This window comes from Rhamphochromis longiceps, linkage group LG2 (assembly GCF_057381845.1).
Source record: "Rhamphochromis longiceps isolate RC_006_pf linkage group LG2, R_longiceps_female_GT1.1, whole genome shotgun sequence".
In the NCBI taxonomy this organism is placed as follows: Eukaryota; Metazoa; Chordata; class Actinopteri; order Cichliformes; family Cichlidae; genus Rhamphochromis; species Rhamphochromis longiceps.
Window position 1 is genome coordinate 37,815,312 of NC_140558.1, and position 224,971 is coordinate 38,040,282.

The following is a 224,971-nucleotide window of genomic DNA, read 5'->3' on the forward strand; positions in this document are numbered from 1 at the left end:
TGAGGATATCTCAGGAATTTGTGGTTCAAACAACATTAGTTAGGTTTACTGTTATATAACATGCTAAATCTTGTGTAATTATTCATTTATGCATTAATGTCTTAGCAGCAATTTTCCAAATGCAGGTTTGGATGTTTTGAATCTGCAAATGTCAACCAAACACCCGGTTTAAGGTAAAACTAACTGCTGTACGGTTCAATTAGCACTAAATGGAAAGAGAAGGCAATTTCCTTCAGCTGCTCACTTCTTTACTGAGTGGACGCCACCGCAGCTGATACAAAATACTTGAGTACAATTCAAGTAACACCATTATAGTCAAGTGCATAATTGAGTTAATGAAGGTTAATTTAACCTCTAGTAAAATTAATGAATTCTAAATGTAGGCTATTACACCTTACATTGCCATTTATACTGTTAAGACCTGAAGCAAAAAGCAAAAAGAAGCAGTCTGAATTCAGTACACAAAGCTAAATATATTTATTTTTTCTAGAAAAATCCAAACATTGTCGTGCTTTGTCAAATGTAGATAAATAAAATAGAGGATTCAGAAGAAAGGGAGATAATGCAGCAGCATTACCGTTGAAACAAAATATGTTACTGGAATCATGTGTGCAACGTCAATACTGAAAAGCATGTTGCGAGCCTTCATACAAAAGTAGATCTGAACCATATCGGTTCTGATCAAGCAAATCTCTCAGTGAAAGCCCTTTTGTTCAAGGTTAGGTGGCAAAAAATAAGCGTCTGTCAGAGTTCTGTACAGTTACGGTGGATGAGACAATTTCTGTTTCACACTTTCTTGTTAAATCAACAACAAGCTCAGTGCACGCTGCACTCAACACCATCTATGTATGCTTTGAGTTTAATGACAAAAGAGCGTATAAAGGCAGGTATACAAACACTCACAACCACATTTTTTTTGGGGTCCACTACTCCTGGACTATAGGCTATTGAACACCTCACAGTCACCTGACCAAGTGAGAGGTTAACCAGTAAATAATGATTGGTTGAAAGAGCGCAGATGCAACAGTGATATAAAGACGGAGCTGAGGTTTGGCATTCGATCCCATTCCCATAGAGTCCGAGGACAGCGAGGGGAGGATCTTCATTTTCAGAGAGCGAACCTGTGGAAGAAGGAAAATCTTTAGAAGTACATAGATTGAAAGCAGATTCAGTCTGTGTCTAACAGCACGTCAAAGACAATACTTACCAATGTGTGATAGCAGCTTTAACCTTTATGCAAACTGATAGTATCTTTAATGAGTTTCTGCTGACTAATTCTCTGCATCAGCTGTTCCCATACTTTAAGTCTTTGCTACTACTATTACTCATTCAACTTTTGACATGAGTAGGGAATGACATGCAGCAAAAGGTCCCGGATTAGACTTGAAGGCGGCCTGCTGTATTGAGCCTTGCAGCATGCAGTCACCTGCTCAACTCAATAAGGCTAAACTGGCACCAGCTATTATTAATTCAAATATCAATACAGACCCAGAGCTTTAAAATCAGTGTGCCACTAAAGTAAACACCCCATCACATGATTAAACTGGAAAAACAACAAATATCTGAAAAATGTATGGATGTGTACGCATTCTGCATGAATGTAAATGTTGGTTACTAATCTGCTTTTTCTTGCCTTTTTTGGGTATTGTTTCTTTTTTTCCATTAATTGTAGTTTTAGTGAGTTAAATGATAAAAACATAACTTTGAAAATATTTTTTAAAAGGGGCATGATTCGTTACCATTTATCATTCTCTTTTTAAAAGTGTGAGAAAAAGAAGCTACTCCTTCTACATAGCTGGTTTCTTATTCACAGCGGTCACCATAGCGGGTAAGCACTGCATGTTTAATTTGGCAGTTTTTATGCCGGATGCCCTTCCTGATGCAACCCAATGGGATTTTTGTCTCCTCCTGGGATTGAACCGGGGCTCTTCTGCTTGTTAGGCAGTCCGCCTGGAATTTTATTCAGCCCACTGCACGGCTTTGCAAAAAGAGAAAACGGCAGGGGAGCGCACAAAATTTGAACTTTGTACTGTCTTTTGTGCCTAAGTATCGGTGAAGTAAGAGACAATTAAATAACACAGGAAAAAGGAACAAGAAATAAAATAAGGGCATTTTTTTTTCTTTAAAAAAAAAAAAAGATTATCAGACAATAGATGTAGCAGTGTGACTCACTTTACAGTCTGGGCCAGGAAATCAATTAAACACAACTCATTTAGACTGACGAAATGTAAATACTCCAGTGCATCAAACTTATAAACTTTAGATTTGAAGAATGCCGTCAATACAGACTGAAAATACTCACAATGAAGAACATGAGCGCAAAGGAGGACCAGGCAAGCGCCACAAAATAGCCATCACTGCCAAACAGCAAGCCACACAACACTGTGAAGATCATCCTGGACGAAGACATAAACAGACACATTCCCTCAGTAAATTCAGCATGATTTATTTAAAAACAATACATGACTGGAAGAAGCTTTCGCAAATAATTTCTAAATAATAAAGAATCATTTTGCAAATATATGTGCATCTGTGATTTATTTACCCAACATATTTGTATCCACTGTAGGCGATGAGATCAAAGGTGGAGAGGTCGGTGTGTACTGTCAGCAGATATAAACTCAGCAACATCACCAAGACCTCGATGATGACCCACACGAGGGCAGTGCTGGCACACAGGCCGAGGACCTCTGGACTGAACCTGCACACAAAGTCAACATTTGGCTTATCTCACATACACCGATTCTCTGTGAGTCATAAAACAAATGAGTGGAAGAAAGATTAGTCACCTTTTTTGAATGCCAAGAGCCATTCCAGCAAGTAAAATGTAGGTGATAAAAGCCATCGCTAAAAGATTTGAATAACAAAAAAACAAACACTTAATATGTTACACAAACATCCCAAAACATTATGCCTGGAATGATTTTGTGTGTACATGAAACTGACTTGGTATGTAAAGGTCTGATGCATTCACATCCTGTCTTGGAGTCAGTGGAGTGTCGCGATGATAACGAACTTCCCAATCCTGCCAAGAAACACAAATACAAAACACAAATACGACATGAATCACCCCCAGAGAAGAAAAAAAATTTAGGTCCAAGTCAGCTTGTTTTAATTACAAGGAAAGCAGAGCACTGCAGCTTTTTAAAATTGACAATCGAGCAGTAGTAGGCCAGTTTTAGCTCAGCATTTGCAGCAGCAGGATGATGTCCAAAGTGAACTTTAATCCACTGTTAACCACAGACATTAAAAAGTAGAGACAATACACTCAAAGACTCCTGAATGGAAATTTTTATGGGAATGCCTTAACCTCAAAAGCCAAATCTTTTGGTTTATAACAGCCAAATTGAGACACCTTTGTGTTGTTGCAGTGAAACACCTCCCCAAAAGGTTCTAACTGTGCAAGAGACTTCTATTCTTTATCATAGTAAAGACTTCTAATCTACTGATTTATGCACATGAATAGCGTTTTCCCACCCTTGCATTTGTGCTCTTAAATACCTTTTTCATCTGTCCAGTTTCAACATTATGCACTCCACACTGTATATAAATGCCACTTGTTTTGCACATATTCAACTCTGTATATTTTATATATTTTATTATTATTATTATTATTATTATTTTATTTTATTTTTTTACTATTTAATTTGTAAAAATGTGTATACACACACACACACACACACACACACACACACACACACACACACACACACACACACACACACACACACACACGTAGGAAAATATTTAGTATACACATCCAGAAATGCATACACTATTATATATTGTACATATATTTATTAGTTTCAGGTTGGCCATTCTTGTATTTTGCTCGTTTGTGTTGTTGTGTTTGCACATCTCTGTTGCTTGTGGGGCTCGCACACAAGAATTTCACTCGCATGTGCTGTGCCAGTGTGCCTGCACATGTGATGTGACAATAAAAAGTGATTTGATTTGATTTGATTTGACATGTACTGACTCCTGCCCATATTTGCATTGGATGGACTGATGGAGTGCATCATTTTGCCTCTCTAAACAAAAAGTTCATTTCCAGCAATAGACATGATGGCATTTTATGTTTCCTTAGGATTATTTTTAGCACATTCTTAATTCAAAATGACGATTTATGTTTAGGATTATAAACGATTCAATTAGGTTTGTTCATGGACAACAACTTGGTTAGGTTCATAAAAAGCTCTGGGTTCAAATACAGTGGTTGCCATATCTTTTAAAACTTTTTGTGGTTGTCAGGGTGACACATAAAAGCTGATATACGTATTGAAGACACAAGCTTCTTACCAAAATATAGCAATTTCAATTCATGTTGACCATTGTGAAAAACAAACAGATGTGTGTCTGTGAACACAAACAAATGGAATTGCCAGTCTGTGTACATATGTTTTTAGAGGGTACTCTATATGGAATAACCTGAAAATGAGCTACAGTTCTTGTGTCTCGGGTGTTGGATGTTTGTGAGACTCAAAGCAGTGGTGTCCCATTTTGTCCCTATTGTTGATTTTGAGCAGCTTATAATCACTACATAGCAGTTAACTGTAAATACAATGTGATCCTGGTCTTTTAAGGAACATCTGCATCCTGCATAGGCTGCATATTATCAAGGCACATATTGTTTGGAGTGGTGTCACATTTACAATCTGAGTAAGTTACACTGTGCAGGAACTGAATGAGCTCAGTGTGTCTTTATACCCAAACAAGTAGTCAGAGCATAATAATGTTCAAAAATGAAGCTGCAGAAGTGATAAAGTGTCTGATGTGTGTTTCAAAACATATCAGAGAAAATTATCATGCAGTCTTAAGTTTGATAAATGTCATGTAGTCTCCCTTATGTTGACTCTGAGAAGGCTCAGAGCTTACCTGATGTGTATAAGGGAACATGAGGATCATAAGTTTCTTCAGTACATATCTGGTGTCGACAGCAAAGAAGTATTTCAGCTTGTTCACAGACATGAATCTGCTGATCTGAAAGCCAGAGGAAATGCAAATATTAACAAAAACAGACATGAAAGGCTGCCAAAACTAATAAATACAGTGGAGTCATAATCATTTTTACAAGAGGTTGTTCCTTTTCTCAGCATTATGCATCATTCTGGCATGTTGTGCATTAAAGCTGCCAAACCAGTAAAACAACATCTTCATTATTGATATGCTGCATGTTTTTAAATTGCTCTTTCCCCCCAAATTGTTAAGACAATCATCAACTCTTATTTAATATTAAAAAGCAGAGCAGAAAATAGTGTAGTTGATGGAAAACATGTCATTTAAAATGGCAACCCCAACACATTACAGTTTCAACCGTGAAATGGCTTTGGATATGACTAACACCAGAATGTTTCAGAGTACAGGAGAGTAGCTGGAAAGCAGGACACATTACCCCTGTGTCAACAAAAATAACTCATCTCTGTGCTCGTGTGGGTTGGTGGGAAATACATTATGAACTTATGAACAACAGCAGGGACACTTTAGGGAACAAATAAACAAAACAGAACAAAAATAACCATCTACACAGGAGAGTGCATTAGTTCTGTCCCTGCTGAAAACAAAAGTGCTGTATTTAAGATACTCTAGTCCTACTTAGAACCAATATCCTAAAAGATCCCAGACGTTGGGAGGTTACTGTGTTATAGATGCCAAAACACTGAACACAACCTATACCAGAAGAGCTTAAATAAAGTACAGTAATTGAATAAAATTAAATAAAATATGGCAAAACAAATAACTCAGCAGAGGTACAAAAGACAGAAGATCAAATTAATAAATAGCAAAAAAATAAAAACTACAGAGAAAAATGTGTGGCAGCTTTAAAGCTGGACCATTTACCAGTCCAGATCTTGATCTTAATTACGAGTCCCTTGGTTAGCACCCTATCTTCCATTCAGTCACATTTGGTGCTACGTATCAAGTCTCAAACGGCCCCAAATAGGAGACTCACCTCTTTGTTTACCATATCCTTCCCCTGGTTGGCTAAGGAGGAGCCGTACATCATCGCAGCATTGGCCATAGGGTCAGCAAAGAGGTTGTTCATCCCACCACCTCCTTGCATGTCATTTGAGGGTCCTCCCATATTGTACCCAGAAGTGTAATACCCCTGACTGTTCATTGCAGGAGCTGCTGAGCTAGTGTCTTCAAACAGGACGGAGTCACCTGCGGTGGGGGCTGCACGAGCTCTCGGCTTAGCTGTGGAAAAATGGACACAGGAGGGTAAACGGAGAGTATGACAACATTAATATTTAACTGACTGAAACATTCAGGCATGCCACTTATTAACCACTGACAGTGAAATCCACTATAATATGTTAATGAGATCACAATTTAGTACTTCTCAAAGCAAGAGAGGCATTTTAGTGGAGGGCAAGATAACACGTGATTAAATAATAAGAAAAGATATCCTTTCCTCATTTAAAAAAAGAGGATTGTTTTACAACAGCCAAAACATTAAAACACAACCTATAAGAAAATAGCTTAAAATAAGAAGGGCTTAATAAAATAAAAAGTGGCAAAAAACAGCCCAATAAGATAAAAATTAGAGTCAAATTTAATAGAAAGAATGGAAATGAAATACAGTAAAAGAGTATCTAAATATAACAAGGAGCTTAATAAGCGAAAATCTATAAAAAAAAAATACAAGTGCCTGTTTAAAATATTAATATTAATTTCCCAGTGACCCTCAAAGTCCTCCAATATTTACACCTAGTTAGTAGTAAAGTACACAAGAGGAATTGGGAACATCTTTTCCCTAAGCAACATTAAAGAACAAGCCAAAAGCACTTCTGGGCATGACACCTTTAGTTGTTTTTTTATTTTTTGCTTTGTGTTAAACTCCACTAGTATCCAACCTAGATCCACAACCTCATTAGACATTTTCACACAATCCAAAAAATGTCCTTTCTGTATATTGTTAAGATCCTCTGCTCTTTTTCAGAAGGAAGTGTTTTTCTAAGTAGTAATTAACTTCCCACAACAAATGACGCACTTAGGCTGAGGCCCATTGACATGCCTGAAGCCTGACAGGTAGAGACAGGTAAGTCTTTCAGTAATTTTCAATGTCTTGAGTTGGTTTTGTGTGGTTATGCCCACACAACAAATTGATCCTTTTTGCTTTACCCGACATTTGACGTACACTAATAAACATAAATGTCCTTCATTACTTTTTCTGCAGCTCCAGTAATAATGATTTGTTGATGCAAATCTCCTGAGATACAGCAGGATTGCTTCAAGTCCCACCAGTGTTCCTCATCATTTTTCAATAGAAAATCCCACCTACAGCAATTTCCTGTTTTGGGTTTAATTTGCCTTGCATGATACTCTTACGTCAAAGCAATTATACCAGCCATTTTGTTAGGTACATCTGTTCAACTGCTCGTTAACTGAAATATTTAATCAGTTTATCAAGTAGCAGAAACTAAGAACATTTAGGCAGGTACACATGGTCAAGAAAACCTGTTAAAGTTCAAATTAGCAGAAGAATGAGGAAGAAGGGGGATTTAAGTGACTTTGACCATGTCATGGCTGTTTGTGTCAGTTGGGCTCATCTGGCTATTTCAGAAGCTGCTTATGTCTAGGGTTGACAAAGAATGGTCTGAAAAAAGGGTAAATATCCAGTTAGCAGCAATTGTCTGGGTGAAATTGCTTTGTTGATGTCAGACATGACTGGCCGAATGGCTTCATGCTGAAAGGAAGGCAACAGTAACTCAAAACACCACTTACCAAGATAAACAACCCTCCATCTATAGGTGCACAATAAGATGTGCTATTCTCATGGTAGTATCTGAATATAGTGTAAATAAAATGAACCATGGCTCCATCCTATATTGTATTAATGGTTCATGCTGGTGGTGATGATATTTTCTGAGTACACTTTGGGCTCCTTGGTGCCAACTCAACATTGTTTAAAGTAAGCATTGTTCCTGACCATAGCCATCTTTTTACAAACAGAGTGTCCTGGACGTGCACTCAACAAATCTGCACTAACTGTGTGGTGATATCATATCAACATGGAGAAAACTCTGTGAGGACCATTTCCAGCACCTTGTTTAATCTGTGCCACGCAGAATTGAGCCAGTTCAGCCAGCAAACTGCACTAGCAAAGCAGACCTAAAAAAACAGTGGCTGGTGAGTGTATACGGTAATCGTATGTAGCACTATGCGATCATATAACAGTTATAACCTACATCAAGACACGTAAGTGTACCAAATAAACTGGCATGTTTGATTACGTGACAGCAACCAGCTGAGTTTGGTGAACCCTGTGTGACCAGAAAAAAACAGGAAGTGAGGATATTTGAGAAAATTTTGCAAATACAACAATACATGGTGATTCACTTACTTTCTCGGTACCCATGATGTGGCAAGTCCATTGTAACACTCGCTGACGTTAGCTTGAAATAAAGACAATGACACGTTAGCAACAGTTCTGCTTACTTAGCATTAAATCTCTGTGCATTACGCTAACGTTAATGCTGACATTGGGTTAACACCCTAAATGTTACAAGGGACTAGCGTTTCTCTAACACCTGCTAGGTACGCTGCTAACACATACTTACTGTTGCTTCCACTTAATGTTAACCAGCTGCTACCTAGCCAAACTAGCTAAGTTAACATCATCCTCTTTTTAGCTCAAACTAGGCAGAACAAGGGAGCCGATATAAGAAGCTCTAGCAGTAGCGTTAAACATGTCCAAATAGTCTGTCTGGTCTGGGGAAAAATATATTGTTTCAATTTTTAAAGAAAATTGTGAGGATAAGAGCACTTACCTACACAGCTAACGTTGGTAGCTAGCTACGTGGCTATCAGAGACTGTAGATCCCACCCATCCACTGCGGTTGGTGGACCTCAGTGTGCCTGCGTGGCAGAAACGGTGTAAGTACAAGGCAGAGTACACAACACAGCACACAGTTCATAATAGGAGTAGTTGAGTGTTTCTTTTCCTTATGTTGAGTTACTTTCAGGAAGCAACAACTTAAAAATCGGAATAATGCAAAATAGCTAGCAAACGGAACGTGCAGTGGAGTAAAAAGTACAATACTGTGCAAAAGTCTTGAGCCATCCGTCCTTACACACACACACACACACACACACACACACACACAGTGTTGTTCAAGTTACTTGAAAAAAGTAAATAGTTACTAATTACCGATTGCTTCTCCAAAAAGTAATCCCGTTACTGATTACTAATTTTCAAAGGTAATTAGTTTCTTAGTTACTTTTTAAAAACATGATACACAAGCTGAATATGTAATAAAGCAGTAGACCTTTCAGCCCAATTCTATTTTTATGCATAATCCATCATATAAAATTGAATCAAATGGAAAGCCTCTTTTTGTTTTATTAGTTTTAACCTTTTAATTTTGAACACATTAAGCAAAAAATAGATTATATGCAACTGTCTTTGTCTTGAAAATTTTTTTTAACATTTAAACCTATTTTCTGCATGTTTTGTGTTTACACTCGCTCTTTCAAATAGATGCAAGCAAAACACAGCAAAATAAATAAATACAATCATAGATGCAGCGGCACTAAGTCCTGTCGCTCTTAAATCTATTTTGACCCCTTTAACTTTTTATGGAATCAAACTCAAAGTAATGTAAGTATGTCCACACTTTAACCGCTGCATGGTCGTACTCTCTCCCGCACTCCATATCATCTATTGTTTATCTACACACGTCTGTTGCTACCACTGACGTTGCACGCGCTTACGTCATTGTCACGAGGCCCTCTCATCGCGACGGTTTAGTAAGGCAGTAACGCAGCGTGGTTACGGGAAAGTAACAGTAATCTAATGACTTTTTTTGCAATAGTAATCCCTTACATTACTCGTTACGTGAAAAAAGTAATTGGATTACGTGTTACTGCCCAACTCTGATCTTGAGTCCAGAACCGCTGAACTAAATCTATGAAAATATATTCCAAATATATCACAGTTTGGCAGGCGTAAAACAATTTTTTGCACCAGCAAAGTGATTCCCAAAAAACTATTAGCTGAAAATGTGTCATATCTCTGCATGGTGTGCAGTGCCGTCCTTAAAATAATCTGAGGAAACTGGAGTGGAGGACAAAAGAAGAAGCAAAATAAATAAATAAATAAATATCTAGAGTAGATGAACAGTATCCAAAAGTAATGTCTTTGAGAAATAGAAAATAAAATCCAGCGAAGACCTGATACAGGACCTGAGAGATACATTTTCAGTTGAGTCATCACCAAAGCAAATGGTCTCAGTCAAAGGGTGGCTGTTAGGAGGAAATGAAACAGAGAGAAAAAGCTGAAATATGCCTAATTATACAAGAACTGGACTGAAAATTGGTACGAGCATTTCCTATGGAGTTCTGGATCCAAATCAGAACTCAGCATTATTGAAGCCGTTTGGGATCATCTTGATAGAGAAAAGAACAAAAGTCAACCGATATCTAAAGTAGAGCTTTGAATTTCCTTCAAGAAGCTGCGTTGAAGAATATAGGTTGTCATACAAAATATTGACTTTCAAGCTCATTAGATTTGTACAAACTCTATTTTTGCCTTTTATTCTGTAATTCCATCTATGTTTTTGGTGTTGAAAATAAATCGCTGCACCTATTTTATACTTTCCTAACAAAATATGATAAAATAAGGGGTGACTTAAGACCTTTGCATGATTAAATGGAAATGCAAAGAAAACCACACTCAAAACTACACATGCTGGTACAGGATGAACGAAAGAGACTGGGTAACTAAGGGAGAAACTGTATCACCCACTTTCTATTTGCATTTAATCTCATCACTTTTCCTCTGAAAGCCAAATAAAATTTTTCCATCAAAATATGTGATACTAATGACTTAATGGATTGCCAGCCACCTACACATTTGTATTCATTTGAAGATGTATTCACTTTTGTCCTGCTATCTGTTGAAATAGTGTAATAAACACAATTCAGCATAAATAAACCAAGTAAAGGGTTAACCTAATTCATCAGGGTTTATTAGGCCAGGTATTTTTATGTGTTTAGAAAATGTTGGTTGTATTTGTTTCATCTACGCTTCAGTAAGAGATATGCAAAATAGGTAAAACTATCAAATCCCAATTCATGGAGATATTAAATGCAAATAGCCTGAAATATTTTTTAAATAAATAAATAAACACTAGCCTATATAATGTGTTTAATGTACCCCAGAGCCGCCTTTCCAAGACATATTTGTTATTAACAATTATTTCAATTCAGAATGTTACCAAGCCTGGTATATTCACTGAAGAAGCCACTGACTACTATGACTAAAATGTATGTACAGGTATTTGTTATACTTCATTTCTGATGTGTCAGATGTGGTTGTTTGGTTGTTGGGAATTTTTGGAGCAGTTTCAATAGCATCACTGCTATAAACTGAGTCATGGCTATTAGTTACTCACTTATTAAGATGATCTCATTAAATGCAAGCCAAACATTTGTTGGGGTTTTTCAAATTGCACTTGGGCTGATATTAAGAAAACTGTGATTCATTGTATTTTAGATTCTTCAAAGTTATTTGTTTTTAACTTTTAGTCTAACAGCTGCTGCTAACAAAATATGTGCGTTACTTTTTCTGTTAGCCTTGCTCCTTTTTTACAACCCACTTTGATCCTAAGTGGGCTGCATCACTAAAACTATCACTTAATAACCTCTTTTCTTTTTCAAAAATAACTCCAAATCATTCATCATCGAGAGGTTTGAACATGAATTATTTGAACCATTTGCTTAAGGACAAAATACAATGTAAAGTCCCAAATTTTAAGCCTTCCTCATCTGCAGTTTTCTCATTTTCTAAAAACACTAAGTGGCCTACTTTAGATCCCTTGGCAGGCCAGAGGTTTGATACTCTTCACCCAAAACTAGGCGCATCAAACTACTTAGTTCCTGGGCAGCATGTAGCCTAATTTGATCCTAAATGGGTTTGATCTCCTAATTGGCTTAAAAAAAAAACCCAAATAAACTCCAAATTGTTTGTCTTACTTTTTGTGCAAAAAGGTTTAAGTGTATCATGAATTTCTAATAAACTGTTGAGTCATAGAAAATGGAAAATGAACAGAATGAAATGTCTTCATCTAATCTCAGTTACATGACAGGAACTCTTCTGTCATGTAATCCATTCCTAAGGACATAAAAACAAAAGTACAAAAGCCCTCCTTCTGTTCCAGGGCAGCATAACCGGGTTAAGGAGTTAGATATTTTTCCACTTGGATCAGCTGCACCAACATACTTTTATTTTCACTAACAGATTTTTTTTTTTGCCAGTAGTCCTTAATCTTTTAATAGTTAATTATATTTGCTACATAGCCATCCATTTCATACCGCTTATCAGCTTTCTTACCACTTACTTTGTACTTTAAATATTAATCTTTTGATTTTCTATTTAAAATTTCAGGCTTACAACACAGAAAAAAAGAATATTCCTAACTATTTTCACAGCAAGAAATTTGCATTAGTGTTATATTTATATCCACTCACATCTTTATTTGAGACCTGAGACAGTGGCTGGCACTGTCAATACTGTCCTGGCACACGCATGGCACGATTACTGTAAGATAATCTGCTTCATACTGCGTGATCATAAATTAAATGGGTGTGAAATGCAACATCTTTTAAATCAAATAAATTGAAGTTGCATGACAGTAGCGTTATACTTTGTGAAGCACGTATGTGGGATGTGTGTGTGGGTGGGTGGGTGTGGATATTGTTTTTTTTCAGGATGAGTAAATTGAAATGGAATCTACACTTCCCCCCTCTCCCCTCTTGCCCCTAACTTTTAGAGGGGAAAAGTTGAGTAAAACTGAAACCAACAGGTTTCACTCACACTAAGAATAAAAAATGTTACATCAAAGCACTACTTCCATTCTTTACACTGATGTTTATCTATTTCATAAATAAACCAGACTTGTCTTGATAAAATAACAAAAAACAAACAAACAAAACAAACAACTTCCAGCTGATGAATGAAGGTGTAATCAGCCAGAAAAAAGAAGTTCAGACAAGTTGTGGCATGTCCCAGCAGAGTTACTGCAGGTGTGTCATCACTGCATTCCTGAAGCTTTAGTCATGTGATGCTCACCTTTATCCTACTGTCCCATATAACACCATAAACAATGATTTCTGTCTTTATTATTACAGGGTGTAGTTTCAAAAATCTGAAACATTACGCTCATTGAAATGTGTCATTGAGCAACAGGTATTGAATCTGTAAAATGTCTGGCTGTTTCAGCTTTTGTTCACAGACTGTTGGTAAAATGAAATTTGAATCCAAACTTCAATGTTCAGTGTCTTTCTCTCACTCTTTTCTCTTGGCCACAGAAACACACGCATACTTTTTCTTTTTTCTCCCCAAAACACACCTTTTCAAGTAGACAGCTATCTGTCTTTGTAATTAACCTCGAAAAATACTGATCCTGGAGCAAGCACTGGTAATATGAGAAACTGATGCAACAGTCAGCAGCCGGGAACTCTGTCCCCAGGGACTGCAAGGTCAGCAGCTGCTGGGACATGCTACGTTTACCAGCTCTACACCATGTATTTCTTTTTAAAATCTTTACTAGCTAGAGATAGACATAGACTTTATTTGATCGCACACTGGAGAAGTTCATTTGTGACAGCAGTACAAGGGCCAGGAAGAAAAAGTAAATTAATTGAAAGTGAATTATTTTTTTTCAAATTTGTGCATAAAATGGGGGCTGTAACAGTCTGCTGCTAAAGGAGCTGCTCAGGGCATCCACAGTGCCATGCGATGCAGGGGGAGGGTAACTTGGCTAACGTCCTCCTCTTACTCACCTCCTCTAAGGCATCTAGGAGACTGTCCAGACCCTCTATGCCAGTCTGTTAAGCTGTTTCCTACTATATTATCCTTTTAAGTAAAAAAACAGAAGTTCAAATGTGTGGTGAAGTAAGTAAGCAAGCAGTTTTTTGCCGTTTGACTGACTCATATCCACAAGCATGCATGCACACTGATGTGGTTAGAAAAGTGAGAGTGGCAGCCAAAAAAGTGCCGCCAACTAACCCCATTGGATACATGACACATTTCAAATATATTTATATATAAGATATAAAAATGTGTTTCACTTATCAGAAAATTTATAGCTTACAGTTGTGTGTTATTAAGATGACAGCAGTAGGGTTTACCCCTGTTGTGTAAAGGTTTCTGTCATAGAGTTTTTGTTTTGTTGTTGTTAGGGTTATTTTTTAGGTAGCATCCTTAAACTGTTACTGAATATGCTTAAATTATGTTCAAATAACTTCTAGAAACTTGTCTAATCTATCTTCAAGGATATTGAAGGATTTCAGTTGAAAAATGTGCTGTTTGAATCCCCATGAGGTGTAAGAACTCCGTTTATACAAGTGGAAATAGAGTAGTACATAACATATAAAAACAAAAAAAAACATCAACCAAAAAAGTGTAAAATCAAGTTAAATTATCTTAAACAAAAGGAATCTGAGAGATCATTACAGAAAAAATAAAGTGCAAGTATTAATTTACATTGAGTTTAATGATAAAACAGTTTTATTAATCTCCTGTTCCACCACATCCCAAAGGTGCTCTATTAGATTCAGATCTGCTGACTGGGGAAACCATTTGAATACAGTGAACTCATGTTCAGAAGAATAGTTTGTGGTGATTTGAGCTTTGTGACGAGGTGCATTATTCTGCTTGAAGAAGCCATCAGAAGATGAGTACGCTGGTCAGGGATGGGATGGACTTGGTCAGCAACAACACTCACTACTATACTGTGGTGTTTATATGATGTTCAGTTAGAAAATATCACCCACATCATTACACCAGTATCAGTAGCAGCAGGCTGGACTGATTTAATCCACCTATCCATTAGTGTTCTCCTGGTTGTCCATGTCACTGGGTCAGCAGTCTAAGCAGAGATGCCTAGACCTCTCCACAGCCACCTCTAGCTCTTCTGGGGGAACAGTGAGGTGTTCCCAAGCCCATGGGAACATGGAACAAGACATGATTTCCTAGCCCAAGAAAATTACCAAGAGGTATACAAGAACCACCTGCTCCTTAGCCTATCTCTAATGGAGATAAGGCGGGGAGTTATGTCACACTGATACTTTTAGTCACTGTTTCATGTTTGTTTCTAAACAGAAATGTCTTAAACTTTCCATAATCCCTGGAAATAGAGGTGCACATCAATAAAAATAGATCAGTGTTTTTTTAAGTGTGAAAAAACAGATTGCTCAGGGTTTCTCACTGAGCAATCTGTTTGCGTGTGTGTGTTTTTTTCAAACTTCAACCCTTAACTGGTTACCCTTGTACTGATAACATGTACAAATTTCACTGCAGTATAAACAAAGAGTCTCCGTGCTTTGGCTTTCAGTTATAAAGTGTACCCAGTGCTTTAAGCCTCCTCCAGATAAGAGAAATCACTACAGCGCCAGTTTCAGAGCACGAGGTGTGGGCTGTCTTTGAGAGGAATCCCTGTACTAGTCTCTGGAGGAAACTCTCACCAAATATGGTAAATGACGTCACGACACGTGGAGAATTTCGTGAGAGGTTCCAGACAACACTATTTCCCGTAAGTACAGAGGGGCGTGGTGTGCATATACTGCTGCTTAAAGAGTTTACAACCTCACGATCATTCCCAGACTTCCGATCCTGGATGTACGACTGAGGACTACCGTGAGCGCTGAAAGTTGTTTTCGAAGGTTTTTGGACGACTGGGGAAAAAACAAGGAGATATTTCTTTCCTCGCTCCCCCTTGAAGACTTCTTTGGACTCTACCGGTGGGCTTGCCCCCTATTTGAATTAAAACACAAGACTCAACCACTTAGTTTCGTGAGAACGGAAGACTATATAGCCACAGCTGGATTCAGTTTTCTTTTCACTGAGAAAGAGAGGATGTATCGAAACTTTGGGAGTCAAGAAAGAGGCAACCCACCGTACACAGGCACCTCTGGGACAAACCCTGCTTCCCTTGGAAACACCAGCACTTCAGCCACACATCAGGAGCAGGTAGGTGTGCTGTCACTGACTGAACTGGGTAAAAGGTTAGGGGTCAAATAAGAACAATACGGTTAAAGTTTTGAGAAATAACTAAAAATGTTCTAGCTAACATTAAGGAATACAAATTTAAAGCTGTTAAATCATCACACTGTAATTTAGTTTAGTTGTACAAGTAATAGATAAAAAATAATAATATTTATAATAATGGTTATATAATAGTTACGCAATAATATTAGTTTACACTTTTAATCCTGCACTTGTTACTTATCGTGAATATTTCATTATATAAAATCTTCTTCTTTCAAACTGTTTATTTTTCTTTTTTCCCTAGAAGTTTACAATGGCAGGGGCCAGTCAGTTTATTCCCAGCCTCAATGCCATCACAAGCAACCAGGACCTCCAGTGGCTGGTCCAGCCCTCTCTCATGCATCCACCAGGCCCTTCGCGATCACCAGTACCTCCTTACCCAGTCCACCCAGGGGCGAGGCCACTGGTTCCACCACCTTCCCAGTCTCACCTTCTCAGGACAGGGGTCATAAGAACTTCTGCAAACAGCCCATCTTCAACAAGGCGCAGGAATGATGAACATGTAAGCACATAGCTCACAAATGATTGTGGGTTTTTTGTTTTTCCACTAAGAAACAAGTGAATGAGCCCTCTTGGAAGTTGCATTCTCCCTCGAGGGAATGTGGTGTGGATGCTGAGGTGTGGAGTGTGGCTCAATCACTTTTGTGTAATCAGTGCGTAATGTCCTGTAATTCTCTGTGACACAATAGTGCCACTTCCTCTAGATGTATGGAGAAATAGGAAGAAAATCTAAAGATATGTTTTTTAAATCTTTTTCTCAGCACTGGAGTTAAACACACACTGTTGTATTCTCCTTTGTTTTTTTACTGAGTTTTTGTTGACAGTAAAATTAACAGGTGATTATCAGTTTTTTCTTACTATAGAAACATCACTCCATTCAAAGTAACTTTACATTTGATTTCCAACACACAGTATAATTCTGTACGTTTCCCCAGGCACGCTTTGGCACACATCCTCGTCATAAAGTTGTAAATTCATTGAACAGGAAGTGGACTGTCATGTGACTCATAGGGGCAAGTCATGTTCTGTGACTCACACCTGAGTCACTTTAGGGGTCTGAGCGTGACTCATCACCCCGAAAGGGCGGGAAATGTTGGATTAACTGCAATTATTCAGTAGAATGTTGGATGAAGTCAGAATTCGGGTGTTACAAAGGCACAAAAGCCCAGACGCTTTTCAACCCTGCAGCTGCCATGGCTGTGATGAGTCAGTGTGCACACATGGTGGGAGTATTTCACCTGTGTCATGCTGCCTGTGGTGGAATTTCACTGTGCATGTGATGTTTTGAAATTAGCTGTTTGCCTAAAACAAGCCGGATTAATCCAGTTCAGGAGTTTAGGCCGCCTTCATGTTTTGTAGTAATTTTTCTTCTCCTCTTCAGTTATCTCAGGAAGAAGTCGAAAGGCGCAGAGTAAGAAGGGAGAGGAATAAACTGGCAGCAGCAAAGTGTCGCAATCGGAGACGGGAGCTGACAGATTCCCTGCAAACTGTGAGTGATCTTTAATATAATAGTATATGTAATATGTAATATGTTAATATGTAAGGTGTTGGTCTCAGTCAGTCATGAATGAATCAAACTCTGTCTTTCTCCTGCTGTAGGAGACAGACATGCTGGAGGATGAAAAGTCCCGCTTGCAGAAGGAAATAGCTGAACTACAAAAGGAGAAAGAGAAGCTTGAACTGGTCTTGGAAGCTCACCGACCCATTTGCAAAATAGAGGACTCTGATTCGGATTCTGACTCAGGTCCATCCATTTCCTCTTTGGCAGCCATCAAACTAGAGCCAGCGGACTCCTGCAGTCCTGGACCCTCAATCAAACCACCCATAAAGCTGGAGAAGCCCAGACCAAGGATAACTATCCCCACAAAGCCTGTAACATCAACCGCCTCTGCTGTTGCTACTGAATCAGAGTCACTCCACACCCCAGTTCTCTCCACGCCCTCTATCATGTCCTTCACAGCTGGCACAGTTTTCACCTACCCCTCTGCCTCTTTAGACACCAGTGCCTCCAGCACATCCCACGTTACATCACACCAGGGAAGTGTCCAGCAGTCTCAGGCCCCACAGCCCTGTGGGATAGCTCATCGCCGCAGCAGCAGCAGCGGTGACCAGTCGGATCACTCCCTGCACTCACCAACCATCCTCTCACTGTAATCGACGGCCCTGCCTTCATGGCAATACACTAAGTTTGATTTCAGCGCAGTCACAGTGCAGGATGTCAAGGAAATGTGATGGAAGTGAAAACGACGGCTCTTATCATTTCGAAACGAGCAACATGCAGCTGCTCGATTTCTTTAGAAAGTTGATGCTTTTCTTAGATAATATGCAAATCTGTGGCATTATTAGAAGACGAATGTTACACTTTTTTTAGTTTTTATAAGAATATAAAGTCTTTATATTTCTAATTTTCAGAGTTATAAAATAAGAATGAGTGTGTTTGAGGTTTATTGCGAAAGCACTGCATGCAGACTATATTCTCTAATTATACAAACGTTGTACTGTGATAACTCCATTTAATCATATATTATTAGATATAATACATTATAATGTTCCCTTTGATGAGTTACTATATTGTTACAGTGTGTTGTCAAAGTCCTCAAAAAGGGAAACGGAGTGCTTAAACTAACAGGTCCATATTTATGCGTGGACCCTTTCAGAACCCTAATATTATCTTTATACAAATTACTGACCACTAAGGCTGGGCCATAGGAGTTATTATAAATGATATAATCACATATTTATTATGGAGAATATAATATATTTTTTGGTACTGTTTATGTTTTCTGTTAAAATGAACTGTTTGGAGGGCAGTGCCTTAAATTTGTCTTTGTTTGAAAAAAACCAGATAATAAAGAACAAAGGTGTGTGCAAAGAGAAATGGTGTACAGTTATTGGCAAAATAAGCAAGAGACTGTGACTGAAAATCATCTGAAAAACAGCAGATTACTCAGAGTCGATTGTCTGGATCATTCGAAATGTGTGAAAGAGATTCAGAAATGTAAATGAGACGTGACAACGCGACTGAAATGAGGATTCGATTCATTGATCAGTTGCCTGATTGAAGTTTAATGTTCTAGTAATTTCTTTTTAATTGAGCAGTAATGCTGAATATTCTCCAGGCGCAGCAGTGGTGGAGTCAGACAGTTTTATACACTTTTTTTTTTTTACTTAGACTGGGATGAAACACAAATTGATGGAAAGTTGTCTTTAGGTCAAAACTAAAATTTTTGAGTTGCTTCTTTCCACCATCAACATTTTTCTGCCATCCGAAGACAAAATTTTGGTTTATCTCAAAATATCAACTCAAATTTTTTGGTAATAACACAGCATTTTTACTTATAGATGAAAAAATTGTTCATTTATTTATTATTTTTTAAGTGGCAGAAATAGGTTTTCACACATGTAGACATGTACACTGTGAAGACTCGTATACAGTCACATTTTAAATCATTTTAAAAGAAATATGCAATGGTTGTTAATTTAATTATTTTTTAACTGTTGATAAACATTAATTGATTGTTAAGATTATACCCAGCTGTGTCTGATTACTTCTTAACTCCTATGATTATGTGCGAAGAACCCCCCAATAAGCTTCATTATTGGTTCTGGGGGCAGTGCCACCCCAGACCCCTGCCTGGCTCCGCCCCTGGACTGCAGCTTCTCCAGGTTTTTGTGGTCTTTGATCTTAACATCTTCAGACTGTTGATCAGAAAAAATCCAATACTTTGAAGACATTACCCTTTGACTCTGGGTGTTAAGGCCATACTTCATATCAGTTAATTGAGAAAATACCTGACACAGTAATAAATACAGAATTAATCATTAGTGGCAGCGAGTAAGAGAGTTTGATTACTGCACCATGCGCTGACAAACTCTGCTGGCCACTCTCTGACCCTCCACTCTCAACACTGTGGCCTCTGTTACCCTAAAATGAAGTGAATCTCTTGCTAATACATACACGGCTCAGAGAGCATTGAATTGCTAAAATGGGATGAGCGAGGCAGAGAGGCGGAGATGGAACAAGAGTCAGATTGAGAGCTGGAGAGCACGAGGGAGAAAAAATCTGTATGTACGCTGCTGTCAAAGGACGTCTGTGCATCACTAAGTGGGTAAAAGCATCACCCCCCTCCACCCCCATCAGCTCTCCAGACTGTGCAAATAGGGCTCCAAAAATAAAACTGATGAATATCCATAACGTCAGTCAGTGTGGCATGAAGGCAGCATCAATCAAGCGCAGTTGGTTCAGACACGAAGGTCAGAACAAATGCAGAAATCAATTTGTCGTGTGTGTCATGTTAAATGCATGTTTTCTGCAAGGCAAATACACAAAGAAAGGTCAGAACAGCCCCGAGTGTCATAGCCACTGTATTTAAAGCTTTTCAGTGCACTACGAGCATAGCCCACCAATAAACAGCTAACAACAAAATAAACCTCTTGTAATCCAGGTGCTATGGTTTAAACTGAAACTGGTTAGTAAAGCTAGTTAATACAGACAAATCAAGATTAAAGAAGGGCTGAAGTTAAGTTTGCTCCTAATGTTACAGATTAAATACAAAGCATGAGTTACAGAAGAAGAAGCTAACAAATCTTATGATAATTCAGCAACAACTTCATTTAAAAAAAACAAAGACAAGAAGAAAAAAAAAGAATTTAAACAGCTCGGCTTAAACAGAATAAAAATCAACCAAAACTTGTAGACCTTCCAGTTTGATACAAAGAGTTTTCCAGTTGAATTTTAAAAATAGTGACAGAACTTATTTTTCAGTTCAGCTCTGCGTGAGGTCCAACAACATCTACCATGCCTGATCCAAAGTGAGTGTGTAGGTCTGCACGTGTTACATTATTCTCAGCAGCCCCACCCCTCAGGAAACCTAAAGGGCCTTCACGTCAGGCTGCTTCACAGGCTTTGTTACAAATGGTGACAATCATCATGCACACATGGCACTCCAATCCTGTCCTGAGGAAGCGAGAGTGCATAAAATATTACACATCATTAGCAAAAAAAGCAATTATCAAATAGTTTCCTTTGTTTCAGTGCTATTGGAATTCAGAGGACTAAATATGGCTCGAAACTGGATTGAAATGAATCTTTAGATCTGTGTTTTCAAGATCCAAGATAACGCTGTCCAGTGCAATTGAGAAAAAGGCTTCTACCAGTGTAGGCTAATCCAGTGCATGAGATAAATTTATATATGTGACCCACTTTTTTGGTCCCATTTTTTCTCAACAACAGACCACTGAAAAAGGAGAATTTTCAGGAGAATCTTTAGAAAAAACACTGTAAAATTTAGACATGTTATCATCTGGCAAACATCTAATAAATGTCTTTGTAAAGTCCTGAAATGTGGAAAGAGTCTCAAGTCTAGTGGCACACAAATCTTTGCAGCATTCAGAAAGCCCTAATGCTTTTTTTTTTTAATCCTCCAGATTAATTTGTACTATCTGACAGAGCACCTTTGTCTCCCTCCAGTCCTCAGCTGCTGACACACACCTGCCATCAGTCATCAGGTGAGCACACCAGGTGAAGCTGGTCTGGGCTTCCCACGCTGCCTGTGCTTGAGCTCCCATCTCCCAGGTCCCGGGCCACCATGCAGGGCAGATTCAGCTCGGTGGAACCTCCTGGACTGGAGTCACTCCTGCTCACACACTCCTCTTCCAGGACCAGGCACAGCTCCTTCAGGTCCAGATTCTCCTTCACCAGCCCGTCCTGCATGCGCTCCAGGTCAGCGAGCTTTTTCAAGTACCCGCCCAGGTCCTCCCGCATCACTTTGGCTGCGTGATGCCCGAACAGCTGCCATTCCCGGGCCAGCTTCTTCACTTTGAGCCGGTCGTCGTCTAGGAAGCAGCACAGGTCCCGCAGCTCCGTGTTCTCCTCCTGCAGGCGCTGATTGATGACTTTCAGTTCCCTGATTTCGAGGAGGTGTCCCTGCAGCTGTTTATTTACCTCTTTGATAAGCCGACCGCGCTGGATCAGAGCCGATATTTTCTCTGACTCCTCTTTACGCAACCGGCTCACCAGCTCCTCTTTGGAGCACGCCAGCAAGTCCTCGTCCGACATCTTTGACAGTTCTCTGTTTATTATCTCACCTTCGCTACCCATTTTTTTCTTCTTTCAGTAAAAAACGACACCTATGGGTACCTGAGAATCTATTAAAAGCGCTGAGATGTGGCTATATTTAATGCTCAACACATGCATCCGCTGTAATCCAGATGTAATGTATTTGATCACCGGAGGTAAAATCAAGGCAGAAACATGTGGTGTCTTTATTTAGATTGTCTTTATCTCCAAGGCTGTGACTTCAGTCCCTTTTTGTGCTGTTCTCCGTGGATAACGCCTTAATGAGGTCGTGTGTGAAAAACGCACCGCAAGCCCCTATTAATGTCAATCTGTCATCCTCTCAGCAGCAGGCTGCTTTCTCCAAAGGCCTCCGGGAGCACAGCAGCCCTTATTTCTCCCCCCCGCGCAGTTTTTTTTTTGAAGGCAACAGCCGCTCCGTGGGCTTTTCTGGACAAAGGCCCGGTGAGTCCACGGAGGCTTGACCAAGCACACCCTGCAGATGTTGTGATTTCTACACCGCTGGCATCGTCTCATCGGGCTGTGCTTGTCTCGCCTCAGCTGAATGAACTCCGGTGGCTGCAGGAGTCCGCACGGCGCAGCAGCTTTACCCCCCTTTTTCTTTAAAAAAGATTCATTGTTTAGATAAAAAAATAAATAACAAACAAAGCTCACCGCTCAAAATATGTACATCATCATCTGTGCTCATCCTCCGGAGATGGACTGTTACCACAACAATGTCCGCCTCCGCCACTTTCACGGCTGTGACTCCGCTAAGCAGCGAGCTGCGTGTGAAGCTGGAGCTCTGACGGAGACCAGTACAAGCAGCCTTCAAAATAAAAGCTTCAGATTGTTGTTTTTAAGAAAAGAACTGTCACAAATGTTGCTTTGAGAGCACCGCTGAACTAGATTATATATTTGTAACGAGTGACACCTTTTAGTTTTGGTCGCGTTTTAGTGAAGCCGCGATGCTCAGCAGAGATGCTTTTATTTTGTAGAGGTTTTAAAGGAAACTTTACTGCTTTATCAGGATTTGTAACTTGGCAAATTTCCTTAGATAAGCTAGTAATCAGAACTGTTTGTGGTTTTCTCTGATGTTCGCAGTGTGGCAATTCCACATTGCGTTATTTGAGCCTGTTTTGTAGCCGTAAATGGCAACATTTAATAATCTAAAGCTCTGTGGTTCATCTAATTCCACTCTAAATAACGAGATTTGACATGGAAGATCCTCTCTCCACGCGCTCCCTCAATGAGGAACGTGTGCGCCCCCATTTGGATTCAAACCCATTTTTTTTATTTCTTTATTTTATTGTATTTTTCTTTTCTTTTTTCTTATCCTTTTCATGCTATGAAACCAAAACAAGTTGGAAATGTATGAAGGAAATTGATAGGAAAAGCCTGTGTAAACCCACTTCCTTCGGTTTTTCCTGTTCATTAGAATGATCTCATCCTCAAAAACCAGATACATGTCTATGACAGTGGAGTGCATGAGTGACTCCTGGTTGTACTTGTTACTTTTCAAAGAACAATGGCGGAAAGTGTGACTGCAGACCCTTTTTTTCCATGGGTTTATGCTGAGGCATTCAGCCACATCCTTCCGCCCTCTGTCCCACCTCCATTGTTTCACTGAGGCCACAACAATGTAGGGTGTTAACCGCGCAAGGGGGATCTGGGGATGGAATCAGGGTGTCATGTGAGGTTAGAAATGAGAGTGTTGATGCGCAGCAGGAGAGTCGACAAAAAAGGCGTGTTTGGCTGATTCGTTTTCACCCTCCCGTGTTGTGATTTTTCTTTTTTGAAGGACACATGCAGAAACACAGAAAGGGAGGGCGAGGAGAGGGATTTACGGGGATTTATTTAGATTAATCGTCAGAGGAAAAGAGCAGATTGTGTAAACGCAGGCAGCAAGCAAAGCGCACAGCACTGTGGGGCCCGGTGCTCACAAAGAAGCCTATCTGTGATCTGACACATTTTATAATAACTTAGGGAACAAATGATCAACAATAGGGTACTGTGTGGCTGCCAGGCGCAGTGCTGTAATTTGAGTCTTCACATAATCGTTCATTATCTTTCGGATTTTCTTTTCTGGTCACTGAAGTCTTTCTTTCTTTATATGAATGTTACCTGTTGAGTTACTGTAGGGTAATTCACCTCTAATCCACCCCTTGGATGGTCAATCAAAGTAGACGTTGGCTTAGAAGAGAGGCCAAACATTGAAGAAATAAAAGAAAACTGCTGATCCTGAAGGCCATTTGTCAAGCTTTCAATGATAATGATTTTCTATGTATCTAAACACTCTAATATCACAGAAGTTACCGTTTTGTCTGCACTAACATTACCTATTATTACGTATTCACTTGTCAGAGCCACACCTTAAAAGCACATGATCAGCTCCTAAAAAACTACAGATGAATGGTGTGTTATTCATATTGGTAATCCTCAGGGGCGTCTCATAGTTGTGTCACATGCTGCCCACAGTCATGTGAGACGTCTGCAGTAACTGTTAATGGGAAAAAGAGCAAGACCCCCCCTCCCCCCCACACACCGAGAAAACTGATGTTTAAGCCAATGAAAGATAATTGAAAAAGAAAAAAAAACACGGGAAGGGCTGTGCTATATGTAGATATAGCAAAATCCTGCAAAAATAAATAAATAAAATAGAATCACCATAATCTAGAGAGTTGGTGATGGACTTCACAAGGAAGAGGACGTCTGTTATACGACCCGTTTCTATCCTGTGACGGGGTGTTTATGTGGTGGAAGAGTACCAGTACCTGGGTGTCCACGTCTACAACAGGCTGAACTGGAAGACCAACACAGAGGCTGTAAACAAAAAGGCGTGCCGGGCTCCTGAGAAAGGAGATATCCTTCAATATGTGCAGCAAAAGTATTCTCTTTCAGTCATTTGTGGCCACTGTATGATCTTCCGGGGGAGCAGGGGTATTATTATTATTATTATTATTATTATTATTATTATTATTATTATTATTATTATTATTATTATTATTATTTGCCTTGAGTGTGTTGATAGAGGTGTGAGTGAGTTGGAAAGAAGTATGTTTCTGTATTAATATGAATATATATATACTATATATATACACTATAAAAAACACATTTATTTATTTATTTAATATAAAAAGCAGTCACGTGTACATTGAATGTTTTCAGTGCCTGAGTTTTGTGATAAGACGATGACATAATAGGTATCTAAAACAATAGCTTTATTGCAAGGAAGGTAATGAACATAGCGGACATAAACGATCAAAGGAATTTCACACGATACAAAAAAGATGCGACCGAAATACTGATTAATAGAAAAATGGGAAAGAAATTAAAATGGCAATTAAATTAAAATAAACTTAAATTAACCAAAAAACAAAAACATATTTTTAATTCGGGAGCTTTTCCTGTGACATCATAGAACCGGAAGTATCTGCTACGTGACTGCTGTTGTTGACATTACGCACTCGTGTCTCTCACGGGCTGTAATATTTCATAGACGTTGTTGCTGTAAATTCAAAAGCTGCTTAATAATCGTGTCATATCGTCACATTAACGTGGTCTTAATTCGCCGCAGTGCTGCCCGTTTATTGGCCGTCGATAACTGTGCAGCTCGGCTAGCTCCGGAGGCTAACATTTTATGGAGGAAGTTAGCTAATCAGTAAGCCATGGAGAGCAAATTTAAGCCCAGCTAATAGAATTAAATAGTTCACTTTGCAGACACGATTTTATCGCCGCCAGCTACCTGAGAGAACACTAAGAACAAGGTATAATATCACCCGAGCTAATCAGCTATATGTCGGTGATACCTGAGCTAAACAATAAACATGTTTTTCTTGTTTGTTTTAAGCAGATGTCTGTAGAGCTGGATGTGTTCGTGGGTAACACCACCATCATGGATGAGGAGGTTTACCAGCTGTGGTTGGACGGATACACAGGTAGGGGTAACGCTAAACACATGTGAGAGTCTGGGTCACAACGATCCTATTAATAGATGCGTTTTTATATAAAGAGTGTGTGATTACCTGGAGTTGGCGGCTAACACAGTCAAAGCAGAGGTGCCCAGCCTGAAGGTCATCCACCTCAAGTATCAAAGTATATTTTAAGGGGTGGTTCAGAATAATAAAGCAGTCCAAAAATAGTAATAACATGTAATAAAGCTTCAACATCACCATGTGACACTTTGTTTTGCAGACAGTGATCCAACTCAGTACAGACATAGAATGCAAAATCCTACAGTGAACTGAGGGAAATGGTTAAAAGTTAAAAGTTATTTAAAACATACAGCAGGAGATGGAACAAATGACTGCCTGAGTCTATTAGTGCTAACTGTGGGGCGACTTAACCTTCTCTCTGATAGAAACGTGTGGTTGTTAATATGTAAAGGATGCTGAGATTCTAAAACGACAGTCTGTCCCTTTGAGAGGACGCTTGATTTCACACAGATACTGAAATTCACTAAAGGTGGTGCCCGGTAATCTTACAGGACAACTTAACCGTTTTCTCTACTTTTCACCGGTTTTAAAGATTAAGGCTTTGCCAAATAAGCAAGTCACAGAAAATAAAAGCACAGACTCAGTAAGAAACTGAATAAAGCATTTCCAAGATACTTTAAAAAACAGCCATGATTGCCCTTTCTGAACAATGCATCTGTATTTGAAACAGCATTTAATTTCTCTTCCAGGTATTTTTATGGCTGCACTTCTCCCAATGGGTCACCTTTATTGAGAAATGGTGCAGGAACAGGGGGACTTGGCCTCCTCCAAAAATCAATAAGCGTTCTTTGGTCTGAGCCACATTTAACTGGAGGAAATACTGATCACACCTCTTAACACATTTGTAAATGACTGGGCCATGATTTTGCTACACAGCCTGTTGAAAACGTATAATTACAGAGTGACTGGCTTCCTTTAATTATATAAAATAAATTAAAGTGTTGAAACCAAACAGTCGAGAGGGGACCAGTGAAGGACCTCAGTTTTTAAAACTAATTAATGTTCTTGTTTTTACAGAAAATAAGATGCTTTTGTGAAATACATAATGGTTTCACATCTTAGGCGTCTAAAAATGTTAAAATGAAGCATCTGAGAAGGCAAGGGAAAAAAACTACAGTGAAGACGATTTAGTGTAATATTTAAGCTCAGACTTGGCAGTTAGGCTGCCGCATTACACCAAAGCAAATACACATAAGAAATAAAAAACAAACATAAAAACATAATCAGACTGTAATAGTTTGATTGCAATAGGAGCTATTGAGCATTTGTAATGATTCCACCTAATCCATAGTTTGAGCTTGAAGGCAGAGCTCTGCATACAGAGGTCGATCATTCTCTGAGAACACAGAAATACTTCAGTCAGGCAGATCGTTTTCTGTCTCCTGTGATCTGCTCACTGTTTCTGACAGTGCTGTTGAGTGTTTCAATTTAGTTTATTTCCAGGCTGTGTTTACTCCTTCCAGTTAAAGTTTTTATTAGTTTTGTTATTAATTTTTAGTCATAATATGGGGTGTGTTAATTAGGAGATTCAGAGATGAGGCTTGATATCCTCATTGGGACCCAGTCAGAAAGCACAAATGATGCTTAAAGGCTTAATTTTTCAACTTCAAAGTAATTGCAGTAATGAATCTGAACAAAGCAAACAAACACACGCTGCTCTGTCTGTAAAGAAAACGAACAAAAAAGTTTAGATTGCTTCAAATTCTTGAAGACAAAGTTAGAGAGGCGAGGCTGAGATAGTCTGGAGATGTGCAGAGGAGGTATGGTGGATATATTGAACAAAGATTAATGAAGATGAAGCTGCCAGGCAGGATTTACTAAAGCTAATTACTGGTTAAATTAATTTAGGATAAGTAACACAATGTATAACTCTCTCTTGGTGTAACTGCCACCCCATGTGAAGGTGAAAAAGTGTGTTATCTCTAAATAATTTCATCAAGTAAGTGGAGAACAGGTGTTAAAAAATACATGTGACATACAGTCATGTAGACATCCCATTATAAATAAAAATATGCACCAAACCCTCCTCATGAATCCATCCACTGTTTCCATTCTCATCAGTATTAAACATAGGAGTAGGTGTTCTCTCTTTGGAACGGGGTTTACTGGGTGCGCCTAGCAGGATCACATGTTAGGTGTGGTGATTTCAGGTCAGGTACAGTGTTTAAACACACGCACGTGTGGCTTCTAAGTATCATAAGACTAATTTAAGGAACAAGTAAACTTTAAGAATCAAATATGGTAAAGAAATTGGAAATACAGGGTTTAATGCCCAAATATGGTGCAGCAGCTGTTTCAGGCTGCTGATTATTCACAGCACAGCAGTGATTGTTCATTCATGTTATCACATTTAACTTCAGGCATCATCGGTTCATCAACCATTTGAACTGCGCTTGTGTGATTTATCCAACAGTGAACGATGCAGTGAAGGTACGCATGGAGGGAGGAGTGATGGACGAGTGTGAGGCAAGTAAAGATGTCCTGCTGAGTGACACCATGGACCAGTACAGGACTTTCCAGATGTGTGAGCGCCTGCTGCACAGTCCGGCCAAACTAGCCAACCAGCTGCTGTTCCAGATCCCTCCTCATCGGCAAATCATGCTCATAGAGAGGTGCGGCCATGACGCTCTAATTTAATTAACCCATTTATTTCAGAGGAGTCACAACTCTCTATTCCTGTATTTATTTGCCAAACCTCCTCCTTTATGCTACGTTTCTTCTCATGGCAATTTGTTTTTTGTGTCTCTTGCCTTGTTTAGATACTATGCTTTTGATGATACATTTGTTCGTGAGGTCCTGGGAAAGAAGCTCTCCAAGGGAACAAAGAAAGACTTGGACGACATCAGTGCCAAGACAAGTGTGACACTAAAAAGCTGCAGACGACAGGTAAGTCTTCACTGTGCATTGTAAAGATTGATATTTTAAAGCTCCGGCAGTGTGTTATTGAATGGTAGGATACAGCTGAGTGTTGAAACAAACATCAAACCATGCCAGAGCTCCTGTTGTGTGCCGGCTTCAACAATTAATTTGGTTTTATAGCTCTGGGTACATTTTATTAGTTGTGGTGGGATTTCTGATTGTGGAGCAGATTCTTTCAGTATTAGTAAATCTCTTGCATTGTGTGTGTAATTTCAGTTCGACAACTTCAAACGTGTTTTCAAAGTTGTCGAAGAGCTGAAGGGACCCCTGGTGGAGAACATACGTCAGCATTTTCTTCTGTCTGACAAACTTGCAAGGTAATCAGCGACAGGCACAGAGCACAAGCCTTCTGCCTCAGGCTTGTGTTTTACAGCAGTTGTATAACTTAAAATCTGTTATGTTGTAGTGTTGTGATGAATTAATATGTTATTTTGCAACAAATTCTAACGAAATACCACATGAAAAGATTGGGTGCTCTGATTGCTTGGTTTTATTTTGTGTTTTTTTAAATGCCGTGTGTTTATTGTCTTTATCACAGGGATTACGCTGCCATCGTTTTCTTTGCCAACAATCGGTTTGAGACGGGAAAAAGAAAGCTGCAATACCTCAGTTTCCAGGATTTTGCTTTCTGTGCCGGTCAGCTTATCAGCAACTGGACAGTTGGGGCTGTTGGTGAGTGCTTAGTTTTGACTCAAATAACCACTTGATTAGAACCAAAGTATCTCTAAACACACATAGTATCAAACCTTGAAGGACATAGGCTACAGCAGCTGAAGACCGCACTGGGTACCTCTCCCTTTAGCTAAGAAACTGAGGCTCAAATTCACACAGGCTCAACAAAATTGAACAATAGAATATTGGAAAAATGTTGCCTGGTCTGATGAGTCTCGACTCCTGTTGTGATGTTATGAGGTAAAGCCAGCATAGATCCATCCTGCCTTGCATAAATGGTTCTGGCTTGTAGTGGTTGTGTGATGGTGTGGGAATATTTTCTTGGTACTTTTTGGGCCCCTTAGCTCCAGCTCAGCATCATTTAAATACCACAGCATTCCTGAGTACTATTGCTGACCATGTCCATCCCTTTATGAAGATATTATACCCATCTTCTCACTAGTAACAAATCTGCAGCAACTGTGTGATGCTGTCATGTCAAACCTGAGGAATGTTTTTAGCACTTTGTTGACCCTATGAAGAATTAAGGCAGTTCTGAAGGTAAAAAGCTGGTCAAACCTGCTATTAGCAAGGTGTACCTTAACAAAGCCGGTAACTATATGTTGATTGTGTTTACTAAATAAAGTTTAGATCAATGGCTCTGTCAGTGAGGTTTACTGACCACCAGAGGTCCTTCAGGCTTTACTTCATCAGTAAGAGGATGAATTTTAAATTCCCAGGTTAACAATTAGGAGAGTGAAAGAGGGAATAATATTAGGTAGCATCTGAGTCATTATACTTAATAACCAAGTAGTTATAAGAACACAAATATTTAAAATATAATTTCTAGAAATATTTCCCATTAAACTAACTTGACAGTGTCTGAATTTTCCTGTAGACAACATGGTGGAAGACATGGACGTCGATCTTGACAAAGAGTTTTTGCAAGAACTGAAAGAGCTGAAGATTTTAATCACTGACAAAGATCTGCTCGATCAACACAAAAGGTAACAGGAACACGCTTTCCAGACACTTCCATGTTTTGCTGACTCCTGAAAAAGCTTCTGAATTTTTTTAATCTGTTTTCTTTTCCTTTCTTCTCTTATTTCTGCTCAGTTTGGTCTGTACAGCCCTGAGAGGAAAGACGAAAGTTTTCATTGAGATGGAGGGTAGTTTCAAGGTGAGAGATGATAAGTATCTTTATGATATTCCGTGAGAATAACTGTGAAAAGGAAATAACAGTTTCGAATGTAATTTTGTTTCTGCAGAATCTTTCCAGAGGCCTCATCAACATAGCTGCAAAGCTGACCAACACAAAAGATGTCAGAGATTTCTTTATTGATCTTGTAGAGAAGGTGAGATTTTCTTTAAAAAAAAAAAAAAAAAATATATATATATATATATATATATATATATATATATATATATATATATATTAGGGGTGCAACGATATTCGTATCGATATTGAACCGTTCGATACAGTGCTTTCGGTTCGGTACGCGTATGTATCGAACAATACAACATTTGTCATTTATTTTATCAACTTTCCTTCTGACGATGCTGTCTGTGTGGAGCGCTCAGTGAATCTGTGTTAGATCCACTGAGCGCTCAACACAGACAGCATAGTCAGAAGGAAGAGCGCAGGGCAAGCTAGCAAGACAGAAGTTAAGCTCTCAGCAACATGGACCTCCCCCACCCTCATTCAGATCTGGCGTTTGGAATTATTTTGGTTTTCATGTGACGTATGACCCTGAAGGTAAGCGAGTCATGGACTAAAGTAAAACAGTATGTTGGATGTGCCATGCAATGCTCAATTACATGGGTGGGAACTAGTGTGTTAGCGCAGTTAGCTCGTTAACGTGTTGGCCGTCTAGCCCCATGCACGGGGCGATCGGCGGTAGCTCGTTAACGGAGATTTGCCATGTTGTGGTGTTAAGGTCATTTCAACGAGATTAACCTGAAAGCACTAGTGGGAACACAACGAATATGACTGCACATTTACGCCGACATCATCCTAGTGCAAAGACAAAAACAACAAGCATGCTACTAACTTTAGCCGAGTCATTTAGACAGCTGTTAGCACATGATTCTCCTTATGCTGCTGAGAATATAACCCAGAAGAAGCGGATAGTATAGCTTTTATTTTGGAAAGAGACATTTCTCTGTAATAAACTCTCTTTTCCAAAGATGCATGATTCCTCAATCAGATACAGGGCTTGCAATATCGCTAGCCTGACGTCCTGGGGCTAGCGATTTTTTCAGTCGGGCTACCAAAATCTATCTCTTCCCTGCCCGTCGGGCTATTGTAAGAAGGAAAAATATATGTCAATGCTTTTGCATTCTTTCAGAAATGTAGCTGGGTAATTATGTCATTGGCATCGGTGAGCCACTGTCAATATGTGACATATTGAAATCGCGTTTGAATTTGCGCTTGTTTTTTTGCTTTCACTTTGCAATCGTGCGAACTGTGTATAGAGAGCGACAGCACTGATCTGTGAGTGATGATAATTTGTGCACCAATTCCTCTGACATCGTCTTATTAATCGTTAGCTTACTATGCAAACATGACAAGTGAAATCTCCCGCAGCTTAAACATGTGAGAGGTTGATCGCGCAGAGAATCGCTGAGCTTATGTGAGTCCGTGTGTAAAAGCAGCAGGATTTATATTTGACTACGATGACCTGGATGACTGAGAACCTTCACAGACAGATATATATTTTAGTTCTGCTGAGCCAAATAAGACAGGTCAGGGTGAAGAAGTGACAGCCAAAGAAAAGCTTACCACAAAATGGAGAAGTTATGACAAATCAGACTATAAGGCAAAAAGAAAGTGCAGCTTTATGGTTTCATGGACAAAAGAATTTCTGTGGCTGCAATATGACAAGCTAAATAACCAGGGCTGCACATAAGTGGTCCGCAGGTGCGCATTCGCTGTCAAAATAAAAAACACGCACAAGGGTTAGGGTTAAATTTAAAAACTGTACTTTTGAGTTAAAATATATATTTATAATTTTAATAAATGACAAATTAAAAAGGCATGAACATTTTTTTTGTATCGAAAAAATATCGAACCGTGACACCAAAGTATCGAACCGAACCGTGAATTTTGTGTATCGTTGCACCCCTAATATATATATATATATATATATATATAAGTAAAGACGGCTCAGCCAGCCTGAATACTTTAATGTCTGTCCCAGCATCAGTCTGCCTTTGAGGCTTTATGCTGTAACCTTCTCACCTCCTTTTATCCCACAGTTTATTGAGCCGTGCCGTTCAGACCGGTGGTCAGCTGCGGACATGAAACTCTACCTCACTCATTACACCAACTCTGCACACATACTCGACACATTCAAGTGAGTTAATGTGCTTTTATTCTCCGAAGCTTATCAGTCAGAGCCTGGCACCGACCCAGGTTATCAATTCCCCCGGGGTATCCTGTGCTAAAATAGAGCTGTGATTTTCATAGAGAGCTTTTGGGGAAAACTTCAAATAACCGAATAAGGATATGCATGGTGGTGTTAGACGCTGCTGAAGCGTGAAGCTGTATGTTAAAACCCTCCCAAAAATTGACGCTCTTGTTCTGCCAGTGGGTGTCTCCCTATCTTGCTCATGACTTCTTAAACTGTAGTTACCTTGTTTCTCGTGCAAACACTCAGGAATGTAGTTAAGGGTTTACACAGCCCTGAACCACTACAAGCTTAACAAAGACATATTCATAAAAAGAAACATAGACCCCCCACTCCCCCACCAGTATACACAGGGGGGACACAGATTGCCTCATTTACTCTCTTCACTCTGATTTCACAATTACAGTCTGACATGAAATTTGGAGCACCTCTTTTCACTCCTTTTACTCACCGTTTTCTTTCTCTTTTCTGCCCTCAGACATCAAGTTGTGTGGGACAGATACATGGGCGTCGTCAAAAGCTGCATCTTCAAAATGTATCACGACTGAAGAGTTCTCCTAGCGGTTCACGTCTCCTTTCAGTTTGCTATGGCGTTACTTCGCTCCTTCGGATGTGCTTTCTCTGCTTCTTCCGTCATCGCTGTATGTTTGTCTGCCTGCTTTGCTCCTAGCATCCCCCAACGTTGTCTGTAAATTTGGTTTGTAAATAAAATTAAGATTTTACATTAAAAATGCCCTTCTGTTTTATTTCCTATGTAATGTTTCATGTTTATTCTGGAAGGAAGAGATGTTGTGATTAACCCCCCCCCCAGGATCTTTCACCGGGGGTTGGGGGTTGGGGGTTGGGTGAACCATACTTAAGAAGTGAAAACAGCGAATTTGATATTGACTCCAACTGAATTAGCGTTTTATTCACTAATTCACTTTAAGAGGACCAGCGGATCACATGCACGACAGGCTGTGACTCCAGTCAGTGTGTGGGGTGTCTCTGTGTGTTTATGGGAATAGGGACCAACTGGATGAGGGGTGGGGGCACAGTTAGTCCAGCTGGGACTGTGATTTTTAACAACATCCCCTGTAGTGACAGCTGCCATCTCTGCCACCCGACAAAAACAAAAGTCAGACAAATAAGCTGAGGCCGAGTGAAGGTTTTTAAACCAAACACTGGAGGGTAGCTGGAGAAACCGCCTCCCATCTAAAAATAAAATGCAGGGAGCTATTTTGCAAGTGATGAGATATTTTTAAGGAAAATTAAGACTAGCGCTGCCGCTGCTGTTGATCCCAATTTGAGGATAGTCTGAATTTGTGTCCATTAGAGTTGAATGAGACTGAAACTAACATCTTAACCCGTTTGCATCATGACAGACTACAAATTTTGCAAGACAACATGCTGCTGGAAATGATTCCAAGCGCAGTAACGCATTAGTCACGCACAAAAGTTGGTGCGTGGGTCAAGACTCATGATACTTCTTTATTTTTTTGTCTTTTGTCCCAGAAAGCACCGCTGGTTTATTCTGTAAAATAAAAAATTTCCAAACACGTACACACACACACACACACACACACACACACACACACACACACACACACACACACACACACAGACTGTCGCTCTCTTCCACTCTCTAATTTTTGTCCACATTCCATTAACTTCCCTCTCTCTCTGGCTATAAATATCCCTGCATGTCAGATTGGACGAGAGCGAGGGCTTTAGTGGCTTTATGGAAAAGAAAAAAGGGGAGTGAGAGATGGGGGAGGTAAGTATAGATAGATGGGGGGTAAATGGGAATAGGGAGGGTAGAATGGGTGGGAGAGCTTCGGGATTTTGCGGGGGTTTGGTTTAAATGAAACCAGGTGTGTTGTGGGACCAGTGAGAGGGTGAAAAGATGTGGGGGCATGTGCGTGTGTGAATCTGCGAGTTGTGCCTGCGATTTGGACGGGTTTGGAATTTCGGTATTTGGGCCGCAGACCAGGAATTTGCATCCTGGGGGGTCAGGGAGAGGGGGTTTGGGGAGTGGAGGATGGCAGTGCAGGGGGCCAGAGGGGGGGTAAGGGGGCTGTTCCTCTCCTCCCTTTCTCGCTCTCTCTCGCCTCTGCCTGTCTTGCTCGCTCCCTCTCTCTCCCTCTCTCTTTCTCTCTCCCTCCCTTTCCATGTGCTCAGCTGCTCCAGCTGTCGGTCTCCCCACTCACTCTCTCTCTCAGGGTCATACAGGCAGGAGTTTAAGGGACCACTTCTGTACGCCAACTCGGCTGGGACGACCGCAGCCGGCAGGAGGGACACACTGGTCAGACGGAGACTAAGAGACAGAAGATTCCTCTGTGAGTTTTCCTGTGCTTCTTTAGCCTCTTACACATATCAAAGAATGGCTGTTTGTTAAAGAGAGACTTGCTGGATGACTTACTATGTTTTGCGAGCATTTTAGGGAGAAGTAAGGGAGGTGAGATGTACCTCTTACCCACTTTTTCTTGTACAGGCCATACACGTCACACTTGCACCACTGCCCTGCTCTCTGCTCTGCTCTCCCAGCTGCACTTGGCTCCTTATGAGAGCCAAGATAACGTGGCTAACTGTGTCTGAGTAGTTTACTTCTTGGCTCTGACTGTAATATGGGGTTAGACAGGAAGAGAGGCAGTGAGTCACAGGGCACATGTTATCGTACTGTAATATTGCAAAATCCTTCCGCCTCATCCCTCTTGTACAACTTTCAACGTCAGTGTCACAAGATCAGTTTAGTCTCTAGGTGGGGGAAGTTCAAAATCTGAAACACAAACATGTGTCAACATGTAGACGAGTTCTCTAAACCTGGATGACCTCACAGTGCACAACTGCTGTTTCACTTTTTGTGTAATCAATTTCCTGCAGGTAAAAGCAGATGTTTCCACTTTAAGGTGGGGATTAGAAAAAGCAAGCATGTCAAAGTTTTCTGAACTCTAACACAAAAGCATCACATGTTAGAGTTCAGGAGGAACATGTTTTACCTTGTGAGTGAGTTTCTCCGACAGGGCGTTATTTCTGTCTTTACCTGTGGAGCTTCCCGGAACAGAAGTCAGGCCGAGTGTGAGATGGAGACTCCCTGATTGTGGATATGCAGGTTCACTGCCACAAATGTAACTGAGCACAGCTGGTGGAGCGCGCTGGGTCACCGTGTTCTCAGGCTGCTCCACGCACAGCCAAGCACATCAACGCAAACTTTGTGTATACACTACAACAAGTGACCATCCTGGAGTCTAAACTCTGTGTGTGTGTGTTCCAGCTGTTGGTCTTTTTTTGGTTTCCATGTGGTCACTGATATAAGCCGCCTGACATTTTGCTTGTTAAGCTGTTCTGAATGTGTGAATTTAAAAATGGGTCACCTGGCAGTCCTGAAGCTGAGCCAAGTTCCAAATGCTTCATTAAGTATCGATGATTTGTATTTTTTATTTTTGTGGGCTAGTAAATGGTAGACTTGTATAAAAAAGAAGCCCACCACAAGTTCCCAGAGTCCAAGATGTCGTTTTCAGATGTCTCATTTTGCCCCACTAATAATCAAACCCTGCTGCATATTTGGGTTACTTTCGTATTGACAGAAAAAGCAGGGGAAACTGCATATTTGTGTAGTTGCTTTCACTGTTTTGCTGGAAAACGAGTCATGAAAATTCTTCCTGATTCATTTTCTATGGATTGACTCATCAGTTATTCAAATCATGTATTTTCCCTGTCAGTGGTGGTCGAATGCAGACAATGAAGTTCTGTATCAGAGCCGCATTCTCTGACATCCTCCTACACATCCTCCAAAGGGATGGGAGGTTAGGGAAGAGTGGCTGGAGGTCTGGCACCAGCTGTCCTCTTATGTGAACTGTGGGGGGTTTCCCAGAACCCGATACTCTGGGAACCACTGTAGTGGCAGGGCATCCCAGCTGAGAACTGGTGCCCACATCCTTGCCACGGGCATTCCAGAGATCTGCCGCCACTTGATCTCCAGCAGCAGGAGGGAAACACCCATGCATCCTTGCTGCCCACACTCAGTAGCCAGTGAGTGACTGGACCCCAGTCTGATGGTCAGTTTGTTTTTGGGTGGTTTCGGGTCAAATTCTTGCTGGTTGTAAGTCACTGTTGGGCCAATTCAGAGAGATCACGCACTGCGGCTGTCTGATTGCGCGGTGGTATGCCTTACCGTCTGAGCTTACAGTGTGAGAGCATATTTTTCTGCTTTTCACCACTCAAAGGTCACGGTGATGTCATTCCTCGAGTATTTCGGGGTGTCCAAGTCACCCTGCGGCCTTCTGTTTGTCTCAGCCTGAAATAAAACAATAAGCAATGCCTGCAAATGTGGCCTCGGGAGTTTATATCAGAGCGTGAGTGTATGCACGTAGACAGGCAGTGATTATGACCTTCCTCCCTGTATTTTAACTGGCGCTCACTCACTTTGCAAACAAGACTTGCTTAGGATTTTTTTATTACTTCAATTTGTCTGTTTTTTTCCCCGTGTCTTTTTGGTCTGGCGGAGATGGAACGGGCAACTTGTTTATGTTTAGGCTCAGCTTAAACACTTATAGCTTCTTTCAGGAACATTAACTGAAGGATGGTTGTGTCATTGCTGCCAGAGAGGCCCAATCCATCAACAATGAACCATACAATATATATTTACCTTAGAAATACACTACATGGTACAGAACAATGTATTAAAGTAAAAATAGTAATATCAAAAAATATTCTACTATAGGAAAAAATCTTGCAAGAGGTGTGGGTAAAAGACCCCTGTGCATACAGTACTAAGACATCAAAGATAGGGCTCTTAAATAGTGGCCACAGAGACCCTTATATTTTGATAATATATTATAAACATTTAGTCTAAAGCATACTGGAAGTTGATTTAAAGAGGCTAATATGGCAGTTAAATGGTCATGGCTTTTAGTTCTTTACATTCTCATGTTGATTAATAGTGTTTTGGTTAATTTGTTCTACAATAATCCAGGCAGATAAAATAAAAGTGTTTATAATGGACTGATTTATGGTTTGTATATTGTCTATTTTTACTGAACAACAAAAAAGCCAGTTGAATTACTTAATCTAAAAGTAACCAAGATTTATGTTTTACATACATCCAGGCAGGGTACACCATAGACAGGTACTGAAGTTGCTGCAGGGCAAATATATTTTAGATTTTAAATCTATATCAGAAAATAGCCATAGTAACTGAAGCTTTAAAATAAATGTAGTAAATGTTGTGCAGATCTTTTTACCCTGCACTGGTCCATTGGTTTGATTGAACCCTGTAACCCTGTTTAATTGCACGACTCTGAAGTAGTCATCATCTATCAGTCTCTCGCATCATTCTGGAGGTAATCTGTCCAACTCTTCTTTCATTCATGCACGGCTCTCTGTTTGATTGTCAAACAGTTTTTCACAGTAATGCATAAAGACTATTAAAGGCCCACCACAGGATTTCAGTCATGTATGAATGGCCCAGCGATTATTTTCTTTTTCAGCCATTGTGTTGAAGATGTGCTGCTTTGCTTGATTTCATTGTCCTCTCCCATGATCCAGTTTCAGCCCAGCTCTAGCGGGCAGACTGCCTTACATCTGACTGTGGAATAACTTGGTATACAGGGGAATTCATGGTCCACTCAGTGACTGCAGGGTGCCCAAGTCCAAATAATTACCCCTCCACCACAGTGAGAGACAGTTACTATATGAGGCATTTGTGCTGATATTCTGTCTTTGGCCAAACATCTCCACTTTGGGCTGACCTGTCCAAAGGACATTATTCCAGAAATCCTGTGGTTTGTTCAAAAGCAACAAACTTAAGCTACAAAGCTACAAACATAAGCTACAAACTTTTTTTTCTTTCCCTTCCAAACAAGCCATACTTGTTCAGTCTTTTTCTTATTGGACTGCCATGAACTTTAACATTTAACTGAAGCCTGAAAATTTTAAGTTTCTGTGACCATTGCACAGATTGAATTTGCTTGTCAAACCGGGTTAACACACCTAAACGCTTCAGACCAGCAAACTGCCAAAACATCTGCTTTTATAGAGGTGGTCACAGCTGCTCATGATCACCTAATTCAGTCCATTTCATTATCAGCTCCTGGCTGCTACTTAAACTTTTAATTCTGATAGAAGCAGTAAAGGTGTTTTATAAAGTTCCATGAAAGCTTTCACAGAGCTTTAAATATTTCTTAAATAATAAAAGTGTGATTGCACATACTTTTTAAAAGATGTTCAGTTGCTTTCTCTGCACAGCTTTGCATATAAACCGAAACAAGCTCACTTAGACATATGACGACATGACATGTCCTATAATCCATAAAAATCCATAACGTTTTATAAGCAATGTTTTTGTTAAATAAAGATTCATTTACTGAGTACAAATGTTCCCTGTGAAATGCAGTTTAGCTGAAAGTGGCATAAAATTGGAAGTTACGCAAGTAAAGAACCAGAAATTCTACTTAAGTGGAGCATTTAATGTGTTTGGTTATTTTGGCAAAGACAGATTCCCCCGTCCGTTAAACAAGCATGACTCTGATTCTACATAAAATAAGTTTGGTAGGTGCAAACTAATGTAATCTGTGAGAGTGAAACAGCTGAGCAGGAGAGGCTTCTGTAAAAAAAAAAATTGATGTTTTGGCCTGGATTGATGCGGGCCCACCGATGCAGCGCTGATACACTGTAAACCGAACCTCTGGAGGCAGCGCTCACCAGGACTGTCACCCTGCCGGCTGCCAGCATGCAGACATAGAGAGCTTTCTGTGAGCAGCTAATATGAAAGTATTTCTGGGATGTTGACTTTGTTATTTTCAGCAAAAAGTTGGAGGACGTCACAGTGTTTATGTTCTTACCTGGCACAGTGATTCACTCCATTTATTCTCGCTGCGATCAAGGGGGAACTGTTTGGTTGTCAAACGGTGAACCGAGTCCAAGAAACAAACTGTTTGCATTCTGACTGACTTCTTAAAACTTGGCTCTGGTGCCTTTGCTTCCAGTTGATTTATCCATCTCAGCTGTGGGAACAGCTAACAGCACAGGAGAGTTTTGAGACAGAATCAAACCATTTTTGTGATTTTTGAGTTTCGAATCTTGTCTTTTGATGTTTTTTTTCTTTCCCCCCCACTCCTTCTTTCCCTCTGTCTCTCTCCGTGAACACAGATACCACTGCTCTGCACATCACAAAGGCTCGTCTTCAGGGCACCGCTACCTGCCTGATTGTTGTGTGTGTGCGCTTGTGTGCATGCTCCAGTCCGATCTCCCAATCTCCCATCAAATAGTGCATTAGTATGCAGGGTATTTGTGTGCCAATCTTGTGTGTGTGCATATGTGTGACTGTGCTCCTCCGCAGTGCGATTTCACAGCCACGTTCAGAAAGTGACACCTACACGGTAAGGATGGATGAATCTCTCTCCCTCTCCTACTCCGTTCTTTTTTATTAGCATCTCTTTCCCACACCTGTCACTTCACATTACAGGTTTTGTGTTGAAATGCTGGCCTCCAATCCTCTCTCTGTTCTTTCTTTGTGCTCTTTCTCATTGCCTCATCATCTTCTTGTTCAAAGTTCCACATAAATGTTCCCTTCTCAGGACTTTACAGTGTTCATTGCTGGGGTTAAATTTGGTTTTAATACCATGTTTCTTCAGGCCTCTGGTTTCTCTTTCCATGCAGGTTACAGCAGCATTTTTCCCTTGAATGATAATGACCCTTTTTCCAAACAGTGGCCTTAAATACTTTTTTTTGTTTTTTAGGGTGACATTTTGCTTTAGGAAAGTAGTTTACATGTCACAAATCCTCTAAAGCAGGCTTCTTGTCTTTTTGGCTTAGCAGAGGAAACAAGTTTCTCTATCCTCCTCTTTTTCTTTTCGTTTTAATTTTTTTACACGTCTCACTACTGGGAAATTTATTATGTATTATGAATACATTATGCAACTACTTGGCACAGGGGGGCTGTTCACATCTTTCTTTCCATCATTTTCTCACACACACACTGTGTCTGCTGCGTTTTACAGGAATGCACAGATGGGTATCATTGGGACCCTCAGACTGAGCACTGCAAAGGTAAGGCTATGTTGAATCAAGTAACACCTTGATTCTCCTCTTGCTTCTATAATCTTGCCTTGTGTTTTACATTTCAATCTCCCATCAGACATAAATGAGTGTGAGACCATTCCTGATGCCTGCAAGGGGGAAATGAAGTGCTTCAATCACTATGGAGGCTACCTGTGCCTTCCCCGCTCTGCGTCACTCATCCCTGCTCCAGAGCCTCCTATTACACCCGCTGAGCCCTTAAACCCATGCCCTCTAGGCTACGAGCCTCAGGGAAACAGCTGTGTGGGTGGGTGTCTGGTTTGTTGGTCTGGGGGTTGGAGGTGGACAGGTGGCCGCAGGATCAGCGATTGTTAAGCATGTTTGTGTGTGTGTGGTTGTGTAAACTCATTGTTGGCGGCCACAGATTGTGAGGGACAGGTGGCTGCAACAGGTGTTAGGACTGGAGGCAGCATGTGGGTGCAATCTGTGAGGGTGTGAGTGAGCATGAGTCCACGGGAGGCGGGCAGACAGTGCAGGAATTTGGAAGATTTCACACGAGGACAGCTGCTGTGTTTTAAGACTTGTAGCGAGAAAGTGGCCTGCATGACACAGCAAACATGACTCAACATGATGTTCTCAGCTGCTGGGTGCAAGTGAGGGGAACGTAGTGGCCAGTGGCATGTAACACTCACACTGTATATGTCAGTCATGCTGCATGATGGTGTGTTCGCTCACAATAACAGCGTTTTAAACGTTTGTATCACCACACCCACAAACACAGACATCGATGAGTGCGAGAGACACGAGCACGACTGCCAACCCAGCCAGGAGTGCATCAACTCGGTGGGCGCCTTCACCTGCCAGTGTCCGGATGGATACCGGAAAGTCGGCACAGAGTGCGTTGGTGAGATATTTTGAATTTCACCTTTAATTGGTGTAATTAAGCTTAACTGGGCTATTATGCGTTTCTTTATTTTCTCTCCTATATACAATGGTGGATTTGAGTCTCAAATAATGAAGTCTGCATACATAAAAGTGTGAGCCAAGAAGTCAGACTTCAGACTGCTCTAAATGCCCAGTTTCCAACTGTTTTTTCTCTTCTTGTGGGAGCAAATGGCAGCTCAGCAAAGACCTCCTTATATGGAAATAAGGCGAGGCTTACAAGCACTCTGTTAACAGCCCATGGCCCTTTGAAACAGACAGAAATAAATAACAATTTGTTTGAACTGTGAATCATTCAAAGCTACAGAGTAAGAATATGAAGCTAGAAAAGAGCATCATAGCCCCCCCCCCCTCTGTGGCAATATGCCCAAAAATCTTTAGAAATTTAAATCTTGTTCTTAATAACTCTCGTTTGTCTCACAGATATCGATGAGTGCAGGTACAGGTACTGCCAGCATCGCTGTGTCAACGTGCCCGGCTCCTTCTCTTGTCAGTGTGAACCAGGTTTCCAGCTGGCAGGAAACAATCGATCTTGCATTGGTGAGTTTTAAGAGTACAGCAGTGTGAGTAACAGTCCTGCATTTCTAATATTGACTAAAAAAAACTCTGAAATAATAACAATTTAAAGTAAAAGTATGTTAGGTTAACATCGAGAATTGTAATAGTTGATGTGTAATGATGCCAGTTTTTTTGGATGTTTTTCTTGCAAATGTATACTGCTGCCTCCCTCTCTCAGTATCACTCCCCATTACTTCTTGTTAATGCTGTAGTTAATTTAAACTTCTTTATATTTGTTTGGTAGTTTAGGCTATTTTTTTTTTTTAAATAATTAGCGCTTCAATAAAACAGTTAATTACATTAGTTGCATAGTTTTTGCCTAATAGTCCAATAAGTTGCCTATTCTGTAAAACAAAGGCTAAAAAAAACTTTCCAAATGCAAAATAGAAGCAAATGGCAATACTGAATTGCCCCCAAACTGTATGTGAGTACAGTTGTCACAGCTACTTTCAAAAGTATAATTGTTTATTGAGGCTTTGACCTCGGAAAAACTCAGCTGATCTCCTTCTTCTTCATCAAATCCATGTGAGTTAAATTTGATGGGATTTGGATTACATCATTATCTTATAACTCCACAACTGTCACTACATAATAAATCACGTTGTTCAAGTTTAATCGGTGCTTTGATTTCCAGAAGTTCATGACATCACCTTTTTCCACCAGATCCAGTCTTACGTTAAAAATAAAACTGGAAAACTGCATGTTCAACACACTGACATGAACACAGAGTTTGGGGTTTTTAACTTTATTAAAATCCTTTGATCCACAGCCTACAACAGACCTCAGATTCTCTGCTTTTCCTCTTTTCAGATGTGAATGAATGTGAGATGGGTGCCCCCTGCTCGCAGAGATGCTACAACACATACGGCACTTTCCTCTGTCGCTGTGATCAGGGCTATGAGCTCGGGCCCGATGGCTTTGAATGTAAAGGTAATGAAGGACAAAAGGAGCGACAGTGATAGTGCACGCTTATCCCTCTCAGTTTTTTTGCTACTTAGTGATCGACAATTAATAAAACCCAACCTTGTGAATTGTTAGACATCGATGAGTGCAGCTACTCCAGTTACCTGTGCCAGTACCAGTGTGTCAACGAACCAGGGAAGTTCTCGTGCGTGTGCCCAGAGGGATACCGACTGCTGGGCACCAGAATGTGTCAGGGTGAGTGCGCCCGCCTCCATTTCCTCCTGAAACTAACACCTTCCCCTCTGTGCTCTCAGAGTCACAAATGGTGCACTGAGTCAATGCCTATTCATCCTTGTTCTCGAGCCCCTGTCTGCTGTTCAGCGAAACATCACAAGCTGTTTGCTCGCTTTAGATATAAACGAATGTGAAACGGGAGAACACGAGTGCACGGAGACGCAGAACTGCGTGAACATCCACGGACGATACCAGTGTGTGGACAAGAACAGCTGCCAGGAACCTTACATCCAAGTGTCTGACAAGTGAGTGACACTTCGTGAAAGCTTCTGTGTGCGTACGCGAACACGCAACTCCACACACCTTTTCTCAATTACTCAAATATGTGCTGGCCATCGGCTCCGAGTATAATCAGCCCCTGTGCTGAGTTTGGCTCAAACTCTAAGATTACCCCAATTACTTTTTCCACGTACGAGTCCAGCTTTTCAACCTTTTCGTTTGAATGTGTTCCAATGCAATAAGAAAACCATTACATCTGTGAACAAGTGCTGGCTCAGGAACAGGTGTGGGTCACTATTAACATATCCCTGAAGATTTAGTAGTATAAGATGATTTTTAGAAAAACATGAAGGAAAAAAATGGCCACTGTTCAATATTTGTTTAGGTTTTAGCCCTTTGCTCTCAGTCATACTACTCCCTCTGTTGGCTCATTTTCTAACTGCTCATGATGTTTTCCTACTACTAACGCACAACTGTTCTCTTAACTGTAACTGTTTGCTCCTCTCTGTGTGCATTTGTACATCCAGCCGCTGCGTGTGCCCCGTCAACAACCCCGCCTGTCGAGAGCTGCCTTTCTCCATCGTGCACCGCTACATGAGCATCACCTCCGAGCGCTCCGTCCCCTCGGACATCTTCCAGATCCAGGCTACCAGCGTCTCTGCGAGGGCTTACAACACCTTCCGCATCCGCTCCGGTGATGAAAACGGAGACTTTTACATCAGGGTGAGGAGAGTGGGACCCTGTAATCACAACACCAGATGTCTTTAGGTCTAAATACTAACTTTAGACTGGTAATAACAATAATAATAATAACAATAACAGTTGCATCGCACTTCACAGTTTGAATAAAACCACACTTGAAAAATAAGTATACATGTTCCAGCATACAGACACAGAGGAAACATATGGTCTTATATTTATTCCCATATACACACTTTCATCCAGGACCAAAAATAATAGTTAAAGAAAACCTATCCTATAAAAATAAGTGTTTAAAACAAACCACTGAATCAGCTGACCTAAGAGCGTGAAACAGTTAAGACCCTGATCACATGATAGGAGAGGCTGACCTCAATAACTGAGTTATATACCCAGGAGCCTGGACATGTAGATTTTATATGCTATTAGTACAATTTTAAAAGGCAAGACTCACTTATTTTAAATCTACTATGTGTTTGGCATTGAGTATTTGTTTTCCCCTGCACATGTCCATCATCTGAGCCTCGCCTCTCTAACTTTGTCTCCAAACTGCTCAACCTGAGCTTTCCCTCTGATGAGCTCATTTCTAATCCTGTCCATTGAAAACCTCAACATCTTCAGCTCTTCCTCATGTATTTTCATCAGTGCCACCATCTCCAAACCATCTTTTAAACTGTCCTTTTCATAGTTGACCCCCAGTAAAACTTGATAAGACATGTAATGTTGGGTGTTTTGGGTGCAATGCCCACACACCCACTAAAATCACTGAAACCTCCTCCACAGACACACAAAACAAAGGTACGATAAGTAACCTCATCTCACATTGTTTCGACTTTCATAAGCACACGTGGTTCATTACACGTATTTCTTCTTTATTTTTTCGCTTGGACTTCTTAATGTGCCGCCTGTGTTCTACTTTCACCTCACTCGTCTAGTTTTCTAGCTCCTGTTTAGGGCAAAACGGACTCTATTACCATTTTTATTGGTACATGTACTTTGGTAAGCGCAGCCCAGTGTCAACCTGAGGAGAATTTTAATCAGCTGGAATAAATGAAAAACAACTGTGTGGATGTGCAGATTCTTGAAAAAAGAAAGAAGAAGCTCACCTCATATAGAGGTGATGAGACGTTTTAAAAGAAGACACTTTGACATGTGACAGTGAGAAGAGCACCAGTGTAAATGCCACTCTGCTTTAACACTCCATTATTTTCTGTCTTCCCCAGCAAATCAATAACATCAGTGCCATGCTGGTGCTGGCCCGTGCCGTGTCAGGGCCCAGAGAGTACACGTTGGACCTGGAGATGGTGTCCATTAACCCCCTGGTCAACTACCAGAACAACTATCAGACAAGCTCCGCCCTCAGACTCTCCATCTACGTCGGGCCGTACACCTTTTAAAGAAGAAGAGCTGGAGGTGACACGGAGAGCGAGACACAGACACAAACAAGGAGAAAGAAGCTGTAAAACACAAGTGGTGGATGCAGTTCAACCAGTCACTGTGATGTTAAACTAATAGCTTTTTATACTGTGTTGTCCACGGAGAGTGACAGTTTTCTGTCTGCCCTCACTATGTGTAAAAATATACATGCAGTACCGTATGCAAACACATTGTAGCAGCAATGTCTCACAGATAACCAGCAGCCTTAAAATAATTAGTCCTGTCAAAGTCATTCCCCATTTTCCTGTTATCATGTTTACGGTTATTCAGTCATTCGTGTAGAAAAGAGGTTTTTCTGCATTCATGGCGATAACGAATCTGTGTGACATATTTTCTGTCTGCCTTCAGGTGGAATGATTCACGCCGGGCGTCACCAGACTTATCCGTTTCACAGTTTACACCCTTATCTTCTTCTGTTTGTCACTTTATTCTTGTCAGCCCTGTTTCCTGTTGACAGACGTGATTCAGTAACCACTCACATCAGACCTCAGCACCCACGCTCCTCCTTCGCCCGCCGCTGTTCATTTCCCGATGAAATCTCCGCCACTGTTGTTCCTGAGTGTTGTACTTTGTTTTTTTTTTTAATTTTTGTTTTTAAGATTTGAACCCAAATAAAACAATAAACCCTTTCAACCATGTGTCAAGAACTAAATACAGTTTCTTTATTTCAGGTCCCTGTGGAATTTCTAGCACGCTTAGCGAGCTGAAACAAGTACTCGGTTTACTGATAAATTAATTGGTGAGGATTCTTTTAACCTTTTATATATTATATAATGGATTATGTTTGGGTTTCAACTGCAAAATGGAGCGCCATAAAATTAAGGACTGGTCAGCAGATCATAAGTATTAGAAAACCTAATATTTTCTGACAAGCATAGTGAAGCACTGGGAAATTTTTTTGTACTTCTTTATTGAACCCACACTATCCCGTTAATCCAACAACTTTTATGACCAAAATATGTACTATATCTTCTCTACAAATGACCAAATGATCTCACCCCTGCCTCTCTTTCTTTATCAACAGCCTGCTCTCTAATGCACTCTTCCGAAATCCTGCCCATCCTGTCTGCTCAAAATGAGAAACATTAAACGCTCAACTTAGAAAGTTCCTTTCGTTTTCGCCTCTACTTCTTTGGTGTACTATATCTATTGCTTCTTAAGCTCAGCCACCTTCGCTGCTCGTTTCATTTTCACAATGAGACCTGTTTTACTGTCGCCACATTCCTGTTGAGGACACATTCGCTTTTCCAGGCTGTTAACTACTCTCACCATGTCAGTTGTGATTTGTGTGGTTCAAAATGCGGACGCCCAACGTGGGGCTCGAACCCACGACCCTGAGATTAAGAGTCTCATGCTCTACCGACTGAGCTAGCCGGGCTTACAGAGAGATATACAGTTAGCCATTTTGGCTGTAGTAGCCTAACAAAAAGCTAGTTAGCCTAGCTGATAGACATATATTCAAAGCAGCCAAATACCTAAAGAATGCATCAATAACAATTAAGAGAAGTGAATAAAAAGAAAATTACCCGTTGCACAGAAGAAAGGACCTAGTCACAAAGACCACAACAGTTTTCTCTGCTATGCTGTGAACCCGTTTTTTCTGCCAACATGGTGAGAATGGACTCCTTGCTGCCACCCTCAAGTGGCCACTAGAGGAACTGCAGTTGTTTGTACTTAAACGCTTGGGAGTTTCTGCTTGCCATCAAACAAATGAGATGCTTCACTGGACTGACTGATTGGTATGCCTGCTTAACTGACCCTCCTCCTGTAAGTAGCAGTGCAGTGTCTACACAGGACCGTCTCCCGCACAGTGGGGAGTGTCTTCAAGCTGACATTTAATTGCACTTTCCCACAAACAAGGAGTCCGGAGCAGAGTTTTATAGCTGCGCTGCATCTGCCAGGTCTGATCATGGCTGAGCAGCTGACGTACTGCTTCATCTATATGACCTCTAGAGTTCATCCTCCCTCTTTTAGCCTTACAGATTCTTGCTAGTTGAGTCAGAAAGTTTTAGACATTGCTCTCTGACCTAATCCCTACTCCTACCTGAAGCAAAGACCAGCACTCCAAACCTGTCCCACTGTATCCCTCTGTCTGCCCCGTGACCCTTCACGGCAAAGGAAAAATGATGGTTTCATCTCACTTTGTATGTCAGGAACTATATGAGTGCAGGCAGGTCTACAGGGTCATCTCAAAAACTGCTGTTTTGCTGAGTTGGACCACGACAGCGAGAACAACTCACACAGTGTGCTCAAACGTCCCGGAACCACCTCCTCTTTACCTGCACCCACACACTCAGCACGAGCCTCCCAAGAAAGACGTGTACAGAATGTGCTCCTGTTTTCAACATCATGGCAGCTTTCAGCCAGCTCTCCAAAACAAACTCAGTAATGAAAGACAGAGAAACTGCTCTCCCTTTTTGTTACATTCATTAATGATACGGATATTCTCTATATCTACACAAAGAAGAGGCAGATGCATCTCATACGCGCCTCCTAACATCCTCAGGACCTCCAGCCTTGTTTTAGTCAAACACCATTGGAGCTCTGCTGCATCTGCTCCATTTTTACTGTCACAGCAACTTCACTGGAGCAGTAACTGATTCTCCTGACCCACAAAAAAGAAAAAAACTGAGGAAAAACAGACAGAGAGAGGGAGAAAAGGGAGCGAGAGAGGGGGAAGCCCTTATTTCACAGTCCACTGTTGTTTTCTCCGCCCAGTCCTACACACAAACACACTCACACACCGAAACACCACGCACACCTCCCATCTGTCCTCAGTGGGGGGGCGGAGAAGGAGGAGGAAGATGGGGGGTGGGGGTGATGATGACTCACCCACTGCCCTGTTTTATGTAATCGGAGCAGACAGGCTTAAGCCACCAGGGGGCAGCAGATCCTGCAGATCTCATCTGCAGCAGGCCAAGAATAGCAACAACCAGAGGAGACGGTGCTTGGTTTTATAACCTAATTTACTATCGGGCCTACATTTTCTCCCATTTTCAGCGAGTCATGCACCTGTAGGAGGAACAACTGATGGGAACTTTGTCTACTTTTCACAAATAATGTACTGTTCAGCAATTTAGAAGCTCATCCCCCCCCCCCCCCCCCCGCCGCCCCGCCCCCTTTGTATAACCTGGCATCATATGATGGAGAACAAACATGTGTCGGGTGATGGTGTTAAAGAGTGCAGCAGAGTAGGAGGTGTGTGTGTGTGTGTGTGTGTGTGTGTGTGTGTGTGTGTGTGTGTGTGTGTGTGTGTGTGTGTGTGTGTGTGTGTTCAGTTAAGGGAAGAGTAGCCCTGGCATTTCCTGTTGGCATTCACACAGAAATAGACCCCGACAGGGGCAGACAACATAATGGGTGAATTTCTCAGCAGGACTGGGGTTCAGTGGGTAAGCCGGCCTCTGGGCTTCACCCGCAAAATTTTACTGAGCGTGTCACAAATCTGCAATAAAGAGAAGGTTCATAAATGACTACAAATAGGTGCAAAAAAGTCAGAAGGGGATGCAAAATTCCCACAGAGACACCCAAGAGACAATAAAGTAATACAAAATAACCAAGAAATGATCCAATATGACAAGAAATGATCTCAACTAACATAAGGTGAAAACTGGGTTAAAGTAGATGACAGATGCCAGCAAACACGCAGACAAAGACATAGAGCAGCTAAAAGAGCCCCAAAAGATGAAGACGATGATTAGAATGAAGCACAAACGTCTGGGATGGTGTAGATGGTGTAGCGAGGCCTTGTGTATGTCTCATAATCCATATTTGCGGGGTGTAATGGTTCAAAGGATCCACAGGAGAAGGCGTGAGTAGATTTGTGCGTGCATCCAGCATATATTTATGTTTATGTGATTATATATATGTGTGAGTGCAAGGTGTGGGTGTTTACATAGGAGAGCATGTGTTTGAGAGTGTCAGTGCCCACACAGATGAGGGGGAGGAGTGTTTGGGGTGGCAGAGGGGAGTGTTGGAGCATTTGGGCCTCAGTTTTTTTGGCTCCATGGATGGAGTATGATCTCATTTCTGGGCAAGCCGTGCCCCGTAGGCCGCAGTGGGGGAATGGTGTGGGTGTGGAAGCTCAAAATTGAAGCTTCATGTGGTGGTACCAACCACTTAAACGCAATGGAACAAACATGGCCGACAGACTGTTCCTCAATTTGAGACACGTTGCCATGATGGAGGAGCAATCTTTTCCCCTTTGATCTCCTCCTGTTGCATTACAAAAAGCTCTCAAAGCCTCCCCCTCCACTACACTACAATGCAGGTATTATATTTATGAATGAAAGAGCGAGGTGGAGTGTCATTTCCCTCCACCCACAACCCCGAACACTGAATGAGTTCATTAATGAAAAGAGCGGGGAGCGAAATCTGCAGGACATGAAAAACAGGATGCACAGTACAAGGAGGGCTGAGTGATTAGAGAGTGTAAATTAGTGAGGGCATGAGGCAGGAAATGGCTCTCTCCTCTGGATATTTGCATGGAGTATATATAGATATATGGAGAGGGGTGATCAGCGGGGGAGGGCAATTATGAAATACAACATAAACAATAGCATCAAGGACTAATTTAAAAAAACAAAAAAAACAAGACATGGTTCTGACTCTGGATACTGCCATTTACAGACAGGTTATAAATCAGACATTGTTTTGTTCCACAGAAACAACACAGGTTCATAAACAGAGTGCATTAATGTACTAATGTATTGCATTTTTGGATGCAATCAAACATCTCTGATTGGAAATAAAAACATAAACCCTAAAGATGGTTTAAACTAAGTGCAGTCCTTGCATCACTAATAATATCTCGGGCTGTGTACAGCAGGAAAGATTGCAGAGTAGACCAGCTTTGCAAGAAATAAAACCACTCCATTAAAAGGAAAAAAAAAAACAAGTAATTTTAAGTCCCATCCCTTTATTTTTGGGCTCTATTAGTGTGGCTTTGCAAGATTAAAAGTAAAAATAAATAAATAAAATATTTACTTATCTTATGGCGGGCCTTGGTACATCCCTCCAGTTGATCCACTATGTTAGCTCCTCTCCCTTTTAAAACCACCTTCCCTTTAAGGTAACTTACTTCTAAATGGTTGGCTGTCAAAAACAGAAGGCTTGAATTGGAGGTGGGTGGAGCCCAAACTCCCAGGGTTACTTTTAGATGGTTTGGTACATTGAGTTTGGTACAGTGACATCATGCAAAGCCAAGAGTAGATAGTCGGACAGTCTGGAATTGATCATTTAGAGCAGTTAAAGCTCTAGGACCAGAGTTTGTATGTTCTTCCTGTGTCTGCATGGGTTCTCTCCCAGTATCCTTCCTCCCATAATGCAGATAGGTTAAGCTAATTAGTGATTAATTGGTTAGCCCTGCAACAGACTGGTGACCTGTGTAGGATGTACCCCGCCTCTTACGCTATATAACAGCTATGATATGCTCCACCGCAACTGTGACCTTGAATTAGATAAGTGGAAAAACAACTTGAACATTTATTTTTGTAACTGTATATATGTGACAGAAAATGAGTAAACACGTATATTGCATGCCAAACTGGTGTGAGGTTTATCAGTAGTTTATTTATTTTTCCTAAAAACTGAGAATTAAATTATTAGGTTGTGCATTATGGTGTGAATAATACTATTTCAGTAGATTGTATTATGATGACATAGTGGGGTCAGGGGTAAAAACACTTATTAGCAATGCCCAGATATTGTAATACCTCTCTAAAGTAAGAACCTGAACCCTTCACATTAAGAGGTTGGAGACTCTGAAGAATTCTTCCTTTTAATATATGATAGTAACTCTTACATTTAATTTGATTCTTAAAAGTCTTCTAGTTTTTTTGTCTACTAGTTTTTTTTCACTATATATAAAAACTTTATTTAACAAACTACTTTTTTCATACTCTCAAAGATTTTGTGCTTAATTTCTCCTGAATGTCCTGCAAATATGTTTTAAAATGCTTTTAAAGACGATCTGGCTAGAGAATGACATTTGAAAATTAGCCCGTTAGCTAAGAGTAGGTAATTGCCCCGAAGCTAATCAAACAAATAAACAAAATACACTTTCACAAGGATATATTTAAAGACAGATAAACTGAGATAAGGTTACTGCATTAATATCTTTAAGGTTAAACTTCACTGTGCTATAAAATCTTGAGCTAAATGCTAGAGCTAGCATGGTAACATGCTAACAATCATAGATTTAAAAGGTAATTTAACATATAAAACACATGCATTCCTACTAATAATAACATGGAAGATACAAAGGAAAACCACTATTTTATATTTATATATCACCCAGTATTTTTTTTTCTCTGTGTGTATCTTTTTCTGTACAACAACAAATTAAAAAAGAAATCTGGGATAATCGCTCTATCAATCTGAACAGGAAAAGTGGATGTATAGATAACTGTTGCTAGCCTGGTTATATGCGTTCAATGACCTCTTTGTTAGGTGCACCTATTCAACTGCTTGCTACCAAAAATATCAGCTAATCCTATGGTAATTCAATAAATGTAGGTATGCAGATGTATTTAAGACGACCTGCTGATCTTCCAACTGAGTATCAGAATGGAAAAGAAAGGTGATTAAAGTGACTCACGTGCTTTACAACACAACCATTGCTAGGGTTTACAGCGAATGGTCCAAAAAAGAGAAAATATCCAGTGAGCAGAAATGCTCTGGTTGAAAAAGTCGTGGTAATCCCAGAGGTCAGAGGAGAATGGCCAGACTGCGTCAAGCAGATAGAAATGCAACAGTAACTCAAGCACTCGAAACAGCCAAGGTATGCAGAAGAGCATTTGTGAACACAACAGGTTGAACTACACTGGCAACATGGTGGCACAGTGATAAGGACTGTTGCATCACAGCAACAAGACCCTGAGTTTGACTCCACCGTCTGGCTGGGGCCAGAGGTTTGCCCTGTGTTTGTGTGGATTCTGGTTTGAACCAACAGCCCAAAGACATGCAGAATAGAATGGATTGATGTGCTACAGCAGCACACTGGGTGCCGCTCCTGTCTGCTAAGAACTGTAAACTGAGTCTACAATTCCAAGCCTGCTCAGAACAGTTTTCATTTCTGCTGCGATATTTGGCATAAACTCCATCCTCCCTTGTATCAATGGTTCAGGCATGCAGTATTGTTGTAGATGATATTTGCACTCTCTGGGCTCCACAGCACCAGTTGAACATTGTTTAAAAACCACAGCCTGTCTGAGTATTGTTGCTGAGCATGTCTATCCCTTTATGCCCACAGTATACCCATCTTCTAATGGCTGCTTGCAGCAGGATAACTCATTATGTCAAAAAGCTCAAATCATCTCAAACTGGCTCCCTGAACATGACACGTGACTGTACTCAAACGGCCTCCACATTCAGCAGATCTAAATACATACGATTAAGACCTGTAAGGTGTACCCATTGAAGTGTCCGCTGACTGTATTTGTCAACAGCGACTCCATTTTCTAATCTAGCGAGTTTGTGGCTTTTCTGTTATTCAGTGGGATATTCTTCTCTGTAAAACTGATCATTAGAGCAGACGTGACTCAATGTTATAAGACAGGAGCTTACATGTGAAACGCTCTAAACTGTCATTCTGTAATACAACAAGAGTCACTTCTTATTAGCTATAAGAAGTAATTAGATAAGTGGAAAAACAAAATAATTATCTTATCAGTCTGGTCCAATTACAGGTTCAATTGCTGGGTTTGTTCACTGCCTGGGGTCAATGCAATCTCCCGCGAACACCCTGGGAATTCAGAGCGGGGTATAGCAGCGAGCAGGATATTGGGTCACGTGTCAGTGATTAACAACAGTGTTAATTAAAAATATGACTGTTCAGGAGTCTGCACACACACCATGCGCTGTGAGGGAAAACCATGCTGCGATACAGGTGCAAACAAGAACACAGAGCCCCGTTCAGAAGCACGCAGACAACTTCTTGCAGCTTCTTGAGCTGTTCGATTACATAAAAGCAGCGGAGATAGATTTATACAAGGCTCCGAGCGAGACCCGTGTCTACTTTACTTCCAGTTTCTTTACTCATTGCGTAAATGTGGTTACCAAGAGACGTGTTGCTATGGGTGTGTGGGTGTAGAGCGGCAAAAGGGACCGATGCTGAAAAGACATTCAGCCCTGAGAAAAATAACAGAAAAGAAAAAAAATGAAAGGTATGTGAACTGCAGGAAACAGAAGGCTGGAGAGGGTTTCTGTGAATCACAAAACACAAACTGACTGTGAAAGAGATACTTGGGCAGCTGCTGAGGCGCTAAAAAAAACAACTCAGTATGAACTCTCCAGAGTACTTGAATAGTTACTTTTCAAAAACATACGGCGTGTGAATAAACTATGATCTATAGATCGATTTTGTAAACTAGATTTTACACTCTGGCTGTGTGTGAAGTTGTAGAAATTAGCCTTGATTTTGCAAACAGTAACACAAACTTATCCATCGCAAACACCAGGGTTGACAAAAAAAAGGTTTCATTAACAGACAAATTATCCTGTTGATAAGGAAATAATAAATAGAGGATGAGGCCCACATGTTCTCAAGATCTCAAGTGCTGCCAGACAAATTATGCACCACCCACTGCAGGGTTAGCGGTGATGCACAGGGAAGTATCGTCTGTGCTAATACCTCTACTCAAGCTAATTTGACCTTTGCTTGTTCTAATGGAGTAACAGACCAGAGTACTTTGTCCACCGTTGGATTTTAATCAAGTGTTACCGTCACAGTGTAAAGATCCCAGGAAGAAGCTGCTGGATGGCTGTAGATGATTGGATTTCTAATAAATTGAAGTCAAACTAATCTTGGTTTTAGCACCTGTATAAACAAACTAGGGCATCAAAAGTAAAGGTTATTTGATCCACAGCCCCCCGTCTACACTGGCACATTGTTACAGACACCACTTATCCATTCATTTCCTCAACCACCTCACCATTTCAACCCAATTCGAGGGCAATCTAAATGGTAGAACTATGTCAAAAGCTTTAAAGCGTCACACAGTTGGTGCAGATTTGTCAGTTGCACATTCACGGCCTGAATCATGAATCAAGTGACATCTTCTGCTCCACCACATCCCAAAGGTGCTCCATTGAATGGAAATTTGGGGTATGTGGAGGCCATCTGAGTACAGTGAGCTTGTGGTCATGTTCATGAAACCAGTTAGAAATGATTTGAGCTTTGCGACATGGGCACGTCCGTAACCATATTCAGGCAGACTGTGGTGTGTAAACAATGCTCACCTGGTGCTAAGGGGGGTGAAGTGCGCTTTAAGATTCGAAGTGCTGTGCATTCATAGATGCGCATTCCTAATATGATGGGCTGACATCATAGCAAACCCTATGAATTAAGAATGGGATTTCACTCAAGCTCATATGTGTGTGAAAGCACACAGGCAAATACTTTTGGTAACATAGTGTATTAGTGAGACAGTTAAATTAAAATGCTCCAAAAGGCACAAAGAATATTGAGAATATTGAAAGACTCTCTTCAATGACTGGACTTAGCAGACAGCATCAGCTACAGCTGTATGTGTCCTTTCCCACCTATCAGTGAAAGTGGCTACGCCTCTAACTTTAAGCTTGAACCAAATCTGTTCTAAAAGTGGAGCCTAGGGGAGACTGACTTGTTCATGGAGCAAACTCAAGTGTTCACAAGAGGGACTTCCATTTTTTGCTCTCTTCAGTCCCAAAGGTTGCTGATTGGTAGAACACAATCTATAAAAGCCACTTGTAGTGTAAACACATGGATATTTCCAGCTGAATTATTGTGCTGTAAAATATGTTAATACTTTATTAAAACACAAGTGCACTACAGTAAATATATTTAGGTACGTCCCAAAACTGCCCACGGGATCCATTACATGTGCTCACAAACAGTAAACCTAAAATAGATAAAAATCCCTCTGGCCGGTAAAAGCACAACAAACCACTAATATCCACAAGAATCAGGCCATTAAGAGACCACAATATTGCAATTATTTTTTTAATAGGCATTTCTGATTTAGTGTTACAATAATACAAATATAATAATAACATCCTGTAAAAGGCTTGCCTGTAACCTGCTAACTGTTTCCTAGCTTGTTGACCCCCACAGAGGTCTTGTTTGTGAGTTAATATATTTTTGGAGCGCTATAGATAGCTGATAGTAATTGACCCCATCCATTCACGAATCACTACAGAATGAATGGGTCTGTATTGGATAACAGGGAGGGATTAAAAAAAAGAAGTTATGTGAGAATAGTTATTTGATTGGTATCAAAACACTGGGACAATGCAGATATATTTTGAGCTGCTCTGCACAAGGACAGGGATTGAAAGGAGGAAGGGTGGACTGAGACTAAGAAAAGCATGCATTCAATCTGCTCCTTCCTCACTGCCTTCAACCACTAACTTGCTTTTGTTATGCAACAACTCGATCTATAGGCACATCTCCAACATACGTCCAGGTGAGAGACATTAAAATTAACTCTTTGGCTGACACCAGATGTAAAAAGCGTCCGTGTGTGATGTCCGCCGTCTTTGTCTTTTTTGTCCGGCTTTATCTGCGCTTGACCTTTTGCCTGAAAAAAAGAAGAAAAAAAAGCGGCTGAGAGGTAATGGAGAGGAGCAGGACACAGAGGAGCGAGGGGAAGGCAGAGAGGGCGTCTCAATGAAAGCTCTGCTGCTCGGAGGTCTCTCGTGATGTAACACATCTACATCATGTCGCCATGGCAACCCCGCATCAGCACCAACTGGCTGTGGGGAGGAAGAGCCAGTGTCTGTGCTGGTATGTTACAGTACAGTACCCTGGGAGAAAAAGTCTGTATCTGTCCAGAAAACATAAAGAACCATGGGTACAAATTTCTATTTGATAAGAGTACCTTTCCATTTATTATATAAATGCCAATAATAAACATAGCAACTAAATGAATACTCACTAGTGACTATTTTCAAATGGATTAAAACTGTCCGCAGGCTTTGCTTGAATTCAAAGGTTTCTCCTTGAAAACTGCATAGAGCATTTAAAATATTCAGATCCTATCATTGAGCAAAGGCACACATTCAGCCTCATTCAGTATAATAAAGCCTCTCGTGGCAAACTCCATCCTCAATAGAAACATCAGCGCTATTCACTGAATTATTGTCCCCATGTTCTCCAGTGAGTCTAAGTATAATCCAGGGACCTTGAAGAAACAAAACTCGAGTACAAACAAAGAACCACTAGTGAAAAACTTCTGCCCCCTGCTCAGTGCCCTGGCTGCTAAAAATAAACCAGATATTGAAAAGGGAAGAGAAAAGGCACAAGGCTACTGGCTCACAAAGCCAAACTGAGAGATGGAGGCAGGCATTGATGGAGGCGAGGAGCAGGAGCGTGTGTGGGGGGAGGGAGGTGTATGTGGGTGTTTGTATACTTCATTTTCACAGGTTGAATCTGTCTGTCGGTTTCAAATCTGATGCAGTCCGAAGGTGTTGAATTGGTGGCAGACAAGTTCAAAATTACCAGAGCTCTTCCACTCTAAAGTGGACTAAGTTTGTCTGCTTCCACAGGGTCGCTGTTGATTTACTTTGAGGACCATAATAAGAAAACTGATCCCTACCATCTCTAAAGGCATCATAATGAGATCCAAATCACCACCAATGGGGTTTGGGCATCAGAGTTTGATAGCATTGTGCAGTATCTTAGCTGCTCCTAGGACTGCAATCTTCTATTAAACAGTTATCACACAGAGCTTTATTTATAATGTGAGGTAAAGAGCCTACAATATTAGAGAGAACACCCCAACAACCAGACAGCTTCGCTAAGAATAAGCACTTGGCGCGAGTGGGAAAGAAAAACCCCTTTTTGACAGGAAAAAACCTCCAACAGGACCAGGCTCAGGGAGGGGATGTCATCAGCTGTGAATAGACAGGCTGTGGAAGAGAACCAGAGATTAATAATAAGTAATGATTAAATGCAGAGTGGCGTATAAACACACGGTGAGTGAAGAAGAAACACTCTCCAACAGCCCAGGCTTATTGCAAAGCAATCAGGAGGGGCTTGGGGGTCATGTCTGTCTCATGAATCCAAACTGCGAGCTGGTTTCACAGAAGAGGGGCCTGAAAGCTGAAGGCTCTGCCTCCCATTCTACTTTTAAATACTCTAGGAACAACAAGTAAGCCCACAGTCTGAGAGTGAAGTGCTCAATTGGGGTGATTTAGTAAGTTAAGATTAGCCTGATCATTCAAGACCTTGAAAGTGAGGAGAAGGATTTGAATGTGAGAGACCTCAGGTGTTGTACCTGGAAGGGGAATGATTACTGGAGGGGTTACAGCTCACAATGATCTCAATACCACAGGTACCACTTTGGACTTTCCACATCTTTCCACAGCTTTGTAGGTATCTATATTTGAATGATTCCTAATCAAAAAGGGGGAAATAAAGAACCACTATGCAAACTAAAGAAAGCACAAACTTCCTGTTAATTGGCTTCTACATATTAACAATAATTTTCAGAACTCGTAATCTTTGCAAGTGCCCTAAGTCAGTCATTTCAACACAAAGAGCACAGAAACCGTATTACAGGAGGACTTTGGTTAAAACTAATTTGTCAGTTTCCTGTAAAAAAAAAAAAAAAAAACACACCAAAGAAACAAACTGTTTCAACAGATTTGTGATAAAATCAAGAGAGCAGATGAAGCTGACTGTGCAAATGTGCTCCACTGACTCGTGCCTCTATGACTTGTGTATTGTACGTGACTCCATTCACATGAGAGCAGAGGAAAATTTACCTCCACTTTTTTAGACTTCAGGAGGCGATTACAGCTTCAGCTCCCAGTGTTCCCAGTTGTCTCTCTGTACCCCTAAATTTCCCTAAATGTTTTTTTTCTCCCTCTCAACTCTTACTATTTACTCCTCATCCTCTCCCGCGCCGATGCAGGAGTGGGAGGTGTTGCTAGGCGACAGATTCGCTCCTTCTTTTCAAGAAAAAGAGTGCAGACCTTGACTCTCTGGGTGTAAAAATAAACAGAAAAAGAAAAGACGGACTTAGAGAGAAAAGGACAAGTATCATTCACCTCTGGCATGAGAGCCACACTCTTTGTTTACCGTGAAAATATTTTCCATACAACCCCCCCCCCCCCTCCCCGGAAGCTCCTCATCTACATCCTGAAGTGGTCCAAAAATAACCCACTTATTTATAGCTGCATTTACATCTGAGATAAAAGCAAGGCATCTCTCACTGTCTGTAATAAACTTTCACACTAGGCTATGATGGAGCTGTTGTGCTGATGATCTGTCCGCTCTGTTCCCAATGATGTGATGACTAAGGTTGTGGAGGAACAGGCTGCTCAGCCCTCATCCACAGTTTTACTTGCTGCCAACAGCCAAAGCTGTGAAAGTCACACCTGTTGTTGAAAAAGTGTGTGCACAGAGAGAGCCAGAGTACTCCTGGCCTTTGAACATCTGCTCAGTGTGTATGTGTGGAGAGGACAGTGACAGAGAGTACACGCTGATCAATGAGTGCGTGTGTGCACATTTGAGAGCGTATGAGTGGGTGAGTGACAGCATGAATATGAGTGACAACAAGTGAGTGAACAGAGTTTTTTTTTGGGGGGGGGGGGGGGGGTTTAGCAAATGCTGAAGCACATTTTGTTAAACACTGCTAGGGCACTGAAAGGGATTCACACCCCAATTTTACACCAAGCAGCACTGAACTTAATTAATCACACAGAACTATCAAAGTCACTTTAACAATATGCTCATCACTACCGCCAAAATAAAATACTTTTTTTAATCACTGCTGGTGACATTTCTTCCCAGTGCTGCACATTCACTGTTGCACACGACAACAGTGCCACTTGTTTGGAGGCATGTTTCTTGACACCTGATGAATATCTGGCCCATTAGCTGTTAAGTGCTATGAAAATAGTGATGTTTGTAAATAGCACTAATCTAAATCACAGCTACAAAGCAAACCACAAAAGCAAGTAATTAATGAAGTAAAAATACGAATAATATAAACAGGAAAGGAAATAAACATTATTCAAGACCATTTTTAACATGTTAAAAGGTTAAAAAGACATAATGTAAACACATTACATACACAAGGTGCATCACTTTAAGGCAGCACCATGCAAAACTCAAGTGCAACATAAACAGAAATTAACAATAACCTTAAATAAGATTTAAAAGTCAGATTTTTCTTTCTTTTTTTAAAGAAGGTCCTCAGATTAAAAATTCCAAACATGATTCTGATTGCAAGATGGAATTCTAGATTTACATTTATCGGCCAGTTTATAAGGCTCACCTTGCTTGCACCGGTTGGGACGCCCTTTTGTCTTACAGAGCTGCTTTAATTCTTCGTAGAACAGGCTCAAGATAGTGCTGGAAATATTCCGCAAATCTGACATGATAACATCACACAGTTGCTGCAGATTGGTCACCTGGATGTCCACGATGAGAATCTTTCACATCTCTGGTGTTTCAGTTATGCTAATTTGGTGATAAGGGTCCAAAATGTGCCACATAAATATCTACCAACAACAACAACAACAACAACAACTAAACTGTCAATTTAAGGTAGGTTGGATCCATGCTTTCATTTTATGTCAAATTATGATTCTACCATCCCAATGCTGCAGGAGAAACTTTGACTCATCCGACTGGCAATGTTTTTTTTTTAAAATTTGACAATCTTATGTTGTCAAATTCAGGTGAACTCGTGCAAACTCTAGCCTCAGTTTCGTGTTCTTAGCTGATAGGAGTGGCACTTGATGTGGGCTTCTTCTGCTGTAACGTGTTGTACATTTAGAGATGCTCTTCTGCATACTTTGGTTGAAACAAATGGTCATTTAAGCTACTGTTACTTTACTATAAATCTAGAAGCAGTCTGACTATTTTCTCTCTCTAAAGAAGGATTGTTTGTACAACCAATACAGATGTTTGTGAATGAAGTTATGCTTAGACTCCTGATTGGTTAAAGAGTTTGCTTGAACGGAAAAGACAGCACCAAGAAGTGGAAGAAGAAGAAAACCAAAGATGTGAAAAAGCATGCATTAGAAGACAAAAAGTGGCCGGAGAGGACAATTTTCATTGTTTTTAGCCCTCATTTTCACTGCAGATGAATTCTTTGTATATGACAAATTCAGCCTTCTTGTGACAAAACAACAAACAACAGCACACAAACAAACAAAAGAGCAGCTAAGAGCAGCTCACAGACTAGTTGTTCCTCAGATTTTTGACACTGCCTCCTGCTGACAGTACACAGCTACAACCTAAAGGCAAAGGCCTACATTGCTGAGTGTAGTACTCGAGGAAGAGCCCTGGCAGCAAATGCTCAATCTCCTTTAATCTGTAAGTGGATGTGGGAACAGTTAGCAAGGCTGAAGATTTCAACCTGGTTACTGGCTGGCATGGACAGCAGTTCCATATTCTGGACACAGGACATGAGTGAATGGCTTTTTGGTTGAAAACAGCTGCTTGCAGTGCATGAAAACACCCAGTAAAGCTAAATAATGTGAAGTCAAAAGGAGCTGGAGACTCTTGGAGATCATGTGATACATTGTAACTATAAAAATATCAAATAAAGTGATTAAAAAAAAGATCAAACTTTGTTCTTTTTTTTGTTTATTTACAGACCTGCAAATGTCCAGAAACCATGTGATCAACTTAACAAGTGATAAATATGTAGATATATTTTCTGTTGTTCACATTTATTATGGATCATTAGCTGATCATGCTAAAGCAGCACATTAATTACTCTTTGTCTCTGCCTTTCCTCAAAGTTTTATCTATTTGCCACATATGAACAGAGATTAGATGAACTGATATCTTTCATGATAAATTGCCTCTTTTTTTCTCCCCCACGATTAGAGGACTGAGTAAAAAAAGTGATTTAATGAACAAATTCATGAGCATTCGAGTGAAGATGTGAGAGAGAGGGGAAATGAGTGAATGAATGAGCGAGTGAGCATGTGAGTTAATGCGGGCTGGATGAGTGGCTGCACTAAAGAGGGTTTTAAGTCTAAATGAGCCTCCACATGAATATCGAGACAAACAGAAGTTTCTAGCACAAAGACACCACACTAATTGGATTCACTTGAGTCCATTTGCTGTCGGGGAGACGAGGCATTCATCCCTTCGACCCGTTGCTCTTCATCCATCCACCTCTCCACAGCCACCCACCAGCGATACCAACACAGCCTCGTCTCATAATGCCAGAGAGTCTCATGACAACCACAACAATAGCAGCGCTTGAGACAAAACAGTGTGTGGGACACCGGGACAGCTTAAGTACCTGCGAGACTCCTGGCTGGAGAAAAACAAACAGCTTTGAGTGTTTTTGTTCTGGGAGCTCCTGAATAAAGATGTATGCTATTTTTGCCCTGTTTTTGTTTTTAAGGCATCTCTGAAAACACTACATCTTGAAGAAAGTGATGTGTGCTTGGTCACAGATACCAAGAAAACAAGATTCACGTGTGCAACAGCAGAGTGAGGGGCGCGCTCTGTTCAGGGAAAATAAGTCAGTGAGTAACAGTCAACACTGTTAGCCAATCAGATACAGTTGGGTTAATACATTTTTGGTCAATGACAGACTTTTACGGTTAATTGAAGGGGTTTAACTAAAAATGTTGCCATTTCTGTTTAGGAATTACAGCCATTTTTATACACAGATCAGAGGATTTAAAATAATATAAAATAACTGACTGAAAAGCAGCTTCATGTTCCTTTGCTAATCAGATGAATTAATCTGGATCATTTGTCAAACATGGTGGAGGCAGTCAGTATTTACTGCTGATGTATTAGTCCCACATTTAGTTTGTTGGGATCTGGCCATCCTATAAACACATGACACCAATCCTAAAGAAACAGGTTTTTAACAACTCTCTAAGGTATAATGTTAGACGGGTAGATTAAATAATCAGTAAACATAAAGTACAATTTTGCAGGAGCGTGCTTGCCGTTTTGCAGCCATTTCCTTATTTTGAACCAATCACAGTACTCGAGCAAAGTGATCGTAACCAGGAGTTCATTAAGGTCTGTGCTAAATTTCCTGGCAGTCCATCCAAACAGCTGAGTAAAATGTAAACCTCATGGATATGCAAGAGGAATAGTGACAGGCTCACCAACCTCAGTTCGTCTTGTAACCGGAAGGTTGCTGGTTCGAGCCCCGGCTCAGACAGTCTCGGTCGTTGTGTCCTTGGGCAAGACACTTCACCTGGCGCCTACTGGTGTTGGCCAGAGGGGCCGATGTGGCAGCCTCGCTTCTGTCAGGCTGCCCCAGGGCAGCTGTGGCTACAACTGTAGCTGCCTCCACCAGTGTGTGAATGTGAGAGTGAAGCGCTTTGGGTGCCTAGAAAAGCGCTATATAAATGCAATCCATTATTATTAATATGAATCAACTAGTGGCTACGATATGAGCCAATTTAATATAAACTGTAATATGTAGATCTGGACAACAGTTGTGCGCCAACTGATAGATGCTTCTGCAACCACAGCTAAAACACAACTCACAAAAACCTCAAATCAAACATAAATCATTTTGTCTTCCTTGTTTATTGCACTGCACAATAATTCTGACGAAGGCAAGAAGTTGGTGAATATTTATAAGAAAAGACTGTTTTGAATACTTTATTTAATCTTTCTCCCTACAGCAAGATCAAAAGCTCTTTGGCATGTGTGTATCACATCAGAGCAGACTTCCTGTCTAAAAGATGAGTTTTGATCCACAGTGTATTACAAAGTTTTTGACCCTTTAGAGGTCTCTTGGGTACTGGGAGTAAGAATTTTAAGAATCATGTAACCAGACGGTTACACCCATCAGCTGTAATTTATAGTTGGCGGTTGCTGCTGGACTCTGTTCTCAGACTTCCCTAGCCTTCCATGTGCATAGGCCTGAGCACAGCAACAATACTACCCAATGCAGAAAAGAGCAGACATCAGTGAGAGCAGATGTGAGATAAAGTCAGACACAGAATGAAAAGGACAAGCTGGAACAGAGGGTTGCAAAGCTTCTTGCAGAGTGGTTTTCAGTGGATTAAAACAGCTTAATAGAGTATCCTATATGAGATTTGTGAGTTGGATGCATAAAAACATATGAGGGCTGGCACTGAGAGCAACAGTTATCAGATCATGTACCAGGACTGAGCTTGACTTTGTGACCTGCTTGAATTAGCTCTCTACTCAATTTCACTGAGGCTTCTTTACTTTGATTTTTTTCTTATTCTTCTTGTCTCCTCTTTTCTTCAAACACCAAAGTGTGTTTATCATCTTTTTTGTATTTATCGGGCTCTTTGTAACTCTGTTTTTGTAGCTCTCATTAAGCAGCTTGTAGATCCTGGTTCACACAGTGGAAATTACACCTATTACGACTTTTTATTTCATTTACTGAACGAGGCAAGAATTGAATTGGATAAAAGCTAATGTAATCAATCAAGTTCAAAAAATGAATTTCCGGTGATGTTTAGCTGTGTGACAAATAGCTCCGAACCGCAACAACAACCATCAAGAAGCTGCTGATGACAAACAAATAGCCAAAATATAAACATTTTCATCGCCGGTGTCATGCATGTCCAAGATCTAGATTTACATAGTCTGCCATAAATAATTCCGGCAAGTCGTCCAACACCTCACTACCACCACCATGTTTGATTGTTTGCATGAAAAAGGTCAAACATGTCAAACACAGCGCCATGAAATGCTGGGTTAGTTTTACGCCAGGTGTAAGAGGAGGGCTCAAAAGGTCAAACAAAATTTCCTTAGTGTAGAGGGCCAGAGTGGTTTGGATAGCTACCCTTAAATAAATGAATTCATCATTGTCACGGTCTGCGGTGGGCGGACCGTGTGTGGGAGTGTGAGGTTCCAGGTGCAGACACAGACGAGGAGACAGTACTGAACTTGAAACGAAAAGCAAGCCTTTATTTGGGCTGATTAACGTGGCAAACAACAGAAAGCACTGAGGCAAAACTAAACTAGAAACTGATTACCACGGGGACCACCGTTACCTTCACCCTCCACATCCTCTCGAGCTCTTCTCTGAGCTCTTCTCTGAGCCCTTGGTATTTCTCCAGCTTCTCGTGTTCCTTCTTCCTGATATTGCTGTCATTCGGAACCGCTACATCGATCACTACAGCCGTCTTCTTCTGTTTGTCTACCACCACTATGTCCGGTTGGTTAGCCACCACCATTTTGTCCGTCTGTATCTGGAAGTCCCACAGGATCTTAGCTCGGTCATTCTCCACCACCCTTGGGGGCATCTCCCATTTTGACCTCGGGACTTCCAGGTTATACTCGTCACAGATGTTCCTGTACACTATGCCGGCCACTTGGTTATGGCGTTCCATGTATGCCTTGCCTGCTAGCATCTTGCACCCTGCTGTTATGTGCTGGATTGTCTCTGGGGCATCTTTACACAGCCTGCACCTGGGGTCTTGCCTGGTGTGATAGACCCCAGCCTCTATGGATCTTGTGCTCAGAGCTTGTTCTTGTGCTGCCATGATTAGTGCCTCTGTGCTGTCTTTCAGTCCAGCTTTGTCCAGCCACTGGTAGGATTTCTGGATATCAGCCACCTCCTCTATCTGCCGGTGGTACATACCGTGCAGGGGCCTGTCCTTCCATGATGGTTCCTCGTCTCCCTCCTCTTTCTTGGGTTTCTGCTGCCTGAGGTATTCACTGAGCACTCGGTCAGTTGGGGCCATCTTCCCAATGTATTCTGGGATGTTCGTTGTCTCATCCTGGACTGTGGTGCTGACACTCACCAGTCCTCGGCCCCCTTCCTTCCACTTAGCGTACAGCCTCAGGGTGCTGGACTTGGGGTGAAACCCTCCATGCATGGTAAGGAGCTTTCTTGTCTTTATGTCAGTGGCTTCTATCTCCTCCTTTGGCCAGCCTATTACCCCAGCAGGGTACCTGATCACGGGCAGGGCGTACGTGTTGATGGCCCGGATCTTGTTCTTACCATTCAGCTGACTCCTCAGGACTTGCCTGACCCTCTGCAGGTACTTGGTGGTTGCAGCTTTTCTAGCGGCCTCTTCATGGTTCCCATTCGCCTGCGGGATCCCCAGGTACTTGTAACTGTCCTCTATGTCTGCAATGTTGCCTTCTGGTAGTTCAATCCCCTCAGTTCTGACTACCTTCCCTCTCTTTGTTACCATCCGACTACACTTCTCCAGTCCGAACGACATTCCAATGTCATTGCTGTATAGCCTGGTAGTGTGGATCAGTGAATCCACACTATATAGCACTACGGTGCTATATATATATATATATATATATATATATATATATATATATATATATATATATATATATATATATAGCACCGTACGAAACCCATGTATGTATGTGTATATATATATATATATATATATATATATATATATATATACACACACACACACACACATACACACATATACATATATCACCGACTTTCAGCTTGTTGTGTTTGTGGATATATGACTGACTTTAATTATTAAACATTCGCACATAAATAAGTGACGTCATATTCAGTACTTTTGACAGTTCACTCTTCGGCCGCTCCATCTTATTAGGGAAATTTCAAAACTCAACCCCATCATTTAATTTGTTTTTGATTGAAATTGAATATTACGTAAACTCTCTTAAATTAACTTCCAATAAAAAAGGTTTATCATTGATTGAAGTTCATTCAGAAATGTTTAAGGAATGAGCTGTACAACTTTCAAGTACAAAGTTGTTATGAAGTCTGTAACCGCTCTTGAAATGCGTACTTCAAGCGTGCAGACCCTGAATTGGAACACAGCCAAAGACAATACAGGGGAGAGTAACACTAACTACAATGAACAAAGAACACCATAATCTTTCAAAATAAAACAGGAAACACAGAGAAATAGACATGGAGATAGAACATGAACTTAACCTAACCAGAGACATGAAACATGACAGGTAGACACACGGACCAGGGAGAGATGACAAAAGGGACTAAGAAACCAAGGACTAAACTGCAAACTAGAAAACAACTAGATGCATTAAACTACACATGTGGATACAAAACAAGCATTAGAACTTAAACCCTGGGCCTCATGGCCCAGTACCGTGACAATCATCAAAATAGCATTTTGTATTTACTGGTGTTATGTTGGTCTAATTTAAAATAAAATGTATTTTGTTATCTGAATCCTTTAAGTGTGACAAATAGGCAAAAGTCTAAGAAACCATTGAGGGGGCAAATGCTTTTCCCACACACACACACACACACACACACACACACACACACACACACACACACACACACACACACACACACACACACACACACACACACACACACACACACACACACACACACACACACACCTATAGGGTGATAATCCACTGAAGCTCCTTTTGATAAATGTGAGTGGAGATTTTCTACATAAAGCCAACCGTTTTTAGTAGCTTTTTTACCCATAAGGACGGCATTTTGTATTTACCCGTATTATCTTTCTCTATGCTTGTCCAAGATGATTACTGAAGAGCTAAAACATCACTGAGGTGGGGGGGGGACAAAAAACTCACAAAATATGATTTAGACTCCAAAAGAGATTCATAAACCAGAAAAAAACAAAAGAGCTTTAGTAAAAAGTTAGTCATAATGAATATGTGGATAAGGAAATGAAAAACACGATGTACAAAGACTGGTGCTTTAAGCATAAAGGGTATTAGAAATGAAATTATCCACTATCAGATTAATTTGTGGTTGAATCGACATCCCAGAGTGATTGTGTACTCCATCATCCTTTGTAAAGTAAAAATAGAAACTTTTTGTAGTTAAAGATTGTTGTCTGTCATTAATTACTTTAACAAGTAATTAATGACAGACCACAGACTTGTTTATGGGCTAGTTAATGATGCAGCAGACTTAAATGTGTTATCTGCTTAATGAATTTTTAACAAGAAGGACGAATGAAGGCGTAGTTATGCTGAAAAATCTGAATATTTTACTTTCTAATAGCAGATGACACCAAGATTCAGAGAACCACAATGTGTGCACTTTGTAAAGCAGAATTCATTACCTCATGGAAACCAAAACATGAGAGGTTTGTGTAGTTTCTGAGCCAAACTGATGACAAGAGAGAGAGAAAATGTCTTCATATGAGATTACCAAAGAGGAAGTGAAATGGCCATGATGCAGCATGTGGTTACTCTGAAGGGAAATGTCAGGAAAGTGAGAGCTTGTTTCCTCAGAAAGTGGCATGGGTCAATACAATAAACAACCTCTTTACACTAGCAGAGGGAAAGCTTTCGATTACAGCTGGAGACACTTAGAGTATTCTTCCAGTGTAATGCTGTTTACCAATGCTGCACCAATACGCTCGACATGATGTGAAGGTAGGTGACGACCTATTCTGTTATTAAAGGGCTGCCTTAGCATTACCATCCCAGCGGGACAAGCATGCAGATTACAAAAAAGCGTTCACCAGTGATATTTTCAGTAAAGGGAGTGGTTGCTGATGCGGTTGAGCTCCTAACACTGTTATCTGCTCAGGAAATGTTCTCTGTGTACTCTATATGGACAAAGATATTGACTTTGGATGTCACTCCCATCCAAGTGACATTTTTTTCAAGGAAAGCCATGCATACTTCAAAAACACAATGTGTTGCCTCTAATACGACAGCATGGTTTCTTAGTGGGAGGGTCGATGTGCTGAACTGGCCTGAAAACAAAGAAGACCCAGGACTGTTGAGCAGCTAGAATCTTATATTAGACAAGAAAAGAAAAACATTTCTCTCCCAAGAGTCAAGCAGCTGGTATCCTCAGTTCCCAGATGTTTATAGGCTGTCATTAAAACGATGGTAAACATAGCCCTACCCCACTTTTTTCGAGACATGCTGCTGCCATCAAACTCAACATGCAATAAAATAAATGTTTTACTTAAAATGGCAAATTTTCTCAGTTTTGATGTTTTCTATATTCTATTGTGAGTAAAATGCGGGTTTATGAGACTTGAGAGCCATTAGATTTTATTTTAAATTTACATTTCACAGCGTCTTAACTTTTTCTAAAGTCCACCAACAAAAATAATCTTGTGTTTGTAAGAAATATCTCTGGCATCATTCTTTGTCTGTTTTTTATTGTGATAACTGATTTCTAGAGAGATTTTTTTGTGCGTTTTGTGATTAGCAAAAAGGAAAACTATGTCTGTAATTTCCTTGTAAAACCTTGTGTTGTTTAGAAAATTCAAACAGAGAAAGACGGCAAACCTTGGTTAGAAATGCCCTCCATGCCATGAATGAACTGAGTCGCTGGGTCCAGAAGGATCCAGATTATTTTATGGTACTTTCTTAAGAACAATCAAAACAAGGCATTTGAGGGTGTTTTTTTTTTATATATTTCAGTATATGTATTTGTGAGGATATGAAATTTTTTTTAATTTTGCCCCAATTTGTAAAAGTAAAGAATTGTTCTGAAGAACACACAGTCCCAAAATTCTGCACCTGGAGTGATACAAAAAGTCTTAAAAGCTCAGCCAGCCCACCTTTTAGTATAACTGTGGTGGAAATCAATCAATCGGTGAATAAAGAAATAGATACACCAAAACATCCTCAGTGGAGACAATAAGATTGAATCTTGATGTAGTACAAATTGTAAAACTGCTCCTCACAAACAAGGAATTTAGACTGTGTGAACTGTGGCAATGTGCTCAAGTTGCTCAGAGCTAAAATGAATGAAGTCCACATCTACAGTTTAAAAAAGTCTCACCGTGTGTCCAAACTGACGCTGAATACAGCACATAACATAGTTTTTAATGTTGCCCTCAGGACATGTTCATTTTAACTAATCTTTTTAAAACTCACCTTTCTTCAGTGTTCATGCCGAGGTTAGCAAATCCAGAAATCACTGGCTGGATGACATTTGACACATCAAACAAAAGGTTATGTGACACACTTGAAACAAAGAGCATGACTCACATTTAGTCCTTTACTCTTTCTCTGACAGATCTGCACTAATGAATGAGTGTGATGCTGCATCCAGAATAGCCGAAAGGAAAACTGATGTCACTCTCCTGACATACTGTGGCCACAACCTTAACAACAGACTATTGTCTGATGTATTTCTCCCTGCTCTCGGGGCGCTGCTCACCCATGTGATGTGCAGCAGAGAGGACAAACTCATAGCTCTCATTTTTATGGCTTCGGGGTTCTTTTGGGGGGAAAAGACAATAAATTAAAAGTCTACAAATACAGAAATGTACGCACAGGGGTCAATTTTAGAGGAAAACGGTCCATTTAACATACCCTTAGGTGAAAATCTGTACTTAGATGCCACCAAATTACAGAAGTGGAACCAGTGATGGAAACACAGCTACAGAGGAGGAAGCAGATGTGTCTGAGCCATCCAATAAGAATAACAGAAGGTAGACCTACAAGCACCTGAGCACGGGAAAAAACACACACACACACACACACACACACACACACACACACACACACACACACACACACACACACACACACACACACACACACAGGAGCTGAAAGAAATACAACTGAGTGTCCCAAAAAAAAGAGAATTCATCAGTGAGATATCCTCTGCGGGCTGGAAAATGTCGCAGTGGGTAAACAGTGGTTTCAAGATCTATAGACAATCTAGATAATGGAAGATAAAACAGATCAGGTTCTGTATGCATATGAAACATATCAGTGCGCATGCGCGCGCACACACACACACACTGCACTTCAAAGAGCAATTCACTGATTTACATTAATTTCCCGATGACTAAGGCTGCCCTATAATCAAAGTCTTGCCCCCTTAAATTTAACGACTGGCGTTATGGGGGACTATTCTTTTGTCTCTACAGTGCGACCTTGTAGACAGATTTATGTCTCCGCAACACGAGTAATACAAGCAAACGCACACATACACGCACACATATACTAAATATATTAAAGTCGATTTTCGATCACCTTCGAAAAGTGGCTTTGATAGTCGTAAAGAGAGATGTGCCAAATTATTCTCCCCAGCCTCTTACCAAACCGCTCCCGTCTATCACACACAAACATCAGAGATAAACAAAGACATACAAACGTGTATATGTGCATGTATGTGTGTGGACGGCAAAACAGATCCAGCTGTGATCGGCTCCGCGACTGCAGCACATCTACTACAGACCGATTCCGGGGAGACTGAGATGTGAAATCTCTCCTCTATAAATAGGGACGATCGGAGCCGGGTGCGGGGGCGCGCCTCGCAGTCCTTGTGTCGGTCAACGGTGAGGTCTATTTTTAGAAACAGGCGCTGCTTACCTCACGTGCAACCGGAGACCGGGTTTGCAGGTTGCGCAACATTGGCCCGCGTTTGCGCGTGCGTTGAAATTATTCATGAGTGCCATTCATTAAAAAGACTTCACTTTTCATTGAAGAGTTCGACGATCGTCACAGCAACTTTTAAACAGATCAAAGAGGAGAGAGGGATGAGCCCACCAGCACACACACACACACACACACACACACACACACACACACACACACACACACACACACACACAGTTAAATGGTTATAATAACGTATAAAAACAGTCCTGAACACATGTGTGAATTAATGGTTGTGGGGGTTCTTGCAGCAGTCTGTGAGCAATATCGTCAGTCTTATTACAAAACAATCAATCTACATAATAATCTAAGGATCAGGGAGTACCCCACGCAGGCACATAGGATAACAGAAAGACTTCGCTTCCGTGGATGTCCTATATTGAAAAGATGGTGGAAAAAACGCCAAAGCTCGAATCTTAACAAACAAAATGAAATATTTGTAGCAAAACATGCGATACATCCACATCTAACAGACTAATTAAATCGGTGCCGTCAACAGATTTTGCTCAGTTTTATGCGGCGACGGCCGCTTCATATGCTCGGAAAACATTTCTGTGCATTAAACAGGAGACGGAGACGGTGTGCGGCAGCCTTGTCTCGATCTCACATTTTTCCGATGCCGAAAGCAAATGTGGTCAAAAATGAAGTGCACCCATCAAGCACCTGCCGTTTGCCCACAGGTCCGGGGCAAACAGGTATCGGCGGGTATAGCCCATCTCAGGTGCCAGACATATAAACACAGAGACCTCTTTTCGTATTCAACCCAGTCTTCCCATCCCCCCTCCTCCTCCCTGCACCCCCTCCTTTTCCTCCCCCTCCAATACACCGGAGTCCGGTGACTCCGTTTACGTTTTACGCTTGCTCCGCCCCATACTCGGTTTTGTCCAAATCGGGCTTTTTGCGTCGCCGGAGCTCCCGATTTCAGCCCTACGTCATCACCGAGTAGAGGGAAGAGCTGACGTCGAGGAAGAGTCACCGAGAGGAGAGGGCACGGGAGAGGGAGGGGGAGAGTTTCACCATTGCTAACACAGATATGAGACATATCTATCCACCCCATGGCCCCCTCCTTTCTTCTCCACCCCCCTCCCTCCGTTTTACGTCGGTGTTGGTGCGTTGGGAGCCCCCCTGCTCCGACGGAGTCCCAAGCTATATAAGTGACCGGCGAGCAGAGTCCCCCAACCAGATTTACGGGTTCCGGACTTCTGTGCAAGAGACGGCTACTATAGCCGCCGATTCACCTGCACTCCGAAAGGAGGGACAGACATCCAGCAGCACGGCCAGCACCCGAGCTGGACGCTGCGGCGGAGCTACAGCTGACAAGGACTGGACGGGAGAAGGTTTTAAACCTTGCTCTGGAAAAGAAAACAGCTGAGATGAAAGTCCGATCACATACCTGAGAGCTTTTCCACTTTTGCCAACTGTCTCTTAAGAGATCTCGAAGACAGGGATCCGCCGAGGCACGACCTCAAACGGCAACACTCCGCTCGCAAACTCTCCAACTTATATCAGGAGGAATTTCGATATTTCACCGCCGCAAAGCAGCCACAATGTACCGCTCAACCAAGGGAGCATCCAAGGCTCGACGGGACCAGATCAACGCCGAGATCCGGAACCTGAAGGACTTGTTGCCCATATCTGATGCAGATAAAGCGCGTCTTTCGTACCTGCACATCATGTCACTGGCCTGCATGTACACCAGAAAATCCGTCTACTTCACTCAAGGTAAGAATGATTTTTTCAAAAATACATTTATCTATATACATAAAATAGACCTGTTGATGAATCTCATGTTCTGCTGCATAGACTGACTGCATCTCTCACAGTGGCGGAATCAACAAGTGTTTCGGTGGTATCGAGGAGCTTTTGTGTTTATATAAATGGGATTTGGAGGGTAAACTGTGAATCCGTGACTCATTGATTTAACGTAAATAATCGTAACTAAGGTTGATAACAGCGTTTAAACGGCACTTTGTCGCTGTCCGTGGTGCTGAAATGCCTCAGCATCCTGAGTGCTCCCGCGGCGCTCTCCGTGGTGCTGAAACACGCTGCGGCATCTGCGTTTACTATGCGGAGATCAGTCACATTGTGTTCTTTCTTTCTTATTAGCTACATTAACAAATATCATCCCCTGTTTTTTTCTTCCCTCCCTTCCCATCTTCCCCTTTTCTCCAGAAGCAGGAGCTGGTGTCAGTCTCGAGGAGGGCGCGGGGTTTCTGTCTTTTCACGAACTGTCGGAGTTGATGCAGGCGCTGCCGGGCTTTTTGATGCTGCTGACCGGAGAAGGGAAGTTTCTGTACCTGTCAGAGAGCGTCTCCGAGCACCTCGGACACTCCATGGTGAGTCTACACACGGTCAGTGCCTTAGCAGTTCAGCAATCCCGAGTTTGGGATTCGTAACTAACGTGGCTGTGTGTGTTTCTTTCTCAGGTGGATCTTGTGGCACAGGGAGACAGTGTGTATGATATCATCGACGCCTCAGACCACTTTATCATGAGGACAAATCTGTCAGCGACTACATCACTCGAGACCGGTAAGATAAATGTTTAATCTTTTTTTCCCCTCTACCTAACACAGACTGACAACCAAACGTGATGCTTAATAAAGCTCTCATTTCCCCTTCAGACCGTCTCTTTCGCTGTCGCTTCAACACCTCCAAGTCCGTGCGGAGGCAGAGTGCCGGAAACAAACTGGTTCTGATCCGAGCTCGCTGCCTTTCTCCCCCCTCTACTTCTCCTGCCGCCGGGTCTTACTGGACCTCCAACCCCGTCTGGGTGTGTTTCTGCTCTCCTCTGGAGCCACACCCGACCCGTTCCAGCCCCGGGGCAGAAAGGGAATCGACCTCCACTCCTCCCCTGGCCGATTCCAATTTATTCCTGGCCTGTTTCCACTCACAGCATGGCCGGGACATGAGGCTGCAGACAGCTCAGGACAGGTGAGTTCCCACAAAATAGCATTCCGTCTCCCACCTGTTGCTTTAATGTGAACCGGAATATGTTTATGAGATAAAGTGGTGAAACATTATCCCGCTAACACATCGCCACCCACTCTCTCCGCCTGCAGTGTGAGCGCCTATCTTGGCTTTGATGTGACAGCTTTAAGCTCCCGCTCCTGGTACAGCCTCCTCCACCCACAGGATCTGTCACATGCCTCTGCTCAGCACCGTAGCCTATGTAAGTGTACTCTTCACACATACTTACCAGTTACAACCAAACATGCCCACACACTTACACACTTTTGGCGCGCTGTGGCACATCCACACACTGAAAAACACTATGATGATTAATAGGATTACAAACTAACGCCAACTTGTGCTGCCACTCTTTTTCAACAGTGAGGGAAGGAGGAGAGGGCAGAGCTGAAATGGTGGTGCGCGTGCAGGCTCAGGACCAGTCGTGGGTTTGGCTCTACATGGTTCTTCAACTGCAGCCTGGTGAAATCCCCATCAGCAGCAACAACTACATCATCAGGTATTTACTAAACCAAACACCACTCATCAACTTTGAGATAAAAAAAAAAGTTGGTAAATGTGATCAAATCCCGCCAACCTAACTCCTCGGGTCTCCTCTGTTTTCCTTTTATCTCTCAGTGACTCTGAAGCTTGGTCAGTGCGCCAACAGCTCAGCTCAGAGCAGACACAGCTGACCCTGGTCCTGAGTACTGGGACGTCTCAGCAGGAGAGCCTAAGTCTCCAGTCACCAGAAACACTTTCCAGCCCAGACCAGGTGTTCACTCCTGGCAGCAGCGGCCTGTCCGGCCAGTCCTTTGACTTCAGCACTGCTGGCTGCAGTGTGGGCTCCTCTGATGAACCAGGGAGCTCTGCTGCCGAGGCCATGCAGCTGGAGGGTGACCCTCGCTCCAGTATCTCCTCGCTGGAGGAGGAAAGCTTCTTTCAGCAGCATCCCACCGAAACCCCATCAGCTGCTTCCTCCCCCACTCCAGTCACTGTTGAAACAGTAGCAGACTTAGACTTTTTAACCCAGAACATTCTCCTGCCACCTTCCTTCCAGCTCGACCCTCCACTGCCAGTTCTCCCCCTGCCTCTCCCCCCTGTGCCCACCTCACAAGCTCAGCAGACTAAAGAGTTTGTGTGCACACCCCCCTACACCCCCCAGGTGGGTGGGGCTAGCTTTCCTTTTGGCGAACCCCTCTTCAGTTTCGACCCCACAGGCACCACTACTCCTCCGCCCTCCGCTACGACTGCCACTGCCACCACCTCCTTGGCCCCCTCGGCATCCTCCACAGCCCCGCCAACTACTGCCTCCAGCCCTGCTCCTCCCACCACCCTCTCTACCAAACTTCCTCTTGCACTACCTACCCCATCTACTGAACTCCTCTTCCCCATCGAGCCCTGCAGTGTCTCCCTGTATGAGAAATTGCCCCCAACACCTGACAGCCCCGGAGATGGGGACTGCACAGTGATGACCCTTCCTGAGGTACGGGGTCCATTGTATGTAGATGTACCACTGGGGCCCCTCCAGTGCCCCCCCGAAGGCCTCCTGACTCCCGAGGCATCACCTGGTAAACAGCCTTGCCTCTCCTTTTTCTCCCTTGAGAGGGAGAAGGAAAGGGCGGAAATATCCCTTCTAGCTCAACACATCAGCTCCCTGGCAGAGGGATTCTACCTGGATCCACTCTTGTCAAAACTGTCTCCTCCCTCTGTATCACCATCCTCCTCCCCTCCCTCCCCCTTCCTGTCTCCAGCCATTGAAACTGCTGATTCAGTCCACATGCTGAAAGAGTTTTATCCCATCAAAGCGTGGAGAGGTCTGGACATCCCCATCTTCCTCGACGATGATGATTCTCTGTTTGAAGAGAGCATCCTAGAAGCCCTCCTCCAAGATGAATTTGCTCCTTCCCAGTCACCTGGCCTCTCTTCCCCCTTGACCTCCCCTATGCCCAATCCCTCGAGCCCAACATCTCCTCAAACCCCAGTATGTTGGCGCCAACCCTCCCAGTTTGAGGGAGTGGGCCATGTCTGTAGCGTCCAATCGGCGCAATGTAACTCCATGGCTGGGTGCGGGGCGACTGTGGCTGCTGAGGCCGGGGTGAAGGCGGAAGGGGAGGGGCTAGCGGAGGAAGCAATGGAGATCGAGGTGGTGTCATCTCCTGTGTCCTCTTGCTCCTCCATCCCAGCTTCCCCTCCCCTTATCCTCACTGCCTCCCCCAGCCCCACCACCTCCACACCCATCGCCTCGCCCACGCCCGCCGTGTCTTGCACTCAGTCCCTCCTGGAGGAACTGGCCGTCCTGGAACCCATGTTTGGGGCAGGTGCCTCGATCGCCCCTGGCTTAGGGCAACAACCTGAGTTGTATCAACTCCAATGTCATCCATCGCCACAGTGCTTCCACAAAGGTAAGAAGCTTTCCCTCTCCTTTGCTCTTTTGTAAAATCTCAGATTCGTTTAATAAGACAAAACACAAATGAAAATGCCCCACTGATTGTGTCTTTCTCTCTTTTCTCTTTTCTGTCTTTCAGATGGGAGTGGAAGTGTTCCTCCGTTCTAAAATAAGTCTGTGACTTACTTCATTAAGTATGGCATATTGTCATATTTTGTGGAGATCCTTTTACTGAAAAGTAAAAAATATTTAAGTGTATAAATATACATAATGTATATACAACTTAAGGACTTTAACTCCTACATGTCTCCGAAGAACAAAGATTGGCTTTATATTTTTGTTCAGTCATTTATCTGTATACTACAACAAAACTGGTGCGATTTTCAACATGATGGTGCAAAACTACGTGGACCCATAACTGACTGGGTTCTGAGTCCACGTGGTGTCTCAAGCTTCTCTGTTACATGAGCTTCAGATATGATCAGGCAGAGACACCTCTCTGAAGCGCTGTATAACTTCCAGATGCGCATTTGTATTCACTCGTAGTGAAAAATCTGTTGTGAACAAAAAATGGGAAAAAAACCCCCAGAACAATACATTTCTTGTTATTTCAAAGGACAGATGATCTAGAGGACTTTTGCCTGACATGCAGCAACGCAAACCCAAACCTCAAACGTATTGAAAGTCAAATGTTTACAATTTCTTTAAATCCTTTAGGATGAACACTGTCAGTTCACCGAAAAACTGTCTGAAATCTTCTTTCCAGTCTTCAAACCTGGAAGACAGCTGTTCCTCACAACCTTCAAGGCGACAACAAATCTCCAAACATATTCAACAAAACCTGAGATACTTTGAGCTTTGAGTTTGCGACTTCAGACCTTTAACATTTCATATTTATCTCTCCATCTAAAATCTTGTGTATCAATGTGATGTGCAAACAAGAAAAAAAAAAAGGAAAAAAAAAAGAAAACATGTGAGGAGATCCTGGCATGTGAAGATCTCAGTATTGTTGCCGGTGTCCCATTGCTTTATGAGATGCAACACCAAACAAGAGATTGTCTGGAAGTTTGCCGGGGCTCTGATCATGCCACAAATCCACTGCTACTTTGTACTGTATATTAGACTCTGAATGTGGGCTCTTCAGGTCCTTCCTGGCCTGATGGCAGTCAGCTGGATATTCTTGCAGCATCAATATTTGAAATGCTGGCAGCTTATAGCGGCTCCTGTGTGCCTGAAATGGCCCTGACCTGCTGAACTCTGAACTCTTTATCATGTCCATTCAACATGGACAGTTGCATCGTTGCTCCACTGGAGCGCGGTGCAGTGAGGCACAATTGACTATGTGAATGAGCGATTCTTCTTTTTTGAGAGGGGTTAGAATACAAAAGTTTTGTTTTAAAAAATAAAAATACGGACGGGGTGCTATTTCTATTCAGTTACCAAGCGACACGGGTTGAGAATGGTACAATTCCCATGGTGTCGACATGCTCACGTAGAGTTGTCTACGGTCAAGTAAAGGATTGATTCCTACGTTCTAGCTATTAAAGGCTAAGTTACTATACATGTGTAAAATTATATAATTGTATGTGTGATATTTGAAAACAAAAACAAAAAAGATGTTAATGCATATGCATTATATCTGTGGATGTAGGCATATGTTCTTTTCAGAAAGGTTGTACACATTTGTACATTTGTATGAAACAGTTATTGGTCTGTACATATAAGAAAAAGATTTTTATTGCATAAGATGGAATATATTCTAAACATCTTACTTACTGCAGTATGGACATTGTGGACCAGTGTTCTATTGTGATGCTTATAAGTGTATTTGGTTGTCATACAAATGCATTTATAATAAAGTGCACTTAATGCTGCTGATGCACTTGTGTCGTCATAGTCAAGCCCCCCTGTTCCTCCCTCAGCCACATCATCATCATCATCATCACCATCATCATCCCACCATCCCTGCCTCTTCTCCTCCCTCCCCCCTTTCGCTCTCCTCCATTTCTTCCCCTGGAGCGAGTTTCGCTCAGCAACAGCACTGACGCACACACATGACGAGACAGAATGAGACACTATCTGACTCACACTGACGCACACACTTGGCATCGAGGTTTTTGCATGCACGCTGGCACACACGGTTGGCCTCCCACTTATGATGATGCACACGCACACACACATAATAGTAGGCATATGACCCCCCCGCCACCCCTCTTTATAAATCACAGTAGCCCACATTCACTGATGTACCTGCAACTCTGTCAGCGTGGTGTAAGACTCCATATATAGGCATTCCTGCTCAAGTGCTCTGACTGAAACAGCCTCCCATCTATTCTCAGCTTCTATTCTGAAGGATCAGAGAGGGGAGGGCTGGAGAGAGAGGGGAGACAAAGAAGGAGTGAGCAGAGGCTAAAATTAGAGGTACAGTACGGAGGGATATGGGACAAACTGTCACACAGTGGAAAAAATGGACATAACCAGATATGACAAAACTGAAAAATAACAAACATGCAAACATCCATTTGCTGCTTTCTTTAAATCATAATACATATATGATTATTTATATAAGTGAATATGGATGGATGGATCTTTTCCTTTCAGGTCTCACTATCAGTGCCACGAAGCAGAAAAAATAAGCCTTTAATGTACACGTTGAAGCACAGGCTTAAACATCCACCCTTTCTCTGCAAGTGAACATTTTGTTCCACTAGTACCTGCTGCAGTGTTGATGATGGAGGTGAGTGGAGGGAGTACAGCAAAGCTAACTGCTGCTATCTCCTGGCAAAGACAAGCACTGCAACAAGAGGAGCATGCTGTGTAGTACAGTATACGCTGTGGATGAAGCCATGCGAGAAAAGAGCTAATGAGGAGAGAACTGTTTTATATTTCAAGCTAAATTAACCAAATCAAATTCCAGGTGCAACTAAGATCCAATCTCCACTGTTTAACCTGGAGTATAGACACAGCTAATGTGAAACTGGATGATAAGGGTGGTCTTATTATTGCATTATCACAGATTAAAGAGTATACTTGGATACCAATATCTTTGTGATATACACTGATGAGCCACAACATTAAAAACTTGTTATTATTATCGCGTTGAGCAAAGAGAGATGTCACCTGGGGGAATCTGTGGTGTTTGGGACTGCCAGCAATAGGCTGTTGTGGGTTGGAGGGTGGGGCCTCCACCGATCAGCCTAGTTCATCATATATTAGATTGGGAGTCGACCTGGGAAGTTAGGAATCTAGATCCACATCATCTCCACTGCTTCTTGGTGGAGATATTTTCAGAGTCACCATAGCAGAGCAGAGGGAGGTCTCAGCCTCAGTGGAGGGCTTTTTGGAGAAATGTGGTTATTTGTTAAAATAATATCAATATTAATCCCAGAACCCAATTAGAACCATTCAGCATTGCATGATATGGAGTTGCTCTAATTATTATCACCTCATCGGTGATCAGTGTGTGCAAAATTCACGTATAAAAAAAAATACATAAACAAGCAATTACTCCTCTTCTAGCAACAGCCAATGATTGCAACTGTTGATCATTTCTGCAAGTAACCATGTTTATTTCTACCTGAGAATATACCTAGTAATTCTTTTAATTATGTTATTTTTTTGCTTTTGATCAAAAAACATGAAATAATGACATTTGAAAAAACAAAACAAAAAAACAACAACAATTGCTAGTCTCCAAATACAGCTACAGTGTACCCCTGTGGTCATAAAGGTTCAGGAACAATACTCAGGTAGGCTGTTAGTGCTAACGCCACTCAGTATTAAGGGGTCCAAAGTGAGGCAAGAAAATATCCTCCGCACGATTACAGCAGCCAGAACCGTTGATGTGAGGGAGGACGGCAGGATGATGCAAGGCTTTCATTCTGTCTTTGCCAAATTCTGATCCCACCATCTGAACGTGACAGCAGACTCATCAGATCAGGCAACGTGCTCAGTCTTTTGTCCAAGTTTTGGTGAGGCCATCCAAATTGTAGCCTCAGTGTCCTGTTCGTATCTGACTGAAGTGGCGCCCGGTGTGGTCTTCTGCTGCTGAGGCCCATCTGCTTCAAGGTTCAGCATGTCGTGCATTCTAAGAGGCTACATACCTTAGTTGTAGTGAGCAGTTATTTAAGTTTCTGTCCCCTTCTTATCAGTTAGAAGCAGTCTGACCTCTGGCATCAAGGAGGCATCAACCAGAGAACTGCTGCTCACTTAATATTTTCAGTTTTTCAGACCACACTCTGTAAACCTTAGAGCAGGGGTCCCCAATCCCAGTCCACGAGGGCCGGTGTCCCTGCAGGTTTTAGATCTCACCCTGGGTCAACACACCTGAATCACATGATTAGTTCATTACCAGGCCTCTGGAGAACTTCAAGACATGTTGAGGAGGTAATTTATCCATTTAAATCAGCTGTGATGGATCAAGGACGCATCTAAAACCTGCAGGGACACCGGCCCCCGTGGACTGGGATTGGGGACCCCTGCCCTAGAGATTCCTGAGAGTTATGCTAGTTTATCTTGATTTGATAGAATAAAAATGAGGATAAAGTAAAGTAATAATTTAGGGTTTTAAAACATCATAAATAAGCAAAAAATAAAAATAAAAAATCAAAGTAAAAGGTCTTAACTTTAAATTGCCTGTTATGTTCCATGAGCAGTTCAACAACACAGTAGTCGACAAATAAGTACAGATAAACGAAAGTATTCCTCATATTTTACGAGCTGAATAATTATAATTTTTACTCAAATTATTTGACTGACAGTTACACCTAACGAGCTGTGTCAGCACTGGCAGACCAAACACATTTAAACAAAGTTTAAGGAGTTAAAAGTCATTAATTTGAACAACAGAAGTTTGAAGAACGATAAGATTCGTCTGAAAGTCAATAATTCTCTCACCGCCCGAGGTCCCTGTGATTTGTGCAATAATTAATGTGCTGAACCCCTCAGATCCCTGATAGATAGAAAAACATTTGAAATGCGCAGGAAACCATATGCACAACCTGTCAAATACCCAAACTGCCTCCAGAAGTGTTAATAATAGATAATAACATCAAAGAGACTGAATATACAAATCCTTCCATGACAGAGAAATTACATTTTCATTAGATGAGCTGGAAGGAAATTAATCACGCGGGCTCGTAAATATTTTTAAAATCTAACTGGGTGTTGTTGCTGAAATGTAGGCGATGTAAACGCTTAAATTAAGCTGTATGCCATTAAAGGGAAGTTTTAATATCAGAAAGACAAGGAAAGGGTGTCGTGTAACACGTTGTGTTTATTAAGTTCAGACACACACACATTAACAGTGTTTTTGCATGAATGTATAAAATGAATATAAAGAGAAATGCAGGGATGTTACAGGACTTCATTTCTTCTTGCCCGCTAAAGCTTCGGCGGCAGCGGCTGCTGCTGCCACAGCGTCCGCTTTCAACTTCTCCTCTCGCTGCTCCAGGAAGACTTTGTACTCATCAGCTGATAGACTGGAGAGGAGGATGAGGAAGAGAGAGAGAGAGAGAAAAGGAAGATTGGAGATGAGGACAGAGATACACCCTTATTTTTTAAACTTGACAGGAGAAATCCTTCAGCTATCTGCAACATTAACTCCAAACCCCTTTTTGTTTTCAGTCCCCTGAATGAAAGAGCACCGACTTCTCTCGGGGCTCACCACAATGCAGCAGTGTTCAGCAACCCATCCAGGGAAAATTTCATTGTACAAAAAGGCAGAGATACCAATTTCTTCACTGACAGTACTCCCAATAAATCAAAATGCACTGCAGCCACGAGACAAGTTAGGTTCTAAGCAAGGGGGAGAAACTGATTCTGGGAAAAATACAGCACTATTAGCTGAAGTAGAAATGGAAGCGGCAGAAGCAGATGATAGAGCCTGAATACTAAACTACGTTATAAAAAAAAATATACATGAAATGCTGTGCACGTCATAAATGATAAAGATCTTGAAGGATAAAAAGAAACGCAAAGCGAACAGGTTTGTGTCGCTTCGTCTAAAAGCAATCCAAAGCAACACGTACAAACTCATAACATCCCATTTTTTCTCTGATTTGGCACTATATACTACCTCTACAGTCACTATAAACGACACGCCGTGCTTCGGCATGCTGCGTTTGCAGTCAGTATATGGAAAAAAAAACACGTTTAGTCGTTTTATTCTAACAGAAACCTCTGCAGCCTTGGAATCAAACTTTCATCCCACACAGGAAACAAATCACTTCTCTCCAAAGGTCTACTAGTTATTTTGTGTTTTCAGGCTTGTTTGCGGAGCTTTTTAATGACCGTCCACACTTCTCTTTTTTTCCCCCCGCAGCTGTGGGCAGCTCCTCCACCGCCTCTCTGAACTACATTGTGGGTGAGCCCATTAAGAGCACATTGGAAAATCAAGGGTTTCTGGTATGCATACTGACTTTGAGCATATTTTGCTTTCATAGTGTAATCATAATACACACTCAGAACCCAATTTGCAAGTTAACCCTTTAACACCTGGAGCAAAAACTGAGCGTTTTAACATGTTTCTCTTTGTACTGTAAACTACTAACGCTATTTGTTTTCCTTAAGCAGTGAATTTGTAATTAGAATTTAAACAGAAAACAAAATGTAATTGATTTAACTATCACACCAGATTGTGCCTCTTTTTTCACTCAAACATTTGGGTTTCACATTTTTCACTATGGAAACACCTTTGCGGTTAAAAATGAACTGCTACCGCCCTAACCATGTAGTTTACAGCAAGAAAATTCACTTTCTTTTAACATCGACTCTTTACTTCCATGAGGAAGAAGACAGCTTGGGTGGCACAACCCAATAACTGGTTGTGCCGCCCTTGGTAGCAAGAACTGCCATCAAGTGTTAGTGATGTCCTACAATGGGTCACTCTTCTTTCCGGAATTGTTTTAATTCAGCCACACTGTAGCGTCGTTGGGCACGGGCAGTGTGTTTAAGCTCATACTAAAGCACCTCAGTTGGATTTAAGTCCAGACTTTGGCTAGGCCCTAAGTCATTTTATGTTATTGCCATCCAGAGGTGGACTTGCTGATAATTTCCTGCTGTGTAACCGTGTAATGCCTGCACATTCTCCTTGAAGATTTTCTGCAGAATTCACATTTCTGGAATTTACAACAAGAATTCCAGGTCATGAAGCAGCAAAGCAGCCCCATACCATTACACTACGACCACCATGACTGTTGGTATGAAGTTCTTTTCGTGAACTCAGTTTTATGCCAAATGTAACAAATCTTCAAAGTTCAACTTTTGGGAAAGGAATAATTTCCCAAAAGTCGTTGGGATCATGAGGATGCTTTTTGGCAATGATAAGCCTTTGTGCTCTTTTTTTGGTCAGCAGTGGTTTTCTCCTTGGACCTCTCCCATGGAAATCAAGTCTCTTCCTTATTGTTGAATCATGAACTCTGACCTTAACTGAGGCAATTTGGGACAACAGTTCTTTAGATGTTGTTCTGGGTTCTTTTGTGATCTCCTGGAGTAATTTTGGTAGGTCACTGCTCCTGTGAAGGTTCATAACTGTTCTGGGGTTTTTTCATTTGTGGATAATGGATCTCACACTGTGGTTCACTGGAGTATCAAGACCTTAGAAATGACTTTGTACCCCTTTCCAGACTGACAGGTGTCAAAGACTTTGCTTGAGTTTCTTTAAATTGTGACATGATATGTTTCTTTTTGAGATTTTTTAGCCTCCTTCACTTTGTCAGACAGGTTCTATTTAAGTGGTTTCTTTATTAAAAAAAAATCTGGTAGTAATCAGTCCTGAGTGTGGCAGGTGAAAGTGAACCCAGCTCTCTAAAACAACAACAAATTGGTTAATCACAATTAACTAATGAGTTAGCAAAGAAGAAAGAAGTTGTTTTTTTCACACCAGGTTTAGATTTAGCAATCATCATTTAAAAAATGCATTTACTCAGGTTATCTTTGTCTGATATTAAAATTAGTTTGATGATCTGAAATATGTATTTGGGACAGATATGCAAAAACCTAAGAAACCAGAAAGGGGGCAAATACTTTTTCATCGTAGCAGCAGCCAAATCACGTCAGTCACAAACATTCAGAATAAAAGATCATAGTTCAGCACTGAATGCCAGGTGTGATGTGATACACTGGTTGTAGATATTGTATAACAGTGTTAAGTATTCAAATGATAACCCTGGAACCCTGCTCGATTTATAGTTTTTAACATTTTAGCATATTAGCAGGCTGTTTCTGCACATTTTTCTAATTTGTCTTAATGAAGTCTAATTGTGTAATGTGCAGCTGCATTAGCTCGATACTCATTATTAAAGGACTAGGGGCTTTTACAGGTCCGTGCAATGACTCACCTCGCACTGCAAGAAGGTCTCAGGTGTTGGGTTTCAGTATGTCTAATAGCCAATCAAAAGCACTCCAAAAACAACCCTACGGTGGCTGTTTGGAGCCACTGCAAACAATGTTCACAATGTCTGCTGTCTCTGTGTGTCTGACAGAGTCAGTCTGGCATCCAGTGGCCACATTTACAGCATCCACAGACTCTATAAAATGATGTCCACCTTGACATTACCCACTGGTGTTTGAACACTGGTTTTGAAGCCTTGAGCTGAGCATCTTTGTTTTTAATGAGTCCAGACGTCAAACGTGAGGGATGAATCTAACTGAGAACCCGAGGAAACCGCAGACTCATCCAGCAGCAACCTGTCAATCACCAGGTAAGCGAGCGGCAGAGCACATTTCGCTTCATCGTCTGTTTTCCTCCACAATGGGACTTTAAATTTACATGGAGCATTAAATAAAAATTCAAACTCTTGATTAAAACGATAAATTTCTTGCATTAATGTACTAAGCTATAAAATCAAGTTTGGAGTATCCTGCGAGTTATTTTTTTAATCATCTCATAAACACAATTTTAACAAAATCAGAACCTCTCTCTGGGTTTATATCTTTAGCTGCATCTTTTCACAAATGTTGGGATGCAAACATGTGCGAACGTTGTCTGGTCTTAATGTAACTGCATATAATGTTGGACTTCATGTGTTCTGGGTGTTAGAAGGCAAACAAGCAGCTTAGAAGGAACTTTTTGTTCTCTGGGTTTTTGGAAAACAAAAAACAAACTGTATTAAGCCGTTAGGATTATGTTTAGAGTCTGCAAAAGTTACCGCTGATAGTGTTATGATGTGGAGTCTGAACCATGGAGGCCTTCCATTAGTGACCTCTGTCCACATCTACTGCCAGCACTGAGCGCTGCTTCAGTTGTTTGAATCTCAGGAGTATGATGAGTGGCGGTCGACTGAGAGGACGGATGAATATCTACCGTGATAAGTGAACGGATGCTGAGGCCGTTTTGTTAGAGTCTGAAAATGTAGCGACAAGAATGCACTTCAAATTGGAAGGAAAACCGTTTCATTGGGTCTTTGATTGTGTTATTGTAGCGGCTTGGTTTGTCTTACAAGACAGCATGATGTTGCTGAAATCCTGCTTAACTGCACATTTCTGCCTTTCTCTATACCCCCATATGTTACAATGTTTGACTGGCTGTTGGACTGTCGTGTTGGCTGCTGTTGTCTTTTATAACGTGGATGCTAACAAACTCCCCCCCCCCCCCCCCCCCAAAAAAAAACCCCATCCTAATAAGTAATAGGGTTATTTTCTCATAGTCTGCTATGTAATCTAAATTAGTTTCTCCAAACAGATGAATCATTCCCTTCAGGTCATTAGAAAGACTGAAGGTTGAGCACGAGTTTAGCTCACTGGGTGAGTAGGCGACCACATGCCTCTTGGCCGGGTTTGAGTCCAGCCCTCGACCCTTTGCTGCATGTATCCCCTGCTCTTTCTCCCACCTTCCTTTGATCTTCACTGTCCAATAAAGGCAAAACTGTCTAAAAAAGTAAAGTTTAGAAGGAATGCAGACTTTTCTTCAATTCGGACACTGCGGTAAGGAAACATTTCCTACTTATAAAACAGTGTTTCCTGTTCTCTCCAGGTTGCAAACACCCGATTTCAGATTGCTGATTGCTTTTTCACTGCTGTCTCTTCAGCTTTTATACTGGGCCAAGGTCACAAACACACAACTGTCAGCCAACTGTTTTGGGAAAAGGCAATGTTCTTTATTCATAAGTTAATGTGAGCTACAGATTGATTTAGTGCAGGGTGATGCACAGGTTGTATTACTCTGAAACAAAACCCAGCTTTCCATCTTTTCCATCTGTGTCCTCACAGTGTGACCAATGTCGCCTCACTGAGGGGGTCCTCGCACATCTTCCTTGGTTCTGCCTGACGTTATGCGAGTATTGAATAGAAATTTTCCAGTGTTTGTCATCCGCCTTGTCCAAAGACATTAAACCCAACAACATACTGGAAATTTCTGGATGCTCTGTAGAAACCTTTTAACTTTCATATCCAGATCGCTCTGCTTCTGTGAATGCTGGTTGCCAATAAACTGATTCTTTTCTTCTTCACCCACCTTTGCACACTGGAGATGTTATTTGTTATACAAATAGAAGAATTACCTGTGTGTAAACCAAATACTCAGGGTAGATTTAATAGGATGTGGGGGCCTGTTCTTGATATATTACCTCTCACAAGCAATGAGCTTTACTTATTTCTTAACCCAACAGTGTACGGAGTCCTTCTTATATATTTTGGTTATTTTCTGTTTTCATAATGTCAATACTCCGTATGTATTACCATCTGGCACACTCTTGTTTGTTCACTGCTCTGTGTCTGTTTACGGCAAAAATAAATAAATAAATAAATGAAATGAAATGAAATGAAATAAGGATAAGGATATCAGTCTGATCCTGTCTGAAAAACCTAGATTCGGTGTTGTTGAAAAACTGCTGATCTTTTTAATTCCCTTCTACATTATCCTGCGTTCAGTTTGCCGTGCATCAGTGGGTTTGCACTGGATCCTAACAGGAGGAAGTTTGGAGGAATCTAGCAAGAAAGGATCAGTACTCTGGATGCATTTCACCCCACTATGTCAACAGCTTTTCTTCATATGTTTTCAGAAGTTTTTCACCTCACAGCAAACTGTGGGCAGTTGAATTCCCAGAACTGAAAAGCTCGGATGAAGACTTAAATTCCCCTGCCTGCTTTTCTCCATCTGGTACTCTCACTCTTGTTCAGCCTAACACTTGTTGGGATTCTTTCACTGCACTGAAACATTTGATTTGTGCTTCCCGATAGCTCAATAAAATGAGATTAGAAGTACACCAAGTACAGAATTGGTACTTACTTGTTGACAACCTTAATGCCCAGGGAGCGAGCTGAGCCGATGATGCTTTTCACAACCGTCTCAAGGGAGGCGTTCCTCATTTTGAAGCACTCGTCCTGAGCTTTCACCTGTGCGATTTCATACACTGCTCTGACGGACACCATCCCCGCCGTCTCGTGACCTTGACGCACACACAAAACAGAGGGCGAAGCATAAATAAAACAATATAAAATTCACTACATGTATCAAGAAAGGTTGAAGGAGGGCAAAGCGAGTTGGAAATCTGTGTGCACAGGTGAGTACGTCAGCGTTGCAGGAGTCAGCTGAAGGTAGCTTGAAGCATAAAACGTGAAAATCCATAATTCTCTTTCCCTAACACACCATGTTTGCCACTTCCCACCTCTGCCGCAGCGTTTCCCCATATGTCATGAATTTAACATCAATCGCAGCAAAGCTCAAATCCGAGTCCATGAAGAGACATGTGTCCAGAACACAGCAGGTGAAAACTTTAGTAAGAGCAGATACATGACTGAGGCAAGACCTCTCACCCGTCTTTCCAGCTCCTTTTGCAATTCCTGCCGCTTGTTTGAGGAAGTAAGACACCGTGGGCTGGCCGATCGTCAGGTCATACGTTCTGTCAGGCTGAGAGGGAAAAAGAGAGACAGAGGAATCAATATTAACACCCATGAAACCCCTGAGAGTGTGAATACATGAGATTTTGCAGAATGTATAAATATTATTGTAACCAAGATTTTAACATCCTGATTTTGACCCTATATTCGGTATTGCTTTGTGCTTTAGGACAGCCAAAGTACATGGGACAGTGTTTAACAGAGATCATAATTATTATTTCCCCCAAATTAACACCAGTGTGTTTTCATCCCCCTGGAAAAAATAAAAATACTGGCACCAAAATCCTATGTCACCCCATTCTTGAGTTATCACATTCAGAAACTCTGAGATTCAAACTCGTCCAAGATTTTTAGTAGATACAGCTACAGTTAGGGCTGTTCGATATAACGATATATATCGGATGACGATATAAAAACGTCTATCGTTTCATTTTACGCTATCGTTTGTTTCGTGGTGTCGCAAAATAAACTGTTTACGGCAATATTTTTTCATGGTTTTGATGGTCACTGTAGTGGCTATATTAATTTCTTAAAGTTCTCTCTTTCTCTTATATTTTATATAACCACACTATGGACGCACAAGCGCCTGTTTTCATGTGTTGTGGTTAGCAACAACGACGGTAACAGCATCGCGTGTCTGCTTGTTTATGTTCCACATAAACCTTTCACAATAAAGCTCAAGATCCTGTTGAGACTTTTCAAAATAAACTGAATCACGTGAAAGAGCAGCCGTCAAGTGTTAGAAAATAAACCTTAGACTCAAACGTTAGAACAGGCTTTTCCCCGCAGCACGTCGTGTAATAAATACTCACAAAGAAAACGGCGGCTGTTACAACTTATGTCTAAAAATGTATCGTTTCATGCATCGGTTAAAACACTCGACTCCAGCTACATGAGGCGCAGCTGGAAACACTTCCCGCAAGTCGAGCTGCCCGAGATTCACAGAATTTACAGAAATGTTCCATTTTTGTGATTTATATCGTTATCAGGACGATAGAATTCTTATATCGGGATATGAGATTTTGGTCATATCGCACAGCCCTAGCTACAGTATCAATTTGAAGCTCCTACATCACCTTGTTTTTGAATTATCACAAACTTGGATGTTGGCAGGGCGATGACATTAAAACACAGTACAGCCTTTAACAAGCCTAAATTCATGAAACGACTTCATGCAGCAAGAGAACTTTAACCATGATGTTATGGGATATGCACAGCCAAAGTCCACAGGCTCGGCCAAAAAGAGATTAAAGCTGCCCAGGACATGACTAACACGCGTCTACTGAGCGTCACTGAGGTCAGCAGAGACATTGTGAGTGAAATGGCACTTAAACAATCATTAATAGAAAGAGAGTTCTCTCCCAATCCAGAAAACAGCTGAGCAAATTGGGTTGTTTCAATGGCACAATGGAGGGTCATGACAGTTTCTGCTGTGACGTGTCAGGTACATTCACTGGTCAATTTATTAGGTACACCTTGCTAGTACCCGGTGGACCCGTTTAGCCTTCAGAACTGCCTTTATTCAGAATTTTGGTCCATATTGACATGATGTGAATCTTCTATCCCATGCCATGGTGACTGTGGAGGCCATTTGAGTACAGTGAAGCCATTATCATGTTCATGACACCAGTTTGAGATGATTTGAATTTTGTGGCATGATGGGTTATCCTGCTGGAAGCAGCCATCAGAAGATTGGTGCACTGGTCATAAAGGGATGGACAGATGGTTAGAAACAATATTTAGGCAGGCTGTGGTGTTTGTTACTAATGGACCTAAAGTGGGGCATGGAAATATCACCCCAAACGTCTACAAGGCAGGACAGATCCACAATTTCATGTTGTTTGCACCGGCTTCTGACGCTTACATCTGAATGTTAAAGCAGAAATCGAGACTCGTCACATCACGGGCAACATTTTTTCTTCAATTCTCCAATTTTGGTGAGTCTTTGTGAACTGTAGTTTGTTTCCTGTTCTTAGCTGACAGGAGTGCCACCGAGTGAGGTCTGCTCATCTGCTTCGAGGTTCCACTTCTTGTGCATTCAGAGATGCTCTTCTGCATACCTTGGTTGAAATGATTGATTATTTGAGTTGCCTTCCTACCAACTAGAAGCAGCCTGTCCATTTTACTCTTGACTTCTAGCATCAACAAGGCATTTTTACCCAGACTGCTGCTTCTCACTGGGTATTTTCTCTTTTCAGACCATTATCTGTAAACCCTACAGACAGCAGTGTGAAAATCCCAGCAGAACGGTTTGTAAAACACTCACACAGCCTGTCTGGCAACAGCAACCATGCCACACAGAAAGTCACATAATTCACCTCTCTTCATTTTCTAATGCTCCGTTTGAACTTAAACGAGGTCATCTTGACCACGTCTATGTGCCTAAAGCACTGACTCGCTGCTCCCTGACTGATTAGATATTTATGTTAACGAGCAATTGAAAAGGTCTACCTGATAAAGTGGCCGGTGATTGTGACCTGACATCATCATTGTGAGGAGCAAGAAACTGGTTAAAAAAAATTTTATTTTCATGCACTGGACTGAACATTTTCATGCAGAATAATAGGGGAGGTTTTTGAAGCGGCCTCCTGGGTTTTGCAAACATCACCGTCTAATTATTTTTTCAGAAAACGACTCTGTGAACCGAATGCGTGCTAATGCATGAGGAGCACAAATTAAATCTAATTGCAGCAGCTGAGCTAACATTCACAGCAGCTCGTCGAGTTCGAAAACTCTTTCCGACTCATTTTGAAATTAGATTTTGAGGTAAGACGTCAGAAGCAGCTCTACCTTCCAGCGTGACTCTTTAAAGTCTGCTCTGAAGCCGTCACCACGCATCACGAGAGCAACTCTGGCGGAGAATTACGACATTCGTCTAATTGGTTTGAACGAACAAACAGATTAACCTTCTTAACTCAGATAATTGAACATGGCGGATAATCTTCAAACACAGTCTTGAGTCATTTGGTTTCCCTGTACTGCTGAGTTTGCTGAAAGTCTTAACGCAGCAATATAAAAACATAGCTTGGTCCTACTTCTCACAAGATTAGGACTTTTCTGGAAATTCAACTTAAGGCCCATTAAATTGCAAAAAGTTAAAAAGCTTTTATTATCACATGAGTAAAGCAAAGATAATCGCATATTAGTCGATCTTCTTCGGGGTCTGGAGGCAGTGCGCTTCATGTTTTAAGGGCGAATTAATTCACAGTATTAATCCTACCCTGTGGATTTGAAGAATTTACATTTTCTTTATTCCACTGTGAGAACCTTTATTTCAAATAAGATGTTTTCAAGGTTATGATGTCAATTACTGCACCGATCAACAAGGCAGCTTATTATTTTGTCTTTTTCTGTTATGGAAAAAATTTATGCCATAACCTGCTGGTTCACTGTGAACCTTTTAATGCCTCAGCTGCATTAGAATAAAAGTAGGACAGCAACCTCCTTGCAACTAGGAAGAAAAATTTTATGTTTTTTCACATCCAGCCACCGATTGCAAGTAGCTGCCGTGACCAACTAGTTACCCAGAGCTCGAGCATGTAACACCCTCAACCTTGAAAGTGGCTGACCACTTTCAATCACAAGACAAGCGCACAGGTCACCTGATAGGACGGAACCTCAATCTCACTTTGTATTTCTGCTCATCTCTGAATTAGGGTTTCATATTCTGCATTGTTAGACTTTAGCTTTCTGGTATTTCTATATCTTGTTTATTGCCTTACACAAGTTCCTTTTGGAGTTATTTCATGCCTTCATTTGCAGAAATCTTTAGGTTTACTTAGTAAAAGCCCTTTAGTTTTCCCATTCTGTTCCTCTAGTCTTTGTATTTTTGTCTCCCCTGTTCCTCGTTCAGTTGTGTCTTGTTTAATTTTGGTAATTGTTGTTCTCTTTATCTTGTGTTCCGTTTACGTCCCTCAGTCTTGTCGTTTCTACAGTTTTCAGCCGTGGCTTCCACCTGTTATCTCTCCTCTTCATCATCTCTGTCTCCCTCTGTTCGGTGTCGCATCGTCTGCATTATCTGTGCGTTCCCAGCTTCTGTATCATTCAGAGTGCTGTCTAATTTGTAAACACATTGCCAGCACACTGTGATCAATCTGAGTCAGTCTGCAACAATGTGCACGACTTGCGTTTGGGGATTTGATTCAAAGAGTTGCCGATTGGTCATATTTCCGCATATAAGCCCGAGTGCTGAGCGCCTGTGTCATTAAATTGCAGACCTGCAGGGTCTGTGATGCAGTTTCTGAGGCTGGTGAATTTCTATGTATGCAGATGGCAACACATTTGCAATTTTTAACAATTTATCACAGTTAATCACCGCATGAAATTGCCAGTTTGACCCAATTCAGGCACAAACCAATCTTGTGGGGGTTTTATCGCAGTCTTCGAGAGTGGTTGCATCTGGTTTTCGAGGCAACCATTTCAAAGGCGAAATGATCGCAAGCTGGTCACAATAAACTTTGTTGCGTCAAGTGCAGTGTTAAACTCTCAGGAGAACTGTGATGCTGGATGCAGCTGTAATAAAAACTTTGTATGAAGTTGCTGCCTTATGTGAAGAATGCAAGTTTATATTTTAAGAAAATGTTCTATTAGAATTTTCCCATAAATCGGGCTGCATTAGTTATGTCTTCAGCTTAAGCGTCGCTGTTCTGCAGCCTTTCGGATTATCGTAAATTAATCTGACTTCAGTCACAGGCTACTTTTCATTTGTGCGACCTGCATGAACCAACGCAGTAAAAACACATTGTGTGAGGACAAGCTTTTGATGATGATGATTAACAGACTGGTATTCCGATAGATTAGATTTCCACTCTTACACTACAAAGTCAATATCCACTGTGTTCGTACTGTGCCGACACATTCTGATACTGTATCTCACCCACGGACTTTCAACATGCGGACTGGAGCGAGACTGAATCACTGACCTTCCGATTAAATGACTCAACTCAACAACATCTGCCGTCTCATTACTAAGCAGTCGGATTCTCCAACTTTCTCCTTCACACCTTTTTAACTTGATGAAGTTTTCCATCAACGGCAGAGGAAAAGTGATTAGAAGAAGACATAGGAGGGGATTATTTGGACTATTCCACTGCAGCCTTAATGAAAATGACCCTACTTCTCACTTGCTTTATGATCTCGGCAAAAATTTCCCTGGCGAGTTTATGGTCTCAGGTGTAGTTTCAAGTCTTTTTTTAGTGCAGTTAAGATGTACGGTTGTAATTTATGATCTCTACCATAATCACAATGCAGCCACGATTTAGGGCAGGGTTACCTTGGGATTGACAAGTTGCTCCCATATGAGTCCCTTAGTTGTTTATGTACACATCCAGCAGATACAAAGCGTATTTATTGATTTGGAGACATCTTTCAGGCCATTTGAGGAATTGGGAGTCTTTTTTAGCTCTAGTTTAGCTCCACCAGCTCCTCCGGGGGAGTAGCTGACTCTTCATCCACTAAATGCTCCACTATGTTCAGCCGATACTTGCTAACAGTGACAGTCTGCTGCTGTTCGGTGCTGGGCATCTACTGTTCAGTGGATTTTTCTGAGCTGTTTCACTGAACATCCGCCTACTGTGGCATGAAAATAACACAGATGAGCTGAATCAGAACAGAAAAGGCCACTGACCAAAACAAAGAGCAGAGGGGAGTGCAGTGTCGGGTGATATTTCTGTGTTTATTTATCATTTTCCACAGCTTTCACATCCCTTGTGCCACTTCATCTGCTTTTTACATGAACTAGACTCACTTAACTTTGAAGTAACCTAAGCCATCTGCATGAGGCGTTTCCATTTTTCTGTCTACTATGTGCGTGTTTAGCCGAGTGCTGCTGCACATCTGCTCCCGAGCCCCATGTGCTTACCCTCTCCGTCCTCCCCTCAGGACTCAGGACCAAAACAAAAATAATTTCTTCAGCCTCACTGAGTCATTCTGAACCTGCTTTTTTCCCCCCCACCAAATTCAGATTCATTCCCTGGTTGGAGGTTTTTATTAGCTAGAATATGACAGCCAATGCAATCATTAAACCATCTTGGGAGAGTACTTTGCATCATCTATTTTCTGTCACATAAAAATTTAAACAAACATGAGACAATAAAGTGCAGGCTGAGCTGAGAAAACACCGCGGAGCAGGTGATTTGTCATCGGAGACATGTTATCTCGCACGATATGACCTTTCGATGGAAGGAAGATCATTTATTCTGTGGAAAAGCTGTTGGTTGTAAGAGTTCAATTAGCTGCTGTTGTTTCTGAAGAGAAAACACCTGCTCGGGGATTTTTCTGACGAGCAAAATGAGCAAGCAGAAAATTCAAAGATGGATAATAAAGAGGGGGCGGGAGCAAAGGAACAGTTACTGACGTTTAAGGAGGAGTTCGGCATTTTGGAGAATATGGTTATAGATAATATAGAGTCAGATGATCAGATTTGCTGGTTTTGCCCAAATAAAATCTAAAACTCATTAATTAACAGGATTTATGTTGTTTGCTTGATCTCGACTAGGGCTGCCACAAACTATTATTTTGATAGTCGACTAGTCACCGATTATTTTTGCGATTAGTCGACTAATCAGATCATCATCCTTTGGACGCAAAACAGCTTATTGCACCAGCATGCATCTGCTCTTATATAACTATCATTAGCTTACAGCTTGAAGTGTTTACGGTATGTGCTAACTAAAAATAAAGACAAGATGATAGTTTATTAAATTTTAATGAAATTTGCAGATTGTTTCGGTGAAGTTTAATAAACTCAGCCGTCTGCTCCTTGCTATCTAAAATATAACAGGACACCGGAGTAAATTCTCCAGCATGAATGAAGGACGCATTTCTGGGCCGCATTTGTCGGAGTCTTCGAATTTGGACAGTCTTTGTCGTGTCGCTGTAACGTAATCGGCCTACAAATGCTGGCAGAGAAGGATGCGGTTCCTGAACTTGGACACAGCTACGATACTGGACACAGCGTCTTCTTCTTCGGGGTTTAACGGCAGCTGGCATCCTTGTACATCCAGTGCTGCCATCTTCTGTTTCAGTCCGTTAATACACTGCTACTGATTCCTTACAAAGCTTCAAACGACGCGTCGACTATTAAATCAGTCGTCGACGATTTTGATAGTTGACGTAATCGTGACTAGTCGACTAATCGTGGCGGCCCTAAACTCGACACACATTTTGCAGTGGTCACTGAACCAGCCATTGATTGTATATAAAAGATGGTGACAGACACTGTGACATCACCCAGTTGTTTGTCAAGCCTTTTGAATAGGGCTGAGTACCATTTATGTATGAACCAATACCAGTCCTAGGATTTGGTTTTGGTTACTTTTTGTCGTTCCTTGTTTTGAAATAATAAAATTCTAAATGTTATTTGTTATTTACTTAAAACATTTTACATACCACACCAGCTGCCTGGTCACTCTATAATGATGGGAAGTGACCGTCATAGTGTTTCCATGCGACAATATTATATAGTAATCTTAGGCTGTTACTTATTGGTACATTTTGACGTTTAGGCCACACTATCTCAGATAATTGTGTTTGTTTACCATAGGTAGCATGCTGGAAAGACATTTCAACACAGCCAGTGTAAAAATGTTATTTTAAAACTTCAACTTACACTGTGGTGGCACAGTGTACACTGTGGTGATTTGTTGGTTAGCCCCGTAACCTCAAAGCGTCCCGGTTTAACTCCCCTATCTGGCTGAGGCCTTTCTGTGTGGGTTTGCATGCTCGTCTCATTTCTGTGTGCGTTCACTCCGGATAATCCGGCTTCCTCCCACAGTCCAAAGACATGCCTGATCTTAGGTTAACTGGAGATTCTAAATTGGCTTATTTTTAAAATGAATTCTCAAGCTGTGTTTAATAATGTTTTAACCTACTGACTGAGACTATAAAACCGAACAGGAAAAAAACTGAATGAAAAACTTCCTCTGTTTAGCGACCGACTGGTCATTAGAAAGAAAACAGGTTTGGCTTCACTTCCAGGCCTGGAGGTCCCCCCCTCCCCATCTTTTAGATACAGTCTATGGCATTAGCAAATGACTTCTCAGATGTGACTGGAATTATTCATTCATTTACTACTTGCTTCATAATCAGGAGTTCTGTGTAGAAGACTGTAAAAACCCAAAAAACCCTTTGGAGAATCATTTGCTCTCTGCCATCAAATACATCACAGTTAACATTTGTTAAATAAGTTCTGACATGCATTTCTGTAACATATACACATTATCCCAAGCAAATGGTTAAATACTTTGTTTCAGTGTTTGCTGGGGGTGTGCTGCATATCTCTTGCAAAACTACTGTTTCACTCATGCAAGTCTACAGCTGTGGTGCTTCCAGATTTAAATATCTCAACAACTATAAGAAGTATTTCCTCACATCCATCCCCACTCAGGATGAATTGTAATAATTTGGACAATCTTCTGACTTCTTCAGGTCAAGACTTTAATTTGTACAATATCTGGCTTCAAACACCTGAAAAATTAATGACATTCTCATCGTCTACAGCTGCAACTCAGCATGTCAGAGCTAAGCTTAAAGAGCTGCTGTGACCAAGAGCTGGTACGACAGCTTTTTGAGGCTTTTGGTCTTTTTGTCTGAAGAAATATGATGGAAGCATCACTTTTTTCTAACTTCAGACGAGGCCAGGATAGCTGTTGCCCCCCTGCCTCCGGCCCTTTTACTGAGCTAATTGCCTCCCGGCTTTCACACACGGACATGACAGTGGTATCGATCTTCTCATCTGACTCTCTGCAAGAAAAGTGAAAAAGTGGAATGTCTGAAAAAGTCAATTTGTTCCTTTAAAGTAAGATGAAAGGGACTGTAAGATGTGCTTAAACCTACTGACAAGGATGAGGTGAAAGCCTGCAGAGAAACATCCTCTCAGAGGCTGACACATGTTGCATGCGCACACACTAAACATTACACGCAGAATGCGCACACACACACTGTGCAGCTTGAACTGCAACGCTACAAATCACCAGCAGATGGCACTGCACTGATAGACAGAAGCAGGGCTCCAGATGTGATGGCAGAGCTGTTGCTGGATATTGCATGTCAAAATAAATTCACGCCTCTGAAAGGATTAGGCTTTCCCTCCTTGTGAACCTCATTACACAACACACAGAGAGCAGCGAGGACACAGCACACAAAAGGTGGGAGGGAAGTATGAGGAAGTCAAAAAATATGTTCTTGTGTGAAATAAATACTACAAACATAACACCTCTTTTTGGAGTAATTCACATCTCTTGCATGCACTTAATGGTTCTTGACTGCAGGTTCCTCTGGGTATTGCTTCATTAATGAATGCAAATGGACATTACTTCGTGGTAGAGTATGAATAATGGAAGTGCTGCGATAATGTTATGCAGCTCGTGGAATTAGCCACAATCGTGCTAGGGAGGGGCGCTAAGTGCTATGTGTAATGGGTCAGGGATGGGGTTAGACAAACCCACAGCGAGCTGCACAGACATACCTTCACATGGATCTTGATCGGGAGAGGGATGCCATCCTTCAGCTCCTTGGTTTTCTCATTGAAGTCCTTGCAGAACTGCCCGATGGGGATTCCTTTCTGGATGGGGAAAAATGGTGGGGGGGTGGGGGGGTGGAGAAGAGAGGGAAATAAACATGGTGGAGGATTGCTTTAAAATGTATGAGCTCTTAAAAAAATTCAGCAAAGCATCACTCATGTCACAATGTGCTGCCAGAATACAGATGCCTGTGCTGCTGTCAGTCAATCAATCAATGAGAAACCTTCAGCGGTCTGACTGTATTCACACGTGAGCAGCTCAGAGAGCAGCCATGTGACACTGTACACTCATATATATATATATATATATATATATATATATATATATATATATATATATATATATGTGTGTGTGTGTGTGTGTATATATGGTGGGTGAGTGTGTGTCTGTGTTGATATTTTGCTGGAGACATTTTTTACACGTCCCACTGAGATGTGCATGTGTGCACACAGCCCCTTTGTTGTTTCAGACAAAGTGTTTATGTGTGTGTGTGTGTGTGTTTGTCACTCGAGCTATGACTGAATGCATGTTGGGGCCCAGAGCCAGAGAAACCCAGTGATGAATGAGCTCCCATTTTCTAGCTCCTGCGAGGCCAACCAGAGCGAAAGCAAAATGGATGGGTGACATTAAGTCAACACCCGGCCAACGCTGCTCCTTTGCAGCGCTCCTTTTTGGAGATGAATTCAGTGGCAAAGACTAATAAAGAATCTAATTATTACTGCTGAAATTCAAACTGACCTTCACCCGCCATCCTTCCCAAAGGCAACACACTGATTGAAATGTTCATTTTAGAAATGAGAGAAGGAAAAAGCCTGTTGTTTTTTTAATACGCAGTTTAATGGACTCACGAGCTTCTACTGCTCCATGACAGAGCACACCGAGCAGCTCTAATAGTGGATCTGATGAAAAGTCAGTCATCCCGAGACATTCTCCAACGACAGGTTGGGAAAGACATTTATTTGAAGTTAACAGAGCAGAAAGTTCTCTGAACATCATCTCCTCTAACGGCTTCAAAAGCACCTGATGAATGCTAATCAGTCGCTCGATCTACACAACCGCATCGCCTCATCAGCGTCTAAAATGCTACTACGCATTACTCACTGGCGTTTCTTTGCATCTGCTAACACAATAACAACAAACTGATTGAAATTTCAGCACATCACACGAACTGCGGCAGGTCGTTGTTTGAGCTGATGGGTTCTATCTGAATTACAATATCCTACTAATGAAAAGAAACACAGCTTCGTCTCTGGAGCCCTCACTAGGCTCTACCTTCCCTCCCCTTGTATTTATTAATAGTAATCCCATGTCAACCTCACTACCTTCTATCCTTGCCCTTCCCTCGCTCCGCCTCCCTTACAACAACACAGCAAGAGTAAACAAGCACTAAAAGAAAGTCTAATTAAATATGGATTAATATAAAGGCTGCGATGTTGAGTAGAAGTCAAAGCAAACCCTCGGGCTCTGCCTCACACATTCAGCTCCTGTTCCTTCCCTTCTGTAAGCTCATGTCAGATAATGATCTCTCCCACCGACTCCGACGGCCCTTTCATGCCACACAAAGCCATGAAATGGGCTCCTTGACCAGCAAGAGATGATGCCTGATGCTTCTAAAATGTGCTTAAGCATAGACAGTGAGAAATTATGCAGACAGAGAAGGGACTGCGCTAAAGATAGACAGAGGCAAAGACTTCACGTGACCTTTCCTGACCAGACAGCTCTTAGCTGCTAAAAGGGGCTCAAACAAACAGGGGGGGAAAAAAAATCATTCTAAAAGGTGGAAAACAAGGCAAATAAGGGCCTGACAACACTTGATATGATCCTCTTGGGACAGCAGGCAGTTTGCCTTGAGCTCCATACACATTTTAGTATGCACCAGAGACAGGTAATCATATTTTAATTAAGCTCTTCCACAGAAGTCCAGGTACCTCAGCCTCTGAAGATGAAGTTTTATTTTGCCCTCAGGCTACTTAATAGTCTAACTGCAGTAATAACCACGATTGAATCACATTGATAATTGAAATCCCAGTCTTTAAATGTAGCATCGGGCTGGCGTGCCATGAAAGCAAGGTTCAAGGTTGGCTCCTCCAACTCCCCATGACATTTATCAGTGAGGGAGAGCTGAAACAGCAACATTCATGCCCTGGCCAAATCGCTAACCCCTCTCACTGCATCTGAGCATCTAATCATCCTCGAATCCGAGCTGCTGGATAAATCCTCGCTCCTCCACCATGACCGATTAGAGCTCTCCAGTATAAAATGGCCGCAGCCCGTCACCCAAGGCGGGGCCTTCCGCGGCGGCTGTGGACGAGGACATTGAGCCACACATCTTCAAAGCCTTCTCCGATCCTAGGCACCGGGATTAAGCGCTAATCTACGAAGATATTTCTTTCTTTTAAATCCAGCAGCGACAGTGGTGAGTAATTGCTATATGATGCATTCGAGATCAGCGCGGCCGAGTCTGATTACTCATAATTATTTGAGCAATTAGGCATTTGCAATTAAAATCTGAGAAGTGTCTGTTTGATTTGACCCTTCCACCATATTTCTCTCTGGTCTTTTTTGACACTCTCTGTGTTAATGTGATTGGCCTTTCAGCTTCACGAACTCTTTTTAACAAGATGTAGCACTGGTGTGGCACTATAGTGTGTGTGTGTGTGTGTGTGTGTGTGTGTGTGTGTGTGTGTGTGTGTGTGTGTGTGTGTGTGTGTGTGTGTGTGAGTGAGAGAGAAGAGTAGGGATGGGAATGGGAAAAAGAAAGAGAAAGCGAGACAGCTGAGGTGTATTAAAGTTGTCAGAATGTGGCCGACTATCGTGTTCAGATTAAGCTGCCGGGGATTGCTGACGGTGAGGAAGTGCGCACCGTGTGTGGTTGCAGGTGTTTCTGCATCTGAGAGAACAAGAGAAAAAAAAGGAAAAAAAAGAAGAAGAAATGAGACAAAGGAAAAGAAAGAAAAAAGAGAAGAGGAAGAGGAGGAGGGAGAAGATTGGAGGTAGATGAGAAAGAGAGAGAGAATAGGTCAAGAAAAGTACTGTGCTTATGGAAGCGTGGCAAACATGGAGATAAAGGGTACGGATGCAGGTTAAGGCCTTGGGGCAGGACGGAGGATTTATTGCCCCTGGCACAAGAGGCCATTCGATAAATTGCCCCTGTGTGGTCGGCACAGAAGAGGGCTGCGATACAGTGACAAAGGTGTTACAGTGGAGAGAGGGTGGTGGGAGGCGAGGTTAATTAAACTCTTCAGTGTGAAACACTCTCATTCATTACCTTCATTAACTCGTTCATTTAATCTGCTCCGGTGTTGGCATTTTATCACATTCAGCCCCGCTGTAGGGTCATACAGCTGATTAGGTTTCATCTTGAACCCCTCCGCTGCAGGGTAACTGAGAGCGAGAGGCTGAGCACGAGGCCACTTTAGGTCTAACAGACACAGCCGCACACAGCAAACAGCACAAACTAAATTAAGTTCACGCTGGACATGCATTTTACTTGATTTTCCACAGCAGAGTGAGTGGATTAGTCTTAAAAGTGGAAAATAAAAACGATTTTCACCCCCAGTCTCCAGTGAACTGTGCTGAGGCAAGGATCCAGGCCCGCACAAAAGGGGCTAAGGAGCGCTCCTCAAACGAGCACGAGTGCAGAACTGACAGAGTGAACCAAATTACAAAGAGCAAAAAAAAAAAGCCAAAACTTCTCAGTGGTGTTTTTGCTGTGTGGCTCTTTGCTTAAAATAGACACGGCTTTTACTTTTTGTACCTGGCACAAGAAGAAGAATTTGCTGTTTGAGGGCACAGCGAAAGCAGGCGGCGGTGCGACAAAATGGATTGCATCACGACAAAACATCCCATTTTCAACTCCATTAGGTCCCCCTCACAGTCTTGACACTGTTGTGCTTTTTGCCACTTCACATGATTAATCACGTGTGGAGACTACAGCGAGAACGCGGAAGCCTGAACTGCAGGCAGCTGTGGCTCCACGCTGGAGAAAAATCACAAGACACCGTGACATGTGGAGGCAAAACACTCAGAGAAAGAAAATCAGAGGCTGGAATAAAATAAGACTGCAGCAAAAACTGATAGCAATGTTTTGACAAAAGTAGCGTTGTCCTTGTGGAGTATTCAGAAAGCCAGTATTGAATTTTGCACTCTAGAGGGGTTATTTAAAGGCGAATGCTGATAAAAGCCATTTTTCGCACATGCACTGCAGGCATGAACTTTTCCAGACATTACCCAGCGGGATGGGGAAACCACAGACTGTATATAAAAGATAAAGTTATTGTGCAATTGATCTAAATTTGCATTCTTTCCAAGAGCCAGAAAAGAGAGGTTTCCCCTTTTTGCAAAAAGTATACCGAGATAAGAAAACTTGTTCACTTGATCAGTGACCTCCTGATGACTTTATGGTTTCGGTCCCTAATTTTAAGTCTTCTAAGGTTGTGCAATTAATCTTTCCATAAAAAAAATGGGACTGTTGCGGAGGGCCGCACCAATACGCTTATAAGTGAACTGAAACAATATTGGACAGAATTGAGTTCAAATTATTGGTGCGGCCCTCCAAAACAAAATTAACTGCCCATCCAGTCCCACAGGCTTAGAGACCAGTTGGTGCCTTCCTACCAAACACTGGTTGCTAGGGAAAAATGAGTAGTCTTAACTAGCTGCAATCGGTTGCTGAAACAAACTCCAGGAACCACTGGATTCAATTACTAAGCCACAATCATGCAGGCCTACAGACCAGTTAGTGACCCTCTGGGGGCCACCTATCTGTAGGGAGAAATGTGCATTTCCCGACTGGGGAGTCACAACTGGTTGGCGCAAGTTGCTGACTGTCAGTAGGTAAACTCTGTGGCAGAGATATATACGCTGCTGCATCAAAAAACTCACTGCAATTGCCTTGGTTAGTAGCAGATTGGAGTGCTTGCCCGCAGTTTGCGTAGAAGACTCGTCTGCAAACAACTGCCAACTACTTGCAAAGTGATTGTTCAAAATAAAAGTTGTTGCTTACTGCTGAAACCAAGACATTTCAAAGAGTGAAACTTTTACTTTGAAGGCCAACTCTCTCAATTCTAGAGCTTGGAGATTAGTTTGGTGTGCATGACAACCTGTAAAGCAAACACAGGGAGGCTTTTTTGTTGTTGTTTTGGTCTTTGCAACCAATTTCACCTTGCAACCTGCAAATATACATTGGTTGCATGTAGAACAAACAACAAAGCAGAGTTAGCTTCAGGGCGTGGCAGCTTGCTATGGAAAAGTCTCTGCAAGTGTGCCTCTGTCACAGCTGCTTCTCATTTTTCAAGTTCATTTTCAAAAACACCAAGGAGACGATGGCCGGCAAGGCTTAGGTCAATGCCTCACAAGTGAAGCTCACTATCCAGTGAGTTCACAGAGGCTATATCCAGCTATGCTGAGAACACAAATGCCCAGCACGGCCAGAGCAGACATTTAATGATCTTTATGCAGCCAGCTCCTCATTACAAAGTCCATGTGACGTCCACAACCAGGAGGAATTGATTAGGTAATTGTCGTGAGCTCGCAGTGTGTGCCCCCTGTGCATTCTACACAGGCAGCCTAAAACAAAAAATGGAGCCAGTAGCGAGAACATGCCTCCTCCTGCGTTCTACATGTGAACAACAACCCAACTTGATTGTTTTGAAACTGTCCACTGTTTATATATTAAAAAAAATGACCAAAGAGTTATATTTTGCAAAGATGTCTCTTGAGTTAAAAGGCGGTAGTGAACTTTAAAGATTAAGCGATGTGGTGATGTGGCACCAGGGAAACATGAACCTGTGCAGCCCACTCTTCATCTCTGCTGGGGGCCGGCAGCTCCAGGCTTCATTAGCCACAACCTGCAGAACATGACTGAATCCCAACTGTTGGCAATAAAGCTGAATTGTGGGTAATGTAGGTGCTGGCTTTGACAAGAAAGACAAATGTGTGGAATAAAACAGACAATATCACTGCTTCTGCTGCTGCACTGACTTTGATTATAGAAGTGGTGCATTCTTTTCAAGCACGTCTCAGGTCGTGAGATGACATCGAGGATAAAGCCATGTTTGTGGAGGTCAGCATGCGGACCATGGCTCGCTGTTGATGCCTTAAGCATTCTTGGACAGTCTGCGAGCCCATGTGTCCTTCCAAACTTCTCCAATCATGTCTAAAGCAAAAAAGTGATGAGTGCACAGTACTGTGGACAGCCTTCCCGCTCCTCACGCTCCTCTGCTATTCTCACTGTTCCCCTCGTCCTTTTTCCTGCTTCACTCTTCCCCTTTCCTCTGTGAAAGTGAGCCAGTGTGCACGGTGACCTTCAACCACACCCACAGGGGAAGGAAAAGAAAAAGAAGAAAGAAGGGGGGGGGGAGTTAGTTGCAGAATGGAGGAGAGAATAGGATAAACATGAGAACGGGGGTGACAGAGAGGCAGTGGTAACAAAAGGAGGGCTGAGGAACACACACACATAAAAACCAACGCTGAAGTGAGGAAAATGGAAAATCTCTTCTCTCTTGGAAGCCAGCGGAGCGCAGAGCTGAATCTGACAAGAAGGATGACTCTCCATCCCTTTTCTCACCAGTCTGATTAAACCTCTCACTCTATGAACCCAGCACGCTGAGAGCCACATGAGTGAGAGAGCCGAGGACCCGAGCCTTTGCTCAAAGTGCAGGCTGGGGTGCCAACAGATACACTCGAAGGAGCAAGACCTTGAGGACAACGTGACACTGTGAAATTCCTTCAAACTTCATTTGTGGCTGACAAAGGAGCTGAAATTGAATTCTCCAACATGGAAATGAGCCACACGCCTTTTTTTGTATTTTTAAACAGTTTCCAAGCGATTCATTTTTGAGCAGATCCGTCCCAGAAAATTCCCAATCCTTCTCTTTAAGCCGAGTTAATCTACAACAGAGGAATGATTTCCTTGTGTGACTAAGACAGTAAGCAGACAGAAGGAAGCCTAATTAAACTTGTAACATCTGCCTTCTGAGCTCTAAATGCGTCTACAGGCTATAAGCATCTCTCGCTCCACTTCCTCCGCTCTTATTTCAGGCAAAGAAGGGTAAATAAGGAATCAGCCTGCTCGCAAACAATGCAACTAATCTTCTCCAAGTGGCATCATCATCATTATTACCATAAGCAGAGACTGTGGTGTGACAGAGTGCTCTAAAATATGCATTGCATCTTCTTCCAGATAAACTTCCACAGCTGATGGTGGAGGGAAGGAGGGGAAACCGGGGGAGGGTGGGAGGTCTGTGCTGGAGCACGTAGCCTGCTTACAAATTACCACCACAACCAAACTCGGACACAGCGTGAGTGAGTTGCTCCTCGTCCTCCCCTCGCTGTTGCACCGCTCTGCCTCTTTTCACACGAGCCATCTTCGCGGGAGGATCGGCCGGGATCGCCTCGCCGCTGATGCTCCACTTCTGACCGACTTCCCGGCTGCTCCGCACAGCCCGAGCCCGGCCGAGCAGCAGCAGCAGCCCTGCACGGCTCTCTGTCCCCGCTGCTATTTCAAAAGATAAATCGACAGCAGCAGACTCCGACACTGCGGGAGGCGACAGACCCAGATCGAGCCTCTGCAACAGCCGCGGATGCAGCCCGAAGAAGGAGAGATTTGCCATGCCAGATCTGCACGGAGGAGGAAATCTTGATAAGTACGAGTCGTTTCGTTTTCTTTTCCTTTTTTTCTGCTCCTTCAAACTCGAGTCTGCTTGGTGTGGCAGTAGCGGTGACTTTGCCCTCTTACAGCCTCTCCCTGAGCCCCCCTCCTGATGCCTGACTGTATACAAACACCCGTGCTGAGAGAATAAGACTTTTATCGCCGAGCGCGGCTCATCAGCGACAATAAAAAAAAGACTTTACTGGTCACCGACAGCGCTTCTACTTGGCGGAGGAAACGGGGTGGAAAAAACAAAAAACAACCCCTCAGTACTTGCTGTAAATCAAGCCAGGAAGATCGAGCCCAAGTGCAAGACGAATGGTTTGGGTAACTAAAAGCTTTGCTTTACTTTACTAACAGGCATCCTCGGATGAAGCCACAATACCTGCTGTTAATGGGGCGGTTATGAAACAGGTGTTGCAGAGAAGCGCTTTAATAGAGATCGTTAAAGGATGCAGGACGTCTCAAGGCAGCGCTGCGTGCTGGGCAGCTCCAAATAACCACATTTCAACCCGAAAGAAAAGAAAAATGTGTTAACTGTGTAGAAATACAACAGAGAGACCGTCGGGAAACTCTGGGGCTGTTACCTGATAAATCAACAGATGTTTTAATGTCTGGGGAGAGGATTTATTCAGCATTATCAGAGGCTGCTCACCTCTGACTCTATTAATTAATGGGTTTGCACATAATGGCTCAGATGCTGTCCCGATGCCCTTGGTGCTCCTGTGCCACCTGTGATAAGTTGTGAAGAATTTTTGTCTGTTAGGAAAATTACTGCTCCGCGGTGGGTGTTTTATGGAGATGATCTGTAGGTGCAGACAAATTAATCTTTGCTCTACATGCATTTGTGTTCAACCGGGAATCACCTAGTATTAATAGGAAACAAATGCAAGTGGCAACCCCACCCCCTTTGCTTCATTTCCGTCAGTGTGTGTGTGTGTTGGAAAGAATTGAAGTGCTTTTTGGATGATTACCTATTCAATAGTGTACAGGGTGTGCACTCATGCCTTATGTGAGGAAGACAAGAGGTGGATACATTTCTGGGAAAAAATGGATTTTTAATGCTAATACACAAATATTTAAGCTGCACACTATTATGTGCCATCACTCATGCTTACAGTAGGCTGCCTCACCTTGTCAACAGCAGTGTCACTTCCCAGACAGCAGAATGATGAATTTGGTCATTATTGATGAGCTGAGTGGACACGCGGGCTGTCATCCCGGTCTCTCACTCAGAGCAGAATAAATTACACCCCGTTGACAGGGAGTCAAAACATAAACGCCGGCTGACGGATAGATTTGCAGGGTAAAAATTTAAGGTGCCTATGGAATAACCCGAAAGCCACGACCTCCTGAAAGCCGGCTGCAACTGTAGATGTGAACTTCTTCAACCCTCCTCCTCCTGCTCCTCTCCTGCAGGCTGGGGTTGTCCCCCAGGAAACAAATTTAAATTCCAATATCCTCTCAATCTGCGGCTTGGTGAAATTTATTCAATTTTGTGGAAATGATAATCAAGTTTCCGTGTGCGGTGAGACAAAAGGCTTCACAGACAATCAGACATTGCTGGCATGATCCACGCCTGTCCTCCCACCGTCCCTCCGGGGAGATTAATCAGTCGAGATAGTTCCTTTCCTCATCTCTTTGATTCATCGGATTCAGAACAAACCTTTAATGTCTGTGATTCTTCAATAGTCGCCGTGATGAATGCATCTGGATTCATCCAGACCGAGCAGGCTCGTGAAACGCACGCGTTCATGTAAGTGGGTGGAAGTCACTTTCTATCTGCATTTGACTCTTTTCCTTCTTCATCGCTTCCCCCCCCTCTCCCCCTGAGCTTATTTATGAACTATTACCATCATGCAGTAACACTTTATTAGGCATGTAGACAGCCAAAAGGCCTATTAATCTTTCACTTGCAGTCTTATTCTCCTCTTTCTCTCACTCTCCTCCCCCCCCCCCCAACACACACACACACTATCTCAAAACCCTTTTTTTACCCAGTGGAGTTCTTCAGCCCTCTTCAACGATGGCAGAGCTCCTGTTAGTCTTACAGTGGGGGAAGTGATGTGTCTTCCATCGGCAAGATATCAATACACATTTTTCACGGAGAGACTTTTCTCAGAGGCCGCGATCATGCTGACAATCTCTCGCTCGATCACGCTCAACTGTTGCTGTTAGGACACATCTGAGCTGGTAATGATTTTATATTATAATGCCATCGATCCGGTTGATGGGTTGACACCCGGGAGTGGTGCTGGGCAGATAACAGACAGTCCAGTGGTGTGTGCTGTGCTTTTCAGCTAAATACGATAAAGAGACATTGGTTCGACTGCACTGTAAAGTCAGTGATTATTTCTCATGCTGAAATCAATACTGGGGTTTATACTGTCTGTGGCTGAGATGGGAGCTGTGACAAAATAACGTGAAACCTCATTTTCAGCCAAATTAGCATTGCCAGCCTGCACTCACACGAATGCACAGTGTGTACACAACGACACGAGACGATCGCATCTCTGAACAAATAGCAAAAATATCAATATTCATCCGAAATGATAGGGGAATTTGGGATGATTAAAGGCTGCAGCACAGTATGAGAATAAACACGGCACGCTATAGAGACAAAGAAAAGGCTTTGACAGGGCACCTAGCTGCGCCTGAATGCAATTAATTAATAATGAATAAGCTGAGAAAAAAAAGGATCAGAAACAATAAACAGAAAAAAGTAACAGCTGAGAACTTCGGGGGGGGGGAAAAAAATCTCTGATCTCCGAAACAGCAGCAATGTTAGGACCTTTATGGAAAATGAAGACTGTTTAATTCAAAGAGCTGCAGAGGGGAAGAAAAAAAAACAATTTAATAGGCTTCCCAGCTTGAGCAGCCAGGGTGGATGTAGCTCTGGCCAAAGATGAAGGGTTCTCACTGCTTACTCTGCAGCTATTGTCTTTAACCATAGCAACCAGCATTAAATTGTTTTACATGTTTGTTTTCAGGGGAGGAATAAAAAAACAAAAAAAACAAGCATGTTCTTATCCTGCAGATTTGTCGGCTTTACTGGGAACAGATGGCACCAAGCACATCGATGTGAGCAGACTCTGAATTTTGTCGATGCAACAGATTTCCCACAGTGCATCTGTGTATTTCTCTTTCAGGCATGGTGCCTACGCCCCAGGTGTGCGTATCAACCCTGGTCACGGTGAGCACGATGGCAGTGGTGGACCTCTACTTGCTGGAGCAGAGCATGCTGGGAGCTCGGGGTCTTTCAGGACCTAGCGTGTGGCAATATGTGGCAGTGTTGCTGGGCGATTTGGGCTTCCTGCTCGCGCTGCGCTTCGTCTCAGCTGGCGTGGTGTCTGAGGCGCGGTCGCCACGGCGTGGATTTGCCAACGCCCTCTGGTTCCTGTTCCTGTCCCTGCTCCAGCTCAAGCTCTTCTTCGTCTGCCACAACTACAGGCAGGAGCGTCGGCCACCTGATCCTCTGGCCAGAAAGACCCTGACGCTGCTGCTGTCCATCTGTCTACCCTCCCTGTTTCTCATCCTGACAGGAGCTGACCACATGACTCCGCAGCGGAGGAAGCAGGAGGTGCGGGGCCGGCTCCTCTGGGTGGTGGTTGACTTGCTGGATGTGTTGGACCTGCAGGCGGGGCTGTGGGAAGCCCAAGGAGGGTCTGCAGCCGGTACTGGAGGGATTGTAGAGCAGAGGCTGCCCATTTGGGCTGAGGGTCTGGTTTTCTTTTACTGCTATGCCCTCCTGCTGCTGCTGCCGTGTGTGGCACTCACAGAGCTGGGAGCCACTGGTCTGCCAGGACAGAGAGGACCCCGCAAGGAGGCTTTGTACCCTTGGCTTAGCTTGGTCACTATCAATATTTTCACCTTAGCCCTGAGGGGTGCAGGGATGCTGTGGTATAGGGACCCCCGCGTGTCCACTGTGTTTCTGGGCAAGAACCTGCTGGCTCTGGCTGTGAAGCTGAACTCAGCGTGGGAGAGACATAAACAGGAGCGCGGTGCTGCAGGAGGCGGGACTGTGGCAGGAGCAGAACCGGGAGACTCGACCTTGCCAAACACGGGTACAGAGCAGGGAGAGGGCCAGGCCCAGGGGAAAGCTCCTCCCTCTAATTATCACACACTGTCTCATTCTCAAAGCCACTCGCTCTCCCACGTCAGCCTGGAGCCCACAGCGACGCCTTTAGGACCCTCTTTCATCTCCCATGAACTTTAGAGAATCACTCTGAACGTGCACGCGTGCACACAGGCGTGCACCACAACCACAGTGAAAATTCCCGCTGGTATCACATCCAAACAGATAACTGTACTGAATTTCAGTACAACAGCGGAGGTTATAATGCAGAACTGTGGAATTGCATTTGGCAAGTTTGGCTTTGTGCACATCTTGTTGTGCTCAGAATAACTCTAAAAGCAGTGCCGTGATTTGTGGATGTGTATTTTTAAAAGTCAACACTGTGAACCCATCTGTCAGATTGTAAAGACTTTTTCAGAAATGTGTGCTGAAGTCTGCTATTGTTCATCGTGGTTTAATCTTGATTTCGCTGTCATCACGTTTGTGGAATTGCATTGTCAGATTTGTTTTTTTCCCCCCTTTTTTAAAGAATTCTGCTTTCCTGATAAATATCTGCTATCACTGATTCATTGCAGCTGTTTAGGGGCGAGAAACAGAAATTTGTTGCACAGATTCATGAGGTTTCAGGAAAAAAAAAAAAAAAAAAAAAAAATCAGACTCGACTCTCTTCTGCCAAAAGACCATTAGATGCCAAAACACAGCTTCTGACCTTTCAGCGTACATTTTCTCACTTCACTTCACAGTGCAGAGAAACAGCGAAAACTTTAATACACAGAAGTGGTGATTCATTTTTTTTCCTTCAATACCACAGAGCCAACATTCAAAAGCCATCTACCACTAAGAACTCTTCACCGTGCTTCAGTATGTTAATGCACAGTCTAACCTGATGACCCTTTAAATCAAAGTAATCACGATTGCAGGTGATTCTACTTTAAGATTTCCTTTTTTTTTTTACATGCCCGAAGAGGTACAATTATACAGTTTTTCACAATATTGTAATAGGATGAGGATCTCAGATTTTTTCCCCCTCTTGTATTCTATAATAGATTTAATTTTCCCATGACTTCCCAGATATATTCTGCAGGGTCCCTGCACCAAGGTTGTTCTCTCATTGATATTATGTACTAGTTTGTCTTGTCTGAAAGAAAATGTTAATGAGAGGAATCAGTCACTTTGTCATTTAGTTGGAGTGAAAACCTGCAGACTCACGGGCATCACCGTAGAACATCTCTAAACTTTGTTTACAATTTGTATGGCATGTTTTATCTAACTTAAATGCACATCAGTTAGGTAGACTTCACTACCGTTTCCTGTTTAAATCATCCAGCAGCAATTTTAACAAACAACAAAATGTACGCAAGTCAAGTAGCCAGCTACAAAAGACGCTGTTTGCAGTAATGCAATCTTTCATCGGCTGGGCTTAAAGGTGGGCATCGAGCATTTTGCGTCATCTTTGTGTACAGTAGAGCTCTTTTTTTACTAAATTGTTTACCAAGACTGAATACCAATGTAAGTAATCCCTTTAGAGGTTCAAAATGCATTTAAAACTCGTGTTTTTTGTGATCTCTTCTTGTCCTAAAGTGTCATTCATTCCAGCCATGTATCCAACCGTCAAATGTCTTTTTTCATTTTATATATATAAAAAAAGAATCATCTTTTTAATTCCATTTCAAAAATGGGTGAATCCATTCATTCACAAACTTATCAAGATGCCGGGCAAACGTTGGAGTGTGGGTCAGAGCGGCAGGCGTAAAGGATGTACAGTACAGTCAAGTGCCTTGTTTCCTCATGGTGCAACGAGCCCCTGGGTTGTCGTACACATTATGTGTACCATGTGGAACTTGGACATATGCCATGTGTATACTGTGAAGTTATTCCACAGCTGTTTTCAGCTACACCTCCAGGACAGACCGCAAACTAATAAAGTATTTCATAGTCGCCTAGTGTTGACAGTTCATTGGCCATTACAAAGAGGCATTATTGGCAGAAAAGCGCGCGCGCGCGCACACACACACACACACACACACACACACACACACACACACACACACACACACACACACACACACACACACACAAACAGAAGGAGTCGGTCCAAATTATTCAAGTCCAAGAGACCTCAGAGGCAAATAATCGCCTCCTCCTTGCAAAACCTCCACTATATTAAAGTCAATCAGCTCTCATTGTGCAGTCACAGGAAATTGCATGTTTTTATGTTGTCCTCATGCTGAACTGGTTAAGCGAATGGAAGCCTCCCGAAATGTTCTCGGCACAACAGCGCGCTCTTTGCTCCATGGAGCGGCACACTGACGAAAGGCCGTCATTTATCACAATTATGCCAGCAGCCCCATCAGCTCGGATCCTCTCGCGGTAATCCTTGAGTGTGCTGTTGTGTTGTCTGCCGTTAATGCTGAGAGAGGGAGAAGTCTTGATGTGATGGGGTGCGCATGTCAAGAGTTGTAGTAAGTGCGTGTGATGTTTTTCAGAGAGAACTGGCTCTTTGCTCACAGCGGCTATGAATGCACCCATCAGCCTGTCCTCTGAGCTTTAATGGTCCTATTAATTGAAATTGAGGCTATCTGTCAAAATGCAAGTGCTCATTCTCGCTGCTTTATGCTTGATTTACAGGCTGCATTTACAGGATGTATTAAGACTAATGTACATGCTTCACCACAGAAAGAAATTCATTTAAAGTTTCTGTGGGGAATTTTTCTCCAGTTCAGATACACTTTTAAGGAAAAACCACAGAGGGATATCGAGTGTAGTAGACAGCATCCAGCTCTCGCCTACCCTCTTTCTTTCATCTCCCTCTACTTTGCCCACTCTACATTTCAAACACATGCATTCTGGATGCAGTCCCTGTTGGGCACCTCTTCATATTTCTATTATACTAAAAGCAGCAGCTACATAGGCAGCTGCCTCTGCAAATGACTACCTCCTAGAATTTGTTACACCTGTTAGACTCTGAATACAATGCTCAGCATTTTCCCTCAGCTCCCACCAACTCCCATAACCTGAAGAAAAGTGCTCGAGCTACGCACCTATTTCCATTCTTCTTTTGCCGCTCTTTCCGGTGCTCCTTATCCTTCCCTTCCTCTCGCCTGTGCTAATTTCACTCTAGCCTGTAATTATTCTCATGTACCAGAGCTGTCACTTTCCCCTTTTTTTGTCTTGTATTCCTTCTTTTATTTTTCTCGTTTGTTTAAATTTGCCCTGCAGCCGACAGGCAGCCTACCTCTCTGCACTTCCCCTGTCAAGAGTGGTTAGTCAGAGACAAGGAGAAAAAAAAAAAAAGCTGAGGGGGAGAGGCTGGCTAAGATTAAAGGAACGGGGCTACTGCCTGAAGCAGAGTGGCTGCTGACTGCCATTTATTTAGCGTTTGCTCCACACACACAGTGAGCTTGATGGAACAAGAGAACAGACAGAGACAAATACACACAACATGCTGCTTCGACAACAATGACATCTCAAACAGTCCAGAAGGCGGCACCTTTAGACAAACATATGGCTTTGTTTTGCTTGGTTGAGCACTTCGTTGCAGCCCATCTCACCTCATTACCCCTGACGCGGCGACAGCTACAGTATGCCTACGAGCTCATGCCCATCTCTTCTGGCAAAAAAAAGAGACACATTTAACAGACAGATGTCTAAATCATTCATCAGAGCACGCACACCATCAGCAATGCTGCTTTTGGAGAGAACTTCAAAGTATACTCTAACAGAAAGAAATGATGCAAAAGAATCTGAGACTCTTATGATATGCAATGCAATAGTGGAGACAAACGCATACTAATACAGGTCTCAGACATTAAGGTGACATTTACGTAATGCCGAAATTACATAAAGTCAAAAAAAAAAAAGAAAAGAAAAAAAGAACAAAGGTCGAAATGATCTGCCACTTAATAGAAAGTTAGATACTAACCACTTTGAGAATTTAAAAAAAAATCGTTATGTCAAATCAATTAGTGCCAATTTGCTGATAATTACACTTTTTCAAATTTGAAGATTTGCTGCAGTTCTGTATTATACTGCACTCTAAAAAGTGTGGGAGGAAAATATTAAGAAAAAAAAATAATGCCAGCGTCTCCCTGTTAAAGTAAATATGACTGGATCATGAGTATGAGCATCAATTAAGCATCAAAATCAACTTAAGTGTAATTTATGCAGGGTAGTCTGTTTCACAATAACACCGAATTAGATTATGCTTATTGTTGCATCTGCGTGTAATCATTCATCCGTGGTGCAGCTGTTACAAATGGGGGATCATTTGCTACTTTATAATTTGCTAGTCGCACTAAACCAAGTAATGTATTATGATTAATTTCCTGACTGCATCCGTTATCCTTTTTCTAAGCACACCACCCTCCTCAGCCCCTGCCTCTAGGTCTAGGTCTACAGAGGAGACACCGGGGCATTCCCAAGCGAGCCGAGGGACAATCTTTCCAGCGAGTGTCAGGTCTCGCTGGGTCCCTCTTCCTGTTGGCCTGAAATATCTAATCTAAGAAGTGTCCAGGAAGCCTCCTAGACAGATATTTAAACCATGTAAGCTGACTCATTTCGTTTTGGAGAGGCAGCGGCTCTACTTTGAGCTCCGCATCCTATCACATCCTTTATTAAATCTGCAAAGAAAGTAAAGCTAAAAAAGCAGCAGAGTAAAAAGTGTTATAAATTTGAAATGAAGATATGTGGAAATAAAATGGAATTTGTCAAAAGTACAATTAACTCTTCACTATACCTCGATGTAGCACTACAGTAAGTAAATTTACTTGGTTATTACTAAATTTAATCCCGTTCTGGAAGTTGGTCTGATACAAAAGATTCAGCCAGTTTGTAAGCTTTATATAGGGCACACTATTTAAGTTTTGTCTACCCAGAGCATCAAGCTGCTTTGCAACCCACCTCCTTCCTAGTTCCACCCTCATGTGTGTTTGACCTTACTGATGTCATAGCTGTTTGTCAGTATGAGGGCTGCTTTGTTATCTGCTCGGGTCTTACAGTTGCTGCTCTCCTCTGGTCTGGCTTTCTGCATGTTTATGAAAAGTTGGGGAACAGAGCCAAACACAAATTACTGCAGATGGAAATAACAACCTCCCTTTTACTATAGAGGTCCTGACAGCAATGCAGTTTAATCCCTTAAGCCCTACACTATCTGCTGTTAAATTTATACCTGAAAAACATCCCCAGATTTGTTCAGTAAGAGCTGTAAAAATGAAAGTCAAAAATTGATAACCCAGGGCTGTTTGGATAAAAGTGACTTGGAAGAATTCTGAAATATAGCCGTCGTCGTGTCTTCGTCATCAGTGTATTAGTGACCTTAAAGAATTCCAGAAAGAAAAAAAAAAAACATGGCCTTTTTAATTGTGCCTAATCGAAACTGTAAATTAGTGACAAATACCACCCATAAAGTATCCCAGCTCCTCAAAGGGCCACTTGGGCATGCCTCCAAAAGCACACAACCCCCCACAGGGATTTAAATTTCTGGTCTGTATAGTCAATTTTTCTATTCATGACAAATGTACAGAGGTTAATGGGAATTAAATTCTCTTATTTAAATATTCCGCAAAGTGTTTAAACCGCACAGTTTACTAGGTACACCGGTTAAACTGCTTTATAAAACTAAGATTTAGTCAGTCAATCACATGGCAGCATTTAGGGCGCGTAGACACGGTGAAGACAAAGTTCAAACTTAACGTCAGAATTGGCAAGACTGGTCACTAAAGTGATTTTGAACACGGCATGGCTGTAAATGGCAAAAAGGTTGTTCTGAGTACTTCAGAAACTTCTGATCTACTGGGATTTTCCCACACAGCTATCTCTAGGGTTTACAGAGAGGTCTGAAAAAGGGAAAATATCCACTGAACACTTGTCATTGTCAGAGGTCAGAGGAGTATGGCTAGACTGTTTGCAGCTTGTAGAAAGGCAGTAGTAACTCATAACCCCAAGTTACAACCAAACTATGCAGAAGAGCATCAAATGCACAAAACATTGAACCTTGAAGCACAAGAGCTACAGCAGCAGAAGACCACACCCATCAGCTATGAACAGGAAACTGAGGCTTCAATTCACACAGACTCACCAAAAGTGGACAAATGATTGGAAAAAGGTTTCCAGGTCAGATGAGTCTATTTCTTATTCTAGATTTAGGGGCGTGGTTATTTTCATTGACGGATGAGTGAGACTCCAGGACCGTAATGTTCAGTTGTTCAGGTACATAGTTTTTGTTTTAAGCCCAAATTAAGTAGCCAAAATTAGCACCCCATTTAATATCATAAAGATTTACATATGACCCTTCTTAGCAAAGTAAAGTGGTTTTCTACCATTAGCTGATAAGTTCCCAGGTCAACCGTGCTGTGTAAATATAGACTAGCTCCAATTATACCAGGATAGCCGGACCAAAAATGCACCATACAAGGCTTCAAAATTGCAATCCAAAAACCTGTTGATGGCATCAATTTACATTATATTCATCTATCCATTGTCTTCCACCTATCCAATTCAAGGTCATGGGGGGCTGGAGGTTAACACAGTGCTCATGCAGTGAGAGGCAGAGTCTATCACAGTCTAACACAGAGTGGCAGACAACCATTTACATCTATATCAATTTATAAATTACCAGTAAATCTAACATGCATGTCTTTGGATGGTGGCAGGAAGCTGGGGTATCCATGCAAATATGGGAAGAAAATCAATTCCCACACAGAAAGACCCCAATACTGGATTCCAGTCCAGTACCCTCCTGCTGTTCCTGCACCAAAGTACAGCACAACAAAAGCTAGATCCATTTTGTTACCAAGTTACCATACTTTGCAGCCTTAAAATAAATTAATAAATTAACAAAAACTGTAGGTGTTGTATTTTTATAACAGTTGAGTTATAAACAGTCACTGGAGCTCACTGTATCCTATCTGATGACACTGTACGTTGTGTGAGATTAAGGTATTGATTCAGTATATAATATACAGATATATAACCTTGAATCCTAAATAGAACTACATTTGTCTCATGTTACAGCTACTGCGTATTTATACTGCAACCATGAAATCAAAACCTTTAAATGTGGAGGTTAAAAAGAAAGCTTTAAAAATAAAAACCAAGTGTGGTGTGAGAAAGTAAGAAAATCTCAAATTAATCGCATAAAATAGACTCAGTGGAGTCTCGTATGCATTATTTAACACAGTTCGTGCTCAAACAGAATATTCTGACAAGATACAGCGAGGAACAAGTGTTCAAAGGTGAAACAGGCCATACAAACAAAGACAGGCAGAGAAGACGAAACTGCATACTTGGTGAGGCTGGTAAAGAAACCACTATTCTTAGTTTCGGCGTCAGAGTGAGGTTTCAAAAATCCAAGCATCTTTAAAGGTAGCAAATTTGAACCGTAACATCTTTGGGAAAGGAAACAGTGCTTTCAGGGAGAAGAAAACTTAAAAAAAAAAAAAAAATATATATATATATATATATATATATATATATATATAAAAATGCCATTTTCCCCAGTGATGCAGATACATCAATACTCACGTTACTCTGACAAGAAGATGTTAGAGAGGAGGATGATTGCTCATAAATACATGATTGCTATTGTTTGAGTCTTTATGCATGTCTGATGGTTAGCTGCCAGTAAAAATATGTCAACTGTCAGTCACAAACACGGATCTTTCTATTAAAAAAAACAAAAGGAGTTTCAAATCAAATGCTTCAAATTTATAATGTCTCATGTTAGACACAAAATTAGACAGAAAGCTGTAAAGGTTCATTTTCAATTAACCTTTGAAGCTCCCAAATTGCTCTAAATGTGCCAGATGTAAAATCTCAATGACCTTTAGAGTTGACTGACAGCCAGAGCGAGTTTCTTAATTCGCAGCTTTAGCTCAGGGGAACTCAGGGTCTCCAGTGTAGCTGCAGGGGAAGGAAGCTTTAAATATAATCGGTAAAAATCTTAAAATCAATTATACATCTAACTGGTAAACAGCAAAGAGAGGATAAAACTGGGTTTTCCCAGTCTCTCTTACACATGGTAGCAGTTCAATTTTGGCTTCTATATTTCTGAGCAGATGATAAAAGATGGTAGATGAAAGCAGAGATCCTGTGGCTCCAGGGTGCAGTGGTTAACATATGTGCCTTACATGTGAAAGCACTCCGGTTCAAGGAGACACAAACCCTTCCTCAGGAGGTCAGAAGCCCGAGCACTCCTTGTGCCAGATCAATGTTTGTGACTTGTGCCAGTCCCAAATGCACAGAAATGGAAGGGTTGTGTCAGGAAAGGCATCTGGTGCAAAATCTGTGTCAAGTCAAATATATGGATCCAGCCACTGTGCCAACCACTTGCACAATGAGAGAGCAGCGGAAAGTGCTCTCAGATGAAAGCATAGATCCACCACTTACTTTATTTTTGGACAGAAAGAATACGATTGTTTGTTTTCCAGAAGGAATCATCATTGCTGTACTACAAAAATAAAGCATATTTTCTAAAATCTGTATTAACATCTTAACGTGACGATTATCAGCTCTCGAGTTTATATATCTAAACCTAAGCAAACAGTTGCTTATTTACACAACCCACAGATAAGGATATAAATAGCATTCATTTGGAGTTGGAGTTTTTAAAAATCCAATATTCCTTCTGGCCATTCAGTTGTACATGCTTTAAAAAGTTCACGAGCAAACTGTGCCAACTATTTCTGTTTGGTGCTGAGGAGGCAGTGTGCAGCACTGTTTTTTAAATCAATTATGGGACTGTAAAACACCACTATAAGAGCAGCAAAACTAAATCAAGGCCAGAAGCAATGACTTTAACAATGCCGAGTTTCTCTGTAGAGCCGAGAAGCCCTGAAGCCGGAAACAAGTTTTATTCCACTAAATCATGTGAGCTGTTATTGCGGGTTTAAGGCAGTCCTTCCTTTTCATTTCTAAAATCGAGTAACTGAAAAACTCACTAGACTGTAGGGGAGAAAAAATTCTGTCATCTGCATAGAAACAATACAGATATTATGTTGGAAGGAAATTCTCATTAGCTTATTAATACAGATATCTAATCACATGACATGTCAAAGGTTAGTGGGAGTGATCTCTGCCTACACAGATTACTAGAGCTACCCTCGGAAAAGCTGATGGTCATTAAGTCACGACTTTATTCATATATACTGATGTGTCGTTAAGACTAAAGGGGTCAAGTGTCATATGTAAGGGAGAAAAAGTTAAACATGTAGACATGGTCAAGACAACCTGCCGAAATCTAAGTGACTTTGTACATGGCGTGGTTGTTGGTGCCAGACAGGTTCGTCTGAGTATTTCAGAATACCGCAATTTTCCCACAAAACCATCTCTACAGTTTACAGAGAATGGTCTGAAAAAGAGAAAATATCCAGTGAACAGCAATTGTGGGTAAAATGCATTGTTGAGGCCGGAGGAGAATGGCCAGACTGCTTCAAGATAACAGGAAAGAAACAGTGTCTTCAAATAACCATTTGTTACAAAGTCTCTGAACGCACAACACAAGCAGACGAGCTACAGCAGCAGAAGAGCGCAGAGGGTGTCAACCCTGTAACTAAGAACAGAAAACTGAGGCTAGACTTCGCAGGGGTTCACCAATACTAGACAATACAAGGCTTGAAAATCATCGCCTGGTCTGACGAGTTACAATTTCTGTGTCAGAATTCGACATAAACAGCGTGAAAGCAAGGATCCATCCTGGCTTGCATCAATGGTTCAGGCAAGTAGAGATTTAATACCAAATGAGCATCATTTAAATGTACAGTATTGTTCCTGACCATATCCATCCCTTTATATCCAGGGTGTACACGTCTTCTGATGGCTGCTTCCAACACGATAACGCACCATGTCAGAAAGGTCGTGCCATATCAAAATCAGATCTCAATCAAGTAGAGCACGTTTGGGGTGTGAATGGGAGATTCATATCCAGCCAAAAAAAAAAAAAAAAAAAATGCAGCAACTGTGTGCTTTGCTACATGAAAATCTATAAGAAAAACACTGACCAATGTTTTTTTCTCAGTGATCAAAACGCTACTGCATCAACATCAAAAATCTAGCATTCAAGCTGTGTAATAGGATTGTATATTTTAATCAAACACATAAAGTGTGAGATCAGGATGCCAAAATGTTAAAAGTTTTGGCTTTTTAGCGTAAAAACAATTTTATCAATTAAATTAAATTTTATTCATATAGCGCCAAATTGCAACAACCGTTGCCTTAAGGTTACTTATATTGTAAGGCAAAAACCCTACATTATCACAAAGAAAGCAGAGAAAACCCCAACAATCATATGAGCCCCTATGAGCACGCGCTTTGGCGACAGTGGGAGGGAAAAACAGCCTTTATACAGGAAGAAACCTCCAGCAGAACCAGGCTCAGGGAGGGGCAGCCATCTGCCACGACTGGTTGGGGTTGGGGGAGTGTGTTGTCATTATCTTTGCGGATCAAGTTAGCTTATTTTATTATTAAATAGGAGAAAATATTTGTCATAGAGAAAAGTGTTTAAAATGATCTAAAATCTTTGGGGTTTAAGCCCCAAATGTAAGTCCTGGCCTGTCATAGAGACCAGGTTAAGTTAAGCTATTCGTTACTAACCCTGGTAAGTAAATGAATGACCTGCATTTAAGCTATTAGAAGCAGTGCGCAGCCACCAGATTTTTATGTTGTGGTTAATGTTGTTCAACTGGTGACAACAGAATATAGAAGAGCTACAGTAATGGTGCAGCTATTGATGATGTCATCTAAGAGAAATACGATATTTTCGATTGATTTCACTTATAAAGCTACCTTCCGTGATATTATAAATCATGTGGCGCTCGCTTTTCTGGCAATTATGCACATTTTTCCATTCTCTTGTCTGAGTGTCGTCATTATGTCACGGAGATGGATTAGCTGTGAGAATTGATCTGGTTTCCAAGTGTGCAACAGCATCCACGGCTGATGAGTACTGTCCATTAAAGAGGCTAACTGAACCATTTGTATGTAGAGAATGAGCCTTTGGGTTGCTTTCTTTCTATCTCTCAAAGGACAATTAAACTTTAATTCCTCAATGGCTATTAAAGCTGCAGCAGATAGAACCTTTTATGGCATAAAATAAAATCTAAACTTTACAAGAAAAATTCAACGCAGATGCAATTTTGTGATCAGAAACAAAGAGGAGGTTAATGAACAGAGCATCAGCAGTGAATGGCCAAGTAAATTCTGCCTCTGCTATTCTGACCCGCTCTCTTCACTTTGATCATTGCTCATTGCTCGAGGACTGCTGACTTATTTTATTATTGTACCGGCCAATTCATAAATTTTTCTAGTCAGAATTGGCATCAGTAGGGAAAAAGTTGTAGTGGTGCATCCCCGAGCAATAAAAAACAAGACTACCTCAGCTGTCTCTGTGGAGCAATTGAAGCAGAAAGAAGTACAGAAGAATTTAAGACAAAACCTTCGCAGGTTCAATCCCTTTTCATCAGCCGGCTTGTAAAGAGTGAGGCTAATGTATATGGACAGGTGCTGCTGTGGGTGGAGGTGTTGGTGTGTTTGGCCTGAAAACTGTGAGAAAATAGTTGCAGACTGAGGCAGTGTGTGGCACCCACCTGCACAATAGAGCTGTGCGACTAGAATAAGAATGGGAATATGAATAGGGAGGAGAAGGAGGTGGAGGTGGGGATGTACGATGAGGTGACTGAGGGGAGAGAGGCAACTATGTGACTGGCAAAGTGAAAATAGGAAAGGATCGGGTTGCTTTGCGGTTAATGAGTGCTGTGTTCAGAAGGTCGGTTGATAAAATGAAGCACTGCTCCTTCAATTAAGTTAATACTTGTGATTACTCAGAGCGAACAGATAGAACAAGAAGTGAAATCAGGAGTAATTTTACCTGTCCCAGAATGGGGCCTAGCGGAGGTCCAGGGGCAGCCTGTCCTGACCTCACTATAGCCCGGATTACATTGCCTGTATCCAATTTCTTCACGGCCTTGGCTGCTTTGGAGATCTTTGACATCCTGGTCTGTCTGGAAAGTCTTAAATCTTCCTCCAAGTCAACTGAGAATCCATCCACTGAAAATGCACAAGAAAAACAAACAAATTAGGTTTTTCGAGCATATACAACAGCAACAAATCATTCACACGCCAGGCTCATTAAAACATCATACACCCAAGTCGATACGAATACCCAGAGGCAAAACCTGAGCCTTTCCCTTCTGCAGCGGGCGAGTAATTAAAAAAATCTTTGCCTTCGATCGGCTCAGTTAGAGCCACTTTCCTGGAGGTGTTTGCAGTGTGGATCAGCAGCTGAGTGAGATGCCTGCCATGTTGGAGAGCCTAAGAACTAGCAGGATTTAAACTTCACTAAGAAGAAAAAAGAAAAAATCATGGAGTGCATGCCAAAAACGCCTCCATCGCCTCACTTCTGTTTGAGACTTAACTGTCTGTGCTCCGTCAAAGCTTCCCCTGCATCTGTAGAGGTCAAGAATAGAAGAGGGATGTGTATTCATAAAAATACACTGAGAAGGTGCGGATGTGTCACCGCCTCGTACGAATGCAAAGAGGGGTCGGCTCTCTTCATTCCACCTTAAAATGCATTTGCCAAATCAGGAGACAATTAGCAGAGTGGGAAGAATGGCCTGAACTCCTGGCCTTTCTCTGGGGAAGCAAAAGACATAAAAGGAGTCTTATAATCCCCTGCTGGAATAAAAGTGATACTGACACAGCTGTAGGGGGGGGGGGGGGGGGGGGGGGGGGGTTTGGGGGGAGATCATTGACTGGAGCCAAGGGACAAATACAAGTTTTAAAGTTGAGACTTGTGATTCAGGGGAACCCTGCATTCAATAAAAATAAGTACTTGAGGGGAGGGAAGGGGTCCAGCAATGATTCATTGTAGGCAACAGAGGGTATCCAATTAGATCAACAGAAGAGACAGTACCAGAAAGATATATGGGACCTCACGCTGCTTCAGAGCAACAAACAGTGGGAAGCTACACCCAAGAAAAGTTGCGATTCTGTGTGGATTGCTGATTATCCAGCAGCCGTTAAAGTGCAGCCACTGTGAGGCAATATTTGTAAGGGCATTAAGGTTATACGCACGCTGCAGAAAGAGTCCCAAATAGAATCCATTTAGTCTGGATTCCCTGAATAGCTGTCTTTACAATGTGACTCACATACGCTGCTACTTTTCTGAGGTCAATTTCACAGTACTCACCTAATGTGCTCAGCTACTTCATTGTAGAAAATTGTTGGCAGTCAGATCAATTTTGGAGGCAGTTAAAAATGCAGAGAACCAGTATGCATTAAATCTGAAGTGAGAAAAGCCACTTCTGTTATCAAACAATGACTCATGAAAAAGTCATGAATGCTTAACTGGCAAGCTTGGCTAAATAACTCAAACATCAATTTGACAGAGGGGGAAAAAAAACACAGTAACTGACCAATAAAATGACACACTGCACCATCCACAGAGAGTGAGGCTTAACAGTGTGGTGAGGGTTGCTGTTCCTAAACAGTTAGGGCCAGCATCACATGTTGGGTTTAATTCCAATTTGGAGCAAAGGGAATAACGCCTCTACGAGCGGGGAAATGACAACGTCATGCTTTAATGCACCGCAACTCCAATCTCTGTTGGAGTATGAATAATAAAACTGCAGTTCCCTCGCAAAATGAAATCACTCATCACAAGGCCAAGCAGTGAACGCTGGAGAAGAACTGACCTACTTAAGGCAACAAAACTGCACTGACTGTGCGTTTCATCCAGCACAATTTACATTAGAGTCAAGGAATGAAGCTGCATTAACAGCGCAGAAGCAGGAAAACATGGTTCAAGGCTGCATGAAAAGCCTCAATCAGAGCTAGCTTAATGCTTTTGCTGTGAATAATCAAATCAAAGCCAAAGTAATCTGAAAGGAAAAGACACAATTTTGAGCTGCTCTTTAGGCGGAATATTACATTCCTACGGCAATTACTGGCAACAGCTTCGTTGATAACAAGGAGTAGACAGAAAGAGCAATTTGTTTGGGCCGCGTAGAGTTACTGCGTGAGAGCACTTTGTTAAAACATGCTTGATAAATGACGGGCCACAAACCCAGCATTTAAATTACCGCCTAATAGAAGAAGGTGAGGTGAGCTATAATAAAGCATAAACCGAAGCAAATCTGGGACAATACTCCAAATTGCCACTTCGACTCAAATTCATAGCTCAGTCGCAAAGGTATTCCACGTGAACGTGAAAACAAGTCTCTAATCGTCGACTCGTACACTCGGGCTTAATAAAACAGCCACGGTGACCAAAATCAGAACTCTAAAAATAATACTTCCAAGAAAATCTGGAAGTTTTCCAGCTCCCCCGCCGCCTGTCGAATAAACTACCACTGATCGAGGGGAGGCATCTTTGACAGAAGTAAACATGTCAATAAAACTGAGCACGCTGGAGGAAAAGCTCGAGAAAAATTCCACCTGTCATGATAATATGCAGGTCTACACAGACTGTTGTCAAAAGATCATCTGAAACCAGACTCCTATATTATATCACCTGCCCATTAATATGCCTGCGAAATTTCTACAGGCTATCACAGAGCAGTATCAGCAGCTTCTGTTTTGTGTTTCAACATAATTAAAAGTGACTCAATTTCAAGGGTAACGCTGACTTTGATTAAAGAAATTAATCAACTTGGTATTAAAAATGTGGGCTTAATTGCACGGGCGAAGCCCACCGCTGTTTGTTGTTTAGGCTATTAGGTTCTCTTTAGTCTTAATTAGGAGGCAAGCCAAACTGTAGTCAACATCAATGAGGCTTCTAAATCTGTTATTTATTTACAAGTGAAGGTTACGGGTATTGATTTTCTATAAAATGACAGTCTTGAAAAATGGACAAAATGGTCTCGAAGCAGTGTGTTTAGTTTGAAAGTGAATGCTCAATATAAATGACACAGACATTGTATCAGCCTGGAGGAAATTATGTCTTTTTCTTCTTCTCTCTACATCTTTTAAATCTTTTAGTTGCACTCTGATGAAATAAAAGCTGAACAGTAATTCATTTCTCAGTAGGATCTGGTTTCGTACCTGGAACAACACCTAATCAAGAGCAGTTCAATAACCTTTGTTGCACATTATCTGCCTTCCCGTCTTCATATCTCCGCAAAATTAAAACTAACTAAAAGAAGTTGGGGGAGAAAAGAACAATTTCCCAGCTGCACAGATTGAGTTTCAAATGAATGAATATCTCAACAAAAGAAGCATAGCGACATAGATTCAAGTGTAAGTGTGTGTTAAAATAAAAACTGTGCCTCACTGAAGGCTTTTCCCATTTTATTTCTATCAGAGCACCTTTATGCGGTTGGTTTATTATTCTCAACAGCTTTTCCCTCTGTAGGCCTGCGGGAACTCATGCACACCAGACTACAGCTTTTATTAATGACTTGTGCTTGCCAAGGTTTAGTACTAACTAGAGCCTGACCAATGCTGGATTTTTAAGGCAGGTGCTGGTAGCAATTTGTAGTGAGTGCAAAATATGAATCTATTGGCCAATAGTCATATAAATATAAATATATTTCAGGATGGTGGTACTTATGAGCCTTATCGGTGATGAGGAGTAACCATTCCTCCTAACAAAGCTGTTTCAGTTCATTCAGTTCAGTTCAGCCTCTGTCGTTGTGTCCTTGGGCAAGGACCTTCACCTACCGCCTACTGGTGTTGGCCAGAAGGGCTGATAGCGCGATCAAATTTCTCTTTGAGTGATTTTACAGCTCACTGCAGGTCAAAGAGTTTGGGCTCTGGCTCGGCCCTTTCAAATTTTATTCACATTTTAACGATTCAATTGTTGATTTACTTGCGTGCACTGGGTCACTGTTGCATCAGCAAACCCTTCCAAAGCTTCAGGCCATGAACTGTTGCTCTGACATTCTCCTGTAAAATTTGTAAACATATTTTTTAAATTAATTGTTTCTTCAATAATTGCAAGACATGATGATGGGATTTGCAGTTCTGGTTTGTGAGAAATGGCAGCATAGTCAGACCCAGTTCAGACTAACCAATCAAAATTGAAGACCAGTTCCAATGGTCTTCAGCTAACTCTTTGACTTGCAGAGATCACCATAATGAGATATTTCAAAGCCCAACATCAAGACAAATATGGGCAGTCCTATATTTTAGGACTGCCCAAAGCTTAAGCAAAGCTTAAGTTGTTTTGGATTGACATTCAAAAGACATTAAACAGTGTTTTTAAAAAACAAATACCTTTAAACTCTGAAACCATTTACCTTGGTTATGTTCCTTGCTTAATGCTGAGGAGGGATATAAAGTTGTAGGAGTAAAAAGACTATTACTAGAAAATGGCTAAACCCTACCCCATCAACAATAGAAAATTGGCATGATGTAATATTGGAAATATTTAAAGCAGAAAAGTTGACATACTGTTGGAAGACGAGTTGTCTTATACTCATTCACAGGTGAAAAATCTCAGGGTTATGTCAGGTTCGGACTCTTCAAGCGTAAGATCTGAAATGGTGACTTCACATGGATAATAATGATTTTTCTTTGTTGTGTTTGCCAATCCAACAGATAAGAGTATCAATGGCGTCTTTAAAAGCAATCCTTCTCCCTGCGGTGTTACTCTTTGAATTAGAACCACCCTGGCGACCGTGGTATACATAAACTTGAAAACTTGTTATACTTTTATGCCTGACATTCACCTTAAATAGAGAATGTTTTTTTTAAAAGATCTGATGCTACTCAAACCAATCATGCTTCACAGATGGCACACTGTTTTGGTGTTGCAGAGCTAAAAAATTAACTTTTGCCTCAACAATTCACCGTGGTACATATTTTTCAAACTTGAAGGCTCCTACAAGCTGTGAGATTTCAGCAACCAATCCACACTGCATGACATGGATCTAATAAACGTGGGCGGGCTATCAGGTTTGATGAATGTAAACTGTATGATGATAATACCTCAGGGCTACGACAAACAGTAGCAATGCCTCCACTATTTATTTCCATGCTACTTCCCCCTTGGCACAAAATTAATAACAACTGGAAGAAATGTCACACAAATAAGGTGCTGTGGTCGAGTAATCCTGTGTCCTGTGTTTTCTTGACTTTAATGTAAAAAGTGCACATGTCAGTCCCGGCTCCAAAGGTTTTGGGACACCATGTACAATGTAATGATCTTCAAATCCCATAAACCCATATTTTATTCACAAAAGAACATAGAAAACTCATAAAATATTTAAAGTGAAACATACTACTATTTCATGAAAAATATTAGCTCTTTCTGAATTTGATGGCAGCAATACGTCTCAAAAAAGTTAACATGGAGTTGGAAAAGTAAGTGATATTAAAAAGAAAAAGCTGGAGCATCTTAGAGGAAGTTTCTCAGAAGAAAAGAAGTGCAGCGGTTCATTCATCTGCAAAAACCTGTCAACAAATTGTGGAACAATTTCAGAACAAGTTAATTTGATGTAAAACTGCAAAGAGTTTGACTATTTCATCTACAGCACATCATAATATCAAAAGTTTGAGAGAATCTGAAGAAATCTGTGTATAAGAGAAAAGGCTGAATATTAGTTTGGGAAATCCACCATCTTTGGATCAGGTGGGTTTAAACAGGACTGTTTAAACTGCATTTAAACAGGTACAACTGTATCATGGAAATCGCTACATGAGCACAGGAACGCTTCCAGAAATTGTCATCTGTCAACAAATGCAAAGAAGAACAAGATCCACAAAGGCCACCATCTTCTTTGGGTCAAAGATCCTTTCAAATGGACTGAGGCAAAGTGGGAAACTTATGTGGTCAGACAAATCGTAATTTGAAATTACCTTTGGAAAACATGCTCTGGACTATAGAAGAGTTTTATAATGGGGACATAATCAGCTTTTGCACACCTGGAAAGGCACCATCAGTGATGAAACGTATATACAGGTTTTAGACCAACATATGTTGGTCTATCTAGATGACGTCTTTTTTGGGGAAAGGGCTTACATATCTCAGCAAGACAGAACTATACTGGATACTGCAGCTATTACAACAGCATGGCTTCATAGTAAAATAGCCCAGGTGCTGAACTAGCCTGCCTGCAGTCCAGACCTTTCACCATTTGAAAACAAAATGGAAAAAATAATATGACAAAGAAGGTCCAGGACTGTTAAGCAGATAAAATTCTATATCAGACAAGAAAGGGACAACATTCATCTTCTAAAATCCTGCAGCTGGTCTCCTCAGCTCCCAGATACTTACCTGATGAAAAATATGAAATCCTTGATAATAAAGTCAAAGTAATGTATATATAAAGTGAAATGAAATGCTTGTAGCGGTGAGACTAGTTCCTCATCCCATCCACTGATATCTCCCTTTTCCCACTGATCCATTGTAACTCTTGCTTTTATTAAAGCTTCAATGACTGAAGTGAAAAGATCTAATAATAATCCTAAAAGCTGGCAATGCAGCCGCGTCGCCACTGAGGACATAACTAATGCGAACTGAACCTCAAATTCACTTCACTCGATTTTATTTTAGCTCAGAATCTTTATTTGCAGATCATGTTGATTTTATCACAGCATTGTGTTCATACAGTCATGTCAAAAGAAAGTTTTCACAGCACTCTATGCGGTCCAGTGGAAAAAGGAAAAAAAAACAAAACACAGAAATTACAAGGCTGGGTAGCAGCAAGGTGGTTGTAATCAAATTGACTTGGTTAACAGATCATCAGGATTGCTGGTCTGGAGCATTCAGATATACATTAGTACAATTCCACAATCGTTCTAGGAGTGGATGTTCCACTAAACTCAACCCAAGGTCAGACCATGAAATGCTTAGAGAAAAGCCAACAAACCCAAAAGCTACATCTGAGGTCTACAAGCCTCAGTTAACATGTTAAATATGAAAATGAATGAAAGAACAATTAGAAAAAGACAAAAGAAGGCTTGTCAGGAGAAAGCGTCTTCTCTCTAAAATGAACATGGCAGCATGGTTTAAGTTTGCAAAGCTGCATCTGAACAAACCACAAGATTCCTGGAACAATGTCCTTTGGAAAGATCAGACCAAAGTGGAGATAATAATGCACAGCGCCACATCTGAAAAATTCAAACTTCAGCAAATCAGCACAAACACCACATACCCACTGTCATGCAGACAGTTGTGAGATGGTGATTAGAGGCTGTTTTGCAGCCAGAGTACCTGTACCTTGAAGTCATTGAAAGAGTTCTAGACTCAAATGTGAAGCCATCTGTCTGGCAGATAAAGCTTAGCATCAAAGTTGGGTCATGCAACAGGACAATGATCCCAAACACAGCAGCAAATAGACAACAGAATGGCTGAGTAAGAATCAAGGTGTTGCTATGTCCCAGTCAAAGGCCAGACCACAACCTGATTGAAATGCTGCAGAAGCAATAGTCAAGTTATTGCTGCTAAAGGTAGTCCCACAAGTTACTGACTCATGGGGAGAACTTGGATTTTCATCAAAGAGTCCTGTAAAACCAGAGGTTTTTACCTTGTTAAAGGTTCAAAACATATCATCATGTTATCACATGAAACGGAAAATAAACTGTTGTTTAACATTTTTCTGTTATGTTTATAGTTTGTTTTTAATGATTGTCAGAAGGTGCAACACTATGGGTTGTAGGATGATATTTAACTCATTTCCTTTTATAAAAGAACGATTGAAAGTTTCAGAGTTTGCTTGGAAACACTCCCTGTGTGACGTTCAACCACTGTTCAAGAGACCTAACCAAAGACATCACCACAGTTATTTAAAACTGGTAATCTTTCATCTAGAGCAGCCCAAATAATCTACACCTAGTTGAAGACATGCCTCAGTGTTTTATTTTGTTTTTTCCAGCAACTAAGGTCAAATTATGGCTGATGGGAAACTTGTATGTGAACTTACTGCTCTCATATTTTATCTATAATTTCTACCCATACTGGTGGCATGGCACCTCTTTGAAGGCCTGCCGCTAAATTGTGTACAGATGTTGACGTCGCCCAGATAATGAAGTCTTTGATGATCCTCTGACTTTTCCTGAGGTTGACATTTGTGGTTTTGAAAGAAATGTCGTGACAACTATGGGATGGATTGCCTTGACATTTGATACAAATATCCATTATGCCCACAGGAAAAATCCTAAAGACTTTTGATCTCCTGACTTTTGATGTAGTACAGCGAGGAGGTCAAAACTTTGTACTTCATGAAATATTATATCAGATTTGTTGCCACAAAAGTTGGCGATCCCCTGTATCTGACATTTGAGGTTTTAAGTGAAATGTCATGATGAATACTGACTAGATTGTCCTAAAAATTGGCACTAAAATTGGTACTCTAACACAATGAATTGTGTAACCCAGGAAATTAAAGACATCACCCTCAGCTACACAGCTCATTTGGGTATTCTTTGCATGGTAAAACACTAATTAAAATGATAAACATTATACCTGCTAAACACCATCTATTAAGATCTTTTACCTGCATTTAAACATTGTCATTATCAGCTGATAATTTTATCAATGTCACAACCTTATTTTCTAACTAGCGGAGCTCTTTTTTTCTCTGACTTGATTTGCTTGTGTGTCTCATGTGTTTTGATAACATGGTATCTGCAGCTCGGCTGATAATTCCCAGCCCTAATTAGGAGGATTGTAGTTTAGCAGATTACAATGCGTGATCCATTACTCGATACTTCCTGCCCTGAGAGTATAATCTTGTCACACCCTGACAGAAACTGAAGTATTCTTATTCTGCTCTCATCAGTCAGCCTTAAGAGAAAAAAAAAAAACAGTTTCTGTTTCCTCGTCTTTAAAAAGATAAAAACCTGCCAGCATCTTTTTCCAAGCAGAAACCATGATTAGTATTCTTTGAAATTCCAAATAAAACAGACCAAGTTCTGTCTTATCTTCTAGGCAGACTTTAAAACACCTCTGACATGTTGTTTTATTCAACTCTTAGTTTGGCAGTCCATCTAGTGGCAACAATCACCTTTACATTTCATATAAGGGAAATTCACAATGAGTCAGTGGTACACGTGCATTTGACTTCTAAGATAACCACTGCCACTGCTACACAACTCTGCTGTCAAACATTTTATTGCATATTAAAGATAAACAGGAGGAAAAGCCCTGGAGACAAGCTGAAGGATACCAGAAGAAAAAAAGCACAAGCATATTACAATTATAATAGCAATTTTATGTTTCTGCTCATCTATGCAGAAAAGTCTGAATTGCATTAGAGCCGCAATAAACGAATGGTGTCCTTGAATGAAAAAAGGCGACAAAATATCTGTTAACAGCAAAACAAACTGCACGGGAAGGTCCTTCACAGCAGGCAGTAAGAAACTCTTGGATACACTATCTGTTTGGATGGCACCGTGCTACGAATTAGAAGCTACAGATTAACTGTAATCGATGGGCTTAATGCAGTGACCAAACAGAACAAATGTACTGGGCTGTGATCATTCACTGTGCCACACAGGACGCTCTCAATAGGATTAAGAGGTAATGTCAGATATAAAGTTATAGAGAGCCAGTCATATGCCAATGCTGTTCCACTAAATTAGTATTCATCCCATCAAACCTCAGCCCTGGAGCTATTGATCGCTGAATGCCAAGTGCTAAAGGCCAGTCAAATAAAAAGAAGAACTCAAGAAGAGTCTGAATGATCCCTCAAGACTGAAAACGGGAACTTGCACTACCTGGTTTAACCCAAATCTGAACCTGCAGGTCTCATCTCTCTGGGCTCTTGGCTGTGCATTTCAGAAATAAACAACTCCTTACTTCCATTTCAGTAAGTAATCAATTTTACAGAAAATAGCCTTAAATAAAACCAAATCTCATTATAAGGTTACAAATATGATGGATACAGGCTGAAAGTGCAGACTTCCAGCTTGGATTGAAGGGGTTCAATGTAAATATTTTATTAAGTGCTGCGGAATTACAGCCAATCCACTGTTTTCTGGACCTGAAATGTAGCTGTACAATTCACTCATAAGTTGTTGTTTTTGTTTGTTTTTTTAGGTGTGAGCTGTGTATATTATTTATTCATAAATTAAAAACCGGTGAACAGTCTGGAGTTGAGCCATATTTGGATGCTGTGGCTGTAAAACCATAAATGAGATCTTATGGAAGTGACACAGGCCATAATAACAACAACAATAATAGCAACACAAATCAAACAGGGAGGAATATCAACAGATTGGTTCATTGGTTCATCAGATTGGTGAATGAACTCACTGAAAACAACAGCAGTGGATGATCGTGGAATCCTTTCCATGATTTAAAAAATAATAATGGTTAAAAAAAAAAAAAAAAAAAAAAAAAAACCCACAGCATCCAGCTTAGTGGAAAAAAAAACACAACTCCCCAGCAGGTAGATATATCACATCATAATGTAGAGATTACATGGATCTGTGTGGCTTGCAATAGCACGAGGTCATCAGTTTTTATTGATGATGTGACAGGAGACAGATGGATGAATTCTGAAGTGAATAGAGTTACACTTTCTGCTTACACTCGCCCAACAGCAGCAAGGATGCATGGATGGTGTCTCACAGTACAGACTGACAGACTGTGAAGGCTACTAAGGGGTTTCTGAAGGTCAGAATTTCTGCCACGGCTGAGTGAATTACCTCATCTTAACCCGACCCAAAATGAATTTCACTTACTGATGAGAAACTCAAGGCAGAAATACCCACAACAAGAACTGCAGTACAGGCCTGGTAAAGCACCACAAAAGAGAAAACCTTGGCTTCTGACTTCAGACATATCTGCAAAGCATTCCTCTCAAAGTATTAAGCATTAATAAGTAAGTAAATAAATAAATATAGTAATAAGAGTTAATATTTATTGAAAACTATTTTCATTTGCAGGGTTGCTTTTTGACTCCCCAAAAATAGGGGTGGTGCATTAAAAATAATTCTAATACCTCAAAATGGCAAAGAATTTCTTTAATTGTTTGCGTACTTTATACTTTATGCTAATTAATGAATAATTAATAGCTACAAAAAACAATTGTACCAGCATCTAAAAAAAATAGGTGGACATAACTGTATATGCTTATTTTGAATTCAGCCATGTGGAGAAATGATAGCCACACGTCTGAACTAATCACAGATAATAAGCTGGATGCTCTTCTTGATTTTCTTGTTTCTCACTTTCCGTCTGTCAGGCTCGGAAAAGGCAGCATTTCTGCTTATTTCTATGTCTTTTTCTTTATGTGATAGAGTTATAGCCGAGCATACACCTCCAGGGTTAAAAAACAGAGCCGACACAGATATGACAAACACTGCAATCTTGAAGCCCGCCGCTTGAGGCTGCAACTTGCTGACCAAGCCAGTTACCCATTTTAAAATTTAATTGAGCTAGGTCCTTCAAACGTGTTTGGTAAATATCTGCTGCTATGACTATTTCATTTTCATTTTTTCATTTCATTTATTTATTCATTTTCAGGCACAACAAATACCTATATTGAACATAAAATACACAAAACAAAAAACAAAACTTGCCTGAAAAAGGAGTGGGACGAAGAAAACTTATTAAATCCCACCCCTATACTCACTCATCAACAAAAAAAACCAATAAACTTCCCGCAGCTACGCCCATCATTGCATACAGACCCATCAACAGCCCCGGGCAGATACAAGCATCTAAGCGGCAGCTCGCAACCAACAATTAGAGCCTTCATAACTGAATACAGAATATATAAATTATAAATTGCATTACCACAGGTAACAGGCAGTAATAACTACAAGTAACAGACACACATACATATACATACATATATATCTACACACACAAGTACATATATGTACATACATACGCACACTTTATTTTTTATTTTTTATTTTGGAATCCATACCAGCAATGGTAAGAGGACAGACATTACAGAGCACACTAAAACCCATCATTGAGTATACTGTGACCAGACCAACTGTTTGTAGAGAAATTTAAATCTATGAATATTTTTGCATTGTTTCAATTGTAAACTCAGACTGTTCCAGATTTTCACACCACATACAGACACACAAAAGCCTTTACGGGTTGTTCGAGTTCTGGGTAATTTGAATTCTCCAAAGCCTCTCACATTATAAACCTTTTCTCGAATTTCAAATCTAGTTTGTAAATTTGCCGGTAAAAGTTTAGTAAAAGCTTTATACAAAATTATGGATGTATTGTAATTAACCAGATCCTGGAATTTAAGTAACTTTGCCTGAAGAAAGAATTTGTGAGTATGATCTAGATAACCAGCCTTGTGAATAATACGCAGTGCTCGTTTCTGTACTGTGACTAATGGATTAGTTGTATTTTTATATGTGTTTCCCCACACTTCCACACAATATGTAAGATATGGAAGAACCAGGGTACAGTACAGAGTACGAAGTGCATCTTTATCAAGGAATTGTTTCACTTTGTTCAAAACTGCGAGGCTTCTGGAAATTTTGGTTTTTATGTGTCTGACGTGGGGTTTCCATGAAATTTTGTTATCAATTATAACTCCCAAAAATTTGTTTTCACTCACATTATCAATTGGTACACCTTCAATGATAATTGGTAATTCTATATTATATTTTAAATTACCAAAAAACATTGCTTTAGTTTTATTTATATTTAATGATAATTTATTTATGTCCATCCATTTTTTTATTAATTTTAGCTCCCTGTTTACAGTCATTACAAGATCAGTATAATCATCGCTACTGAAAAATATGTTGGTGTCATCTGCGAACAGTATGAGTTTAAGTACTTGAGAAACATCAAAAATATCATTTATGTATACATTGAAAAGTTTTGGTCCCAACACTGACCCTTGGGGAACACCACATGTAATACCAAGTTTCTCTGAATGGTAATGCCCTATGCTAACATATTGTTCCCGACCCGTTAGGTAACTTTTTAACCAGTTACCAGCTTTCAATTAATACCATATCTTTCCAATTTATCCAGTAAAATTGAGTGATTGATTGTGTCGAAGGCCTTTTTGAGGTCAACAAAAATACCAACTGCATATTTATTTTTATCCAGTGTATCAGTAATTTCTTCTACTGCCTCAATTATCGCCATTGAAGTGGTTCTTTGCGTTCTGAAACCATACTGACCAACATTTATTATTTGATGTTTTTCAAGGAATTTTTCCTAATCTTGAATTAAAAAGTTTTTCTAGAATTTTTGAGAATTGAGGCAGTAGAGAAATAGGCCTATAATTGGTAAAACTGTGTTTGTCATTACTTTTATATAGTGGTATTACTTTCGCAATTTTCATTTTTTTTGGAAAACAACCGGACTGAAATGATAAATTACAGATATATGTTAAGGGACTAGCAATATTCAGAATAACCTGTTTAACTACAGACATATTTATGTCATGATAATCCATTGAAGACTTACTTTTACATTTTAATGTGATATTTATTACTTCTTGCTCATTTGTAGCTGAGAGGAACAGTGAAAAGGGATTTGATTTTATATTACTGATATTTTCATTTTTATGACACGGGATGTCCGCTGCTAGTTCAGGGCCAACATTTATGAAGAATTTATTGAACCCATCGACAATATTACTCATGTTGTGATTTTCACCATTTGCATCAGTAAAATATTCAGGATACGATGTTCCAGAAGATCCTTGTTTAATTAAGTTGTTTAACACATCCCAAGTTCCTTTTATATTGTTTTTATTTTCATATAATCTTCTTCTATAATAAAGTTGTTTGCTCGTTCTTATAATATCAGTCAATTTATTTCTATATGCTTTATATCTTTGTTCCACTTCTTTTGTTTTTACTTTGATAAACTGTTTATACAGATTGTTTTTCTTTTTGCAAGCATTAATAATTCCTTTTGTGAGCCAAGGACTTTTTATCTTTTTTTTCTTTGTCATGTGTTCGTTTACAGGACAATGTTTATTGTACCACATAGTAAAAATATCTAGAAAATTATCATAAGCCTTGTCCACATCTGACTCTTCATACACCGAACTCCAATCTTGTTGTGCTAAATCGAAATTGAAGGCATGAATTGCTTCTTCATTTATTGTTCGCTTTGCTATCATGATCTTGGTATCTATTTTTTTTTAAATCACAGTCACACAAAGTAAAAACTGGTAAGTGGTCAGTTATATCACAGACAAGCAGACCACTATTAATTTGGAAATCCATGACATTAGTAAAAATGTTGTCAATAATAGTGGCGCTATGTGAAGTTATTCTGCTTGGCTTTGTTATTGTTGGATATAGTGATAAGCTGTACATTGTGTCAGTAAAGTCATCAATGGCTTTTAACCTTGTTGGATTTAGCAAATCAATGTTAAAATCACCACAGATAAATAGTAATTTTTGGTTCACCGAAGCAAACGTTTTTTCTATCCATTCATTAAAAGTGTCAATACTTGAACTGGGTGTCCGATATATACAACTTATTATAACATTTCTCTTTTTTTCATTCATAATCTCAATAGTCAAACATTCCAAAATTCCATCAATAGCCATAGACATAGTTGTTACAACATTATATTTTATAGAGTTATGAACATATATAGCAACCCCGCCGCCCGCCTTATTTAATCTATTCATGTATTTTAAATCATATCCATTCAAACAAAAATCTATTCCTTTATCGACATTGAACCAAGTTTCAGTGATGGCTATAACACTAAAGGGGCGAGAAAATTGTTGCAAATAGTCCTTAATGAAATCAAAATTAGAGTACATACTTCTGCTGTTAAAGTGAATTAATGAGAGCTTCCCATCTAGGTTAATTTCTTTTTCATATTGTTCCTGAGTGAAATAATTACAATTTTTAACAAAAGAAGAGAGAAAGTTACTTTCAGAATCTATTTCTGGATCTATTATATTATGCTCCTTATATTCACAATCTAGATCAATTACTTTCTGTTGAAGAACTAATTTCAACGTGTCCATGTCATTTCCTGGTGTAATTGATACATTGGTGTCAGTTATACTTTTCCAGATCCTCCATGTTCCTCACTATCAGTACTTTTGCCTCTTCTGGTGTCCCGTTTAGCTTAATGAAAATCTTACAGTTTGTTACCCATGTATGTTGTATTTTACCGTTCTTCTTCAGTTGCCTTGCCTTCCTCGCGATGTCTGCGTTTTTTCGTGTCAGATGCTCATTAATGAAAACGTCCGTGCCTTTCAGTTTGCGTCCTTGTTTCAGCAGTGCGACCTTGTTCTTCCGATTGACAAATCTCATAATGATGGCCGGCAGTCTGTCACTCCTCCTGGGCAGTGAGTGACATGCTTCTATGTGCTCCAGGTCCATCTCTATCCCCTTGCTTTGGAGGAAGGACGCCACCTGTTGCTCTACCGAGCGGGTCTCCTCGTCGCTGGGCTCCCCGACGTTCCCGGCCACCGCGCGCGCATACGAGCGCGGCTTGATTTTAATACCGCTGATGACCACGTCGTTCGTACGGGTGTACTGCTCCAGCTCATCCACCCGCCGCTCGAGATCCATGATCCGTCTGTCCTTCTCGGCATTTTGGAGGCGTAGCTGTTTTACCTCCTCCAGAAGCCCCAGAAGCAGCTCCTGCTGTGCCCTGACTGCGGCCACGTCTCCGCACAGCGCTCCGAGGGAGGTTTTAATGTCCTCAACCTCCTCTGGTGTTGGGCCTTTCTTGGGTGGCATACTGAAGCGAGAGCACGAGGCGGCCACCACGAGGGACCCGGAAGCGGAATTTCTGATGATGGCGCCTGGCTAGGCCTGCTGGCTGATGGTGGAGCCTGGCTGTGGCCTGCTGGCTGATGGTGGAGCCTGCATATGAACAATCAGGGCTCGCAAAATCGCTAGCCCGACGTCCCGGGGCTAGCGATTTTTCCAGTCGGGCTACCAAAATCTATCTCTGCCCTGCCCGTCGGGCTATTGTAGGAAGGAAAAATATATGTCAATGCTTTTGCATTCTTTCAGAAATGTAGCTGGGTAATTATGTCATTGGCATCGATGAGCCACTGTCAATATGTGACATATTGAAATCGCGTTTGAATTTGCTCTTGTTTTTTGCTTTCACTTTGCAATCGCGTGAACTGTGTATAGAGAGCGACAGCACTGATTGGTGAGTGACGATCATTTGCGCACGAATTCCTCTGACATCGTCTTATCAATCGTTAGCTTACTATGCAAACATGACAAGTGAAATCTCCCGCAGCTTAAACATATGAGAGGTTGATCGCGCAGAGAATCGCTGACCGTTATGTGTGTGTGTGTGTGTGTGTGTGTGTGTGTGTGTGTGTGTGTGTGTGTGTGTGTAAAAGCAGCAGGATATATATTTTAGTTCTGCTGAGCCAAATAAGAGAGGTCAGGGTGAAGAAGTGACAGCCAAAGAAAAGCTTACCACAAAACGGAAAAGTTATGACAAATCAGACTATAAGGCAAAAAGAAAGTGCAGCTTGGGAAAAGGAGGGAGGGATGTGTATTTCTAGAGAAGAATGGACTCAGATGTGGGAATGGCAATGGAGGAGTACTTCCTCCAAAAGCTGGAGGGAGTTCGGATGGAAAACTCTGATAAGGTTCTTTATCACTCCATGTCAAAAGGCTCACTATGATGGGAATCCTCCCGTGTGCTGGCGAAACTGTGGATACCAAGGAGCCCATCACACCCATATTATGTGGGACTGTCCTGTGCTACGGACTTACTGGAAAGACATTCATGGTATATTACAAGGCATTTTTAACTGTACATTCCCTCAGGATATGAAGACAATTTTTTTTGGCTGTATACCGCAGAACTGGTCCAAAAATGACATATGTCTGTTAAGAGCTTTATTGGTTGCAAGTAAGAAATGTATAACAAAGAAATGGTCCTCGCAAGACATACCGACTTTGTCATTATGGTGGGAAATTACGTTAGAGATATATAGGATGGAGGAAGTAACAGCTCATGTTAATGACAGGATGGCCTGGTTCCATCTGTGCTGGGATAAGTGGGTCCAATACGTTAATACCTATAAACCGAATTTTCTCTTTAAAGCTTGAAACCACCAATTTAGTTAATTGTTTACTCCCGACAGAGCTTTCTCCTTTTATTTTATATATATATATATAATTTTTTTTCCTTTTTTTTTTTCTTTCTCTTTCTTTCTATCTGTCTTTCTTTCTTCTCGTTTTGTTTCGTTTTTCTCTTGTAAACTGTGTTAATTAATGCCTGTAATCATCTTTATGAGGTAATATTGTAGAAATAAAGAATATATAAAAAAAAAAAAAAAAGAAAGTGCAGCTTTATGGTTTCATGGGCAAAAGAATTTCTGTGGCTGCAATATGACGAGCTAAATAACCAGGGCTGCACATAAGTGGTCCGCAGGTGCGCATTCGCTGTCAAAATAAAAAGAGTGCACAAGATAAGAAGTTGCAACGCGTGTTTGGGTACATAAGATTTTCTGGAGGAAGACAGACATTTGTTTAGAACTCTTAAAGATGTCGAAGAAGCTCCTTTAAGCAATTACTTTGGTGTTCCTCCACCTACAAAGAAATATCAGGAGTCCGAACCACAAAAGAAGCGCGTATTCTCAGAAAAGTGGTTGCAGGAGGTGAGCTGGCTTCAAACAAATGATGAACGCACAGAGATGTGGTGCGGAATGTGCCGTGAAAATCCCACTCTAGCGAACAAAAACAGCTTTTTATATGGACGCAAACGCGCGTTGCAACTTCTTATCTGGTGCGCGTCTTTTATTTTGACAGCGAATGCGCACATGCGGACCACTTATGTGGGCGATCGTGGCTCAAGAATTGGGAGTTCGCCTCGTAATCGGAAGGTTGCCGGTTCGAGCCCCGGCTTGGACAGTCTCGGTCGTTGTGTCCTTGGGCAAGACACTTCACCCGTTGCCTACTGGTGGTGGTCAGAGGGCCCGGTGGCGCCAGTGTCCGGCAGCCTTGCCTCTGTCAGTGCGCCCCAGGGTGGCTGTGGCTACAATGTAGCTGCCATCACCAGTGTGTGAATGTGTGTGTGGATGGGTGGATGACTGGATATGTAAAGCGCTTTGGGGTCCTTAGGGACGAGTAAAAGCGCTATATAAATACAGGCCATTTAGCATTTACCATGTGCACCCGTGTAAATAACATAATGTTCTGCCGGGTGTGTTGTTGGTTTTCCCTCGATTTCTGAGTCGACAAGCGCCTTTGTTACTGGGACCAGTAATTTTAAGAAAGGCCCCCATTAGAACCCATGAGAAATGCAAGAAATGCATTGCTCAGTCTGCAATATCTTTCCCAGAACAAATACCAATTGCAAATAACATACTAAAAATAAACCTGAAAATCAGTTTAGAACAGCGTACTATGTTGCAAAGAGTGAACTACCACTGGCACAATTTAGCAGTCTTTACAAACTTCAAAAAGCAAATGGCCTCGATCTTGGTTCCACTTGCCTCTTACCCGTGACTTCAGTGGAAATTTCAAATTCAGGATCTGACACAGACTGATTCATGTCCTACACAGTTCTTACAAGTTCATAGAAATTTCTGTTTTCAATTAGAACCAAGTATTTGAGTTGATGATTGTAATTTTTATACAATGTTGTAATTTGTGTTTCAACAATTTTTTGATTAATGTTTTGTTTCCGTTACAATATTATACGGAAACAAAACAGGAAACAAAACATCAATCAAAAAATTGCTCTCTTTTTTTATTCGGGCTACTTAAATTTATTTTGGGCTACCAAAAACTGAAGAGTCCCTGCCCGAAGGGCTACCAGGGATTTTGAAATTTTGCGAGCCCTGAACAAGTTAGCATACAATAATGGATCCCCCGAATTTACAGATGTCTGATCTATGACCACAGATTTGGAGGCCTGTAGAAATCACAATTCTCCATGTAGGGGACTGCTGTTTCATTCACAGCAAACCACGTGGCATTTAAAAAAAAATAGAATTTAAATCAGGTGAATGCTTTCAGATATTAAAGCCTGAATATGGAGAAGAACACATTTTCATCCAGCTTCAGTGTGAAGTTCCCCGGGTATCACTGTGTACCAAATTCAAATGAACATTTTTAGAAATAGCAAGTCTGTTAATATTATATCCAAAATTTTTGAAGAGGTTCTCTCTCATTTTCATTTCTATTGAAATATCTTTTACCACTAAAATAATAACAATGGGGGCCTGATATTCTGTATTTATCCTATTAAGAGGTGTATCTTTCCCTGAGAATTTTTTCATCAGGCTAATCTTAGATGGTCATGTGGGAGACATTTGAAGAGCTGATTTTCTGTTTTACATTTACAGGTTTTTATGTTAATCTTTTGCACACATACACCTTTTCATAAAGTGGTGAAACCTTACTCATCTTTTACTTTTTGAATAATCTATATCTGTGGGATCTGGGATGATCTTTTTTGTAGCCAGTCATGTTACTAATTAACTAATTTGGCTGTTAAAAAAAATGGAACCAAGTATACATTTTATTAGGCATTACACAGCTTTTCCAGTGTTTCATTGCCCTTTTCCCAACTTTCTGACATGTATGTTACATTGATATGGTGGCTTATCATTTCAGTAAGATAATATCTCCAGGAAAGTCACATGGCTTCCCAGTCTTGTGTGAAAGAACTTGACTGGTCCGCTCAGAGGCCTAAACTCAGGTCCATCCATCACCTTTAGATCGACCGAAACATCAATGCCATGTAGTCCAACAACAGCATCCTACCCTACAGATGCTCATGAGGCTTAAATGGAGCAAATCTATCTCATTTAATAAGATGCTCATGTTTTGTCAAACAGCCACATAGCGAGTGACATCTCCTGCCAAACTCATAAGAAGCCACCATGCAAAAAGGAGACAGTTAATGAGCAGCAGCTCTCATCTGCATTGTTTTAATGATCGTGTTTAATATCAGGGAACTCGACTACTAAAACAGCACATGCCAATCACTGTGGCTCAGGTTTAAACCGGGACCTTGTACTTGAATAGTGATGACTCCCGGCCCTCCAACACTCTGCATGTATTATCTCTGCTTGCCTGTGATCAAATCCCAGGGAGGCAGTTTTCTTTACTGGCTCTTCTGAATTACATTTCCCTCGCCCCATCATCTTCGACTGGCAAGACAGAATGTGTTACAAACTGCTTGTACTTGGAATAAATCTAGAAAAAGTAACAAACAACAACAATGACGAATCAGCAGCAGAGAGGGTACTTGAGAAATATATTAATAAAAGTGAAAACAGCACAGACTCCGCATTATTTTCTGATATATTTTGCAGTCGGGGAGCTTGTTTTATATTTTATGGCTACACCACAGCCATTTTTTCCTGGTATCAAAGCACAACACACATCAAAACCACCGACTGGTGTCTTAAAAAGCATGCTAGAGTTAGACTGCATGTTCAGCTAGAACTAATATCTTCGAATTCACAACAGGATGTTGTACGTTTAAGTGGCAGGATCTGTGATTTGTGTGGCCTCATTAGACTTCCCCGTGTTGTGGACGCCTCAACGCGGAAAAGTAATACTGGAGGAGGAGGAGAAGTAGTACAGCTACACATCTCGATGATTACACACAGGAGAAGCATCTCAGCCATCTCCGGGTGTCATGTGGATACACACAGCTCTGACATTATAAAATTCATTCTTCAGAAACTGCAAGCCAAGTGTGACAGCAGCCAGAATGTGACAGTAAACAGTCTGAACTCTGAAGCCATCTGCCCCTCTGGGTCTGAGCTCCCGTTGCAGCTGGACCTCACAGTCACAGTACTGAGGAAGTATCATTAATATATAACAGCAGAAGCAGGTGGATGCTTAGTGACCTCAAAAACACAGACCAGAATTAGCAGAGACTGAATACCTACAAGAAACCTGCAGTTACTGCTGATACCCACCACATATCGGTCGTTTATTACTTAAAACAATCTTTAATCTCAAGCAGCAGATAGCTGAGTTTCACTTTTTTTTGCAATTTAAAGAGAATCCCTTTAAGTTTTCAGGGACAAAGGAAGAACAGTACGACTCTAATATCAATCAGCAGGTTCCAACCAGGTGAGGAAAGACAAAAACTAAACCCAGCCAGAGAAAATTCTTTTTAATCTTATATTGTTCTGCATGAAAAACTACTAAAAGAAAAATATAAAACGGCAGATGATGGGGGGGGGGGGGGGGGGGGAACTCTCTCTGGCTGAACGACTCTTGGAAGTGCGATGAGCCAATTCAAACCTCTGATACAATGGATCAAAAATACAATGGATCAAAAAGCCTTTAAAAGCTTTTCATGACCTGAATATTCTGGGCTGCAGTAACAGCAACTAAATTTTAATGCAAGGCGGGTTAGAGGAAATATAATCTTATCATTACCTGAATCGAAGTTCTTAGGTTAAGATATGATCTGGAATGATGCATCCAAATATCAGGAGGTGAGTGAAGGTAGTGAAAATGGACATAAGCACAGCTTTTAATGTCACATAATTTATTAGCTTTTCAACCACAGTTGCAATTTACAGTTAATTACAGCTACTTTCACCTGCTCCCTTATTCACAAGAGGTCACCACAGCCTGTTGGGTGAATGTGTAAACCACTGCACTATGAAGTCACTAAGAGTTAATCACAGCACTGTGCTGTAATAATTGCTGAAACGAAGCAGTAATTATCTGTTTTTAGCTTCATGTGTGCATTCTTTTTTCAAAAGCTGGCTATGAACTCGGACTCAGTTAGAAATGATTAAGAAACAAGCAGGCTTCGATGTTCACGTAATTAAGGTGGGTGAATAGGGCTGTGCGATATGACCAAAATCTCATATCCCGATATAAGAATTCTATCGTCCGATAACGATATAAAAATCACAAAAATGTAACATTTTCTGTAAATTCTGTGCATCTCGGGCAGCTCGTCTTGCGGGAAATGTTTCCAGCTGCGCGTCATGTAGCTGGAGTCGAGTGTTTTAACCGATGCATGAAACGATACATTTTTAGACATAAGTTGTAACAGCCGCCGTTTTCTTTGTGAGTATTTATTACACGGCGTGCTGCGGGGAAAAGCCTGTTCTAACGTTTGAGTCTAAGGTTTATTTTTTAGCACCTGGCGGCTCTTTTTTAATTCTCATCCGTAAATAATCTGCTTTTTCACGTGATTCAGTTTATTTTGAAAAGTCTCAACAGGATCTTGAGCTTTATTGTGAAAGGTTTATGTGGAACATAAACAAGCAGACACGCGATGCTGTTACCGTCGTTGTTGCTAACCACAACGCATAAAAACAGGCGCTTGTCCGTCAGTAGTGTGGTTATATTAAATATAAAAGAAAGAGAGAACTTTAAGAAATTAATATAGCCACTACAGTGACCATCAAAACGGTGAAAAAAATATTGCCGTAAACAGTTTATTTTGCGACACCACGAAACAAACGATAGCGTAATCGTCATCCGATATCGTTATATCGAACAGCCCTATGGGTGAATATAACACTTAATAGGACAGACCCTCCTGATGAAGGGTTGTAACATGCAAACTTCAGTCCCATGTGTATGAATAAGAGGGCATCCACTGTAAGCAACAACTGTGGCATGAATTTCAGCCAGGGTACTTTGTTTCCTGTGTTTCTCTACAGCAATGTTTCCCCTGGTGACACATTAAGCTACTCTAGGGGAATAACACTGAGTGAAACTAAGTTAAATATCTATGATTTATCATTTATGTAGGGAAAATTAAATAACTGAGTTTGGGAAAGCTATTGTGTGAACTTTTGCCTCGGAGAAATGTAATTTGGGTCCTTCTTTACTGTTAATAACTGATATATTTTGTGGGGGCTGAAGGGCACGAACATTTGAAGGTGGCATTGGCAGGAAAAGATTTGCGAAACATTCATCCAAAGCGCTCTGAAGGACTATCTTCTTGTTTGATATGAGAGACAGCGGCATGGCTACGAAAGCAAACCTCGCCATAATATGCTTCTGCACCTCAGACAAATCCTCCACCAGGCAGAAGAAGTCAAAATTAATTACATTAAACTCCAACTGCAACACAGTGACACATTAATGAATCAATAATTATGATCGAGTAATATAATGTGGACGATTAAACAAGGATGTTTTCCTTTAGGTATATTTTTATTCTTTTTTTTTCCCTCTTACTTCAGTAAGATTAAAATTGGTATTTATAATCTGTTACAGGAAAAATGTTTCTATGTTTCTTTACCTTCTTTTAAATGTGCAAGCATGCCCTTATGTCTATGGTTAGATTAGTTTAGAATTATCTTTTTAGACTTTCTCAGCAAAGACATACTGTTTTGGGACATATTGTTTTAGATTGTTTTATCTCTCACAGCCTTCTCCCAGCTCTCTGCTGACGAGACTAGCGCCACATATGGAGTTGTTTATTTTATTTGTTTTGTATTTTCTTATCCTGTTCTCACTGTCTTTCCTATAAAAATTACCAAGCCACTGTGCATGGTGTGAGTTGTTCTTAGCAGCTCACCCGTGTACACGTTTGATAAAGAAAGTAACTTTGTCTCATTGTGTCTTTATTTCTCCTGGGTCTTTTACAGAGTTTTCCCCCAACATAATCTCACCAACATATGTTGGTAGATTGTAGATTGCTGCCAATGAATGCTGTTTTTTTAACCCTCCCCATTCAAGTGCATAACTGTAGCTATAGTGGCCACTCTAGGACAAACAAAAATATCTGCCATTTATTTCAGAGTGTAGGCTACCAGCCTGCTGTTTACCTCAGCTGTTAATATGTGTTCATGTCTTTGCTCTAGATGAGCTTGTAAAACTTTGTGAAAGGAGCACGATATGAGTCAGTGAGGCTCACTTCGGTCTAATAAGAGCGACACTGATGTGAGTCGTTCAGGAACTTCCTGAACTTTTCTGCAGGTAAGAACCATGGTTTTTGCCTCTGTTAGCTCTTAGTTGGCTGCTGGATCTAACACTGTTAAACTTGGACACTTGGTGAATAAACTCTCATAAGATGTGAAAAAGTAATCAAATTGTTTATCAGAGGGAGGCCTAACATTAGCTGGAATAATGTTAGCTTATAACCAGCTCTTATTTCTGTTTAGCCAGCTCACAGCTGGAGACAGAGGGGTTGCATGCCTAATCTGCTGACAATATAAGGAATAAATAAGCATGTGCAGTATGCAGGTTTTTGTGTGTTAGAGCCATGACTTCAGTTCAGGAGAATAGGCTTGAGGTGAGGAGGAAGATGATGATATTTTATCTAGATGCCTCTGGCTGTGTCTCTGTGCTTAGCATTTTCCCTTTTTTGGAGAAGGGGACCCCTTCAGAGACGATAAAACATGCCTATGATCCTTCATATTGTAAATATCAAAGTGCAGACCTTGAGTAGCATTGAAGGGACCATTAATGCTACTCATGCTACCATGAAGGGAATTGGTCTCTATGGCACATAAATGCATATGAATTCTCTTCTGCTCCGCCTTGGGCATGCTATGTATGTGGCTGGTGACATAAGTAAAAAACGTGATTAGGCAGAATGGCGATGTCCACTGCAGCCATTCAGTCCATTTTCAGACTCTTTTTGGTTGCCAATTTTCACAAATTGCCAACAATGTATCAAAACTGCCCCCCCCCATATGTCTCTCCCTGGTTTCCACGTGTCACCCCATTGATAAAATCTGTTTGTGCCACCAGAAAATCATCATCTACCCAAAACACTTAAAACACACGAAATGAAATCTAAGAAGAAGAAAAAAATTGCCAAACTTTCTACGCAAAGTTCAAAGTAAGAAACTTCATATTTCCAAGGTCCTTCATCTGGATATGCTAACATCTTTAGCTATCTTGTAGTGTTGCCACTTAATAAAAGACAGCTGATACAGATACCGGGATATAAGTGGCTCCCATTGATTTACAGGATCTAGTTTTTGACCGGTGATCTGTCCACAGCTGTTAAACAAGCAGATGCTTTAATATTAGCGGGAGCTTCAAAGCATTGGTTTTAGACTCCATCCTATCATTTTAATAAATCAAACAACGCGATGACGGGCAACTGTAACCCCGAAAAGCCAGAAATGAGCGTGACGCAGAGCAGCAGCAGCACTTTGTGACAACAGACTGACCGGACAGCCGAAGCTACAGGCACATATCAAACATCGTCTCTGCTTTAAACCTCATTAGCAGGTCAAACGGCGCCGGGTTGAACCCAAACGAAACGGGAAAAGCCACACTGTCATCTTACCTGTTCCTTGTCATGTACCTTCACGCCGTCAGCAGCATCCTTCAGGGCGCAGACATCTTGGATTACTGAACATCGCGGGCTGTTTGCGCCTGCTCATCACGGCACTGCCACCTGCTGGACGGGAGGAGCTGTAACAGCTGGGGAAACCGGAAAGACTGTTTTGCTCAAGGACACTTCAGCAAAGTCAACGCAATCTCCCTTATTTATTGCACATCCAGCATTAGGTGGTACGTGGTTATCGATACTGACACTTAATTTTTAAATGTAGTCAATTATTCAAACAAAACATCAAATTTTGAGTCCCTGTATACCAGCTTTCTCTAAAAAACTCAAAGCAGCTCACCTGGCCACAATGACTATGCCACATTCACTCACTTAAATTACTGTTTTGTTCCCATAATGACATGATAGCATCACAAAGCTGCTGCAGATTTGTCGGCTGTACATTCTTGATTTGAATCTCCTCTTCCACAATATCCCAAAGGTGCTCTATTGGATTTAGATCTGTTGACTGTGGAGGCCATTTGAGTACATGTTTTTAAAAAAAGAAAAAAAAACAGTTTGAGATTATTTTGGCTTTGTACCTTAGCACATTATCCTCCCGCACACAACCATCAGAAGATGTTTGCAAAGCAATGAAGATGGTACCAAGGAACCCAAAGTGTGTCAAGAAAACATCCCCCACTACAGCCAGTTAATGGCAAATTCTGGTACTAACAAGTAAATGTCAGCAGAAATCGAGACAGTCCATGTTTTTTCCCCCCCCAATCTTCTCTTGTCCAATTTCAGTGAGTCTGGATGAACTGTAGCCTCAGTTTTGTGTTTTTAGCTAACAGGATTGGCACCCAGTGTGCTCTTCTGCTGTTACTTTTGCCTTCCTCTCAGCTAGAAGCAGTCTGGCCATTCTCTTCATAACTCTGATATCAACAAGCATTTCCACCCAGAGGACTGCTGCTCACTGGATATTTTCTCTCTTCTGTGAACACTGGGCTTGTTATGTGAGAAAATCCCAGTAGAGCAGCAGTTTCTGAAATACTCCAACCAGCCTGTCCATCACCAACATCTATGCCACGTTCAAATTCACTTAATCACCTTTCTTCCGCTCGACGCTCAGTTTGACCATGTGTATGTCCATAATTTCACAGAGTTGCTGCCATGTAATAAAGTGGCCAGTGAGTATGTTTCAATATAATGTTAATGCTTATGTCTGCTAAATTACTCCCCCTGACCCATAATGTAATGTCCATTATTTAACGTATTTATATCCCAGAAAATGTATTTGTCTGGGATATAAATATGTCCTACATTTTAATAGATTGTTGTGGCCTGAAAATTCACAGACACTGAAGTTGGTATGATCCCCCTGCAAGACAGTCTTTAGTTTTTTGTGTCAGTCAAAGTGAATTAATAAACAAGTTGATGGTCTGGGAAAGAATTCACTTGCACATTCGTCATAAGATTATGTTGACTTCTCGTTGATCACCTGAGGCTGATAATAGGATTAAATCAGATTTAACAGTTTTCTTGTGGAAATGAGAGTTTGGTTCAGTGGTGTTGCTACCTGACTCGAGTAGGAGAATGAAAAAATTAATGTTACACTGGCCATAATCTCCCTTGTGTGACCTGGACCAGAATAATCCTGTCATGTACAATTTTCATCTAGTAACATCGGGTTTGTTTCGTTCTTTTAATTAGAACTGAAAACAAAAGCATTTCCCATTTTTAAAGATCTGAATTGGCCTAATTTTTTAAGACCGTACCAGTTATTATATCAAACATGTAGACCCCGCTAAACATTCCCCGCTAGGAATGAAATAAATAAATGGTGTCTGCACGTTAACAAGGTATTTTAATCCAGTGAATTTATAACCGTAATTATTTTCATACACCTCACACTTCACTAACGCGATTTCCCTTAGAGGATTAACCCATTTAAACCGCATGAATCATCTTTTACTCAGGTTTTGCTTCAAAGAAAATGTGCTGCTGGTATCAGAAACAAATTTAGAGCTCACATTTACACAGTTTCAGTCTAATTTTAAGTTATACACAAAGACGGATATAACCTTTATTAAAATATTTTATTTGGAACAATTCACATTTGCATAATTTCAAGTTTCCACTGACAGCTGTGCCGGCAGCGGTTTGACACATTTAGGCAATTTTAAATTGTGACATATTTTGTTTTCACAATAGTTGAAAAAAGTTAACTCTAACAGAGTATAAACCATACAGAAACTCTCAAAGTGAAAACATTTTTTGAAAAACAATTATTAAATCATGCAGAGTGAAATTCAACCTGTAAATATAACGTATAGGCCACTTTCTTCTCTTGAGGTCAACAATAAAAGTTAAGTTGGCTCCCACAAAGAATGTTTTCCAGTACACACCAGTCACAATTCATTAACCTGACATGTGAAGGTATACAAAAGCAGTTCACAATACAAAATATTCACAGTACTTTTGAAGTAAAAATTATATACGTATGAAAAGGCTGCGAAACATGTGGTCTCAAACATTTTAAGGCACTTTAAGATGATTAATAAATAACTGGATACTTTAAAAACTTCAGCACAGGTAAAAACAGGCGGTCACCGATCAGCTGGTGGAGCCGGTCACTTTTTGCAGAACAGCAGCACTCTCATTCAGTGAAAACTCACTGGGGAGAAATTCTCTCAACAGAAATGACAGGAGCATCTGTTACGGGAGTGGAGACGTGAGAAAGAACAAAGATTTACGTGCAACATACAGTGAAAAGTGAGAATTTGATACAAAAAATGAGGTGTGCTGAAAAAGGAAGTTTGGATACTCACGTAAACCAGGGTTTTGTTTTCCTCTCTGTCCTGGAAAAGATTGAACACAGACTCCATGTCCGTCTTCTTCAGGAACAAAACATTTGAATCTATGGCAAAGACAAAAAAAAAAAACTTTAGATGGATTATTAAGTGCCAAATCAACTGCTGCACTGCAAAGAGGTGTTGTTACATTTGGCATTGATGAGGTTATGCGCTCGATCCCTGGTCTCGTCCTTCTCCTCATCGGTACGAGGAGGATGAGGCGTTGGTGGAGGAGACTCTGGCCACAGTTTGCTGCGCAGGTTGTCGATGTACGAAGCCATCTGCGCCTGTGTTGGGTTCACCTTTCTTAGGAACGAGTTCACTTTCCTGGAGAAAAATATGCAAAACTCATGAGTCATTCATAGACCGGGATATAACAATGTTTGACCCGTGGGAGCGCGCTGGTGCCACTTACTTTTTCAGAATGGGCATAAAAGGTTTCAGAACAGTGTCGAAGATATTTATGAGGAAGGAGTTTCCTGTAAGGGAAATAAGAGTGTTAGTGTCATCTTAGAGTAGCACTATGTTGCATGTTTTTAGCTTGTCTTAACTTTACTTATTTCAGGAAAACAAAAAAAAAAAAGGGCCAGTATTATTAGCCCCCCTGCTGCTGTGCAGAGACAGGCTTTACCTTTGTAATTCTCAGTGCTTATAAAGTCAAGTTAAAAATGAAGGTTATCTTCCAATTAACACACAGTATGAAAAACTTCTTCAAAGATTTGAGCTGTCATTTGAGAAAGCACTGTGCCAAAAACAAAAGAAATCAGTTTGGACTTGAGAAAAAGAATTGTTGATGCTCACAAAGCAGGGGATGGATATACAAAGTTATCACAGCATTTCCACATGTCAAGAACTGGTGCGAGAAGTATCATCAAGAAACTCAATAAGCCACACAATAAAGAACAAACCTGCCAGAGATGGGAAGAGTGTGGAAAGGAAACTAGTGAGCGATGTGACTAAAGAACAACTGTCATGACTTGGCCAATATGGGAACTGTAGGCTTAAAGAAGACCAAGGTTTTTGCAGGAGAAACAACTTCAAGCCAGACTAAAGTAAGCTTAAGGACAACCTGGAGAAAGATTATCTATACTGGAAGTTTGTCCTGTAGACAGATGAAGTGAAACTAGAGCTATTTGAACAAACAGATGCTGCTTATGTTTGGAGAAACACAGCAGAGGTGTACAATCCGAAGAACACAGAACCCACAGTGAAACAGTGGTGGGAGTATAACGGTGCCTGAATGCTGAAACTGGGAATCTGGTCAAGGTGGAAGGAATCGTAAAGAAGGATTGATATGTGAATAATTCTGACAGAAAACTTCAAGCAGTCAGCAGCAAAACTGGGTGTGTGTTATTGCTTTGTCTTCCAACATGACAGTAACCAGTCGTGTCCCATTAAATTGGATGACTAAAAGATCATCAAATCTGGAAGAACTAAAGAGATGAAGAAGAATGGGCTGCGACTGCTCAGGAGACGCATGCAAGACTTGTTGAAAACGGTAAACGACGGCAGGCTGTCCAACAAAACCAATCACAACTGACTGTTGCATCAGTGGGGTTAATCATTTGGCCCCTGGTAGTTTGTCTTTTATGAAATAATTTTATTTCTGTGTGCAAAGTAAAAATAATGTAATCATCTAAAATAAAACTTTGATGTTTACCTGTGCTAAAAACATTCCTCGCTCTGTTTAACACCTCTTGGGGAATACTGTCATAGGTGGGCTAATAATTCTGTTCATCTGCACATCAAGCTGTAGCTGCACAGATGGACGTCTGCATAACATGAGGTACAACACCACTGTAAAGCCCAGAGGCAAATCTCCAATTTGTAGGTTTAAGCTATAAAAATAAAATTGGCTTGTTAACTCTCTCAAAGTGCCAAATTATAAAAAAGATACAATGTAATCCAATTTAAGTGTCAAAACATATCAAATAGAATAGATGTTCTGAACTACCACAGCTTTTATCATAAAGAATATAAACAGACATTTCAAGGCTGCACTTTTGTCTAAGACTTCTTTTGTGACCTGCACGATTTTAATCTGCACCGTCGAAGCAAAAAGGTTTTTATTTTGGCAGAAACTCTTTTGAGAACATAATGCGGCTGCCAGCTGTCAGCCCTTCATTGTGTGAGAGAGTGTGAATACACCACTCTTGGGCTTTTAAAAACAAGCCATGCTCTCACCTTAAAATACCACGTGACAGTTCACACAGACCAAATACTCACTACAAAGGATTAACTTTCTCAGGCAAGTTTCAAGTCTCTACAGGTTAATTTTGTTCTTGTACTGAAATGAACCAAAGCAGCTGTTTGCCTAGTCTTCAAAGGAATGCATTAATAAATATAAAAAGCTACAATGTGCTTTAAAATGTTGAGTGAAGTATACATGACAGTACAAAGTGGCTTTAAACATTAAAACAAACCGGATATTTCTTTCAGCAGATCAAATATGGCTTTGGTCGCCTCCGGCTGTTCCCTGTTGACTTGGTTCTTTAGAGCCTGGGAGTTGTCCCCTCTCTGCAGTGTAGCCTGTGCCTCCTTTCCTTTCGCCTTGTACAGTCCTCCGGACCTAAAACACGTTTTCTCCCTTTTATTGGACCTCGCACTGAAGTGAAGCCACGACGAGCCCTCTGGACCCTCCCGCTGCAAGCCCAAGTCGGGCACATCTTCCGCACTGCCGTTTTTTGTTGAGGCCAGAGACTCGTGTGATCTATATCGGCCAAATCCTTTGAAGAGTGTTTTAAAGTGAGAGGTTAAGGGATTATCAGAATCCTCGTTTTTTTCTTGGGAGCCATTTTCATTTGAGGACTTTGAGTCAACAGAAGGCTGTGGATTAATGTCAGTCTCCTCAGGCAGTTCTAAAGGGGAATCGTACTGGGAGATTATAATAGATGGAAGAGTTTGACTGGGGACAGAGGCACTGTGGTTCTCCAAAGACTGAGCTGTTGATTCTAGTTGCAGAGATGACATTGTGTTTTCATCTGGGGCTCCGGGCTGCATGCTCGAGTTCTGCAAAGTAAACAAAACAATCTCTTTGTGAAGGCTGTCCCTGAGGCACTGGCCTTTCTGACTGTACTCCACGACAGAGCTGAGACTAAATGAATCCATACGTTTGCTCACTAAGAAATATTTAAAGGGGAATTACATCACGTCTACATGATGTTTCTTGTTACATGAAATGCTGTACATCATTTCTGCAGCTCTAGAAGAAGTCTACAACATTTTCTCAGTTTGACCTTTAGACAGATGCTACCAACATGCATTTGCAGGCTATCAAGTTGAATTATGTGAACCAGCAGACCAAAATTCAACTTCACTATGGGTGTATGTGCACTAGCTATGGGTACCACTGTGCATCACTACTTCCCTACTGACCTGCTTTACCTTCCCCAAAAGATCCTCCCAATAAGCATTCTGCAGATAATTCCCACACTTAGAATGACCAAAGTTTACAACGCTGTCACTGGGTTTTGGGTCATATTGAACAAAACAAAGTCAGTTTATATAGTTTAAGTCCTCAAGGTTTTCTAGTCCTTTAGAAATCTTTTCACAACTACAGGTATTGCCCCCTGATGGCCATTAAAAAGAATGCAGGTTTAAGGTTCTTCCACGTTGCTTTGAGGGACTTCTTTTCACACCTTGAAGCTATACCACATTTTACCCGTCGGTAGTCAATTCCCATCTTTTCAAAAGGTTTTACATTTTTAAAACTGCATAGCATTTTTGTTTTCCTCTTTTGTGACAACTATACTGGGAATTTATTTCCAATTCGCTCCATAAAAGTGGAGAAGCTGAAGCCTACACCAGCTGTCATAGGACAAGAGGCAGAGCCCAGCCTGGGCAGTCTCCATTCTATTACAGGGGTCAGAGAGACAACCAACCATTCAAGTGGATTTTATAGTCCAGCAGATGTAGCACGTTCACTGTCCACTAGCTGGGGATGGCCCGTCTGCCTACAAATAGCTCTGTTGCCAGATAGACACTGTACAGTGTGTGGTACAACCGGCCCGTGGATCACGGTTGCTTGTGCTGTTGTTCGTCAGTCAGCCAGCGTTGATGAGGCAAAATTATAAACACACAAAGAACTGAAGTGAAACTGTGTGGTAAACTGTCCACAGCAGGCAGTGGCTGTGCTTTTTATGCCAAATCTTTTGGTCTTCAATCTGGAGTTGTGCTTCACACCTACAGTCAATAACACCGGCCCTGTGGGAGTAAGCTGGTGTAGCTGCAGAAAACCCATGCAAGCCTTTTAGTTTAATTCATTTTAAATTATGGCAGTGGCTACTGATCTCTACCCACTGCCAATTTCCAAATGTGGTAATATAATTATAATTTATAAACCAACTGTACACGAGCAATAACGGCACCTGTAGATATCAGAGCAAATATCACCATCTATAAATGTCCATCTGATGTTCAATGAAAAGGAAAGCTAATATTGCAAAGAAATCAAAAGGATGTTTTTAAAGTTGTTAAGATGGTATTTTTTTCTTCCACACTTTCTCTTGGAGCCAGAGGTTACAACCATTAGCACCACTTTCTTATAACAAAAAGTAAAAAAAAAAAAAAAAAAGCAGCTAAAAATCAATAAAAACTGTTCTTAACCGTTTCTAAAGCTTCCCATCGTATCAGATTTAACTTCTGTTTTGAGTTTGCAATTTAGAAATTAATTTAAATATCCTTAAAAAGACAGAAGGTAGAAATGAATAGTTTCGCACTACAAGAGAGACGCCGATTCTGGTTATTGTTTTATTGATTCTAAAATAAATTTGTCTAAATAAATGTTGAACGCAGCAGCACTACAGTAAGTCCAACAGAAGCAGTCATACAATCAGACAAGTTATACATAGGCCAAGAGTTTATCAAAATGATCCAAATTACTTTTTTTTTTGGAAACGGTGGTCACCTTTGCTTAAAATAATCTCTCTTTGCACAGGAAATCAGTGTGTGCATCTGTGTCTACAACTGAAATCAGGTCAATATTAACCAGGAAGTCACTCTGAGCGACGTTTACAGCTGACAGTTTGAGTAATCATTTTTTCTTTTGCTTTCTCCGAAATATAAGTGTCTAATGGCAGGTTTAGACTACCCCAAATTTTTGTTTAGTTAGTTGGTCATATACCTCTCATCCCATGACAGCTGGGCTGAAGATCACCAGGGCACAATCAATCAGGTGTGCCCAGAAACTGATGTGGCATACTCCACAAGTCTGTCTGCTTCTGTGCTCTTATCCCATCTGACAGTTTTTCAACATTACGAGATTTCAGAAACCTCGATGAAATCATTCTTAATATTACCAGAACTAAAAGCAAAACTCCGTTACCTTGGAAACACTCTAAAATGACTAGTTGATTACAAGTGGCAGTGAAACATTACCTCATCTTCTTCGTAGCTGGGAGTGAGGAAGTAAGCCAAGCCGCTGAGCAGGCCCCAAACGCCTCCATGTTTCTCCTCATTCAGGAGTTTGTCAAGCGGGCAGAGGAACTGAAATACTGGTTGAGTGTGGCCGATCAGATTATCGGAAACCAGTTCCTGGGAAGGAAAATGACACATTGTTAAGACATGACACACTTTAAGTGTTTATCTATCAACATATCCGAGCCTTGTGATCTCTCTCACTTGCAGGAAGTGCTCCACTGATACTCTTGCTTCTTCTTTAACTTTATCGTTGACCTCCATCTCCTCCAGCACCAAGACCCCAGGTAGGCTGGTGGAGTCCTGGATAAAGACAAGGAAAAAAAAACCATAATTAAAAGCCTAAAGCTGACCTAAGAGACCTTAATCAGTTTTTACAGTTGAAGGCTTAGAACTGTAACAGGTGGTCATCAAAGCGCTGTGTTCACCTGTGAACTCCTTGTACGTGATGAGGATTTGTGCAAGCTCAGGCATCTGAAGTTTCTTATCTTTAGCACGTTATGATGTTGCCTAGTAACTACCTAACAACGTGCTAAACAACTCATCTGTAGCATCTATGCACCTTAGAAAAGCATCCGTATCATTTTGATATCAGTATAACATTTCATTTACATCCACAAAGCTTCAGTTATATGATGTTGGAATCACCTCTGACTAATGATAATAATTAAAATAATAGTGTAGAATGGGCAAATACTAGTCAATATAACTGAAAACATTTCTCAATGTTTCATGCTGACATTTCGGCTGCTGGGAACGCCTCGTAATGAATACAGACTGAAAAAGCGCGTGTGGCATTTCAAAATAATAGGTCACTCATTTAATTCTTAGGAAATGCAGTCTCACTATACTGCTACCAAGAAGTTAATACATGCACTGTTGTTCACACCAGCTCCACCTCAACTCTTGAGTCAATGCTTCCCTGAATGTAAATGAAAATGCCAAAATTATCAAGTCTTTCATGAGATAACACTAATGTTACATTTACAATGTAAAGATGAAATATAATTAAAACATAAGAGCATGGTGTGCTTATTTTGTATTTTATTTCTCTTTTTTTTTATTTTTATGTGACGAAGACCTTTTTATTGCCTATGCACACCGCAGCGGTGGCACTCCTAGCATCCTAACCTGTAGAAACCACCAGCAAAGTCTGTCTACACTATTCTATGTCCACATATACACAGAGTCAGAATCCATCCTATGTAAACAAAAAAAAAAAAAAAAAAAAAAAGTGCATTTTAAAGCTGATCTGAATTTAACATGAGGCTTCACTGACATCTTCCCAAGTTGCACTGTTTTTGGTACAAGACTGAAACTTTTCTAAACCAGCATAGGGAGAAAGGACGACTTAAAATGGGTAGAAGTTTTATTTGGAATGAAAACTTGTCCTTTAGACATTTGATTTGAGGACATAGCTTGCCTTCTCATCGCTCACTGACAAGCACTTTTTAAAAACCAAGTGACAGACACTAATTGAAAAGGTGATTGACGTCCCCTCACTTCTGTATCATTATCTCGTTTGCTTGCATGCAACTTGGACATGATCATCCATCCACCTTAAATCCACCACAGTGCCTACACAAGGAGACACAGATTCTCTCACAGTCACATCTAGTCAAATCACCATGCCTTTGGACTGTGGGAGGAAGCTCAAATATCCAGAGGAAAACCACGCAGGCACATGGGAGGATTGCACCAGGAACATTCTTGCTCTGAAGTGACGGTGCTAAACATTGCTTCACAGTGCCTCCCTGCATGCGAAGTCAATGACTCAGATAATCATTCAATTCACAGAGGATCAAGCCAATAATTGATTTCATTCAACAAGACTCTCCGTAGCTCCCCAAACACAGTTCAGCTTAGTGAAAGGAAGGGAAATAAATCCAGTGACAAGTAAATCTAGGTAAGGTAACTTTATTTATACCCATACGCAAGGTAAATTTGCTTTACAGAAAAATGATAGCATTTGGCATCCCTTCAAAAACAGACATACCTAATAAATATAAACCTCACTGTAGCACATATATAGTAATTTAACGTTTCGAATCAAAAACTGTTCTTATTTAATTCAGTAACAGCAACAGGGACAAAGCTGTTTTTATAACACTTTGTCCTGAGGAAAGAAGCTGAAATTCACCCCGTAGAGGATGGGAACCATTTTTAAGGATTTATAAAGCCTGTTTAGAGTACAGGGAGGCTAAACAAGACTGTGGCTCACCTATCAGACGACTGGACCATCTCACTATCCGATTCAGTGAGTTTTTCTCTGTGACAGAGGTCTGACCAACCCATGCCACCAAACAAAGGATAAAACAGACTCAACAAAAAGAACGATAAAACGAAGCTAAAAAATTTTTGGCCAATGTGGAAATGAGCACGTTTCCTGAGGCAGTGAAGGTGCTGGTGACCCTTTTTACAAACTGTTTTGCAATTCTGATCAAAATTCAGTTTTTCATTGATTATGGTGCCAAGATATTTATATGCTTGTACTTGCTCTATTTTCTAACCTTTAATTAAAGTGACTCCGTACCCATTTTGTTGTTTCCTAAAATCAATAACCATATCTTTTGTTTTAGATACGTTCAACTGGAGATAAGACTCCTCACACCACTGAACAAAGTCATCAATGGCTGGACCGTGGTTAGTTTCACCCTCTTTCAGTAAGCTGACAATAACAGAGTCCTCTGCATATTTAATGACGGCCCTGTTTTCATATCTGCTCTGACACACGTTTGTATAGAGAATGAATGATAAGGGTGATAAGACGCACCCTTGAGGAGATCCTGTGGAGGAGAACACTGAGTCCGACAGATCCCCATTTATTCTCACTCTTTGTGACCTGTCAGTTAAAAAATAAAATCCAGCCCACCAGGTTTTTCTTGATTTCAAACGGTTCTAAAAGTCTAAGTGTAGTGTGTCATTTTTACCACTTTTAGGAGGACCAAAAAAGTAGTTGTGGTTGTGATTTTCCTTCTTCCTCAGTTAATGGCTTTAACATAATGACAGGGAGGAATGAAATTCAGCTAATACTTTATTCTATTTATGATAACTACACATTGAGCAATTCGTTACATAAATCTGTTTAACTGCTTCTTAGTACAAATATCTAATCGGCCAATCACATGGCAGTCGATGCACGTAGACATAGTCAAGACAATCTGCTGTAGTTCAAACCGAGGATCAGAATGAGAAAGAAAGGCAATTTAACAGTCTTTGAATTTGGAATTTGTCAGTTTTTTGGTGACAGATGGGCTGATCTGAATATTTCAGACACTGCTGCTCTCCTGTGAATTTTCCCACAACCATCTCTAGTGTTCAAAGGAAAAAGAAAATATCCACTCAGCATCAGCTCTCTGGGTGAAAATGTCTTGATGATGCCAGTGGCCAAAGGAGAATGGCCAGACTGTTTGAGTTTATAGGAACGTAAAGTTACAACCAAGGCATGCAGAGTAGCATCTCTGAACAAGCAACATGCAGATAAACTACAGCAGCAGAAGACCACACTGGGTTTCAATCATTTCTGCTAAGGGAACTCGGGCTACAATTCCCGCAGCCCCACCAAAAAAGGAAAACAGCGACTGGGAAAGCACTGCCTGCTCTTATGAGTCCTTTTCTGCTGCAACTTCTGGATGGCATGGATCCATCCTTACCTTGAATCAACGGTTCAGGCTAGTGGTGCTGCTGTAATGGTGCTGAGATGCACTTTACACATAATCTTCTGATAGTACACCACATTACAAAGCTCAAATCATCTCAAACTGGTTTAGTGTAGCTTGCCATCACCAGTGTGTGAATGTGTGTGTGAATGGGTGGATGACTGGATGTGTAAAGCGCTTTGGGGTCCTTAGGGACAAGTAAAGCGCTATACAAATACAGGCCATTTATAGTGAACACAACAATGGCCTCCACAATCTCCAGATGTCAATCCAGTATGGGCACCCTTCGGATGTGGTGGAATGGAAGATTGACATGATTAATGTGCACCCAACCGCAGGAACTGTGTGATGCCATCGTGTCAGTGTGGACCAAAACCTTTGATTTTTGGGGTTTTCTCTGTAAAATTGTAGCGTCTTGTACCTTACAATATAACTGTGCAAATCAGAAGTCAACAAACCAGTTTAAGGGAGAAAACTGGGAACAAAGATACAACAAAACAGAACTTTCATTTGTCCTTTTACCTGCCATCTGTTGCTGAAGTGTACAATATCCATGTAGCTCTTCTTGATGTCCCATTGGAGGTTCTCAGGACTGTCTTTTTCCTCCAGGTGAACAGTGAAGATTAGCTTCTCATCCTCCCAGTCAGCCTACAATGTAGTAAACTACTGTTAAAAAAAAAAAAATCCAGCTCAAAACTTTAACATGTCACCCAAGGACATTGTGCTTGCCATTACAAGGCCTCTGCAGACAGATAACAAGCCTCCAGGACTTTCCACACTGTCACTGATATTTATAACTCACATTCGGGATGCTGACAGCCCAGCGGCCAACGCGCCACATCTCATATGACAGCTTGAATTCGATCATGTCCTCCTGAACGGCTGTCAGGTAGTCCTCCAGATCACCATCTTCCTAATTTCGTATGGCCAAAAGCAGTAATGAATCTGTTATGTCTGGCAAATTATTGTCTTCATTTTATAACACTGCATTATATGAAGCAGCCTTACCCCGTCAGAGTCTTCCTCCTCCTGGCTGCGAATGGAGCCCTCCCTGCTGCTGACATTGTCATCGCTGGACAAGTCTCCCCTGTAGGCTGTGATCTTCAGCAACCGCTCCTGCTCCATCTTTTTCATCTTCTTTTTCTTGGCTTTCTTTAACTTTATCTTGTGCACAAACTTTGACCATCCTTCCTTTAACTTGTTGCCTAAAATAGAAAAGAAAAAAGCCCAAAACACATACATTACATTGCGAGAGAGACATCTTTATTTTCACTCACATTTATACTCAAATTATGTCCCCCTCTCGAATATGCATTTGTATACAATAACGAACTCTCGATAATGAACACCACTTTGGCTGAAAAACAGGAATACACTTGCATTGTGAGGAAGTGTAGCAACAGTGGGTGGTGAGACAATGTGAGAGAAAAAGTAGTCTCAAAACAGCACGTGCTCAGTTAGGCATGACAGCAGGCAAGCATGATCAGCCTTTCAATTTTATGATCTATGTGACAGCATAACAATTAATAAAAATCACATCAGACTGAAATAAATGTCAGAGATTATAACAGATGAGTGTTTCTGATGCAACCATTGGAGAAGATTTGTATATTTATCATATCACAAGGTTCATTATCCTGACATAATCCATTCTTATTAAGACATTACTGTTGGATTGATCAGAGTTGCATGAAGACATGGCAGGAATTATTTGGCATTCTGCTTGAGGTTTGTGTAATTAGCCTTCTGGACACACAAGCAAGATAAACGGGACTAATTCTGCACTGAAAGGGAGGCTGGTAAAGGAAATCAACATGTCACATAGCTCGCAACACATTCATCAAACCGTTGTAGTACAAGACATTGCACAAGCGCGGTCATCTAGCCTCAGAACACCCACCACCCACTCCATCTGCCTTCTCCCTCAAGTTTAAAATGTTTTCTTGCTGGTAAAAGGATAAAACTAGAAACCGCATGTACCATTTCCCACAGTTTCACAGAGCTTTGGATTGAATAAGCTGCTACAATTCGATCACTAAACACACCTTTCCCTTTACCCTTGGTCCTGGTGCCGTCTGAATTCCCTGTGCCGTGCGAGCTCCTGCGGGGGGAGAGAAGAAAAAAAAAAAGCCACCAAACAAATCCAGGTCAATTCCAATTTCAGACGCAGAAGGTGGCAGTTACGGTCATTGGTTTGAGGCTCACTACGGTTCAGTCAAGTCAGCGGGGTGCAAAAGATGACAGCCACTCACACATCACTATCTCCCCCCTCGCCTTTGCTCTCCTGTGAAGCCAGAGAGGCTTTTTCAGTGTCTGATCCATAGAGCTCCTCCACTGAGTTTTTGGATGTCACGATGGCAAGCTGGCTCACCACTAGCTGGTTCAGATTGTCGGGGTCAGACAGCCATGCAACCAAATGTCCCAATCCTGAGAAAACAGCCAACATTAATACACGGTCCTGTTTGAATCACTAATATTGCTATTTGATCAGTAATTGTAGCTCCAACAGTTAAATGACTGGCTAAATGTACTGGGAAATGCACTCATTTTTTGGTGAGAAGCCCGAAATCCCTGCGATATGCCTGAATAAATAACACTTAACAGTGGCCTCCTGGTTAGTTGTTAGTTTAGTGTAATCCTGCAAGCCTCATAGCTCTTGAGGTGGCTGGCAAGTTGCTGCCAGGAAAACTGAGTTGATGGGCAGCATCCTCAACTGTTTAAAAACCTCTAAATTCAGCCTTGAGTTATGGCGGCTCGAGTCAGATTGCATTTTTTGCTAAGCAGGTCCCACAAGAGTAGCAACTGTCACAGCCTGTTGGCGACTCTCCAGTTAGCTTTGCAGCATCGCAGTAACCTAGGACTCCCACGCAGGCGTTTAAGACAAAACATTCACCGTTTAACACTGCACTTAAACTGCTTTGCAAATTACATGCAACTTGACTTTTTAGGGGTTTTGTTCCAACCGCTGTATGAGTTTGTTGTATTCATTCAAAGGTTTTTTGCTGTTATGTAGCCTCGATTAAAAGGCTTTTTCATTTAAAATATAAATTTGCCTTTTCTCATTATGAAAGCTTGTAAGACAAAAACAAATCATTTATATGTTAATTAATCTGCTTTTGTGGTTTGAACACCCTTCAGTTTGTGTTTTGATGGGGAGCTACCACTGAGTTACCCACAAAGCCTAAAAACCTGGATTATCAGTAAACAAACTAAATCAGCCAACTTTTGAGAGCATGTAAGGAATTAAAAAGCGTACCCCCCCCCCCCACACACACACACACCCACTCAGTTTCCACTTGGAAGTGTTGAAATCTAGATTTCTATCCATCTATTTCCTTAACTACTCGTTCAATTTATGGTAGTATGGGGTGCTAGAAAATAGAGGGCTACAGTCTTTTCTGTTAGTTTCCTTTTCATATGAAAGAGTGCCTGACACCCACCCTCTACTTGTCCAGTTTACTCATTTTTATTATTATTTATTTATTTATTATTTTTTTTTAACTAAAGACACTGCACAGCATGCCAAAATATGTTGCCAAATTTGAATTCTTTGAGAATCACCTTGTTGTTGCTGTCAAACTGTGTTGTCTTTGGGGTTTTTCATAAATTCAGCAAAAGAAATGGGAACAAATGACGAGTTTTTGTCACATGCTGTTAGCAACAAAGTCCCTGAAAGCACAATTCAAAATGGGTTCTTTGCAAAGTTGCCTGTTCATACAACACTGGTTCATCCCTTGAGTTAGGTCTTTGGAATGGAGCTTTAACCAGACTATCAGTAAAACAAGAAAAGTAATGACCCAACTGATCAGCAACCTGATTATTCTAGTTACCAAATACTGTAGGTGTATTTCTCAGAGGTAATTCTGGTGGTACTTTACTTAAGCATGTATGTATTGCACGTGCAAGCGTTGAGGTTTGGTGATAATCCAAAGGAGAAGCAGTAACAAAGCCACTTGCACCTTCAAAATAGCCAGCAGAAAAGCAGCGCTAGACACACCCCTGATACTTATGCATACAGACCCTACAATCCCCATAAAAGAAGCACGTGTCATGCACACTTCGGATTTTACACATATTATGCAAGATACAACATGCTGGTTCCAGCTTTATATTTAAGACAGTGCTCGCATAAAACTTGCAATAAGAGAAAATTAAAGCATTTCCTCAAAATATTAAGTGTTTAAAGGTGTCACATCAACTCCTCTGTGAAATGAATAACTGGAATTGATAAAACAAACCATATTGCTAGAGTAAATGAGTATTCAGAATTTTTACTGCAACACTGAAGCTACAAATAACATTGCCAACTACTCCAAATCTTTTAGTTACAGATCTATGAGCAGTTGCCAGAAATTAGCACTTTCTAACCACCAAACAGCACAGCTGTAAAAATCACTTATTGTCACTGAACAACATGCGTAATTGCAAAAACCTACCCCACAGCAAGTCTCTCTCCGGATGAAGCATTTCATCTGTTACTATAAAAATGACAAAACCCTGAGGGGGGGATTGGCAGATCACTGCAGAAGGAGCCTTCTTTTTATGTAACCTAAGATTCATGTCTAAGCTCTACAATGCCACTGACAATAAGGGATTACACACAACTCGCACTCCTCAAAGAATTCATGTGAGGCTTAGTCCTTATATAAGACTGTTGCTGCAGAGATGATTTAATGCTTCCTTACCCTTTAAGGCAATGATCTCATTTAAGGCACAGCGGTTGACTTCTTGGCCCCAGAGAGATTTGGGGAAAAGGTTACATACCAGAGCATCAGAGAGCTCTCGGAGAACTGCAATCTCCTTTGCTCTGGACCTAAACAAGAGCTGTCTGAAAGAGAAAGCAAAAGAACAAGAACAGCAACTATGAGTAAGTGCTCAGTGTTTATCGCCACAAGTGCGTGATCATAATCTTAATTCTGATGTGGCACACTACTCTTAAAACTATGTGCCTTAGGAAAAATGCATAATCGCAAGGTACAGTAAAAAGTAAATTATTCATAGGTGATAAAAAACACTGGAGGTATTTATAGAGTTCTCAAATGTTACTGAGTGCAAAGAAGCAACAGCATGAATTCTGAATCCTATTAAATAAAAGAAAGTGTAAAGCTTCACCTGTCAGACTGCTTCGCATTATGCAAGTGCTGGGTCAAAATCCGAATGGAGCCCACGACTGCGTGGGAGACATCAAAGTCTTTGGCCCTTTCAATGATGCGGTCGATTACAAAGTCGAATTCCCTGCTGAGAACCTGGTGCAGGGGCTGCTGCTCGCACGACTCGGGGACGGTGTACCAAGGCAGGACGAGCTGAGCGTAGGCGCATTCAAACACTGCGAGGACAGCAGGCACACAGCAAGTCAGTCACAAAGGAAAGTTACATTCACACTGTGCTCCCATGCTCACCTCCTGAGCATCAAATTCAACAACTGCGCTGACTTTTAAGCTTTTTTTTTTTTTTTTTTTTAAAGAAAAATTCAAGCTCCCACTTCTGAAGTCCAGAATTATTTATATAAATCTTGGCACACATTTCCGCGACGAGATTTTGAAGACCAGGCCATCTGGAGTTCAGCTACTCAGCTGTGAATTCACTGAGCAGGTTTTTTGCTGTTGTTTTCTTGATATTAGCACAACTTCAGTTTTATTTCACAGATACGCTGAGAAACATCAAATACAATGTTAATGTGGGGCTGTTACAGTTTCTCATTTAATTTGCAGGGATATTTGAGAATTATTAATATTTAGCAATTAACTGGCCACTTCATTAGTTACACCCTGCTAGTACTCCTTTTGCATTATGAACAGCCATATTTCTTTTTTGCACAGATTCCACAACTTGCTGAAACAGTCCTCAGAGATTTTAATCGTATTGACATGATAGCATCACACCACAGCTGCAAATTTGTCTGCCTTACATCTATGATGTGAAGCTACCATCAGAAGATGGGCACACTGTGATCATAAAAGGGTGGACATCGTTAGCAACTATACTCAGATAAGCCGTAGCATTTCAACAATACTCAGTTGGTACTAAGAGCGCTAAAATGTGCCAAGAAAATATCCCCTACACAATTACATCGTCAACACCACCCAGAACTGTTGATACTCGGCAGGATGAATCCACGCTTTCATGTTGTTTACTCCAAACTCTGACTCGAACTTCTCCTCTGACCTCTAGCATCAACAAAGCATTTTAAGCCCAGGGAACCGCTGCTCACTGGATATTTTCTTTTTTAAGTCCATTTTCTGTAAACGAGAACCAGAACGAGAGCTGTGAAAACCCCAGTAAATGCGCAGTTTGCGAAATACTCAGACCAACTCATGTAGCACCAAAACCTTATGTCACATTCAACGAAATTTAAAGTCACCTTTCTTCCCATTCCTCATGCCTACTTCAAATGTCACCAGGTCACCTTGATTTGTATGCATTGCTAAATATACAGAGTTGCTGCCATGCGATTTGGCCAATTAGATTTTTGAATTAGGGGCAGCTAAACGGGTGCACCAATCAAACTTCCAGGTGGGTGCATATTTAATGTACAAGACACCTGCAAACTATCTGGCATTTTTCTATTTTGTTTGTATAAAAATGAAACAAGATTTATGCAAAATTAAAAAGTGTTCTTATTAAATATTCTAGAGTGACTTTAGATATGTTTGTGGTGCCCAATAGATACAGACATAAGCTCCAAATGGTAGACAGCATATTCATTTGTATCATTATAAAAACAGGAAGAAGAAAAAGAAGCTATATTATCTTTTTACTTTGTCACAGGTTTGCAGATCTCTGCAGGAAGAGGAAAAACTGTTTAAAAACCTCATATGGTCTGGGCTTACCACAAACCAATTACCAGTGCTCAAAAGCGCATAAATAAACACAAAGCTTTATGAAAACCTCCATCTTATTTCCTGCTTAACAGCCACAGTGATGTGTAGCATACCCATCTGCTGTGGGTGTGCTGGTTAGCTTTTTCTTCCTTGAAATCCCTCCACATTCTGTGTAACAGGAGCTCCAGTTCCAGTCTGTGTCAACGCAAAACTGTTCTTTCCAACTATATCAAGTCAAAACAGAACTGAAAATCTGCTGAGACAGGCCCGACTTTGACCCCTCACTTTCGGTCCTCGTGTAAAGCACTGCTAACCTGCAATGACAGACACAGTCCCGTCCCCTACAGACAAATTACTCCACTGCAAAAGCTTCACCTTGCTGCAAAGATCTCTTCACGTGTGGATACTGAGACTCCAGCGGCACAGCCAGGTCCGGTGTGTCTCCATCAATCAAGTCATCAACAACAGTTTCCTGGAAAACAGGAACACTGTGAATTAAAAGCCAGGGGCTATAAAATTGCAGCATTAAAGTGCAGGACTCTGGACACTTTCATTTTTAATGTACATTTTCAGAGTTCAGGTATGTGTGTAAACATGGGAGATGACCCACCTACGCTTTGGTGTGGTCTTTTGTTAAAATTATGAGTAAAACAAGCAACAACCCTCATTTCAACCCTCACCGGTGATTCATAGAAGGGTGATAAGGTGATACAAAATACCATCACGTGACTGTGAAACGCACCTCACGCTCACAATTTTAATTATTAACACTTCTACGGTGGTTTTGCAACTAGTTTTAACACAAACAACTGCGCAAACTACCTGAACTGGGTCGTCCTTCGCCTCTTCGTCCGTCTGTGTGCCGCTCTCTCGCCCGCTGACTGCAGACAGCAGCGGGGTGGAAATGCAAAGAAGAAAACATAAGTACTGAGTCAGTGTGCGTCCGCAGTCTGAGCAATACCAAACCAAGCCGAGGGTTATGGCGATGGAGAAGCGCCATAGATACATGTTCCTTCCTTAAAACAGGCTCTTTTTGCTCGTATCTGTCACTTCGAGCCTGACTGTGTTACATTCAGCCAGAGTAGGTTTGTTCGCCCACATCTTTTGCACGGACAAGAAGCGACTGTTTCCTCTTAGCGCGAAGTCACACAGCGGAAAAAGCGAACTTTATTGAACTGCTTTAAAGCTGCGCTGTGATTGGCTGGGGGCAGGCCCCGAGTGCCGACTAGTTAATTGTATGAGGGTGCCATCTACAGGCGACACCTTTACCTGACAGCGAGAGTGGCACAATACGACTCTATTCAAAATTATCCGTAAGCACCAAAACACGAGTTATTTACGAATATGATACTTGATTGGTGATTCCCTCCTTTGTTCATTAACTCTAATCTTTCATTACCGTTTTTTGTTGTTGTTTTTTGGTTTTTTTGCTGGTTTATCTTAAATACTATTGCTTTGGCGAACCAACCAAAGCAGTGGACAGGCAGGGTGGAGGTCAGGGGTGATTTGTAACAGAAAGACAGCAGCAGGAGTGAAAGGGAAGATTTAGAAGATAGTAGTGAGACCTAGTATGATGTATGGTTTAAAGAAGGTGGCACTGATGAAAAGGGTGCTGAAGATGGAGCTTCCAGGCAGGAGGAAAATAGAGGGGTCTCAGAGAAGGTTTGTAAAAGGAGAGCATGCGGAGGGTTGGTGTGATAGAAGAGGGTGTTAGGGACAGGGTGAGGCGGAGGCAAATGATCCACTGTGGTGACCCCTAGAAGGAGCACCCGAAAGAAGAAGTTTTGCTGGTGGATCTTAAGCTGCAAATCACACAGTACCTGAAGTACTCAGATAAAGTACTGTGAACTTGTACTTCAGTAAATGTAAATAATATTCAGATGCCTAAAAAGTATTATTCTAACAACACAGAAATGTTTCATTAAAGGTTAAAGTCCTCCAAATTTCCACTTTTATCAAATTAATCATGTGGACCATTCCATCTCAAATCAGCAAACTCTGACAACATTTTCTGCTCTAGGATCTCTGAGTTGCATGAACATGTTATGGTCCAGTGTTTGAACATATATAATGAGAGCTGGAAAATTTTAGCTTCATAAAGCAAATACTTAAATATTTTTTCAAACATCGAAAGCTGAGCCAATGTTTGAACACTGAATGTTTTAAGATCTAAAGAACTGTTAAAGATAAAAGCTTGAAATTTTCACTGGTCTTTCATACAATCGACATGATTAAGAATCTGTCATTCAGGACAACATAAACAAAGATCGTGTATTCAGATGCATTAAAAATATCTGAATATTGGCCACTTAAAAGAAAAAGTCCAGCACTTCTGCAAAGTTCCATATTTGAACACACACTAATAAAACCAACTTCACATTGCAAAATACACAGTGACAAGTTCTGAATAGTATATTGTTATATGATGTATTTGTTCCAAATTAAACATTCAGGTTCAACCTTATTTTTAACTTATTATTTATTTATTTGGACAAGGAAAACAAGTCTATTCCTTCTGCTTCTTTTCCTCCTGCTCACATCCCAAGAAAAATTCTCTGAGCACTGCTTCATTATTTCAGACTGTGATACTGGCAAGGGCCAGTGAAAGGAAGAAAAGGATGTGGAGCTCATTAAACAGACAAAGAGTGAATGGGAGAGAAAGAAGATAGCAACAGGTGTGTGTGTTCATGAAAGCTTACATTAAATAGAGTATTATCGTTATTAAAAAACAAAACATGAAAGACTCTGGCTGCTTCATTTTCCATTAAATATAACGTTAGAGCTTTTAGCAAAGCTGTGTTGTGATGTTTCTTCTAAAGACCACAAGGTGGCGCAATCACTGCTCTTCAATTTATTTCTTTTTTATTTATTTATTTATTTTTTGTCGTCAATAAAAATAAAATCTTAAAAATCCATGTCTGATGTCTGGCAGGACTTAAATTGTATAAATAAGCTAACAATTACAAAACGTGCTGGAAACCTTCAAAATAAAAGGTTTCCAGCACGTTTTGTAATAGTTAGCTTATTTACACATTTAGCACGCAAAAAGCACCCGCATAATGATCTTAACATAGTAACATTTAAATGTACCAGAATCGTTGTTGTATTAATATATATTAGAGCAAATATCATATGCGAGTCTTTGTTTTTACTGGGATCATGTGATAGATACGGTAGAAGAGACTGCCATGAGTGGAAAGCTCTGAGGTCATGACCCCGTGACGTAACTCGGTCTAACAGCCGAAATTACGCAACAGCCCGGCTGACAGAAGTTTCTCATCGCCCAGAGTAAAGGGTAGTAAAGGGTATCTTCAGTGATCCGTAGACCTGCATAGCGTAGTACGGGAATGTAACTATGTACTTTTACATAAGCACAGCATTGTACTCATTTTGTGTAAATATTACTTTTTTTTAACGACACCACATTTTTTCATAATAACATAATAACAGTAAAACACTAGTAATGAGACATTAAAGCCTCAGTTTTAGTAGTAAAACAGAGAGATAACACTCACGGGGTGAGTTTATGTTTATATTTGGTCATGTTATGCTTCAGGTAATGTTTTTTTTTTATGTGGCTTTACATGTCATTAGTGTTTTTTCCCCTGTGGCAGTGCAACCTTTACTTAAGAAGCTATCGCCTACTCTCCATCATAAAAACTGCAAATGTCCGGGAGCAGCGTGTGTTTCTGTTTGTAATAAAGGTACTAAAAATAATGAGAAGAAGCTGCTTTCGGCTGCTCCCTTACTCATGAGGGGTTGCCACAGTGGGCAGCTCTGCGTGTTTGATTTGGCAGAGATTTTACTGTGGATGTCCTTTGTGTTTACTCCCAGGACTAAATCTTTCTTAGGCAAATGTATAAACCGCTACTCAAGTGGTTACTGGAGCCACTATGAAATAATATTGAGAAATAGTAATACAGTCCACCAGCAAAATTCATCTATTTTTATGACTGAGGAATTGAGTAAAGGACTCGTGTTACTTCAAGGAGCTGTGGCATATCTTAAGCCACGCAGACAGTGAGTAAAAGGTTGTGATCCCTGTTAAAGCTGTAATGGGACAGCTGTAACGTGAGGCCTACTGAATGAAGGATTAACTATGGGCTACCTGCTGAGAAGGGCCTTTCAGACCAGACTGGAGAAAACAGCATTAAAACTAATTTCTGTGGGTAAGAGGTCGGGTCCAAGTCGTTGTGAATCACTGAAAGCAAGATTAGTCCAGCTGAGTAAATCATGTAATCTGTTAGCCTCTTTTTAGCAGCACTGTGTCCTCCACTCAGGATCAATTTGGGTTAAGCGTCTAAGTCGTAGTCATTGTGTCTCATCAAGATTAATTTGATTAATTCTGTTTGTCATCTTGGAAGTAAGTGATTAAGTTTGAGGACATATCACTGGATCAAAGAGTGGAAAACACTAAAGGCACATTGCCAGTGACAGAATTAAACTTCTGATGAACTTTAAGAGCTGCACAGTGAGTCAAAGACCTTAATATTCTCATTCACCCATGGTAAGAGTAATTAAAGCAGTGACTTAAGACTCATGGAGGATTTCTGGGGCGCTAACAGTCCACAGCGGCTAGAGATTTTGAATACGCTGCACTGATCCAGAACCTGGGTTACAAAGATTTTTTTTTCCCCTCAGTTTCTTTTACTAGTAACATTTGTCAAATTTCCTCTAAAATGAAACTTAAAAAAAAAATGCATAAATGCAGAGATGATGTTCAGAGGGGGCAGCAGTTCTATCATGTCTGAATAAAGAGAGCAGATTAAAGTGGCCAAGTGTCCCCATGGTCTCATACCCAGCATGTGTCAGGATGCCACTGTTAGATCAAACTGTTTAAATATACACTTCTCTTGACTTTCAAACATTAAGCTAGGTTTGAATTTAATTAAACAGACAGAACTGAACCAAAGTTGAGTTAAACCAAAGAGCACAAAGTCTGCAGCTGACTTTTATAGAACGGCCTGCCCACCCTCGATTAGCTGGACCAGTAAGAACACTATGTCCTGTCCTACACAAGCGACAATCATGTGCCTCTTTACGCATGCCAGGATCATGTATCAGCAGGAATTTATGACACCCCCTTTAAATACACGTGGACACAAGCAGTGCACCCCAGTAGAAACCCTCTACATTGTCATTTATGTGTTTTAATAACCAGCCAGAATGCAGAAATCTCCTCCAATACACTTTCATTTCATCCCGAGATCCCTTCAGCGTGACAGTAAATAACTTGTGTGTCAAACTGGTAACTGGACAAATGGCTCAAGGTCGTAGTCGTCAGTCACACCAGTTGGGAGTCAGAAGAGGCTTGGCAGGAGATAAAAGTATATTTAGAAGGTTGGAATAATCCACCTTACAACAGGTAATCCTAGAGGAAGTCACCTGTGCAAATGTTCTTCGAAACTATTTTATAATTCTGTAAATGCACAGGAGACTGCTAAAGCTAATGACTTTCTGTGAATCATTTCGCTGCGAGCATGTCTCGGTTAAAATATCATCTGCGGGTCAACGTTCGCAGCTGATTTTGGCGCCCCCCCAACTGCAACCTGCAAGTCTAAGATTACATTTCTCACAAGAGGCAGCCAAATATCTTCCTCAGGAGGCGTGACTGAGGAGACGCGCAGCCGGGGATCTCAGTCACACTCTGTCGCGTACACTTTATACATGGCATTACACCTCAAAACCAGGCCAGAGATTCACTCTGTAGGTTGCCTTTATTTCTCGCTTACTGGCAAGGTTCCTGTGTTCAGGGAATGACATTCTGGTAAGGGGCAAAACAAAAAAGAAAATGAATGGGCCAAGAGAAGAGTGCATAACATATTCCCCCAGTACAACTAGTAGAAAATACTAGTTGGTCCCTATAAATATAGCTCGGCATTTAAGTCCTTCCAAATGTACAAGATATGTTACAGTTAAACTTCACAACATGAACAGTGAACATACAAAAACATCTTAGATGACTTTCTTAAGCTCATCATACAAGACGAGCACAAAGGCGCCACCCATGCCTCTCAGCACGTTAGACCAGGCTCCCTTGAAGAAGGCCTTGCTGCCCTCATCGCGTGCAATCTTCTTCCAGCAATCAATGGTGCCCGTGTACATGATGTCAGCTGAAGGGGAAGAGACAGAATCACACAGATGTTACAACCTCATTTAAATAGAACAGTGGGGGAAAAAAAAGAAGAGGAAGTTATACTTTGATTTTGTTGGAGTTTTATTACCTCCTTTGCGTCCAGACTGCATCATCATACGACGACGGACAGTATCGAAGGGGTAGGACGTAAGACCAGCTACGGCAGTCACACTCTGAGCAATCATCCAGCTCACTATAATGTGCGTATTCTTAGGGTCAGGAAGCATGCCTGTAAGAGAAACATTAGCCGGTGAGATTACAAGGCTAAAAACTGCTATGTAAAAAGACAAAGCTTTGTAATGTCTCTCAGCAAACACTCACCCTTTGCTGTGTCATAGATGCCAAAGTAAGCAGCTCTATAGATGATAATGCCCTGTACTGAAACGTTGAAGCCCTGGTACAGACCCCTAAGGCCATCGGACCTGAAGATCTTCACCAAGCAGTCTCCCAGACCTTTGAACTCACGCTCGTGGCCCCCTTTGCCGACATCAGCGGCGAGACGTGTTCTGGCGAAGTCGAGGGGGTAGACGAAACAGAGGGAGGTAGCTCCGGCGGCACCGCCAGATGCCAGGTTACCCGCAAAGTATCTCCAGAACTGTTTCCTCTTGTCCACGCCGTCGAGGAAAATCTTCTTGTACTTGTCCTTGAAAGCAAAGTTTAGGGCCTGAGTGGGGAAGTATCGGATGACATTGGCCAGATTTCCTCTCCAGAAAGAGAGGAAGCCCTGCTCTTTGGGGATACGAACGACACAGTCGATGATGCCCTTGTACTGCTTGTCGACCGCAATCTGTTTGCTGGCATGTTGCACCTGTAAACAAAGCAGAGACACCGCAGTGCATTAGAGGCAGCAACAAGTGAAGCTCGTCATATCCCGTTTCCTCTTCAAGCTTTCACCTGGTCACCTTCTGAGTTGTCCAAGCTGGGAGATTCCCGTTATTCTACTGAGTCGCACACATTTGCTTTCATGTGCAGGTGGACAGCCCTTTCATTCAACAGTTCACGGCCCCGCCCCCTGCCACTGCCACTGCTGAGGCCGGGCCCAATGCAGCAGTGAAGCGCCATGGCGCAAACCTTGCTGTGACCTTGGCTGTTTGATGTCAAGACAAACTAATGACCTGTCTTGACACGAGAATAACTTTAAACACCACAGTGGCAACAGACGGTCACATTCTCCTGTCACAATGCCGCTTTTCATGCGAGCATTCAGGCCGGTCTATTACATAACAAGTGTGGTGCGCCTCGATTATGCTCGCTCCTCATCTGTGCCTGCACCAATCTCTGACAGAGCCGCTTCGATTTACTATTTTTAGCCCAGTTTCTACTCCTGACGATGCAGCAGATTTCCATTACTATTAGATTTTAAACCATTTGCCACATGCATAAGCATCTTAATAATTTCCCCTCCAAACATAAGAAATAAGAAGAAAAGCTGCAAATGAGCAACAGCAGTAGTCAACACACGTATGTGACTGATGTCAATAATTACAGTGTCATTAGGTTTTCAGGTGTTTGCACAGGGATATATAAGCAGTTCACACTCACCTGGAGCAGAAGCTTCACTCTCTCGATGGGAGCTACAGCTGTTTTAGAGATGGCAGCGGCGATACCACCAGCCAAGAAGTCCTTGGCAAAGGAAATAGCTTGTTCACTCATCTTCAGTTGCTATCAGCCGCCGTCCAGCTACTCTGTTGGTGGGGTTGAAATGGCCGAATCCTATCTAGAAGTGAGGGGATTTAAGGAGGCTGTGCGCGAGAAAAAACGTGAACTTCGATTCTTTTCTGCGATTGGCCGGCTCTGGGAGTAGTGGGCGGGGCCAGGCGATGACCTTCGATTCAGATTTGGAGCTTTCCCTTGTCACTCAGATAAATCGAGGCACGCGATCAGTCCCGCATGAGGGAAAGTTTATGAATTACTTTTGCGACTTTTCAAAACTTGCAAAGTCGCATCTGAACAGAAGTGAGAGGCGCCGTCACGGCGTTATATTATTACCATTCTTATTCAGATTAACCTGAAGGTCGTGTCAAATGTCATTCTGGGGCAGATGAGGCCTCACAGTTATGGTAAAGGTCATCCCAGCTGTTAACGTCCTTTGGCTGCCACTGAGTTGCCCACGTGAGCTGACGTGATACAGTCACCTGACTGATTTCACTCTCAACCTGAGCACACAGACCTTTAAACCAAATAACAAATTGGCCTAAAGCAAATTACCACTACAAGCAAGAGAGGAGGTTGAAGAGTTGACCGAAAATGCAGAAACAAACCAGTAAACGTATTCAGCTATAAAAAAAATTCTTGTTAATATCTTTTCATATAATAATCCGTCACATATTACAGAATCTGAAAAGTAGCTTGTTGGAGTAAACAAAACAGTAGAGGTCAATGTCAAGTTTAAACTAGCAGAAAATGGAAATACTTGTAAAGTACAAGCACCTTAAATAAGGTGCATGTCCGTAGTAACTTTAAACAATTGAAAACGGGTTAGACTGCTGACAGACAACTTAAGGGCAAAGTCACCGTAGAGGAATGTGGGTTTCAGCAAACAGGAGGTTAAATCAATGTTTTTACCTTCAGAATGAAAAACAAATCATTTAAACCTCACAAACACTTTTCTTTCTTGCCATGTTAGCGGAATACATCATCAATAATGACATACTTTAACTTAAAACTCATTAAAAATTTTGCCTTCATTCATACATTAAAATTATAACCTGTCACATGGCGCTCATGATGGTCAGAGTTCACAAAATCCATGAGCATTTTTTTAAAAACTATTTTATGTGAGCAGACTATGGCACTGATTCTAATGCAGCAAAGAGCTCCCAAAATAAATATTTATCCTAAAAGGCACATGTCAGGTAAAAAGCCATCGTAAATCATGGATGGGTAAACAACTTTTTAAAATACTTTTAAATAAAATGTAAAAGTCTGAGAGAGGTAGGCTCCTGGATGCCCTTGGATTTGCTGTTGTGTCATTTTTCAGTCTCTCGCTCCCTCTCTCTCGTTTATTTTAATAAACCAGGCATCTTTCACGTAAAGCATCACCATCGATTTCTCAAAGACGAATCCCCTGAGCCAAAGTTCCTGTTTTTCAAGTGGCGCTTGACCTCTTCCAGCTCGTTCGGCCCGAGGCTCTGGTCGACCCCCGGTGTGAGCTTGTAGCTCAAGGGGGAGATAATGTAACCGTTGCGGTAAAGGCAGACCTGCTTGCACATCTCAAAGCAGGTGAAAAGAAGGCCAAAGTAGGGAACAATCTGTAGGGGAGTAACAAAAGACAACTGCATTTTAAAGTCACGCCAACACTTTATTATTTTGATCACAGATCGACAGAGAACTTGTACTCGGTATGCACTTTATTTTCATTAAAACGGTCACAAGTAAAAACAGTTTTGGGCTATGAAGGGATCTGTAGCTTTAAGAGCGGAGCATGCTGTTCCACCTTGGTAGTGAAATTCCTGCTGTGAACTACGCACACTAAACATTGCTTTCCATGCCCCGCCCCTTGTTCCTGCGTAAAACACGTAAATGCTCTTATTTATATAACAGAAGATCAAACAGACCCGTACTTTGGCCATATAACAAGAAATTGCTACCAATGTATAAGTGAATCATACCTTTATTGTGTTGGCAGTAAGGCCGTTCCACAGTGAAAGGACGCCGTTGTGTTTAATCACCTGTATGAAACAGTCGATCATTCCAGTGAAATGGACGTCGACTCCTCCAAAATGGGGAAGACGGGCGCTTTGTGCCTGTTAAAAAGAATGAAAGCCAAAATAGGAAATGGTGAATCAGAGTTTGAAGGTGCTTATTAACTCAGAACCGGGAAGGTCAGAGGACATAATATTGTGACACTATGTGTTTGATTTTATTCAGCTGTCATTTATCAGTAAATGCAAAAGGACAGTCACAGGTAAATATAAAATATCTTCATATTGTTGGAGGGGCCACCAAAGTAGTGCCAAAGATTCAGAGAGCAACTATCAGAATTAGATTATTGTGTTTCATGGATAAAGCACGAGACCAATAGGACTATTCAAACAGCTTCATCTGTAGAGGACACTTAAAGCTAGCCAAGCTAGCCAGCAAGTTAAACTATACACGTCTTAAATCATTACCCCAAGCCTCAGCAAACATCATCCGCTGTTTCCCCCCCATTCTCTGTGCTCTGTCCCGAATTAATGTTTAACTCTGAGCTTTTTAATGACAGACACTACAGCTGAATAGCTAAATGAAGCCTTTACGCAGGACTGTTCTTTAAAGTAAGTGACGTCGGTGCGATGCTTCAGCAGACTGGAAACACACGCCGGCTGTCTGATAGTTGCTGGCTATCTTTAGAGAACATATCTATAGCTTCTGCAGAGCTGGGACACATTCACATTCCCAGCTGCTGTTGAACCTTGTTCTGCTGAACCCATCTAATAATAGGCAGATAAAACCGGATGTAGAATCCTGTCCTTTGCCACACCATTGTTCCCAATGAGTCCTTTGCAGCGTATAGACACCCTTATTTAAAAGCAACATGGTGGAGACCAACGACTCCTGTGATTATAACATTTTAAAACACATGCAGTAAATATCTCTTCTCTTTATATTTAGGTAAATCACCACTGAAGTAATTCTGATGTTAACTTTACATACTCAAAATCATTGAGTGGCTGAGTAAGGTCAGCCCGTACTTAGGTAAACATCTACTGCCCTCTTATGGACTAAATATGGTACTACAGCCAGCATGTAGGCGCATCTACACTGTAAATGTGTTGTGTTTACAATCATTTCCCAATTACTCAGTCAGCAGCTGAGAGATCTGTAGAAGAAATATGAACTTAATTAAAAAGACCAACACAGTATTTCCAGCATCGGTATGCAGCTGTAACACTTCCATTTAACACCTTTAAAAAAATATCTATGGTGTATCTATCTTTATGTTTCTATTTTAATTACTTCCAGCTTGAAAAAACAAAAAATAGTCCTGTTTCAGTTCTCCAAACATACCCCACAAGCAGAAAAGGTGTTCTGTAAACTTACTTGCATTTTCCGCTTTACAGTTTCAAAAGGGTACGAGAGGGTTTGAGCCACTCCTGCTGCCAAACAGCCGTTTATTAAGTTCTGCAGGGGAGTGAAGCGAACAGGAGGCTCCTGCCACAGCTTGTCCAAGTTCATGTAAACTGCATAACATCCGACAGAAAAGGGAACTGCACCTGTAAGGACATGAAACTAAAGGTAAAGGTGGAGTTTCGTGACATGAGATTCATATGCAAAATCTTACACGATCCACTAAAAACGAATTAGTTTGTAGCAACGTGTATACGAACCCAAGACAGTGAGGGAAAATCCCCTGTAGAGGGCGAGCAGCCCCTCGTTCTTGTAGATCTTTGACAAGGAGTGAGCCACGCCGATGTATGTGGGCTGCCTGCAGTTTTGAATGATCAGCCTGGTTTCTGCCACCTCCAGCGGGTACGTGGCCAGAGCAGCAACAACACCGGCCAGTCCACCAGCAAATATGGCTCTCCACTGAGAGATGAAGCCCAGTTCATCCATGTGAAGGTGGACTATCCTGCACACAGAGGAAAGAAATAAATCTATGAGAAATAAAACTCAGATGTCCCTGTAAGACAGTTTGTCTTGTAGACAGTCCAACACAATACATACACATGGATATATAGATACACATGTATAAATAGATAGCTATATATAAAAAGACAAGATCCAAGTGGTTGTTCACAACATCGAAGGCCACCCTGTTTGTTTATGCATCGTGTTAGTATTTAAAATACACATGCAAATGACATTAAGTGTATTCAGAGCAGTCAGACAAGCTCTGCTGCTTTGAAATATTTTTTCGGACATCTACTGCACCTATTTTTATTTCAGAGCACTTCTTGGAAGCCTCCAACACAGAAGCACGTGAATAACTGAATCCACGTGTGTGTATTTGTGAGTGTCACAGACATATAGGAAAAGGCCTTCTTTTCCTGGAACTGTGTGTACAGCATAGGACACCAGGTTGGCCACTCAGGGCGTATTATTTATGTGCGCACACGCGTATAAGAAACAAAACGAAACAAAAACACCTCATCGGGAAACATAATGACTAATACAGATAGTAGGCAGTAGATTTGCTATTCTTTGCGGGATTACTGTTGTCTTGCCGGCTGCTTACTGCCTGTGTTTTGTCCTGAAGTTACCCAGCAGTGAATCGGTATACATGCCCTCATTTTTGCCTCATAGGCATTATTTCCTCTCACTGGGATTTTTTGTAAAACCACAGGACTCGCAGACCCAAACCAAAGTTCATCCAACTGCTTATATTTCTACGTATCAGAGCTGCAACATATAACAAACCCTAACAAAGCGGGGCTGGGAAATTTGGGACATCTTCAAAGAACGAAACCCCAAATCTCAAATATTGTGGATGTGGTTTTATTAATAATTTGAGCAATTTGTCAAGCAAAAACAACTATTTCAACAGTTTAACCTAATAAATTTGAAGGATTCTTGAGTCTACTGAAAAAAAAATGGGACGGCTTAAAGGTTTGACTGAATTTGAAGTGACGCCAGTGTCTTCCATTGCCATCCATAAGTCAAAATTGGACATTTCGATCTACTCAGTAATAAACGCAATTTCGATAGTAAGCCGAAATTATGAGAAAATAAACGTTAGTTCTACCATTTTCTACCAGTTTCGGGAATATATAACATGTTGCACCTCAGGAATACGATGGTTAATAACGGCACACTACCTGCGAGACAAAACCCGGGGAAGAGACAACCCTCGACTTTAAAACTCGGCTGAGAAAATCCAGCCTTCTGATTGGCTTAAAATGGAGCGTGCGACTCACATAGAGAAACAGGAAGTGCATCTTTAACTTCAGGGATAAAAAAAAAAAAAAAAACAGACCATTTACGTCAACTATTTTTTTTTTATTTTAGGTCCTGATACATAAAGAATTAACTTGAATATTATTTTTTCTGTAATTTCAGCGTGTTTCATTCCGTTTTACACCTCAAAACACAAACGCAAAGTCGACGTCACGTGACCCAAGTCGAATAACAAACTATTTAGGATAAATTTGGGTCGAACGATCACATAAAATGCTTTGCAGTCCACACAGCGTGAGACAAACCATAAGTATAAGTAACTTTACTCACTTTCTGTATGTTGCGAGGTGAACTGCGTTGTAGGGAAACAACCGGAGGCAAGAGGCGAGATTTCCTTTCCAAAATCCCCTAAGCCCCTCATTCTGGTAGATGATGAGAAAACTTTGCCAGAAACCCCTCTTGGAGTGAAAGGTGCCCACCTGACTTTTAATTTTGACCACCTCTAAAGGTGACGTGACAGTTTTGCTAAAAAACCCGGCGAAACCGACGCACACGAAGCTCTGAGACCTCGTCAGCCTGTCGTCCTTTTTCACTGTGGCCATTGCTGCCTGGCCTTAATGCTCCAAACCGCCTGGCTCCCCCGATGGTTGCAGTTTTCTAGGATTTGCTTATACAGGTTAAACATCTAAATATAGATGGCAAGGAGGTGTCCGTTGCCCATCCCGACCGGCGGTGTAATGTGACAGTCACGTCACTTTGGTCGTTGCCGTGGGTGAGCATTGAACAGCAGAGGGCGCGCTTTGACCTCGGATCAATTATTACGTACAGACGATGCAATGCCGCAAATTAAAGTCCCTACAAATGTGAGTCATGCCTGCTGATTATCAGAAGCATAAAAGATGCAAAAGCATAAAAGTTCTTCAAAATCATTATTTGGTACAAGCACCTTTGTTCTTCAACACATCTTGAACTTTCTTTGTCTTCTTGAAGGACATTCAAAGTTCTTCTTTGGATGTTTGCTGCCTTTTGTTCTGTTCTCTGTCAAGATGATCCCACTCTGCTCTAATAATGTTGAGGTCCACATTCTGGTGAGGCCAATTCATGACTGATAATGTTCCCTTCTGTTTTTCTACCCAGGTATGCTTTTACTGAGTTGGCTGTGTGTTTGGGATCATATTCATGCTGAAAAATTAAGCGGTTTCCAATCAGATGCTTTCTAGATGATATTGCATGGTGACTCAAACTCCGATGGTGCTTTTCTGTGATCATATTTACATCAGTTTTGACAAAATGCCCAACACCACCAACTTAAATGGAGCCCAAAACCATAACAGAGTGTCCACTGTGTTTAGGAGATGGCTGTAAACACTCACTGTTGGACCTCTCTCCTGACCTTCTCCATACATGCTGACAATGATGAACAAAAACTTTCAAATTTGCACTTGTCATGCCATAAGACCTGTTGTCATTGATTTTCAGTCCAGTTCTTGGATACTTTGGCTTACATCAGCCTTTGCTCCCAGTTTCCCTTCCTTAAGAATGGTTTTCTGAGAGCCGCCCTTCCACCGAGACCACTTCTGATGAAGCGTCAGATGACTAATTGATCAACTGAAAAGCCAGATGCATCTTTCCTAAGGAAATAATTTAAAAAGCATCCATTATCCGAAGAAAAACATTAAAAGACCTTCAGGAAGTCTGTTCTGTAAATTAGTGTAATTACTGCTGTATTAGTGTATACACACATTAATCAAGACTTTTTCGTAGACTTTTTATTGCATCATCTGAAAAACATAAAAAAAAACCCCCAAACAAATCTGACTTAAAAAGTTCAACATTAGAAAATAAAATCTTATGTTTAACAAAAAATTAAAACTCAACCTGTGCTTAATGAAAAAAATTATAACACTGGGTCAGTCAGCAGTAATGCTATTACGCAACCTTAGCCATGTAGGCTTTTATTTTAAGGATTTCATGCTTTGAATCCGAATAATTTATTAATCATGGGGGAGAAACTGCCTTGTTATAATGTTCTCACTTTAAATTTAAACATGAAAGGTAGAAAAATAAGAACTGTTGTGTGTTAAAATAAATACTCCAAAGTTGAACAAACCTAAACAATCACATACATGATAATGAGAAGTGGAAATAATCCAGGGGTAGGTCTGTATTCCCAATAACAATCATAGGGAGGAGTTGTAAAGATTGATGGAATGATTTCCTGTGATCTTCTGAGGTGGAGCGGTTCTTTTGATAAATCTGCTCCTGTAATTATCCAGCATGTCATGCTTTGTGTGCAGGATTTTCCAGTATTGTCTGTAGCTTGGACAGCTTCCTCCGCTTCAGGCTCCACACCCACAGCCTTTCATAGTTGCTTTTTTACAAAAAATTAAAGTCACATGGCTCTGAAAAGTCACATGGCTACTACATGGCAGTCCTGCTCATAGACCACACAATAAAACACGTTGTAAAGCACAAACACTTGTCAGCAGCAGAACGCCAACCCTTGTCTTTTCTGTCAGTTTTTTGAGTTTCCTACTCAGCTTAAGGTTGATTTTGAGTTTTAAAAGGGAATGCTTGATTTGAGAGACTTCAGACAGTTAAAGACTTCCAATTTTCTTATTCATTTAATTTCAGGATCCTCTTTTGAGTTGTACTCTTCTCCAAACACGTGTTGACCAGAATTGCGCAACACATGGTTTGTTTAAAGTGAGCATACACTTAATCTCAACCCTTTTTTTGGATCTGTTAACACGTGTCAATCAGGTAAATCCTTGATGTGTTTTCTTTATTATAACAACAATGTAAATCTGGTCTGATTTACTGTATAAATCAGCAGGGATTTAATGCTGCTGTCTTGTTTCAGCTCCATGTTTGTTTTCTTCTTGTCTCTGCCTGCCAGGAGCACCTCCCTCCCTCCCTCCCCTGCCTGACATCCTCAGATGCATGCGAGGAGCCCACCTTCTGTCTGTGCCTGGGCCACTTGGCTCCTTTACAAAGGCTTTCTGGAATAACAGAGCCAACCGGAGGAAACGACAGCCTGATCACAAGAGGCTCACCTCTAGCTGCCTGCTGGGGTGGAAAAGGGTGTGTGTGTGTGCGTGTGTGTGAACGGGAAAGCAGCTTTCACTGCTGCACGAAACAATCAGGGTGCAGTTGCAGCAATGATTATGAACAGGATCTAACTAAACCTGCAAGTTCGTATTTGCTATTCATGCAACTGCTCCGCTTTTATTTATTAAAGAGAAGCTGGAGTGACTGTTATTCACATCTGTGCTTCAACTATAGAATATTAAAGTAGCTGAAAGAGGCCACTTTGAAAACGCTTTGATCACGCTGTTATACATGTTTGTCTTGAAATACACAAGATAATGAGGTATCTTTCTGTAAAGATAAGCAGTGTGATGATGGCTCTTGCTGTATCTTATCAATTAATGCTTCAGCAGTCAAACAGAGCGCCTCAAAGAATCTGTTGCCAGTATGTCTCCTTTGCCGTCCTTTCCCACACTGCCTCTGCCCAACAGTATTTGTGTAGAATGCAGATAGAGCACTACCTTCTTCCTGTATGTATATCACTGTCGTGAATATGTGCTTCCTCCATGAAGAAAAGTATTGCGGGCGCTGCCTGCGTCCCTTTGTGTTTGGGGGACTGGTATCTTGCAGTAGGTGCAGGCTGGCTGAGGCATTGTCATTCTCTGGATGTCATGCGCAAGTCGACCCTTGATCTCCCACTTTGAAGTGCATTGCAGACCCGCGAGAGCAGTGGTTGTGAGCTCACAGCAATCAACAGAGGGCGCTCCATACCAGAGAGCCTGCAGACCAGAGCCCGGTGGCTCTCCTCCTCACAGATTGGTGCCAGGCTCACAGAGCTCTGCAGTAAAATTCTCACCTCATTATCTCAGACAGTCACATCACAGGCTTGTGTGGGCAGGGGAAGGGAAGAAAGGCTCGGGGGTGGGCAAGAGGAACAGGCTTGGGTGGCTGACACTAGAGTCTCTCTCTCTGTGAGTGTGTCTTTCTTTAAAGGGGGGGTGGGGGTGTTGCACTGGTGATGAGGCTTGAGTACAATTTACTGTGGCACTGCTTTAACACCTCTAACAACAGGGATCAGGCCAAACTGCTCCTGGCTCACTTAACAGGAATGGGAGACGTGTTATTCATGGGAGCTTAAATTTGAATTAATGGTTTCTGTGATTGTGTAAACTGTGAAAGGTTGTTAGGGGTTGTTAGGAATAGTGAATGCAATTTTGCACCTCATTATTGGGATCAGTATTTATCGCAACGCACGTTAAAACTGCCATTATGTCAGCTCTGCAGAGCAGTAAATGTGTTTATATACACTATAAAGTGTAAAATTAGTGATAAATCTGTGGCCTTAAAGGGGTTAATTTGTGTAATTAGTGATAAATCTGTGGCCTTAAAGGGGTTAATTTGTGTAATTGTGTTAGTGACCTTTGACATTTCTCGTTACTTTAAAAAGACAAACCTTATATTACACTTGTTTCTTCTGTAACACATGTTTTTCCCTGTAAAAACCTACGAATGAACTATTTAGTCAGGATGCAGATGACCAGGAGGTCCATTGTTTGTGAGGATGCAGTGGAGAACTTCTGGCAGCTGCTGCCCCCCCTTATCTTTTCCATGTACAGTCAATAAATCAATATCAAATCTAAGGAACAGGAAGCCAGATGGCCTTCCCACAACCTCTCCAGGACAGCCATCTCTCAGGTCCTCCTCAGCTACTGTACCACTGGTGCATGCAGCGGTCCTTTGAAGACATGCACATTCAACAAGCAGCTCAATGAATGACTAAAGGGAACAAATAAGCTGTTACGACTCTGCTCAAATCAGTGTTTGTGTTTCTATCCACATCAAAGGCCTCAGTCTGTTTGATATTCAGCCCCCACACCTTGATCCGAGCCACGTACAGGTAGAAGGGAGGAGCAGTCCATTGAGAAGAGAGAGGGTCATGTGGTTGCCTCTTTCAGCCCCAGCTTGAGGGTAGTTGACCCAGACGAAGGGTCTGGTCATGTTTCTTATTCCCCAGGGTGCTATTTATTGAGACACCTATTGATTACATGCTTTAAAGAATATCCACTTTTTTTTTTAGCAGTGATTACAACGTAGAATGCATTTTCAGATTTTGACATTCAAAGTCTTGTAATATTAACTGAAAAAAAGCCGTGGTTCAGTTGGTTCACTTGATGCTGGCTAGGTGAAGTGAGTTCAGTGTGGCCAGTTACCTAAATACATCCCGCCAGACCCATCTTAATTTCTGTTAAGGCCAGGGGTCGGGTTAAACAGTAGTTTGATTGAATGGCTGTTCACAGGCCGGTGTGAAATGCCATCTCTTTTGCAATGTGGGAGTAGAAAAAGGGGGTTTCTGTGGCCTTTGTGTGGCCCACAGTCTTAGAGCACGGACCCATTGTTAGAGCCTGACCAGCCAGCCCCTCAGACTCTCCTTTAACCTGCTTTGTCTCAAGCAGTGTGACCATTTCCTTCATTCAGGTCAGGGCAGGGTCGTGACTTTGGACACCAGTCTCCTCTGTCTGTTTGCCCTAGCCGGTATACTCATAAATGCATGTGCCACTGAGACAGATGTGCTGTTGTCACATGTCAGATGTAGCTGAACTAAGAAGATAAGTATGACTAGGTCAGGTGTACTCCTAAATCACATTAATATAAACTTGACATTAAAATAATACCTAAAGTTTAAGCTGCATTGCACAAGTCAGAATACATTTAAGAAAATATGTCACTTTTGTGAGTGTGTAAACAACAGTACCTCATGCACACAGCTAAGATTAGTGCTTTACTGCCTTGAAGTTGTGCAACTGCTTAAAAGAGTGCTCAGTTCCCTCCTCCCTGCGTCCTGAGCCTGGACCTGCCTTATCATGGCCTGGCCATCACGGTGATAAGAGGAGGAAAGACCAAGGGGCCATAACGAACAGTGTGCGTGATCCAGGTCAACAGTGTGAGGAGACTAGACTCAAGAGGGAGGGAAGAGGGACAAGAATATTATCTGATAAGAATCACAGAAGTCTTTTGATGTCAAAGGGGCTGATCCAAGGCTACAGGGTGTCATGCTGAGAGGACGAGCAGAATGACACAGCAGGTACAAACAAGCAGGCCCTTGAAGATCATCCTGGTCTTAAGCACACATACACAGGAGAACCCTAGACTCGCGCACAAACACTTTTCTTTGGCTTATATCTTTTTACAAATAACATGTAATTTTATAAGAAAATAACAGCAAGAAATTCAAGATTCATTCAATTCAAGATTCAAGGACTTGTCAATACAACAATATACACAGTAGTATACTGAAAATGGCGTTTTGACCCCAAGCCCCCCTATGGTGCATTTATAAGAATATTAAAAAAAATAGGTGAACAGTTAACAGTGTAAAAAAAGAAAAGAAAAATTAACTATGACTCAGCAAATCTTTAGCAGTGTTGTCCAAAACGAACCACAGCTGACTGTGAGATTACTGAAGCTTGAATGCAGTGAGTGTAGTCTGGTTTGGGTCATAAGTCACTGATTAAAATCTATCATGTGCAAGCCAGACAGGACCTGAGGCTACAGTGCAAGCTGCTGCCTGAACCAAATGCCTCGTTGTCTTGCCCAGGGCGAGCTGCAGAAGGTTTATTTTATTTTTATTTTCTTTCTTTTGCCTGGAGTGGCCAGAGGAGGAGTAGGCAAGCTGCTGCAGTGTTACAGTGTCCTTGGTTTCCCCTTAGCAACAGCTAAAAACAAAAGACCACACACACAAACGCCCCTTCGCTCATTTGCAAAGTAAGGCCCAATGAGAAGCGTTACACTACAAAGACGAAGGAAACTAGTAGTTTTCTTCATTCTCATCAAGTTGCTTTAAATGATGTTGTCTTACATGCATTGTTATGTCATTGATGCCTCTGAGCCCTTGGTCCCCAGTGGACCAAAAAATCATTAAAAAAACACATCACAGTGACCTTTTACCTCATTACAGCGCTTTTTTAAAATGGATTTTATGTAATCTTACATGCGCCATTGTGTAAGACCTGAAAAGAACACTAGTCTAATACACTTTTTACTGCAGCTGAAGTCGTGTTTGGTCACAACTACAGCACCCAGCTGTTTAGGAGAAGTGTCATTTTGAAAGCAAAGAAAACAAACTGAATATTTGTGAGCTGTGCTTGAAGGCATGCCCCGTATGTCTTTTTTTTTTTACTGTGATCTATCAGGAGAGGTGTGACTCTTTATGAAAGAAACTGGACAAAATTTCTCCTCATCAAGCCAAAGAATCTGATATCAGCAACCTGTTACATCCACACTCCAATTAAAAGAATTAAGATGTAAGGAGCCTTCATTATCAGCTCTCTCCGAAGGACATCAAAGGCTGAGGTGGAGTGAGAGTGCAGCTGCCCTGATGGTGTGAGTTTCTCCTCTCTCACTCCAGAAGAACTTGTTTGTGTTGAGGATGTTTACTGATCCCGGGGAAGACAAACAGCCTGTTTCTTGTTTGTAGGCGCCACAAGTCAAACACAGAGCTGTGGGTCCTTTCTGTGTGTGCTAGAGCGAGGCTTTGGGATACATTTTATTGTTTGGCCATTGTTTGTCTTTTATCTGTCGTTGCAACTTACTTCCAACCTTCTCATCATGGGCCAAAATTCAAAAAAAGAAAGACAAGGAAAGACATATGCCTTTTGTCAATGACAGAAACCAGATCTGTACAAAGGCTCTGCATACTGAGATGAGATTTTCTGATAGATATCCTGTTTCATGTTTAATCAACAAATATCAAAACCACAGATACTCTGTTACCAATATGTGTATATGTGTTTAGCTTTATTAGTAGGTTTATATATATTTGCATTTAGTACTTTTTAAAAAAAAATAAATTGAGTTATAGTACCTAACCTAAACACATGGTGTCACTCTTTCTCATCTATTTCACCAACACATGGAGGCCCTCATAGTTTTTGTGACCCATTTCACATGTATCACATACCAATATGGTTGCTGTAAATAATGTTTCTGGCATGATTTGTTTAAATTTGACAGCAAAAAGTGCTGTTATGAAATACAAGCACTCATAATATTTGTTTGGACTACTTTAAAGTGACTTTTAGTTAGATATTTGCTCTTTTTTCTGTTGTTGTGAAAATGTTGGGTAAGCAATCACAGCATTTTAAATTATGCAAAGATCTTTCCACAAAATCAAATGAAAGGTGCTCCATTGTGCTTTTACAACTGATTTATTTATGTTCTAATTTTAATAATAATGTCAGCAAAGAAACCCTAAAGATCATGAAAGATGTGCGGCCCGACTTCCCTGCTCTCTTATGAAATACAGACCACGTGACATCTGTATTGCTTCGTGGAGAGCTTCATTCTGTGAGCTTGTATCAGCAAATGTCACTTTGAATTGAAGCTTCCTAACACAGCTATAAATCCTGGGGTGAACAGGCTTTCACAGAGAGGTTTTATGGCACTGAGACTTCCCTTCCTTTCTGTAGGGGGTATCGTGCTTTACACTGTCCATGTGTCACAGCCCTTTTAACTGGTGCAGTGCCAAAACTGCTAGTATTTTTCTACAGTTTTGCAAAGGTGTTTGGAAAGTAATTTATTAAGGGAAATGCCAGCATTCGCTAGTTCTGAGTTACTGTGCTGTGAATTTTTTTTTTAACTTCCTGGCATTTGTATATGTGTCAGTTAATTAGAAAAACACATAACATGCATCAGCTATCATAATCACAACGGCCACTGTGGATAATCATATGCACTATAGCCTAGTAATTATGTATAAAGTATATTTTGTCTAAAATCTTCATGCTGACTTTGATGCAAATTTGAAGTCTAGACATGCAAAAAAAAACCAAAAAACCCAAAGGGAAATGTTTTATTGCGCTGCTATAAAGTGATTCAAATATTCGGCCTTTTCAAATACAGAGCAGGAACCCTTTAGAGAGCTCTGCAAGTGAGCTGCAAGCTCACTAGTTTGGGATTCAAGTAGCAAGTATCACACTTCCCATTTCTCCATCCAGAACATCGTAGAAATGCACATTTAGACAGTGACAGTTTGAAATATACAATTAAAGGATCGTACATGAGCAAACGTTCTTAGTTACCTTACACCACATCGCACAGTTAATGCAGGCTGTGTATCATGTATCTGCTGTATCACAGATTAAACTCTTATCCATGGCTGCGCCTTCCTGAGCCTGGTGGAGGTCTGTTTTTGTTAAAATAGAGTTCTTCCTTTCCCCTCTGGCTGAATGCTCATTCAGTAGAGTAAAGAGACATTTACTGCTTCCATAGGAAACAAAGTAACTACTGAATTAAGTGCTTCTAGTAATGTCTTCTGGACAGATCAGACCAAAGTGGACACATTTGGTAAAAAACAAATACATCATACCAGCTGTCAAGCTCGGTGGTGGAGGACTGATGATTTAAGTTTGTTTTGCAGCCACAGGACCTTTGCACCTCTGTATATCAAAGTATTCTAATGTCAAATGTGACGACTTAAGCTTGGCCAAAACTGTGTCATGAAATAAGATAATAATTCCAAGCAAAGCAGCAAATCTACAATAGAATGATAAAATAGTATTTGGTAAATGGACTGGTTCTTATATAGCACTTTTCTACTCTAACTGAGAACTTATCCACGCATTTATTACATCCAGATTGGACTACTGTAACTCCCTCTACTCGGGCCTCCAACACTCCTCTCTTTGCCGGCTCCAGTTAATTCAAAATGCAGCTGCGCGTCTTTTAACAGGTACGAGAATTCATGAACACATAACTCCAATTTTAGCCAAATTACATTGGCTCCCTGTTAAATATCGTATAGATTTTAAAATTCTTTTGTTCACTTTTAATATTTTGAATAATTTAGCGCCCAGTTATCTTTCTGATTTACTCCATTCATACAATCCCAACAAGGCACTTAGATCATCCAACCATAGGCTCCTAGCACAACCTAGGACTCGAATGAAGTCGAGAGGCGACCGGGCCTTTGCATCCGTGGCACCCAGACTCTGGAATAACCTCCCCGTTCATATTCGCACTGCCGAGTCTATCCAGTCTTTTAAGTTACGTCTTAAAACTTATTTTTTACTTTGGCTTTTGATTCTGTCTAGTTGGCTGTTTTAGCTTGTTGCGTTGTTACCTATTGTTTGTTGTCCTCTTCTATTGTTTGTTTTAACTGTCTCATGTTTTATTGACTGTGAAGCACTATGGTCAACACTGTTGTTTTTAATATGTGCTATATAAATAAATTTTGATTTGATTTGATTTAAAGTGCTTGAATGGGTTAAACAGAAAGGCTCTTGCAATGTCCCAGCCAAAGTCCAGACCTCTACCTGCCTGAAATAACTTCAAGTTATACTAAAGGTGGCTCTACAAGCTACTGAATTGTGGGGTACACACACTGCTACAATCTATCTATCTATCTATCTATCTATTTATTAAATGAGAAAAATAATGTTCAAGTTATAACATTAGTAGTTGTTCGGTTGATTAGTGCAAATTACAGCGCTGATGTAAACATCCATGTTTGTTGGGAGCAGTTTTGATTGTACAGTCTGACAGCTGCAGGGAGGAAGGACCTGCAGAAACGCTCCTTCATGCATCTAGGATACAGCAGTCTGTCACTGGCCACCACCAACTCCTTGGTTTTTCCGGCGTTGGTCAGCAGGTAGTTCTGCTAGCACCAGTCCACAAAGTCCAGAGTCCACTGTCTGTACTTTGAGTCGTCCTCACCTGTGATTAGACCGACTATGGCAGAGTCGTCAGAGAACGTCTATAGGTGGCAGCGTGGGGAGTTGGAGTCTGCAGTGTAGAGGGTGAAGAGGAACGGTGCCAGTTCCCTGTGGGGCCCCCGTACTGCAGACCAGCATATCAGAGACACAGCCATGTGTCCTCACATACTGTGGGCATCCTGTGAGGTAGTCCAGTATCCACTGGGACATGTGGTGGTCCACTCCTGGTAGCTCCAGCTTGTCCCTCAGAAGTTGTGGCTGGATGGTGTTGAAAGCACTGGAGAAATCAAAGAACATGATCCTCACAGTGCTTCCAGGCTTCTCCAGGTGAGTCAGAGCTCGGTGCAGGAGGTAGATGATGGCGTCCTCCCCCAGACGCCAGGCTGGTAAGCAAACTGCACTGGATCCAATGAAGATCCAAAGGGAAAGGAGCTAAAATCGTGTTTTTAGTCACAGGATGAACAAAGGGGTTCTACTGGGGTCCAAGAATAAAAAATATGGACCTGGAAAAGAGCAAAACAGGTTTTGTCAAACCCCTGCAAACCTGGTTTCATAATAGAAATAAACTTTATTAATCCCACACTGGGGAAATTCACATGTTATACCAGCACAGGGGCCAGCAAGAAAGAGTAAACTAGAGATATATTAGAAAAATAGCGTATAAATAAAAAAAGGCCAAAAAACTGCACAAGAGTTATTGCTGCCATTTACAAATGGATATAATATACACTAAACACACTTTCCATATGTACAGAATTGCATATTTCTAAATGAATATCCATTTCTGCTACATGCTATCTCACCATATAGCCTTTATTTTCTTTATCATCAGAGAATATTCAGAAACCAGACAGTGGGTTTTTATTACCAGCACACCAGTTTATATGTAAACAGGCTGGCTGTTGGTGTTTTTTGTTTTAGCATCTGTGACCTCACACATCTAAAACTGAATGTTGCACTGTACAAAACTCACAATAACTGAGATGAAGGCACTTTGAAAAAGTGAAAAAATTAATTACTTGCATACTTTGTGTATCATTAAAAAAAATGAAAATAAAATTTAAAAAAAAGGCATGAATATGCGTCTCTTTTTAAAATAATGGGAGTGTTTTTTCCATTTTGTCATAGATGGATATATAGAGTTAGATATCAAAGCAAAATATAATGCTTTGGGGAGAGTTACTGCTTTGAAAGAGTGTTTTGTCTGCCTGGAAAGAGCGGGCTGTTATGTAAAACCTACTGCCTTGGAAAAGGGGGACGGTACTGTGTACACCTGCATGGACTTCCCTCCGGTGCTCAACCTCTTTTTGGTTCAGTGTGTTTGCTCGAAACTGGGAAAGACGCCCAGTCTTCGCCTGCAGGTTCAGCTGCACCTGGGACAGGTCAACGGCTGCTATGTGGTAAAAAGAAAGAAAGAAAAGAAAAAAGTAGTTAATGAAAACCAGCTCGGGGGAGACACTGGCCAGACTTTGTGCCGTTTTCATTTCGCTGCTGTCCGACTTCACAAAGACCTCGCTGTTCTAGCTTGCGACACGTTTGCTTCTGCTTCCGGAAAACAACCTTCACACAGGTAAGACGAGTTTCGGCTTCGACTTTGGCAAATTCTCTTCGTTTCTGTGTACAAATATCATTAGTAGCCGTTGTATTCTTTCTTTTACGCTTCATGTGAGCACTCTGTTCGCGTAAACGAGTCTTAGAGCGCAAAATTCGCGCTTTCACGGAAAAGTAAGTCGCTCAAGGTGTGTAGCAGTTAGCGCTTTCTCCGCGGGGCACACACGGTGTAGCTGAAGGTGAAGCAATGTCTTCATGCTCTCACTTTACCTGCCTCATTAACCAGTATCCTGGCCGATACCTATGAAGAGCTGCTTTTATTGCCCCCTCTGTCATTTGGATCTGTCAAGGTGGTGTTGTGATTAGGAGCTCAGCAACAGCCGTCGGTTGTCAATGGAGGGACAGTGAGTTATTTATGGTGGCAGTGACAGCACGCACATCCAGGCAGGCAGAGTGGAAAATGATCGCAGATGCCCCTGTTGCTGTCACCGAGTATCTGTGTTTTTTCATGTGCGAAATTTTTAACTATGCAGAGAAAATGGTTATTTATTCAATCTGAAGGGGTTTGAAGTTTTTAGCCTGCTTTCCTTATTATTTCTATGAAATGTAAATTTCAGAGAGGAAATAATAAAGATGAGCCACAGTATTAAATCCACTGACCGGGTCTGTTAGTTAGCATTTACTTAAATGTGATGTTCTGCTGAGAAACCTTGATTCATCCTGATGTTTTGAAAAATACAATCGACCTTAACTCTGTTTGATGTAAACCAAAGACACTCCCCAACGGTGGCCTTTAGCCCTCAATAGGATCAGTCGTTCCTAAACTAAAACCACAAAGAACTCCAGATGTTCCACATCAGTGCAGTGAAGACTACTTGTTTTTTGTGGCATGTGATCAAAACATGTCTACTTACCCAGAAAACTAATACCGTATATGACTTATATTATCACCACATATTAGAATAAATGTACTCTAAAGAAGCCATTATGCTTAAGAACCTCTTTCACCACTTACAAGCTGCAAAAGTGGCACAAACATAAAAACTTCACTATGTGTGCGTGGGTCTTTTGTGTATTGGTTGCAACACTCTCTAAGGGTTAAAGACCTTGCCGCAGGTGTTGGTTGATTACCACACAGCTCTGGTATTTAACACTGACTGTGTGTTTGCCAGATCTCGATGGAGGTTTGCTAGAGTTGATATGCGTTGATTTATCTTTTCTTGCTAGGTTGCCTCTGGAGTAAACTCATTATTTTTAGTTTACAAATGGACAAAATGCCTCAGTGGGCCTGTTTTTTTTTGTTTGTGCTATTGGTATTAAATTTATACTGTTATAGTGTAATTGTATGTAGTGGTGTTGTTATTGTAATGGCTTGAAACTGCTTTTGTTCTTTTGTTCACAGTTGGATTAAGTTAACCTGTTTCAGTTAAATAACTATACGTCTTGAATCAAATACACAGGAATCTTATATTTGTGTCACTCCTGCTGTAAATGAATCCAGAGCAGAGGATGCAATTTTTTTAATGCTGAACTATTAGAAATTTAAAAAAAAGAAAGAAACTGTTGACAAAGTAATCCTCTGCTGAGGATTTTTTCGTGGGGATTTTGTTCATGAATTACAGCCCCAGTTTTCTCTCTGTAATAACATAATGAAATTACATACATATGTGGTGTTTGCTTGGCTGATGTACACTGGGAGGCTTGTATGCCTTGTGCAAACAAGCTTGACCTCTGTGCATGATTTGTGGTTATGAGACTGGCTCCACACCACACTGTGCACGAGTCTGCTTTAAGAAGCTTTACTTGTATGTATATTTGAGCCAAAGAGAAGCTAAACTGGGGGAAGGCATTTTTGACAAATTATGGTTTTATTGTGTTGTTGGAAATGATTATTGATTTTGTCCACACACAGTAGATATGCAATGCAAATACTGGTGATTGTATTTAAAACAGAGGACTTTGCATCCTGTTGCTATAGCAGTTACATAAGATTTCTCAGAGACTGCTCAAAACACGTGGCGTTGAACTTTGATTATAAAGATTAGATTCAATTTCAGTTCAAGACGCTCAAGAGAAAAAATAGTCCTTGCAATCAAAAAGTAATCTTTATTATAGATAATAAAGTTACTGAAAGCTAAGAGTTACAAACAGGGAGTAAAACATACACACAGAGTAATCAGTCAGACTTCCACCATGGATGATAAGACATTTCTCCCTAGTCTCCTGGCATCCTGCTTATCTCACGTTACCTTGACCACTGGAACGATTCATCATCTGGACTGAGGAAAAACAAGGCAGTGTAATTTTCTTAAGGAATTACAGGCTTCAGAACATATTCAAGTCATAAGCAAAAATGTGGTTTAATCTCTGAGAAATGCTCGCCTGATGATTAAGAGTTATTCATGTCTGGGTAACTAATTCCATTAATTTTCCATTCTAAGTGCGGTATTGTCATTTAATGCCAGACATTAATGGAAGGTAGAGGCAGACATGGCACACCTCCTGTCTCATGGACCTGAGAAATTACTGTCTAACATGGCCTCACCTGTGTTCACCGAGGGTGTGGCAGCACATGTGATTCACTCATATCAGCTATCAAGGCATGGGATTGGGCCCGGCTTTGAAGAAACGCCACCTCAGGTAATCCTCTAAAAGAGACCAAAGTACTCTGTAGGGCCACAGACACTTCCTTCAAAAGCTTACGCTGTCACATGACTACAAGGCATTTGATTTGGATAAGGTGTTCCCTGGTGTAGCCTTTCCTCTTTGGTTGCCTCTTAACATATTTCACCATATCTATTTCAAAACCGCTGGTTTCATAAGCGTGGGCTTTAATTTTGTTTTAAAGTAGACACTTTATCATTTCCACACCTCTAATACTTAATACAAACTTAATAACACAATTTAAATGGATCAGCTATGAAATATTCATCTTTACCTGTTATGAAGCGTAGAATGACCTATAGAGACAAAAAACCTTTTTTTCTGCATAGTTTTAAAGTGGTTTTTTTCTGCTTTGACATTGGACATTTTAAAGAGATTAACACGCTTTGAAACAAAAGCAGTGCCTGCAGTTTGTAGCGCTTTCTTACTTTGGCTTCATTTTTCAGCCCTGGAGGTTGTTACTTGACCACATTATGCTGTAACTTTTTGAAAACTCTCCATTTCACGTGGGAATTCCCAAGAAAGATGAGTACTTTGATCGAGGTCATGTTTTTTTTGTTTTTTTTAAAGGAACATGGTTAAAAGGCTAATAGCGTTACAGCCAGCGATTCTGAGATTACCATCATTTTTCAGGATGCTATTTATCCTCCTATGAAGCCATGTTTAATGAGGGCGTGTTGGAATACAAAACCTTTCGGAAGCTCTCTAAGACTAGCTAGTGCATGTCACTGTAGCACAAATCAAATGCACCTTTAATGTAAAGCCTGGCTGAATTGTTACCTCTTCATTAATTCAGATGGTGGATTTTACTTTACCGTCATCCACCGAGTGATGTGTTTTCAAGGTAAATGGAGCGTAGCCTGGTTTTTACTCTGTGTGTCTCTGTGCTACAGTATCCTTGACCCCGATTCGTAACAGGAATGGGTATCGGCTGTACAAAGTGAAGAAAGAGTAGGGAGAATGCCTGTGTACATGTATATGGAGAGATGTTTGCACATATTTATAACCAGGCTTTTGTGTTTGCAGTCATTCATTCAGCTACTGAGAGTACTTTACCTGTGGTAGTGCAACATCAGCAGTCTGAGCCACCAACCCCCAAACCTACGCACGTACTCACATACACACACTCACACACACACACACACACACCGAGGCACTGATGATGGAGGCAGAACAACCATTTCTCCTTTCCTCTCATGGTGCCTAGTTATATTCAATTCCCCTCTGCATTCCTCACACCGGTGCAATTGGAGCTCATACACATCCACACTGATGCACATACACACACACACACACACACACACACACACACACACACACACACACACACACACACACACACACGTAGTCTCTCTCTCTCTTTCACACACACACAGTCATTATTCTGACGGTCTGCTGGTGAGGAGGCAGGGTTCTGGTTTCATTCAGGCTTCAGGCAACTGCTAGAGTCTCTCCTTTGCGTGCAGTGGCTACTGGGCGCTTGACAGCAAAGATATCCTCTCGGGTGAGTCGCTTCAATAACACCGAAGATAAAGCAGTCTTTTTGTGTCTGAAATCAGCGCTGCGATCACAAAGACAGGGGACCTGAACATAGGGACTTTATTGTGATGGCTCATTTTGTCATGTTCTTATGTGCAACAGAACATTTGTCTTTAGTTGATTTGCATCAGTAAGATAAAGCCATGTGTCTTATGATGGTATTTGATGGTATTTGTGGATTTCCTAGCCTTTCTGACAGTCCAAAGTATTCTGAAAGTACATCAAGCTATTTTGCTAATCAAGTTAATAAAGCAGTTAATAAATAATCACTGATTATTTCCATCCGCAAACAAACTGTTTTGATGGATGATGTGTCCTCGGTGGGAGATTTCACAATATCCACCTCAGTACATTTGGTGTAATTTGTGATGTTTCTTCATTTGTTCTTATTTGGAGAGGTTGTCTAAAAGTTCTCCAGTTTCTCTCTAATCAGTGCTCTTCTTATGAGAGGGAATTAAAAGGAGATTACGACCTGCACAAAGGGATAGAGACCACTGCCGTTTGGGTGCAAGGGGTCATTAGTGAAGGGGATTGCGTTTCTGCCCAGTTCATTCAGAATTCTTACTCCCGTGCGTGCTTTGCCTTTGTTCCTTCCCATTAACAGAAGGTTGACTTTAGTCTGTTTTCTTCTGGCTCATTTCACAGAGTTCAGCGCTTTCAGTGAGAAGCACTGTGACTTTTAGCTGAGATGAGAATTCCTTTTGTCCCTCAGGAAACTTGCTGAGAGGAAGCAGCTGTAGCTTTCTGCCATATTGCTGCAGCTTTGTGGATTTGTCATTTCCTGTGTAGCTGCCCAGTTTAAGTAGGAATGGTCTGCTGTACACTTAACTGTGTTTCTCTCTCAACAGAGAATCAACATGAAGATGTGGAGATAACATTTTCGACTCTGGATAAACTGTTTCACTGCTGGAGTGGATTTGGCTGTGGGAATGCAAACGTAGACTTATGAAATATACTAAAAGAGTTTGTGAGGAGATAAGAGCGCGCTGATCCTTTCCAGACACAGAAAACTGGACTGAGCTCTCTCAGATAATGGCTACAATAGAAACCAAAGTTAGCGGCAGCAGCACTGTGGGCCTGTCGTGGGCACGCGTCTGTAAGGAGTGCGGCCAGCAGCACGACAGCCAGGACTCCCACTTGTACGAGTACCAGGATGAGGTGGACGATGAACTGGTTTGCCACATTTGTCTGCAGCCTTTACTGAAGCCAATGGACACACCGTGCGGCCACACTTACTGCTTTCATTGTTTGAGCAGCTTTTTGAAGGAGCAGGACTTCTGCCCTGTGGACCGCCAGCGGCTGCAGTTACATCAGTGCCGTCCCTCCAGCCTGCTGGTCAGGAACCTGCTGGACAAGTTGACCGTTATGTGCCCACACTGTGCGGAGTGCCAGCAGACGATGCAGCGCTGTGAATTGCAGCCTCACCTGCACAACAGGTAAGACTCAGTGGGATGCTGACTGTGGATACTGTTTGACCTTCACAGTTCTAACACACATGAAACTCTAAAGCTATTATGAGTATCTTATGACGACATTATACGCAGTGCAATAGTTTTACCTAGTTTTCCTTCATTTTGAACCATCTGCCTGCTTCAGACAAAGGTTGTAGTTTATGATGGTGTTTATGTAATGTGTCCTATGTTATATTCATGTTCATCTCTGATGCCTTCTTGTGTAAACTACCAGCGACCTAACTCATCGGCCATGTGGTTGTCACAAGAACTGTTGCACTTTTTCAGAAACATTTGCTTTCTTGCTTTTTAGGTAAGAGTTAAGACAAGTGTTGAATGGCTGTTTACTCAATCTGAAGCTACAGCTGGCTTTCGTTTAGTTTAGCCTAGCTTGACGACATCTAGCCTGTCCACCTTGCAGAACTGCGGAAACTGTTTGTTAATCTGACAGTTGATGTGTAAAGTGGCCATATCACAGATTTACAGGGGGATTCATGTGACAGATTAAAGATTTATTGCAGGCTTGTTAATTAGTAAGATGACTAAGTGCTGGAAGGCAGTTTCTTTCTTTTTTTTTTTAAGCTTTGGAAAGAGCCACCTAAATTTGTTCCCTTTTTCCAGTTTGTCGATTAAGATAACTGTTATTTATAGCCTCATATTTGGCTTACAGGCACGAGTATTGTAGCTTACCATTCTCGTCGAAACGACAACAAGAAGAAAAACTTAGATAAACACAAGATCTGCAGGGTTTTGTGAGAAAATTCTGATTACTTTGCCGGGAAAAAAAAGAAAAGAAAAACATAACGTCTATAGCTGTGTTTTTGTACGGTGGCCTTGAGAGGTCAAATGTGCTCAAGCTTAAGAAAACACACAAAACACAATGGAAGTTGAATAAAATGCAACAGAAATAGAAAAGATGCAGCAAAAGCCATTTAAAAATAAAAAGTGACAAGCTAACAGGCTAATAACAAACACGTATCTACAGTATTATATGAATCATGTGTTTAAACTGCATATCACCTGCATCTTTTTCTCTCTCGCAACACAGATGAATCCTCAAACGCCAGAAGTGCAAACCTTTGCGTGTTTTGGTTTCTGTTACATTTGCACCTGGTCCATCATGTTATTGTGTCACATAAACACTCCTGTTGTATTTTGTGAGATTTTATGTTTTTCTACTTCTTGTCATGTGTTTTTTTTTTTCTATATCCATTCTTTTTTCTATTTTAGTCATGTTTTGTATGCTTTTCCGTTTGTTGGTGTTTTCTTAACTCGCAGTCCGTTTGACCTTTCAGGGCCACTGTAGCTGTGTCCTCTTTGAAACTCTACCAGCTACTGCTGGTAGCATAGTTCGTCTGTGAACCCACAGCTGTGTAGTTATTGTGTTCAATACGAGGCACAGGTCACTCTTCTTGTTTTCACATGGAGAGTGTGGTGCTTATCATCCAGTGGCCGCTATGACGCAGTCAGTTGTGGGAGGAAAATTAGCTTGCTGCAGCTTCTCTGTGTAAACAGTGAGGAGGCAAAGTTCAGGCATGAAGACCAGGCACCGGTTCCAGCACAGGCTTAATCAGATTCAGCCTGTCTCAACAGACACTCTGCAATGCAGAGAAATCTGCATAGTGCTTCTCCTCTGGTCTCTTTGCTCTCACAAAACCCAGTTAACATTGAATTTTGTTCCCTGAGTTCATTTTCAGCCGTTCCTGTACATGTATCTATAATATTTTTCATTATCTTCACTTATATATGAATACAGCTACAAAGGTGGGATCTCCTATTAAATGTGGCCAAAGTTCAAATGATGTAATCATATGTAGAATTAATTCCTTTGAGCCAAAAACTCCGACAGCTGTAATGCTCGGTTTTTTTTCTTTTCTGTCAGATCTGTATGATGTCAATGGGAGGGGATTTCCTTGGTGTTGTCATCTCAACAGCACTGGTCTTGAACACAGCTTCATCACCTAACTGCTCTTCAAACGTTGTTTCTGATGAGCAGCTAATTAGAGGAAAGTTGTTTTTTAAAGGGAAGGGATGGAAGTAAAAGCAGCTTGTTTCAGACAGTGGATGGACTGATGGGCTGCACAGCATAAGGGAAATGAGAATTGTTTGGAAAGATACTCTAGTAAAAGAATATAAAGCTGTAGCTCCAAATTGTAATAAAAGATCCTCTTTAAACTCCTTTTAACATCACTAATTCACCCACTTTAATGTTCTTCATGCTTCTGTCAATCCTCAGATGTCCTGTTTTTAGAAGACTCAGAGAGGAAGCAGAGAAGAGGAAGAGGCCCTCATGGAATGAATTAAAGGGACGTAAGGGTGACGGAGAAGGGTCTGGAGATGCGAAACACTCAGCAACACTGTCTCGAAATTCAACCCGGGATCAGCCCGAGCCTGGGCTCATTAATCCTGCCTATGAGGAAGGTGAGGAAGGTATGGAGTTATTTTATTATTTTAAAACCCGCAATTTCTCAGGGTGTGCGTTAGAACAGTACCAAATAATCTTTATAGAAGCTTCTAGGCTTAACAGGAATATTTCCAGTTGGTAGGGTGATTGTCAGGGCACACACGCGATTTGCTGCTTTTAGCCTTTAAGGGTTTGATTCTGTCTGTCTCAGGTGAATCATCAGCCTGGCTGTAGGAACATCTACCAGCTAACACACAGTTTAACCAGACAGTTGCATCATGGGTGGGAAAAACCCTGAAAGCAACTTGCAAGCCGGCATCACCGACCAAAGTTCAGTAAAACACAGTTGCCAAGCAACTGGTACCAGGTGTCCACAGTGAAGTTTATATTTGTGCAACTATAATCTGTCATTTGATTTTTGAAAGATCTCTGTTAAAATCTCAGCAGACTCATAAATCTAGAATGATGTTAGATATGTTTAGTAATGCTGCCCCCCCCCCCAAGCATGAAAACTTCATCATGTTGAATAATCCAGGTTTCACCATCTTTGCCGCTAGTAAAATTCATAGCTTTCTAACTGAATGGGAGCAAATACATTGGTAGTATTGCTGAGGAGTAAGCATGTAAGTACTTGTATGGTCTGTGTGTATGCACAGGCCATTTCCACGGAAGAGCGAGGCTGTGCAGTGCAGCAGAGTTTGCGCTATCTCACTGTTATAATCACAAACTGAGGTCCACTCTGCGTCACTCTGTTTCCTTTTCACGATACTCTTCAGCGCATCCCGGAAACACAAACGACACAGATTTACTGGTTTATGTCATAGTGTGTTATTCCATGTAAGTATCTATGGGAAAATAGACATTTCTAAAATGTTGGTGAAGACGGTGTTTTTCTCACCAAAATGTCTTGCTGGGAGTTAAAGGAGACGATCATATCTGTCTCTGCATTCAGGAAAAAAGATGAGCGCAAGATATGCTCAGCTTATCTGAACACAAACATAACAAAAAATGCTCCTACAGCCTGCTCTTCACGCTTTGGGTTTTCTGTGAATTTTGCAGCAACAGGAAGATCATTTAAAGTTTGGATTCTATTTCTGTAGAGTTGTTTTAAAGTATAAGTCAACTAACAGTTGATTACAACATTGATCCTTTATATGTAATGTTTAACCTAAACAACTGGCCAACACCAACATTAATACTTGTGGTACATTATATGGTCCATATAATGTACCATATATGGACATATAATGTTTTTCCACTGCCTTCAACCATTCTGATAGTTGCAGCATTCTCCCTCTGAGAATTTGCACACATCTGCAAATTCAGAAACTGAAGCAATGATTAATATCATTCTCACCAAAGTTGCCAGACATACACAGGAGGTATCTGGAGTACTGAGCAGGGCAATCACAATCTACTGACATGGAGGTGCACGTCAGGTCCAGGGTAGATTTAAGTATAAATCCCCTGTAACTTAGTTGTGCTTAATAGGGCGTTTACTGAGAGCTTGTGACATCGCTAGAAAAGAGGTGATGGGGTAAGAGGCATCTTGAAATGTGTAAACAAGCTATCAGTGTATCTGAGCTAACTTTATGCGAGGTGAAATAGAAAGTGAATAAGTAAGAGAATGTGGAAAGCTACAGACACCATGGACGAGTAGCCGTTATGCCCCGTATTCACCTGAAGAATGCATGTGTCGTTGATGCATTGCGCTGTAGTGTTTTGTGGGACAACTGACCTTTACAAAGACTCGAACAGACCCTCACATAGTCACAGACCATTAATGTGTTGAAGGGCCTGTTTTTGCTTCCAAATAGTTTCTGGAGTCACTCGTCACTGTTTAGATTGCGTCTACTATTTTCTTCTGTAGTTTCAGTCAATGAAAATGTTTGTATACTGGGTCTATGAAATAAATATGCACTAAGCTTCCAATTTCTGTGGTTTTAAAAGGCACGCTGCTGGCACTGCGACCAAGCGCTAAATACCTTATGTTTACTGAATAAAGAATTTATTATTTTTTTAAGAAAAAGTTTTTATTGAACATTGTCAAATATTTGCATGTTGAGTGTGAAGGTATTCATGTGTTTTAATATGAATTACTTTTCCTATTCACTGCCTTTCAGACAGCCTTAGGAGACTTGTTTAGTAGGTTTATATCACGATGACAATGAAAATATTATTAAATGGTCAGCACAATTCATGCTCCTTTTATAGCTTCTTTTCCTCCCCTCATCCTCTGTCCTAATGGCAGTGTCCCATTTGATGATCCAAGTAGGGCTGGGCCGTATTATACCGTTCACGGTAATACCGGTATAATGTCGGGCAACGATAAGAAAATGAAATATCGCGAAAATATCACTTTTCAAGTGGCGCATGCGCAGTGCCTTTGTTTTCATACGCACATGGCGGAAAAAGCATGGCGGCGACGGAGAATGAGAAGGGCGAAGGCGGATTGTTAAATGAAACGGATGAACCAGAATTGGTTTGTAAAAATGCTGCAGCTTCAGTGGTGTGGAACTGGTTTAGCTTTCGTCCGTCAGATACACAACAAAGCACTATTTTTGGTAGCGCATGCTTGCGGGCCGTCGTTATTGTCGTGTTTTTTGGAAAATACGGCACACTTAAAATCAATCCTTTGATTTTTCTGAAAATCGACAGAGCCCCTTATAATCCCGTGTGCCTTATGTATGAATTCTGGTTGTGTTTACTGACCTCGAAACGATTTTATGTACACGGCGCTGGAAAATCTGTCAAATGTTTTAGTACGACTTTGCTAAGCTACGAAGCCGCACCGCTTGATGGGCTGTCGGAGCATAATGGCTGTCGTAGGCAGGAGCCTCGCGGAGTGATACGTACTGTGCTTCAACATAATATTACCGTATTGTGTGTGTATAACCTCTTTTTAAGTTTTGTGGATATTATACATGGTTATGCTGAGGATATGTCGGCCAATTTCCACTGGAAATGCCTTTTGGTTAAACAGTCAGCAAGGATTTTGCATTTGCACTGTTAAATTTTTATATAACTTTAATCCACATAAAAAACAGCTGCTTGTTTAAGTGAAAATACATTGATTTTTTTTTTTTTTTGCACTAATAAAGTTGTGGAGTTGTAAAGTATTTTGTGTAGTGTCAATTATATCGTCAGTTATATCGTTATCGCAAATTTTCAAATGTATATCGTGATAAATGTTTTTGGTCATATCGCCCTGCTCTAGATCCAAGCCTGGGATTTGAGCAGGTTTTGTTTATGCTAACAATTTACTTGCATGCCGTGTTGAAACATCCTGCAGGGAATAAAAACAATTTAAAGTGCTGGTGTGAATAGCTGTATTTTTACACCACTGAATTGAACCAGCTTTGCCTTTTCTGTTGTGTTTTTGGATCTATGGAAGTGTGACACCTCAGTAAAGTAGGGTTAGAATTTAACTTGTGGGCGAGTTACCATATTTGGAAGATAAGAACAGTTTACAAAGATAAAAAACAAAAACATAATTAATCAGAGTCAAGCTGGACTCCAAACAGCTCAAACTTGTATGATTATATTTGTTTGTTTCCTTCTTTCTGCTGGTGTTCCTGCATTGGGTATTTTGCAAGGTTCATTCCAGTGAAAAAGAGGAGAGAACTGGGAGTAAACAGGACATACAGCCATGTTTATTACTGTTGCTTTTCTTTTTCCCTCTCCTACAGACCACAACTCGCTGCGGTCCAGTTTGGTGGCCGAGGCCACTGTCGTGGAGCTGATCAGAGATGAACCCGGAGAGGAGCTGGGCCTTCGGATCGTGGGGGGGAAAGACACACCGCTGGGAAACATAGTCATACAAGAAATTGTGCGGGACTCAATAGCAGCTAGGGATGGCAGGCTGGCACCAGGAGACCATATTTTAGAGGTGAGAGAAAACAAAAACGAGGGAAGAGCTGGGATTAAGTCGTATTCAGCTGTTATTCAGTGTTGGGATTTAGAAATCTCGTGTCGTGGCATAGCGTGACAGTTGAGGTCAAAATTGTTTCGCACACAACACCTTATGACTACTTCTCATGGTATTGTAAACACACTGCTCGTTAGAGGGGGTGGGAAAGTAGACATTCAAGATAAACAAGTTTTGTCTCCATGGCAACAAGGCATGGTTAATATTACCTGGCACAAGTGCGTCATGTTAGCTTGAGCAACTTTACTTTGTTGGTGTAACTGACTAACCCACTGCCTTTCACTTTAATAGTCTTCAAACATTAAGGAGGAACTGCGTTTGGTTTCCGCAGAGAATAATGGGAGTGCAGAATATCAATAACAAGAATATTCCACATCCGATTTCTACCCTCACATTGCTCTGAAATAAATTTTCTGTGAAATACATTTTAACTTTTCCTCTAAAGCTAAGCAATCCCAGACCTGGAAATGAAAACAAAAACCGTACCGGAGAACAGCTCGCTTTCAGGACGCGAAACAATTGCTTCCTTTGTTTGTGAACCTAAAAAGATGATTGAAACAACAGACTGATTTTTGCTGAGGCCTGTTCTTAGATTTGTGAGGCAGACTTCAAACAGAAGAGACTTGGAATTAATGTTTACGTAGCTGTGATAATCGTGATTATTTTATTAAGAGGACAACAAAACTAAAGTGTAATGTCCATCCTTCTCCTTCAGCGTCTCCAGTTCAGGGCTAACGCTGAGAAACAGACAACCATTCACACTCACGTTTATACCTCCCACCTAATTAGAATACCCAGTTAATCTAACATGCATGGTTTTTGGACTGTGGGAGGAAGCTCGAATTTCCAGACAGATAAGCAGTTGCCTGCCTTGCCTGGTGGCAAGCAGCACCTTGCTTGGGCGCCCAGGCCAGTGGGGGGGCCCCTGAGGGCTGATGAACTTTAAACTACAGCAATAATCCACAGTTTGTAGTGACAGTATGAGAGGCCTGAGCCTCCCTTAGGCGTCCCCACCTGACTCCAGTCACTCCCTTTTCAAGTGGCATGCATGATTGTGTTTAAACAAACCTAATGACAACAATGTAAACGGAGGGGAGGATTCCTGCTGCAAGTGAAAAAAGAAAGAAGAAAAAAGCTAAACTGTGGAGCAGATAATGATTATTAAATGTAACACTGATTTCAAAAGTAATACTAATTTGTTGGGGTTTTTTTGGGTTTTTTTACAAATGGCAATTATAAACATGATCCAGATGTTTTTCCTATCTGTGGATGCTTCACTTCAGCCAAATAACAACAAAACATAACAGGTTTTGTGGAAAAAACATGCTCTGCTTATTTTGGTATGAAATTAGACAACCAAGGGCAAAATAAGTCTGGTTTTAATGTTTTCAGTGGCATGGAGGAAGCCACAGAATGGCTTTGTGGCTTCTGTTTAGTCAATATTTCTGGATACAGTTCAAAAACTGCATCATTTATCAGTTCCCCTAACCTGCCATCAGCCATGAGACCTGCACCACATTTAGATGAAATGCCACCGCTCATTTTTTCCAGCTGATGAGAGACGAGCGTGTGATGGTGTTTTGTCTCCAGATGCACAACATTCTAGTGATGAGGACTTTGAAGATTACTCGCAGTTATTTACTCAGAGTTAAATGACTTAATATGAGATTTGGATCTTCCAAAAGAAACAACTGAGTGGCTTGGGTCTAGACTGAGTGAGAAAAACTTCCTGACTACAGGAAAAAAAAATTCTTTCTACTGGAGATGATTTATTTGAATTTTATGCCATTGCCCTTCTGCTTCTCTGTCTGTATATGGCATCCTGCATGGCTCCCCCTCTCTTTTCAATTCATTTACCTCACAATAGTATATAGTGATCAGCCGCCAGTTTACTCCATCTGCAGGACGTGATGAGAAGAATCATCTTCCTTCATTGAAATGGATGATAACTTTCTTTATTGCGTTCATGTTGAGGGTTTGTTGGGTTGTGTGTACGACGCAGATGAGTACAGGCTGTTCACTGACAGTTCAAAATCCAACCTAAAATGTATTGTACTGCTTAATAGCAATTATTTTTGCATCCATGCCAGTTGGTGTTTCTGTCCAGCCGAAAGAAACTTATGAAAGTAACCAAATTGTGTTAAAGAAGCTGAAACACAATGAGCACAAATGGACCGCCTGTGAAAAGAAAACTGTACAGAATCATTGAATTAGGTCGCGTCAGCTCTTTTCTGGAAAACAGAAATCGTATTAATGCAGGGCGTTGTATTGCGGGGCGACACGGTGGTTAGTACTATTGCCTAACAGCAAGAACAACCCAAAATCTGCATGTTCATCTTGCTGTGGCAACCATGCTAAATAGCATTAAAGCCAGATATGACAAAGCTTTATTTCCAAGCACATCAAATTACACCACTGTCAAGAAAGGTTGATCTCTTTTATGCTTGACAAATAACTGTACACAGTGAAGGCAGGTAATGTTTGCGCTCAGCTGCTTTATCAGTGACGGTGTTGTTTCTCCTCTTTGTGGTGTCGTGTTCCAGGTGAATGACATCAGCTTGGCTTCAGTTCCCCACACTCGGGCCATCGCAGTGCTGCAGCTGCCCTCCCTCCTCAGGCTCACCGTCATGCAGGAGAAAGGTTTCAAATTAAGGGATCAACGCTCAGACCAAAACCAACCCACTTCCACCAGCTCCCCGGGCTCTCACAGTCCCCATAGCAACGCTACCTCCAGTAACAACCCTGGTACAGTCCTGCAGGTGACGCTAGTGAAGAGCCAGCGCACAGAGCCGCTCGGCATCAAACTCATCCGCAAATCAGATGAGAGTGGGGTTTTTATCTTGGACCTGCTGGCTGGTGGTTTGGCAGCTAAGGATGGAAAACTGAGGAACAATGACAAAGTTTTGGCCATCAATGGACATGACCTGAGGCATGGGACACCTGAAAGTGCAGCCCAGATTATACAGGTAGATAACAGACTGCACCCTTATTTCTTAAATAAACAAAGTTAAGATGCTGTTTAAAGTAAGTAAAAACACAAAGAATAAAAAGGACTTGCACATCACAAAAGTTATTCAAAAAGTGACATCAACATTATTATTGTGCAGCCCTTAACTTACAATGTAAAGTGCCTTGAGGCAAATGTTGTTGTGATTTGGTGCTATATAAAGAAATAACATTGAACTGATTGACAACATTTTGGGACACAGGTTGTTTACAACTTGTACAGACATGAAAGAAGCATCTGTTAGTATGTTTATTATGGACTCTGTCCCCAGCAAGTCTTTACAAGTCATAATACATCTTAAAATTTCTACAGACCAAAGGCACCCAGGAGGGCCATCAATCACAGCATGGAAAATGTATCCTAGGTGATAGTTAGTGGACCAGACATGCAAAACCCTCAATGTAAACACCACCTGGCAGAGGAATTCATAATAGGAGCTTTGTATGAAATTTGTTTGTGTAAAATCATTTGCTTTTATTCTTTGTGCCAACAGGCCAGTGAGATGCGTGTGAACTTTGTGGTGATGAGATCTGCGGAGGCTCAAGAGGAAGGAGGAAGCAGCAGAACATCCAGGAGGACGCCTGAGCCGCAGTACTTTAGGCGCCGGTCCACCTACATGAAGGTAACACACAAACAGTTTCCTCCCAAGTCTTTTTTTAATTATATATTTTATATCCATGTTTCCAGGTGGTTTCCAGCTGTTGTCTTTTAACACCCCAACGTTGGTAGCAGTGTCTTACAAACTTTGCATGTTTATGTTTACACGGCGTAATTGTGACGTTCACTCCTGTGTCGCTCACACTCAGTTGTACCATACACAGTGAGTGGAAAGAACAGCAACCCCCCGTTTGAGAGGTGAGAGCAGACACCTGCAATGGTGAGCAGAGATAAAAGCCCTTCTTTGGGGCCTCCCTCTGGCCTGATCAAAAGGCCCCGGGTGCTGCTCGCTCTGCCGCTACGGGGCCACTGTCTTGTTGTTTTTTTTGGCCGTTTCTTTGCGAGACAGAGGATCAAAGCTGGTAACAGTTAGCTTTCGCCTGCAGAGTCGAGCCTTTTCGTCTTGCTGGGGGGAAGGGGGGGGGGATTCCCTGCTGTGGAGAGGAAGAACCCCCCACCTTCCCTTCTGATGGTTTACAGACTCCAGAGAGCCACAAGGACACTGGTTGAAGTTGTCATTTTCCACACATCTTTTCCAGTACGAGAGCGTAGTGCTGAACCTCACACGTTCCCTCTGCCCTTACCTCTCAGCTCCATCTCAGATGTTTCACATTTGTTTCTACAAGTGGTTTTGTAAGGGGGATCCATTAAGTCAGTGATCCTGGAGAGAATGTGATTAGCTGGCATGTTAGGCCAAACGAAAAAAAGGTTAACTCCTGTGGAGAAAACATGAGGTAGAGGACATGAATTTAAAAACCGATACAATGAAGATGGTCAATATGTTTCTTATTGCTTGGTGTTAATGTGTCTCATTGTTTCCATAGGATCCTCCAGGTGGATTTTCTAGTCAGGAGAAGACCGTGAGTCTGAAAAAGGAGCCTCGGCTTTCCCTCGGCATCACGATCGCTGGAGGGAGGGATTGTCGCAGCCGTCTACCGGTTTACATCACAAGTGTGCAGCCTGTAGGCTGTTTGCACCGAGATGGCACCATCAAAAGAGGTACAAACCACAGGAATAAAAAGAGTGTTCTTGTCTTTGTAACGCTCTCTTGGCCAAGGGCAACGGCTAGAAATTATTTCAATATTTAATTCATCTTCAGATATCCTCAATCATTTTTGCCTGTAACATGTCAGAAAATGTAAAAATCCCAAAAAATGTCACGATGATATCTTTTCACTTTTGGGTTTCAAATAAATGCCAGTTTTCTATCATGTATAACCAGGGTTAGGGCCGGTGATCGTGATGAACTGGACAGGCGGCCAACTTTGACAGGGGGGCATTTGGCTCAAATCACTTTAGCATTCCATAAAATAAGAAATTAAAAAGAAAATATATATATATATAAAGGGGAGAGTGCAATCATAGTCTCACTTACATGCTGTTGCACTTGTGTGCGTGCACACACACATACACAGTGCACAAAACAGAGGTTATAAACTAAAGTGCAAAGTAAGACTTGTTAAATTTATGTTTGAAAGAGAACTACAAGAGTCAATTACATTTGATTAATAAACCTAAACTCTGGGTCATCTGTACAGGCTACACAGTAACTTTAAGGATAAAAAACTATTTTTAAACACATCATAAACGGGCATGCATGATTACAGTCATGTGGGATCCTTTTTGGCTGTCCCTGGACCTCCAAGACCATCGACGCCATCAACACTGTACAGAATAAATTGAACATCTTTTCTGTCCACTGATTAATCATTTAGTAAGCCAGTTTTTGTAGAGATAGTTGTACATAAATTCAATCGATTAAGCCTTTAACGAAAACAAAATTACAATGTATTTTAATAAATAAGTGTAAAGATTTTGGAAATGACAGCTCTGTTTGAAAATCCACTACAAAAGTACAGGAAAAGGGCAATTTTCTTTTTTTTCCTGCCTCTTTTCCAGGATACAGTGTGCTGCTAAAGGACCATTAAAACTGAGAGGATGTCCTAAAATAGAGCCTTGACTCTGACTTCTTTAAGAGCTGCTCTTTAAATATTATATCCATCCCACACTTTTTCTGTGGTTGAACTGACATCTGGAGTTTTTAAAAAAAATCACTTTAAACACAGAAACAATAATTTTAACTGAACTGGCCTTGTCCTTGTTAACATCATCTGTATTTCTTCAGGTGATGTTCTGCTGAGCATCAACGGTGTTGATTTGACTCAGCTGACCTACAATGAGGCCGTTTCTGTGCTGAAGGCTCAGACAGCTCAGTCCCAGGTGGTGCTTCGTGTCATTCAGACTCTGTCTGAGGAGTCAGAGGAGGACACCGAGGCTAACGATGACGAACTCGACATTGCAGAAGACTCACGAGATGACACCCTCAACTGGACCCCGCTGTGGACTCGCTGGCTGGGATTACCAAGGTAAAGCCAACTCAGTATAATCATTTATATCACGGTCATAGTGCTGTTTGAGCTGTTTTTGCTTTATGTGAAAGAGCTGACTCTGACTCGTTTCTTCAGTCACATGCACTGGTGCCGGGACATCGTCCTGCAGAAGACCAACAACGAGAGCTGGGGCTTCAGCATCGTTGGGGGTTATGAGGAGAGCCACGGGCAGCAGCCGTTCTTCATCAAAACCATTGTGCCTGGAACACCGGCTCACTTTGATGGACGCCTCAAGTAAGTTAACCACATTTTGACTCCCATGTTACATCATCCGCTCCTGCATCTTTTCGGCACCGACCCTGATAACGAAAATGTCCCGTGGCTTTCTCAGGTGTGGTGATGAGATAGTGGCGGTGAACGGAGCTACAACTGTGGGAATGAACAACTCCTCTCTCATCCCAATGCTCAAACTACAGAAGAATAAAGTCACGCTGACTGTGGTGTCCTGGCCGGGAAGTCTAGTATAGCAAACCTCACGTGCTCATTCTGTGATCTCCTTTCTTTCTTTACTGGGAATCTCACTGTCCCTTCCACATGTAACCCGTTGAGATTTTTGAGGTCATGTCATACACGAAGATGCGTGTTCTTCAAAACCATCCCATGTACAATAGATGATTTTCCATAGGTGGACTGTTTTTTGCGATATTGTCGTGTAACAATGATGACAATCCATGAATTTTGTGCTAAAGACAAACTGGAAGGATTCGGTTTTTTGGAGTGTCTTTCTGATCCCATTTGAAAGTTGTATGTATATTTTTAGCTTATCTGCCTAATGTTTTATTTGGTAGCGATTACATCTTAGACTGTGTATAAAAATGTAGCTTTAGGGTCTGCAAAGTGAAACTAATGCAGAAGTGCCTTCTTTCTAATGACCTGCAGGGGACGACTTCGTTGGTTGCAAAAAGACATCCCGTTGTACAGAAGTCTATGGGAAGATGCCCCCTTTTCTATAACCTCAATAAACATTTTCCTTATGAGTTTATGATCTCAGTTGCTAGTTTTATGCCTTAATGAATATAGCATATAGTTCATCTTGTAAATTATCTTCTTATTTGGAGTGAAACAGGACGATAAAGCAGGGAACGCTTTAGAGCAGACCGGCCTTGTGACTGACAAGTGACTGAATGTGGAGTGTCCTGTGGATTTTCAGTCGGATCCTCGCCTCACTCGTCACATCCAGTTATAAAAACCCAATATGGTGACCGCTATCCCCCTCAGCTCGAGTCTGCACAACGGGACTATGATACAACGGCTGCATCTATCCTTTGTATACAGCCTGTGGATGGTATTAGATGTTAAGTGATAATGAACATATGTACATAGTTGAATTGCGTTATTGTTAACAATATGCTGACACCAAATATTTCAGGAAAGTGAAGTCTTAAGTTGATTTAAATTGACATTTTTAATTTAAAATTAGCATCTACATGGAGAATATCAGCAGTGAGATTTTTTCTTTTTCTTTTTTTTTTTTTTGGACAAAACAAATTTTAAAGGATTTTAAAATGTCAGAAATATTTGAAGTCTACATCATGACAGTAAAGATCACGCTTCTTTACTCAACAAATATGTGTAGAGCGTTTAGTCAGCATTGTGTTGCTAGGGGTTGGATCAGGTTTATTTCCTGTAAGCTCTTAACAGGAAACTTAGACCTGTGTTGTGAAACTCTTAAGCTGGTTTAAAAGAAGCTATTATTATTATTATTATATAGATTATTTGACAAACGTTGAGTTTTAATCAAAACTTTCTAATCTGTATTCACTGAATATGTGTATGTATATCATCTTTCCGTTTCTTTCCAAATGATAAAGTTGCTCATAATGAACGAGTTTAATAAGCAGGTGCCTTGTAGATATCAAAGGACAAAGCAGAATCTATACTTGCCTTAAATGTTTTGCTCCACCAAAAATGTGTTTTCCTCATTATTTGTTCTTCTCAATATTTACTGTTTGTGGGAATTCAAAGCCTTGCTCTGATAGATCTGTGTCGACACATTCCCGGTGGCCTTTGTTGCATCTTTATAGGTGAGATACCTGTTGAAAAGCTATGGATGGCTGTAAAATTTACAGCAGGTAATGTGTGTATTAGCCTGTCCACCGTTTCATTATGTTCAATAAAATCATGAAACCATTCCGTCTTTCTGTTATGAATGTTCTGTACACTTTGGGCTTTTTGGGGAGGAAGGTTAAGTGTAGTAAAGGCACAGCTTTACAAGCCACCCTTTATTTATACTTGATGATGGATGGGTAGTTTAGAGGGGATTATAAATACACCAGTATTCACAGATTAAGGGTGCAAATGTTAGAAATAAGTTATTACAGTTACTGATGTTGAAAGTCTGTGGCTGGACGGTTTATTAGCCTGTTCACTCTGACCCCTAGTGGACACAAGGACTGAAGTGGCCAATGTTTCCAGATTCCATCCTGTAAAACCTTTAAAGTAACCATGGTATCCATGAATTAAAAAAATAAAACTATTGTAATTAATAATAATAATAAATTTTATTTATGAGCGCCTTTCAAGTCACCCAAGGACACTTTACAATAGGATAAAACACTTAGTAAAACAATGGCAGAATAAGAACAATAAAATACAGACTACCTTTTAATCTTGTGCTTTATCACAGGCCTGTTATGCAATTTTAAAATCATGCTCTGAAGTCCTCAACAGTGATTTCTCACAATTATGATTTGCCAGTTCTCTCAAAATCTTCACTTCATAAGCACTTACATACCACCAACTTACCGTATTTCCCGGACTACAAAGCGCACCTGAATATTAGCCGCACAAGCTAAAATCAGGGGGAAATCCTGTTTTGTACATACATTAGCCGCACCTGACTAAAAGCCGCAGGTGTTTCAATGTTGACTTATCATATGTAAGAGAATATGCACAAAGGGAATTGTCAGGAAAGAGATGGCTGTTTGGAGACACACCCCTTTTATTAATATTTTGAAAAACAAGTTATGGGTACATATTTGCACAGCTTTTTAGGTATATGTAAAAGTAGCGGTAATTACAAGTACGAAACATGTACTGTGCTTCATAAATGAGTAACAAATGTAGTACATAACAATAACCTACAGCACACCAGAAAAATAGATTCGGACTACCTTTTAGGCTCAGGTGCAGTGACACGGCTTTAACAAGAAGAAAAGTCAGTCATTCACCACCATCTTTCTCTTCTTCCTGCGCACTGAAACCACCAAAGTCCTCTTCTCCAGTGTCGGAGACGAACAGGCTCAGGATCGCTTCGTCATCCACTCTCAGCTTCTTTCCTTCGTTGTCACTTTCAAAACCAAACAAATCCTCGTTGTCAGTGTCAGAGTCGAACACCCTCTGAAGGGCCGTGGTGTCCTCCTCTCCATCATGCAGCAGTCCAGCCCTTCGAAATCCGTTGGTGATCATGGATGTTTTCACACTTTTCCACGCTGTCAGATTCCACCGGTGGAGTTGAGCATGACTTGCTTTTCGCAAGTTTATTGCCGCTCGTCATCCACGACTCCCGCTGAACTTGTAGCGCTACTTTGAAGTTTGTTTTTCGCGCTACTTGTACGGCACTATGTTGCCTGGCGGATGGACATGTGACCAACATACCACTCTTGAACCCCGATACTGTGTGTCTGATCACATGCCCTTCCGCCAGGCAACGTAGTGCCGTACAACAGCGGAACAAACAAAACAAATCGTCTTACGATATGACAAAAATCATGGATAATCCATAGAAAAGCCACACCTGACTAAAAGCCGCAGGGTTCAAAGCTTGTGCAAAAAGTAGCGGCTTATAGCCCGACAATTACGGTGCTAGTTTTATTTCTGTCTATATTGTGAAGGTTAAATAAGTTTTAAATATATATACATTGCCATTAAAAGCCTGATGTTTTAATCCCCCAAAACCTAAATGTATCAGTATATTTACCACACAGGGAATCTACTGTCAGACTGTAGCATGTCCCCAAGTTTCTCATAATTTAAAAAGGCTTTTTAGGATGCCATACGTTGCAATACAATTGATATTTCTACTTCACACTACTGCAGCAGTAAAAGGTTACTGAACACTTCCTCGAGCTAAACCAGGAGAGGCTGTGAATGTGAAAACAAAAAGCACAGAGGACCATAAAACCCTCCACCCCAAAGTGAAGCCTACCACTACAGTACTTGTTGTGGTCAGGTACAGTAGAAACTGTATGTTCGGCTTGCTGCCTGCTGGTCCGTGTCATTAGGAAGCAGCAGTACGTTATGGTAACAGCATTCCTGAGTTGTATATATGTTGAGTAATTGCAGGCTGTCTTGTTAAAGTTAACGATTCACCACCTTGTTAAACATGACAAACAGCCACATTTTTCATCGCGGGGCAGCAGGCTGTGGTCAAAGTGCATCAGCCAAGGTCAGTCACAACCTGCTTCTACCAACATGACACACCACAGGTTTCATAAGGGGGAAAAAAGAAGGAAGTGGCAACAAATTAAATTCAAAATCGACAATTTATTTTCTCTCCATTGGGATTAGGTCACCATGATAAACACTTACAAAACAAAATGTAACAGGGACAATACTGGGAGCAGTAAACTCTCCTTTGTACAGGAGAACAGATTTCAACCTGCACTTCTCTGTGGTTTTCAACTATACCAGAGGCACTCTAATACAATGCAATGCAGCATTCTTTTGACTAAGATTCTGAAAAACAAAACCAACACTTGAAAGGATGAGTGAAACAAAGAAACCATCAGCTCAACACATCAGGATCTGTAGAAGCATGTGCTTCCTAACACTTCAGGAGGACCAAACACAGCACAGGGAAAAGTACAAAACTACAAAATTAATACAAAGTTAGCGGGGGTGGGAGAGAAATGAGTGGAAGTGCAGAGTTCAAATTCAAATCTTCCAATCATCTCCATCTTTAACGGATGACCAATCACTGAATGTCATCTTAATTGGCAAAAACCGCATGGTAACATGCACTGCTGTTGTCACCGGAAGAAAACTCAGGATCCACTCCAGTCTGAAATCCTGAACTTCATGTGCAACAATCAGTCCCAACTCTGGCATCAGGTACATAGTCACTATATGGCTTACAAGATAAACAGGTCCATATAAACTAGAAAGGTACGTAGACATCTTTCATAATCAAAACTATTGTACAGCAATATATTGGCAAAAAAACTAAAGAGCTAAGTAACTTTATGTAAACAATGGTATACCACTGTACAGCTTATTCTAACATGGTATTTACAGGTCAAGTTCTTACTAGCTAGTTCCCATGTACAGAGGGTTCTTGTAAGGACAAAACACGGGGTGATGACGTACACTGTACGTTAGGCAATCTCAACCATCCCATCTACCTGCAAAGAACTGGATTAAAAGAGGGGAAACCCAACAAACAGCATCTGAGCCTACAGACTTGTTGAATTACCCAAAGCCTTCCTCCTCCTGTTACATGTAGTTTCTATTTTTTTAAATCATACATAAGGCAAGGATAGTTACGGAGGTGGAGGCATCACATTCTTTGCGAGGGATTAGTGATTTAATAGATGGGATACAGGCTGATGGTTCTTTGGGGTAAATGCACTTTTTGAGAGTATCACTTGTTTTGTTTTTTCTCACATGTAACAAAAACACATCAGAGTGCAACAAAGGGAACATGTGTAGTTCTGTCGGGAAATGTGCAAAATCTGCTCTAAAGCAAAGTGACAGTGTTGCAAATTTTAATGTACAAGGTACTGGGAGATTTACAGGGTCGTCACGAGACACAGCGGCGCAGACCCTTTTTTCCAACATACTGTATATACAAGGCACTAAGGATAAGATTCAAGGGCCACTCATCCAGTCTGGCAACGGCCTCGTCAGTCTGGTCGGAATATAGGATATTTGGGTAGGAATTCTATAAGAATCACCTGAAGAGAGGAAAAACACAATTTCGCAAGGTTAAAATCCAACTGTTTTCACCAGAGCACAAACATTACTAGTTACTTAACTAATCTCTTTATTACACAGACAAAGACAAAGTAATCAAAAGTTTAAGTTTAAGTAAGAGATTTGAGTTTCTCTGGATTTCTCTGAAAATCTGCTGCGGGATCACTCACATACATGCGGCCTAGCAAATCATTTAAATCAGCGGGGGTTGGTTACATAGGAAGAAAAACCTGTCAAAGCAATAACGACCAGCAGCACCACAAACAACACACGCCACCTCTCTAAAACTGTTTCAACAGTAACTACACATCACAACCTTCATGAAGGGAGGATTTATAACACAATGAATGTATTTGGCTGCATTTAATTACGCCAAGTTACTACATAAACAGACAGACTTTATACGTCATATATTTTTCTTGACTTTTATATTTACATTTAGTTGGAGCTGGAAAGGTGGTACTAAAAACCAAATAATTCCTCATTTATTAAGTACAAACTTTCTTTTTTACTTTGAAAGGTTTCTACAAATTCACAACTAAATATCAGTTCATTCTAGCAAAGCACTAGAAAATGAGTCATTATTAAATAATCTGCAAATAACACTTATATATTTATATAACATTTCACTTCCCTTTTTGGTCCTTTGTCATAGAAACTGCTCATCCTTGTTTCCTGGACTGTTTTTTTTATTAATCCATTTTACCGAAAAACAGTTGAGCAGCTAAAAATGATCTGCAGATTGATCAGTAAAGGGCATAGTTGAGAAATCCATGCCTACTTACATATTCCATCATATTACTGCTTTCACATTTTCTTTTACTGAGCTTCCAGTGCAGCCCCAGCTGATGAAAGAAAAAGAAAAAAGACAGATACAATGAATGGACATCTCCCTCACTCTCAAACAGACACAAAGACACACACACAAATGCACAAACAAAGGAAATCTTCTCTTCAGTGTCAGGGGAATTCGAGAGAAGGACTGTCTGGTCTCGCTGGGGTCAAACTGTGGCCAGACACCCTGAAGAGCTTCCTTTATACCTTTGCACGGCTACTAGCTATAATTTGTTGCTGCGAGACAAAACAAAATTAACATGGACTTTTACTGCTGACCTCACGGTCCTTTCAGGCACTGCGTACCAGATTGCACCAGATCTGACTGGTGGGTTAAAACTTACACAACAGATTAATGATGTTTATCCATCACGATGATACTCATCTTACACACACTGACACAGACCAATTAAGCACTTTTACTCAGGTGCACTGTAGCCATCCTCCTTACCTTATGGTATAGTCGGTTATTTTCCCACTCTAACAGCTTCTGAATAGACCGCCTCGTCTTCGGGAACAGACCACAGAGGGGAAAAAAGGGCATGCCCGTTAATTCAAACAAAAATACACATTACTCAGTTTAACACGTGAACAGGTAACAGTTATTATTATTGAACGCAAGTTGTTATTACCGTCTACACTTAGACCAATTGCTATAACAGCCCCTGAGTAATCAGCACTGATGTAAGGGAGAGTTAAACTGTCCAACTCGTGTCACAGGAGATTTGAGACTTACTCTCTTGTTGAGGCAGATAACGGGCCATAGGCTGCAGCCTACTGTACAGCAACAACACAGGCAGCCACAAAGAAGCCACTTCACATTCACAGGTAAGTTCTTCTTCAAACAAGCATTCACCCTGCTGATGCTGGTTTTGAATTCCTCTGGTGCTACCTAAAGAAAAAGGGACAGGACACGTAGTGAAATGAACATGGGAACTTCTCAGAAAACAAGGAAGTTGGATAATTCAATTGTTTCTTGGTCATGTTGACTTGAAAAGATTTCTCAATGCATAGGAAACCTGTGCACAAGGATCAAAGAGCTTTAGAAAACCAAACAGGTAGATATTTGCAGATGTTGTCCAGAGATGAGATCTAAATACATTCCCCCAACTTGCTAACCAGGCTTTGGACTGTTCAAGGCAAGGAGGGACTCAAAGGAGAGATAAGCTCAGTGCCTGTGGCAGCGCCGGCCAAACAACTTGAATGGATGCTCATTCCTCTCTGAGCCTGTACGCCATAAAACAGGGGTCGTAATCTTTTATGACAGGATGCAAAGGTCTCTTTGCAAACAGCCAAAGACCATAGAATAAAGCCCAGCAGGGCCTGATCTGCACCCTTCAATCATCATAATTGTGACCTCATCCATCACATGTCACCCTGGGTCACAATACCGAAGGTACTTTTTATTGCCCCACACTTCCCTCGGCCTGCTCTTACCCCTGCAGCCTTTTTGTGTTTCTGCGTCTGACCCAGGAAGCTTTCCTTTCTTGTCTACGGCAGAGTCTTCATTTCATTATTTTATCACCTGGTGCTGGACCCTCCGAAACACTGGGCGCCAACTGAGCACCATAGCCAGCTTACTCATTTACAGAGTTGGACAGCAGCTCCTTTTCTATGCAGTGTGGTACGCTACTTATAATGAATTTCCATCAGATCAAAACCCCTCACGGAAGGCTGAATGGGGAGGACTGGGGAAGTTAGGGCTGTAAAAAGCCCAAAAGAACTAAGGAATCACTGCAGCTTTAATTGCTCAATTCTTCCCACTTGGATTTGAACAGAAAGCAGTCTGCAAGACTGAAGTGCAAGAAAAACTTAAAAAGCAACTGTACCTTTCCCGTGAGAACAGAGGGAAATTCTGTGTCAAATCTGTTGCTCAGTCCAAACCTGAAAAAAACAAAACAAAACAGAGCAGATATGTCAAAAACAAACACTCAATAACAACAAAAATTAATCTAAAGCTAAAATATATTAGCTGCTCCTTATTTAACACTATTTACCTATTTTAATTATAACTTTATGACAGAAAAAAGGACAACATTAAACTAAAAATGTCAGCAAAGACTGTTTCCTATTTCTGTATGGTGTATAGGCCCACTGTAGAGAGATCATGCTGCACTCACATGGGTTAAAGACAGTCTTGACTTTTGTGTCAGTGTCTCTTGACAGGCTTAAGCAAAAGCATAAATTTTATCTACTGTTTTTAAAACAGTAGATAAAATGCACTTATATGTCACCATGTACACATGTTGACCAACACTGCAGAACTGGGTAATAAGATGGCCTTCATCAATGGTGGGTATTTTTTATATCGATCTGCTGTTTCAGTTCTTCAGTGGATAAAGTAACCCTTGTTAAGACAAGGATTTCATTAATTCTCTCCCTGGCTCAAAAAGATGGAATATCTGAATCAGATTGTCACCACTGGAATCAGCCAAACTGCTATTTTAAACATTAATAATTGAGAATCAGTGCAGCTTCACTTGGAGGTTACTTTATTTCTTGATGTAAAGAAGGATGAAAGAGCCACATCCATGGGATTCTGCATGATTGCTAGTCCATTGATTAAATAACTGTCAGCAAGTCCTTGTATTTACTTGATATTTGGCATGCAATCAGAACTTATCCCTAAAAATCTGATAACAGCCTTATCAGTACCCGAGGATGACTACTTGAGTCTGAAAAAGTTCTGCAGAATAAAATCAGCAGGGTGCAGCAATCCTCTAGCAGCAACAGCACCCTTCCAAACAGCTGATTATGTTTTCAAATTTGGGCTTTTTTCTGTCGTAGTTATTCTTAATAGCATCCACGTGTCAAGTTGAAGAAAGCTTCCAGCTTGGCCTCGGCATCAGCTCATAAGGTGAAGGATGAAGATGAAGGGTGGATCTGATAGCGATGACAGTGACAAACATCATCTTATTAAGTCCCTCTGAAGGTTGGACGTGCCTCGGGCTCTATCCCCCATTAATCAACATGATAAAGTGCAAAGGTCTCCATCATATATAGGCAGTTAAGGGACAAACAATTATGAAAACTACAGTAACCATTGCGAATTAGCCCACGACAGGTAATGTAATGCGAGTCAAAACACAAGGATGAGGACTTGTAGCTAAAAGAGCATCTCACGTAAACTTGACCAACGTTAACAACGGCTGCGCCTGCCAAGTTTTAGGTTGCCATGCTGACATAAAGTCGTTAACGTGGGTTTACGGGGAAACAGCTATACCCTCGACCAAACATATGGCTAACTGTTTTGATTTCCGTTAGCTCGCAGGCTAGCCTCAGCAAAACAGGCGATACCGGAAACAGAAAGAAAGCACAAACGTGGCTCCACTTACACCGTGATGTGCCCGGCCCCTCGCATAACCACGGGCTCCGGACAGTATCTGGGCAAGTGCTCCTCGCTCACTACGTGCTCATCCTCTTCGTCTTCTAACTCATAAATGGTATCAAAGTCCGCCATGTTGGGTAGTAAGACGCTCATGACGTCTACGGCGGGGCCGCGCACGGACGCACGAGGCCACGCGCGCGAGAGAGCCACACAGTGTGCATAGAGGAGAAGAAACCATCGCCCAGCTGAGTCCTGAAGGACCAGGCCTGGTATTAGACCGGAAAAATACATGTATTTAATAATCCACGGTAATATTTGTGTATGTGCAGGTGTGTGCATGAGTGTATACAAGGAGGATGGGGGTTATTGTTATTACTCTTATTATTAGCTGTTAATTTTTGTCCCATCCCCAATTTGATCATTAATGAAGTATAGATAATTCACATATCCCCAATATTCCCCAGTTCTATTTTTTTTTCTTTCCCCCCACTTGCTCTTGTTCTTGTATGTATTCTGTGCCTTGGCCCGTCTCGAAATGTATTTTTCCAATGGGAGAATATGTCAGAATAAAAGTTTCATATTCGGGGATAATCAATGAACTTCCTCATTTCAGACATATGCAGAGGGTCAAAGTCAGGAACACCCCGTAATAAGCCACATGTCAGCTACAGAGGCTTGAACTACTCACTTTAAATGACAATAACCTGCTTTGCTGACCTTTTCCAGACAAATGAAACTGCACCCTAACATAGGCTTAAATGTGAACCGGTCCAAATGGATCAGGAAATTAAAAATCCCATTTAACTCTTTTGTATCTGATGCTTTTGTATACATTTACATGTATTCTTTTAGCCACATACTGAAAGGCCAAGCTTTGCATGTAGGCCACTCAAACTCTTTGTTTATTGCAAGGCTACCGACTCTTTTCATGTTTACACTTGTCAAATCTTTTAAAATTCCAAATTAAAAGTAGATGCATTGAAATGACGCAAAATTATGCATCAAAGGGGAAAAAAGCCTCACGGATGATGTCCCTGGCTTTTTAGAACTTCTTGCAGTTAAATTTTAAATAAAAGGCCATGCTGAGATGATAATTCCCTGGTTGATATACCAGTGAACAGGCCTGGTTAGGTTTTTATTCTGTGAATCCCAGATGCACAACAATTCAGAAATAAAGAAATTGACAGATCTACTGCAAAACACCTTTTATTTACATTTTCAAAGTTGCCATTAGACGACCTCTCTACCCGTACCATCTGTTTGATTGATTCACAAAACTGTGCTTGAAAGCGTAAACGATTTGTCCAGTTAGATTTAGCTTCACGAGGTCCAGTGTAATACTTCAATGGCATGTCCCTGATTTCTCACGTTATCCACAAACACATGCACGTCATACCAAATACAAAAAAAGATAAGCTATTTATATCTTATTAACTCACAAACGTTTTAAAACAGTTTAAAAATACTTCGATTTTCTCCCCCCCATTTCGTTAAAACTATTCTATAAAAACTAATATTTGAAGAGCCTCCAGCGTTTCCTTGCTTTAAAGCAGCTGTTTATCCGCAGCTTTGTGCTTCAGGACTTGGGTTCAGATCCTCTGGCTTCCTGTCAAGTGTCCTGTGAGTGCCCACTTATGTGTGATCGTCCTCAGGGCGAGCTGTTCTACTGAGTCACAGTCACTTGCTGTATATTCCTGATAGAGGGCAAGGTGTTCATTCCCTGAGGAGGGTACATAGAGCCGTGGATGTCCGTGGGACTGAGAGACCCCGGAACCGGCAGAGGGCTGACTGAACCCGGGTCACTGTGCACAGACCCGCTGCTGCCGTCGGACTGACCCATCTTTTTCTTGATCAACTTTCTCTCTTTAGCTCTGCGGTTCTGAAACCATATTTTCACCTGAGGAGACGCAAAAGGAAAGAAAGAAAAAATTATTTGATGAATATTTTCCTGTTCATATAATTTGATAATTAACATACAAAGCAAATAACGTGTACATCAACAGGTCCACAAAATAGGCCTGAAAAGCAAGTATATATAACCCAATTGCTTTTTCATTTTATTCTCTATTTTATAAAATTAAATTAAATAAAAACACCCAATTAGAAACCTTTTCCCCGAGTCTGGGCGTTCCCTATTTTTTCTCTATTTTGTCCACTGGCATAATGAAAAATAAAATAAAATAAAATCCAGGTCTGTAAAAATAGGCCTTGAAAGGAAATAAATAACAAATAATTTGTTGTTGCATTTCTCGTATTTTTTATTTATTTATCTTTTTAGTAAGGCATTACTCTGACATTTTTTATTCTCTGAATTATTTATTGTCATACAAAATTAACAAAATTACATTAAAATGTTGAATATTTACTAAATTAAGCATTTAATAGAATAATTTCAAACAGAAATGTGAAAATGTATAATACAAAGCGTAATTAAATCACCGAAATAACTACAAATAATTTATGTTTCCAATCATAAATTATTTGCAGACCCTCCCTGTCCAATAATGAATTTATGCGGCTGTAATATATATACAGGCACAATTTATTGCCTGACAATACTGACCTACTTTTGTGGTTAGAAGCACATGTAAACATACAGCTTATTTTACGTATTTATATATTTTATGCCATGTGATAATTCTTTCATATAGAAATTACTATATAGGTATATTTATATGATATTAATTGTCGTTTCTTTAATCAATAAAAGGACAGAAAATAAAACAGTAATTAATAGAGACCAACCTGTCTTTCCGACAGACCGAGGTTGACAGCCAGCTCAGATTTCCTTCTGATGGTGATGTATCTGTTGAAATGAAACTCCTTCTCCAGCTCCAATCTCTGATGGTCTGTGTACACTACCCTGTACTTCTCCTTCGTCCTTGTCTTACCTGTGAAGGTGAAAAAACAAAAAACACATAGTCATGAAGAGGTTGTCTGCCCGTTTTTAGGATCATCTGCTTGTAGCCAAGTGGTTGAACTGGAAGGTTTCCCCCCCGGAGCAGGCTGCATGCCAGGACCGGTCTATCGACGCATAGCATCTTTATAAGCTGCGTCTTCAATACACATGTCTCTGTCTTTTCAACAGATACGCAGTTACAGCTTTTTGATCTTGCTTTGATGACAGCTGTAGTGCGCTGAATTTCAAAGAACGACGAGTCAGTTCCTCCACGAGACACGGGAAAGACATCTGAAGAACCCGTGGGTTCAACTCAGTTCATTCTGCGTAAATATCCAAATTACTGTCTGAATGTGGGCTATTGCTATTTGAAATGGCTTTACACTTTCCCAGGTACAAATGTGTGTGTCATCGGTCTTATGGAGGAGTGAAAAAAAAAAACAACTAAAGGAAACCAGTAAACTCACCATGAATTCGGCTAAAAGATTTAAACTGATGTCTGGATATTATTAAAAAAAACACTCCTATATGGCATGGATAAAATAGCTCTACTGTAAACCAAATACATTCAATCTGAAATGCATAAAATCCACATTCTTTTGTGAACGTGTAAGTACTCTGCGTTTGAGATATTAGCTGTGAAAAACGTCACTCTTTTCCGGCAATATAACTCTTGGGAAAGGAAGGGAGGTTGGCGCATATCAAAGCGAAGAGGTGCTGAAAGAAAAAGGGACACTGCCTGGATATGACGGATAACACCAAACACTGTAACAGAGAGGCCGACCTTGCATCTCCTGCAGTAATGACATTTACATCACAACTGGGCCTGGCGCCGATTCCTTGCACCTTTTAAAATTTCTTCCATGGGAATAGAGCAGCCAGAGCTGCTGGGCTCAGGTCTGGGATTAGAATGTCAGGCCCATCCTAACATCATGTATATCAAAGTTAAGACATGGAAACGGTTTGTGGATACATTTGATGCCATTGGTAATTAACAGAGTTTCCACAGAAGCCAAATAAATTATGACCTTATAAGTAGCCTATTTAAGATTTAACGAGGTTTTATATTCATAACAGTTTAAATTTAAGCAACCTGCAAAATGCACTGTCACAGGACCGGAGTTTCCTTCTGCTCGTTCAACTTCTTTTCAGTGTTTTTTTCAATTTTCCGGTTGTACCCTTTCCATCAGTGTGGAGTTTGGTGTGTTTCGATGGAACTTGTTTGATTTTACACATTATTTTAAATGACATGACCTGTGCGTAAATGGACGCAGAAACTAAGCCGCGCAAAAAACTAATTTCTGCTGCACAACCAGCTTCTCTATTCCTTAAATACACAGAACAGCATTTTTGGCACAATGGTCTCACCTGTAGACGACGATTGCGCAGTTTTGCTCATCCATTGGTATGAATTACGCCTTTCCCTGCCAGGAGAAAGTTGTGCAACATTAACGTTGTCCGGTGGCGGTTGTATTACCGCAGATCCCGGAGGATGCATATGTGCGTACTCGTTTGAACAGTAAGGAACCTGTCCAGGAGATGAGTTATTCATGGGCGTAGGAATAGTATTAGGGGGTCCCAAACTATAAGCACCCCAGTCCTCTCGAGGGGCGCTATATGAAGGCCCCCAGCTCCCCGTAGACTGTGGGTGCGTATCCATGTTTGGCACATGATGGTATCCAGTAAAGTCGGGGTACTGTGGTGTTGAAACAAAATTCTGTGGAGGCAGATTGATGCTTGATCTTCTTACAGGCCCTTGGTGATACATGCCGCTTTCTTTATCCAGTAGGTATCCAACATACATGATTTGGTGAAAAACCTTTAATATATCAAAACAGCTGAGGGGTTATGTTGCCTATTTTAAGGCGACATTGTCTCCCTGTAGCTGTTTAAAAAGCAATCCTTGTGGTTTATAGTCCAAATCGGTTCCCAGAGAGAAATGCAAAGTAGTTCCAGCCTGTCTCCAGCCTCACATGCTGTGGCTCTGTTGACAAGAGACCAAAGGTACACTAAGGCCTGCCTGACATCAGCCAACTCCTCAACTCTTGTAGATTTGCATCCAAATGAGAGCGAGCTGTCCCCTTGCGCCTGTCCTGTAGCGCGTCATCACAGGACAGTGGGCCTATCCTGGACATGAGTTCCTCACACCGTGAATAAATTAGCACCAGGGCCTATCAGCTGCACATGCTGCAATAAACCGAGGCAACACGTTCACAAATGCATTAATTCAAAAGGCCTATGCGTAATTGCGCACATTTCTCACATTTGTTGCAAGAATTAATTTTCTATTGGCAACTGAGCAATTGCCTACATTAAAATGCAGTAACGATGCCAACATTTCTAGAGTTTCATCTTATAATTACGCAACGTTTAGATCGAATTTAGATTTCAAAGCTGCAGGGATTCAGCAGTTTCCAACCACGCTTCACACGTAAACCCCGAATTATTTGTCAAGATATTCACTTGCAAACGAGGTGCAAAGTATGAGACTTTATTTCTTTAAGCAAGTAGTATTCCGTGTTCACACCTCAAGGTCGCACTTCACAGCTAATTCCGGTTACAAGGAAACTCCTGCAACCCCCTCCATGACAAACAGCGGCCTGCGACACATGAGTCAACGCTGTCCCCTCAAACTGCTCTGCATACATTTTTCTGTAAGTTTGCTTAATGTTAGTGTGTCAATGAATCGATTAAAAAAAGCCCATTTGTATAACTCAGATCTCTATAAAATCCCATATCATAGATTAATGGACAGGAAATAGTAACAAATGTAGCAAAGTGGACGCGGGTTTATGGAGGCAAGCAGCAGTTCAGACGTGACGTGTGCACACACACGTCTGAACTGCTGCTTGCCTTCTGTTGCCTGATTAAATTCGTCGCTCAGGAATTTAATCAGCGCAGAAACATAACTGGGGGTGAAAATCTCATCTGGTTAATGGTGAGAAAATACTACTGAGTGATCGAGTCGTTTCTTGACACTCCACGGCCCAGTCACGCCTGTGATTTGCACACAGTGCAGCGTCCTGGCTGTCAGTCAGCTGGCTCTGCTTCAGGAAATCCTTTAACTC

General features: G+C 41.2%; 14 protein-coding genes and 1 non-coding gene across 23 annotated transcripts; 6 read left to right on the plus strand and 9 right to left on the minus strand.

Moving 5' to 3' along the window:
• Positions 1-453: 453 nt before the first annotated feature.
• yif1a (Yip1 interacting factor homolog A (S. cerevisiae)) lies at positions 454-8,979 on the minus strand. Of its 2 annotated transcripts, none has more exons than XM_085427169.1 (9): positions 8,772-8,979; positions 8,345-8,396; positions 5,951-6,195; positions 4,876-4,980; positions 2,947-3,025; positions 2,790-2,847; positions 2,546-2,701; positions 2,303-2,396; positions 454-1,121 (listed from the first exon to the last, which is right to left on the minus strand). In XM_085427169.1, exons 2-9 carry the CDS (start codon positions 8,373-8,375, stop codon positions 963-965), a joined length of 927 nt encoding a protein of 308 aa, XP_085283295.1. In that variant the 5' UTR covers positions 8,376-8,396; positions 8,772-8,979; the 3' UTR covers positions 454-962. The 2 variants fall into 2 exon arrangements, with proteins under 2 accessions (XP_085283295.1, XP_085283304.1); XM_085427178.1 differs by having other exon boundaries at positions 8,776-8,860.
• Positions 8,980-15,315: 6,336 nt separating this feature from the next.
• fosl1a (FOS like 1, AP-1 transcription factor subunit a) lies at positions 15,316-19,333 on the plus strand. Of its 2 annotated transcripts, none has more exons than XM_085427197.1 (4): positions 15,316-15,973; positions 16,299-16,553; positions 17,433-17,540; positions 17,651-19,333. In XM_085427197.1, the coding sequence occupies exons 1-4, from the start codon at positions 15,860-15,862 to the stop codon at positions 18,203-18,205; spliced, it is 1,032 nt and encodes a 343-aa protein (XP_085283323.1). In that variant the 5' UTR covers positions 15,316-15,859; the 3' UTR covers positions 18,206-19,333. The 2 variants fall into 2 exon arrangements, with proteins under 2 accessions (XP_085283323.1, XP_085283315.1); XM_085427189.1 differs by having other exon boundaries at positions 15,370-15,973; positions 16,296-16,553.
• A 1,069-nt stretch (positions 19,334-20,402) lies between these two features.
• On the minus strand, positions 20,403-22,886 carry ccdc85b (coiled-coil domain containing 85B). Its single transcript, XM_085427207.1, has one exon. It carries the CDS (start codon positions 22,149-22,151, stop codon positions 21,549-21,551), a length of 603 nt encoding a protein of 200 aa, XP_085283333.1. The 5' UTR covers positions 22,152-22,886; the 3' UTR covers positions 20,403-21,548.
• A 2,627-nt stretch (positions 22,887-25,513) lies between these two features.
• fibpa (fibroblast growth factor (acidic) intracellular binding protein a) lies at positions 25,514-33,812 on the plus strand. The gene is made up of 11 exons (XM_085427218.1): positions 25,514-25,873; positions 25,960-26,044; positions 28,515-28,713; positions 28,861-28,987; positions 29,237-29,337; positions 29,559-29,692; positions 30,570-30,678; positions 30,788-30,851; positions 30,940-31,026; positions 32,930-33,027; positions 33,560-33,812. The coding sequence occupies exons 2-11, from the start codon at positions 25,960-25,962 to the stop codon at positions 33,627-33,629; spliced, it is 1,074 nt and encodes a 357-aa protein (XP_085283344.1). The 5' UTR covers positions 25,514-25,873; the 3' UTR covers positions 33,630-33,812.
• A 1,424-nt stretch (positions 33,813-35,236) lies between these two features.
• efemp2a (EGF-like fibulin extracellular matrix protein 2a) lies at positions 35,237-46,769 on the plus strand. 2 transcript variants are annotated; one of them, XM_085427241.1, is made up of 12 exons: positions 35,237-35,399; positions 40,210-40,439; positions 41,061-41,109; positions 41,198-41,386; positions 41,861-41,983; positions 42,445-42,561; positions 43,390-43,509; positions 43,618-43,737; positions 43,895-44,021; positions 44,523-44,718; positions 45,918-46,107; positions 46,480-46,769. In XM_085427241.1, the coding sequence occupies exons 2-11, from the start codon at positions 40,338-40,340 to the stop codon at positions 46,089-46,091; spliced, it is 1,317 nt and encodes a 438-aa protein (XP_085283367.1). In that variant the 5' UTR covers positions 35,237-35,399; positions 40,210-40,337; the 3' UTR covers positions 46,092-46,107; positions 46,480-46,769. The 2 variants fall into 2 exon arrangements, with proteins under 2 accessions (XP_085283367.1, XP_085283358.1); XM_085427232.1 differs by having other exon boundaries at positions 35,238-35,399; positions 45,918-46,769.
• A 667-nt stretch (positions 46,770-47,436) lies between these two features.
• trnak-cuu (transfer RNA lysine (anticodon CUU)) lies at positions 47,437-47,509 on the minus strand. Its single transcript has one exon. It is a non-coding gene; the product is annotated as a tRNA-Lys (tRNA).
• A 25,454-nt stretch (positions 47,510-72,963) lies between these two features.
• Positions 72,964-76,919, plus strand: npas4a (neuronal PAS domain protein 4a). Of its 2 annotated transcripts, none has more exons than XM_085382821.1 (8): positions 72,964-73,138; positions 73,589-73,752; positions 73,843-73,945; positions 74,038-74,347; positions 74,476-74,585; positions 74,747-74,882; positions 75,002-76,767; positions 76,891-76,919. In XM_085382821.1, the coding sequence occupies exons 1-8, from the start codon at positions 72,964-72,966 to the stop codon at positions 76,917-76,919; spliced, it is 2,793 nt and encodes a 930-aa protein (XP_085238947.1). The 2 variants fall into 2 exon arrangements, with proteins under 2 accessions (XP_085238947.1, XP_085238953.1); XM_085382827.1 differs by having other exon boundaries at positions 73,592-73,752.
• Positions 76,920-82,008: 5,089 nt separating this feature from the next.
• mrpl11 (mitochondrial ribosomal protein L11) lies at positions 82,009-147,028 on the minus strand. The gene is made up of 6 exons (XM_085427275.1): positions 146,916-147,028; positions 121,697-121,875; positions 98,056-98,151; positions 88,506-88,599; positions 87,979-88,138; positions 82,009-82,231 (listed from the first exon to the last, which is right to left on the minus strand). Exons 2-6 carry the CDS (start codon positions 121,817-121,819, stop codon positions 82,117-82,119), a joined length of 588 nt encoding a protein of 195 aa, XP_085283401.1. The 5' UTR covers positions 121,820-121,875; positions 146,916-147,028; the 3' UTR covers positions 82,009-82,116.
• On the plus strand, positions 105,579-111,766 carry tmem265 (transmembrane protein 265). 3 transcript variants are annotated; one of them, XM_085427257.1, is made up of 2 exons: positions 105,579-105,756; positions 108,911-111,766. In XM_085427257.1, exon 2 carries the CDS (start codon positions 108,913-108,915, stop codon positions 109,975-109,977), a length of 1,065 nt encoding a protein of 354 aa, XP_085283383.1. In that variant the 5' UTR covers positions 105,579-105,756; positions 108,911-108,912; the 3' UTR covers positions 109,978-111,766. The 3 variants fall into 3 exon arrangements, with proteins under 3 accessions (XP_085283383.1, XP_085283377.1, XP_085283389.1); XM_085427251.1 differs by lacking the exon at positions 105,579-105,756 and adding an exon at positions 105,799-106,088; XM_085427263.1 differs by lacking the exon at positions 105,579-105,756 and adding an exon at positions 106,099-107,517.
• A 1,949-nt stretch (positions 147,029-148,977) lies between the features above and the next one.
• On the minus strand, positions 148,978-166,815 carry LOC146677874 (uncharacterized). The gene is made up of 16 exons (XM_085427281.1): positions 166,470-166,815; positions 166,023-166,119; positions 163,939-164,152; positions 163,512-163,654; positions 161,079-161,253; positions 160,872-160,927; positions 159,835-160,031; positions 159,629-159,739; positions 159,349-159,474; positions 155,372-155,470; positions 155,129-155,284; positions 152,176-152,761; positions 150,168-150,231; positions 149,901-150,079; positions 149,729-149,817; positions 148,978-149,612 (listed from the first exon to the last, which is right to left on the minus strand). Exons 1-16 carry the CDS (start codon positions 166,653-166,655, stop codon positions 149,514-149,516), a joined length of 2,577 nt encoding a protein of 858 aa, XP_085283407.1. The 5' UTR covers positions 166,656-166,815; the 3' UTR covers positions 148,978-149,513.
• Positions 166,816-169,166: 2,351 nt separating this feature from the next.
• slc25a5 (solute carrier family 25 member 5) lies at positions 169,167-173,505 on the minus strand. The gene is made up of 4 exons (XM_085427301.1): positions 173,326-173,505; positions 172,105-172,591; positions 171,872-172,012; positions 169,167-171,760 (listed from the first exon to the last, which is right to left on the minus strand). Exons 1-4 carry the CDS (start codon positions 173,434-173,436, stop codon positions 171,603-171,605), a joined length of 897 nt encoding a protein of 298 aa, XP_085283427.1. The 5' UTR covers positions 173,437-173,505; the 3' UTR covers positions 169,167-171,602.
• Positions 173,506-173,648: 143 nt separating this feature from the next.
• Positions 173,649-179,390, minus strand: slc25a43 (solute carrier family 25 member 43). The gene is made up of 5 exons (XM_085427293.1): positions 178,930-179,390; positions 177,093-177,334; positions 176,806-176,978; positions 175,395-175,529; positions 173,649-175,034 (listed from the first exon to the last, which is right to left on the minus strand). The coding sequence occupies exons 1-5, from the start codon at positions 179,199-179,201 to the stop codon at positions 174,822-174,824; spliced, it is 1,035 nt and encodes a 344-aa protein (XP_085283419.1). The 5' UTR covers positions 179,202-179,390; the 3' UTR covers positions 173,649-174,821.
• Positions 179,391-190,665: 11,275 nt separating this feature from the next.
• On the plus strand, positions 190,666-211,053 carry lnx2b (ligand of numb-protein X 2b). 3 transcript variants are annotated; one of them, XM_085427324.1, is made up of 10 exons: positions 190,666-190,908; positions 195,941-196,528; positions 198,780-198,964; positions 202,637-202,836; positions 205,419-205,841; positions 206,376-206,504; positions 207,364-207,538; positions 208,665-208,905; positions 209,005-209,163; positions 209,261-211,053. In XM_085427324.1, the coding sequence occupies exons 2-10, from the start codon at positions 196,125-196,127 to the stop codon at positions 209,394-209,396; spliced, it is 2,052 nt and encodes a 683-aa protein (XP_085283450.1). In that variant the 5' UTR covers positions 190,666-190,908; positions 195,941-196,124; the 3' UTR covers positions 209,397-211,053. The 3 variants fall into 3 exon arrangements, with proteins under 3 accessions (XP_085283450.1, XP_085283437.1, XP_085283446.1); XM_085427311.1 differs by having other exon boundaries at positions 190,667-190,908; positions 198,780-198,973; XM_085427320.1 differs by lacking the exon at positions 190,666-190,908 and adding an exon at positions 194,911-195,057 and having other exon boundaries at positions 198,780-198,973.
• Positions 211,054-213,394: 2,341 nt separating this feature from the next.
• chic1 (cysteine-rich hydrophobic domain 1) lies at positions 213,395-220,044 on the minus strand. The gene is made up of 6 exons (XM_085427332.1): positions 219,012-220,044; positions 217,506-217,560; positions 216,413-216,568; positions 216,128-216,184; positions 215,628-215,687; positions 213,395-214,823 (listed from the first exon to the last, which is right to left on the minus strand). The coding sequence occupies exons 1-6, from the start codon at positions 219,341-219,343 to the stop codon at positions 214,773-214,775; spliced, it is 711 nt and encodes a 236-aa protein (XP_085283458.1). The 5' UTR covers positions 219,344-220,044; the 3' UTR covers positions 213,395-214,772.
• Positions 220,045-220,194: 150 nt separating this feature from the next.
• Positions 220,195-223,987, minus strand: cdx4 (caudal type homeobox 4). The gene is made up of 3 exons (XM_085427329.1): positions 223,272-223,987; positions 221,750-221,895; positions 220,195-220,901 (listed from the first exon to the last, which is right to left on the minus strand). Exons 1-3 carry the CDS (start codon positions 223,705-223,707, stop codon positions 220,668-220,670), a joined length of 816 nt encoding a protein of 271 aa, XP_085283455.1. The 5' UTR covers positions 223,708-223,987; the 3' UTR covers positions 220,195-220,667.
• Positions 223,988-224,971: the final 984 nt, after the last annotated feature.

What these genes read in the sequence shown, in the direction of transcription:
- yif1a (XM_085427169.1), bottom strand. Translation starts at nt 8,375, where the DNA reads ATGGACTTGCCACATCATGGGTACCGAGAAA. An exon ending in ATCAGACCTTTACATACCAA is followed by an intron (nt 2,848 to 2,946) that starts GTCAGTTTCATG and finishes CAAATCTTTTAG; the next exon opens with CGATGGCTTTTATCACCTAC. An exon ending in GCTCTTGGCATTCAAAAAAG is followed by an intron (nt 2,702 to 2,789) that starts GTGACTAATCTT and finishes CTTTGTGTGCAG; the next exon opens with GTTCAGTCCAGAGGTCCTCG.
- fosl1a (XM_085427189.1), top strand. Translation starts at nt 15,860, where the DNA reads ATGTATCGAAACTTTGGGAGTCAAGAAAGAGGCAACCCACCGTACACA. An exon ending in CAGCCACACATCAGGAGCAG is followed by an intron (nt 15,974 to 16,295) that starts GTAGGTGTGCTG and finishes TTTTTTCCCTAG; the next exon opens with AAGTTTACAATGGCAGGGGC. An exon ending in TGACAGATTCCCTGCAAACT is followed by an intron (nt 17,541 to 17,650) that starts GTGAGTGATCTT and finishes CTCCTGCTGTAG; the next exon opens with GAGACAGACATGCTGGAGGA.
- ccdc85b (XM_085427207.1), bottom strand. Translation starts at nt 22,151, where the DNA reads ATGGGTAGCGAAGGTGAGATAATAAACAGAGAACTGTCAAAGATGTCG.
- fibpa (XM_085427218.1), top strand. Translation starts at nt 25,960, where the DNA reads ATGTCTGTAGAGCTGGATGTGTTCGTGGGTAACACCACCATCATGGAT. An exon ending in TAAAAAGCTGCAGACGACAG is followed by an intron (nt 28,988 to 29,236) that starts GTAAGTCTTCAC and finishes GTGTAATTTCAG; the next exon opens with TTCGACAACTTCAAACGTGT. An exon ending in CTGCTCGATCAACACAAAAG is followed by an intron (nt 30,679 to 30,787) that starts GTAACAGGAACA and finishes ATTTCTGCTCAG; the next exon opens with TTTGGTCTGTACAGCCCTGA.
- efemp2a (XM_085427241.1), top strand. Translation starts at nt 40,338, where the DNA reads ATGCAGGGTATTTGTGTGCCAATCTTGTGTGTGTGCATATGTGTGACT. An exon ending in TCAGGGAAACAGCTGTGTGG is followed by an intron (nt 41,387 to 41,860) that starts GTGGGTGTCTGG and finishes CCACAAACACAG; the next exon opens with ACATCGATGAGTGCGAGAGA. An exon ending in AAACAATCGATCTTGCATTG is followed by an intron (nt 42,562 to 43,389) that starts GTGAGTTTTAAG and finishes TCCTCTTTTCAG; the next exon opens with ATGTGAATGAATGTGAGATG.
- npas4a (XM_085382821.1), top strand. Translation starts at nt 72,964, where the DNA reads ATGTACCGCTCAACCAAGGGAGCATCCAAGGCTCGACGGGACCAGATC. An exon ending in ATCCGTCTACTTCACTCAAG is followed by an intron (nt 73,139 to 73,588) that starts GTAAGAATGATT and finishes CCTTTTCTCCAG; the next exon opens with AAGCAGGAGCTGGTGTCAGT. An exon ending in GACTACATCACTCGAGACCG is followed by an intron (nt 73,946 to 74,037) that starts GTAAGATAAATG and finishes TTTCCCCTTCAG; the next exon opens with ACCGTCTCTTTCGCTGTCGC.
- tmem265 (XM_085427263.1), top strand. Translation starts at nt 107,466, where the DNA reads ATGCATCTGGATTCATCCAGACCGAGCAGGCTCGTGAAACGCACGCGT. An exon ending in CGTGAAACGCACGCGTTCAT is followed by an intron (nt 107,518 to 108,910) that starts GTAAGTGGGTGG and finishes TTTCTCTTTCAG; the next exon opens with GCATGGTGCCTACGCCCCAG.
- mrpl11 (XM_085427275.1), bottom strand. Translation starts at nt 121,819, where the DNA reads ATGTCAAAGATCTCCAAAGCAGCCAAGGCCGTGAAGAAATTGGATACA. An exon ending in AAAAGGAGCTGGAAAGACGG is followed by an intron (nt 88,139 to 88,505) that starts GTGAGAGGTCTT and finishes GTGTGCGTCAAG; the next exon opens with GTCACGAGACGGCGGGGATG. An exon ending in GGCATTAAGGTTGTCAACAA is followed by an intron (nt 82,232 to 87,978) that starts GTAAGTACCAAT and finishes CCTCCTCTCCAG; the next exon opens with TCTATCAGCTGATGAGTACA.
- LOC146677874 (XM_085427281.1), bottom strand. Translation starts at nt 166,655, where the DNA reads ATGTATCTATGGCGCTTCTCCATCGCCATAACCCTCGGCTTGGTTTGG. An exon ending in TTTATGCCCATTCTGAAAAA is followed by an intron (nt 150,080 to 150,167) that starts GTAAGTGGCACC and finishes ATTTTTCTCCAG; the next exon opens with GAAAGTGAACTCGTTCCTAA. An exon ending in TAACCTCATCAATGCCAAAT is followed by an intron (nt 149,818 to 149,900) that starts GTAACAACACCT and finishes TCTTTGCCATAG; the next exon opens with ATTCAAATGTTTTGTTCCTG.
- slc25a5 (XM_085427301.1), bottom strand. Translation starts at nt 173,436, where the DNA reads ATGAGTGAACAAGCTATTTCCTTTGCCAAGGACTTCTTGGCTGGTGGT. An exon ending in GAGTGAAGCTTCTGCTCCAG is followed by an intron (nt 172,592 to 173,325) that starts GTGAGTGTGAAC and finishes CTTTGTTTACAG; the next exon opens with GTGCAACATGCCAGCAAACA. An exon ending in CATCTATGACACAGCAAAGG is followed by an intron (nt 172,013 to 172,104) that starts GTGAGTGTTTGC and finishes TTTCTCTTACAG; the next exon opens with GCATGCTTCCTGACCCTAAG.
- slc25a43 (XM_085427293.1), bottom strand. Translation starts at nt 179,201, where the DNA reads ATGGCCACAGTGAAAAAGGACGACAGGCTGACGAGGTCTCAGAGCTTC. An exon ending in ATTTTCCCTCACTGTCTTGG is followed by an intron (nt 176,979 to 177,092) that starts GTTCGTATACAC and finishes ATGTCCTTACAG; the next exon opens with GTGCAGTTCCCTTTTCTGTC. An exon ending in TTACTGCCAACACAATAAAG is followed by an intron (nt 175,035 to 175,394) that starts GTATGATTCACT and finishes ACTCCCCTACAG; the next exon opens with ATTGTTCCCTACTTTGGCCT.
- lnx2b (XM_085427311.1), top strand. Translation starts at nt 196,125, where the DNA reads ATGGCTACAATAGAAACCAAAGTTAGCGGCAGCAGCACTGTGGGCCTG. An exon ending in CAGCCTCACCTGCACAACAG is followed by an intron (nt 196,529 to 198,779) that starts GTAAGACTCAGT and finishes GTCAATCCTCAG; the next exon opens with ATGTCCTGTTTTTAGAAGAC. An exon ending in CAGGAGACCATATTTTAGAG is followed by an intron (nt 202,837 to 205,418) that starts GTGAGAGAAAAC and finishes GTCGTGTTCCAG; the next exon opens with GTGAATGACATCAGCTTGGC.
- chic1 (XM_085427332.1), bottom strand. Translation starts at nt 219,343, where the DNA reads ATGCACACACCTGCACATACACAAATATTACCGTGGATTATTAAATAC. An exon ending in TTATCTGCCTCAACAAGAGA is followed by an intron (nt 216,185 to 216,412) that starts GTAAGTCTCAAA and finishes CTGTTCCCGAAG; the next exon opens with ACGAGGCGGTCTATTCAGAA. An exon ending in ATAACCGACTATACCATAAG is followed by an intron (nt 215,688 to 216,127) that starts GTAAGGAGGATG and finishes TTCTTTCATCAG; the next exon opens with CTGGGGCTGCACTGGAAGCT.
- cdx4 (XM_085427329.1), bottom strand. Translation starts at nt 223,707, where the DNA reads ATGTATGTTGGATACCTACTGGATAAAGAAAGCGGCATGTATCACCAA. An exon ending in TGCGCAATCGTCGTCTACAG is followed by an intron (nt 221,896 to 223,271) that starts GTGAGACCATTG and finishes TCACCTTCACAG; the next exon opens with GTAAGACAAGGACGAAGGAG. An exon ending in TCGGTCTGTCGGAAAGACAG is followed by an intron (nt 220,902 to 221,749) that starts GTTGGTCTCTAT and finishes GCGTCTCCTCAG; the next exon opens with GTGAAAATATGGTTTCAGAA.